The 288,358-nt window shown below is 41.9% G+C and overlaps 12 protein-coding genes, 1 long non-coding RNA gene and 1 other non-coding gene across 18 annotated transcripts in view; 7 read left to right on the forward strand and 7 right to left on the reverse strand.

The window, feature by feature from the left end:
• Positions 1 to 23,653: 23,653 nt before the first annotated feature.
• LOC138975883 (synaptic vesicle 2-related protein-like) lies at positions 23,654 to 54,622 on the forward strand. 2 transcript variants are annotated; one of them, XM_070348657.1, is made up of 17 exons: positions 23,654 to 24,354; positions 31,015 to 31,283; positions 32,548 to 32,633; positions 34,714 to 34,812; positions 35,337 to 35,408; positions 36,021 to 36,145; positions 43,533 to 43,596; positions 44,248 to 44,373; positions 44,684 to 44,815; positions 45,594 to 45,670; positions 46,460 to 46,536; positions 47,536 to 47,643; positions 47,875 to 47,986; positions 48,388 to 48,469; positions 49,125 to 49,214; positions 49,656 to 49,769; positions 52,465 to 54,622. In XM_070348657.1, exons 1-17 carry the CDS (start codon positions 24,110 to 24,112, stop codon positions 52,522 to 52,524), a joined length of 1,938 nt encoding a protein of 645 aa, XP_070204758.1. In that variant the 5' UTR covers positions 23,654 to 24,109; the 3' UTR covers positions 52,525 to 54,622. The 2 variants fall into 2 exon arrangements, with proteins under 2 accessions (XP_070204758.1, XP_070204759.1); XM_070348658.1 differs by lacking the exon at positions 23,654 to 24,354 and adding an exon at positions 27,323 to 27,783.
• Positions 54,623 to 54,775: 153 nt separating this feature from the next.
• Positions 54,776 to 60,130, forward strand: LOC138977185 (uncharacterized). Its single transcript, XM_070350092.1, has one exon. The coding sequence runs from the start codon at positions 54,776 to 54,778 to the stop codon at positions 60,128 to 60,130; it is 5,355 nt and encodes a 1,784-aa protein (XP_070206193.1).
• A 16,334-nt stretch (positions 60,131 to 76,464) lies between these two features.
• Positions 76,465 to 89,061, reverse strand: LOC138975884 (uncharacterized). The gene is made up of 8 exons (XM_070348660.1): positions 88,970 to 89,061; positions 82,824 to 83,188; positions 82,315 to 82,412; positions 81,108 to 81,253; positions 80,172 to 80,773; positions 79,574 to 79,675; positions 79,088 to 79,223; positions 76,465 to 78,119 (listed from the first exon to the last, which is right to left on the reverse strand). Exons 2-8 carry the CDS (start codon positions 82,894 to 82,896, stop codon positions 77,981 to 77,983), a joined length of 1,296 nt encoding a protein of 431 aa, XP_070204761.1. The 5' UTR covers positions 82,897 to 83,188; positions 88,970 to 89,061; the 3' UTR covers positions 76,465 to 77,980.
• A 2,313-nt stretch (positions 89,062 to 91,374) lies between these two features.
• On the reverse strand, positions 91,375 to 115,251 carry LOC138975885 (CUE domain-containing protein 1-like). Its single transcript, XM_070348661.1, has 10 exons — positions 115,140 to 115,251; positions 111,504 to 112,334; positions 110,291 to 111,039; positions 109,651 to 109,774; positions 108,936 to 109,137; positions 103,622 to 103,756; positions 102,923 to 103,039; positions 99,821 to 99,893; positions 99,421 to 99,514; positions 91,375 to 98,997 (listed from the first exon to the last, which is right to left on the reverse strand). Exons 2-10 carry the CDS (start codon positions 111,945 to 111,947, stop codon positions 98,914 to 98,916), a joined length of 2,022 nt encoding a protein of 673 aa, XP_070204762.1. The 5' UTR covers positions 111,948 to 112,334; positions 115,140 to 115,251; the 3' UTR covers positions 91,375 to 98,913.
• A 2,705-nt stretch (positions 115,252 to 117,956) lies between these two features.
• On the forward strand, positions 117,957 to 121,406 carry LOC138977186 (uncharacterized). Its single transcript, XM_070350093.1, has 3 exons — positions 117,957 to 118,070; positions 118,426 to 119,630; positions 121,397 to 121,406. Exons 1-3 carry the CDS (start codon positions 117,957 to 117,959, stop codon positions 121,404 to 121,406), a joined length of 1,329 nt encoding a protein of 442 aa, XP_070206194.1.
• Positions 121,407 to 130,350: 8,944 nt separating this feature from the next.
• On the reverse strand, positions 130,351 to 130,469 carry LOC138977580 (5S ribosomal RNA). The gene has a single exon (XR_011459378.1). It is a non-coding gene; the product is annotated as a 5S ribosomal RNA (ribosomal RNA).
• Positions 130,470 to 132,389: 1,920 nt separating this feature from the next.
• LOC138977057 (flotillin-2-like) lies at positions 132,390 to 158,058 on the reverse strand. Its single transcript, XM_070349969.1, has 9 exons — positions 157,902 to 158,058; positions 150,784 to 150,865; positions 149,699 to 149,913; positions 149,019 to 149,251; positions 141,185 to 141,304; positions 140,569 to 140,783; positions 139,101 to 139,284; positions 138,583 to 138,726; positions 132,390 to 134,535 (listed from the first exon to the last, which is right to left on the reverse strand). The coding sequence occupies exons 1-9, from the start codon at positions 157,948 to 157,950 to the stop codon at positions 134,500 to 134,502; spliced, it is 1,278 nt and encodes a 425-aa protein (XP_070206070.1). The 5' UTR covers positions 157,951 to 158,058; the 3' UTR covers positions 132,390 to 134,499.
• Positions 158,059 to 158,216: 158 nt separating this feature from the next.
• LOC138977063 (serine/threonine-protein phosphatase 4 catalytic subunit) lies at positions 158,217 to 173,482 on the forward strand. Its single transcript, XM_070349979.1, has 9 exons — positions 158,217 to 158,294; positions 159,382 to 159,424; positions 163,023 to 163,146; positions 163,612 to 163,764; positions 164,067 to 164,240; positions 164,516 to 164,642; positions 166,485 to 166,674; positions 166,991 to 167,069; positions 171,808 to 173,482. Exons 2-9 carry the CDS (start codon positions 159,399 to 159,401, stop codon positions 171,856 to 171,858), a joined length of 924 nt encoding a protein of 307 aa, XP_070206080.1. The 5' UTR covers positions 158,217 to 158,294; positions 159,382 to 159,398; the 3' UTR covers positions 171,859 to 173,482.
• Positions 173,483 to 177,147: 3,665 nt separating this feature from the next.
• On the reverse strand, positions 177,148 to 207,151 carry LOC138977054 (trichoplein keratin filament-binding protein-like). Of its 3 annotated transcripts, XR_011459218.1 has the most exons (16): positions 206,952 to 207,150; positions 205,579 to 205,825; positions 204,433 to 204,541; positions 203,790 to 203,891; positions 201,864 to 201,920; positions 201,470 to 201,538; positions 200,983 to 201,156; positions 200,104 to 200,216; positions 199,753 to 199,819; positions 191,601 to 191,711; positions 191,142 to 191,203; positions 190,594 to 190,675; positions 189,996 to 190,181; positions 182,664 to 182,807; positions 177,570 to 181,354; positions 177,148 to 177,483 (listed from the first exon to the last, which is right to left on the reverse strand). XR_011459218.1 is itself a non-coding variant. In XM_070349966.1 (15 exons), exons 2-15 carry the CDS (start codon positions 205,779 to 205,781, stop codon positions 181,325 to 181,327), a joined length of 1,509 nt encoding a protein of 502 aa, XP_070206067.1. In that variant the 5' UTR covers positions 205,782 to 205,857; positions 206,952 to 207,151; the 3' UTR covers positions 177,148 to 181,324. The 3 variants fall into 3 exon arrangements, 2 of the variants coding, with proteins under 2 accessions (XP_070206067.1, XP_070206066.1); XM_070349966.1 differs by having other exon boundaries at positions 177,148 to 181,354; positions 205,579 to 205,857; positions 206,952 to 207,151; XM_070349965.1 differs by having other exon boundaries at positions 177,148 to 181,354.
• Positions 207,152 to 222,605: 15,454 nt separating this feature from the next.
• On the forward strand, positions 222,606 to 238,860 carry LOC138977052 (T-complex protein 1 subunit zeta-like). The gene is made up of 13 exons (XM_070349962.1): positions 222,606 to 222,774; positions 225,474 to 225,537; positions 225,783 to 225,917; positions 227,546 to 227,605; positions 228,038 to 228,151; positions 229,147 to 229,250; positions 229,950 to 230,060; positions 231,374 to 231,616; positions 232,116 to 232,212; positions 232,600 to 232,747; positions 233,278 to 233,370; positions 233,585 to 233,801; positions 238,214 to 238,860. Exons 1-13 carry the CDS (start codon positions 222,638 to 222,640, stop codon positions 238,287 to 238,289), a joined length of 1,599 nt encoding a protein of 532 aa, XP_070206063.1. The 5' UTR covers positions 222,606 to 222,637; the 3' UTR covers positions 238,290 to 238,860.
• Positions 234,973 to 238,205, forward strand: LOC138977059 (uncharacterized). The gene is made up of 2 exons (XM_070349971.1): positions 234,973 to 235,517; positions 236,296 to 238,205. The coding sequence occupies exons 1-2, from the start codon at positions 235,036 to 235,038 to the stop codon at positions 236,972 to 236,974; spliced, it is 1,161 nt and encodes a 386-aa protein (XP_070206072.1). The 5' UTR covers positions 234,973 to 235,035; the 3' UTR covers positions 236,975 to 238,205.
• Positions 238,861 to 248,421: 9,561 nt separating the features above from the next.
• LOC138977069 (uncharacterized) lies at positions 248,422 to 252,752 on the reverse strand. The gene is made up of 2 exons (XR_011459221.1): positions 251,894 to 252,752; positions 248,422 to 250,328 (listed from the first exon to the last, which is right to left on the reverse strand). It is a non-coding gene; the product is annotated as an uncharacterized lncRNA (long non-coding RNA).
• Positions 252,753 to 252,962: 210 nt separating this feature from the next.
• Positions 252,963 to 269,402, forward strand: LOC138977064 (phosphatidylinositol transfer protein alpha isoform-like). Of its 2 annotated transcripts, XM_070349981.1 has the most exons (10): positions 252,963 to 253,111; positions 256,291 to 256,321; positions 259,918 to 260,114; positions 263,643 to 263,742; positions 264,220 to 264,387; positions 264,805 to 264,909; positions 265,363 to 265,458; positions 266,138 to 266,260; positions 266,857 to 266,939; positions 266,991 to 269,402. In XM_070349981.1, exons 1-9 carry the CDS (start codon positions 253,080 to 253,082, stop codon positions 266,902 to 266,904), a joined length of 900 nt encoding a protein of 299 aa, XP_070206082.1. In that variant the 5' UTR covers positions 252,963 to 253,079; the 3' UTR covers positions 266,905 to 266,939; positions 266,991 to 269,402. The 2 variants fall into 2 exon arrangements, with proteins under 2 accessions (XP_070206082.1, XP_070206081.1); XM_070349980.1 differs by having other exon boundaries at positions 266,857 to 269,402.
• A 2,723-nt stretch (positions 269,403 to 272,125) lies between these two features.
• LOC138977041 (uncharacterized) overlaps positions 272,126 to 288,358 on the reverse strand; it is an 18,030-nt gene continuing 1,797 nt past the window's right edge. The window contains exons 2-7 of the mRNA XM_070349943.1: positions 285,261 to 285,605; positions 284,478 to 284,505; positions 283,760 to 284,048; positions 283,284 to 283,433; positions 274,327 to 276,858; positions 272,126 to 273,757 (exon numbers count right to left, since the gene is read on the reverse strand). Of these exons, the coding sequence (XP_070206044.1) occupies positions 272,803 to 273,757; positions 274,327 to 276,858; positions 283,284 to 283,433; positions 283,760 to 284,048; positions 284,478 to 284,505; positions 285,261 to 285,554 (4,248 nt within the window). The 5' untranslated portion in view covers positions 285,555 to 285,605 and the 3' untranslated portion in view covers positions 272,126 to 272,802. The remainder of the gene's footprint in view (positions 273,758 to 274,326; positions 276,859 to 283,283; positions 283,434 to 283,759; positions 284,049 to 284,477; positions 284,506 to 285,260; positions 285,606 to 288,358) is intronic.

Consider the following 288,358-nt stretch of genomic DNA (forward strand, 5'->3'; position numbering starts at 1 on the left):
CCAGCATGTCTGATTCCAAACCACGCCATTCTATACATCGTTTTAGACAGAGACATGAATCAATACAAGAAATTACCTGAGCTTTTATCGGCAAATGTCAAGCACTGCATTCTGAAGTCAAGCAGAATTTGTTGACTAATCAAAACAAAAGTCAGCTTATGAGAACGCGCCGAAGCCGTTCAGTGTCAAGCACACATTGACAATTTTTTGTTTGTTTGCTTAACGCCCAGCCGACCACGAAGGGCCATATCAGGGCGGTGCTGCTTTGACATATAACGTGCGCCACACACAAGACAGAAGTCGCAGCACAGGCTTCATGTCTCACCCAGTCACATTATTCTGACACCGGACCAACCAGTCCTAGCACTAACCCCATAATGCCAGACGCCAGGCGGAGCAGCCACTAGATTGCCAATTTTAAAGTCTTAGGTATGACCCGGCCGGGGTTCGAACCCACGACCTCCCGATCACGGGGCGGACGCCTTACCACTAGGCCAACCGTGCCGGTTCACATTGACAATCCCAAAGTTTAAAATGTTCAAATGTCAAGAACAGACATGGAGCTAAGAATATAAGGAGAGGGAGTACTTCTTGGCGTTCTTAGATATGCACGATTCATTTGCTTAATCGGGACCGCGTCAGATTCTTCGCGATAAGAACGAGAAAGAGTTGGAATTCAATTTGAACACCAAAAGGACAGACACAAGATTAACAGAAATTCAAGTTGAACATGAGAAAGGACAAACAGTTGAACACGAGAACAGAAATTCAAGTTGATTACAAGAAAAACAAGCATTTAAATTGAACACACCAAGGACAGACATTCAAGTTACACACAACAAAGACAGACAGCCAAATTGAACACAAGAACAAGCATTAAGGTTCAACACAAGTAGGACAGGCATTCAAGTTTAACACAAGAAGGACAGGCATTCAAGTTCAACACAAGAAGGACAAGCATTCAAGTTCAACACAAGAAGGACAGGCATTCAAGTTCAACACAAGAAGGACAGGCATTCAAGTTCAACACAAGAAGGACAGGCATTCAAGTTTAACACAAGAAGGACAGGCATTCAAGTTCAACACAAGAAGGACAGGCATTCAAGTTCAACACAAGAAGGACAGGCATTTAAGTTCAACACAAGAAGGACAGGCATTCAAGTTCAACACAAGAAGGACAAGCATTGAGGTTCAACACAAGAAGGACAGGCATTCAAGTTCAACACAAGAAGAACAGGCATTCAAGTTCAACACAAGAAGAACAGGCATTCAAGTTCAAATTCGACACAAGAAGGACAGGCATTCAAGTTCAACACAAGAAGAACAGGCATTCAAGTTCAACACAAGAAGGACAGGCATTCAAGTTCAACACAAGAAGGACAGGCATTAAGGTTCAACACAAGAAGAACAGGCATTCAAGTTCAACACAAGAAGGACAGGCATTTAAGTTCAACACAAGAAGGACAGGCATTCAAGTTCAACACAAGAAGAACAGGCATTCAAGTTCAACCCAAGGACAGGCATTCAAGTTCAACACAAGAAGGACAGGCATTCAAGTTCAACACAAGAAGGACAGGCATTCAAGTTCAACACAAGAAGGACAGGCATTCAAGTTCAACACAAGAAGGACAGGCATTCAAGTTGAGCACGAGAAAAGACAGACATTTAAAAACAGTATACCTAAGGCGCCATTTTGGGAAGTTTTCTGACAATTTGGACCTTGAAAAGTTCAAGGAACATTCGCTGTACTTTGATTAAGAAACACCTGCAATGATTTGCTCAAAACTGTTCCGAAACTATGCCAAATAATTAATTGAATTTTAATCAGCGAGCGGTTTGCTTCGCCCAGCTCTCTTGTCAGGAGTCAGCACTTCCGTCCGTCATCATATTTAATTTAGTCCTCATAGATATCAATTCGTCAAAGCAGATTAAGACCGCATGCAATTTACGTGCCATAGGGCTAAAACACTTCGCACAACAGAAACAAACACAATGACTGAAATGACTACCAAACACAGCATTCAGATTTGAAAAATAAAACGCTCAAACACTAATTCCAAGACATTCTTTGTGTTTTTTGTCATCTATTCAACTCCCGAAACGAACTCTGTAGCTCTCGGCCCAATTTCAAATCTGTATCTCTAGGAATAGCACGTGAAATAGCAGAGTCGAAAGGTAAGATGAAAATTATGACTCGCGCAAAAAGGCGTCACAATGAGAATTACAGTCTGTGATTCCTACTCAAAACACAGCCGTTTTCAATTTGAGTTACTCAGCGCTCAAACGTTTATTTTAAGGTATTCCTGGTGTGTGTTCACATAATTACAACCCCGAACCTGAACTTTATAGCTCTTAGGGCGATGAGAGACAGTTTTCTTGTTAGATATTATCACTTTAAGTTGAACACAAGAAGGACAGACAGTCAAGTTGAACACAAGAAGGACAGGCAGTCAAGGTGAACACAAGAAGGACAGGCAGTCAAGATGAACACAAGAAGGACAGGCAGTCAAGGTGAACACAAGAAGGACAGGCAGTCAAGTAACACAAGAAGGACAGGCAGTCAAGATGAACACAAGAAGGACAGGCAGTCAAGTAACACAAGAAGGACAGGCAGTCAAGATGAACACAAGAAGGACAGGCAGTCAAGATGAACACAAGGACAGGCAGTCAAGTAACACAAGAAGGACAGGCAGTCAAGATAAACACAAGAAGGACAGGAAGTCAAGATGAACACAGGAAGGACAGGCAGTCAAGATGAACACAGGAAGGACAGGCAGTCAAGTTCAACACAAGAAGGACAGGCAGTCAAGATGAACACAAGAAGGACAGGCAGTCAAGTAACACAAGAAGGACAGGCAGTCAAGATGAACACAGGAAGGACAGGCATTCAAGTTCAACACAAGAAGGACAGGCAGTCAAGTAACACAAGAAATACATGCATTCTAGTTGAACACAAAAAGGACAGACAATCAAGTTGAACACAAGAAGGACAGGCAGTCAAGTAACACAAGAAGGACAGGAAGTCAAGTTCAACACAAGAAGGACAGGCAGTCAAGATGAACACAAGAAGGACAGGCATTCAAGTTCAACACAAGAAGGACAGGCAGTCAAGACGAACACAAGAAGGACAGGCAGTCAAGATGAACACAAGAAGGACAGACAGTCAAGTAACACAAGAAGGACAGGCAGTCAAGACGAACACAAGAAGGACAGGCAGTCAAGATGAACACAAGAAGGACAGGCAGTCAAGATGAACACAAGAAGGACAGGCAGTCAAGATGAACACAAGAAGGACAGGCAGTCAAGATGAACACAAGAAGGACAGACAGTCAAGATGAACACAGGAAGGACAGGCAGTCAAGATGAACACAAGAAGGACAGACAGTCAAGATGAACACAGGAAGGACAGGCAGTCAAGATGAACACAGGAAGGACAGGCAGTCAAGATGAACACAGGAAGGACAGGCAGTCAAGTAACACAAGAAGGACAGGCAGTCAAGTAACACAAGAAGGACAGGCAGTCAAGTAACACAAGAAGGACAGGCAGTCAAGACGAACACAAGAAGGACAGGCAGTCAAGATGAACACAAGAAGGACAGGCATTCAAGTTCAACACAAGAAGGACAGGCAGTCAAGATGAACACAAGAAGGACAGGCAGTCAAGATGAACACAAGAAGGACAGGCATTCAAGTTCAACACAAGAAGGACAGGCAGTCAAGTAACACAAGAAGGACAGGCAGTCAAGATGAACACAGGAAGGACAGGCATTCAAGTTCAACACAAGAAGGACAGGCAGTCAAGATGAACACAAGAAGGACAGGCAGTCAAGATGAACACAAGAAGGACAGGCAGTCAAGATGAACACAAGAAGGACAGGCAGTCAAGATGAACACAAGAAGGACAGGCAGTCAAGTAACACAAGAAATACATGCATTCTAGTTGAACACAAAAAGGACAGACAATCAAGTTGAACACAAGAAGGACAGACATTCAAGTTGAACATAAGAAGGACTGTACTTTCATTTGAAAGTAGGCGTGACATGACCTCATGTTCTTATTACCGGGGATTTCAACTACCCAGAGTTAAACTGGGAGGAGGGCACCTCACCCTCAAATCTAGAACATAAAGCAACAGTATTCATGGATACAGTCAGAGACGCTTTTCTCCACCAGCATGTGGTCAAACCGACTCATCATAGAGCAGAGCAGAGTCCTACCCTGATTGACTTGATTTTGACAAATGAGGAGGGCATGGTTAGAAAACTGCAGCAGCAGGCACCATTGGGCAGGAGCAACCATCAGTGTCTTTTGTTCGAGTATGTGTGCTATGCAGGAAAATCATCCAGTGGCAAAACCGGACGTTACGTGTACAATAAAGGTGACTATGAGGGTATGAGGGGAAAATTTGGAGCCATCAGTGTGAACGACAGACTGAAAGGGATGGGGGTTCAGGAGGCGTGGGATTTGTTGACAAATGAACTGGATAACATGGTGAAGGAATTTGTGCCTTACGTTAAAAGTGACGGTACTGGTAAGAAGAAAAAACCTCTATGGCTAAATGAGAAAGCTTTGACTAAGGTTAAGAAAAAAAGTGCAGCTTATCAAAGATACATGAATACCAGAGATGGACAAGACTATCAGTTATACGCTCGAGCTAGAAACCAGGCCAAGTCGGCATGTAAAAGAGCCTTAAAGGACCATGAGAAAGAAATAGCAAAATCTGCAAAGAAAAACCCAAAAGCATTCTACGCATATATGCAAGGAGTAAAATGAAAACAAAGGACACTATTCCTGATCTAAAGGACTCTGGCGGGACTCAGTATACCTCCGACCGAGGCAAAGCGGATGTGTTAAACAAGTTTTTTAGCAGCGTTTTTACACGTGAAGACTTGTCATCCATACCGGAATGCACTGAACGAAATTTGAAATCAACCTTAAGCACTATTGATATTAAAACGAAGTGTGTTCTCAAACTGTTAAAGTCTATCAATGTGTCCAAATCACCAGGTCCCGATAATGTGCACCCTAGAATTCTGAGAGAATTGGCAGATGAGTTGGCAGAGCCACTGGCTACTGTGTTTAGGACATCTTTGTGTGAAGGTGTGTTACCAAGACAATGGAGGGATGCAAATGTGACACCGCTGTTTAAGAAGGGTGACAAGTCCAAGCCTGGAAATTACCGACCAGTATCTCTGACAAGTATAACATGCAAGACAATGGAAAAAGTTGTAAGAGACTCACTGTTTGAGCATATGGAGAGTAATGGTCTGTTAACAGAGTGTCAGCATGGATTTGTGTCAAAAAGATCATGTGTAACAAATCTGCTCGGAGTCCTTGATGACTGGACAAATAGCCTAGACAATGGAAAGCCGGTGGATGCGATATACCTGGATTTTTCTAAGGCATTTGATACGGTGTGTCACGAACGCCTCCTCGCAAAGCTCAAATCGTATGGTGTCACTGATGAGGTCAATGATTGGATCGGCAGCTTTTTAAAAGACCGTCGCCAAAGAGTAAAAGTAAACGGTACCCTATCCGACTGGGTGGAAGTGACAAGCGGAGTGCCTCAGGGCAGTGTTTTGGGTCCAGTTTTGTTCGTTGTGTTCATAAACGACCTCCCAGAAGTAGTCAATCAATCAATCAATGAGTCTTATATCGCGCATATTCCGTGGGTACAGTTCTAGGCGCTCTGCAGTGATGCCGTGTGAGATGAAATTTTATACGGCCAGTAGATTGCAGCCATTTCGGCGCATATTTACCTTTCACGGCCTATTATTCCAAGTCACACGGGTATAGGTAGACAATTATTAACTGTGCCTAAGTAGTGGAGAGTCTATGTAGCATGTACGCCGATGATACGAAAATTTACCGATCAGTGGACACTGTCGATGACTTTGCGAAGTTGCAAAGTGACCTGGATAACCTCACAGCATGGGCTGATAAATGGCAAATGAAATTTAATGCGGATAAATGTCAGGTGCTACTGTTGGGACAAAAAAACGTGAAACATGTGTATAGTATGAAAACGGCTGGAGGTGATGGAGAGTGGACCTGGGTAGTTCAAGTGTGGAAAGAGATCTTGGTGTGCATATAGACAATGAACTCAAATTCTCCAAGCATGTAGAGACCCAAGTAAATAAAGCAAATAAGATTCTAGGACTTGTGAGAAGGTCGTACGAGTACCTTGACCAAGAATCAATGAGAATGTTGTTCATAGCTCTGGTGAGGCCTCATCTGGAATTCGCAAACTGTGCCTGGAGTCCACGCTTGGAAAAGGACAAAAAGCTTATTGAGGGTGTGCTACGTCGAGCAACAAAGTGTGTACCGGGTTTGAAGGACCTAGAGTATGAGGAGCGTCTCAAAGTCATGAAGATACCTAGTATGTGTTACAGAAGAGTGAGAGGTGATATGATAGAAGTGTACAAGTTCATGCACGGTGTGTATAACTGCAAGAATCCTCTCGAACTCAATCAGCAGTCTGGTACTAGAGGACACTGTTACAAATTAAAGAAAAACGCATGTAAAACCAGCTTGAGACAGCACTTCTTCACAAACAGAGTTGTAGACACTTGGAATGCCCTGGACAAGTCAACTGTGGAGGCGCCGTCATTAAACAGTTTCAAGAACAGAATTGACAATGTGTTCAAGGACTACATGTATTGTGCTAAGGTTAGCCACCCAGTGTTTGCCACGAAAGCCACGCATGCCACTCTCAGCCAAATATATACGACACCGGATGAAAGTCTAGACAATAAGGCACGATCAAAAGATCGTTACACTAGGCCATCTCAAAGTTAGGAAAGTTAATAGTACTGGTCAAAAGATCAGATATAGGCCTCGCGGCCTTAGACATCTGCACATTTATCTTATCTTATCTTATCTTATCTTATCTTATCTTATCTTATGACCTCAAGCTGAACACAAAGACAGCCATTGACGTTGAACACAAGAAGGCCAGAGAAATAAGTTGAAGGCAAGAAAAACAGACATTCAAGTTAAACACAAGAAGGACATGACTTCAAATTGAACACAAGAAGGACAGACAATCAAGCTAAACACAAGAAGGACAGACAATCAAGCTGTACACAAGAAGGACAGACAATTAAGCTGAACACAAGAAGGACAGACAATTAAGCTGTACACAAGAAGGACAGACAATTAAGTTGAACACAAGAAGGACAGACAATTAAGCTGTACACAAGAAGGACAGACAATTAAGCTGTACACAAGAAGGACAGACAATCAAGCTGAACACAAGAAGGACAGACAATTAAGCTGAACACAAGAAGGACAGACAATTAAGCTGTACACAAGAAGGACAGACAATTAAGCTGTACACAAGAAGGACAGACAATTAAGTTGAACACAAGAAGGACAGACAATTAAGCTGAACACAAGAAGGACAGACAATCAAGCTGAACACAAGAAGGACAGACAATTAAGCTGAACACAAGAAGGACAGACAATCAAGCTAAACACAAGAAGGACAGACAATCAAGTTGAACACAAGGACAGACAATCAAGTTGAACACAAGAAGGACAGACAATTAAGCTGAACACAAGGACAGACAATCAAGCTGAACACAAGAAGGACAGACAATCAAGTTGAACACAAGAAGGACAGACAATCAAGCTGAACACAAGAAGGACAGACAATTAAGCTGTACACAAGAAGGACAGACAATTAAGCTGAACACAAGAAGGACAGACAATTAAGCTGAACACAAGAAGAACAGACAATAAAGCTGTACACAAGAAGGACAGACAATTAAGCTGAACACAAGAAGGACAGACAATGAAGTTGAACACAAGAAGGACAGACAATCAAGCTGAACACAAGAAGGACAGACAATTAAGCTGAACACAAGAAGGACAGACAATTAAGCTGAACACAAGAAGGACAGACAATCAAGCTGAACACAAGAAGGACAGACAATTAAGCTGAACACAAGAAGGACAGACAATTAAGCTGAACACAAGAAGGACAGACAATTAAGCTGTACACAAGAAGGACAGACAATTAAGCTGAACACAAGAAGGACAGACAATTAAGCTGTACACAAGAAGGACAGACAATTAAGCTGAACACAAGAAGGACAGACAATTAAGCTGAACACAAGGACAGACAATTAAGCTGAACACAAGGACAGACAATTAAGCTGAACACAAGAAGGACAGACAATCAAGCTGAACACAAGAAGGACAGACAATCAAGTTGAACACAAGAAGGACAGACAATCAAGTTGAACACAAGAAGGACAGACAATTAAGCTGAACACAAGGACAGACAATCAAGCTGAACACAAGAAGGACAGACAATCAAGTTGAACACAAGAAGGACAGACAATTAAGCTGAACACAAGAAGGACAGACAATCAAGTTGAACACAAGAAGGACAGACAATCAAGCTAAACACAAGAAGGACAGACAATTAAGTTGAACACAAGAAGGACAGACAATCAAGCTGAACACAAGAAGGACAGACAATTAAGCTGAACACAAGGACAGACAATTAAGCTGAACACAAGGACAGACAATTAAGCTGTACACAAGAAGGACAGACAATCAAGCTGTACACAAGAAGGACAGACAATCAAGCTAAACACAAGAAGGACAGACAATTAAGTTGAACACAAGAAGGACAGACAATTAAGTTGAACACAAGAAGGACAGACAATCAAGCTGAACACAAGAAGGACAGACAATCAAGCTGAACACAAGAAGGACAGACAATCAAGTTGAACACAAGAAGGACAGACAATTAAGCTGAACACAAGGACAGACAATCAAGCTGAACACAAGAAGGACAGACAATCAAGTTGAACACAAGAAGGACAGACAATCAAGTTGAACACAAGAAGGACAATCAAGCTGTACACAAGGAGGACAGACAATTAAGCTGAACACAAGAAGGACAGACAATGAAGCTGTACACAAGAAGGACAGACAATTAAGCTGAACACAAGAAGGACAGACAATTAAGCTGAACACAAGAAGGACAGACAATTAAGCTGAACACAAGAAGGACAGACAATTAAGCTGTACACAAGAAGGACAGACAATCAAGCTGAACACAAGAAGGACAGACAATTAAGCTGAACACAAGAAGGACAGACAATCAAGCTGAACACAAGAAGGACAGACAATCAAGCTGAACACAAGAAGGACAGACAATCAAGCTGAACACAAGAAGGACAGACAATCAAGCTGAACACAAGAAGGACAGACAATCAAGCTGAACACAAGAAGGACAGACAATCAAGTTGAACACAAGAAGGACAGACAATTAAGCTGAACACAAGGACAGACAATCAAGCTGAACACAAGAAGGACAGACAATTAAGCTGTACACAAGAAGGACAGACAATTAAGCTGAACTCAAGGAAATACAGGACTTCAAGTTGAACATGACAAAGGATACCATCATTTACGAACTGTGGACTTGGATCTGTAAGACAGAAACGCATGGTACCGCTTACCTGAACCCATCGGCGAAGGGGAATGCATAAAAGGGCAATAACCGCTGCCTCATGATCTATTGACGAGCAGCAAGTCGCCTCCCAGTACGGATTGCAACCAACCTGCAACTGCCTCAAGTTTCTGAAACCAATCCAAGAAGAAATCACAAAATGAAACCAAGTTTCTGCAAGATATTGAAGTATATACTTGTCATAAATGCATCATTTCACCGTAGCTTTGCTTTTCTGGTAAAAGGACTTCGCAAAGTATTCGCGAAGTCGACTTCAGGCTCGAGTAAGGACGGCCTTTTATTCTGCGAAGTCGACTTCAGGCTCGAGTAAGGACGGCCTTTTATTCTGCCAAGTCGACTTCAGGCTCGAGTAAGGACGGCCTTTTATTCTGCCAAGTCGACTTCAGGCTCGACTCCGTAAGGACGGCCTTTTATTCTGCGAAGTCGGCTTTTCGAAGCTCGCTGCACGAATGTTTAGTAAATAGACTTCGCGAAGTCGACTTTGGGCTCAATTAAGAAAGCTTTTTGGGCTCTCTCTCTCTCTCTCTCTCTCTCTCTCTCTCTCTCTCTCTCTCTGTTTCTTTCGCTCTCTCTCTCTGTCTGTGTCTGTCTGTCACTGTCTCTCTTTCTCTCGCACTCTCTCTCTCTCTCTCTCAACTTTGACTTCAGTCATAAGTGTTTAAATTGATAGTGTTGGTCTGTTTGTGAGTTCGTTCGTCCCAAGGACAGATTGTAAGAAAAGGCCCAGCCTCAAATCTTAATCCTTGTAAAATAAAGTCCAGTTCAGTTCAGTTCAGTTCAGTTCTCAGTCTCCCCCCCCCCCCCCCCCCTTTTTTTTTAACTATGTTGTCTCTAAAGTCTAAGAGCACATTTGTAAGTCTAGTTGTGCTTCTTTGTTGTTTACTCGATTCGATGGCTTTGTACATCATGAATGTAAATAAAACACTGATAATAAACCAACACTCAGTGCCAAAGCTTCGTGCAGCAAGCTTCGCGAAGTAGACTTTGCGCAGTTGACTTCACCCAAATAATATCAGGCTTTATGAACAGCCAAATAAAACACGAAAACTCAGTTACACACACCTATTCATAAACAGCTGAACTCATTAATTGTGTGTCTAATTATTGGCGCACGGTGCACAGATGTGCTTGGCATTGTGACACACCGCTGCTTCAACACGTGTGCACTGTCTGTGCGTTTCCACAATGAACAACAAATATGCGATGGTAGGTGCCATCTGTGCCGCGATAGGCTAGGCCGAGTGAGTTAGCGCTATGATAGTAAATTATTATTTGTGTTAGTCTCCAGGTTCTCATCTATCTTCTACTTGACTTGTCCTCCTTTTTCTCTATTACTTTTATTTATTTATCTATTTATTTTCTGTTGCTGACTAAGACGCCTGAGTGGAAACCGCTCTGTATTAACTCTATTTAGTTGTCGACATTTTGTCGGGTAAGATGTTTGTGTTACTACATAGGAATTTGAATGCCGAAAAGTACATTGTCAACCGTCAACTGCTTCCAAAGACTTTTCCATTGTACCTTTAGTTTTGTTACACTAAGTCAATTTTGACGAAATGTTGTAATATAAACCGGGAATCGAGATGAGGGTATGCGTTTGTGTGTGTGTGTGTGTGTGTGTGTGTATGTGTGTGTGTGTACAGCAATTCCAAGAAAACTCACGGACGGATCATTATGAAACTGTGCATGGAATTTCTTCAAGATAAAACCCCAACACGTGTTTCTTTCATTTTTTCGATAAATGTCTTTAATGACGTCATATCCGGCTTTTTGCAAAAGTTGAGGCCGCACTGGCTGTGGTAACCTCATTTCTAAAGCAAATTAATTGAAACTTTTGTCTGATATTCTTTGACTCAGTCCAGACTATGGGATTGCATTTCAGCTTGGAAGCTTATGAATTAATTAATGAGTTTGTTCATTAAAGTAGTGATTAAAATCAAATGTTCGCTATCAACTTAAAAAATTATTGCATTGTATTCCATTGTATTCTTTATTATTTTCCTGAATTCAAAAATATTTACATAATCATGTCATGTTCGGATTAAAAACAAGCTCAGAAAAGGTAAAAACAATACACAAGCACTCCCGCTGTAACTTCAAGCGATTAATTAACACGTGCAGTAGCATGTACAGTCAAGTTTGGCATCCTGTCAACGGACTTAGCCGAGACCTGCTCAACCCGTCTCGGTTTAGCTGTAGTAGTCTTGGTCATGACAGATGTTTGGTTTCCGGTGTCGATCATTCAGTTGCAAGCTGACAGATTGACAAAATGCAGGGCCGGACCAAATGAGTTGTAAGGGGGGGGTACCTCCTTTTTTGGGGGGGCAAATCAGCGAAGTGGCGAAGCCACAAGCGCGCGCCTGCAAAACGCGGCAGGCGCGCGAACTAGGGGGGTCCGGGGGCATGCTCTCCCGGAAAATTTTTGAAAAACGGTTAAAATCTGTGCAATCTGGTGCATTCTGGGCCTTGTTTTGAGGGTTAAGAGCAGCATTGTTTTGGTGCTAAAACTAGTAAAAGTCAAAGCAAGGTACATGCTTTTTCCAGGGGTGGGGTTCCGGAACCCCTGGAACCCCCCCCCTGGGTCCGGCCCTGAAATGTATTGATTTCGTTGTACGCGACTTGTTTTACCTATTGCTACCGATTGCCCCGACTGCAATATCAATTCTACTGGGAGCCAGCCCCCCCCACTCCCCATCACTTCCCACTCACATCAATTGCCATTATTGTACTGCATGATACGGTCAGTGGAACGGGATTTTTAAGTCGGTTAGATGGATCAGACCTCGATCTGTACCACTAGAAACCCCGGGGTATCCAATCAGTCGCAAAAATCGGATTATGTCTACAGGTCTGTCTGTGCGTGCGTGTTTCAATATGTAACATTCATATTTGACTTGTTGTATGTCAGTGACAATAAGGCAACGAGCTTCTTTGACATACAAATCTGATTCTGATTCTGAATAATTCAACAGAACACGGGGAAAAACGTCACCCTGACGAATCAACATTAAGTGCTGTTCACATGGCAGACTTGCAACCAATTTTTGTGACCAACTTTCAAGCGATTTTAGTCGGCGGCAAGTCAAATCAAATCGCAAACTAGTTTTAAGCGGCGATTCTCATCAGACTTAGCCTGTCTCGGGATTGTCCGGTCGTCATCGTTGTTTTCCAACCGTATAGAATAGCCCCCATAATAAGAAAAATCTGGCGCGAGTCGCTGTCGAGTCTGGCGGAGTCGCTGGGGCTGTTCAAGTTACATGGCAGACTTTTTGCCGATTCGGCCTCAACGACTCAGGAGCGATTTTTAAACGACTAAAGTTGGTCACAAGTTGGTAGCAAGTCTGCCATGTGAACAGCACTTTAGTTCTGTTATTCTACGACTGAATGAGCTCTAGCTAAGCTTGCGACGCGAAACTGAGCAATCAAACGGCAACAAAAAACAGGCTAGTACACAGGTGGCCAGTGTGTTGTCCCTATAAATATATATGTCACACACACAGGAGTTATGTTCCACCAGCTTCGCAATTAACCGTGCACGTGATGTGTATTTTCTAGTTATCTTATTGCGCTAGGTCGCCAGAACATTGAGTCGCACAATCAAGCTTTGTATTGGACATGCCTGGTTGTACCTACTACGGCCTGCAGGGTGTGTGAAGGAGTGCACAGAGAAGCAGCGTCATCGTGGTGTTTCGTTTGGGTGGCTGACGTACCGTGAAAAGCCATGCTATGCATGCAACTACGCCATGCATCAAATCCTTCATTTCATACCGTTTGTTGGTAAGGCAGAAAAGTTTTATTTTTCCATAAAGTAAGCAACCCGAGAGTTTTTGCTTTGAAAGCCTGTGTTAATAATAGAATCTGGGGAGAGAAACTGAAATACTTGTTGCCGACTGCTTTGACTCTTTGCAGTTTCGCGGCATTTTCTACGATTAAAGGCACAGTACGCCTCCCGTAAACCATCCCAGATACCGTCAGGCGTTTACACACAGTACAAACACCCTTCCATTTGAACGCTCACCAAACGGGAACATCCTATGTGCCCAACGTAAAGAGCGAGCAATTTTCAAAGAATTAATTTTGCGGATTGTGTCAGAGACAATCGGACCGTGGTGCGTTTTGGCGCGAGACCTAACTTTTAAAATCCAAATAATAAATTGACAGCTTGTTACACAAACATTCTTAAATCATAAAAAAAAATCCTTTTTCATCAAGACAAGATCAGTACAATTAGAAGTTTTGAAAGTGTGAACAAAGAAAAGCCCGGAAGTAGGGTCACGCAAGGTCGTGATTCTCGTAGCAGACGACGGTTTATACCTATCGCCAGTTCCTCTGAACAGTCAAAAGCCATCGCTAGAGTTCTTGTGAACCACAGCCGTTTGTTTCGTGCATAGTCAGAGGTACTTAATAACGTGCTATTGCAGATAAGCTCACAGCGATTCGCATTCAAATTACTAACTGACGACTACATTGTGAAAAAGGGAAACTTGATCACACGGGTTCACGATGGCTCAGGGGTAAGATAAATCACGCAAAAATAAATTCTTTGAACATTGCTCGCTCTTTACGGAGGGCACCTGGAATGTGTTGCTTCTGATACAAGCTACGGTTAACGTACAGGGGGATACAGCGTGTTCTGTTTTAATTCATTCTTCAGAGTCAACATTGTAAAGTTTTCACAGACAATAAGCCACACAAACAAGTGGCAAGCTGTTGTCTGCAATGTGTGTGTGTTCCGAGTGTGTGTGTGCCTGCGTGTGCGTGCGTGCGTGCGTGCGTGCATGCATGCGAGATTGTGTGTGTGTGTGTGTGTGTGTGTGTGTGTGTGTGTGTGTGTGTCTAGAGCTGAATGTGTATGTCTGTGTCTCCCCATGCCTATAGATGCAAGAGTGCATGTTGTTCTAATCATGTATGAATACCTGTATGTGAATAATTATGTGTGTGGGCGGTGATGTAGCTCAGTCGGTAGCGCGCTGGATTTGTATCCAGTTGGCCGCTGTCAGCGTCAGTTCGTCCCCACGTTCGGCGAGAGATTTATTTCTCAGAGTCAACTTTGTGTGCAGACTCTCCTCGGTGTCCGAACACCCCCGTGTGTACACGCAAGCACAAGACCAAGTGCGCACGAAAAAGATCCTGTAATCCATGTCAGAGTTCGGTGGGTTATAGAAACACGAAAATACCCAGCATGCTTCCTCCGAAAACGGCGTATGGCTGCCTAAATGGCGGGGTAAAAAACGGTCATACACGTAAAATTCCACTCGTGCAAAAAAAACCACGAGTGTACGTGGGAGTTTCAGCCCACAAACGCAGAAGAAGATTATGTGTGTCAGTTTACGTTTGTGTGGGAGGACTGTCTTAAACTGTGTATGGATAGTCTTTTTCTACACACGCATTGCCCAAAGAGACGTCAAGGACCATAGTGAGTTGGTGAGTGTTACAGTGAATGAAACAAAACAACACAGGGGAGGTAACCAATCAGAGGACAGGTGAATCACCGACTGGCCGACAGACTGCCTGGGAGATCAAAGGAAGGAGTTACATATTTGTATATAAGTGAGAGACCAGGTTCCTCACAATTGAGTGATCAGAGAGTTGGTCAAAAGCAAAACTGCAGATAAAAAAAACCCAGCATGCAAGGATCTAGTGAAACAAATACCAGATCTACCTAATAATTCTGTTGTTAAAGGCACAGTAAGCCTCCCGTAAACCATCACAGATACGGTCAGGCTTTTACACACAGTACAAACACCCTTTCATTTAAACACTCACCGATTGAGAACATCCTAGGTGCCCTCCGTAAAGAGCGAACAATTTTCAAAGAATTTATTTTTGCGTGGTTTATCTTACCCCTGAGCCATCGTGAACCCGTGTGATCCAGTTTCCCTTTTTCACAATATAGTCGTCAGTTAGTTATTTGAATGCGACTCGATGTGAGCTTATTTACAATAGCACGTTTTTATGCACGAAACAAACGGCTGTGGTTCACAAGAACTCTAGCGATGGCTTTTGACTGTTGAGAGGAACGGCGATATGCATAAACCGTCGTCTGCTACGACCCTTGCGTGACCCTGCTTCCGGGCTTTTCTTTTTTCAAACTTTCACAACTTCGAATTGTACTGATCTTGTCTTGATGAAAAAAGAATTCTTTTATGATTAAAGAATGTTTGTGTAACAAGCTGTCAATTTATTATTTAGATTTTAAAAGTTAGGTCTAGCGCAAAAACGCACCACGGTCCAAAAACATTTTGATAATCATCGATTCACGGCTATCGCCAGTTTACATCGATAGAATGAGACCCAAAGGGAAGTAACTCATGTTTGACCTGAGTTCAGGATGGGTCCAAAAAGTGTTCGAGACAATCTGCAAAATTAATTCTTTAAAAATTGCTCGCTCTTTACGTAGGGCACCTAGGATGTTCCCGTTTGGTGAGCGTTCAAATGGAAGGGTGTTTGTACTGTGTGTAAAAGCCTGACAGTATCTGTGATGGTTTACGGGAGGCTTACTGTCCGGGCGTGATTTCCGGTATCATAACAGCCGTCCAGCACCAAAACGAGGCGCCATTGTTGTTGGACCAAGTCCACGAAAATAAATTCTTTGAAAATTTCTCACGCTCGACAGAAAGCAGCCAGGATGTTCCCGTTCGGTGAGCGTTCAAATGGAAGTATGCTTGTACTGTATGTAGACGCTCGGGGAGCTCTGTGATGGTTTACGGGAGGCTTACTGTGCCTTTAACTTCAACTTTTATAACCAACTCTCACAGAATCTGTCCACTTGTACACATACCAAAAATCCTAAGCCTGGCTGTTTCTTGGGTAGAGCGGGAAATATTAATTGAATTATTTTGCAGATTAGTTTTATTCACAAAATTAATTCAGTTTGAAAATAATGTTACACTTTAAAAGTAAAAAAGTTTATTTGGAAATGAAGCAGTCAGGTGATGTGCCAATGTGGAAGATGCTTTCATTCCACAAATAAAGAAATAGAACAGACCTATGTTGATATACATGATCACAGGTATATGATCTGCAACTTCCTATCCCCCTTCATTGGCTCTGTCGACGCCCATTTTCAATCGCTTGCTTTCTTTTATATAATTAACCGACCATAGAGAGTCATTGTCCGGAACTAAATCTTCAAAATCTCAAAATCTCCAAAACCGTTTAGAATTCTGGGAAGGGAAATCCTTTTATGCAATGATGACAGCACCTTTCGGTGATTGGTCAATGCATTTTGGAGCCGGACTACAACATAATGTCAGTCACACTTGAAATTAATGCTACTTGAGATTGCTTTACAATCTGACACCTAGCTAGTGAACTGGAGCATAGGGTCAGTTATCAACTAAACTTACCTTGAACAGTGAGATCGACAGAACTGACATATAGTACAAAAATAAGAACGGAGAAACTCGGAAACTGACGAGTCAACACATACTCGAGAACTCATATGTAATATTTGAATTTAAAATATCTATTTTTAACCTGAAGACCTGTGTACCGGGTTGGCTCAATCGGTAGAACGCTAAGACCACCAATTCTGACCCAGCGGTCACAGGTTCGAATCTCTGAACTGGCAAAACATATTTTTAACTTTTTTCTCTTTTTTTCTCAACTTTTTCTTTATTTTCTAACTCGTAATTCATGTGTTTTATCCATTTTAATTCATTCCAAAGGGTTGAGTGGTGTATTGAAAATCAAATTTATCAAAGGGTTGCATAGTTATCGAGTATTTCATCAAGTATTTCCAGTTAACTATTTCCCGATTGTATCACCGCACGTCAACATGCATGTAATGGTCATAGACTACTTATAATGTTCTGACATGATTCCTTTTGATTTCACTCACACAATATATATATATCGTAGTTATATTGACTATTCAAGTTTTCTTTTGGCTTTAACAAAGACATTGTGTTAGTCACTATACCACATTTTACTTGCAACGGAGGAGTTAAATGTTCCCCAAAAAGTTTCTGATGGTTACAACTTTGTGCATTGTGACACCCCTGTTGTAGGTGACAATGCTGCCAAGTGCCCTTTAAAGTGTTAGCCAGGTACGCTAGAACTAGAAGGAATCGAAAAACTGTCAAGACTATAATGGGGAGGTGGAGGGGGAGATCCAATCTTTATTGTAGCTAAGAAAGAAAATGTTCTGTTCATCTTGTCAGCAGTTTTCTTTGTTAAACAGAGATCTGTTGAACTTCATCCTTCCAGTTCCAGAGCTCATTACTTTCATGCTCCACTTTCACTATGATTTTCAGGTCCTGCGACTGCAAGCGCATTACAGAGAAACGCATCTCCTGAAGTGGGTAATCTAACTGATTCCTTGGAGTGCTTAGACCGTAGAAAAGCCATACACTTATAATGTTGCGTCCTGATTTTAATTACATACCTCCGATTTCAACGGCAATGTGTGGTCCCTTCGACTCGGTTGTTTACAGCTCGTGCAGCCGTGCTTGTGTTCTTCGAGTTACCTCCCTGGAAGGGGAAGAGATATCAACCGAGGCCTTGCAAGGGATGAAAACTTTCCCACATGATCGATCAGCTCCATCCAGCCAACGAGCGAGGGGGGGGTGTGTGTAGGGTGTGTGTGTGTGTGCTGTTTGTGTGTGTGTGTACTGTGTGAGTGTGTGCGTGTGTGTGTGTGTTTACGTGCGTGCGTGCGTGCATCCGGGCCGTGTGTGTGTGCACGGTGTGTGTGTGGGTGTGTCATTGTGTATCACGGTTAAAACCAAACATAGGAAGCTTTCAACACAAAATTAACAGTGTTGCATCAACTTGTGCAAATGTCACCGGATGTTTTGCTGTAGATTGAGATCGAGAAGGAGCGTATGAGTGTGTGTGTATGTGTGTATGTATGTCAGTGTGTTTGGTGTCAGTGTGTGCCGGTGTGTCACCCGGCGGGCCGTGTGTATGTGTGTCAGTGTGTGTGTGTGTGCGTGCCGCGTGTGTGTGTGTGTGCGGTCAGTGTTTGTGTGCGTGCATGCGTGCGTGCGTGCATGTGTGTGTTCGTGGGTGTCAGTGTGTACGTGTGTGTGTGTGTGTATGTGTTTCATTTACTACTGAGGTAATGTGAAAATGGCCGTAACTGATATTCCAAAGAAAAAGACACTAAAACTCAAAATCACACTATGCGTGATCACCTCGGATTAATTTGGGACTTCCTGACTCAGTCTTAGCCGGAACCCTCTAAATACCCGCTGACGGTGTCTATGGATCCGCTAAAAAAATTAACAAGTCGCGCAAGGCGAAATTACTACATTTAGTCAAGCTGTCGAACTCACGGGATGAAACTGACTGAACGCACTGTATTTTTTCACCAAGACAGTACAGCTTCGTCAATCCCCGCGTCAGTGAAGGAAATCGCTCACCTCCCACGTGCAAAACGTAGTGATATTGACACGCCAGATTAGCGCGGTAGCGTATTGTGCTAAGCAGAAAAGCGCTCTTTTCTTCTTGTTAACTTTCTGAGCTTGTTTTGAATACAACCTATCATATCTATATGTTTTTGGAATCAGGAAATGATAAAGAATAAGATGAAATCATTTTTGGATCGATTTTTTAAATTTTAATCGTAAGATTAATTAATCTATTTTCGTTAATTGTGATCACATTTTAAGAGTAAACATGACATATGTATATATTTTTAGATTCAGAATGTGATGAAGAATACGATGCAATCAATTTTAAATCTGTTTGCAAAACATTGATTTTAATGACAACTTTAATGAGCAAACTCATCAGTTAATTTTTAATCCTCCAAGCTGAAATGCAATACCAAAGTCCGGGCTTTGTCGAAGATTACTTGACCAAAATTTCAACCAATTTGGTTGAAAAATGAGAGCGTGACAGTGCCGCCTCAACTTTCACAAAAAGCCGGATATGACGTCATCAAAGACATTTATCCAAAAAATGAATAAAACCTCTGAAGATATCATACTCAGGATCTCTCATGTCAAGTGTCATGAAGATCGGTCCAGTAGTTTTCTCTGAATCGCTCTACACACTGACACAAACACACACACACACAGACACACAGACACACACACACACATACACCACAACCCTCGTCTCAATTCCCCCCTCTACGTTAACAAATTTAGTCAAAACTTGACTAAATGTAAAAAGGAGGGTCCCAGGACCCTCTGTGTAGAGCGTCCCGCGTTGAGAGCCCATCAGTGTTACCTTCAAATCAAATCAAATCAAATTTTATTTTACGAGGGTTGTGGCGGCGTATGGAATACAAACTAGCCTACCTTTGTTGAGACAGACGGAGAGAGAGAATGAGAGAGGGAGAGAGAGCGAGAAAGAAAGAGGGGGAGAGAGAGAGAGAGGGGGGGGGGGGGGGGGGGGGGGGAGGCAGAGGGGGAGAAAATCGGACGAAAATATTTATCTACGACGATTATTTCTATGGCATAAGCATAATTATACATTGAAGCGAGCTTTTTTCAACCAGACCTTACCCAGAGGCTACTGTGAATCACATATCTACATATATTACCCAATATTGACGGACTGTGTGATGATATCTTCTGCTATGGTCTGTTGAGACAGTGATATCAAAATCGAGACAGGAGGTCGAGATTTTGATATCACTGTCGAAACAGACCAATAGTAGAAGATATCATCACACAGTCAGTCAATGTTAGATATATTGCTAATTCTCTGGACATTTTGTATTTACTGTAAAGAAATTACAAAAGTATTTGTCTCAGTTTTGGCTGTTCCATATCCCTCCCTCTGATTATTATTTCTTTTTGTTCACTTTTTTTTCTTGTACTTTTCAGTATTTAAAAATGTCTTTTCTTTCAAAAAGTCTTTAGTCACTTGCTCAACTAAATTCTGGGATCATTACATTTTCATATATATTTGTTTGTTTTTAAATTCAGGTGTTTTTGTTTTTGAAGTGGGGAAGCAATAAAGAGGTCGTCGATATCAAAACTGATATCGACGGAAATGTCGTCGATATCACTTTTACAATGAGCTCAGTTTTTCCCAATTGACCAATGGAAATCCACGTAACATATGAAATAGCAATATTATAAGATGTTTGGTGGCTTGTTGACAGACCAGCTTTTTTGTTGGTCCAAGGGGACCATATCGTCTTTTGTTTCATCTTTATCGACCAAGGCCGAAGGCCGCGGTTGATAAATATGAGACAAAAGGCGATATGCTCCCCGAGGACCAACAACAAAGTGCTGGTCTGACAACAAGCTACCAAACATCGTTTTTGTCATCATTTTGGTTGTGCAACAAAATGCACAATAACCCACAGGGAGACGAATTTTTAGAATCCAACTCCGGGCCACAAAGCATCGTCATAGTAGCACGAGATAACACGTCAAACTTGTATGTGACGTCAAACGTAGCTTGTTGACGCTTTTCTTCCAGTCTGAAAATGTACAGAGCTGCGATCATACCTGTGAATTCAGTAAGTGTTGAGCATATTTCTTTTCTTTTAAGTGTTTATGACTTTTCGTTGTGGATTTTGCGATTACAGAGATAAGTTGCAAATTGACCATGAGTCGCCGCGGTAATTATCAACATTGATTGGGTCTTTGAGAGTGAATGCTTACAATCGTTGTCCTCGGAAACACAAATCCAAAGCCACGATGGTTCCACACATCAAACAATCAGCCTGATTGGCTTTTACTTTGACAATCCACGTTTCACATGAAAGCTCAAACCCATTCACCACCTCGAGTTATTGCATGGGGAACATGAGATTTATTTACCAGGTGTTTGTGAATGAAAACTCGTGAAAATGATGACAAATATATGTATAGGTTACAACACGAGTGGTTTTTTATATGGCTTGTATTTCAGTCAAGACCCAGCGGATGAATATCATCGGGAGACACGAGCCTCTGGCGAGTGGCTCTCGATTGATATTCCCGCTGGGTCTTGACTGAAATACAAGCCATATAAAAAAACCACGAGTGTTGTAATCTGTATATCCCATTCTACCATCAAACACAAAGTGTAGACTACTAGCGGCACTGTTGCGATCTGTGCAGGGTAAAACTGTTGCCAGCGAGACTTAGCCCTTTTGCAACCTTAAACTAAGTGACCGTCGCTGAAAAAATAAAACGAATGAGTGCATCGATAAGTACGCGGTAACACTACTTTCAGACCATTTAAAAGCTTTAAGTAAAGGTTCATAAGTTGCAAGAAAGTAATGAAGTCGAATAGAAATTAATTTAGTTGAAGCGCACAATTCTTTTGTTTTGCGTTTCAGGTCGGCAGAACGGGCGAAACGGGTTTGGGACCCATTTGGCTTACTCGAATCAGAATCGATTCCACGTTGTTTTTCTCGAACGTGTGTAATTAGGCTTATTGACAGAGAAGCAAATTTTAGGGAACAAATATGTAGGTTTAGATTTAACCATTTGCTCCCTATTTGAAATGTATCTACGTGATAAACGTGTTTTGCGAGTGTGTTTGCATGGATGAACTTAAACTGGTATGGGTGCGAGGAAAACGCGACCGACACGTCTGTCACCGCCGATTGATTGCATTTTGAAGGAATATGACTGGATTAGGCCAACAAAAAAAAAATTGTCTGTTTCTGGTCACCCGACCGACCCTAAATTTCGGCGCCGACCCTAAACTTTTTTTTTCCAAACTCAAATTTTTTATTTTTTTTTTTGGTGGTAAAGGACAGGGTGAGAAAATGAACAACAAAAACGTGTGAAAACGAAAGTCCGCTGACGATTTGTAAATGTGTTGAGTGTCTTGTCTCTATGTATAGTGAATCCAGTCTCTTTGCGCGATTTTTAAAGTTAGTTTTATTGGTCTACATTTGGGGTAAAAAAAAAAATTAAAAAAAAATAAAAATAAAAAAATCCTGACCTACCGACCCTATTTTTTTTAGCCATGTTACCAGAAACAGACAAATTTTTTTTTTTGGCCTTACGGAAAAATATGTGGACTTACTGCAGAGCCAGGCAAAAGAGTAGACTTGCTCGCAAAACACGTGAAACAGCCGATGTTTGATAGCTGAAGGCGCACACCAAAACACACTACCGACAGATTCTCAAAAGTCGTCTGCTAACGATGCAAGGGGAGGGTACTCGTGTTTTTGTTTTGGTTCGCTAGCATCTGGTTATCTTGTAAGTTGAATGTTCGTTTTTTTCGACCTGCATTGCTTTCATAATGAAAGAAACTTTTGCTTATTGCATCTCATACATCAGATCAGTTCTGAGATTCATTTTTGCGTGCAACTGATATGGTTTTCTGAGCCGTGCAATACGATTTTAGAACTTCATACAAATGTGTCACATTGTTCGGCGCGAGGTCAAAGGTCGGGAGGAAAGTAGTCCTTTGCCCAAATCGGAATCTGCACTATCATATATTTTTTGGAGTCCATGATGTATTTATTGAGCTATAAAAATACAACATATATACCCATACTGAAGTAACAGAGACAAAGAAGGGAGGTCATGGGATATATATATATACATGTGTTTGTATGTGTGGAAGAGTGCGTGCGTGCGTGCATATGTGAGTGTGTCTCAGTGTGTGTGTGTGTGTGTTTCTGTCTGCCTGTGTGTGTGTGTGTGTGTGTGTGTGTGTGTGTGACGGTGTGTGTGTGTGTGTGGATATGTGGCTATGTGGCTATGTGTGTCTGTGGGTGTAATGTGTGTGTGCAAAGTAACACACGTACAAAAACACTTCTCAGAATGCAAATTATACTGAGAGAGGAAAAGCTAAACAATGGATATTGCCATTGAAGAAAAGGTTTCCAGGAGTTAGGGGAAGCGTAGCTATGATGTCGGAGTTTGCTCGTATTTTTTGGAGAAAAAAATGCATCTGTGAATACGTGCGCTTTACTACGGATCCAACTATCACATTAATTGTACAAATGTAACAATACTGCAATTGTTTGTTCTATGTAGATGTACATTATGTTAACTGCATTTTGTTTTTGATATGTGTTGCAGGTGACACTACTCAAGTATCAATGTACCACTTCTGGCTGCTGCGCCCAATAACCGTAACCCTGCCATTTTAGCATTTACAGTACCATTGGAACCATGCATGAATTGAGTCAGCTTGGCTTATTCAATTGTGGTCTACATGTACAGCAATGCTACATAAAGTAATTGACAATAGTTAAAACGACTGTTTGTAACCTGGCTCACAAACCAGAAAAAAAGGTACCATGTAGCCGAGTGCCGCCGAGGAGACCTGTGACTTCATCCCGTCTACCATCACATGTTTCTTAGTCTTGTGAATAGTGAAGTGATTTTCTGTCATATCAGTCACCTTCCCTTTGTCGAACTATTCCTTCATGAATCATAACCATGTGAAGCAGGGCCGCTAATGTTGACACAATGGAAGAAACAAAAGGACGCACACTGCTCCGACTATCTATAGACAACAATGACAAGCGACAGTTATGCACGCTACCTGAGCGAATAAGAAACATTGAAATGGACCAACGACTTTCATCCCATCTCCTTCCTTGTTTCCTTGCCTTCGACTGATGTGAATCGCTTCAGTTTTCCCTTAGCGAACTTCATGAGCTCTGTCCAAATATTCCTTAACTCGCTTCGCGTCCGTGTGGATCTTGATGCTGTGTTGTAAAACTAAATAAGAGCAATCTACAGACGACGGCCATGAATTCTTCAGCTGACATCGCTGATATCCACCAACGGGATAATCCGTTGGAAATCGTATGTAAACTTGAGATCCATGTACCTGACCAATCGGGAAACAGCACGGGTTTCAACAGCCAATGGCGGAGCTCCTACGCGCTTTCAAACCCCGCCTTCGATGACCCTGCGCAAGTTTCCATTGGTGATAGCTCGCAAGGCGGCACCAACAGCTGTGGCAGTCGCGGCGACGAGGCTACAACACGCGTGTAAGTATAATAATATAAGGACAACCATTGCACGCCATCGTCTACAGCATCTGAGACCGGTGTAGCGATCTGAACGTTTTCTCCCTCAGTGGACCAACTTTCTTAGTCATTCGGTCACGGTGTATGAGCAAAAAAAGAACTTGAAAATGTCTTGAAACGGAAAAATCTCAGATCCTGTTCATGTTCATTATCAAGGACTACATGACATTTTGCCTCCGTGTGGAGACTGAAGAGGGACCTGACCCATATGCGAGGAAGCGGAGACCCGTTCTTTAGAAAATGTTTAAAATACAAAATCTGAATTATTAATTGTTGAGCTTCATATATAGGCTAGCTGTAATACAAAACCGTATCTCAACCCTCCCCGGCCCTATCCTTTACCCCTCTTCTACCCCCATTCCTCTACCTTCCTTGAAGCCTATTCCATTCTTTTCCCGTCAGTCCCCCCCCCCCCCCCCCCCGCCTGACCGAACTATACCCCCTCTCTACCTCCCCCCTATCTTATCCCCCTCCCACCCCCCTCCCTCAGTCTATTCTACCCCTCTCATGTCCTAGCTATGCTATCCGTTTCCTCCAACCCCCTCCCCTCCCCCTATCCTACCCCCTCCCCCTAGTATCTTACTCCCCCTATACTACACCCTATCCCCCTCCCCCTATCCCATAATTCTTCCTACTTATCCTCTATCCCTTACCCCCTACTTACCCTCTATCCCTTGCCCCCTACTTACCCTCTATCCCTTACCCCCTACTTACCCTCTATCCCTTACCCCCTACTTACCCTCTATCCCTTACCCCCTACTTACCCTCTATCCCTTACCCCCTACTTACCCTCTATCCCTTACCCCTACTTACCCTCTATCCCTTACCCCCTACTTACCCTCTATCCCTTGCCCCCTACTTACCCTCTATCCCTTGCCCCTTACCGTTCCTCCAAAACCCTACGCAAAAGGAAGTAATGACTTTTGTCACTTTATTTGTGTATTTTTTTTATTTCTCTAATCGACGATATGACCCAATAGATGCGAAACAGTTTTTATTTTAAACCCTGGCCTACGTTGTAGAGCACAAGCGCATAAAAACAAAACTACTCGTCGCCGCGGTCAACTAGTGAACTCTGCTCATTGCATTCGACGATATTCACACATGCCCAATATCCGTAAAACAACCTGCTACCTTGCGTTGTAAACACATCATTATACTTTTGTGGAGATGCCTATCCGCTGCGTTAGGAAGAAACTATATGAATACCCGCTTCGCCGGGTACGGCTTCGCCGGGAAGAAGTAGAGCCGAATACCCGATTTCGCCGGGGACCCGGCTTTGCCGGGTGTACGACGGCTTCGCCGGCGCACCGTACGAAGGAATGGCCGAGATAAACGCGCAAAACACTGGAGAAGATAGGAAGAGTTACTGGGAATGGATGTACAGAAAAACCAATATCGGTTCAGCGCTGCGCGCTGAGAGCACGCACGTGTTTAAATTTTCCACGATTGTGTCCGGGGTCTACCTGAATATGCCCACTAAATTTGAAGCAGATCCATCGAGAACTTTGGCCGTGAATCGTGAACACACAGACAGACAGACACACACACACAAGCCGAATATAGATATAGATAGATACGCCAACAAATAAATGATCGATTTGGGTACGTAGAGATAGGGAAAGGGAGGGAGAGGGAAAGAGAGAGAGAGAGAGAGAGAGAGAGAGAGAGAGAGTGTGTGTGTGTGTGTGTGTGTGTGTGTGTGTGTGTGTTACTTGTACAAGCAAATAAATAAGTTGATTTAATTAAAACATCAAAGAGAGCGCCGTAAAAATGGGAATGCATTCAAACAATGAGAAACCCAATAATTTTGTTTTTTTGGGGTAGGTTACATCAATATTCATCTGATATCTTTCTGTCTGTCTCTCTCTTTATCTGTCTGTCCGCCTCTGTCTATCTATCTATCTCTCTCTCTCTCTCTCTCTCTCTCTCTCTCTCTCTCTCTCTCTCTCTCCCGCCCAGTAGATGTTTAAATTGACAACAACATATCACTATTAAGATACAAAACAACAAAAGCTTCTGCTACCAGAATAAGATTACTAGAGACAGCAGATGTGCACAAGTAAGTTTTGAAATGGACAGTCCAACAAAGCGACCGACACGGGAAGAGAATAAGTAGCATACTTGCATGCTCACATACTTCTACACTAATTGTCATAAAAAAAATAAACACGTACATACATACGGATACAACAAAACAAGATGTAAGAACAACTCCGGCGCCATTTTCTTTGTTTTCTTTCATACAAGACACCTACCAACCAGACGATCTCCTTGAATGTATTATCGCTATCTCTTTGATCAATTTGCAGTCTTTATAACAGTTGAGAAGCAAGAGTAACGTTCCGCAATCTAACTCTAAAGTCATGACTCTTTAGTGGTAGCCTACACAGAATGTTTGATTATCAGCATATTCCATCAAAAATGTCTGTTTTTTCACAACCGACCAAATATAGAAATTAGCTTAGGCCTAGTACTGGCAAGACTATTATTGCAGGCAGTGAACACAAAAGGATGAACAGAACAGTCACTGATTTAAAAAGAGAATTTACTGAAAAAACAAGAATGGTAAGTTAAACTGAGTTATTCTAACGTTTAATTTATGACAAAATTAGAAACGCTGGAATGGACAGACAGCGGACTAGTAATGAACTGAGCTTAGACAGTGTTGCTATCCGACCAGCTGTCTGCCCACTTGGAAGAACATTGGGTCGATGTACCTGTAACATGATTTTAATGTATTGTTTTGTCATAACTAAACGTTCCAATAACTTTTTTTTTATTCTGATATTTGGAACGTTAGCAGTCTATCTAGTTTTTGATTTCTCTCTCAATTCATGTTTTCTGTCCTCTTACTCGCACTCATATCTAAGACACTCCAAAGAAATTGATGGTAAAAAATACTGATGAGGGGGGGGTGAGCAGGAGTAACAAGCAGACAGACAAGCAAACAGATGGGAAGAGGGAGAATGGGTAAAAAGAAGGAGACCAAATTACATGGAGAGAAAGACTGGTACAAACGAACCGTAAATAAACAAGCAAATACAATACTAAAATGGTAATGCAAGTTAAACTATAGAAAGAGAGAGAGGGGGGAACATACATAATTCTTTGTTGTTGTTCTTTTTTCTTGTTTTTCCAAGTTTTTCTTTTTTCATATAGCCATTATTCGGAGTTGTTTAGTTGTTGGTTTGTTTGTTTTTAAATACGCCAGGCACCCTGACAGGGCCTCATAAATTTCTTCCCGAGTAGTTTCCCTTCTTCCAGAAATCAGCATAACTTGGCTACTTCGCTTCCTCAAGATCACAGAAAATGAAATGATGCACGTTGGCTCTCTATGTTCAACCATGCGTGTGTAGCGCTTCAGTGAACAGGGATCACACGAAACAGGTTTGGAACCTAACTGGCGTTGTTTTTTAACCAATAGCAATTGCAATAGATTTTATTTGAGCAAAGACCAGCTGAAAGTCTGGCTGGCTCATGTCACTGTCACAGTGTCAGTGTCAATGCTCGATGGATAAGGAGTTCGCGACATTTGTTTATCTGCAGATTGACTTAGCACAAACAATGTTTGCTAGGTAGATTTGAAAAGCTGGTGACAAACCACAATATAGAATTACAGGATGATCTAATTGGTGGTAAATGTGAAACTGTGCGCTCTATTGTCCGTGCAATCGGTGCTAGCAAGAAGCACCAGCCTATGCTGCCAATTCTTCAGCACTATTCAATTATTTTGTTGCTAAGTTTGCCTGCAGAGTACTAGAAACTGAGAAAAGATATGGCAATCCATTAACTCTTCAGCAGAGACATTTACAGATCAGTTTTGAACAGTGGCAATAATGGTCCCTGTGGACATACATATAAATACTAGATGATTACCCGCTTCGCCGGGTACCGGCTTTGCCGGGAAGAAGTAGAGCCGAATACCAGGCTGCGCCTGGGACCGGGTGTACACCGGCTTCGCCGGCGCACGAAGGAAAGGCCGAATACCAGGCTGCGCCTGGGACCCGGCTTTGCCGGGTGTACGCGCACGAAGGAAAGGAGATAAACGTGCAAAACACTGGAGACCTTCTAAAAATAATAACGTGCAGTGACCTTCTAAAAATAGTAACGTAGTAACGGGAATATGGATTGACGCCACACGGAGGAAGGGAGATAATCGCGGCTGAAAACACTGGAGAAGATAAGGAAGAGTTACTGGTAGTGGATCCCGACAAAAAAAAACAAAATCGGTTCAGCGCGCACAGCGCTGCGCGCTGAGAGCACGTGTTGAAATATCTCATCGATGAGGTTGTGTCCGGGGTGTAGCTGAATACGGTGTCCAAATTTGAAAAAGATCCACCGAGAACTTTGACCGTGCATCGCGAACAGACAGACAGACAGACACTAGTCGTATATATATATATAGATATATACCAACTGGAAGAATAAAAAAAACAGACAAGTGTTTATTAAAAGCGAGACATACTTGCGGCTAGCCGCTCGCGTATCTAGGAAGCGGGAGTGTGTATGAAACGGTTTGATGGTTAGCTACACAAGAATTAAACACCATTGGTTGATACCAAAAAGGTCGTCTGCACTGGTCGGTAAACAGCCATGGACACATCCTGACCTCAGGTCAAAATGAGTTCGGCTCATTCTCTCCCTGACAGGATGCCTTGAGTTTCCTTGTCTGGCAAGGAAACCAATTTTTGTACATATTTAGAGCTTTTTGTAATGTGTTATGGATGTAAGCAGATTCGCGATCGTCGATAATGATTTTTCATGGTGTTTTGTAATTTTTAAATTACAAAGGAATTTTTATTTTAGACAGTTTCAAGCGAGCTATTTTTCGCGGATGTATTTACTGTGCAAACAACTCTAAATATGGCATAAGGGTCACGTGATAATCAACCGTTTGGTTTTGGCCCTCGCTGGAGCAGACGATTTTGTTGACAGTGATGCAACCATATATTACGGTCTCCTTCCGGCAGCAGTCCCAAAATTTCGACTTATTTTGACCTTAGAACGATGTCTTTATCATAACTGTGAAGAACAGAACGGAGATCACTGTCGAAGTCAGCCAATCTGCAATCATTTTCATCTCGCGAACACTGCTCGTGAACAACATATGGGAGATCACTCTGTATTCTTCTTTTGATAGATTCGTGTAGGACTTTCGCGTTCGGTCAGAGAGACAACTGGCGATAGCCGTGGAGCGAGGATTATCAGAATGCCATGGACAGCCAAACGGATTGGCAGTTGCGTGGCTGCCATTTTTCTCGCATAGCGAGCAAACCTAAGGCATCCCTGCCTTCGCTTGCAAAATCCTAGAGTTCCTCACGGCGAGAATTGCCCAAGAAACGATATGGAATCTTTGGTCATATGTCAGCGCTGATTCTAATTCCAACTGGTTCAGATCGTAATTCTAGTTTTATCCAAAAGTTCAGAATTATAACTTTATCCAGCCACATAACAAATCCCACCTCACACCACAGTTCACTCTCTTATGTTGCTTTATTTATTCTCAAAGCAACACAAGAGGACTGTTAAACCAAACCCCCCCTCCAACTGCAATCCTCTAGCTGTGCTAAAATGAGTGGTATACCAATGACAATAGGATGCATAATATAACAAGAATTAGTCCCTACAGCGGTTTTAGTTTTTTTAATTTGGACATTGAATTCATCAATATTTCATGGGTGCTAATTTTCCAGTTTATTCTTAATAAGTTAATTTCCTGTTTGGGGGAAAAGGTTCTCACATTGATTTCCAGTTTGACTATGTTTCAAAACTTTTAACAATGCATGTTCTGGTTTAAGGCTCCTAGGATTTTCAGATTTAGTTTTGGACATGTAAATAATATAGTCGTAGAACCTCCGTATTTTGTGTAGAATTTCTGGACACAAAAGCAATTTGGCAGAGATGCAAGCAGAAGGGGAGGGACATGTTGTCACAAATTAATGAGCTCAAGTTTAGGGCATCCAGGAGTTTCAGTTTTGGATGTGGTGAGACCCGGGAACAGACTACTTCCAATTCAGTAGGGGGGCGACTATCCTCAACCCGGCAGGTCCCCAGATGGCGGATAGGGGAACGGCCCCCAGATATGGGGGCCAGCTGCTAATATAGAATAAGCAGTCCCGGACCAACTAGCGGTGTCTCTACCAGGACGGGGTGGGTTGGCAGATGGCACTGACTATCCTATAAATGCCCTACGTGCCCAATGACGGTTACACCATGCGAGTAAGAGCCGCATTAAAAGCTCGATCTAGCCCCGGGGTGGGACCCCCGGTAAGAAATCCCCCATGTGTTCCCAGGGTTAGGTTTTTGAGCCAGGAACTAAGGGAGGGTTAACCCTGAAAGAAACCTAAGGGCTAAAGTCGGAGGATCTGGGCCAACAGGCGCACCTTAACCAACCACAGATCCACGCAAATCGCAAAATGAAATGTCGACAGTCCGAAATGCACGCGATGGTGCTCGCCATGTGAAGTCCCGCCAGGCAGGTGCAGCGCCGGGCTCCATCAGCGAACGACAAGAAGAAGAAGAGGATGTGGTGAGACATGATGTCACGACTTTCAGCAATGTGTGTTGAGGTATATAGGGCTCCTGGGATTTCCCATAATATACCTCTGTATTTTGCAGGGAATTTCTGGGCACAAAAGGGTGGCAGAGACGCAAAGGAAAAGGGCGCGAGATGTTGTCACGACTGGTCAAGTTTCGGAAGGACAGCCCCTACGAGGAGATGGAGGGGGAAGACAAGGTGGAGATGGACATCACGGACATGCACCGTGAGGCCGGACGCACCTTCCCTCCCATGTACACCAGCGCCAACACCAGCGCCAACAACCGCCAGCGACCGCCCCGGGCTGAAATGACCGACCTGGCTTCAGTCGGCAACCCAGACAGTGACGGTGTGTGTGTGTGTGTGTGTCACTGTGTGTGTGTGTGTGTGTGTGTGTGTGTGTGTGTGTGTGTGTGTGTGTGTGTGTGTGTGTGTGAGAGTGTGTGTGTGTGTGTGTGTGTCACTGTGTGTGTGTGTGTGTGTGTGTGTGTGTGTGTGTGTGTGTGTGTGTGTGTGTGATAGACTTTCTGTGTGAATCTGTGTGTGCATTAAAGAGAATGTGTTTGTGTGTTAGACAAGTTAAGATTATTTTTTATTTTAAGAAGGTAAAAGAGTAGGTGGGTTTTGTTTTTTGGCATCTGGCCCTCGTCTTAAAAGGGAGCATGTATATGTGTGTCAGTGTGTGTGTGTGTCTGTCTGACTGTCTGTCTGTCGGTCTGTGAGGGAGTGAGAGAGAGGATTGTGTTAGAGAATGCGTGTGCACTCATGTGTTAGAGTAAGCATGTTTTCTTATCTCAAAGTCATGATTAGCTCGTGTTCCGATACGTTTTGCTAGCTTTCAAGTGGTACGATAAAAAGCACCTAATGTAATGTAGTAAAAAGTCTTCATGTTCATACTGATTCTACCTTTTATTTCACATGAATTCATTCACTTAATCAAGTTTTAGTGTATGCTCATGTCAGATTGCGCCCCCTTTCATCTCGAGCTGTCTTCCCATCCAACATAATCATCTCACATACATTCTCTGTCTGTCTGTCTGTCTGTCTGTCTGTCTGTCTGTCTCTCTCTCTCTCTCTCTCTCTCTCTCTCTCTCTCTCTCTCTCTCTCTCTCTCTCTCTCTCTCTCTCTCTCTCTCTCTCTCTCTCTCTTGCTCGAACCTGATGCAAAAAAGCTTATTCTTGTTAACCTCGAAAACTAAGAATTGTCATTTTCAATTGTCTCTCTCTCTCTCTCTCTCTCTCTCTCTCTCTCTCTCTCTCTCTCTCTCTCTCTCTCTCTCTCTCTCTATTGAATTTTTATTTTTTATGTCCGTCTGTCTTTATGTGTTGTATAAAGGACAGGTTGGAAGAATAGGCTTTGCCTAAAACCTTTATCCTTTTGTAATAAAGTTCTGAGTCTCTCTCTCTCTCTCTCTCTCTCTCTCTCTCTCTCTCTCTCTCTCTCTCTCTCTCTCTCTCTCTCTCTCTCTCTCTCTCTCTCTCTCTCTCTCTCTCTCTCTCTCTCTCTCTCTCGCACACACATTCTCACTTATTGTGTGAACCAACTTCAGCTTGATTACTCAGAAGAAGGAAGACACTGTGTCTATTGCCTATGCATGTATCTGTGTCCCCAGAGACGTACACAGTGGAGCAGGCTATTGATCAGATTGGCTTCGGCAAGTTCCAGATCAAGTTATCCGTTCTCACGGGCTTTGCCTGGGTAAGTGTTTTTAAATGCTTCGCTTAATTTGTGTATGCTGCTTCTTTTTCTTGTGTTTCTTCTTCTCTGTTTCACTGTGTGTATGTGAGGCAGACAGAGAGAGAGCGAGCGAGTGTGTGTGGTCTGTGTGTGTGCACGTGTGTGGTCTGTGTGTGTGTGCGTGTGTCACAGTGTGCACACGTGCATGTGTAAGTAATCCCTTCAACATCCCTCTCCTCCCCTCCCCCACACCCCCCTCCCCCACACCCCCCTCCCCCTCCCCCTCCAAAAAAGAAAAACAAGTCGCGTAAGCTGTCAAACTTACAGAATGAAACTGAACGCACTGCTTTTTTCACCAAGACCACATACTCATAGTTTCGTCAGTCCATCGCTCATAGCAAAGGCAGTGAAATTGACAAGCCATGCAGAATAGTGCGGTAGTGGTCGCGCTGAGCAGGATAACACGCTTTTCTGTATGTCTATTCTTTTTAGCTTACTGAGTTTGGTTTTAATCCAAACATATCATATCTATATGTTTTTGGAATCGGGGACCAACAATAAGATGAAATTGTTTTTAAATCGATTTCGGAAAATTAATTTTAATTTTCATATTTTTCATTTTCAGAGCTTGTTTGTAATCCAAATATAACATCTATATATATATACGACTTGTGTCTGTCAGTCTGTGTGTGTGTGTGTGTGTGTGTTCGCGATGCACGGCCAAAGTTCTCGATGGATCTGCTTCAAATTTGGTGGGCATATTCAGGTAGACCCCGGACACAACCTGGTCGATGAGAATTTTCAACACGTGCTCTCAGCGCGCAGCGCAGAACCGATTTTGGTTTTTCTGTTCATCTTCCCAGATCCATTCCCAGTAACTCTTCCTTATCTTCTCCAGTGTTTTGCGTTTATCTCCCTTCCTTCGTGTGGCGTCAATCCATATTCCCATTACTATTTTTAGAAGGTCACTGTCCACAACGCTTTCATCCCGGCGAAGCCGGATATTCCCGTTACTATTTTTAGAAGGTTACTGTCCACAACGCTTTCATCCCGGCGAAGCCGGGTATTCCTCTACTTCTTCCCGGCAAAGCCGGGTATTTGGCTCTACTTCTTCCGGCGAAGCGGGTATTCATTCTAGTATGTACCGTATATGTTTTTGGAATCAGAAAATGACGAAGAATAAGATGAAATTATTTTTTTTATCGTTTAATAAAAAAAACAATTTTAATTACAAGTTTCCGATTTTTAATGACCAAACTCATTCATTAGTTTTTAAGCCACCAAGCTGAAATGCAATACCAAAGTCCGGCCTTCATCGAAGATTGCTTTGCCAAAATTTCAATCAATTTGATTGAAAAATGAGGGTCTGACAGTGCCACCTCAACTTTTACAAAAAGCCGGATATGACGTCATCAGAGGTATTTATCGAAAAAATTAAAAAAACGTCCGGGGATATCATACCCAGGAACTCTCATGTCAAATTTCATAAAGATCGGTCCAGTAGTTTACTCTGAATCGCTCTACACATGCACAGACAGACAGACAGACACACACACGCACAGACACACACACACACACACACACACACACACACCACGACCCTCGTCTCGATTCCCCCTCTATGTTAAAACATTTAGTCAAAACTTGACTAAATGTAACAAGATGGTGATTGTTGTTGTTACTAGTGGTTTTGTTATTGTTTTTAGTAATTTACTTTATTCGACACCGGCACGGTTGGCCTAGTGGTAAGGCGTCCGCCCCGTGATCGGGAGGTCGTGGGTTCGAACCCCGGCCGGGTCATACCTAAGACTTTAAAATTGGCAATCTAGTGGCTGCTCCGCCTGGCGTCTGGCATTATGGGGTTAGTGCTAGGACTGGTTGGTCCGGTATCAGAATAATGTGACTGGGTGAGACATGAAGCCTGTGCTGCGACTTCTGTCTTGTGTGTGGCGCACGTTATATGTCAAAGCAGCACCGCCCTGATATGGCCCTTCGTGGTCGGCTGGGCGTTAAGCAAACAAACAAACAAACAAACTTTATTCGACATCAACCTCCAGCAAGTGAAAGAGACTTGATAGTTTGTGTCTTGTTGTGATGACAGATGGCGGATGCCATGGAGATGATGATTCTGGCCATTCTGTCTCCGGCTGTACACTGCATCTGGCAGCTGACTAGTTTCCAGGAAGCGCTCATCACTACTGTAAGTGGCTTTCAAATGGGAATCCGGTCTTGACATTTGTCTGAGTGTTCATTGTTTACATGTTTGGGGCACTTTTGCATCAATGGCATTTAGAGCGTAAGTTTGATTAACAAATTTCTACAAAATAGCTTGATGTTTGGAAATAACTTTGTAAAATTTGTACGAATTCTGGAAGAGTACAGCCAATCACTAGTCAGCAGCTTGTCTTCACTTGTGGTTGGCGATCTGTGCCAGTGAAATCATGCACACGACGGAAATCCCAGTGGAAATTAGCTCCGATTTTTTTGTTTTCTGCACCGTTTGCTCGCTTTTTCATTTGAAAGTATACAAATCAGAGCTAGCACAGTCTCTTAGAACAACGACTGCCTCGATCTGTTTAAATTGTCATGTTTTGGTCAACAATAAAAAAAAACATGATCTTTCCCTGTATCAAGTGTAGCTTATACAAGTTGCTGTCAGTTATGTGTACATTAAATGTTTTGGTAACGCATCACTTCTTACTTCCACACATTTCTGTCTTCCAGGTGGTGTTTTTCGGCATGATGTCAAGTTCAGGATTGTGGGGCAGTATATGTGATAAGTACGGTAGAAAAACGGTAAGTGCACTCTATTTTTGGACATTATTTAAAACACAGAGATATTAGCAACAACACTTTTTTTGTGTATGTACAGATTAATGCTGTCTTTTTTGGTATACATTTGTTTGCATACATGTGCACATAAAGCATTGTAGACCGCTGTGAGCTCTGGCAAAAAGATGTATATCATGAACCAATGTTATGAATATCATTGTGATTGTCTTTTGTTTATAACTAAATGATGGGAGGGCAGGGGCTTTGAAAATACACACTGTTATGACAAATGAATATATAAATTAGTTTTGCTGTACAGTGGAACCCCCTTTTAGGACCTCAACAAAAATCAGGTCTTAAAAACGAGGGAGTCTTAAAATGGAGGTCAATTTACAGAAGTTATGAACAAAATGTCTGAGAAAGGATCCTAAAAGGGTGGGAGTCTTAAATTTGGGGGTCTTAAAAGGGGGGTTCCACTGTACTGAAAATGAAACATTTGTTCTGTAAAGTAGATCATCTTCACACTTCCTAATGTTTATCCTTTATGTGCTATGTTTAGAATTATAAACTTTCATTTTGCTGCCTAGTCTGTGATACAAGTTTATTTCTAATGAAGGTGTTCACTTCATTTTGCAGGAATTGATTATGTGTTCGCTGGTGACATTTTACTTTGGCATCCTGAGTGCATTTTCTCCCAGCTTCATCTGGCTTTTAATTCTCCGAGGTCTCGTCGGCGTTGGCATTGGAGGAGCTCCGCAGGCGTAAGGTTTTATTGTACTGTACAGTGGTACCTGTGATGAAAGGACACCATTGGGAACAGCTAAAAGTGTCCCTCGCTTGCAGGTGGCCTTCTTGACAGGTTTATTTTGGCAAAAATAATAATAGGACTGCAGAAGATGTCCTTTATTGGGAGATGGTCTGACATCGCAGGGACCACTGATATATGGCCAGGAATCTGTCAGTGTGTCCAAGTGTGTACACAAACACCATTTTTTAGACTTGCTTTATCTTATTAATGTTGTTGTGGGTAAGGAAGGATATTTGGTTTTTAGCAGAATAAAACTGTTTTTATTGGTATGGGCCGCCTGGGGGGGTCAGTATAGGGCCTCGAGCACTTAAGGTATGTATGTTACATTTACACCAAAACACATACAATAAGTATCATGGAATCTCCCCCGAGTTATTTCTCCCATTAAAATTCAGCAGTCATGTAGTCTTGTGTTCGGTACTACTGTTATCACAAACATGGCGAGTCAGATGTCTATAATCAGTGCCTGCCAGGATGTTTAGTGGCCGTATATTACTTTACACCAAAAATCACTTTACATGTGTAAACTTCACCCCATGTTTAATCTCTTCGGAGCCTAGTGAGTATTTTAGGTTTAAGGAGTACCCATATTCTTTTTTAAGACTAATCAGAGTCGTATTCCAGGCAGCATCATGCAAACAAAATAAAAACAGCTTCACTGCATAAATCTGTACAATCTAATTAAAACAAAAGTTCACTCCACCACAAGCCGTTATAATTCTCTGGTTAGTTTCAGTTCAAACACATCTGTGGAAGTCCCTTGTAAGCAGGGATGACATTGATTACTGTGAAATATGAATCCAGAAAGAAATGTGGCCTTTTTAAAAACAACTGCTCCAGTCAGTATGTTACTTTACACCAAAGTACACAGTTTTTCACTTCTTACTGACCAAACATACTGCCATACTACAGCATATGCACACAGGAACAAAAAGACTTTAGCTCTGAATTGTTATAAAGAACATTTATTTTAAAAAGACGACTATGTGACCCAAAAATCACCGGCAAACCTGTTTGTTAGTTATTTTACACCATAAAAAGCACATAAACGAGCTCAGAGGTACCGAAAGGCTGGGCTCGTCCATCTCGCACGTAGGTGTGAAAGTCCTGTTGTCATTGATAGATCATATTCAAATGACCAAGGGAGACTAGTTAGGTCACGCTCGTCACAACATCTCGGCAAAACGAGAACGTTTTATTTTGGTTAAAAGTAATTTTTCTTTACACAAAATCAATAAATCGTGTCGATTTTCAGAAATCACATGCATTGCAAGGAATTTTTAAAATATTTTTTTAGACTTAGTAGACTTTGTGAACCTCGAAATCGATCTTTGGCGGCCATCTTACATTTACCGCGAACTGTACGACCGTTTGACTGACCGATACCGAATTGACACAAGGATAATAACGTACATCTCGCATCACTTTTCCAAGCGAAATGAACGAAGTTGGCAGCTCCGTCGAGCTCATTTTTGGTCTCATTAAACACTGCATTCATTTCCTGTCTGGTTTGTATGAAGGATTTACCTGTCGCGCAGGTGTTCGGAGTACAGTTCTTACAAAACTGAAAGCACCCAAAATCGCGTAACGCTTTTCTCTCCAGAATGACTAGGTAAGGTTGGAATCACAAGTCTGTTATTCATTGCTTACGGCATAAATTTGCCACCATGTTATACCAAAACGTTCGTCCATTCATCCTCTTTCATCCAACACAAAAATGTTCTTTGCAAAAAAAAGTTTATTAGAAGCAGGAGCCTACCAAATAATTCAAGCGGGTCTTTCCTTCTTTCGACGCCATGACAGATTCTTGGCCATATCTATCTGTTCAGGAAAAGGATGTGTAAGTAGAATTGAGAACTTTGATGTTTTTGTATCATGCGTACATTCAACTGTGTTTTTGAATGAACATAAATGTTGAATTATTTTTTTCTTTTCTTTTCTTCAGATAATTTTTGCTTATTCCGTATTTTAGTGGTGTTTTTACATTTAGTCAAGTTTTGACTAAATGTTTTAACATAGAGGGGGAATCGAGACGAGGGTCATGGTGTATGTGTGTGTATGTGTGTGTGTGCGTGTGTGTGTGTAGAGCGATTCAGAGTAAACTACTGGACCGATCTTTATGAAATTTGACATGAGAGTTCCTGGGTATGATATCCCCGGACGTTTTTTTCATTTTTTCGATAAATGTCTGATGACGTCATATCCGGCTTTTTGTAAAAGTTGAGGCGGCACTGTCACACCCTCATTTTTCAATCAAATTGATTGAAATTTTGGCCAAGCAATCTTCGACGAAGGCCGGACTTCGGTATTGCATTTCAGCTTGGTGGCTTAAAAATTAATTAATGACTTTGGTCATTAAAAATCTGAAAATTGTAAACAAAATAATTCTTTTATAAAACGATCCAAATTTACGTTCATTTTATTCTTCATCATTTTCTGATTCCAAAAACATATAAATATGTTCTATTTGGATTAAAAACAAGCTCTGAAAATTACAAAAATTAAAAATTATGATCAAAATTAAATTTTTGAAATCAATTTCTTCTTCTTCTTCTTGGCGTTCGCAGAGGTTACACAATCAGTCCAGCACTGGTGATAAATGTTGTCGTTTTCTCCAACTCCTGTCGACTGCCGTATAGTTTGGTCTGCAAGGGAGTTGGTGACGGCCACACTTCTTTTCGTTCCTCATCTAGTAAGGGACATCGCTGTAAGATGTGTTCCGCTGTTTGGTCCTCTTGACCGCAGGCACAGGTTGGTGATGGCGCCAGCTTGAACTTTCGGTTCATGTGAGCATTGAGCCTGTTGTGGCCAGTACGCAGCCTGATGAGGTTGACTTGCTGCTCTCTGGACATTGTGTGGTAGTCATCTCTGTTTGTCCTTGGCCTCATCAATGCCTTGATGATTGTCTTCTGCTCACTAAAGCTGACACTGTTTTCAGGTTGGTCTTCCACGGCTCCTTCTTTTGCCAGCTCATCTGCCCTTTCATTTCCTGGTATCCCACAGTGTGCTGGTATCCACTGGAGGACAACTCTTCTGGTTTGTCTGACCATCTGTAATGCTTTGGCCAGCTGTGGGAGTTTGTCGTTCTCTAGGGCCTGAAGGACTGAAAGGGCGTCCGAGAGGAAGACAACTTGGTAGCAAGAGTCTGCGGAGTCCTGAACGAAGGAGGCGGCCTGCATGAGAGCTTCTGCTTCTGCTTTATAGTTTGTGCAGTGTTTGCCAGTGGCAACGCTGGATGTAGCTGTATGTCCCCCAGGGAACTGGATGAGAATGCCTGCACCTCCATTGAGCACGGCGTTAGTTGCTGATCCATCGGTGTATACATGGATCCACGCCTCTTTTGGGTACTGTTCGTCGATCAGGGCTAAGGTGAGTGCCTGTCGAGCTGTGTCATTCTGATCTTCTCCTGAGGTAACATGTGGAACACTGGTGCAGATCTGGATGCCTGGTTTCTCTGTTGCCTTGGGGGTTTCCTCTTCTTCTTGAGTCAGAGGTAGAGTGTTCTGTGGAAGGACTTCCCTGTACTGTCGAGAAAGTCTCTTGCTCTCGTGTACAAAACTGCTCCGTTTAAGCCGGTTCTTGGTGAGGTTGCTCAGTCTGTGCTTCATGGGGTGGTCGGGTAGGCACTTGAGCTTCTCGGCCTGTACCATAGTCTTGGCTTCTCTTCTCTGACAGAGGGGTTGGATGGTGGTAAGCTTCTCCATTTCCTTGATGGGCGTGGATTTCATTGCACCGGTGATGAGTCGGAGGGCCTGGTTTTGCACACGGTCAAGGGTCTGCAGGTTTGTCTTGGCTGAGGTTGACCACGCTGTGGAGCCGTACTCGAGGTGGGGTCTGATTGTTCCCTGGTATACTGTCTTCAGTATCTTCTCGTTCGCTCCCCAGGTGGTACCTGCCAGCTTCCTGAGTATGGCTAGCTTGCGCCGGGCCTTCGTCTCTGCCTGTGCAATGTGTGGTTTCCAGGTCTGCCGTCTATCAAAGGTGACACCAAGGTACGTTGCTTCTTCATCCTCTCTCAGAGGAGTTCCACCAAGCCTAATGGTTCCGGCTTTCTGCTTTGGCGACAGTGTGAATAGGGTGGTGGAGGATTTCTCCTTGTTGATGGAGACGCACCAATCTTCTGCCCATGCGTTCAGCCTATCTGCCGCTTGCTGCATTCTGTAGGTGGCAGTACTTGCGTGCTCCTCCTTGCACCAGATCACAAGGTCGTCTGCGTAGAGAGCAGCTTTGATCCCCTTGGGCATCTCAGACACCAGATCGTCGATGAAGAGAAGGAAGAGTGTGGGGGAGAGGACTCCGCCCTGAGGGACGCCATGACGAAGGAGGAACTTCTTGCTTTTGGTCTGGTCGACGTTAACTCTTGCCCTGCGGTTATAGAGGTAAGAGCGAATCCACTGGTACATGTTGCTGGACACGCCTTTCCTCAGCAGTTTTACAAGGAGTCCATCTTTCCAGACCTTGTCAAAGGCCTTCTGAAGATCTATCCAGGTGACGAAGACCAGCTTCTGTTCCTGAAAGGCATCTTCAACTTCTTGCGCTAGGTAAGTGACCTGATCTTCAGTGCTGCGGAACTGTCGGAATCCAGCTTGTTCAGGGGCGAGGAGGTTCCTGGATTCCAGGTACCACCTGAGGCGCTCGTTCACAATTCTCTCCAAGGTCTTCACAACACAGCTGGTGAGGCTGATTGGGCGATAGCTGGTGGCCTTCTTTGGATCCTTCCCTTTTTTTAAGATGGGGATCATGATCGCTTCTCGCCAGAGTTGTGGTAGCGATCCTTCTTGCCAGCTGCTGTTGAAGACCTCGAGTAGCTTGTTCTCTGCTGCACTACCAAGGTGGGTTAGCATCTCGTTGGTGATGCCGTCTGGGCCAGGGGACTTCTTTGCCTTTGACTTTTTCAGAGCTGAGTGCAGCTCGTGGAGTGTGAGTGGTTGACTCATGGCGTCCACTGTCGACTGTCTGGCAGGTCTCTCTCTTTTCTCTCTTCTTGCTTCTCTCTGTTTCTCGGGGCTAACATGGAGGTTGCTCTCAGCTGCATAGCTTTCAGCAAATTGGTTGGCAGCATGCTTTCCAGTTAGCACCTTCCCGTTCTCTTCTAATGTGATCTTTCCTCTGCTGGTGTTCTCATCATTCAACTGCTTGGTGAGCCTCCAGAGCTTTCTGCCATCCTTCTCAAGGTTCAGAGAGCTTGTTTTCTCTTGCCAGCTTCTCCGTCTTGCCTGTAGCTTCTTTTTGAGAAATTTGGCTTTGGCTTCCTGGAGGCGGATGTTGTTGTTTTGTGACGGGTTGACTTCTGCTTCCCTTCTGGCGTCTGCCAGATCATCATCCAGTTCCTGCAATTCATTGCTCCAGTAGGGCTTATAGTCTCTCCTGGCACCCCTGGGAATGGACTCACGCGCTGCTCTGAGGATGCTCATGTTGAAGTCCTTCGCCACCATGTTGATGTCTCGACCCTCGACTCTGATGTCTTTGGTGAGTTCGCTGGTGCGGTGTCTAAAGAGGAACCAGTTCGCTCTTTTGTAGTTCCACCGTGGGAAGGAAGCTTCAGTGCAGGACTCCATGCCCAGGGTCAAAAAGACTGGCCGATGGTCACTTCCACCTAGCTGTTCTCCGACCTCTCTGCTGGTTAGCTGGTGCATGTCTTCCGTGCAGAAGGCTAGGTCAGGAGTTGATGTAGTGTGCCATCTTCTGGAGTAGAATGTAGGGCAGTCAAAGGGACTGTTCAAAAGGATGAGACCTTTGTCGTCCTGCCAGTTCTCCACCTCTTCTCCTCTCCGATCCAGGTGGTCATATCCCCAACTCTGTGAATGACTGTTGAAGTCACCCACCACGATGAAGTTGGAGGCCTTTGCGGGGATCGTGTCAAGGGCGAGGTGTCTATCATTGGGGCAGTAGAAGTTGACAAGATGGAATTCTGATGTCTTCGTCTGGATTCGAATCACCTGATATTCGGAGTCCTCCATGTGCGTTTCTATCAAACAGGCATTGATGTTGTTCCTGATGAGGGTCAGGATTCCTCCTTTGCTTCGGTCTGTTCTGTCGGACCTAAGGCATTGGTAGCCCCACACTTTGAAGGACTTTTGTGGTGTCAGGTGCGTCTCCTGAATACAGCAGATGTTGATGTTCTTCTCATGCAGGATATGCTCCAACTCTGTCTTCTTGTTCAGGATACTTTCTGCGTTCCAGTGCATGACCTGAAAAGGTCGCTGCTGACTGGGTTTCTTCCTGGTTGTGGTGGTGCCAGTCACTTTCCTCCCGCGTCCCCTGGCGTGACAAGACGGACGGGAGGGACCTCCAGTAGTTGGGGCTGGGTCCCTTTGAGGCATGGGACCCGACGCTGCTCCACCCTGGGGGGTCCTCAATGGGCGAGCGCCATTTCCATCTGTGCTGGTTGATTGTGTCATCATTTGCGTAAGTGCGTGTACCCGTGGTTTGTTAGAATGCGCCGTGCGGCCCGGGTCCTCCGTCTTCAGCATTCGGGGTTTTCTGTCGGGGTTACCTCACCCTTAGCTCATGGCCCGTACGTCCTACCCTGAGAGCACAGGGGGGAGGATTTGCCGGGATCCCACCCGGAGCCAGTTTGGTCCGCGGCCGCAAGCGGCTGATCTCCATATCTGAAGATCGTTCCCCTATCCGCCACCCGGGGACGCGCTGGGTTGGGGGTGGTCGCCCCACTGAAAATCCCACACTGGGTTAAGAAAGATCAGCCTGTCCCAGTGAAATCAATTTAAAAACACTTTCATCTTATTCCTTGTCGGTTCCTGATTCCAAAAACATATAGATATGATATGTTTGGATTAAAAACACGCTCAGAAAGTTAAAACGAAGAGAGGTACAGTAAAGCGTGCTATGAAGCACAGCGCAACCGCTACCGCACCAAACAGGCTCGTCACTTTCACTGCCTTTTGCACTAGCGGCGGACTACGTTCAATTTCATTCTGTGAGTTCCACAGCTTGACTAAATGTAGTAATTTCGCCTTACGCGACTTGTTTTCTTTACATTTGAAGTAACAAGGGGGAAAATATATGAGCTTTTTATAACCTTCTTCATTTTACTGTGATAGACCTTAAATAGTTTCAAACACAGAGCCCACAATGTAAACTGAGACATGAAACAAAATTGAATTGGTCCCGCATAGCCAAACAGGTTAGTGACGTTAAAATCCAACCACCAACAGACTCCCAAGTGCATAGCTGCATGTGAAGCTGACAACTAAATGTTCACTCTGAATCTGCAGGAGCTGAAAGTGCTGCTTTATTTACAGAAGACCCATGCTTCTTCCACCTGTGAAGTACTGCAAAGGTAGAAAAGCTGAATGGAATTTTCTAAAAATCTGTTTCAGGGTGACACTGTACGCAGAGTTTCTCCCCTCAAAATCAAGAGCGACATGTGTGACACTAGTTGAGGTGAGTGGCCTTCACTACCATATTTTGGCAACAGGTGTCCACATTGCATTGTCCAGCCTGAGATAAAGCGTCACATTACAGGTCAACCACCTGTATAAAGTTGTCAACAAAAATGATGAGCTTTGTAGATCAGTTAATGTAGAAAATGGTGAAATGTTACCCAAAGATTAATGTTTACAGGGACTTGATATAACTGCACTATCTCACAACCTTATTCTTTTGCTCAATACAGTCGAACCTATCTATGACAACCACCCAAGGGACCAACTTAAAAGTGATCGTTACGGACATGAGGTCACTATGGGAAGGTGAAGATTGTAGAAAGAAACTCTCGTCATGGATCTTTTGGGGTGGTCTTAATGGGCAGGTGGTCGTGATCGAGTGATGGTTGCCAGGGCAGGTTCCACTGTAACAGTGTGGAATGCTGCACTTTTTTTGCACACAAGGGGTTTGTTTTAAACTGCTCAAAAATGTGCACATATCTGCCTTACATTTTTTTTTAAATTGCAATATGTTCATGCTGTTTTCAGCAACATCTGTGAAACACACAAAGATTTTTGCCATCTACAGTTCTGCCATTGTTTGTCTTCTGCTGCCTGCCACTTGGCAACATGGAAAGATAAAAAGCTAAAGGCAGTGGTTTACTTTCAGATATTCTGGGCCGTCGGCGCGTGTTTTGAAGTATTGCTGGCGCTGCTGGTGATGCCGTCACTGGGCTGGCAATGGTTGCTGGGCTTCTCCGCCATCCCGCTCCTGATTTTTGCTGTCTGCTGTGTGGTGAGTCAGTGTGTAGCTGTCACTCGTGAAATGGGGGTCCTTAACGTCCTCACAGGAAATTTTCCTTTTAGGGACATGAGTTGGTGATACGCTAAAAGCTGTCACTCAGTGTGTAGAGGACAATTTATATAGCACCGGTAGTTTTGGTAAAAGACATCTGAAACAACGCAACAGATGGGTTTTTCATTGTATATTTTATTTTAATAATCTGTTGCATTTGTATGATCTGTTCTGTCTTTTACAAATCTTTTTTGAAACTTTTTCTTTGTATGGTCTGTTATTTTACATGTATTTATACTTTGTGTTTCAGTGGCTGCCAGAGAGTGCACGCTACGACCTGACAAGAGGTCACTACGACAGTGCTGTCAAAACCCTGGAAAGGATTGCCAAGGAGAATGGAAAACCCATGCCGCTAGGAAAACTAGTGGAGCCAACGGTTGAGGTAAGTACAAACTCCACAGTATTGGTGGATAACATGTACATATGACGATTGGCAGTTCTGGCCGTAACTACAGCATGCAGAATCTTTAATTGCCCAAGGTATGGAATTTGCCTTGACATTGCGGTTAAGAAACATTCACTCCAGCCAAGCACACCCAACACACACATCTATAAAAACTGATCAACAACATCAATTTAAATATAATAATGGACAGCACTCAAAGACTAAGTAAAATACGCTGGCTGTCTTAAACTTTTCTTGAAATGCTCTCACGCAGGGTTTTTGTCAGTGACTGACTTTTTTTAAATGTAACGGTGTTGGCTCTGCAAGATACATTCCCGCTTTGTAAAAAAAAAATGGTCATGCCATCTTGGGCTTCTAGAAATATTCTTGATAGTATAATCAACTCTGTGTGATTGTTTGTGTGTTTGTGCATTTGTATGGTTTGCATGTGTGTGTGTGTGCATATGTGTGTGTGTGAGTGTGTGTAAAAGATTGAGAAAAGGAGCTGAGCCCAAAGAAAGAATGCTTGACTGAATGGCTGCAAGAACCATGTTTGCATGCTTTTTGTAGAGTTCAGGCTCCAAATATTATTTTCTGGTTCCTAATCAGATCATTTCTAAAAATAACTCAAGCTGTTCACGTTAATTTTGACAGATTCATAGATTTTGACATTTTTCTTCTTGTTATTGTTTGATCTTTGCTTTTTGTTTGTTTGTTCCCTTTTGATTTTTTTTCCACCATGCTGTGTCTAATGCTTGAGTTATAATTTATGCAGAGCGTGAAGCGTGGACGCTTTATTGATTTGCTAAAGCCAGAGATGAGAAGAACAACCATACTCTTGTGGATTATCTGGTGAGCATTGTTTTCTTGTTTGTCATCTTCAGTCTACATTTCACATGCACACGTGTCCTGGTTTCCTACTTACTGAGGTTTTTTTTTGGGGGGGGGACTAAATTTGTGCAAGTAAAGATTTTGTCTGTCTGCCAAACAATTTCCTTTTTTCCCCTGATAGGTTTTGTATGCTACAAAAGAAGTCTTAAAAGCATGTAATGTAAGTTTTCAAACTTTTTTATTCTGCGTTTTTATTAAGATTACAATTCTGCATTGCAGTGTTTGTTTGATTGATTAACTGAACTTTTGTTTGGCAGTGGTACAATAGACATTTTCCAAAAATCATCTCTCAGGATTTTAAAGCACTGTGGCAGAGTTATGCCCCACATAATGGGGCAAGCAAGTAAAATTGACTACACGCTGCTGACCTGCTTAGACACGCCGTGGCGGCAAGCAACTAATTTTCATGTGTATGTTGTTCAGTGGGCACTAAATGTGATACCCTTTTCTTTCAAAAAATATATTCATTGGAGTTCACTGTTTGTTGATCGCAGGCTCGCAGTAATCGCTGACAATGTGTTTTGACTAAGGTCACATGGGTTTGGCTTGAGGTTTAGGAAAATATGCGTGCTTTGCGATCACTGCAGCAAATCGTGACTCACTTTCCGCACTATTTGGGCATAACTCTGCAAAAAAATCCTAAAAATCCAGACAGAGTTATTTTCAAACATTGACAAATCTGAAATGGCATAATGTTTTTCTCCTCAATCAGGCATTGGTTTGTTCTTGAAACAGAAGTTTGTTTTACAGGTTGGTGTGTGCTTTCTCCTACTATGGCATTGTGTTGCTGACCACAGCACTATTTGAGCATCCAGATGGTTGTCACGGTGAGTAGTGAGGACTCACTCTGCTTAATTCCAGCTTCAAACTTTAGTTTTTGTCCTTTCTCAGCCATGCTCTTTTCTTTGTATTTTTTGGCCCATACCGCATCCAGATGCGACAGAATGGTGTGAAAGCAGATATGATGTGTGGCAAAAGAAGAATCGAGAATTATCCACCATTTTAAGACATCCTGATTTTGAACTCCCTCTCTTTTAAGACCTTGCTTTCTCACATTTTCTCTTTATAATCATTTACTCACATTTTCTCTTTATAATCATTTACTCACATTTTCTCTTTATAATCATTTACTCACATTTTCTCTTTATAATCATTTACTCACATTTTGAGATTACAGTTGAACCTGCCCTTGCAACCACCAGCACCTCTCAAAAGCGACCACCTCTCCAAGACCACTGCAAAAGATCCCAGACTAGTTTTTCTTCTAAAATCTACCCTTCCATAGTGACCACCTGTGTATATCAACCATTTGTTGTTGATCTGTTGATCCTGGTAGTACTTGTATTTCAAACTCAAAGTCACAGCGGGGTTACGTTTAGGTCGAAAAGTAGGACATTATTTTCTTCAGTGTCATTGGAGCTGGAGCAGCAGATAATTTGTTTCTGATTCATATTACTATGACAAATGTGATCTTCTTGTAACAACCTGATTTGTCGTGTGTTTTTTGATTTTTACAGTATTACCGAAGGGGTGGGGGGGGAGCTTTCGTACAGTGTGTAAGTAGAACTAGAAGCTAGCATTCAAGCCACATGGGACTAGTTCACTGTTTGGCGGATGTCATTCTGGAGATCATATGACCTGAGATGCATCAGACAAGAATGACAAGAAGAAAAAATTAAAGTTTGTTTCAAAGGAAAGGGCTGGCATTATTTCATTATGACGCCCACACTCCTTTCATCAACTCAGTACTGATACGTTTTATCCAGTGCGGCTTTTTTAACATGAAGCGCGGGAGAGTTACCTTGCCTTGTATGTGTCATTTGCAGGCACTGATGTGCAGTCTGTTGGTGACCAGGCTTGTTTCCTGGAGTGTAAAACGCTGACCAGGGATGACTATAAAGATCTCACCTGGACCACATTTGCTGAATTCCCAGGTAAGCTTTCCTGGCTTTCAAGTGTTGATTTTGTGTTGATTTTATGTGCATTTGTGATCTGTTTGTTTGTCTGTTTATATGTATGTAAGTAAGAAAGCATGCTCACATACAAGCACAAAACAGTGTGTGTGTGTGTGTGTGTGTGTGTGTGTGTGTGTGCTTATTTACTGGCATCACACACCACTTGCACATATTTTCATTTCCTTTCCTTTGCTATGTTTCTGTTTATAGGATTGTTCCTGACAGCTTTTCTGCTAGAAAAGATTGGACGAAAGTACACAATGGCTTTGGAGTTTGGAGTTTTCAGTGTTTTTGTCTTCTTTGTCAACATTTGTACCACAAGGTAGGTGACCCCATTTTCTGTTGTCAGATGGCTGGTGTGATACGGTCTGATGTTTATTAATCTAATTGCGACCAACAAAATATTAAAATTTTGTAATACATGGACAATATTTGAAGAGCCTGTAAATTGGTGCAGTTTGCAAGTCAGTCAGAGTGTACAGTACTTCGTAGTCTCCATGTTTTAAATTCTTTAGAAACAAACAAAAAAACTGAGAAATGTGTTTTTGAAATAAAAGGTTCTGAGAAAATGCAGACAATCATGTTCGTTTTATGGGAAAAAACAACAACTTCAAGACAGCAAAGACCACACACAAAATGTGAGAGTCTTGGAACAGAAATCAGAGCTTTCACTGTTGAAGTACATGTATTGTGTTAACAACTGCTTTTCGTTGTATGTTTCAGAGCCCTGTTGACAGTGTTCCTGTTCGTGGCCAGAGCTTTCATTTCCGGGGCGTTTCAGGGTGCATATATCTACACGCCAGAGGTAGGTTGATCCACTGAAACCAGTGGAAGAGAGTCTGAATCTGAGTAAAAAAGGTGAATTATGGCCATTTTTCCCTGAGATAAGTTTGAAACAAAGCGTAGGATAGCATTAAACTAGAACTGTTTTGCAGGAATTCACCTTGAATTTGCAATCACCATGGAGATATGTTTGAAACAGTGTAAGATAGCCTTTAGGCTGGACTCTACCCCTGAGAATACAAAGTACAAAGCTGTCAGTGTCAAAAACACTAACTCACTAACACGTCTTCCAAAGTATAAAGAATTTATAAAGAATTGATTACAATCATGTATTTAAGCTTGAAATTGTTTTTCTTCTTTCTTTTTCTTTCCCGTCTTAGCACAACAATGGAATGAGGTTCCTGTGGTTTTTTTTCTAACTCTAGGTTGTGGTGGGTGGGAGGACATACTGGCACCAGTGTAGAAGTCTTTCTTTTTCTATTTCCATACTCTCACACCATCCTGACGAAGGCAGTTTATCTGCCGAAATATTGAAAAAGAAAAATCTAACCTTGTTACTGATGTGTCCACTTTTGTTTAAATGTCTATCTATTTGGTCTTATATGTTTGCCATATTAAAACATTCCATCAGATTTAATCATAGATGACAGTCAAACATAATAGAATTGAATTTTCAGTTTTATCCAACCTCCATGCGAGCCATGGGGCTAGGCGCCTGCAGTGGGATGGCTCGGGTGGGAGCCATTGTCACACCGTTTATTGCACAGGTAATCAGACAGTTACTTTGTCAAGCATTTATCATTTCTGCCGCCTCAAAAAATAAAATAAATGACACTCATTTCTGTACAAGCAGGTGTTACCATTGAATGTCAATCTTGACCCACAGTGTCCCTTCTCATTCATACCGTTTAGTATTGATGATAGCAATAACGAGAAGTCATACTGAATTGCGTTTTGACCGACTTTGTCAAGCAGATGAAAGTAAACTGGGTTCAGGACAGATGTCTGTTTCTGATTTGGCGTACTCAAAGGCTGTTATTGTCTTGTAAATCAGTTGCTGTCTCCATCTGTGTAAAATGTCAAATTTTGGTCAGAAATGCAAATGATATATAGTGCTTGGGTGATTCAAATGTTTGTTTGGCGGGTTGATTAATTGTTTGCTTTGCTTTTGATGGAGTTGACTGACCTAAGTGCTTTTCCCTGTGCAGGTATTGCTGAAGCACTCAGCGTACTTTGCCATCTCTATCTACGGTGTCATGTGCCTGCTTGCCACTGTCGCCTCACTGCTGCTGCCATTCGAAACCAAGGGGCGGGAAATGAAGGTGAGAAGACAGAAAGAGTTTGGGAGGGGAGGGGGGGGGGTGTTGAGGGGGGATGGAATTGGGGGGGAGGGGGGTTAGTCTTAATGGCTTAACCGCAAGGTTTCGAAATGTTATAAGGCATAACATGGGGGAGGGTTCTGGTTGTTGTTATCCCAGCAAAGCTGGAGGTATCCCACGAACGCTATACTGTAATCGACTTGAGAAATTTTCATACCGATAATACATGATAAAGACGGATTCGTTGTGCCCGATCAGGGGCTACAGTTGGAGATGGAAGTTCACAAAAAATTAGGAACATACTAACTAAATTACGGTGGGTACAATAGGCGCCCCCATTTTTTTAGCAAACGCCACCCAAGGCCGCTTTGGCCGGGTAGAAATTCCGTAGTTTCCAAGTCTATGGATATAGCTCGCGTAAAAAGATTACGTCACGGTCGAAAGTCTTTGACGTCAATTAATGCATCATGACGTCATGCCTCCCTGTAGTCTTTCTCTCTCACGCGGTGTGTGTGTGTGTGTGTGTGTTCATTTTGTGCACATATGTTAGTGTTACTGTTTGTGTGTGTGTGTGTGTGTGTGTGTGTGTGTGTGTGTGTGTGTCTGTGTGTTTGTGTGTGTGTGTGTGTGTGTGTGTGTGTGTGTGTGTTTGTGTGTGTGTGTGTTTGTGTGTGTGCGCGCGTGTGCATGAGTCTGTACTTGTGTGTGTGTGTGTGTGTGTGTGTGTGTGTGTGTGTGTGTGTGTATGTGTGTGTGTGTGTTAGAAAGAGAGAGAGGGAGAGAGAGTGTGTGTGTATGTGTGTGTATGTGTGTGTGTGTATGATATGAGTGTGTATGTGTGTTTGTTTGTAAAGGTGTGTGTGTCCGTCTGTCAATGTGCGTATGAGTGTGTTTTGTGTGTATGAGATTTGTGTGAGTCACTGTGTGTGTGTGTGTGTGAGCCTGTGTATGTGTGCGTGCGTGCGTGCATGCTCGCATATGTAAATGTGTGTGTGTGTATGTGTGTGTGTGTATGTGTGTGTGCATGAGTTTGTGTGTATGTTTGTGTGTGTATGAGTGTGTATATGTGTTTGTTTGTAAAGGTGTGTGTGTCCCTCTGTCTATGTGCGTATGAGTGTGTGTTTTGTGTGTTTGAGATTTGTGTGAGTCACTGGGTGTGTGTGTGTGTGTGTGTGTGTGTGTGAGCCTGTGAGCCTGTGTGTGTGTGCGTGCATGCATGCATGCATATGTAAATGTGTGTGTGTGTGTGTGTGTGTGTGTGTGTGTCTGTTAGAAAGAGAGAGAGTAGGTGTGTGAATGTGCTTAAGTGTATGTGTGTGTGTATGTGTGTTTGTTTGTAAAGGTGTGTATGTCCATCTGTCTATATGTGCGTATGGGTGTGTGTTTTGTGTGTATGAAGTTTGTGTAAGAGAGTGAGTGAGTGCGTGTGCGTGTGTGACTTGGGGTGTGTGTGTGTGTTTGAGAGAGAGAGAGAGAATGTGGTTATGTATGTGTGTGTGTTTGAGAGAGAGAGAGAGAGAATGTGGTTATGTATGTGTGTGTGCGTTTGAGAGAGAGAGAGAGAATGTGGTTATGTATGTGTGTGTGCGTGCATGCATTTATGTGTGTGTGTGTGTTTCTGTGTCTGTGTAAGAGAGAGAGAGAGAGAGTATGTGCGTGTGCGTGAGTTTGTGTGTAGGGCCTATGTGTGTGTGTGTGTGTGTGTGTGTGTGTGTGTGTGTGTGTGTGTGTGTGTGTGTGACTTGGGGTGTGTGTGTGAGAGAGAGAGAGAGAGAGAGACCGCGGATTTGTCCTTCGCTGGGGTTATGCAGTGCCTTGGCATTGCACTTCTACTTAATTAATTGTTTGTGGTGGGTGTGTTGGTGGGTTTGGGCTCAGAGGAATTCTACATGCAAGTTATATAGTAGTTAAAAGTGGGTTAATTAATGAAAAGGAATTTGAATGCAAACATACATTTTTTTTATTTTTTTTTTTTACATTTGCTGCTGATTTTTTTTCTTCTAGTTTTGAAATTGTTCATACTGTCACTTGAATCCTACTTTTGTTTACATGAAAACCATAGTAGTATGTGTGTGTGTGTGTGTGTGTGTGTGTGTGTGTGTGTGTGTGTGTGTGTGTGTGGTTTTTTTCTGACTCTTTTTTATCTCTTTTTTTCCCCCTCTTTGGATGATAGTGAGAGGTTGATAGGTATAACAGTTTAAATCTTTGCAAAAGTTTCATTTTTTGTTCACATGGTTACTAGCTTTCATCTGTCACTTTCTTGTTTACACTTATGTTTTTGTTCCATTTTGGAATGAGATTTGATTTATTTTGTTTGTTTGTTTGATTTGTTGTTGTGGAAAGACTTGCAGAAAGGCAAAATGAGTGTGAATGCTATATCACATAAATTGTGGTTTGCCATTTTCGAGAATTGAAAGTGTGGTGGACGGATTATTATTGTTTCATTTTTATTTATTTACCATATTCAATGTATTCAAAGCTCTTTTGTTAATTCCTCTCATTTGTGTAATGCTTGCTGATGTTTGGAAACAAATTCTTGCAACTTCAGGAATGGAATACTAATTGAAATGTTCAGTGTATTATGTGGTCTGACGGTATATTCTCATACCAAATTGTGTGTGTTTATTTCCTTGCTTTTTCATTTATATCATATTCGTGTTACACAGACTTATACTGAACATTTTCTACTGTTTTTCAGGACACAACCGCAGAGGTTGCACCTAAGAAGCCTGCAAGAGTGGAAGACGAATTACAATAGTGTGATGTCAGCGAAGATGTGTTTTTTTTCTCTGCCTTTGTGCTCTTTGTCGAAAAAAAGTAAGAATTTATTCATGTATAAATATCCTTGTACATTCTCAGCTCTTGTGGCTTTGTTGTGCTGTGATTTAGTGATTTGAAGATCATTGGCCTGCAATCATGACAAAAAGGATGCCATATTATAAGCTTAAGAGTGATCACATTGAAAAAACAAACTCATTTGCAGATTTGTTCTTGTGAATTTTTTACACCTGTGAAATGAATCTCCCGACCAGATTTTGTTGAACAATGGCACTTTATACAACTTTCTTTCAGGCTTTTTTTTGGTAACCATCCATACATGGATCATTTGTTGAATTTGTAATGCAATTGAATTAATGGGGGTTTCTTTATGCCGGAAATATTTCATTCGAACATTGCATCAAGAGTTTTTCCTCCATTTTTGTTTGTTCTGTAGATCTTTTTTTTTTACCTGCTCTAGTCACATTCCAGCTGCAATATTTTGCAGTTTAACTACTTGCATTATGGAGGCGATTTCTGTAAGATTTCAATTGCTTTCAGTTATTGTTAGTTTTCTTGTTTGATTTGTCTCTTACAAAATGAGAGACAAAACACGTTGAAAAAGACCAATCTCAAAAATACTTTACCCATACTTTTTTGGGGCTCAGGTGATGAATCTCAGTCCAAGCAAATGTCTACATTCCAGCATTTTATTTTTTATTTATTCAATTGTTATGTGTGTTTTTTGGTTTGCCATAGTATTTTGTCTCATTCCAGATTGAGAAATGGATTTTCTTGATTGGTTTAACTTTTTGCTAATAAATTTTTATATTCCCGATGATCTACAATTGATTTTATGCCTGCTATTTGCATGTGCTTAAAGTCTCATTCCAATGTCAATGTCCAATGTCATATTTATTCACATTCTTGTGACTACATAGAAAATGAAAAAGATGACCACATTGAGTTTTAAATGAGAAATGTGTTACTGTAAGATTATAGTGTGCAGTAGAAAAAACGTTTTCAATCACATTTTCTGAAGGAAACCTTTCTTCTTGAGATCAGATTACATTGTTTGTTTTGTTTTACAGTCATTGTTATGAATCTCAGTTATGACAGTACAATGCCTTTTTTGTGTGGCACTTCTTGAATTTACTAATCTTTTAATGTATGATGATTTTTCTCTCATTGGAAAATTGTGATCATTATTTCATATCATTCATACACATGGTTCATATTTTTATGTTTGAGTTTATTTATTATTTGTTGTCCCTTGGAATTTTGTCAATGTCCTATTAAGTACCGATTTAGTTAACAAATTCATCGACTGCAGTTAGCTCTATGGTATGGGGACGTACGTGGCTTGATGGTGGTACTTTTGTTTTAAAAGTTTGTCGCAACTTCATTGGTTTGATCCCAGACTCCAGCAAGGGTGTCCTGTCTCCGACAGTATTTTTAATCTTCTTTTAATTTCGTTTCGTTTATTCCAGTTGAAAGAATATGTACTTCTAGAAGTATAAGGGAGATCATTGTGCTTTGTAAATTTTTACTTAGTAGTTTCCCCTGAATCTGTCCTTGCCGGGACGGTTTCTCTCTTCCTCTCTTTAAAGAGGTCTGGTGGCCCACGAAGTGTGAGTAATTTTCATTTCTTTTAATAAAAGATCCGACTCTATTATGATTTACATTGTTTTTGAGGTTGTAATCGTTTGTGTGATCGCTCTTGACACACATTTTTTGGTAGAGTAAGATTTGCAGTCTTCCACGTGGTTGTCGAGCTATTCCGCCATTTTTTCCTTGTTGTAGATCTGGTTTAGTTTTTTGAGTTTGTGATTTTGTTCATTTGAGAGTGTTGTTAGTGTTGTTGTAGGAATTGTAGTACAAGTAAGAAGCGTGCCGACTTCGGTCGATGTAGTATTTTGTTGGTTTTAAGTTATGGTAAAAGAAAACGACTCGGAACGAAGGCCCCAGTGCTTCAGTTGTGTGTTTGGATAATTCGATTTTTTGTGTACTCCATTTGCCACCAAGCGTTGGTTTTTTCGGTCGCGACTGCGGTGGTTTAGAGGTTGCGATTTTGTGTTTTGATTCTTTTCATATTAGTTTGTACTTTTTCTTATGGTTTCTTTTGTTTACATATGTTTCAGTTTTTTACCGTCTTCACTTCACTTTACTTTACAATAAAGAATCTTGGTAAAACTATCTGGGGCGTGAGCGCAAGAATCCGCGAGCCAGAATAGTAAAAAAACTTCGCCACTATGATGTCTCAAGAAAAGACTGCTCGAGCCCGAACCCTCTCCGTCACCAACCAACGACTGGCAGAGGTGGAACTCGAGCTGCAGATTGCAGAGGAACAGTACCAGCTGGCAAAAAGGAAAGCCTATCTTACCAAGGAACTGGCGGAGCTGAGCGCCCTCAGGCTGAGGGACGAGCCCAGCCTCCACACTGTTCAAAGAACGATCAAGAAGGAGCCCGCCCTCCAGGACTACTCCACGTCCACCACGCACGGACGTCGATGGCACGAGCCAAGACTGTCGAACGACGATGCCTACAGCCAACCGTCTAACGCATCATCTCACACTCTTTCCAGAGCCTCTTCCTGCCTCAATAGACAGGGATCTGCAGTTGGACCCAGGCAGAACCACACGTCCCTACCAGTCCAGTCATCACATGACGCTGCCTCATTGTTTTGGATGAAGCGGGATCTCTTGACTCATCGATTGACTCCGTTCGATGAACGCCCGGAGTCATTCCACGTTTGGAAAGACTGTTTTACATCCATCATGCTCGACTTGGATGTCTCTCCTGCCGAGGAGCTGGACCTCCTGGCCAAGTACCTTGGACCAGAGTCCAAGAGGTATGCCCAGAGCCTGAGGTCTGCCAACATCGGGAATCCTCAGAGAGGACTCCAACTCCTCTGGAAGCGCCTGGACGAGCGGTTTGGCTCACCTGAGCTCATTGAGGCATGCCTGAAGGCAAGGCTGGAGGAGTTTCCACCTATCTCTAAAGATCAGCGCAGCCTCTACGAGTTGAGCGACCTCCTCGAAGAAATCTTGTCAGCCAAGATGAACCCTGTCCTCGCCCCTCTGTTTGCCCTTTACGACTCGTCTACAGGGGTCAACATGGTGGTACGGAAGCTTCCTCACCACCTCAGACAGAAGTGGGTCATGCGCGCAGCGACATACAAAAGCAATCACCACGTTCCATTCCCCCCCTTTGAGTTTTTTGTGGACTTCGTTAAAACTTGCGCCACAATTCAGAACGACCCGGCCTTCAATTTGGAGAACGACAAAAAGGCCAAGCCAGTACTCTCCAGAAAGACCAACCTTGAAGCAAAATCCGAGCTTTGCCCAATCCACACAACCGCAAGGCACTCTTTGCTAGAGTGTAAAGGCTTCGCAGCAAAATCACTCGGTGAGAAGAAGGCAACCCTGAAAGAGAAAGGAGTGTGCTACAGATGCCTTTCTTCCACCAGCCACAGGGCAAAGGACTGCAATATGTCGGTCAAGTGCAGTGTCTGCTCTGGAAGGCACCACACCACCATGCATCAGGACAGACCATCAGCATCCCTGGATCCCATCGAAAAGCATGGCGGGGAGGTGTCCGCAAAGTGCACCACCTTGTGCAAAGGAGGTCACCTGAGCAGATCCTGCGGTAAGGTGGTGAAGGTCAAAGTTTTTCCCCCTGAAAAGACCAAGGGGATCCAAGTTTACGCGATCTTGGATGACCAAAGCAATGCCTCCCTGGCAACGCCGGAGCTGATGGATCAGCTAGGCTCGTCCCCCAGTGAAATTGAATATCAGCTAACGTCCTGCGGCGGAACACAAGCGATGAGTGGTCGTCAGCTCCGGAACATCACTGTCCAGTCCACTGACGGAAGGTCCTTGATCTTGCCCCACGTACTTGAATGCGACACCATTCCAAACGATCGATCAGAAATCCCTTCTTCTGAAGTGGCCCAACATCATGGCCATCTCAATCGCATAAGGAAAAGAATCCCTCCTCTCGACAAACAAATTCCCATCGCACTGCTGATTGGACGGGACCTCCCTGAAGCCCACCACGTGCTGGAGCAAATTGTTGGCCCACCGAAATCGCCATTTGCACAGCGACTGCCTCTTGGCTGGGTAATCATCGGGGATGTGTGCCTCAACAAAGTCCACAAACCATCGACCATCAGAGTTGCCAAGACGAGCGTCATTGATGGAAGAAGGACCATTTTTGAACCTTGCCCGTTCAACTTGAAGGTTGACGTCGCCAAAGATGTCGGAGCTGAAGTTTTCCAGCGAACACCAGAAGATGACAAGGTTGGGCTGTCCGTGGAGGACAAAGCATTTTTTGCTCTCATGGATGAGAAATTCAAGCTAAACGAAGAAAGGCGTTGGTCGGCTCCTCTTCCCCTGAGATCGGAAAAACCAATCCCCACCTGCAACCGGTCCCAAGCTGTCAGTCGTGCCAAGGCCTTGGAGGCATCACTGAAGAAGAATCCCGTAAAAAGAGAACACTTCTTCCAGTTTATGGAGAAGATCCTGAAGAGTGGCTCCGCTGAAGAGGTCCCCCAGGGTAAAGCTGGACACTGCTGGTACCTTCCACTTTTCGGAGTGTACCACCCCAAAAAACCTGACAAACTCCGCGGTGTATTTGACTCGTCAGCGACCTTCGAAGGCGTCTCTCTGAACTCGCTGCTGCTGTCTGGGCCAGACTTGACAAACAGCCTCCTTGGCATTCTGCTGAGGTTCCGCAGAGATGCAGTGGCAATAGCTGGGGACATAGAACAGATGTTCTACCAGTTTTTCGTTGACCAAGAACACAGAGATCTCCTACGCTTCTTTTGGTACCGAGGCAACAACTTTGACGCACCCCTCGTGGAACACAGGATGTGTGTCCATGTCTTTGGCAACAGTCCATCTCCAGCGGTTGCTACCTACGGCCTCCGGAAGAGCATTGCCCACAGTGCACCAGATGTGAAGAAGTTCGTCGAGCGGGACTTCTATGTTGACGACGGGATCACCTCCGTTCCTGAAGTCGACCAAGCTGTCCACCTCATGCAGCGCACGCAAAGAGAACTTCAAAAAAACGGCGGGATCAATCTCCACAAGGTTGTTTCAAATAGCAGGAGTGTTTTGGCAGCCTTTCCCAGAAAAGAACTGTCCACAGAGCTGCAAAACCTCCAGCCTACTGATCCCTTACCAACTCATGGATGTTTGGGTTTGAGCTGGAACTTGGAAAGAGATACATTTGACATTTCCCCCCAGGTTTCCAATGGAGATTTTTCTCGAAGAGGGGTCTTATCCACCATCAACGGGATTTATGACCCTCTTGGTTTCCTCGCTCCAGCAACCATCAGTGGCAAGATTTTCCTGCGAGAGGTGTCTCCAGATGGCAAGGCCTGGGACAAACCCATCCCGGACAACTTCCGCCACCGTTGGGAGCTGTGGAAACAGTCCCTCCAAGACATCAAAGAGCTCGAAACACCTCGCATGTTTCTTCCAACATCCCTTACCCAGTCACCCGATGCTAAATACCACGTCTTCTGCGATGCTTCAGAGAAGGCTATCTCTTCGGTGGCCTACGTTCAGGTGCCCCATGAACAAGGCTTTCACCTTGGGTTTGTGATGGGAAAAGCCAAACTTGCCCCATTTAGCGGCCACACCATCCCTCGCCTGGAGCTCTGCAGTGCGGTTCTTGCCACAGAGATATGGCAGTTGATTGAACAAGAGCTTGATTTGAGTTCGCCCAGTGTGACTTTCTACACTGACAGCAACGTCGTGCTCGGTTACATCAAGAATGAGAAGAGACGTTTCTTCACATACGTCACTAACAGAGTCGAGAGGATCAGGCGATTGACATCCCCAGACCAGTGGCATCATGTGCCCACCAACCTCAACCCTGCCGACGCAGCAACAAGGAGGTCACCGGAGAACCTGGGTCAGAAACTGCAGGTCTGGCTTGGCGGCCCTAGTGAGTTCCTACAAAATAGACCCACACCCGTCGATCTACAAACCTTCCCATTAATCTCACCTGATGCTGACAAGGAGATTAGACCACAGGTCTGCAAGACCGAAGTATCTTCCAAAACTCACCCCTCAACCCTCTCATCCCGGTTTGAAAAGTTTTCGGAGTGGACTGCATTGGTGAGGGCCTTCAGTACTCTCAAGCACATCAGCGCTAGCTTCCACTCTCCTGACGGCACTTGCACGGGTTGGCATCGCTGCGCTCACCATGGTGGTGTCAAGAACAATAAATTGACAGAGAATTTCATCATCCACAGTGTTCAGGCAACCACCTTTCCGGAGGAGATACAGTGTCTGCAGCAGGGGAAGAAACTCTCAAAATCAAGTCAAATCCTTTCCCTTTGCCCCTTTTTGGACCAAGACGGCTTGCTTCGAGTGGGTGGCAGACTGCGTGAAGCGACAGTGATCCTTGGACCTTCAAGCACGCACCCTCTGATCATGCCTAAGAACCATCATGTCACCACTCTGCTTGTCCGACACTATCATGCCCAAGTTAACCACCAGGGTCGTCACTTTACCGAAGGTGCCCTCCGCTCCAACGGATTTTGGATAGTGGGCGCGAAACGCCTTGTGTCGTCCACTATCCAGAAGTGCTTCCAGTGCAGAAGACTTCGAGGCAGGCAGGCCGCGCAACAGATGGCAAGCCTTCCTTCAGACAGAGTCATTCCCTCAGCTCCTTTTTCTCATGTGGGGGTTGACGTCTTTGGCCCCTGGGAAGTCTTGACCAGGAAAACCAGGGGAGGACAAGCCAACTCCAAAAGATGGGCTGTCATCTTCACTTGCATGTCGACCAGAGCCATCCACATCGAGGTCATTGAGGAGATGACTAGCTCATCCTTTATCAACGCCCTCAGACGTTTTATCTCCCTCAGAGGCCCGGTTCAAGAGCTTCGATCTGATCGAGGAACGAACTTCGTGGGAGCCGCGAAAGAGTTGAACATGGAGTCCCTTTTTAAAGAAGATGGACTTGTTCAAGGACATTTGAGGAAGTCGGGAGTCATCTGGAGGTTCAACCCTCCTCATGCCTCGCACATGGGTGGAGTTTGGGAGCGAATGATTGGCGTGGTGAGGCGAATCCTCGACTCATTGCTCATGGATGCCAAGCGGAAACCTCTAACCCATGAGGTGTTGTGCACACTCATGGCCGAAGTGTGCGCAGTCGTCAATTCCCGTCCCATCACCCCAATTTACCATGAACCTGATTCCCCCCTCATTCTGAACCCGTCAATGCTGCTGACGCAAAAGAGTGGCGAAAGTCAACCTTTACCTGACTACAGCAACTTGAAAGACTGTTACAAACAACACTGGAAGCATGTTCAGGTACTGTCTAACGCCTTTTGGAAAAAGTGGAAAGAGGAGTACCTGCAGGAGCTACAGCAGAGGAGGCGGTGGATGCAGACTGAAGAGAACCTCAAGGAGAACAGTCTGGTTCTTCTCAGGGACCCTTCGGTGCCTCGCAACAGTTGGCCGGTCGGTTTGGTGGTCCGCACCTTCCCAACTGCCCGTGACAATCTTGTTCGGTCGGTTGAGATCCGAGTGATCAAAGACAATCAGGCCAAACTGTACGTGAGGCCTATCACAGAACTGATTCCTCTCTAGTAGGCCTACACCGATGACTGACTCGGTTGTGAACCACAGACTGAGAACAGACAGTTACCGTCGCTACACATTTTTTGTTTGCTTGCCAACCTATTTTTGAGTGCAGGACTTTTTCCTTTATTTTACTACTGATTTCCTTTCCTGTCTTAATAGTGATATCGAGTAGATATCAGGCGGGGAGTGTCCTGTCTCCGACAGTATTTTTAATCTTCTTTTAATTTCGTTTCGTTTATTCCAGTTGAAAGAATATGTACTTCTAGAAGTATAAGGGAGATCATTGTGCTTTGTAAATTTTTACTTAGTAGTTTCCCCTGAATCTGTCCTTGCCGGGACGGTTTCTCTCTTCCTCTCTTTAAAGAGGTCTGGTGGCCCACGAAGTGTGAGTAATTTTCATTTCTTTTAATAAAGGATCCGACTATAGTATGATTTACATTGTTTTTGAGGTTGTAATCGTTTGTGTGATCGCTCTTGACACACATTTTTTGGTAGAGTAAGATTTGCAGTCTTCCACGTGGTTGTCGAGCTATTCCGCCATTTTTTCCTTGTTGTAGATCTGGTTTAGTTTTTTGAGTTTGTGATTTTGTTCATTTGAGAGTGTTGTTAGTGTTGTTGTAGGAATTATAGTAAAAGTAAGAAGCGTGCCGACTTCGGTCGATGTAGTATTTTGTTGGTTTTAAGTTATGGTAAAAGAAAACGACTCGGAACGAAGGCCCCAGTGCTTCAGTTGTGTGTTTGGATAATTCGATTTTTTGTGTACCCCATTTGCCACCAAGCGTTGGTTTTTTCGGTCGCGACTGCGGTGGTTTAGAGGTTGCGATTTTGTGTTTTGATTCTTTTCATATTAGTTTGTACTTTTTCTTATGGTTTCTTTTGTTTACATATGTTTCAGTTTTTTACCGTCTTCACTTCACTTTACTTTACAATAAAGAATCTTGGTAAAACTATCTGGGGCGTGAGCGCAAGAATCCGCGAGCCAGAATAAAGGGATACATGTATTTCTGGAGTCAACTTTCAGGGTAGAATCTCTGTGTCTAGAAACACTCATGTGCACACACATGTTAAAGATCCTAGACTCACACTAAATGTCTTGGGGCATGTAGGACACAAAGACATGTATGCATAAAAAGGGGTTGTAAGACTGTTGTATACTGCCCTCCAAATTTTCTCAAGGAAATTTTCCAATGATAAGGCGCATGCTTCATCACAAAACTGAATGAACATGTTACCAAATACATTTTTGAAGTGTAAATTTTCCCTTTGAGCAGTTAACTGCAATTTTATATTTGAATGTGCATTCTGTCAGCACACTAGTGCCCTCATCCCCAAACCTACCCATTCCGCTTGATATTACACTGATTAATTTATACATGTCTTGTTTTCAGTTATTTATTTCTCCATGTATCTTCCTAATGCGAGGTGTCTCTATTCGAGAGATATTAATCTATATGAGTATGATTTAACCAAGGTCACAGTCACATTATTTTTCTGTGATACAGCAATTATGTGTGCTTTTGTGTTGAACTGTATATTGAAGCCATGTATTTTTTTTTTTCATTTCGGTGGTTTTCATTGTTTCAAAGATCGTTTGAGATCTAGAATTCTTCAGGAATGGTTTGTCAGATTGCTTTTCTTACATACCACCAGCCCTCACACACAAAATTGCAACACAATTGTTTTGAGCAGAGTGTAGTTTTCCACAAAACCTTTATTTCTGAATCTGCCAAAATTGATTCAGCTGCAAATGAGTCCAACTTATATTGCTTATAAACTTCAGAAAGACCTAAAGGGAACCTGGTTGCATTATGGCTAGAATTGATGGTGACAATGCAATAAGGGTGTGTAGAAGTCTGTGATGACTCTCTGTTTAGAGTCTGTGGTAACAGTACAGTAAGAGTTGGGTGCATACATTTTGATTTATAAGTGTATCCAATACTCCAAATCTGAACAGAGAAATGGACAGTAGAGTATTGAGAAGAGAGAACCAGAAAACGAAACTTTTTCTGTGTTTGTGTGAAAGCGGAGGGGACATTTTCTAATACATGTACTGTCTGTGTTACTAAAATCTATAGTAGTCTTTGTATAAAGATGATGAACGTGTACGTGCATGTGATTAAGTCTGTTGGAAAGATTTGGGATCACTGAAGTAAGGGAACGAATTAAGTGTTTACAGAGTTGTCACATGAATTTTCATTAGCACAAAATCACAAGTAAAACCACTGTGTACATGCACTGGTAAGTGTCGTAGTTTCATTTACTGGACAGTCTTGAAAGGAAGATCAAAACAAGCCAATGTATTGGAAAGAAAAAAATACACTAAAGACCCATGCAGTATGCCCTTGTCGACCTTTGCTTTTTATGACAAAGAAATGATAGAGCTATGATCACATCCACACATGTGTATGTACCTTTTATCCACAACATACTGTAAGACATCATTGGCAACCTGATTTTGTTCATTATTAACTACTACAGAAGATGATCCGCACGATTATTGTGTGCAATATATTCACATGCCTTTTACCATTTTTTTTGTGTGTATGTGTTTATATCTCTTTTTGTGATTATGATAAACATGTGCAATCAATGTTTTTTTCTTCTCTTGTGTGTTCATATTGGTTCTAAAAGGCTTAAATGATACAAACAAAGAGTAGTTAAAAGATACTTGACAGATGGGTAAAGAGCCGTTAACACAACATGCTAAGGTGTACCTACAAAGTTGTACAGAGTGTGTGATATGCTCTGTTTTCTTTTCCTGCCTTTTTTTGCCTTTTTATTTACTTCTTGATCTTCATCAGTCCATCCATAGGCTGTCAGGTTGTGTTGCTTATTCTTGCCATAACATGCTGGCCCTTCCCTCTCTTCATGCCTCCATCCCTCTCTTTTTGCCTGCTGATAGAATGACTTAGACTAACGTTTCCTGCAGTTAGCTCTGAAGGGTAATGAGTTCAAATCAAAAGCCAATGGATTGACTGATTGCATGATTCTCTGGAAGTATGATAACAGGCCAGAACAAACTGATTCCAAGAAATATCGGATCCTAGCAATCTTCAAATGCCGGTTTACCTCATGGCCAGCTAAACCAAAAGCATGTTGCTGAATAAATTGAATTTTAAACAAAAAATACATGTAACTCTGAGCGTTGTGAAGCTTTTTTCTGTAGATTGTGTTTATTGTAACAGATTGACTACATTCCGTGAGATGAAACGTTGAAAGAAAATTGCATAGGAAAGCGTAATATACTTTTCACACTATGTACACTTTATGAAACATCGTCAGATTTTGTGAGTTTATACACAGCCTATGCTTTTGGGGTGAAAAAGGTCCACATTAGTGATACCTGAAAATGTCTTATGATATATCATCTTTTTTAGACAACTGTTTTCCTGTCTGCATCCCACATGTGTGTGTGTCTTTTTTAATTTTTTTTAATGAGCTGTGTAAACATAACGTTTTTCAAACTTTTCCTTCAGAAACATCTTTGAGATATTGGTACATGTAATGGAAATCCTGCTTTCTAATTAGTAATAGCTAGAGCATCGCTTTTGTTTGACATGTGCACAGATAATTTTCAGTAAAGCTTTTTATGACTGCCCTTTGAATGGATAAATGTTGACGTGATTATGTATTACAATATTTTAATTTTGTTCAGCTCGCAGAACTTAATTGAAAAAGACCCTGCATATCTTGTACTTCATTTGTGTTTGAATGTATTTACTTTACTTGGTTTGAAGGTATTTACTTTATCTATGATGGTATGTAAACATAAATGGTTTAAGTTACAACACGTAATTCTGGGCATCATCCTCTGTGCATGTGTATCTACAATATACATTTGTGTACTTAAATGGGATTGTTTTGTGACTTGTGTCTGCATGTACCGTGATTTACAAATGTGATTGTGCAATTGTACCCTTCTATGATATCTGATGAATTGTGTATTGTGCAATTGTACCCTTCTATGATATCTGATGAATTATGTATAGCAATAGTCGCAAAGGTGAGGTTCTACTCTTTTGTTGTGCAGTTTTATATTTGGTTATTTGTTTTTCGTTTAAAGATGGTGTTATTTTTCACGTTAGGGATGTTCACAAAAGTAACGTACAAAAAATGTTCAAGAAACATTTGATAGTACATTCCACAAAGTTTGGACATCTGCCAGAATGATATGGTGCATTTGAATCCAGCCAGAGGGCTCAATGTCCATGTATCATTATAGAATTTTATAGTCAAGGGGTCCTTTGAATATAGTAATAACTTTGCTTGGCTAATCAAGTCCTCTCTCGGTCACCTCCTGTCCCACTTCCATCAGAGTCCCCTTCCGTCTGTGACTTGTGTCTGATCTTTTGTACAGCATTTCACCATAACGTGTGACTTCTCTTGTCTTTATATATAACTGTTGTCTTTCATTCCGTCATTGTACAAAACAAATCAAATAACCAACCTAGAGAAAGGTATGAGGCACTGAGTCGGGATATTTATGGCAAACGGAACTTTAATTGCTACATTATTATTTTCTTTGACAAAAATAGCATTAATGATTTACATGACGTTTTAACATAGAGGGGGGAATCGAGACGAGGGTCATGGTGTGTGTGTGTGTGTGTGTGTGTGTGTGTAGAGCGATTCAGAGAAAACTACTGGACCGATCTTCATGAAAGTTGACATGAGATCCTGAGTATGGTATCTCCAGACGTTTTTTTCATTTTTTTGATAAAGGTCTTTGATGACGTCATATCTGGCTTTTCGTGAAAGTTGAGGCGGCACTGTCACGCTCTCATTTTTCAAGCAAATTGTTTGAAAGTTTGTTTAAGGAATCTTCAACGAAGCTCGGACTTTGGTATTGCATTTCAGCTTGGAGGATTAAAAATTAATTAATGAGTTTGCTCATTAAAGTTGTCATTAAAATCGATTTTTCGCAAACAGATTTAAAATTGATTGCATCGTATTCTTCATCACATTCTGAATCTAAAAATATATACATATGTCATGTTTACTCTTAAGATGTGATCACAATTAACGAAAATAGATTAATTAGTCTTACGATTAAAATTTAAGAAATCGATCCAAAAATGATTTCATCTTATTCTTTATCATTTCCTGATTCCAAAAACATATAGATATCAATCAATCAATCAATCAATGACGCTTATATCGCGCATATTCCGTGGGTACAGTTCTAGGCGCTCTGCAGTGATGCCGTGTGAGATGAAATTTTATACGGCCAGTAATTGCAACCATTTCGGCGCATATTTACCTTTCACGGCCTATTATTCCAAGTGACACGGGTAAAGGTAGACAATTATTAACTGTGCCTAAGCAATTTTGCCAGGAAAGACCCTTTTGTCAATCGTGGGATCTTTAACGTGCACACCCAATGTAGTGTACACGGGGGGGGAGTTCGGACACCGAAGAGAGTCTGCACACAAAGTTGACTCTGAAATAAATTTCCGCCGAACCTGGGATCGAACTCACGCTGACAGCGGCCAACTGAATACAAATCCAGCGCGCTACCAACTGAGCTATATCCCCGCCCAGATATGATAGGTTGTATTCAAAACAAGCTCAGAAAGTTAACAAGAATACAGAAAAGCGCGCTTTCCTGCTTAGCACAATACGCTACCGCGCTATTCTGACGTGTTAATTTCACTGCGTTTTGCAAGTGGGAGGTGAGCGATTTCCTTCTCGCGGGGATTGATGAAGCTGGTCTTGGTGAAATATTACAGTGCGTTCAGTTTCATTCCGTGAGTTCGACAGCTTGACTAAATGTAGTAATTTCGCCTTACGCGACTTGTTTGGTATTGAGGTTGTTTGTATTTTGGCTTTTAGTGTTGTGCGGAAAGTTGATATGTGTATTGTAACCACTTGGTAATGTTAATCTATCCAATGGATCTAAGAATAGACAGACTGATACTGTAGTTATCAAGGTGATTAATTTTACAAAGGGGTACATTTTACAACACAGGTTTTCCTCCAAAAATGAAATCATTGATTTACTTTCAATCATACAGTAAGGGCATGTAGATGGGAGCTGCTATCATGATTTTGCTGTGAAGAAATGTCTGTCAACATAGACGCTGCATTACATTGTATGATAATAATGTCACAAATGAAATTGGCATGTGGAACTTTAAAACAAGTGTTTATGTAATAGAAGTGTTCAAATAAAACAAGTATTCATATCATTTGGGAATGATGACATGCCATTTGATAACATTTGCTGCTTGTGACAAATATCTGAAGGAAATTGTATTCATGGGAACGACATCCCCTCTAATGAAATAGGCTGTCCATAACAGAGATCTGAAACATCGATGTTAACATATTAATACGATGACAGGACATCAAATGAACACATAAGTGCAAGTGCCTTTTGCACGCCTGTATAAAAGTAAAGAACCTTGTGTTCAAATTACACATGGTTTGTGTTAATGCTGATACTCTCATTTTGCTTTTCTTGTTCATATATAGCTGATGTAAAATGACTTAAAACTATGATTTGTCATGGAAAAACAAGGTTATCTCTTATTGTGTAAGGGATCATGTAGACCGTCACAGACCTGTTCTGGTGTTTGCATATAATAAGCATCCTTCCACTTGGACTCATACCAAGCATCAACAGTGTCACTGCTTCCGCTACACAGTGGGAATGATTTGCTCAATAGACCAATTCCGGAAATAACTTTGTCAGGCTGTGGAAGAAGTTGCTTTTGCTTGAAAACACTAAAGTTAATAAACCCACATGACATTGTAAGCCAATCACTTGCAAGTTGGTTGTCTCCACATGTGATCGCCAACTACGTGTGAAGACACACCTCTCACTCGTGATAATTGGATTACAGTATCACGTGGGTTTGATTGCCCCCCGAGTTATTTCCCAAACATCGTTTATTGATCAATGGTGTACATGATCTCTGACAAGAGAAGGAATGTATTAAATCAGAATTACAGCAGCTTTGTACGTTAACAGTGTCTGAAGGCAAGATTTGGATGAGGAGATTCTGGTCAAATGTAAAGTAACCTGATACTAATGATGATTTGAGTACAGGTCAAATAAAACTCTCTTCAATGAGTTCATAGATTATTATAAAGTAGAGTTGATGGAAAGAGCGATAAAGTGCATGTTAAACAGGGTTCTTTTTCTGTTTTTAATTAAATTGTGATACAAAAATACTGCACTGTGAATTGAAAGTGTATGCTTTACATGTGCATCTGAAATGTATAAGGCTAATTTCTTATACCTATGTGTTGTTGCTGAGACCAAATAATGAAGGGGAGTAAGCGCTCTAAGTGTAGACACTAGGAGTGAGATGTGGAACCAGTCAGCTAGTGGCACTTAAAAGAATTGACATGGATGAAATTCGTTTGTTCATTTGATGTGTCATATGTGACCCTCCACCACGAAATGAGTCGCATGTCACCTCACGCGGTTCTGCGCTAGGCATAATATAAGTCCGCGGGGTGTCTAGTAACAGTGTGAGGGTCACCATAGTCACTGGCTTATAACTCGAAAAGTTTTCACTCTTTTCTAAAACGGTTTTCACCACTGGATAGAGAATAAAAAACTCTTTAAGAAAATGTAAAAATATGAAAATCATGAAAAGGTGACATGCGACTCATTCCGTGGTGGAGGGTCACATATTCTCTCAGGAGATTGGAGACTGGTTGTGGATAGCTGTTACATGTTGTTGTCTACAGTTATAAGAGAGTTTTCTTCCCTTTGTTATTTAGTCTTGTCATTTAAGCTCTATTCCTCGTGTTTGTTGATGAACGTTTCATGCACACTTTGTTTTTGTTACAGGGTTTTTTTCTTCTGAAAATTAACGAAAGAATGTTAATCAGGTATGATGATGGCTTGGTAAATGGGGCCAGTTCCACAACCATAATATTATTGTGTTCAGTTGAATTTTTATTATTTTCAATGTCCAGAATTGCCTCCCTTTGAAGACTCCACCCTTTTTTTTTCTCCAAAAGATTTAAAGTGTTTGATTGTGCATCAGCCTTGGCTGCCTAAAAGGAATATTTCCTGTGAGGACGTTAAGGACCCCCTAGTTCCAGTCTCGGTTGCATTGATGTTGTTTCCTGTTTGTGTTTTGTAAAGGTGAGTGCTGTTGGTTTCCTAGAGGATAGAAATGAGATATATTTCAATAAGCCCACCATTTTATCCTTCCTTTGTGTATGCATGCAAACTATTGAAGAATCTCATGTTTTTCTTTGTTTTTTACAAGCAGGAACACCCACAGATGTGCATAATACTAGAGGGATGTGTTCAAAGTTGAGATTTTAGCTCATTTAATTAGATCCCTTTGTTTTTGACCAAGTTTCAATTCAAGCATTATTAACCACTTGATTTCCCTTTTTGTACAGTAGTTCCTATCTGTGATGACTTGCATATATTTCTTTCTTTATACATGTAGTAGATATTTTTCTGTGTCTGTGATTAAGATTTCATGTTCAGTTGACATATGTGCAGGAGATAAAAATACGCACTATAGTTTGGGTAATGTGGTATGTGTAATAAAGATCTATTGCTGAATGGTTCCATTTGTGTGTACAGTTTTTTTGTTGTTTCTCAAGTCCCTCTTTTTGTTCCTGTTATATATTTTAATCAATAGAATTCCCTTCTTTTAAAGCACACAGACTCACATGTTGCCATTCCACTCACTGATTCATTTCAAACCAAAGATGACAATTAAACATTACTTTACTGTACAGACCCAAAACTGCACAGAAAAATGAATATCTGCACAAACAAACAAGCTGTTCTCACATTTTCTGCACATGATTTCACTACCTAAAGGATTAGCAATGTAAATTCTAAATGCTACAAAACCTATATATCTCAACAAAATGAAACTTCCCTATTAGTGGGGCGGCTTAGCCCACATGTTCAAAAGAATTGTGCATTTTGTTATACAAGCACCAAATTTGGCACAGATGTACATTAATATGTTGTGAACATTTTCAGATATTGGGCCACTTGAAATTCTCTCTATATGTCCGCCATATTGGATTTCAAAATGGCCGCCACTTGAAATCTACATTTGCTATTATCTCTGGACATAATGGAGCTAATGACTTGGTTCTGGTGTCTAAATGTATGTTTTTGGGGGCAAGGAATCCAATGGTACCAATTTCAACTTAATATTATCTATCACAGTCTGTTATATAATTGTATTTGGAAATTAGCTAGGCAAATATTGGATTCAACACAATACTTTGAAAAGAATGCCTCAGTTCTGTAAATGTCTTATGTATAATACTGACATGCTACATGGTCTAGTATCTGAGGCTAGGTGTATACTGACATTCTACAATGGTCTGGTATTTGAGGTACGGTATGTACCGGTACTGAAGATACGTGTACATAAACAGTGTGATGTTAACAAGTTCAGCATTGCCACAAGTACATGTATGTTGTTGACTCATCGTCATGTGCAGTCCCCTTAACACACACAGAGGGCTGTGCACTGAAGGGCAGCCTTTTTGCACTTGCAGCGCCTCACGCACCCTTTCTTGCACTTGCAAGAAACCAGCTAAATGCAGCTGTGAGCTGCTTCAGGTAGCCTGGTCCAGTAAGGTGTGTACTGTCCTTCTCCAGTCCTTGACCAACCCCAGTTGGTTGGTGGAGGGAGCTCTGGTGCTGGCAGCAGTATCTGACCCCACACATGTCCACCTTGATACTCTGCCCTCTTGACATGTTCCTCCAGAGCTGCCTTCGTTGAAGGGATGAGCTGCACATTGTTCTTCCTTGCGAAGATTTTCCTCCTGGCCTTGTCAATGTCTGTGCATTTGCTGGTTCGATCATACAACAGGATCACGAACTTCTCGATCATGCGCATTGCATCGTCTGGTATGTCACGCGGTGCAGAGGACAGCAGCAGCAGCGCCTCAGTGAGTTCTGGCAGTACCGTCCAGACTGCACACGCAGTCTTCTTACCACGTCTAGCAAAACTAGACACAGTGTCGCATCCAGTTAGAGCGTGTAACATTGGCAGTGCACGAGCCTTCTCTCGTCCCAGTCCAGCTGCTATTTCGTGTGCTGCTAGGTATTGGAAACGCTGGCCTGCTCCAAATGCCAGCCACAGTTTGTCTTTTGGTTGCAACTCCTGTACCAGGGACACTGCCAGCACCACATCACCGATGTCTATAGTCCGGATGAGTATTGCATGGTGTCCATGCTGGGCTGCGTGAGATGCATGCAGCAACATCAGACTGTCAGCTTCTTCATGGTTACATGGGGCGAGTGAGGTCAGATCTGGCAGTAGTGGCTTTCTGAGCACTGCCTCTCCATCAGTAATGATGAGTTGCTTGTCCTCCTGGTCGAACCATTGAATGAGAGCTGCTGAGAGGAACCTGAACAGCTCGGTCTTGTTGCTGTCCAAAGGTAGGAAATTCTGCCAGTTTCCTGGTATGGCTGCAGCAGCCACCACACGTGTCCGCACGCCTTGTCCCCGCTTTGCACATGTACTACCTTTCAGTGAATCAGCAAGGTAAGTATTCCAGACCAGAGCCAGGCGTGACACTGTTGGCGGCTTCGTGGACAATATATGGGATGACGATCTGTTGTGCATACTCTTCAGAGGTCTTTGATGCAGCCGGCTTCAGCATCTGGACGATGGCTACTCCATCAAGCACAAAACAGGTTGTGACAGGAGTCTCTGTCTTTGCGTCGGAGACTTCTTCCAAGCATGTGAGGAGATCACTCTTGGTACCAGTGCAGAGGCTTCCACCATCAGACAATGCAGGAGGACATGCCTGATTCTAGTGACGAAAGAACTCCTCAATGTTTCCATCCCTCGTCTGGCAGCCAATGTACATGCGTGCGAAGAGTTCACGGTCATTCATGACGGAGGCGAGCTGTTACTGACCTTTGCTCTGGCTTCTTGGAGTGGAAATGCTGAACACGTTCAGCTTGTTACGAGAAATGGGGTCGTCCACTGCCTTTGTTCTGTCCAACAGACACTCTCTGGTGAAAGCCTCGAACTGCTCTTGGCCAATCCTCTTGGCATTCATCACAGTCTCCACGGCAGCAGGACCTGCGATCTCCTTTGTGTCCAGTTTGACTACATCCTGACTCTCCTCCTCGAATGGGTCGCCCATCTCCTCTATGACACCAACGAGAGAGCAAACATCTTTCACAAATGAGGCCTGTACACTTGGCGTCTGATCATGATGACGTGTGTCTGCTGTTTGCCGTCTCCAGTGTTGGTTCCCATCCTGGAATTCTTCGATCACCCTGGCAACTTCTGGTCCCGCAACTATCCAGCGACGTAGGGCACTAGGGTTGTCTATGAGCCCAACTGCTCCACCGTCTCCTTTGATGCAGCCATTATTCTGCTCATGTGCCTGGTCAATCGGGATTGAAGAGAACACTCTCTGTGTTTTCTGAACGGTGAAGTGGCTTTCCCTGAATTTCCTGGATACATCTGGGTGTTTGGTGGTGAGTTCGGCCATGTCCTTCAGGTGCACTGGTATCCACCTAGCATAGTGGGTGTGATCCAGTGCTCTGTCAGAGCATTGAGGTACATCATTAACGATCCCTGCCTGAGAGAATGTACATACACTTGAACCAACAGTTCTAGTTCCAGCACGGTTGCCCAGTAGTGAAACTAGGGGATGTCTTCTCCTCTCTGGCAACACCAGTCTTCAAACTCGGGAAGGTCCTCTGCATCCCTGGTTTCTCCCAGACAGTAGTGCTTGTAGGCACAGTGTTGCAGGATGTACAGTGCTGCTGCAGTCAATGTCAAATGTAGATCATAAAGCAGCCATGTAAAGTAAAGCAGCCATTTTGAAATCCAATATGGCGGCAAATACTTGACAATACCAAGTGGCAATTGGTACCATTGGATTCCTTGCCCCCAAAAACATACATTTGGATACCAGAATCAAGTCAATAGCTGCATTATGTCCAGAGATAATAGCAAACGTAGATTTCAAGTGGCGGCCATTTTGAAATCCAATATGGCGGACATATAGAGATAATTTTAAGTGGCCCAATATCTGAAAATGTTAGCAACATATCAATGTATAACAAAATGCACAATTCTTTTGCTACGCTGCTGCACTATTTCATGTACTTCCCTAAACAAGTACAAAGACATCACAAAATAAGATCTAATGCAATCATATTCCTAGTTTGTTCAGTTCTGATAATCACATCTAAATAAATTGAGCATGCAGTCCTTACAAAGAACAATAACAACGGTTTCCATTCATATACAAATAAGGTTTGAGCAAATATTAAAATCACAATTCACTCAAAACAAAATGTCAAAACCGTAAGACACGAAAATCATCCCTAAGCATTCTGTGTACTATGCATTGAACTAGTAGAAAAATATCTAAACACATGATCCGTTCCACAGCATTTGAGAAACGAGTTGACTACATGCAGAGCTACCAACTGTTCCGCTCTCAGCGTAGCATGCTATGTTGTGACAGGGATTGTTACGCCAAGCACAAAATCACAATACGCTCAAACGAACAATAAGAAACAGGTAACACTGTCACTCTTTGTCATGAATCCTAGTACTCATTTCTGCTTCTCACTCTGTGTCCGTCAAAATATGGCTCATAAAAAATGTCAAAACCAAAAAGTGGCACTGCAGACACTCTAAAGGGCATGTGTTCCTGCTGTTATTTCCTGGTCGAACTACAGTTATTAAAAGGTATATTTTTGTTTCAGATAGCATAAACACGGATGTGCAGTTGAATTTAAGACAATCCTACACTTAAAACACCATCTGCTACACTTAAAATTCTAAACTACATGTACTACACTTGAAGCTTCACGGAGGTTGGCACAAAGTTGAAGAAAAACTGAGGAATAAAACCTCTGAAAACTGGTCTAAGGTCCACTTGGTGGGGCCTGGGGGAAAAAAAGGGGGGGGGGATGAATCCCTCCCAACTTGGAATTAGATTTAGCAATGTTAAAGGCAAGTAACCAAGTTAATGGTCTCTCATGTTAAAATCTGTTACAGCTCTTGAATGCATTATGCTAACAAAATAAAGTAAATGTTGAAGCGCCCTCAGGAAAATTGCTGTTCAATTATTTTCTTCAAAGGACTTTTTATTTGGGACCAACATTTCTTGGGGGGAAAAGTCGGTTGTTTTCCTGAGAAAATCACAAACCTTAGGAGAGTTCTCCAACCTGTTACAAAGAATGATACTTGATTTTCTTTCAAAGCCTACCATTTTGTGAAGTTATCCTTCACACAAAGAGAAATGGATTCAGCAAACCCTAACAGTACAAGAACTCATTTTCACCAGAATAAAGTGGTTGGTTCTTCAAAATTTACAATAATTAGCAGTTCAAAATTGTAAGGCCAAATTTTAAAGCTGGGTATGTACACGGATAAATCAACTGCATATTTCTTGGCATTTGTTATAGTTACACAGTCGTACAATGTACCTGAAATGTCAGGCCCCTGCAATGAGAGGACACCTTCCAATAAAGGGCACCTGCTGTTGTTCCTTTGCTATTACAGTGTAACCTCCTTTTCTAAGACCTCCATAGGGGGGTCAAAAAAGGGGGGTTCCACTGTATCAAGTGTAGACCAAAATGTATATGTCATAAGATTCAATGTATATGTCAAGATTCAATGTAGGGCCAAGGGTATCCTTTTATTGCAGGTACCCCTGTACTTTGATGAGAGTGTGCAAGTAGTTTTTAAATCAGAAATGGCATTCCATTTAAGAGGCCCCCACCCCCACCACACACACACAACAGTGCGTAAGATGTGGCACACAAGGAACACTTTAGCAATTGTATACAAAAGTGAGGTAGACAAAGACACATCAGAATAAGCGTGATCTAATTCATGCTAGTTTGTAAACTTCTCAGAACACAACAAATAGAATGGCCTCTTACGCACAACATAAATAACAGGAACGATAACCAACAACTCTCTTCTGTACTTTGTTGCTTCTTTGCGCATTGCGTTACTGGCTGTGTTCAATGAAGGTTGATCAGAACAGTACAAAAAAATAAATACATTTAACAGCTAGCTCATAACGACAATCACATTCTCACGTAAACAAAGCTTGCACAGTGCATTGTGTAAATCTTCACTGCAGATGCTGTTTACTGCTAAAAGTGTAAAAAACAAATAAAAGAAACAACGAAAAAGAATTATGAAACACACACTGAAGAAATTATTTGCACGACATGGGGTTTGCAAAATGAACATTACACTGAAGATGTTACAGTGGAGTCCAGCTATAACGAACCTGGGTATAACGAAATCCCGCTTTTAACGAACTGCCATTGATTTCCCGGCAGACAGCCTTCTATTTCTTACTTGTTACTTTCGGGCTACAACGAACCTTTTGAACTCATTTGCATAACGAACCCCTCTTATAACAAACACGTTTTCATCGCCCCAGAGCCGTTTTGTCTGTAAAAGTCACAAGTCACGAACTGATGTCAATAATTGTCTCCAAAGACAAAAATACACAAACACAAGTGCACATCGCGTGATGAGCGAACTCTGAACAAACAGCGGGAGGTGCACGGAACAACCACCGTCGCTGTGTTTTCACTATTCCAATCAGCTGCTAAGCTATGACTGTGCTCTAAAAAGTCGCAAGGCTACAACGATCTGCGTGTGAGGCGAGATCAAAGGCAGGTCCATTGTGATAGCTGGGTGGCCTTGTTTAGAGACACTGACCTTCTTCCCAGGGGTCATTGACCCAGTTTTAGCTATCAGAGGTGGTTCCCCTTTCATATGAGAGAGGAAACACTTCCTGCGCCCGGGCCAGTGACCGAGTTTAACCTATAGGGAGTTTAACCTATGGGGCGGTCTCTTTGATGTCTTGAGAGGAAACTTGGCCAGGGTAGTACATGCACCATGAAATCGGAGATTGATCAGAATGTACATGTACATGCTTTTACACGACTTTTTAAATTTTACTTCTAAAATTGTGACAGTAAAGTGAACATTTGAACTATGCCTCTGTGGATTATATTATGAAGCTGTTGAAAACATGCAGAGATTGTACTCTCCAAGGAAAGATCGATGGGACGATCATTTGAAGGTGAGTGGGAAAACGTGTCTTAAGGCCATTTAGGGTTGAAAACTCTACAGCGAATTACTGATATAACGAACTAAAATGTATCTCCCTTGAGATTCGTTGTACCCGGACTCCACTGTACAATAAATAGTTAACACAGACCTTCCATTGCCCTGGTTCAAAAGTAGTTACAACACTGGTAGCAGTACCCTGTTGGTCTAAAACTGTCATTTCAACAAGCCAGCTTTTGAACACAAAATCACAGGTGCCACACAATTGACGTAGCTAAGCTTCATTTGAAAAGGTGTGCTGTGCTCTGTGCGGTCCTGTAAAAAAAGCAGGCAAATAAGACAGAACATGCCTGATTTCCCATTAGGTCCTGATGCCAATCTGTGGATTGTTTGCAAATGGTGAATGTACAGGTAAGGCTTCAAAGGCACACTTCTTCCCATGTAAACAGTTCCCCTTGCTTCAACAGATATCTGTAGCAGCCTTAAAGGCATTCTCCTCTGGCTCACAATATCAGATCTGGCCAGGCTTAAACATGGGATTAGACTATCCCTCCGCTTGGTCACATACCAGAAATGAACATCCTGGGTTCTTTCTGTGAATAGTGGGAATTTAGTTTTTTTAGTATTAATTTTTGCAAATGCACTACCGTACTTTCCGGGTGACAAGGCGCTTCGTTATACAAGACGCACCCCCTTCTTTTAAAAAAAAATTGTTATCCAGTCACCCATTGGACGCAGGGGGCCGATAGGGCGCACCAAAATGACCCAGTTTTTGCCATGAGAGGTGGTTCCACTGTCATATCTGAGAGAGGAAACACTTCCTGCACCGGGGTCAGTGACCGGTCAGTGACCGACTTTAACTGAGTGAAAATATGTGTGCTCTGTGTGTGCGGCCAGATCAAAGGCATTGTGATAGCTGGGTGGCCTTGTTTATAGACACGACCTTCTTCCCAGGGGTCAATGACCCAGTTTTTGCCATGAGAGGTGGTTCCCCTGTCATATCTGAGAGAGGAAACACTTCCTGCACCGGGGTCAGTGACCGGTCAGTGACCGAGTTTAACAGAGTGGAAATCTGTGTGTGCGGCCAGATCAAAGGCAGGGCAGTACCTAGTAGCTGAAACATGCATTATCACAAGTTGTTTGACTGGTACTCAAGCGGTCTCTTTGATTTTTTTTGTATTTCATACACGGATTAGGCGCTTCGTTATACAAGACGCAGGGGTCGAACTCGAGGAAAAAAGTCGCGCCTTATGACCCGGAAAGTACGGTACATATATTCATTCATACAAAAAATTCACACTCAACACAGCAAACAGTCAGGGTATTGATTTTCCGTATGTGTGGAAGTAGTTGCCTGTTAAAGCCTGGCCATGTATGAGATTAAGAGCCAAACAGTTTTCACGAGAACTATGCCTTCAAGTCTGTTGCAAATAGCGGCTGAAGGAAGCAATGAGTGTACCATCTATGTTTGCCCTTAACTCTTAACTGTACAGAGCAGAGCGCAGCATGGTGTCAAAATGAAGCTACTTGTGCCTGGTGCTTGTGTGCAAAATGGGCTAAAGCAACCCCTCAAGCAGTCTACAATATAATACACAAAAGTTAGGCCATCTACAACAAGAAGTAACTAACTTCATATATCATGATCATCATCAACTTTTGTTTTTTAACCTTCCAGTCAATTTTCATTCATCTGGACAATTACAATCTAAGATAATACACCCAAATTTTGGCTTCACAAAAATAAAATTTTCTCCAATATCGAGCTCAGGATTGTGGACCTTAGAAACCAACAACAAACTTCACCATCACATATAACTTAAAAACACAGCCGTCTTCATTCTACTGCTGGAACAGACAACACAGGACTACTTTATTCAAAACTAAGTACAGGGTGACCCCCCTAAAATGCCACCCACAAAACAGGTAGAAGTTATCAGCTTTTTTGTGGGTAGCATTTTGTGTGGGGGTGGGGGTGGGGGTCATTTCATTTCATTTACTTTATGTTATATGAAGTCTTATATCGCGCGCGTATCTCCAGACTCGGACTCAAGGCGCAGGGATCTATTTATGCCGTGTGAGATGCAATTTCTTTACACAATACATCCCGCATTCACATCGACCAGCAGATCGCAGCCATTTCGGCGCATATCCTACTTTTCACGGCCTATTATTCCAAGTCACACGGGTATTTTGGTGGACATTTTTTATCTATGCCTATACAATTTTGCCAGGAAAGACCCTTTTGTCAATCGTGGGATCTTTAACGTGCACACCCCAATGTAGTGTACACGAAGGGACCTCGGTTTTTCGTCTCATCCGAAAGACTAGCACTTGAACCCACCACCTAGGTTAGGAAAGGGGGCAGAAAATTGATAACGCCCTGACCCAGGGTCGAACTCGCAACCTCTCGCTTCCGAGCGCAAGTGCGTTACCACTCGGCCACCCAGTCCTGATATGGCCCTTCGTGGTCGGCTGGGCGTTAAGCAAACAAACAAACAAACCAATTAGGAGGCCAATGTCTTATTCACTTGGCCATTTGATGTTATTTATTATGCCATTGCTGGGAAATCCGAGTCGCTTCCTCCGAGTGGAAAGCTAGCATGTTTAGATGTAATCAGCCACCTGCACTTATGGCAGAATGACCGAGGTCTTTAACATGCCTCTGGTGACAAGGGGGTTGGACAAGGATACCGTCTCTGAGTCTGCACATAAAGTTGACAGTGTCTGCCCCTGCCTGTGCTCAACCAACTGAGCTACCCGGCCCCCCGAAGGAGTGTGCCTTGAAGATGAGGCAGTAGGCTCTCTTACGGCTGGTCAAGTGTGCGATCTATTCCACAGGTTTGAGTGCCGACATCTCGCTGGACAGAATCTGTGTGACCTTGATGCAGCGCTGTGCTGCCGGCACGTTCATCTTGCTGAGGGCAAGTTCCGCTGCTTCTCGCACAGTGGAGATGGGGTCGTTGCGCCTGAAAACATCCATTGTTTACGGTTGTTATTGAGGAAAAGAAGAACACATAGAACATCTTAAAGGCATAGAAAGCTGATGAATATACACGCTAATTGCTTTACCCAGAGCTGGAGACAGACTAAATTAAGTTCCCTGCAAAATATTGTGGTCTAGGAGCCCTTAAATGTTGAGATATTTGAATTTTTATTTTGATCTAGATGGTCCTATTTATAGATTTGGCAACACATGTAACGTTGATGCAAGGGAGCTAACACCGCGGCTTTGTTGACATCCTCACTTTTTCAGAGGCTAGAACAAGCTGTAATGCATGTATTATGGTCCGCGCATGGTGACATATCGTCATTATATGGTCTTATGGTGCGTTTGACATCGATTGTGGGCAAACTACACTTTGTAAACACGGGAGTGCGTTAGTATGCCTTTAACGTGGTCCGAAAGGGATCAACTGTAAACCACAACAATTAGTGTGATTACAGATTAATTAAGCACAACCTCATATGAAATCATGACAGGCATCTGCCCCTCCCTAGAGCAAAAAACAAAACAAAAAACGCATCCATTCTGCCTAGGCCTCCGAAGACAGCCCCTTCCGCAAACAGTACTATGTAAGTAAGCTCATACTCTCATTATCTTTGTAAGTTCATACTCTCTCATTGTCTTTGTGAGTTACATACTCACATTATCCCTGTAAGTAAGTTCATATGGTGTCATTGCTCTGTAAGTTCTACTCTCTCACTTGTGCTTGCGTGTACACACGAAGGGGGATAATTAAGGCACTAGCAGGTCTGCACCTGAGTTGACCTGCGAGATAGGAAAAATCTCCACCCTTAACCCACCAGGCGGCCAAGGCCGGGATTTGAACTCACGATCTTCCAATTAGGAGGCCAATGTCTTATCCACTTGGCCACTGTGCCCGTCAAAACTAAGTTCAAACTCTCTCATCAAGCACAATGCTTTTTTTCTCACCATCTGTCCACAATGGCGTCCACAGCATCCACAGCCTGCATGTAGCCAAGGGAGAGACAGGCACTCTCTCGCACCAGACGATCCTCATCCTCCAGCAGACTGACAAGCTTTTGCACAGTGCTGCTCTGACCTTTACCTGATGCAGTGGGGTGGATACGTCACAAACATTTTTTTTTCCAATATAAAAACTGTCACAGTTTTCAGGCATGAGATACATGTAGTGAAAATTGTAAAAAAAATATAAATAACATGACACCCTCCCTCCCACCAGTAACAGTCTTTTGTTGCCAAAGATAACAATGATACCAGCTTAAGCAGGTAGAATGGTTCTCAAACAGAAATGGCCCTTGTGCAGCATATTTCTGAGCCTTCGCCATAACAATGCTGCATCTGCTAGGCTCCCACTGACAGATCAGGTAAGCCTGACCATGGTATATGAAAACAATTTCAACAAAATAAACCCATGCTTTTTCATCGAGGGCTCACCTGCTTTAGCTAAAGCAATGGCGGCCACAGCACGAATGTTGGCGTCAGAATCTGTGAGAAGTTCAGCCAAGCCGGTCACGATGGCTGGAAACTGGAACTTGCCTGAAAGTCAAACACATGTCTCATGTAACTTTTGCTCTTTCACTTCTACGCTTCATTTTTACCAGGAACAGAACAGTGTGCTGTCAGCCACTCATACATTGTATTTACCTTTATCACATTTGATGTTATTGTTAATTAAAAACAATTGTTAGCTTCTTCGACCAGATGCTAACAAATAAGATCCTACAAAGTACACAGAAATAAGTGCATGCAGCTGACTATTTGCAATAAAAAAAAATTCAACAGACTCACTAAGCCTACAGAAAGTGTAAGTGCTGAATATAAACTGTGTGCAATGACTCAACATTATTTTGTGTGGTGCACTTCAAAATGCAAACAGGACTTACAAACTGCATCTATACATAGCAGATCGTGAAAATACTAATCTTATAGTTTGTGAAAAAATTGTTTTGTGTTGGTGCAAGTCATAATGCATACTGGGCTTACATACTATATATATGTACAACTTGTTCAGAAACCAATCAATCAGTCTCACCCAGACTCTGAATGGTGGTGATGCGCAGACTGGAATCCATGCTGATGATTTCTCGCAGCGACATGTACGCCAGCAGATAATCCTGAACACAATGGAAGAACCGGTGAGGTGACCCTTTGCGGAGAGAACAGAAAGCCTCAAATGCTGAATGTTCTATCATCGGCGAGCAACGGAAAATGTCCTTGTACATCAAGTTTGCAATCATCTTTTTCCGCTCCTCAGCTTTCTCATGGTACTCCTCGTCGATCAAGTGGCCATAGTCCTCAAAAAACTTGTTACGAAATTCCAACCACGGGACAGATGATCTCCCTTTAAAGTGTCTCTCCCAGTAGGGTGTGTATTTCTCCATGGACTGAGACAAGGGTCCGGCGTCTGGTGTAGTGCTGCCCTCATAGCCGTCCGACCCGCCAAGGTCAAGTCCGTGCGTGAGGTTGATGCTGACGCCGTGTGTGGTGATGGTGCTGCCGGAGCTGCTGGGGTTGGGGTTGTCACGGAGACGCTTCATGTCCAGCTCCATGCACTTGATGAGGTTGCTGATGTTCTTGTTGTAGTCCTCTGACTTGAGGACGAAGCACCAGTTGATCTTAGCCAGAATCAGCTTGCTGTCAGAAAAACAAAAAGACGCAAACGTTTGACTGGTATGACGAATACCTTGAGAGCAAGTGACACAGACCTTATAGACTTTAAACAGCCAAGCCAGACCAAAGGATGCCCCCCCCCCCCCCCCCCAAAAAAAAAGACCCCCCCTCCCCCCACACACACAACCTTCCTCACATATACACTGACAGAGCAACAACAACCCCACACACACAATACCTACAACACACAAACCCAAATAAAAAAAAATTAAAAACATACAAACAAGCAAAGTACAACTGACAGTACAAACAAACCAGCAAAGCCAACACAAGACAAAAGAAAGAATCAAACACTCACGCTCCTCCACTGAGCTTGGGTGCCAGAAAGCGGTGCCTGGTTGTGCCGATGGGAAAGATACACGAGTTGGACACGTAGGCCAGGGACAGCTGTTCTTGCAGCTGCTTATCCTCCACTGACTCGTGACTCATCACAGGGATGAACACCTGCAACAACAACAAAAAGACAGTTTCAATATCACAGTGGGTTAATGAGGAAAATTCAGCAAACCTTTTATAGAACAAAAAGTCTCACCATAGCCTGAGCTGCAACCTCGCTGCAAATGAGTTGCAGCAATCATGCCGGAGGTTAACACAGTACAGGCCATAAAAAGGTTTCTTGCAATCACGCAGTCAAAAAATACTAATAAACAAAACAAAACCCATTTACAACAACAATGAATTTTTTTTTAAAGGAGAAAAAATTTAAGTGCTGAATAGTCTTCCACTGTCACACCTGTACAGGTAGAAAACAGTATTTTACATCTGTAATTATGTGCACAGCTTTTGCAAGAAAGAGAGAGATAGGTTGAGAGAGAGAGAGAGAGAGAGAGAGAGAGAGAGAGAGAGAGAGAGAGAGAGAGAGAGAGAGAGAGAGAGAGAGAGAGAAAGAGAGAGAGAGAAAGAGAGAGAGAGAGAGAGAATTTTGAATTGAATTGAAATTTATTTTACGAGGGTGACAGAATAAGCAATGTATACATGCTTCTTTTCATCCGGCCCTCGCCCATTGAGGGGTAACAAACAAGAAGAAATAAAAGATAAGTTTAACAATAGTACAAATGACATATTTACCATAATTAACATGTCAAGCAACCAATAAGACATTTTAAGATGCATTAGGATTCTTTAGCAATGCTTGAAAATTATATATAACAGGGAAATATGTGTTTGTATAAAAAAAAATCCTTCATGAATTACATATAATCATGTTTTTCAATATAATCAGAGAGTACAGTTATATTTTGCCAGCTGCTTGATAATAGTTTTTATAAGTTTTGTAAAAGAAACAGCATGTAATATTCCTTGAATGATGTTTCATGAATTCGTAATTTAATTATATTTGGAATGGCGTTCCACATAATTGCTCCAGAATATGATAGACTCAACTTGTATAGGTCAAAAATAGAGAGAAAGAGAGAGAGAGAGAGAGAGAGAGAGAGAGAGAGAGAGAGAGAGAGAGAGAGTGAGTGCATAGGTGGGTGGCTGGGTGTGCATAAATTCTTACTAACCTTACAGGCCAGAATAGCCTGTGTTTTGCTCCCCATACTGGACGAGTCACTGTTGGGGTCAGCATACCATACCGTGTAACCTTCATCACGAAGAGTTCCTGAAACAGTAAAAAGGCTGTTCTGCCTCAGTTGTTTAAGATTCTTTCAAAAAAGCTAAACATAGAATTAAATGCGATTTTCTTTAGTTTACCTCAAATGCTCTCAATCAGTTGCTGTATTCAAAATTGACTGTGTTTGACTGAATGTTAAAAAGGACAACCAAAACTAAACCAAACAACAAGACCCAAAGCTAAAGCTTTTTAATTAGTGTTAAAATCAAACCGGAAATTTGTGTGTTCAGATCTCAAGAGACATTCAAAACTACCTGACACATCTGACCTTGTGATAATTAAAGTTCTCAAAATACTGTTGTCATACTATTGTCATATAATAGCTGTTTTTATTAACAGGCAAAAACTATTAAAAAGAAAATCTTGTTTCCGTGGATCTTAAAAAAACTTTTAACTCACCTGCAAGCTGTTTCACAAACTCGCTGTCAGACACATTGTACCCAATAACAACATCTTCTCCTGTGCTTGTCATTTTCTGTCTTTTTCCTTGCTTTTGACTTTTGTAGAAAAAGTCCTCAAAATTCACTGGTGGTTTGAACACATGAGATCATAAAATCTGGAAGTGAGGGGATCTTATTTTCTCTACAAGATTTCAGCAGCTCCTGCAATATGTCAGTGCACAATAATGCTTCCAGGATTCCCAGCACTAACAGGGGGTTGAGGGGTAAGAGGGTGACTGGTAGGAATTGACTGCCTTTGTCTTGACCCTGAGCGGTAGCTATTGTTGTCCGCTTCCAAGTCCAAGATGCTTGTAGCTTCAATGACTGCAACGAGAAAGAAATTCATAATCAGCAATAATCAGCAATAGCAAAGGCTCTGTCTATTATTGGCTGAGGCTTTTATACCTGAACTCGGACTTATCAGATGATCCAATAGCATTCTTCTAGAAGGTTCTTGCAAGCAAGACATGTATCACTCCAACAGTATTAAATGTATTTCTGTTACATTGTAACAATCTCAACTGCTAAATATGTCAAATCTTCATGATAACTACATGTACTTTAATTGATAAACTGTCCCAGCTCTAACTACATAAAATATGTTAATGTTACTGTTGAGCATCTTATCAATTTCTGTCGTTAGGACACCAAAGGAATGACTGTTTTCAATTGATTTTATAATGAGTGTAAATGAACAAATGAACTAAAGAACTATCCACAGTTCCCTGCTCTAAAATCTAAAAATCAAGATATGATACTGAGATTTTCAAAGATCTCTATCATGTGTACACTTACAAGAAGGTTGTGTCAATATTTCACTACGTTTCACAAAATCAATAATTACACACTCATCCCTGAAACCATAAATTCATAGCCTTGCAAGTCGCACATATAACAAACCAGCAACAGATACTTTGCACCACTGATACCAAAGCACATCAGAACAACACAAAACAACGGTTTGCAATGAAGCTGAGCTGCTGTGGAAACTGAACTAGAGCAATTTCTATGACATTAGGACTCAATTTTTATATTATTAAGAAACAATGTCAACCCTTTAACTGTTTTACTACACATCTATCCATAAATGCAGCCTAGGACCTAGGATTCTAGAAAAATCTGACAACAAAATTCATTACCATTCTATTATCACATCACTTCTTTAATAGTATATATCAATGCTGTCTTGTTTGGAGAGGGAAGTTCCATTTACACAGGAAAATGCAACATAGAGCAACAACTCTTTGCAAAAACTGAAGTGATCAAGCCCATGTTCTACCACTCTCTGTTACAGTATGAGTGTGTGTGTGAGTGTGTGTGTGTGTGTGTGTGTGTGTGTGTGTGTGTGTGTGTGCGTGTATAAGTGTGCATGTAAGCATCATGGCTGTGAGTTAATATCTGTGCCTGCCTATGTGTGACTCTCCAAGCACAAGTGCATAAATCTATATGTCCATCTGTCTGTGATCATACCTTCAAAAAGTCTTTGACATTTACCGGTACCACACACAACAAACAAACAAGTCGCGTAAGGCGAAATTACTACATTTAGTCAAGCTGTGGAACTCACAGAATGAAACTGAACGCACCGCATTTTTTCACAATGACCATAGTCCGCCGCTAGTGCAAAAGGCAGTGAAAGTGACGAGCCTGTTCAGCGCGGTAGCGGTTGCGCTGTGCTGCATAGCACGCTTTACTGTACCTCTCTTCGTTTTAACTTTCTGAGCGTGTTTTTAATCCAAACATATCATATCTATATGTTTTTGGAATCAGGAACCGACAAGGAATAAGATGAAATTGTTTTTAAAACGATTTCGGAAATTTAATTTTAATCATAATTTTTATATTTTTAATTTTCAGAGTTTGTTTTTAATCCGAATATAACATATTTATATGTTTTTGGAATCAGAACATGATGAAGAATAAAATAAAAGTAATTTTGGATCGTTTTATAAAAAAATAATTTTAATTACAATTTTCAGATTTTTATTGACCAAAGTCATTAATTAATTTTTAAGCCTCCATGCTGAAATGCAATACCGAAGTCCGGCCTTCGTCGAAGATTGCTTGGCCAAAATTTCAATCAATTTGATTGAAAAATGAGGGTGTGACAGTGCCGCCTCAACTTTTACAAAAAGCCGGATATGACGTCATAAAAGACATTTATCGAAAAAATGAAAAAAAACATCTGGGGATTTCATACCCAGGAACTCTCATGTAAAATTTCATAAAGATCGGTCCAGTAGTTTAGTCTGAATCGCTCTACACACACACACGCACAGACACAGACACACACACATACACCACGACCCTCGTCTCGATTCCCCCTCTATGTTAAAACATTTAGTCAAAACTTGACTAAATGTGAAAACAAGGCAGAACTAAAGAAACTCTTGAACGAATAATAATCAATATTTTTCACATAGAACTGTACATCACTCTCCAAATGAAAGATTTTGAAAATTATGCTTAACTTACCAGCAATCATAAATATCCCAGGGTTTAATAATGGTATCATTAGTATCAGCTTCAATATCTGTACATTTTCAAGCCACAGGATCACAAAGGAGAAGATTTCTCCACCTGTCAAATAGTGCAAATTGTCCCCCAAAGCTTGTGCAACTTTCACCGAGTGAGATGAATTAAATCACTGAATCAGTCACGTTAAGCGATGTCAAAACATAAATTATTAAATCTGTCCGCCTAAAACAATAACACTTAACACATTGTATTTTTGTCATCAAGACTTGTAAGTCCTGGGCTGGCCAAAACCCCTCAACCCAGACAGCGCGGACTGGTTTTTGAAAAAGCAACTATGAATCTTACTGCAACAAACTGATGTTCTTTATTTTTTCAGTACATTTTCAATTCAAACACAACATATGTATATATTTTTGGATTCAGGAAAAAATAAAGAATACATGTACCGGTACTATGAAACCCTAACCCTAATTTCTTAATCTGTCCTTGCAGTTTCATATTCAAATAAAAGTTTTAAATAACAAACTGGTTTATTATTCTTTTAGGTTCTGAGCTGAATTGCTATTCCATAGTCATGAGCGAGGACTGGGTCAAAGATTGTGTGATACAAAGAATTTGAATGAAAAATGTGGTTGCCACTGTGCGACCTCAACTTTTTTTTAAAGGACGAATGTGACAATATCAAATCCATTTATCACCCAAATTTTGTTTAGATTGTGGGGATATTATCCTGAAGATTTCGTCTACATGTATAAAGTTTCATAAGCATCTGTCCGGCAATTTTTCCAGGAATATTTCTACACAGACATACAAATACATACACCATCACTTCGAATCCCTGTCGATTCCCAGTTTGGCTAAATAGGTACTGTAATTTAGTCAAATATTAACCGAACGGAAAAACAACAACAAACACACATTTTTTGCTCAGGGTCAGCACAACAACAGCAAGAGATTGTGCAATCAACAACACCGAAGCTCCATCAAGGAACAAAGTGGTTTTGTTTACTGTTTATACGGATGTTGCGTGCCCGTCGTTTTGCCTCCGTGGGTGGCTTGCGAGATGGGGCGCAACCCATTCCCTGCTCCCCTCTGCGATTTGGATGCCTTGATCAGTTGTTGCGGGCCTTAACCCTCTAACAACCGGAAGCTACCCTGTTCCCATCTAAAGCAATGAATAAATAAAATACTAATTTTAATTGTTACTCAAAAATCAATCACCATATGACCAGTCCACCACCAGTACATACCATACACAGTCAGTTGCAACAAGGATGTATGGCGATGTTAGTCCCCTGTTTTATGAAATTTCCCTCTTCAAGTTTCTATTACTGACATGTCTAACTTGAAACAAACAATACAAAAAGACCTGTACTGTGAGATGTTACAAACCCCACTTTGATCATCAGAACAAAAATATTGTTAACATGAAAACTGGGTGCCAGTATTATTTGTGTTCATATACATACATGTGTAAATGTGATAAACTCTCTCCATATGGATGTGATATTGTGTGAGAATGTGTGCATTTTATGCAAGTTGAGTGCGTGCATGTGTTTGTGATTTCAGACCTGAGCAAATTTTAATTTTTCTTGACTGTTTTGTTGTTGTTGTTGTCTTTTGCTTTTATTCCATCTGACTTCTGAGTTAACTTTTTACATTTAGTCAAGTTATGACTAAATGTTTTAACATAGAGGGGGGAATCGAGACGAGGGTCGTGGTGTATGTGTGTGTGCGTGCGTGCGTGTAGAGCGATTCAGACCAAACTACTGGACCGATCTTTATGAAATTTGACATGAGAGTTCCTGGGTATGATATCCCCATACGTTTTTTTCATTTTTTGGATAAATGTCTTTGATGACGTCATATCCGGCTTTTCGTGAAAGTTGAGGCGGCACTGTCACGCCCTCATTTTTTAACCAAATTGGTTGAAATTTTGGTCAAGTAATGTTCGACGAAGCCCGGACTTCGGTATTGCATTTCAGCTTGGTGGCTTAAAATTTAATTAATGACTTTGGTCATTAAAAATCTGAAAATTGTAAAAAAAAAAATTCTTTTATAAAACTATCCAAATTTACGTTCATCTTATTCTCCATCATTTGCTGATTCCAAAAACATATAAATATGTTATATTTGGATTAAAAACAAGCTCTGAAAATTAAATATATAAAAATTATTATCAAAATTAAATTTTCAAAATCAATTTAAAAACACTTTCATCTTATTCCTTGTCGGTTCCTGATTCCAAAAACATATAGATATGATATATGTTTGGGTTGAAAACACGCTCAGAAAGTTAAAACGAAGAGAGGTACAGAAAAACGTGCTATGGTGGACTGACGATGCTACGAGTATACGGTCTTGCTGCGTTGCATTGCGTTCAGTTTCATTCTGTGAGTTCGACAGCTACTTGACTAAATGTTGTATTTTCGCCTTACGCGACTTGTTTCTTTTACAGAGGAACCTCTATCCCTGTGAGTTTTTTTCTCTAAGAGCCCTTTTTAGGCCACATCTTTTCTTCATTCCTTTACCAGTAGTTTTCTTTTTAAATTTACATTTCTTAAGGCTTTTATTTTAGGCAGTGGCTACTGTCACGCCTTCTTGACGTTAATCTGTTTCGGGAATTCTATAGTTACACCACTTTATCATGGCAGGGATCAAAGTTCTTTCGATTACGACGGTTTTGCCGTTGTGAACCGATTCTGGAATTTTAATGTTACGCATATATATATATTAATCTTAAAATAAATGTGAAGAAATTATAGGTTCTCTGCGGTGCTCGGTTTGTGTGGAAAGTGCTATATATATATATTAATCTTTCCCGAACTACCTTTCCTACGAGACAGAAGGCCGATATTGTCTCTCCGATAATTTGGAATGAAGTTTGATATGCTGGATGAAAAAATGATGTGGTAGCATCACTCCAGTTTAGCTGAATATAATTACATTCCAATTACATTATAATTTATAGATCGAGCCCAAACTAAAATTGTGGTTTAACACTTTAGTCGGCAACAACAACAACAATGACATTGGAAGAAGTTGTGACCCAAGCACGGCCAAGGCGCAACAGCAGCCACCGTGATTAGTATTACACCTCCTGACAGTGTATAGCCTACTTAGTGTCACACACACACACACACACACACACACACACACTTTCCAAAGATTGCTTACTCGGATAACGCGGACAGATGCAAGGATTCAATCAGTTCCTTCTGAGACTTGGTCATTCTTGCGTAATTCAACTCTTAATTCCGTATCAAGTGCAGGAGAATCCGGGTTCATTATCTACAGTTCTGATCCATGTGTTTTGAAATACGTAACTATAGAAGGGCAAGGAACACTGGCGTAATAAAACGTATATCTGTGTAATCATTACCACATACAAATACGTCTAGGCACATTAGGCAAAATCAAGCCTCTAGACTCGGTATCATCAGCGACATTTTTATACTTTCTCTCTGTCTCTGGTATCCTCTGAACGAGGAAATAGCACAGTCGTGACAGTGTCACTCGACTCACTGTGCGTGTCACCGATGTGATGATCAATTACATCTGGCATCGTCCATTTCATAACTTTTCATCGTTAAAGATAAGAAAAACAGTTCCATAATGTTTACTTACGCACAGTTCACAGCCCACGCTCGGGTTTCATTAATCCCTGGTAAAAACACAGTTCCTTCGAGTTCCTTGCTTCTCTTCTTCCACCGGAAGTTTTGTCGTCTCTACGCCTAATCCACGACAAAAGTAGGATCGGAAACGTTCCGAGATATAATTTCGGCAAGCGATTCACAGAGCGCGGCGCGCTGTGCAGCGCGGCGATTCACAGAGCGCGGCGTGTTGTGCAGCGCAGCGATTCCCAGAGCGCGGCTATTGCTCTCACCAGCGGGGCGGGGATATAGCTCAGTCGGTAGCGCGCTGGATTTGTATCCAGTTGGCCGCTGTCAGCGTGAGTTCGTCCCCACGTTCGGCGAGAGATTTATTTCTCAGAGTCAACTTTGTGTGCAGACTCTCATCGGTGTCCGAACACCCCCGTCAGTGTGTACACGCAAACACAAGACCAAGTGCGCACGAAAAAGATCCTGTAATCCATGTCAGAGTTCGGTGGGTTATAGCAGAGACATAGATAGAATGTATGTATGTATGTCTCTGGTTATAGAAACACGAAAATACCCAGCATGCTTCCCCCGAAAGCGGCGTATGGCTGCCTAAATGGCGGGGTAAAAACGGTCATACACGTAAAATTCCACTCGTGCAAAAAAACACGTAGTGTACGTGGGAGTTTCAGCCCACGAACGCAGAAGAAGAAGAAGCTCTCACCAGCGCAGATTGTTGACGCGCTTTATTTTTGTACATGTATGATTATCAGCAACATTTTTAACAACAATTGATTGCACCTACCTCTATTATATTATCTCAAGTGAATCTATACACCAGTTAACAGTTCCAGCGCTTACATGGAACGAAGAAGGAACCCGAAAGAGGAGAAAAAAGGCTAACACTCGAAAAAAAACGATCTGCGCATGCGTTCAAATCAACCAGAAAAACACGAAAAATCGCGTATTTGTGTGCCCGATGTAATCCTTAGAACCTTTACACTCTTTCTTTTGACACTCAAAAGCAACTTCAGGGCTGCAAGACTACAAAATTGCACTTTCTGCAGACTGAATATACGCGTTCTAATCAACCGGGGAAAAAAAACACGAAAAAAACGATCTGCGCATGCGCGAATTCCAAAATGGCTGCTGAAGTGTTAACTGGTGTTACACCGATTAACAGCGGTTCTGCGGTACTGTACTCGGATACTTGTTTAAAAATGTCATCCCAGTTTAAAAACTCAGCTGCTTTCCATATAGTAGAAGCCATTGCAATGACATGTAGTGATATGACTGCCAAGTATTCAAGGCCGAAACTTAGGCACGTTTTACATCCGAGTCGGCGCAGCGGATATATGGTGAACTCAGTTGAAAGAGTGAGAGAGAGAGAGAATGGAGCTCTGTTTTTCGTTTTATTGAGTTTTATTTCTCAAATAGATCAGATAGATGTAGCTGTTGTAAACTTTGTGATTGTGAAGAAAATGTAACAGCAGAATACATCGCGCGTCGTGAATCGCAGCGCTCCTCGTAGCGCCGCGCGTTGTAAATCGCAACGCTGCACAACGCGCCGCGCGCTGTGAATCCACTTTGTATAATTTCAGTACGTCGCGCCAAAGCCAGCAATCTGGATGCTAGCGACGTACCCTACAGATACAGATACAGTAGCTCTGCCAAAGTTATGTCCGAGTTGTCAGAAGTACATTATAATTAGTGTAGATCATGTATGTGGAGTTGTTAGTACGATTGTTTTCTGTGTGCCGGAACATGCTTTTCATGTACTTGATTGTATTCATGTCTGTTCTCTATAAGTTATTATGTACATAGAGAATACTACATGGCTTGCTGTGTCGTACCAGATTTACACGAGTTGTTTTTTTAAATATTGAACTGCGAGCGATAGTACATGTACTTCTGTCTGAAAAACCTCATGCGCCTTTACCTCCACATGTGTGTGTCGGGGTTATGGAGGGGAGGGGTATTTATTTGAATTTATATGCGCTATTTTGATTTTGTTAAGTTTTCTTTCAAATGTTACTGCTTCTTTTGAAGGGATTCATCAAGCTGCAAGATCAACCCATGCTGATTCAGAAACAGAGAATATGATTATACTAGAACAGCCCAATGTGCCCACAACCCCGCAAATCAAATATTTAAGACTTGTGTTTTATGTGAGCTTATGGCCTGTAGTGTCCGCTGTTTGAAATGTATCCTTGGCACAAGGACCTCTAAAGAATTTTCAGTCGTCCTTGCCTTGGCACAAAGTGTAAAAATCCCAAAATTACACAGAGAGAACGAGAGAGAGAGAGAGAGATAGACAGACAGACAGACAGACAGATGAGCTGATTGACAGACAGATAGAGAGAGAGTGTGTGTGTGTGTGTGTGTGTGTGTGCAAGCAGCAACACTATTTCAATCAAAAAAGAAGCCAGAAGACACAGATGTACAGTTTAATATTCACTTGTTTATCACAAGACATGACTTTACAAGCACAGACATTTAACTGTAGAGGCTCCAAAGAATGCATCTGGAATCTAATAGTAATACATGTACAGTAATCACTAACAACAAAATAAACAAAAAAATGTCAGCAGCTACTACACACAACATATCAAGTCATGTAAAATAAAGCAATAAAATTGCTGTGAATGGTGGTGGTTATAATGATGTAATACACGAATTCCGGAAACAACTCTGTGGGGTTTGTATGGGTTGTGAAAGAGTGAGTGCCCTTGCTTTTGCACCGACATACTTTGCAATGTGCTTCCTGTTCACTGTGTTGACACACGCCCTCTCGCTTAGTGTCACATATTGAAAGTTTCCCCACGTGACATAATTTCCCACCTGACACTATAGACCCTATCGGTATTCCAAGCTCTCGTAATCTCTCGCAAACTTCAGAGCATAGCAAAGCATGCGGTACAGCGATCTCGTGCGAGCTGCACAAGCCAAGGTTCAAAGTTCTCGCGATGTTCAAAGCATAACAAAGAGCGTGTCTCGCGAGAGCTGCTCAGATACGGAAAAGGTCTACAGGCCAGTCACTAGCGAAAGTGTCTCAAACACGTGTACAGGAAGCACATGACAAAGTTTGTCGGCACAAAGGCAAGGGTACTCACTCTTTCACAACCCACACAAACCCGACAGAGTTATTTTTGAAAATCGTCTATTCAGAGTGTTTTATCAGTTTTACAGTAAGTTTACCGTTCCTAGTTTTGTTCACCTAGTTTCAGTTATCAGTACACAATCATATTATGCCCAAAAAAGTAATGCAAAGAAACGGACAACACCTGCGATAATACCTTAACATAAAAGCCTGCTTTAAAAACCTAAAAGCTTTTCGTGCTCAAAATTTGCTTCATCCAAATACTTCTATATAAATGACACATATTTCTGACATGGCAAACGGTTACCAATTTTCACCTGAAACATTATAATAAAGACAAAATATGAAGCTAACGTCTACTCTGTAACTGCCAAATGTAATCAGAATGTTCATGCCATGAAGCTTCTACAGTACTAACAAACAGTGTGAATGGAAGATGCAATTACATTGTAACAATGACCACAGAAATAGGTTTAAATCTAGTTTAAGGGTTAAACAAAATTAAAAATCAATTGCTAATGCAATGTAATCGACTTGCCTTGTCTTCCCATGAACTGTGTGAACCTGAAACTTAAACGAAGGTATGCCTTGACTTTTACTTTGTTTTCATTTAGAACTGATTGCATGAAGATGATATAAACATGCATGCCGTTTCAACACTTCTGCAACAAAAGCATCAAAGAAACTTGTCTTATTTTGAACAGCAACATATGAGCTCAAAACCATGTGGAGGTCATGCATAAACATGCAGAACTTTTTCTAAGATTTCTATTTTTTAACTTTTGTCCTTTGAATAGAATTATTTTTTTTACATGTATCACTTAGAAGGTGCAAAATGCCTTGCCACATTTTTTGAAAAATCTATACCATATAACAATACCCCCAAACCGCCTCCCACCACCCTTCAATAAAATTATCAAGCGCTATTTTGTATCTAACTACAGACATATAATTAAAAGGCCCTAAAGTAAATAATGGGTCACTGAGGAGGCCATTTTAAAGGCATCATATTACGTCTTTATTCTCATGAACCATTTGTCTGATTTCTGCATTTTTCTTTTCTGGAGGACCAAATTTTGTTTATGAATGCATGCACATACTGTTTAGATCATGCAAACACCTGATTCTGGCTGAGGAATGGTTTCATTACTTTCGATTAATCATGTCAATACTTTTGAGTTAATATTTTCTATTGGTTTAAATGTTTTCATTGAAGATGTTGGTTTACATGCACGGGCACAGGGATATGGTTTTGAAATGTTGCATCTGACAACTGGTATTCATTAAGCAAAAAATGCATTGGAAGTAAAAGCTTACCCTTCTACAGTTATATATGCACACAAGAATCTTACAATACAAAAAATACACCACAAAAGGAGTAGTAAGCAACTCAGAGATGCACTTAATTGAATAAAATTCAGTAGCGCATTTGCTGGCAGCTGTTTAAGCACACCATAATGAGAATGCTTGCACAACAGACTTCAAGTTCCGAAAATAGCAATAATGATGATGCAATCTGTCTTAGAAACAGTGACACAAGAAGCTGTTCTAAGCACAGCTTGGTAACTTGCTTACATTCACCATAACAAATTAACAATCAGCCACACAAAAGTTACCAGTGAATATGGCAGACAACTACACACAGAACAAAGCTGAACAGAAAAACCCGTAAGAAAAGCATAAGACATCAAACACGTTGTGATTTGTGATGTTGAGTGTGACCATATTTATTTTGATATTTGCAGAGGTGTATGCGTGACTTTCATCCCGTTTCCATTAGCATGCCTGCTGAAAACAACTATCAACCACCATAGGTCCTTCCTGGTGAGAATTTTCCAATGAATTAGTCATTATGATGGCTTTTTTTCAATAAATGTCTGCAACTTGTCAATGTCTTTCAGCTCAGTATGAAATTCTATTATTCTTTCCAAAAATAGCTGAACTATCAGCTTCTCACAACATCACGCCATGTTCACACTAACCCTTACACTGGTGCAATTCTGTAACACATGTTACACAGCCACTGGTGAATTAACAGAGAGAAAAACAAGAAGGGCAAAGCCCATACGACTCACATGCTTTACACATTTTTCCTACCAAAATACATGTGACCTTGACCCACGGTCAAGGTCATCCAAGGTCATGCAACACAAAGCTGTTAATTCAAGACATAGGAAGTACAATGGTGCTTATTGGCTCTTTCTACCATGAGATATGGTCACTTTTAGTGGTTCACTACCTTATTTTGGTCACATTTCATAAGGGTCAAAGTGACCTTGACCTTGATCATATGTGACCAAATGTGTCTCATGATGAAAGCATAACATGTGCCCCACATAATTTTTAAGTTTGAAACAGTTATCTTCCATAGTTCAGGGTCAAGGCCACTTCAAAATATGTATACAATCCAACTTTGAAGAGCTCCTGTGACCTTGACCTTGAAGCAAGGTAAACCAAACTGGTATCAAAAGATGGGGCTTACTTTGCCCTATATATCATATATAGGTGAGGTATTGAATCTCAAAAACTTCAGAGAAAATGTGAAAAATGTGAAAAATAGCTGTTTTTTAGGCAACATTTATGGCCCCTGCGACCTTGACCTTGAAGCAAGGTCAAGATGCTATGTATGTTTTTTGGGGCCTTGTCATCATACACCATCTTGCCAAATTTGGTACTGATAGACTGAATAGTGTCCAAGAAATATCCAACGTTAAAGTTTTCCGGACGGACGGACGTCCGGACGGACGGACGGACGGACGGACGGACGGACGGACGACTCGGGTGAGTACATAGACTCACTTTTGCTTCGCATGTGAGTCAAAAAACCCGGTCATATAGGTTTTCGCATCCATGGGAGGTAATCAGAACCAACCAAACAGACTGAGCCATATCGCGACATATGTCCTGACAACCAGGTGACAGTATACGTAAAGTAGCGCGACAACCAGCCTAAGGGCTAATATCTTTCAAAGCACAGCTTTTGACTTTCATGATTGAAAAGGGTTGAATCATCATGTAAACATCGCTGGTGTCCAAACGTGACTTCACTGTTTCATTTTTTTCAGGGAGGAGCTAGAGGTGGGAGGGGGTGTGAGGGCGGTGTAATGTTTTTGTTGCAGAAAAAAACCAAAACGACACACACATAAAAAGAACAGTATGTCCTGCGGCTGAAAACTCATCACCTTTGGTAAACACAGTCATTAATTTACAAATGTATGTACAAATGACGGGATCATCACACTCTGTACATTTTTTGTTCAAATAAACCATGCACTGGCTGTACACATTTATCTGTGAATACTGTACACACTTCAAGATATTTCAATCGATAAGGTACAAGAAGTATATTTACAATTAAGTGGTGGGGAAGAAGTACAGGTCAAAGATTTGTGCAAACGTCTACTAAATCTAACAACACACAGATGTTCTTCAAGAAAAGATTGACAAGTTCAATGGTACAGCAACAGCAAAATACACAGAATCAGTACCTTTACTAATACATGTCAGTAAATACACATGTACATCCTTATGTTTCTTGGGCAAACAGAAACAGACTTTCTTGAAATATGATTGGGGCAGGTTAAAAATACACGAAGAAATTACCTCCTAGTTGTGTATTGCTAAAGTAGATGTGACATGTCAACCAAACAGGTACATTGTATTCATAAAAAGTCTAAATAATAACCACACACAAAAAAACAGCCTAGTCTGATGGGATGTGTCCTAACTAAACAAACAACAGAACTAAAATGTTTTGTTGGTGTCAACTGGCCAAAATCCACTATGTATACAATATCAGAGGTAAGTGGGTGAGGGGTGTGGTGGATGTTAATGAATGGGGGGCGAGGGAGAAAGGTTACCCTGTCAAGGAAAAGTTCTCATTTAAATAATCTTTTTCTGGCACATCAATTTGGGACAACATAATCCAACCTGAACATACAATACAAGATTTTATAGTCTCAGTTTCTTATAAATCAATACAATCCCATAATGCAGCATAACTATTTTTCAATAAAATGCTGCGAGTCTATATTAAAAATACACGCACACAAAAAGACAATTCCGTCATAAGGGTGGCAATGAAGAGCCTTCACAATTTTAGACATCAACTGATCTTAATTCATTATTTTCCCTTGGTTAAATTTAAAGCAAACTTTCTCACACACTATTTCAATTCTAAGTACTTCAAAACATGCCTTATAATTTCAAAGTTGGTTGAAAGAGAGGATCAGCATTACATGTGTTTTTCTAACCTGGTTTTGTTGATAAGATCAAATGAAATGACCATGTAAGAAAGATCATATGCAAAGTGGTTGAGTTTGCTTTGTTTGTGTCTTGTTTCCCTTGATGACGTAGTCAAAATAGTACCTGGCAGAGAAAAGCCACCAACCACCAAGAAAAAACATTACATGTTAAAATCAGTAAGTTTAAAACTGTAGATGTTAGCACCCAAAATGGTGCTTAAAGCTTCAAAGTGGACAAACACCTCAAGACATTCTATTCTGCATTTCTAGGTCCGAAAATTTGAAGCAGTCAACTTTCTAGATATATATATATACATGTATAACCTCCCATTAACAACTTTGAAAATGTCCAGAAAAATCTGTCGTAAAAAGGAGGGGTCTTTATTGGGAGTTTGGGAGGTATAATTTTTTTCACAGGGGAGGCAACTGTTGGGCAGTTCAGTCTTTAGTTGTGTTTGTTATCCCATTTCTGTTCCCATTTGATGTGCATATGCATTAGCATGATGTATGTGCATATGGGTTAGCATGATGCATGTGCATACACCAGCGCACAGACAGGCATACATAACACACACACACACACGGCCTCATAGGTAAAACTTGGTCATTGGCCTTGCTGTAAACTGGGTCAGCAATAGGTGGGAAGAGGACAGCCGTATAGGCCACTGGACTTTCACGCACTACTGACTACAGATGCGTGACTAATGGTGTGCGTGGTCCACGTGTGCGGGGTAATTACGAACTTTGACACTCACTGGTAAAAAGGTCAAAGTCGTTATTGACCCTATGTTGATAGGTCGGTCGTCTGAAAAAGGAGGGCGTCGTTCTTGGGAGGTTAGTTACAGTGTGAAAGGCATCTGTGCCGAGAAATTCAGTTGGCAAAAGGAGGGGGTCGTTCTTGGGAGAGGTCGTTACGGGAGGTTCCACTGTATATACAAAACAATACAAAGTTCAATACCAGCCAGAATGTCTCAAAAGATGAGACATTCTGGCTGGTATTTAACTTTTTATTGTTTTGTATAAATTAGCTTTTTCAAGCTAAAACAGTTTTCCAGCATTCATTGTGTGGAGTGGTGCAGAGAAAAAAGAGTTTCTTAAATTCTGTGTATACAGTATATATATATAATAAGGGGTCTCATGGTAACACAGATGTTCAAAACACAAAAACAGACTAAACACAGGATGATACGTTTGGCAGGCTACGGAGGTAAGTAAAAAATAACACATAAAATAAGACAATTTACCGGTAACAAAAATTGGTGCCATTTTTTCTTTCAGTAAAGAGCTATACATCAGCATGAAGTATTTACATGAAACAAAACCATCTGTACAAAACTGTAATATTTGTACATACCCGAAATTGAACATAACGCACAGCAGAAGCCTTTGTTTCTATGTACAAAGGGGGGAACATTAAAAGAAATATAATGTACATAAGGGGCTATATATTTTGCAAAGGCAAGATCAAACAGTTACACCAAATATTAAACATATATGTCATGAGGCAGCTTATGCAGATTACTAAAACAGACAGTGATTGCGTAAGAACTTATGACTAGCACTAATACAATTGAAAACATTACTTTGCTCTAAAGTATCAGCAAGAAGTTTCAGTCAAGCCTACTTGCATGACCAAGCAGCCTCAAACATGAGGAATTCTATACAGCATAACGCAAAAGTGTCCTCACTTGAAGAGCATAACAGACTGGCAAATGTAAGCAAAAGTGTCAAACTTGCATCAATACAACAAAGGAGCAGACCTAAATCTCAGGACTGGTAGACATGATTAGAATTTATTTTTAAAGAAACCAAAAGGTGAACCTATTTTCTTAACCAAAAATGTTGAACAGCTACTTTTATCTTTTTTAGCCTGTGGTTAAGCCTATGGTTATTAGGTATCAAGTGGGCACAGAGGTATGCACTGTTCTGAAAAACAAAATTATGCCAACAAACAAATCTTTACATGTTACATGCAGAAGTCACTTATTGATTAAAATATTCATGAGCCAACAAATGTTCACATCAGTGCCACTATACATAATAACTTACAACTGCTTTATGGCATGCTCTTCAAACAATTCATGTATGACAGTCATGGATTGCACTCAACACCTGTGGCAGCTGATTTTGTTTCAAAGAGGTGCCCTCACATCACCTTGAGAGCTTTCAGACTCGGTATATAATAATCTAAAAACACATACAAAAAAACAGCAATATTTTCAGCTTAATATCAAACAAGAAGAGCACAACCTAGCTTCAAGTAATACAGCGTGTGACATGATGCTGTTACAGTCCTAAATCCTTCAGTGTCACTGCTTCCAAAGGATTAGCCTATTCATTTAATGCTATGCCAAGTAGCTATTTATTAAAAGAACATCCACAGCAAGGAAATCTTTATCAGTCCCAGTTAAGATAACATGATCAATATAGTTATAGTCTTTTGACAGTTTCAAATCTTATATTGCTGCAATGCATGTGACATTGATTAGGTAGTTGAGGCTTGAAGCCGCACATTTGGTGATCTTTCTAAAGTCTTCATAAAAGTCTTATTATGTAAGTGTCGAAAGCTTCTCTCTCCATTTGTGAATGCAGCCAGCGTCCCCACAGTTTTGGGATGGCACGTTTTCCTCACACCATATCGGTGGTGTTGCCAGGCGGAAGACCGTCCACTCTGAACCCTGACCGGCCCGAGCCATAACTTGGGCTGTTGGTCTGCAACAAATGTCAGAGAGTCTCATGACAAGCAGTAGCTTCCATTAGGACAATATAATTACAGCGACACAATACCCTGTACTAAAAAATTTTTTTTAAACTGTTTAACAAATCCTGAACCAGTGCTTGAACAATGCAATCAAAGAGGACTCCCACCTAGAACATGGAAAAGGGGAACAGATTGCCATCTTCTAAAATTTTGTTTGGACCCATTGTTACTGTTAGTCTACAGTTACATTCTCTTTCTCTCTCTCTCTTTTTAACACACACACACAAATGTATGCATATATCCGCTTTAGTCACCACTTTATTGCCATTATAAAACTGCCACCACATTCTTCTGTGTGCAAGGAGAGTTCAGAAGATGTCATAAAATATCCTAGCGCAGAAAACAACAGAATACACACACACACACAAACTTACCGAAGGCGAAGACCCAAGCACCTCATCATCTACGTCTTCCAACTCTTCTTCATCCAGCAGATTTGTCATGGAGGGTGCTAGAGACTCACGTAGTCTGTGTGGTGGTTAAGGTAAACTCACTCTCATTACATGTTTCAATATGTTCACCAACAATTCTGTGTGTGGAGTTCTGCACAGAAATTTTTGGTCCATGATCCTGTTCAAGCTTATTCAAATGTATGACCAAATCAGGTATTTGACTGGAAGACCCTTTCAAATGATTTCACTGCATGGATGAGCATTTGGCTTTCAAGAAAAAATAATGTCAACAAATCCAATTTCATAATAATCACATAAAAACAAGCCACAAAAGAAAAACAAACTATTCACTTACGATTTGTACAGAAAAAGCAAAGGATACAAATGTCTTGGAGACTTTTTCCTCTTTCTGGAGAAAAACTTCCTGGCAAGAGCAGCGAATTGTTTCTTTGAAGCTGAAACAGACCAGGCAAACGAAAAGTTGATGAGAATATTGCAAGAACATGTTTTCATACCACAACATATGACAAAGTGCTATTGAACACACACATAGACAAACTAAAGACTGATTTCCAGGAATTAATCAATATGTACAATTTAAAGGCAGGTGGGCCAGTGCAAAATTGACCAAATCGTTCAAAACACTGTTTTGGGTATTTTAGCAGATTATGTTTCCATAACATACCTATCATCCATGTGTGTCGGTGTTTTTGTCAAAAGTGTCCTATTTATCTGTCAATAAAGACAAAATGTGAACATGTGTGGCATTGATTGTCTTCTGTAGTCGATATTCCCCCGCCAAAAAATGTCTCATTTCAAAGGCTAGGTACGGTTTTGTCCTCAGCAAAACAGTGCATTCACGACATACGAAACTGCGCAGCAGCTCTTGACCTATAACATGACATCAGTGTTTTGATGAATGTTCCATTCACTCAGCCACTTGTCCGTTGCAAAGGCAGCAATCGTAATCGAACGGAAATGTCCTTATTTGGAAGGTACTCGACATCCATTGGTTCGTTTCATAAACCGAAATCGGGAACCAGTTTACTTTGTGAGTGCGCATGCTCAGCTTACGAATTTTGCATACGGAAACTACCGAAGAGACTCTCGGCCATGACGGGAACACCCGAAGTTCACTCGGTTTTACAACATCCTGGTTACACATCAAACGATCGGTGACAACCGAAAGCGAATTTTTCCTTGAGAAACAACCTTTGAGACGATAACAATGGCTCGAAATAAGAAAGAGGACAATGTCTTTATTAGTTCGGTTAGCAACAACAAGTAGTTCCGCTGGTACTAGGCCAAAGTTTGGATTCTGTCGGTGTTTCCGATACAGAGGAAAGCTTTGATCTCCACGCAGATCCACAGGTCGCCATTTCCGAACACGCCATGCAGCACACTTTTTACGTCTCGGCACTGGCTTGCTTTGCGCTGAATTTGAGTCAGTTTCTGTGCAGTATCTCCTCGACAAGCAAGTTGAGCATTTGCTACGCAAAAAAACAACAAGAAGAGCAAACGCTCGATCGAGTCACTTTCGCAGTTCTGAATATTATATGAGGCATCAGATGGACAGGAAGAAATTGCTATTCACAACACAATACAGATGTAAATAATTTGATGTAAAGAATAATCCTATAAAGTTTGAATCAAATCCGATGAATAGTTTCAGAGATATGATATTTCAATTTTTTTTCCTTCAAGACATACCTGTGACCTTGAAAAAGGTCAAAGGTCACCAAAGCAGACGTCAAAGTGTAGAGGTCACTGGGAGTCACGTTCACATAAAATTTGAGCCCGGTCACTTTTATAGTTTCCGAGAAAAGCCCAACGTTAAGTTGTGTGTTGCCGAACAGAAAAGGCTAGTTATCTCCCTTGTTTTTCTGATAACGTTCGTAAAAGGCTACAGATGTAAATACTTTGATGTAAAGAATAATCCTACAAAGTTTCAATCACATCCGATGAACTTTGTCAAAGATATAAAATGTCTAATTTTTCCTTTGACGCTGACCTGTGACCTTGAAAAAGGTCAAAGGTCAACGAAACCATCGTTAAAGTGTAGAGGTCATTGGAGGTCACGACTAAACAAAATATGAGCCGGATCGCTTTGATAGTTTCCGAGAAAAGTCCAACGTTAAGGTGGTGTCTACGGACGGCCGGCCGGCCGGACGGCCGGCCGGACAGACTAACACTGACCGATTACATAGAGTCACTTTTTCTCAAGTGACTCAAAAACAGGAGAAAGTATCCAACATCAGTCAGATTATCGGTAGTGTTTGCTGGGCCTGCCATTTCCCGAACGAAACTGGATCAGCAACAGTTTGTATCAATCTGCACTTTCGTAAATTCCGTCACTGTCTTGACGAACTGTGTCATTTTCTTCACCGCGATACACAGTTCATTGCGAAGAGCTTCCTCAGTAAATCGTTCAGATTCCACGTACGATTTGTTGTCAAAAAACAACTCAAACGAAAGTTTCAAACTCATCATCCTCCATCTTGCTTGTCGAAGCACCAAAGTACTGTATCGATGTAAAAACAAAAGCAGAAAACTTCGAGGAAACCAACAAATCGACGAGATAACGGAAGGAAATAAGTATCGTTCTGGCTCAAGTAAGTTACCGTTAAAAATACCGTTATTCTCGCATGCAAATACAAACGAGAATCGGATCATTGATACACGTTTAGCGCTGGGGCAGTATCCCCATGCTGGTTGACAGAGGGAAAGAAGGGATGGACGCATAAATTCTCTGCTGGCGTGCTAAAGGCTAAGTAGTTTGCAATTCAAATAAACTAAGCTGTTCATTCATAACACAGATTTGTTCTTGTGTGTCTGTTTCAATAGTGTTTCTGTGGTATTCAATCTTCAATGTCGTTTTTCTCAGTTCAGCCATTTTGCCTACGGTTACGTCTTGGGTTACGCGATTTCTCTGGCTGTAATTTAGCTAGAGCAATATTTTCTTTTGTAGTTTGTGCAGAATATAACATTCTGGGGGATTACGAAGGGATTTTGCTGAAATTTTATTATAGTCATATCCAGATTATTTCAAAAAATAATTTCGCAAGCGTTACCCTAAAGTTTGACAGTTGTAACAAAGAAGTGTTCCTAACTTCAAATATAAATATAATAAACAAGATCTGCTTCGTAATCCCCTAGAGCATACCCAGAAGGATAAAATAAAACAATAATTAGAAGTGTGACAATCACATCTGATGAAAATCCGTGTATCTCCTGTACTTCACTTTTGTCTGTATTTTGACTGTTTTTGTCGCGTAAAACAAAAACCAGCAACCGAAAATACAAAAAGTGACTATTCTTTGTCATCATTTGTTCATTTCTTTCATAAAATAACATTCAGACACAATAAAACATTCAAAATTAAAAAAAAGGTAGTGCACTGGCCCACCTCCCCTTAATGCAATTCAAAAGTGGGTGGTTCTTCTCAATGTTATCACACAGATAAATCCAAAATGTCATCATTCACCTTTGCCCATGTGACGTAACTTTTGCAGAAACTCTGCGTCTTCTTCACTGGCTTTGGGCAGCTGCTGGCTGAAAGGAAAAGCTTCCAGCGTGTCTCGGCGGTCGTCCCCATAGCCCTCTGCAGAATGTGTTGAAAACGACAACTGCATTAACACAAACAATTACATTCCCTTCCTCTTCTTTTTTTTTTTTTCATACGCATTTTGATCAGAAATTTCCAACCACAACACAGATCACTCAAAATCAGTTGTAAAAGCACAACTGATGGAGTAAACAGAATGCGGTACTATGGATTACCTAACATCCTTTGAGCTCACTGACAAAAACTTCTTGTCTGATTAGTTCGGTTCACAGTCTCAGATTTGACCAGGGTTTTACATGGGACAAGTACACCCCTCCACTTGACACAGTATACCAAAAATCAACACTCTGACTGTTTGATGTGGTGAGCTGCAATTTTGTTTATGAATTAATGTCTTAAAAGGGCACTAGTGGCTTTTACAAAATCCATTCATCCAAAATTCTTCTCAGTGCAAAGAGAGCACCCATGCTATTGATTTTGGGTATGTGACCAAGTGGAGGGATGGTCTGATCTCATGTAAAAGCCTGTTCAGATCTGAGATAGTGAATCTGAATGTTTTCATGAGAAGGAGTGTGCCTTTAAAATGAAAACACAGACAACAACAATAGATGCACTCACCCTGATCTTCCGGCCCAAGGGCAGGAGGCGACAACTGTGGTATAGAGTCAGATTCTGCTGCAGCCGCAGCGGCTGCTATTGCCTCTTGCTTCAATTCTTGGGCTGATGCATATTCATCAGCTGCAACCTGGCGATCTGAGGAGACAGAAAAAATTAAAGGCCCTGTGCTTCTACATACTGCTGAGCACACAAAGTTTAGGTTGCAATAAAATGTATCTTGTCATGGTTGGTTAGGCTGAGTTACCTATACACACACAAATTTCAAATCTAAGCTAATGGAAAACATCGTCAGTAAAAGTCTGTTCACCACATGATGCTGATGCAAAATGTAAAGAACGCTAAACATGACTGAACAACACTCCTGAATAAACTCGGAGGCAAAAGAAACGCAAATAAAGGATGCGTTAATTAAACCTTTATGGACTTGAAATAAAAAGAACATAATGATACTAGTGTGAGGGAATAGCCTTACAGCCCACGTAATAATGTTCAGTGTGCGTGCGCGTGTTTGAGTGACTTCATTGGTGCGCATGCACTTGACGCCATCTTTTATGTGACGTAATTTACGACGCACGATGCTAGCTTTTAGAACGGTTTAGGACAGACGCGTCAAGCAGACGTGACTTTGTCGCAGACGACCATGCAGCTGCTAATCTGTTAGTATCGATGTGCGGGAGTTGTTTGATAAAATGACAAGTTTCTTTAGGATAATAGTCGCTTACGGACATGGTTGTTTAACGACGGTTAGCGGAAAATAGAGTAGTATAAATCGAGGAAGAACCGGATTATTTGCCGGAAGTTAGTGATTCAGGGTCAGAGTTCACTGTAGCGCATGATTATGCGAAATAGTCCAAAGATTTGAGGTCTATATAATGTTTTGGATTTCGAGGGTGCGGCACTCTTTGTTAATCGGGAGTCATTTAACCCTAACCAGACTTTCTGTTAATCGGAAGTCTTTTAATTGTAACTTAATTCCTTGTTAACCGGGAAAAGTAAACCTTAGCCGACTTCTTCGTTAATCGGAAGCCGGCCTTCATTTCTAACCGTAAGGATTTATTGCTTAGATCTGTTGTTAATCATTCTTTGTGAACTAGGAACCTTGCAGTATACACTAAATAGCTCCTTGTCAATCGGGAGTTCTGTTATAACGTTTGTATAAATTCCTTGCCAATCGGGAATCTGATAGTATCTCATGCACTAAATAGAGCTTAAACAATGACCACGAGTTGATTACTGGAAAATAAACCACGAGTGGGTATTTGCAGCCGCTTGGTAATTCACGAGTGTGCGGAGCACACGAGTGAATTACCAAGCGGCTGCAAATACCCACGAGTGGTTTATTTTCCAGTAATCAACGAGTTGTCGTCATTGTTTAAGCTATTTATACAACGAACAACACGGGTCGAACATGCAGTCATGCAGACGACATTTTGTACGCAATTTCATTTCAGCCTAATCACTCAGAGTGTCAAATGCGCGTCATTCAAATAGTCCCTATTCTTTTACTTTATTCTTAGTCTCCGACTCGTCGGCATTATACTTGTCTGGTCTAAATATCGGACCCCATTGCTACGATTAAAACACAATAGCGTTTATATAGCTATTCTGACATTACATTCTGTGTTAAAATCATGTTTTTGTCAGCAACAAGGACCAGAATGGTCCATGTCGTTGATAGCAGACGACGGTTCCCTTTCCGCATGAAGCCACGGAAATAACCGAACATTGAAAAACCCACGGACATGTATTACGGAGAAAACTCGGGATAACCGGATGTTTAGCATTACGTCAATATGCTAGGAATCATATGACGTCATGACGTATCGTGCTTGCCTACGTAGATTGTATATGTTCGAAAGTCTGACTTCTGTTGTGAATTCGCGTGGTGAAGGCTGCGGTAAATCTGTAGATGATAAGAGACCAAGGATTGTCTCAGAAGAACGACTAAATGTTTCAGACCGGTAACTTCATTTCAACATTGCACTATATAATGGACGTTCTATGTGACAGGAGAGTTTGCTGATTTTGTGTTAAACATTGGAGAGATCGTCTGCTAGAATCAGAGATAGGTCGCTTCAGATTGCAGCTTCTGGAAATTTGCAAGGTTTGTTGCCTGTTAAAGAACTGGATTTTACACGTACAGTAAGCAACAACAAAAACACACACAAAGCAAATGGCATCGTCTGTCGACTATAGTCACAGAAACAAACCTGGCGAGGTATGCGTGTACTTCATACACGTCAGCCATTGTTGTTACAGTTTTGAGTCAACGTTGTACGTATTCTTCCGCAACAGGGTCCAATCGTCTGGGTTTCAAATGTTCTAAAAAATAAATTCTAGAGTTGATTATTTTTTAGCCCTCTTTATTCTTACTTCGAATAATCCACGTGTGATTTTTGGTGTAATCAAAGTAGTTCGTTCTAATTTCTCACTTGTCTAAAAATAATCAACTAGATTTAATCCACCCCTCGGTTGCATTGCAGGAGTTGTATAAATAGCTCCTTGTCAATCGGGAGTTCTGTTATAACGTTTGTATAAATTCCTTGCCAATCGGGAATCTGATAGTGATAGTATTTCATGCACTGAATAGCTCCTTGTCAAGCGGGAGTTCTGTTATAAAGACTTTAAGTCTGAATAAGTTCCTTGTCAATCGGGAACCTGATAATCACCCCCCTTGTTTAAACGACAGTCAGCGACAGTACTGAGACACGACAGAAATAATTATGAAGTGACGAGGGAAGAAAGAAGACGAGTCTGCGTGAGAGAGTGACTATGTTTGGATTCCATGCACTTGTAGAATAAAAATGATGTTTTAAACTGTACAACCACGGTGTGGGCAACATTCGTTCGCAAGAGAGAGGCCGTTGGCCGTATGAGAGCTGAAAACTAGAGTCTACTGCATCGGGGATAAGAGAGGGAAACGGGAAACATTCTTACACTCAAAACAAAACACAACGCGAGGTCAGACAAACAACATCACGAGTAAATAAGAAACATCCTGCACAATCCCCTGGCAGCCCCCGGTCTCAATCAAATCTGCCACACTAGCATGTTCTGCACGTGTTGTTTTAGCGGTCGTATCTTGTCAGAACCGTGTTTGCCGTTATCTGGGTCACACGTGAGGTCTTGTTGACGGGGATCCCAAACCGTCATGGGGACCACTTTCAGCACATGCACAATGTGGGAAAGCAGATTTTCGTGTTCAGAGTGTTCAGGCAAGCTGTACCGTACTCACAAAACTGTTACAACATTCATTTCTGCGACACAGGCGTGATGCCGAGACTATCACCAGATCAGCGCCAACAGGCGATCGGGAGACTTGATGCCAGACAATCAGTTCAGCAAGTTGCTAGGGCATTTGGAGTAAATGTCACCACGGTTTATCGCCTGCAGCAACGTTTGCATGCCAGTAACAGTACCTGCGACTTACCAGGACGTGGCAGACCCCGGGTAACAACAGCCCGACAAGATCGCCATCTTGTCCATCAACACCAGCGAGATGCATTCGAAACTGCCACCAACATAGCCCGTAACACATTTGGGGTGCCAGAACTCTACGCCGACGCCTTGGTGGGCAGAACCTGGTAAATCGGCGTCCTGCTCGACGTCCTGTCTTGACAGCTCAGCATCGCCTAGATCGTCTAGCCTGGGCTCAGCAGCATGCCCACTGGCGCCATCGGGACTGGCGGAGGGTTCTTTTTTCGGACGAGAAGCACTTTTGCCTGGAACCTGGCGATGGGCGTGTCCGGATCTGGCGAAGACCTGGACAGCGGTTTGCTAACAATAACATCCTGCAGCATGATCGATGGGGAGGTGCCAGCGTCATGATATGGTGCGCCATTGGTGTCAATTAGCGAGTGGGACCTGTCATCTTTCAGAACGTCGGCCAAGGTCATGGGAATGGTGTCAATGCAGACCGCTACATCAATCAAGTCCTGCGTCCCTATGTGGTTCCATTTCTCCAGAGGTACTGGAACTGCCTGTCCCAGCAAGACAATGCCCGTCCCCATACTGCAGTGATGTACATTTTAGTCGGTCTCCGGTCTCTGACCGATCCAATTTCCCCAGGACCTATAGCTTTAACCCCAGCAGGACACAGGTCCGATTAACCTACAGAAGAAGTGGTCAAGGGTCCGATCGTTTTTGACAATGAAGCGGACATGCGGACTGTTCAATTTTCAAGAGGAAAGCTTGTTTCGGTTTTGCCAAGCGAAAGTAAACACTGCGTGAGGAAAGCTGGTTTCGGTTTTGCCAAGCGAAAGTATGCACTGCGTGTGACCAGTTTGTTGAGTGAACGAGGCACCATATGGGATCTGATTCTTTGAATTAATTTATCCTCAAGTTAGATCAAGAAGAAAAAAAGAAAACCGAACCCATATGGTGCCTCGAGTGCATTCATTGGCTCAGCAATAAATCGTTTAAACCAATGGGAACCACCCGTGCATGTTCGCACATGCGCAAGGCATTACTTTTCGTCATAATATCCAGAAAAACCGTTGTGCGTTCGAACGAAAATAAAACGAAAGAGAAACGACATGGGTCCGAAAAAAAAGCAGCGGAAGGTGGAAGAATTTAAACTGAAAAATCTTTTTAAATGCGGTTTTACGAGTCGTGTTTTTGTCCTATTGAAATTGCAATCTCAGGACACTGTGTCCTATTGATTTTCAGTCTTCAGGACAATTGTCCTAAAGGCTGCTAGAAAAATGTACATCACTGATACTGCACGTGCTACCCAGGACTTCCTGCGTCACAACAGCGTGAACATTCTGCCTCATCCTGCTCGATCTCCGGATCTCAACCCAATCGAACACTTTTGGGACATCATGCAAAGAAGGATTAATGCCCTTGCCCGGAGACCCCGCACAGCAGCAGAACTGCGTGCTGCCTTTACCCAGGTGTGGGCTCAGGTCCCTCAGCAGCAAATTAATCACCTCATCCTCTCCATGTACCGGAGGTGCGCCACAGTCATCAACGCCCAGGGAGGAGCAACACGCTTTTGACTTTCAACAGTCTTCAAACAGTGTTCAGTGGAACATGGTACGTCATGCTCTCATCCCAATACACTTTTCCGTATGGTTTTTGTATCGGTCAATTCGTTTCCTTGTTATTGTTAACCCGAAATAATTAATTCGACATTAAAATTCATGGGTAACCCATCTTCACTGCAGCATTTGCGTTTCTTTTGCCTCTGAGTTTACAATGCATCACACTGTAAGTGTTTCATCTAATTGAATACAACACATAAACTTATATTAAAAGCAGGGAAAACCTACCAATTATTAAAAGAGATTGTATCACACGGCACAACACTCACCTCTTTCTAGAGTCTTCATGAAAGTCTCATCATGCCTCAGCTCTTGCAAAAACTCAGAATTCTGAAGCATGAGTGCAAGACGTTCGTCCTCCAGATACTGAGACAATTCTGGGTCAAGATCAACAGAAGCCTGTCGTCTGCGCCTTTCATTTTCACGCATCCGCCTCTGTATGAAGTCTGTACTTATGTCTTGTGTTATTATCTGTGATGGGGGGAAAGAATGAAAACAGAATTCTGTATACATTTACACAGAATTAAAACATACCACAAAAGAACGGTTGAATTGTTGGTGCGACTTGCCTTATTAAGAATACCTTAACATACTGGTACTTTCAGGGAAAGTTTATGTACAATCAAATTTTGGTAAGACTCTTTAGATCCTTATCTCGACAGCCTTCAAGAAGGACAAACAACGGATACAATATTCCACAAACACTTAAAACAGATGAAAATGAAATCCTGACCATCTTGTTCACTGCAATTAATTTTGCTTCATCCACATATTCCTGTTTAGATTATCTGTTCTGGAATAACCAGATTACTAAACCCTCTCAATGTTATCTTAACACGCATCTCCTCCAATCATCAGAACGACCGAAACGGTATAACATAGAGCCACCTATTCTTACTCAAAGCATCGTTATTAGCATCAGCACACCAGGCAATGAATTGTGTCAATAATTTTGCCAACTGCAAGGGTTCCACAATCACATACCCTCTGAGGCATCCCAGACCTAGAAGAGGGTGCAGCAAAGGACATGGAGCGAAGCGGGGCATGATGGGTGTGGTTGCGTCGATGACCTGTCGTCTCTGCTGGCTCTTCTCTGCTTGAGAGACTTCTGCAAATGAACACCTGAGTCATACCATTTTACTCAAGCAGTACAATATTAAAGAAAAATACTTTCTTAAAGACTTTCCTTGATTTATTGATTCTGGGAAATGCAGCCAGAAACATTGAGCCCCAGCAAATGTTAAAACTGTCTGAGTGTGATTTACAAAGTTGCAGTCTATGCTAGACCTTTCTAGCCTTCCTAATCCTCTGCAAGTGTCACTCGGCACTCCTACTCCCTTACAAATGCAATCATGTACCTCAGTGCAGCAACAGAAGTCCCTATCAAGCGGCTAATTAGGTATCCAAAGTCATATATGTCTTTCACATTTCACTGCTTCCAAATCATAGATTCATAAACTGTACAGTGATACACACATGTATACACATGTTTCCCTGCATATACATGTTAAATTCCTAAATGCCCATACAATTTTTACATTGAACAAAAGTATGCATATCTGTGAAAACTGAGCCGGAGTCAATGCGAGAAATGTAAGCTATGCGACTCATGTGTCAATCCTACCTGTGCAAAGCAGCAGAGGCAGTCCTGCGATGTCCCGGGTCAGATTTCTGCGTCATCAAGGGTACCCTCTGAGGCAGCTTGGGTTTTAGACGCAGGAAGTCCTCTGGCAGTGTGCCCAGCATGGGAGGATTCCAGTTACGGTAAGGAGGCAGCTTCCCCGGACTCCCCCCGCTTGCAGAGCTCAGCCTGTTAACGTGGGCAAAGTTCCTCTTACTGTCTGCACCCCCAAACGATTTAGATCTGGTGGGCAGAGGAGCTGTATCCCAAGACACCTTTCTTTGGTTGTGACCCCTGAGGGGGAGCGTGGAGTCCTCCGCCTCCTGGCTGAAGTGAGCACGGTGACGGCTGGACGTCTTCAGAGCGCTGCGCTTGGACTGGGATGTCCCTGTCTCCCCCCACGCACGCCGACTGGGGGACTCCACCAAATCACTGGAGTGTCGAGGCGGGCCCATTGTGGCGGACTCCCAGGACACGAGAGGGGTCTTGGTCTCAGTGTTGGACAGAGCCACTTCGTCGCTTCCCAGGTCCAACAGATTGGCTGTGGGCATAGGCTGGTGCTGATTGGGATGGTGACGAGGGCTCCCACGACGCTGAGCTGTGGGCGGCGATGACCTGTTGCCGTGGTGGTGGTGTCCGTGGTGGCGCTGAGTTGTGGTCATGATCTGCGGTGATTTGATCGCTTCTGTGTAAGACGGGGGCGACTCCTCCATGGCAGGGTCTTCCTGTCTGGAAGGTCTGGAGCTTGGCGACTGACAGGGAATAAAGACAACTGAATTTATGCTTTCAACATGACAAGGTTTATGCACAGCACAAATGATTAACTGACTTTATAACAAGGCCAGACATTGCAATGGCAGTCTCAATTGCACTAAAAATATAACTACCGTAGTAGTTGCAGTCACCCAAATCCCTTTAAAGATACATAAAATCATGAGTTAAGACCTTCTTATTTTTGTGTGTGTGCACATCTCTCTCTTTACTTTACCGCACCTTCTTGTTGAACAACTAACCCACAAAAACAAAATGATCATATTCCCAAGAGGAAAAAATAGAAAAAATATACTATTCAATTTCAAGTTTGATTTCTCAAGCTTTGAATATAATTTCTAAGCTCAAACTATAGTCCTGAAACATTTTGATTGTCCTAAAAATGTTACTCCACAGTTTCCTGGATATATGTGTCAACAACAAAAACTAATTACTTGCGACTCACCTTGTGGCTATGGCCATGAGTATTTTCATTTACTGACTCCAAGGCAACATCCCTCTGCACAGACATCAAAATGTGATCGGGCAAATCATCCTCATCCTCATTGTTATCAATGCTCATGGTCAGCAATTGGTCAATGGTGGCATCCACAATTCCGTTATTGGCTCTCAACACAGCCTCTATCACTTCTCTGTCCATAGAGGGGAACATGTGGTGGAAGTCGGTCATGGCTTGCGTAAACTCCAGCTGACGCATGGGAACTGGAGAAGACGGAGTTGACTCAGGGGCAGCGTTGGGAGTTGGAAGAGACCCTCCTCTGTGTCTTGTGGGAGTGGAGGAGTCTCCCCCTCCTCCTCCCCCTCCCCTTCTGTGTGAAGTCTGGCCCCCTCCTCCTCCGCCCCCTCCCTCTCGATGACCTGGAGTGTCTAGCCATCCTGTATCAGCCATGTTGAAAACTACGGGCACGCACTTTAAAGTGGGAGTCCAAGCTTGAGTATTATCAGGAGAGTAGTCTCTCTTGTCTTGTGGAAATAGTGAGTGTGAAACAATTCACTGTGCTGTGTTGTGTTCACAAAATCAAATTGCACAAACTTGCAGGAAATCACACTTCACTTTTTGCCAGCTGAAAGTTTTCTTACATAGTTATGATTCTAAAGTCTACTTTATAAAAATACCACTGGTATCACAAAGGTATTCCTTTGTTAGATAATACCTGGAGTACTGTTCAGTTCACCTCAGTGATAAAGTTTGGGTTCATGATCCATGACTCCTATGGCATCTGAATGCAGTCTTCTGCGACGCTTCTTGCAGATGACTGACATGGTTTGACTGAAACTGAACAACAATTGACAAGAGTCAATACTCCAAAGTAATAAATTACTATCAAGAATTTCACATTTTTGGAGTCAGTGCTATAGCTACTGATGACATTATAAAAGCTACAATGTTAAGTTACATACATGTGTGTATTGTCTGCTCTCTTTTTTTTTAGATGCATACAGAAACTGCGTTCTATACAGAGTACAGTCTCTTATGCTGAGCACGAGGAGGCAAACTTGTACTTGTACCCTAACTAAAATTATAGGCTCATAGTCATAATTTTAAATAATTCAATTAATTGCAAAGAAAATTGTCACAAACTTGCAGTGTTCACCTCCTTGCAGGAAAGTCAATGAAAGTATGTAATTTTATCAATGGATAGATGGCTGAAGCATGACTAAAAGCCCAACGGGTCTGTTTCTGTGGATATGGGAAGACCTGTAACTTTAAGCAATCAAAATATCAAGATTTTTGCATTGACTCCATTGGGACTGATGAGAGCTATAAAATTCAAGTAGTGACGATAACCAGAATATGTGGAGACCAAGACCCCTTGCGGATTGTTATTTCATTTCTCTGCTGACCACAGCTTCAATCTTATTGACATGTAAATGATGTATGTGACTGCTTTCATATCCCAGCCATGTGGTCGTCACACATTGTCCTTCAGGTTTTTTTCTCACAGATTGGTGTATACTCATAGTCATAGTCAATACCACAAGCAGCCAGACATTCTTCTAGATACCCATGAGAATGAGATCTTTCCAGATATACTGGATGACCAAAAGAGTGAACTGCAAGTGCTAGAATTTAGTGCACACTTCAGGCATGACACTTAATGAGCCTTGTTAACATTTCATAACCATTTGAGGATTTCTGCCCATGGATACAAATGTAAAGTTGACTCGAAGACAAAAACACAGTGAAGTTTTCCCCTGTCCTGACTCAAATTGAGAGTAAAACTAAGATTCGTGGTTCAAAACCTGCAATCGCCAATGTATCTTGTTTGTTTGAGGGGGAGGGGGTTTACATCTTTCAACCTTTTCCTCCTACCAAACCCTCCTTCCTTTTATTTTGTTCTCTTCTTCTTTATTCAAAAGGCCATGAACACTAAATGCCTCCGTCCGCGAACTGTAGCAGCGTGAATCACAACTTATCCCGAGGCTAGAAGCAGCATTTATCAACACAATGTAGTACATAAATCATTGACATGGGAACAATTTATATTTCCAGTTCTGACAAAACATAAGTCTGCTTCGCATCAAATTATTTCGACACATTTGACACCTGATCCAGTGAACCCCCTCAGTCTCACCTCGGTCAGTCGTTCATGATGATGATGATGATGTTGATGAGATACAAAGCTTTCTGAGTCTTAAACTGATTTCCATTAAATCTTCCTCTAATTTCATTACTTTATTGTCCCATCGCTGGGAAATTCGGGTCGCTTCCTCCCAGTGGAAAGCTAGCAGCAACGGAGTCGCGCTACCCAGGTGTCTGCGTGTTTAGGTGTATTCAGCCACCTGCACTTATGGCAGAATGACCAAGGTCTTTTACGTGCCATTGTGATGACACGGGGGTGGGACATGGCTTCCGTCTCTGGGTCTGCACATAAGGTTGACCCGTGTCCGTCCCGGCCCGAATTCGAACCTGCGACCTTTCACAAGTCCAGTGCTCTACCAACTGAGCTACCGGGCTGTATAATAAAATATACACACACACAATACCACATTTCTTTGCATTTTACTTGAAAAAAACTTTTATGAATGACTCTTCGGTCCTCGAAAAATTAGGTAGCTTGTCGAGAGTACTGGTTCTTGAGCCTGGGGGCTCTGTACTCGACTCGCTGGTTCTCAAGCCTGGGGGCTCCGTAACTGACTTGTACTTGTAGACGCCATGCACAGCCATCCAATAGTATACCTCACTCAAACAGAGGCCAGCAGATTCAGACTATGCCAGCAAATTCAGCATATACATATGCCACTTCTACTTTTACTGTCACTTCAGACATAGCTAAAGCAGGCCATGCAACAACATTTTTGAGAAGAAGAAAAATCAAACACCATCATGATCAAAACAACCTTGTGCCATTTTGTTACTCTCCATGAATCATTGAATATGTGCATGGGTGGCTTGATGATCCACACACACACCAGAATATCCTGATCAGATTAACAGGTGGGAAAACAAGACCGAAAAAGTATAGCTATGCTGTTGTTGTGCTGGCTTTTATCCAGAAATTGAAACATTTTGATTTTCCGTTTTCCAACAAGGACCACCACCTGAGCAATAAATTTATTATTAAAGGCCTTTTCTTAGTTCGGTTATTCAACTTATTGTGATCGAGTTATATTTCACAAACAAACATACCAAACAAAACAAAAAGAAAACGCATATATATAAACCAAGCACTTATGTGAGAACGGCACCTCGTTCGGGCCATTAAAAATCCAAGAACAAATTGCGCTGGATCCCGTTCTGAGAAATCAACACTGCAGCTTGATCACAGCTGCTCGCCAACATACAAATCCCATGGCGTCAAACACACCCCCACAAGCGAAACTACGAGACTGAAGCCACTTCAAGACAATCTTCTGCCTTCATCAGTGTCTTTTCCAGAAGGATAGCCAACAAATCACAGGAGAACACACACATGGGCAGAGTGGTTCACCAGATGCCTCAGCACCAAACGAAAACTCCTCTACACAGGCCAAACCCCCCTCCTCTTTCAGTTAGCGCATTACACAAGATCTGCATCACAATCATAATCTAAACGAACCTTAATTGATTGTTGAAATCCCATGTTAACGACTCACGTACCTGAAACCTCCACTGCGCCCGTATGTTTGTCAAAAAGTAGTTAGGATTGCAGGGTTTTTTCCTATCCAACATCCGCCCGCACTGGGCAGACGTTTTCGCTCGCATACACAAGGTGGTTGCAAAAGTCAGACCGGATTCTGTGCGTAATTATTTTCCCCCCTACAGAAATGTAGAGCGACGAACAAAAAAAGAAGACAAGAAGAAAGGAGGGATGGGGTGGGTTTGCTAGTGAAATGGTAATCAATTATCGTGAACGAAAGTGCGTAAAATGTGTAGTTTAACAAGCAAAATCTGAAAGGGATGTAAACTTATTCATCTCGGGCTGCATGACTTACATTTTACGCATAAATTATTGTCTCACCCAACCAATCACAACGAATAAACAGGCTTTCATTCATAAACCAGAGAAGTTGCACTGCGTCGCCGCAAACAAAACATAGGCACATGATTGAAAAAAATTAAACTTTTTTTTCATTTTTTGCACATTTTACCTTGAGAGGTGTGACGGATGCATCACACTCGTTTTTGTGAATTTTGTGGTCTGTTTGATTTTTCACTTATTTTGTCTAGAGACATGTCTGTTTCGTTTTGTTTTGTTTAAACATTTTTTAACATCACCAGTAAGTACACTCTATTTTCAAAAGCGTAAAAACTATTTGCGCTAAAAAACATGACACTGTGTATTTACTGTTAATTTTACTTTAAAATGTTTGTTTGTTCTTTATGGTAATCAAGCGGCTTGTATTGCCTACACCCCACATGCACACACCCACACAACAATTATAGCAACACCAACAACAACAATCATTTTAAAAAGCTCCTGAGTGTCAGTTTCCTGTAAGTGCTTTGGCTGTTCGCTTGATCCAGTTAGATGAAACATTTGTGCACATGTACATGAAATTACTTAGCAATTCAAATTATCCCCGAGTACGCTAGTACTAGGGCTCAGCAGACTTTAATTGTGTGTCTGTCTGTCTCCACTTAACAGCTTATTGCTGGGAAACTACTGGGCGCAGTTCGTTCAAAAATTGATACACTAACTTGATAATAGGTCCGATTGATCGTATTAAAACTTCATAATGTTACCTGGGACCTAAATGCGAAATAAACCACAAAAACGACTTGGCCGTAGGAGGAGTTCACACCGGCGGGGCAACACGCAGCCATTGACCTGATAGAACAGCCGAACGCGTCACACAAAAATACGTCATGACAAAGTTACACGCAAAGCGAAAGAGACTTTGACGTCATTTACTTTTGTTCGGAATTTTCCGTCTGTTCCTAGCTTGTCAGTGAAGACCTGACGTGAGTAAGCTTACCCAAAACGTCTTTGTTCTCTATTCTCATTGCAGCTGTGAAATAATCAGTCTTGTGTCTCGGTCGTGTAGGTACAGAGTTTGCTTCTGCAATCATTGTGTTCGTGTTGATGACGGCTTCATAAGACAAAGTAATAAGCGAATCTATCGCGAGGAAGACGTTTATGTACAAATCACCGAACCCAACCCATTTTTTGGGGTGCGTATCGCTGCATTTTTCTGAAGAATAAACTGCATGTGGTTAATTTCATCCGTTTAATGCCGGCTTGTCGAAACATATCTGATCACAGATTAGGTCGCAGTTTGTAGGTTGAATCTATGAATCGGCCACAGATAGATCTGCATTTCTGGTCAGAAACCAACATTCACACCACAGACATTCCAAACATTTATATTTATTGAGCGAGCCAGTCTGAAGAGTACTCGGGTCCAGCGCGAGCGTTTTTTATATCATATGACCTAGATCAGGAAGAATGCGGAGGAAAGAAATTAGTTCCTGTTACTAAATTGTCCAGTCTATGATAAAAACTCTGCTATGCTAGCCGTGAGGCCAAAGAACAAAGATCTATGTTAACTGTAATCTGACCAATCCTATTTTTGATTTGCCACCAACCCTGCACTTTTTTTTCTCACTTCTACCCCGCACCCCTTTTTTTTTGTTACACTAAAGTTAAGTTTAGACCAGGAATCGAGATGAGGTGTATGCATGTGTGTGTGTGTGTGTGTGTGTGTGTGGATGTGTTGAGCGATTCCAAGAAGACTACTGGACATATCTTCATGAAACTTAACATACATATTCTTCCACATGATACCCCCAGACATTTTTTTCCATTTTTTGGACAATCGTCTTTGATGACGTCATATCCGCCTTTTTTTTTTTAAAGTTGAGGCAGCACTGTCACGCCTCATTTTTCAATCATTGACATTTTCCAGCTTGGAAGCGTAAACATTAGCTAATCAGTTTGCTCATTAAAGATGTCATTAAAATCGAATTTTCACCAACAGATTTCATAATTTATAGTTATGTCATGTTTATTCTGAAAATGTGCTCAGAATTAGAGAAAACCAGTATCTAGGCATATTAGGCACTACATGTACGTTCTCATGCTCCACTGAGACGAACTCAATCCGTCTCAGTCATTGGGTTAGGACTAGCCTAGCCTTACTGCATGTAGTCTGGGTGATGATTGGTTTTCAGTGTTGCTTTAGTTTCAGGTCGGTGGATTGACTAAATCTGTACATATCGTTTGACCCGACTTTTTTTGGTATTGTCTTTTTTTTCTTCGTTTTTTTGGGTGGTCACTGATGTGGGGGAATACAACACAAAGATCCATGGGACTCCAGAAAAATGTCCTGCCAACCAACTGACTAACTCTGTAAAACATATTATACAATAGGTAGGGGATTGTCTCCCGAGATGTACCCTCAGAGTACATTCTTAGTTGTCATAAATTGCGTGAGCTCTTTCTCTCTCTCTCTCTTTCCACTCCTCTCTCTCACTATGGCGATAGGTTCCCCCCTCAACTACCGTCCCACCGACGCTGCTAGACTGCGCCTGCCACGGCCTCTGTACCTCCATCTCAAGGAGCTGGGAATCCTGCAGAGACCACCAACCGTTAAGGGGCTGTCGCGCCCGCCGCTCGCAGCGTTTTCGAACCGCACACCGACTTGCTGCCCTCAACCCTTCTCCTACCTCCACTTCTCTCACGCCCACCACCCCCACCCAATGTACCACTACCCCTCCCCAGCATCCCCCCACCCTTTCCCTGCTTCCTTCTATTCCTCCCTATTCTCCCACCACCCCTCCCCATTCTCTCACCACCCCTCCCCATCCTCCCATCACCCCTCTCCCTCACCTCCCCACCCCTCCCCGTTCTCCCACAACCCCTCCCCAGCACCCGCCCACCCCACATCAGCATCCACCCACTCATTCCAAAAACACCCTACACCTCTGCCTCCTCAACTCCCAGTCAGTGAATCCAGAAGGCAAAGCAGATCTGATAGCAGATTACATTATAGAAAACAAGTTAGACGCCCTGTTCATCACCGAGACGTGGCTGCGACCTGGTGATGACCCCAAGATCAAGCAGCTGACCCCCGCAGGGTACAAGACAGTCTCCTTCCCCCGCCCGGCTGGGCGTGGTGGTGGCATCGCCGTCGTCTACAAGGACCACATGCATGCTGCAGCGTCCTTCTCGGACAGCCTCCCCTTCCCCCACACCACCTTCGAAGCCGTGGAGATGACGGTCGCCACCACCACCACCCTCACCTTCCTGTGTATATATCGCCCTCCCCCTAACACCAAGAACAAGCTGATGGACTCTACTTTCTTCGACGAGTTCTCCCAAGCCCTCGACCACTACAACGTGACGTCCCACAGCGCCATCGTCCTCGGTGACTTTAACATCCACTGGGACTGCCCTGCCAACGCTGACACCAAGCGGGCCCGTGCGCTGTTGGACAGCTACAGTGTGGACCAGGTCGTTCCTTTTCCCTCCCACTCCCGTGGCCACATCCTGGATTGGATTGTCACTCGACCCTCGGACAATCTGGTCTCCAGCCTCGTCGCCAACGACCACCTTGTCTCCGACCACACTGCCATCAACTTCGTCGTCAACATCACCAAGCCAGCACAGAAGCGGAAGATGGTCACACGTCACAAGCTACGAGACATTGAGACAGATGCTTTTGGAGACGAAGCTGCCCTGCTGCTTGCCCAGCGAGACCCGTCCTCTGACCCCGCCCATTTCTTCAGCTTGACTCTGCGCCAGCTCCTCAACAAACACGCCCCGCCATCCCTATGCGCAGTCTCTGAGCGACAGCCGGCTCCCTGGTTCTCTGAGGACATCACAGCCGCCAAGATCGAGAGACGGCGAGCGGAGCGTGCATGGCGACACTCTGGCCTGGAGGTTCACCGGCAGATTCTCAGGGATGCGCTGCTTCGAGTCACGCAAGCCATCACTGCTGCCAAGGTCAAGCACTTCCACGACCGCATCGCCAACGCCTCATCATCCAGGGAGCTGTTCTCCATCATGTCCTCTCTCCTGGGCTCCTCCACCGCTGCCCCCTTACCCACTGCTCACCCACCACAAGATATCCCGGAGTTATTCTCGGAGTTCTTCAAGGACAAGATTGACAAGCTTCGGAGAACACTCGATCAGCAGCCCTTCGTCCCGTCCCACCCTCCTTCTCCGGCTCCCCCCTCACGTGCTTTCAGCCTGTCACTCAAAACCACGTCAAGCGATTCATCACCAAGACGGCCATCAAGACCTGCGAGCTAGACCCCCTGCCAGGCTTCCTCTTCACCAAGTGTCTGGACAAGCTCCTGCCGTCTATCACAGATATCATCAACATCTCCCTGGCCACAGGCGTCGTTCCCGACTGCTTCAAGTCTGCCGTTGTCCGCCCACTCATCAAGAAGCCCGGCCTTGACGTCAACGAGTTGAAGAACTACCGTCCTGTGTCCAACCTGCCCTTCCTCTCCAAGCTTCTGGAGCGTATCATCCTGGAGCAGTTAAGCGCCCACCTGTCTCGGAACTCGCTGATGCCAGTGTACCAGTCAGCGTACCGCCCTCACCACAGCACTGAGACGGCGCTCCTGCGAATCACAACGGACCTCCTGAACGCAACAGATAGCGGTCTCGTCTCTGCCCTTGTGCTGCTGGACCTTTCCGCGGCCTTCGACACGATCGACCATCAGCTACTCGTCGATCGCCTCAGTTCCACGTTCGGCATTCACGACACCGCCCTCTCTTGGTTCCGGAACTACCTCCAGGACCGCTCTCAGACTGTCACCACTGATTCGTTCTCTTCTCAGCCTGTCCCTGTCCGCTTCGGCGTCCCACAAGGGTCTGTCCTCGGCCCTGTCCTTTTCACCCTGTACACCCAACCCCTCTCCCTGGTCATCGAACGCCACGGCTTGAACTACAACTCCTTTGCCGATGACACGCAGCTCCAGAACAGCGCCAAGCCGGAGGACGTTGACCATCTCCTGGGATCCATCTCCAGTTGTTTCACTGACATCAAGAACTGGATGACTGAGAACAAGTTGAAGCTGAACAGTGAGAAGACGGAGGCCCTTCTCGTTGGAACACGACAGAAGATTGCTTCCCTCACTGTGACCGACCTCCAGCTGGATGACGCGACTGTTCCATTCTCCCCTGCTGTCAAGAGCCTTGGCGTCTTTCTCGACTCCACTCTCTCCATGCAGACACACATCTCCTTCATCATCAAGACCTGCTTTTTCCACCTACGACGCATCGCCTCCATCCGTCGCTACCTCACCCACGACGCCTGTGTCAAGCTGGTTGTCTCCCTCATCTTCAGTCGTCTGGACTACTGCAACTCCCTTCTGGCTGGCCTCCCCGCCTCATCCATTCATGGCCTACAACGAGTCCAGAACGCTGCTGCCAGGCTGACGTTGAGGAAGACGAAGCGAGACCACATCACCCCCCTACTTCGCTCCTTGCACTGGCTCCCTGTCAACACCCGAATCTCCTACAAACTGTCCACTCTGGTCTACAAGTGTCTCAACGACTCTGCTCCCGAGTACCTTCAATCCTCCCTGGACCTGTACACCCAGCCCTCCGACCGTCCCCTTCGTTCTGCTGCTGACCCACTCCGCCTTCACATCCCTCGCTCGAAACTCGCATCTGCTGGTCAGCGTGCATTCCCCTCCGCGGGCCCCTCCGTCTGGAACTCCCTGCCGCTTGAGCTTCGCCAGAGCCCCTCTCTTGACGCGTTCAAGAGTAGGTTGAAGACTCAGTTCTTCCCGTAGCTGGCTGCGACTTTCATGTTCGACGTGATGTGTTGTGCCCCAAAAGACATTCCTGTGCTGTGCTCTGTGAGAGGTGTTTTCTTTGTGTTTAATATTATTTTGTTTGGACCTAGCTATTGATGTGTACATTGTTGTTAAACAGTTGTTTGTTGTATGTTTATCAGGGTTTGCTAGTGTGTGATAGGGTTCGTGTCCATCTGTAGATGTTAGTTTCTCTGTTAGTTCTGTGTTGACAACTCTTCGACAAGAGCTTAGAACTGTACCCACGGAATACGCGCTATATAAGCTTCATATTGATTGATATTACATGTACTACAAAAACCAAACATTTTAGTATAAAAGTTAGCCCTTCTTTCTGTGTGCTACTTGCTAATGACCTGGACTGCTGCTGGAGATGAGAATCTTAGGTGGCAAACTATCATACAGTGGAACCCCCCTTTTAAGATCCCCGATTGAAGACCCCTCCCTTTTAAGACCGTTTTCTTAGACACTCTGTTAATAACCTCTGTAAATTTACCCCCATTTTAAGACTCCCTCCTTTTAACTCATTGTCTCCCAGGTACGGATATATATCCGTACCCACTCATATGGCTCTATCGGACCAGGTACGGACTGTTAGCTTCAGTCGCTTCCTGTAACGTTTATCTAACGCCTGCATTCCAGCGTGTTGATACACAGTTACTACAATTCTGAGTGACCTGCTGCAGCACAGCTGGTCTCGGCTAAAAAAAAACTTGGTCAACATAGGTGGGGTAGAAAGTGTTAAAGACCTGATTTTATCAGATTTTTTGAGGTCTTAAAACGCCTGTGCCAAATTGCATGAGAATTACACAATGGTACCTGCAATGTGAGGTCTCTCGAATGAGATGACTCTTTCCAGTAATAACACTTGCTATTGTTCTTTTGTCTCATAACCTGATCAAAATTACCTGTCTTATAAGGACATCTGCAACGCAGGGACGCTTTCCAAGGGAGGTACCACTGTATAAATAAGCTGTTACCAAGTTATATCCGAAAAACAAAATGTAATTCCGTTTGTGATCCATGAGCTTGGACTCTAAACAAGACTAATCTCCTTGCCACTCAAATTGGCGCAATATTTTAAATCATATCGAAGGACATTAAAATGTATGATACAAAGTATTTGGCAGTTCCCACCATGCTAGATTTTTAGTAGTGTTAAGTTACAGTCCAACCCAGTGACTCTGCTGTGCCTCACAGCTTATCGTTGACTCCCAGTGCACTGGACCACGTCACAGGTGGGGCACGACTGCAGGATATGATCAGGGATTTGAGGGCCCAGACCACATGGACGTTTGTTTGTGTGGGCTATTTCAACAGTGGAGGTGGGAGAGGAACGGACTGTGTCATGTCATCAGTAAAATTAATGTTTTTTCTGTAGGATCAGCTGCAGCGTCTCCTCTCCTCTCCTCAAATTGATAGCCTTGCTTGTACAGTGGAACCTCCATTTAAAGAACTTACTTTTTCACATTTTCTGTTCAAAACCTGTTAATTACATTGGGGTGTGCACGTTAAAGATCCCACGATTGACAAAAGGGTCTTTCCTGGCAAAATTGTATAGGCATAGATAAAAATGTCCACCACAATACCCGTGTGACTTGGAATAATAGGCCGTGAAAAGTAGGATATGCGCCGAAATGGCTGCGATCTGCTGGCCGATGTGAATGCATGATGTATTGTGTAAAAAAAATTCCATCTCACACGGCATAAATAAATCCCTGCGCCTTGAATATGTGCGCGATATAAATTGCATCAAATAAAAAAAATAAATCCCTGCGCTTAGAACTGTACCCACGGAATACGCGCGATATAAGCCTCATATTGATTGACTAGAGGAATACCCGGCTTTGCCGGGGTGAATCGCGAGACAGAGACACACAGCGTGGCGGTTCACCACAATCACCTGTCAAACGGGATTGAGAATTTTAGAGCTTATTTCTTAGCCCTATATTATCTGTTATGGCTTCTCAAATGCCAGAACATACAGACAGATGATGATGATAAAATATGATAAAATCGTTTATTTAACGTCACTCTGTACATACAGACAAAAGCCGCTAGACCCCATCACAAACAGAACTCTACAATCCACAGGTGTGCCCACACACACACACAGAGAAGCCGTATATATATATGTATATCTATATCTATAAATATATAGAGATAGATGACAGTGTATTTTTCGCGTGGCTATAAATTGATTCGACCTTTTCACTTTTACAGTAAGGACAACTTACGGGTACATGCAAGGAAAGCCCACAACTTCTAAGGCGAACAACTCTGCAGAGTCTGCTGTGAAGGGCGACGGTAGTCTCCCTGTCACACTCGACCCCCTTTGAATGAACTTAAATTCCTCCCAGGTGGAATGGGAACAGCACGAAAATGATTCAGTGACCAAAATACTACAATCACCTTTGAAGGCGAAGTCCACTCAAACGGGATTGAGAATAACTGTTATGGCTTCTCGAAGGAAGGCCTGAACATGCTGACACACCAATGCCGCTAGACCACATCACAAACAGAACTCTACAATCCACAGGTGTTGCCCACACACACACACACACAGAGGCCGTATATATATGTATATCTATATCTATAAATATATAGAGATAGATGACAGTGTATTTTTCGCGTGGCTATAAATTGATTCGACCTTTTCACTTTTACAGTAAGGACAACTTACGGGTACATGCAAGGAAAGCCCACAACTTCTAAGGCGAACAACTCTGCAGAGTCTGCTGTGAAGGGCGACGGTAGTCTCCCTGTCACACTCGACCCCCTTTGAATGAACATAAATCCCTCCCAGGTGGAATGGGAACAGCACGAAAATGATTCAGTGACCTAAACACCACAATCACCTTTGAAGGCGAAGTCCACTCAAACGGGATTGAGAATAACTGTTATGGCTTCTTGAAGGAAGGCCTGAACATACTGACACACCAATGCCGCTAGACCACATCACAAACAGAACTCTACAATCCACAGGTGTTGCCCACACACACACACTTTCTTTCTTTATTTGGTGTTTAACGTCGTTTTCAACCACGAAGGTTATATCGTGACGGGGAAAGGGGGAGGGGGGGCGGGGAGATGGGATAGAGCCACTTGTTAATTGTTTCTTGTTCACAAAAGAACTAATAAAAAATGTAAGGCTTCTTTTTAAGCCTACTGTCTATATGATACTTACCGAGACAGTACTATTCTTGCACATTATCTATTATAGGCCGAAAAAATTGGACAAAACGCTGAGTGGGTACAATTATCTCCCATAACCATGCGCCACCGTGGATCCCAAGCACTGTCCGAGTGCTTCCCCCTTACAGGATGTAGGTGGCGCGTCCTCTTTCTTTATGAGCTGCAGACCCTCAAAAAGCCCATAACATATCAAGAGGGGAGGCGGGAGGGAAACTCTAATAGTACTGTCTCGGTAAGTATCATATAGACAGTAGGCTTAAAAAGAAGCCTTACAGTCAATATAACACTTACCTCGACAGTACTATTCTTGCACAGAATACCAGAGTGGTGTGAGGGTGATATGTAGAGTATTAAACTCCTTAATCAAAATCACTTAAATCCAAGGATTAAGATACCCAGGCAATTTTCGAACAGTACTACCGTAAAAGAAAATATACCCAAGAAACATACCTTAGACTGACGTGACCATGCTAGCAACCACTGCTGTGTGGTGAACTCAATGTCAAAGTCCAGGCCACTCAAAGCTTGACTACCACTGAGTCTACGGCAAGTGGCTAAAGCGATGAGGAACAATTAGTCTTAAAAATCAGCAACTTGATACTGATGCCTGCCAGGGGTTCAAACTCATTGCTACGCAGGAGTTTGAGGACCAGAAAGACATCCCCCTTGGGAAATGAAACCCGAGGTTTAGACACCGCTGCATTGCTAATACCCGAAAGGACATTAGCGATGAGGGAGGACCTGATCAAGTGTTCAGTTCTGCGACCAGTAGCGGCCGCAATCGTGGAAGCGATGGCAGATCTGTATCCAAGAAGAGTCTTAGAAGAAAGACTCTTCTTTTGATACACTTCCACCAGGAAGTTGGCCAAGTCCTGTGTTGAGGGATAAAGCGGCTTTATCCCCTTGGACAAGGCGAAGGTGGCCCAAGCTCTCCAGCGTAAGTCGTAGAGCTGATTAGTTGATCGCCTCTTAGCGTTCAAGGAAAACTCTACTGAACTCTTGTGCAATCCTAGTGCAAGCAGTTTGGAGCGCACAAGAGCCATGCGGTCAAGCACAGACTCTCTGGACGTGGATGAGGGAGGCATGATCGAGGCTGGAGCAGACCTCCCCCGTCCAGATCCAGAGGTAGAGGGTCTACGTGGGTGAGACCGCGAAGATCTGGAAACCACGGAGCTGTTGGCCAGTAAGGCGCGACCAAAATCAGTCTTGGTCGTTCCTGCAGATATTTTGCCAGCACCCTCGGAATCAGAGATGTCGGGGGATAGGCGTAAGCATCGAGGAGCCTCCACAAGAGAGTGAATGCGTCCAAGTGGAACGCATTCATGTCTCGAAAGGGGCTGACGTACCTGGGAAGCCGAGCGCTGAATCGAGTTACGAACAGATCGATCAGAGGACGGTCCCACCTTGCCCACAGACGCTGTAGAACGTTGTGAGCGATGGTCCATTCTGTGGAGAGAACCTGATCGCCCCGACTGAGAATGTCGGCCAGGGCGTTCAGTTTCCCCGGAACGAACTGGACTGACATCCGGACCTGATTGGTCTGGCACCAGAGCAGAATCTCCTCCGCCAACAGGGAGAGGGACCGAGAATTGGTGCCCCCCTGGTGGCGAAGGTAAGCTAAGCATGTGGTGTTGTTGTCCCCGTTGAAAATCAGAGGGGCCAAGGACAGGCCGAATGGGAGGGCCCGAAACTCGAACACCGTGCCCTCCCAAACGAACCGGAGCAGATGTCGGTACCCCGGGGCCACCAGGATGTGGAAGTAAGCATCCTGGAGGTCCCAGACATGGCCCAATCGTTTGGCCGGATGGCCAACCGGACCGACGAAGGGGTTTCCATCTTGAACTTGCACCTGTGAAGGTACAAGTTCAAGGTGGAGAGGTCCAACACCGGCCTGAACCGGCCGTCCTTTTTGGGGACGGTGAACAGGCGGGAGCAGAACCCCAGAGAAGGCTGAGAAAGGGGGTAGACCGCCTTCTTCTCGACCAACGAGTTCACCTCGTCCTGAAGAGCCTGCCATCTGGCAGGCTCTCGAGGAGGGGGGAACGTCCAAGGTAGAGCGGACAATGGAGGTTGTGACGACAGCGGTAGAGAAAACCCCGACCACACCACCCTCAAGAAAAACTGGTTGGAGACCAGTCTGCCCCACATGCCGCGGGCCCGAAAAAAAAAAGGGAACCGCCGGACGAAAGAGGGGCAACTTGAGGGGGCGTCAACGTAGGGCCGGGACTCACTGAAAATTCTGCTGGCGGGCAGGCGCAGGCTTGCGACCACCCCCCCTGGTGGTGCTGCTTCCCCTTACCTGTCTGAGCACCCTTCGTCTTGCTTGGGAACGCAACAGGCGCCTAAGAGGAGGAAGAAGGAGGCAGTGAAACTGGCTTCTTCTTCTTCTTCTGAGGCTGGGAGCTGGAGGTGACTGTAGCACTTCTCTTACTCCCCGCCGCCGTCGCCGAAGCAGCGAGGCCAACCATCAGAGAATCAGTGTTCCTCTGGCGTGTGGACTCCACCACAGAACGAACAGTGTCCGGATGAAAGAGGGAAGAAGGCTGAGGAAACGTGTTCCTCAGACTCTTCCTCATATCCGGAGGCACTATAGAAGTAGGCAGAAAATGATCACGGAACAGGGCCAATAAAGTGGACCAGTGTTCCAATGGCCAATTCTGCCGCAGACGTCACGCACGATCGCACGGCATGCAAAGCCCGATCCACTCGAACCGTGTCAAGGACCCGAGTGGAATCGGACTCTGCCCGATTGGGAGGGTCCAACAGTGTGGACAGCGTGCTCATCCATGTCAAGGCCTGTGATTGGGCCTCGACTGTGGAAGAAACGGTGGCCTCAAGATTGTGGAACGAAGCAGAGCTCAGTTCCACCTTCTTGACCGAAGGCACCTCCCCAACGAACACATCACCGTCAGCCCCACCCTAAACACTCGAAGTCTGGAAAGGGAGAGTTCGAGAGTCAAAGGGAAAAGGGAGGGACGAAACAGATTGGACACGAGGAAACAGTGGAGGTGCGCCTCCCGAAGGAAAGCATGGCACTGAACCCGCGTCCTCCCGAGGAACATAGGTCGCGTTTGCACGTGAATCTGTACTCCTCAGGCGATGTGCTGCCGCTTCCACCGTGGCACTTAGACTAGGGTGGAACGCGAATTGCCGGCGGCCGGATCGTTCATAAAACGAGCCGCCGGCAGACGCGGCGTGAGCCTCCCGCGCCCGGGCCGAAGCGGACTCAAAGGACGAGAGGGCGTCTCAGGGAAGGACGTCCTGAAACTGTTCAAACGTCCTTCTAGCTGTGCGAGGACGAGCCTCCTGCCTCTCGTCCTCAGACCCCGGGTCCACGTCCTGTGTGTCAACACTAGACGACAGACGCTTAAGAGAGGCATCCGTGACGTCAAGACGCCGCGTGATGTCTGTCATGTACTGTTGGAAAGTACGAAGCATAGCTTCGGAAGTTCCATCAGAAACCGGCAAGGGTAGAGTTTCAGTGTTAACCTCAGGGCGACCCTGATCCTCCTCCCTATCGTCCTCCGACTCACTCTCCTCTTCACTTCCCGACAACTCCTCAAAAGCAGGAGTGTAGGGAGCTTGAGGGGGAAGAGCCGAAAGCGATGAAGCAGGCTGTGAAGAAACGCCCACAGAAGCAAGAGGCCGCGAAGACCCCTGCCCCAAAGACGAAACGTCTCCAGCAGCCGAAGGGGGAGAAAAACAACAACCCTGCGACTGTTGGGTCAGCCCAGCCAACGAACCCCCGCCATTTATAGACTGAACAGGAACCCATCGGGTCTGATCAGAAAAGAAATGGTCCGGTCCGGTCGGGGGTGCCGATCCGGTCCGGTAGGGTGGTCCGGTCCGGTGCCGTACCATCCGGAGGTCCCGTTCAGCACCGAACCATCGTACCCACAGAAGTGTTCGGGTGGTTAGGTCCGGACGTGGACATACCGTACCATCCGGACCCGTAGGTCCGGTGGTCCGGTATGGTCCGGTTCGGTGCCAGACAATCCAGACCAACAGAGGTGGTCGGGTGGTCCCGCACCGGACCATCCGGACCCGTAGGTCCGGACCCGTAGGTCCGGTACCATCCGGAGGTCCTGTTCGGCACCGAACCATCCGTACGCACAGAAGTGTTCGGGTGGTTCGGTCCGGGCGTGGACGTACCGTACCATCCGGACCCGTAGGTCCGGTTCGGTGCCAGACCATCCGGACCAACAGAGGTGGTCGGGTGGTCCGGACCGGTCCGGTAGGGTGGTCCGGTGTTCCGGTCCGGTGTTCCGGTCCGGTCCCGTACCATCCGGAGGTCCCGTTCGGTACCGAACCATCCGTACCCACAGAAGTGTTCGGGTGGCTCGGTCCGGACGTGGACACACCGTACCATCCGGACCCGTAAGTCCGGTATGGTCCGGTTCGGTGCCAGACCATCCGGACCAACAGAGGTGGTCGGGTGGTCCGGTCCGGACCGGACCACCGGTCCAGCACCGGACCATCCGGACCCGTAGGTCCGGTCCGGTCCCGCACCATCCGGAGGTCCCGTTCGGCACCGAACCACCCGTACCCACAGAAGTGTTCGGGTGGCTCGGTCCGGACGTGGACATACCGTACCATCCGGACCCGTAGGTCCGGTTCGGTGCCAGACCATCCGGACCAACAGAGGTGGTCGGGTGGTCCGGACCGATCCGGTAGGGTGGTCCGGTGTTCCGGTCCTGTGGTCCGGTCCCATACCATCCGGAGGTCCCGTACGGCACCGAACCATCCGTACCCACTGAAGTGTTCGGTCCGGACGTGGACCTACCGTACCATCCGGACCCGTAGGTCCGGTGGTCCGGTATGGTCCGGTTCGGTGACAGACCATCCGGACCAACAGAGGTGGTCGGGTGGTCCGGTACCGGACCATCCGAACCCGTAGATTCGGTCCGGTCCCGTACCATCCGGAGGTCCCGTTCGGTACCGAACCATCCGTACCCACAGAAGTGTTCGGGTGGCTCGGTCCGGACGTGGACATACCGTACCATCCGGACCCGTAGGTCCGGCATGGTCCGGTTCGGTGCCAGACCACCCGGACCAACAGAGGTGGTCGAGTGGTCCGGTCCCGACCGGACCACTGGTCCGGTACCGTACCCTCCGGACCCGTAGGTCCGGTGTGTTCCGGTTCGGTGCCAGACCACCCAGACCAACCGAGGTGGTCGGGTGGTCCGGTCCCGACCGAAACACTGGTCCCGTACCGTACCATCCGGACCCGTAGGTCCGGGGGGTCCGGCAAGGGCCAGAGGTACTGTCCCGCACCGGACCCTAAGGTCCGGTACGGTCCCGTACCATGGGTCCCGTCCGGACCAAACCCGGAGGTCAAGTCCAGTCGGGACCCGTGGGTCCGGTTCGATCCCGACCCGTAAGCCTGGAACGTTCCGGACCCTTGGTCCGGACCATCCGTCACCCGAACACCAGACGCTAAGGAATGGCGTGGGGTCAAGACGGTCCGGTCGGAGGTGTCGGTCTGAGCAACAGAAACAATGTTCCCGTCGCCCTGACCATTCGACAGAAGTACCACGTTCTGTCGAACACCTCCACGTCCAGTAACTAGTCGGCCGGAGCGTTTCAAGAGGGACAGCCACCAGTCACACGGACGTCAGAGGGAACCGTAGTAGCAGTGGTCGTAGGCACGAAGCCTGAAACCCCTGCCCCCACAGGACCGCCCTGAACGGGGTCAATTCGCATCCCAACCCCAGCGGGGAGGGAATTCAGAGACCCCGTCATCTCCTCCGATCTCCCCCCCCAGGAGGCCGAAACTACTGTCAAAACAGCAGCAGACGACCCAGCGAGGGAGTTCAGAGGAGGACCCGTGTCCCTCCTGGCTTCCACAGCGGTGGAAACCGAGGAGGGCACAGGAGAGGCACCGGAAAAAGAAAGATTTTAATGCCAACTGCACCCGGTGTTCCCAGGCGGTCACCCATCCAAGTACTAACCGGGCCCGACGTTGCTTAACTTCGGTGGTCGGACGAGAACCGGTGTTTTCAACGTGGTATGGCCGTTGGCTGTCAAAACCTGAGTCTCTCCAGTAGCCCCTAGATCGGATTCACCAACCCCCAAAGAGGGTTGGGAATCGACCTGCCCCCGGATTCGAGCCAGGGGGGAGAAGGAAACCTTCCCCCCAGGCTTGAAACCGGGAGGAGCTGAAGCCTGAGACTGAGGGCCGGACAACGGCGTCGAAGGGGGGGAAGCCTGTTCCACTGAAGGAGAAGGAGAAAGAAGCTTTTTCTTTCCCCTCGACCTTCCCCGAACCTTCGACGGCGCAGCCCCGCCCGAAGTCCCAGGCTCAAGCCCAGCCTGTTTGAGCAAGCTCGCATTGAGCTTGCTCAAACAGGCTTTCTCCGCCCTCCCTCGCCGCAAACGCAAAGCGTTTGGGGAGGGAGAGTCGGAGCGCCGAAAGATCCCCTTCTCCGTGCGTAAAACATGACGCTGGGCGCCCGGAGAAGGGTTGCCCCCGGCAGACTCTGGTTCCGTAGAACCAGAGCCCAAAACAGGACGAGACATCCTACCTCGCCCTGTACGTACCCTTAAAGACCGAGAATTAACAAAATTCAAAGAAAATTTAGGTCAATACTCAAGTGAATGCGGCGAAACGAGAAGCAGACGACCGGTCACCACGAAGTAGGACGGGAGGCACGCCGAGTCCGCCACACAAAAACGGAGGCACAAGTTGAAGGAAACACAACGTAGCCTCAAGCCAGAAGTGGAATAACACACAATAATCCAACAGGTGATAGTCCACACAGAAAAGGAGCCTCTTAGTCCAAAATAATCCGGGAGCGTAGCAGAAACACAGCCGGTCTGACACGCGCGAAAAAAGAAAGAGGACGCGCCACCTACATCCTGTAAGGGGGAAGCACTCGGACAGTGCTTGGGATCCACGGTGGCGCATGGTTATGGGAGATAATTGTACCCACTCAGCGTTTTGTCCAATTTTTTCGGCCTATAATAGATAATGTGCAAGAATAGTACTGTCGAGGTAAGTGTTATATTGACCAAAAATTTGCTCCAGGGGCTTGCAACGTAGTGCAATGTATTACCTTACTGGGAGAATGCAAGTTTCCAGTACAAAGGACTTAACATTTCTTACATACTGCTTGACTAAAATCTTTACAAAAATTGAGTATATTCTATACAAGAAACACTTAACAAGGGTAAAAAGAGAAACAGAATCCGTTAGTCGCCTTTTACGACATGCTGGGGAGCATCGGGTAAATTCTTCCCCCTAACCCGCGGGGGGAACACACACACACACACAAAGAAGCCGTATATATACATGTATATCTATATCTATAAATATATAGAGATAGATGACAGTGTATTTTTCGCGTGGCTATAAATTGATTCGACCTTTTCACTTTTACAGTAAGGACAACTTACGGGTGCAATCGTGACATTCTAAAAATAGTAACGTAGTAACGGGAATATGGATTGACGCCACACGAAGGAAGGGAGATAAACGCTGAAAACACTGGAGAAGATAAGGAAGAGTTACTGGGAATGGATCCAGAGAAAAACAGAGAAAAACCAAAATCGGTTCAGCGCTGCGCGCTGAGAGCACGTGTTGAAATATCTCATCGATGAGGTTGTGTCCGGGGTCTCTCTGAATAAGCCCACCAAATTTGAAGCAGATCCATCGAGAACTTTGGCCGTGCATCGCGCACAGACACACAGATACTAGTCGTATATATATATATAGATTGATTGATAATTTACCTCCATTTTTATTAAGACTCCCTCTCTTTTAAGACTTGATTTTCCCAGATTTTTTTATATGTTTTAAACGAATTGTCCACTGTACTGACAAAGGATGATATTACGTCGGCACACAGAGGTACCCACCATTTGCTCTCATAGAAGAAAGGGCTCAAAAGATGAAGTGATGGTTTAAAAAGACAAAGATTAATAGTAAGATAAACACCAATCATCTTTTAAAAGTTGAACATTTTATTGAAAGACATACAAAAATGCACGCTGATCCAATTATGATTTATACAGAAAATGATGAAGTTCTGCGTAACCAAACATTACAACACACCGTGTTTTATATAAAATATTACCAATGTAAAAAGAATGCACTTAATTAAAAAACAAAACAAAACAAACAAAAATTTACACTTTTTACAACAGATACAATTTAAAACTTGCTGTTTGTGAACATACTGTAATAAACAAGAAATACTGTTAAAACATCAGAGGACTTCAAAATGTATATACACAGCAACATTTCAAAGACAAAAATGCTGCAACTAAAAAGTACTTTATATGACTTATGCACTTTCCACTATTGTGCCTTTCAGGGGCAGATATAACTTACATCAGTGAATATGAGTTTGGGCAAAACAAATGTTTCTGCAAACAAGCACGATAGAGCCATGTCCACATGGAAGAAGTATATTGTCACAATCAGTCCCTAATAAGGACACTTCGAGTAAAAAATTTAAAAAAACGCAAAACAAAAAACCCTGCTTGTATTTAGTGGTGCATGGTTATAATTACAGACTATATACGGGCCAGGAATGTACACACATTCTAAACTGAACTGTGATTTGACTGAGCAAAAAGCATTGTGACAAAACATCTGCCATTTGAAAAACCTTCATTCAGGCACAAGTGCTGCCCTAATCTTAGCCCAGATACATGATTCACTGTTCATAAAATAAAATAAAAACTATCACTTCCTCCTTTCCTCAACGGTTCACACCAAGATTTAATCATGATCAAATGACTATACTTAAGACTTTCTGCTGATAAGACCTATCCCTTTTCCCATTCCCACAAAAAAAGAAAACAGGAAAAACTTACAATAAGCTTATTAAGAAGCAATCATGTTCCTGACTTAATGACAAGGCAAATAACCACAAAAATGCAGATTTTGATCACAATCAATAGATAGAAAAAGAACACTACTAACACAACCTGGCCAACTCCAAACGATTTGCTGTGACACAATGACAACCCGTATTCTGTGTTGGTCTATCACTACCAGGTGTCAAGTCAACAGGGTAAAAAAAAAAACTATCTTCGTGTTTGTATCAACCATGAAGAAAAGTCAGACAATCCACAAGGGAATACAGATACATATGTAACAATGCTGCCAAATGTGAAAACTAAAGATACAACACAAAATGAGCCCAGAAAAATCAGAAAGTAAAATAAAATGCAGTGATAATTATAAGTGAAATACTTGTAGGAAGCCGGGAGGAAAGACATCTTTGAATCCACATTCTAAAAATAAGAAAAAGAGAAATTATATTCAAAAAAAGAGAAGAAAACTGACCAAATGAAAACAGGAGCCAAACTGGCGGCAGAAATCTGTTTAAATACACATGCTTCCGAAACCAGTATCAAAACCAAGAGAAGGTGAACTCCAAAACAGTGCAACGCATTGTTAACTGAAATCAATCATTTGCATAAAAGAAATTTCAATAAACAGTCAACAAGTCAACTGGTGGGGGGAGCCAAAGTAAAATCGTGCAAACAAATAAAAATTCTTTGCCTTTCTTCGTAAATCATGAAGTATTCTTACAGTACCATTTCTTTAATATTAATGCAACCTAAAAGAACTAAATGACTTGAAAGAACCTAACAATCTCCCTAATAATTTCACAAGGAAAAAAAGAATCCCAGGGTTAGCACTTGCAAAAGTTACAAAACATTCAATGGACCGCAATATGTGCATTTAAAAATAACAACAAATCCACAAATTCTGTACAAAATATGTACTCATCTGCAGCACTCATGTTTGTTTTTACACACGAGGTGTTCCACAAACAGGAGTATTCCGAAAAAGCTGTTGATACACCCTTACTAAGAATGATGAAGATTGTTCTTACAATGAACAGCAGACGAATCATTGACAACATCAGCTTCTATATAGATATAAAAGACACTAAAGACACAATAAATGGGTGGAAATATACAGGAGAAAAGCATGCAGAGTAGACTTGACTGGAGTACAGAGATGTATGGACACGTAACCATACAGTTGATCAACTTGAAGAGATAGACACATTGCACAGGTGATCCGCAAACCTCAGTGGCTGCTGGCTCCAGGAAGCTTGCCCAGGACCTAGGAGGAAAAACAATCAAGAATGAATCAAATCAGCTCTTCCTTAAAGATCTTATCAGTTCTTTCCTAAAGGTCTTGAGATGGTCCATCACAAAAAGCGGGAGTTCAAGTAACAAAGTTCTACAACTGAAAATTAAATGATCTCAGTTGTACAAAATTAACACGCATACAACTCCACGCATCAGTTGAAAAAAAAGTTGTGAAAAGCACACATTTTTGCACCAGATTAAAATCTTAAACTATAAATTACAATTTCCCATATGGGAAGGTAGACTCATTAGTTGATCTAATATTTCAATGCCTTTACATGTTACAAAAAATCCCTTTAAACCACAGCAACAACAGATGCTTGCAGTGCTGCTATGCAGTACCTGTAAGAAAACTGATAATCTTACAAGCCCCAAATTAAAAAAGACAATTGGTATTTACTGGAAGTGACATCAAATTAAAAAAAAGTAAGCAGTACTCTTTTCCTGGTAACAATGAAAGTCATTAAAACAGAAGAAAAAAAACGGACTTTAACACATGCAAAAACAAATCACAAAGAAACCCAAAACATACAAAAACAACTTTAAAATGCAGGGTCAAAATTCTGGCAAACGTTTTCCAACATTTTACCTGTGCTTATTCATACTCATGTATGTATGTATGGGGCGATTTATATAGCGCTTGACGTTCTCTAAGCGCTTTACATATTAATTTCTGCCGTGTGAGATGGAATTTTTTACTCAATATATCACGCATTCACATCGGCAAGTAAATCTCAAGCCAATTAAGGCGAATATTTACTTTTTACGGCCTATTATTCCAAGCCACACGGGTATTTGGTGGACATTTGTATCTATGCCTATGCAATTTTGCCAGGAAAGACCCTTTTGTCAATCGTGGGATCTTTAACGTGCACACCCCAATGTAGTGTACACGAAGGGGAACACACTCACCAAGGAACTCTGAAGGCATTTGCTACATGATTTCCTTCCACCAGGTACAATGCAAATAGTGAATACAGGTTACATTATTAAAAGTTCTGTTTTCAACAGTCAGGTGGAACTGATAATCACTAGATCTCCCTGAAAGATATGTGTCATGTTTAACCGCTAGGTAAAATGCTATTTTTGTTTGTTTGTTTGCTTAACGCCCAGCCGACCACGAAGGGCCATATCAGGGCGGTGCTGCTTTGACATGTAACGTGCGCCACACACAAGACAGAAGTCGCAGCACAGGCTTCATGTCTCACCCAGTCCCATTATTCTGACACCGGACCAACCAGTCCTAGCACTAACCCCATAATGCCAGACGCCAGGCCACGAGATTGCCAATTTTAAAGTCTTAGGTATGACCCGGCCGGGGTTCGAACCCACGACCTCCCGATCACGGGGCGGACGCCTTACCACTAGGCCAACCGTGCTGGTGGTAAAATGCTATTCAGTTACATGAATGTAAACCATACATGAAAGCATTCCCTAGTTCTGATTCACTCATCCTCTTTAGCTTTCAACAAAAATAATGTTAATTTAGGAAGTCTCCTGTAACAGCCTATAAAAAAACTAATGCAATAAATGTATTAAACATTCAAAAACTCGTCTCTCAGAAACAAAGAAACCCAACCCAAAAGAAACCTAGGTGTACCACTGCAGTCCAGTTGCCAGCTCCGACTCAACCCAACAGAACTAAAAGGTTTCATCAGCACTGCGAAAATAGATTACCAAGGGTATGTGTCATATGTCTTTCCAATTTTCTAGACTTTAGCTGAAAACTTTGGATGTTTAACATGCACATCAGTTTGTTTGCCTGCATTTGCACACACGAGAATGGTACAATTCTGTCCGATTAGAGCCTGCACTGAACCTTGACTCAGGGAAATACAGAAAAATCCACCTCAGCCTCAAACCCAGACCGATAGTGACCAACTTGTTACAAATCCAGCATGCTACCCATTGAGCTACACAGACCCACCAAGACGGGCCAGTTTATCAACAATGATCTAAAATACTCCCAGAGTTCCAAAGTTATCAGAACTAGTCCAGATGGCCAGATGATCAGATGAACACAAACAAAAAAGAATACATCCTTATAAAAAAGATACATATAAAAACAAGAAGAGCAAACGCTCGATCGAGTCACTTTCGCAGTTCTGAATATTATATGAGGCATCAGATGGACAGGAAGAAATTGCTATTCACAACACAATGAGTCACGTTCACATAAAATTTGAGCCCGGTCACTTTTATAGTTTCCGAGAAAAGCCCAACGTTAAGTTGTGTGTTGCCGAACAGAAAAGGCTAGTTATCTCCCTTGTTTTTCTGATAACGTTCGTAAAAGGCTACAGATGTAAATACTTTGATGTAAAGAATAATCCTACAAAGTTTCAATCACATCCGATGAACTTTGTCAAAGATATAAAATGTCTAATTTTTCCTTTGACGCTGACCTGTGACCTTGAAAAAGGTCAAAGGTCAACGAAACCATCGTTAAAGTGTAGAGGTCATTGGAGGTCACGACTAAACAAAATATGAGCCCGATCGCTTTGATAGTTTCCGAGAAAAGTTTGTCAAAGATATAAAATGTCTAATTTTTCCTTTGACGCTGACCTGTGACCTTGAAAAAGGTCAAAGGTCAACGAAACCATCGTTAAAGTGTAGAGGTCATTGGAGGTCACGACTAAACAAAATATGAGCCCGATCGCTTTGATAGTTTCCGAGAAAAGTCCAACGTTAAGGTGGTGTCTACGGACGGCCGGCCGGACGGCTGGCCGGCCGGACAGACTAACACTGACCGGCCGGACAGACTAACACTGACCGATTACATAGAGTCACTTTTTCTCAAGTGACTCAAAAACATATCTCTTTGTTATTGGCAGGTGAACCTAATATATTCATTTAAACAAAAATTTGCTACAAGTACAAGCACTTTCTCATGCTCTGTATTAGCTTTTTACACAAATAATTATAACAAATATAAACCATTTATCTAGAACATAAACAACCAAACTAAGAAAAAACACAATTTGCAGTAACTTTCACAAAACAAAAGGAACTCTCATGCAAAACTGTCCTGCCTAAACTGTAACACACAAAAGTATACCTATGCTGATGGAAGTTTATGACGAGACTCGACATCTTCCATTGTACAGTGCAATTTACTCGCAATCTGTAGTTGGCATTAAAAAACAGTTCAGTCCTTCTCACGTGTTTGATGAGATGTCAACAATTATATTTGTGTGTGTGTATATTTCCCCAAAAATTGTAAAGTGCTCAGAGAAGGGTTTAACCCTGGATTTATGCGCTCTAGAAGTATTATACATTATTATTATTCTTTAGGGTACTACAAATGTCTTTATGTTGTGTAATCTGCCTGTTTATAATGAACAGTAATTTCTCTCTGTGAACCTGGTTTTGTGAATAAGAGTGAGTTCTGGTGGACAAAACATTCAAATTATACCACACATACACGCTAGAACATAATTCAAGTTCACATCTACCATGATGAGAAAGGTGTGGTACTCTTCTCATGCTTTTTTCCCTTGTTTGTGTTAAGAAAGGGCTGGTTGAAGCAAAACAAAAACACACACCCTCCACAAAATTCATGGTTTGGAATATAAAAAAAACCATCTTATTACTCCCCAACATATTTGTTTGTATTCGCCCCAAATTATTTGTTTGTATTTGCCCCAAATTTGTTGTTTGTACTGTATTTGTATCAACTAGATCTTTTCAACAGAAGGAAAGAACTTCGCCTTAGATGTGACAGTTGCTTGTACAAAATCTGTGCCAGAAAAATCAAGGATTATACACATATTTACTAAATCCAAACCCTCCTTTCAAATTCAACTTCACTGAAACTTTTTCTGAATATTCTTACTTGCATAGAACTAGTTCCCCAACATGACAGACATTCTTACTAAACTAAATCCAGAATGAAAATGAGCTAGCACTCGTTCTGAACATGACAAAAGAAGTGAAGCAGAGAATCTGCAGAAGGGAGGAAGCTGCCTACTGTAAATTGTGATACTGCTGAGTGATTAATAACCTGGCCCCCCATTCTCACCTTGGACACATCAACACCTGTGAGTGCCTGGACGGCTGGAGGAAGCTGGCTGATAAGGCGTGAAACTTCACTGGTGGTGCGATCATCACCCACAAGCACAATCTCGTCTGTCTTGCTGAGGGGCGCCGACACTTCAGCTGCGATCTACAGGAAAACAGTGTAAACAATTTAGTACTGGAATTTTAAGAGTGGTCAAGAAAACCTTAAGCATATAACTAAGTAAACAACTTGCACCAAGTCAGGGAATGAAACACATTTAGTTCATGTGTGCAGACAGGCAACAAAACTTAAACGTTAAATGCATTGATTAGAAAACAGCACGAAAAGCTCTACCCTTCTTACTGCAATGAGAAAGACAAGCCCTTAGTTTATGTTTGCACTATTATGCCATGAAAGATCACCAATTCTTTCACATAAAAAAGGTAGTCAGTAAGCCTCTAAAAGGTAACCTTTCCCATAAAGAAACAAAATCACACACACACACTGTCTGTTATCTGCAAGTTTAGACATTGACAAACCTTTGGCAATGTCTCCAGCACCAAATGGAGCATGGCAGCTTCTCCATACTGCTTGTAGGCAGCAGCCTTCAGCCTCATGCGCTCAGCCTCTGCCTTGCCCACAGCTTCAATGGCTGCAGCCTCAGAGCCTCCGATCAGCCTGATCTTCTCAGCCTCTGCTCTAGCAACCTCCACCGTCTGGAACCTAGAATAACGGCAAATAGAAACAGCTGCATAAGGGAACAGAGAAAAAAGGTAAACAGACAATGACAAAATCTTTTTTCCTAGAAAAGGCAGGCCATGGTCCTGAATAATTTTCCCAAATTCAAAAGGTGTAAGGAGAGATTGTAATCCTCATAGACAGCGTTCTTCAGAGGTCATACATACTTAAGCTTTCTTGAGAGCAGATGTATGTGTCAACCATGCACCCGTTTCCTTCAAGATGGCCACAATGGCATAGAAGACACAATGCCGGCCTCCAATGCGGAAGGTTGAATGTTAGAATCCAGGCCAGGGGCCTGGTGGGTTATTGGTGGAGATTTGTCTGATTTCCCAGGTCAATTTATGTACAGACCTGCTAGTCCCCCCCCCCCCCCCCCCCCCATCACTGTACACTGTGTACTCTCCTTCTTCTGTTACTGAAAGCTGTTAGTAAAATTAATGTACCCTCCTTCTTCTGTAAGCTACCATATACACCACCAAACATCTCCAAAGGCTTTTACATGGAATAAGAACACTGTTAAACTTGTACACACACAACATGAATCAACAGGTTGCCTGGTTCCTGTTCAGAGTGGGAAATTGAGGCTGAATCTATTTTCACAGATTGACACTGGTGCCCGTTAAGAATAGAATTCAGCAAGAATTTAAAATGCTGGAGATGTTTGGGTCAAACCATGTACCGTATTTTCGGGACAATAAGGCTCTTTGTGATATATAGGGCACAACCCCCACTTTTGAGGTAAAATAGAAAAAAAAATCACATTAGGCGCTTCCCATGTATTATTCACAGCACATCAAAGGAAGAATACACGGTGGAAATATGTTTGCTCTAAATGTGGGCGAGATCAAAGGCAGGTGCATTGTAATAGCTGGTTGGCCTTGAGACCAGCTGCCTGCCCCAGTTCACAGACACTGACCTTCTTCCCCGCGGTCAATGACTGAGTTTTATCTATGAGACCCTCGGTCTCCTTTGATGTCTGAGAGGAAACACTGTCTGCCCCAGTTTACAGACACTGAACTTCTTACCCCGGGTCAGTGACCGAGTTTAACCTATGGGGCGGTCTCCTTTGGTGCCTGAGAGGCAACTCTAGTAGCAGAAACATGCATTACCACAAGAGAGGGTGTGTTAGGTTTCTTTGTATGGGGATGTGGGTACATGTTTACTCTTCTTTAGCCATACGTAAGGAGATACCGGTCAATAGGGCGCAGGGGTTGAGAAAAAACGTTGCGCCTTATAGGTCTAGTTCCCCAGCAGATATGTACTCACCTTTGACCCTCAGCAATCTGTGTCATCTTGTAGGCAGCAGCCTCCGCAGGGCGCTTGACGGTGGCGATGAGCTCCTTCTCCTTACGCAAAATCTCTTTCTCCTCCACGTCAATCTGTTTGCGCCTCTCCACCACCTCGATTTCCATCTCTTCATTCCTGATGCGCTGTTTTTCCTTGGCTCCCTGCAGCTCATACGCAAGCTCAGCCTCAGCTTTCTATAAGCAGGAAAAATTAAAATACACAATTAGGTTTAATGAGAGTGAGTATGGTCCGTTGGTAGAGCACGAGAAAAAAAATTTAAAAAAATAAAAACTGAACATCAAGGCATTCCTTACCTTCCTTGAAAAACTTTGAAATATCTGTCTTTACATGCACCAGAAACACTTACCAAGTCTAATGTCTCCTTCATTTGAACAGGCTACTTAAAGTGAAGACTGAATTTTGTACAGAACTTTTAACTACATAATTCCATCAGCTTTGAATGTCAGTTATGGACATCCTCTACCCTCCCATTGACCACTTAAAACATCATGCTCTGCTCAAACCATACTGTGTTTTTAAACAAACAGCCACTATTCTCGTTTAAAAGGGCCCTAGTTGCAGGTAAATACAGTACCTTGGTGTTGACCTCACTGTCAAAGTGGGCTTTCTGCATTTTGAATTCTCTGGAAGAATCTGCAATGCTGGCATCAGCTCTGTACTTGGAGTCCATTCTGATCTTATCACACTCTGCCTCCTGTGCAAGACCACCAGAAAATAGAAATATCTTACATTTTAACATCATCCTTGAAAAGGGAGGAAAAAGAGAAACATGCCCCCTGGAGCTTTTAGTTTTACAGCAAAAACATGTATTTTTTACAAGTAAAATGACTATTTCTAAGAATACTCACCTCAATTTAACTAATAGGAGTTACCTTACTTACGAGTGCTAGACTGAGAAGCGTACTATGTTACCAGTACTAGACTGTAAACAAGGTCGCTAACTCTAGATTTCCGTCGGTATACCATTTAGGGGAGTAGTCTCCCTTTGTCGGTAGTACCTCTCTGCGCATGTGCCAATGCCCATAATCCCCAGTTTCAATTCGAAGCTATTAAGTCAATAGCGGGGTTGGTGGGAGGGTCTCTGGTTAAATTGAGGTGAGTATTCTTAGAAATAGTCATTTTACTTGTAAAAAATACATATTTCTTTCAAATACATCACCTCAATTTAACTAATGGGAGAATAGATAACAGGCTGGAGGGTTGACTTTCGATCGGTAATCTAGTGTCACCTCACCCGACTCAGCCCATTTGTCCGGAATCCCCCCTGTAAAATCGGGGGAAGAAAAGGATAGATCATCGGACTGAGAAGCAAGAAATCCTGAGTCGGGCGAGTGGCAAGTTGCATTGTTGCCACTGTGTCAACTTGCTCCAGAAAGGAACAATCGAAAGAAAGTCCCACCTGTCAATGTAGAGCTGGTTTCTACTTGATGGTCGTTACTATTCCTCTGATCACTTGTCTTTATCAATGTTGGGTTATGGTTATGACTTGCCATTATGCGCCTTGAGCGACCCAACTCCCCAGCAACGTAAAGTTCTGCAGGCGGATCAGGTGAACGACCTAAAAGATGAGGAATGGTCAGAGATAACAATTCCTCTAATACCTTGAACTTATCACCAAGGTGCGTCTCTGCGACTGATCCTCCATTTAAGGGAGATTGACAGAGTTTCCAGAGATCCTGTAGAATTCTGGTCTGAGGCACCACTTTCCATGGCAAACAATTGTGCCAGTCGCATGAATGAATATATATATCCTCTCTGAATTTACCTCTCTAATGAGGATGGTAGGCACAGATACCAGTGTAAATTCAGGCTGACTTAGCTGTTCCTCCTGCGTGACAGGAAGTAAGCGCAAGTGCGCTCAGCAGTACGGTCACTGTCTGCACCTTTCCTGTGCCTGTCTCAACGCATGTGGGGGCTATAAGCCTACCCTTAATGGTTATAGGTACCATTTGTCCTAGAATAGCCAGTGAAAGACAGCCAGCTGTATTGCCTTTACCCAAGGGGAAAACCTGCTTCTTACTTTGAAATTCCACACTTATAGCGTGAGGGGGTCCCCAGTGACCATGGGCATCTCTGAGCCCTTATTGGCTGAATGACCGCTCTTGTCTTACTCAAGAGGGTGCCATGCCTGGCATGCAACTCACTGAGAGGTCCCATTTGTGATTTCAGCAGGACCGTTTTCTGGCTTGATCAGCCAGGTCCTTGATCTAGGTTTTCTGTAAACATGGTTGTAGGTGGCATCTGCTGGGTTGTCTGCCCAGCATAGGTTTTGTGGGTTCTGGGACACTCCAGATTTCTGTAGAGCTCACAAGTTCTTAGATGACTATGCAGTGATGTTCTCCGGCCTATGGCCGAAGGTGCACTATCTTGGGCTGATGCAAAGTTCTGCCCCCTGGTAGTTGAACTCACAAAGATGTCTTATGTTGTGATCTCAGTAGTACTTCTGCCTAGATCACCCAAGTCCATATCTGGATTTTCAGTAGGCGTGGCTGCGGGCGGCAAGTGTTGCATTGTCTGACCAGCATAGCTTTGTGAGCTCTGGGGCACTTCAGCTGTTTGTGGAGCTGAGCTCTAGGGTGACTATGCAGAGTTGTTTTCAGGCCCCTGCCTGAGGCAGGAGGTGTACTCTCTTGGTCTGATGCATAGTTCTGACTTGACAAAGGTCTTAGTCAGCACCCGAGTTGCCACGTTTCTCGCCCAAAAACGACGCGTAGCCGTAGACTGGGAGTGAGTGAGATAGGCTGGTGTGGTATTCCTGGCTCCAGCTAGGATCTCACTGTGTCTCTACCTCAGGCTCTTCGAGCGAGGGAGAAAAGGCTGGTGTGGTATTCCTGGCTCCAGCTAGGATCTCACTGTGTCTCTACCTCAAGCTCTTAGAGTGACACAACTTATACTCACCCAATAACCTTGTGTCACCGTAGACTGGGAGCGAGGGAGATAGCCTTGTGTGGTATTCCTAGCTCCTGCTAGGATCTCACTGTGTCTCTTTCCTCCAGCTCCTTTAGCTTTTGAGTCCAGGCATCTGAGAGTCTACATATGGATGGGATGGACACATTCACCCACTGTCAAAGGTATTGCCGCACTCATTATGCCTTTCGGGGGAGGAATACCTCTAGGTCTTATCTCTGTGGTCCAGGGATCTTAGAGCTCCAGTTGTAAGAGGCAAACGAAGCTTGTCCAATTCAAGGTTCGGTTGGAAGGGGTGGCTGAGCCTTCCCAAATCCAAGTGTGTCTGTGGCCGTACCCAATACCCCTAAAGGTAGAGGAAGCTCTTCTTGTTCCAGGAAAATTTGACTCAATGATGGAGGGACGTATGGTTTACCCAGTCCAAGATGTCTGGCAGCACTAATCAATCCGCATGGGCTGAGAGGTCCTCCTTGATCTATGAAATCTGGCCCATGGATCTCATAGTGCGGATGGCTGGCCAGACCTCAGACTATCTCTCAGTGTCCTTCCTGGAAAGTCCATGGAAAAACGGGCGGAGTCACCTCGGGAGACATTCCCTCTTTAGTCAAGTCTGTCCGTCTCTGAAGCATGACGTAGGTTGAGTGCTGTCCCTGTTGAAGGGTTTTGCCTTGACTTGGTTTGTTTGTTTGCTTAACGCCCAGCCGACCACGAAGCGCCATATCAGGGCGGTTCTTGACTTGGTCCAAGGATGATAACCATGAGGTTTTGTAGCCTAAGGACTGCCTGACCCTGGGGTAGGTTGTCTTCCAAAAGCTGCTGATCATCTCAGGGGCACCTGCCCAGTGATCTTAAACGGCCCATCCCTTCTCTAGGACGTCTACTGTCGTCTCTCCTGTTGATGCTTCTGCCAGAGTTGTTACCATTATCAGTCGAGATGTGACCTGTTACAGGTGTCGGACATCCTCTGTTGAGTGTCGACTGTACAATCTGACATTACTATCATCATCCCCTGGCTGATGCGGGTGTCAGATGACATTCAGGAAGAAGGGGCAACTCTTACAAGTGTTTACGCTGGGTCCGTCCACAGGTCATGAAAGCAATCTGTACTTGACGTTCTCAGAGCACTTCTTCCCCCGTCTCTGCGTTATCTCCAACAGCTCCCCGCCTTGTGATGTAGCCTGAACATGCTCACCCGTGTTGCCCGACGCTTGTATGGCAAGATTCTTGGGCCTGTTACCCTGTTGAACAAGCTCCACTCCAAGTGTGAGTGATCTTCAGAGTCGTTTCCTCAGGCAAATGTCTTGAGACACTTTGATTCCTCTTATCTTGGTACGCAGTGTCTGTCTTGTAGCTGTGTATCCGAAGGAGACATCTAGAGACCTCAAGAGCTTGCAGTATGCATGGAAACTGATGTGACTACTATACCCTGTTCAGTTGTCCACCGCTGTTTGACTGGTGATCTGTATGCAGATTGCAGGTGCCATCTTGTTACTGGTAGGGCGGCTCCCCGGTGTGAAGGTTGTAGCCTCTAACCATTAGCTCTCCATTCCAGGTGATGAAGATAACTAGGAGGCTCTAGGCATTCTCCTCACACTCCCAGACTTCTATGTAGCCGGGCACTGCTGAATATGGTCAGGCGTGAAGTGTTGGTCTAGTTCCAAGAGCGTTAAACATTAGGTCTTCCTCAGTCCGTCAGGAGGTGGTAGACAGGCAATGGGGGGCGGGAGCTGTCCTTCCGGTGCTGAAGCATCGCTACAGGCAGTTTGCAGCACTGAATACTGGTAGTCAAAATGCATGAAGCCACCATCATGATGGGGAACCCTGGCAAAGATAGTGGTGGGAGGGGCCCAGTCCTGTCAACAGCCGTGTTTCGGGGTCACCTCAAGGGAGAGGTTGCAGACGAGGCTGTAGCTACCTCAGGGAGATTCTACTCATGTTACGCCCAGTGGACGTCTTGCCTGACAGCTGGAGGGTCTGTCATAAGCTGTCGCAACGATCCTGGGAGTTATCAGGGCGAAAAGGAAGCCTGTCTCTTCCTGTGCTTACTGGAGGTATTCCCCCAGAGCGCCCGACATTGTCTGTTTGGTAATGTCTACGTATATATAAATACATGTCAATATGACTTAATTCCCCCTCGTACTGATAACGGCATGGATGTGCCAAGAGTTTATCCAGTACCTTTCTCATGAGAGTAGCCGCTCTGTCTAGGAGGCATAGTTAATTGTGTGTTGTAACAACATCCGTTTAGCAAATATGTTATATTTTCCATAATATGAAATGATAAACATTGTATCCCTTGTATGAACCTGACTAGAGCCAGTGTTATTTAAGGGCGGCCTCTTATTGTTAGGTCCTGTTGTCTACTTCTGAGAACCTAGTCGTAGGATTAGGTGACAACAGTAGAGATGTGGCCTTGTTTGTTTGTTTATTTGTTGCTTAACGTCCAGCCGACTACGTAGAGCCATATCAGGACGAGGAAGGGGGGGATGAAGGGGGCCACTTGTCAAGCGATTCCTGTTTACAAATGCACTAACCCATTATACTTGTGTCCCAGCAGGCTTTAGTAAAACTAAATTAATACCTACTGGAAGATTACCAGTTTCCAGTATGTTAAAATAGGCTTAACCTATCTACTGCTGGGCTTACATCAGAACACTAACAGATTAAACTATACATGAATCGCGAGACAAGCGGCAAGAGAAGAGATTTTTTGGAAAAAATACAGGTGAATGAGCAAGAAGGCAGAAAAAAGAAAAGAATTCATGAAGAAAAAGAGAGCATGACAGGAAAGAGGAACCAAAAATCTACCTAACAGCAAACTAGAAAGCTCCTGCGGTTCCAAAAACAGGAGGGGCCTTTAATTTCATAACCGCAGTGCCCCACTGCGGGAAGATGTGGCCTTGTTAAAGGTCAAAGGCTTAGGTTTTGCCTACGAACCAGGAATAAGTAGAGGCATGACAACATTATAGGAAGCTCCCCTGTGAGTATTATTCAGAGCCTTGCTCGATCTTGCATGTTGTGAAAACTCAGCTGAGTGTAATACTCATGTGTTAACAACCAAGTTTATTCATGCCCCTAAGGCATGGTTTCAACTGTATATTATTCATAACATGTCATTCAAGTGTAATGTACATCAATTGTGCACTGGAACAGAACATAAGTATATATGTGTGCCTGTTCTAATTGAATTTGAAGAGCTGTCTCCTGGCACTGTGGTATCAACAGATTTTAGCTGAGTGTAAATCTCAAAGTGTAAACACTTGAGTTTATCCATAAGTTAAATCTTTTACCACTCAGATAGCTGATTTAAACACTCCATGAAAATGGAATTTGTAACATCAACTGACTTCTTTGATACCCTTTGCCAAGAATAAAAGGATTATATCCCAATAAAGATGTCCCATCTGTGTTTGCATACACTTTAATTCTTCCTTGTCAATTTAAAAAATTTTTTTTTAAAATTTTTAATATATATTTATATATATATATAATGTGTATGTATGCACGCATACAAGTTTACAAGTTAATCAAGTTAAGTTGGCAAGGAAAGTATTCTTTATCCAATTTGAAGAAGTACCACCACGTGGTCTCTGTGAGTCCACCATGATCATCTGATAAAAATACCAAAACCATAATCTGCCAACCGCAGAAAACATCGTTTCCCAGAAACATAGGAGAGAGAATTACTTGCCTTTCTCTGAGAGTAAAGGAAGTTCCCTCCGTAATATTCCCGGAGGCGCATATCTCAATCTCAGTGTTTGGTTTTCTTTCCAAGCGGGCGAGGTTTGTTGTTGTTATTCTTCGATACAACCCGCTTTCAGTTCTATCAGCGTTCAAGCGTACTGCGGTCCGTATCTACGCTGCCCGCAAAAGTCATCGCAGTTTGTAATGACCGAAGTATTCATACGCCATATGTAACATTCGCGGGCGCTCTGTGCCTTCAGTTCAATCAGCGTTCAAGCGTACTGCGTTCCGTATCTACGCTGCCCGCAAAAGTCATCGCAGTTTGTAATGACATGACGCCGTATGTAACCTTCGCGGGCGCTCGGTACTTTGTACGCCTAAAAATTCGGATCAGAAATGCGCTTCCGGTCGGGATAACGCGCATGGTAAACATCGCTGTAGTCGATAAAAAGCTGTTAAAACGCAAAAAACTTCCGGGTAATTTCGAAGTTGAAGGTCTTGTTCGTATTCCTACATTGATGTGTAGGGTGACCTGCCGTTGCTTTCCATTGAAAGCGGCAAGGTAAGTTATCGTTCGCGGAGTTCTATTGCGCCAATGAAACCGGTCCAACCGCTGTAAATATCTGTTCGACATTCGTAACGACTGAGTAAAGAATAGTTGTCGTTCAATTGCATGTTCACTAGTTAAAAAAGACAAGTAACGGAGCCTGTTAGGCTCTGTGTGTCAACAAGGTATCATTGATGATTGAAGTACCTTCTACTTATGACCAAGTAACTTTGTTACATTTTTAAGCCGTTTCACTTTCATTTTCACGGTTCGTTACGTTGTTCAACGTGATGAATCATTGAATGTATACAGGCGTAGTAATCGCCCTTAAAAAGGAAAGCCCAAACCGTGATTGAAGGTGAATGTTGTAGTTCCTGTGAAGGAAGTCTTCTTAGACGGGAAAGGTCTAAATACACGTCTAGCTCCCCGTAGCAAGAAATTGAAACTGGGGATTATGGGCATTGGCACATGCGCAGAGAGGTACTACCGACAAAGGGAGACTACTCCCCTAAATGGTATACCGACGGAAATCTAGAGTTAGCGACCTTGTTTACAGTCTAGTACTGGTAACATAGGACGCTTCTCAGTCTAGCACTCGTAAGTAAGGTAACTCCTATTAGTTAAATTGAAGTGATGTATTTGAAAGAAATATACCCACACACTTCCCAACTAAACTTTGAACATCACCAAATCTACTTTCGCAGGTGTATGAAGAAAGTCACACATAAGTTAAGTAATTAACACATATGCCCAACATGACCAAATTCTAAGCAGACTAATAGAAATCCTACCGCTGGTTGCCTAGGTATCCAGTGTGGCTGTATGAACCAGACATACATATAGTCCCGTACTTTTGGGACTATAACTTTTACCTATGCACCCTAATGACGGGTAAAGCCTAGTGTATGGCTAAAGATTATTACGGATGTACCCACATCCCTATACAAAGAAAACTCACTCTTTAGTGATATGCATGTTTCCGCTTCTAAGACCTGGACAAAGTTTCCTTTCAGACATCAAAGCATCGGTCTCATAGTTTAAAAGCGGGTAAAAAGCTTTGAGAATGCAGACTCTTTGATCTCACCACACATCAGGGAGAAAACTTATTTCCACTCTGTATACCTCATTTGACTTGGCCAATACAACGGAAGCACCTAATATGTAGATTTGTCTTATTTTAACCTTACAATTGGTGGTTGCGCCCTTTACAACAAAATGCCTTGTAGTCCTGAAAATGTTAGTTTTCTCCTGCTGCAACTGCAAGCCTTACCCTGATGCCAGCATCCCTGTTGGCTTCAGCCACACCAATGTCAGCATCTCTCTTGACGTTGGCAGTTTGAGCACGACCCAGAGAAGACAGGTACTCCACGTTGTCAAAGATATCCTTGATGGTGAAGCTAAGGATCTCGATTCCCATTTTGCCGACATCAGGGGATGCAACCTCTCGCACCAGCTGGGCAAACTGGTCACGATCCTGATATATTGCTTCCACGCTCAGAGTACCTGAAAACAAACCTCACTAATAACAATATGGTCCATTTCTGTTGGGACTACCAGTACAAAGTGTTCACCAAGCACACCTATAAAACAGGATAACCAATACAACTCATTTCCGACCTGCATCTCTGATATCATTTTAAACTTTGAAAATCGTTGCAAAGAAACTACTGGAAGTTTTCCAAAATGATAAATGCTCAAACTGACAAACACTGCAGGAAGCCAGTAGAAATGGAAACAGATATATATGCATCATAGGTAGCATTGTGTTTTAGGGATCTGCAAATGGGAGCTCAAGAGCTCTTGGGGTATAAGGGTTGAGTAATTGAAGTAATGTAATAAAAATTAGACGGCACGAACACATCTCAAATTAGCTGTTCTGAAAAGTCAAACCTTGAGGACCTAGGACTGTTACAACTAACATTTGCATTCTCTTCCAGTTTGCACCCTTACCCAGAATAGCACGAAGATGACCCTCCAGTGTCTGCAAAATAACATTCTCGATGTGTTCTGGCGATTTGCCAAGGAACTGTTCGCAGGCATTCTTGAGGATGTCTGGTGCTCTCATGATCTTGCACTGTGCAACACCAGTCACTGTCACAGGAACGCCCTCTGATGTTTCCACACTCTCACAAATAGGGTTAAGGGTCATCACTTCCAGCGAAACTCTAAAAACAACAGAAAGCAATTACCACCATTTGCTTGCTAATTCTGATAGGGTCTAATTCGACCAATTCTACACATAATGGGCATCACTTATCATCCCATGTATATAATTGACTCTGGTGGCCCAATCTTGCGTGACAGCGTGCATTTTACAGGACTGTCATGCAAGCTGGCCGTAACTGGTCCAGAGAGGGACTTTTTCTGTTACTTGAAACACAAGATGAAAATCCAAAGTCATATGTAACGCATCAGTCTTACTAATGGTGTTAATCTGCCACAGTGGAACCCCCCTTTTAAGACCTCCAAAAATCTGGGTCTTGGGTCTATAAAAGGTGGGAGTCTTAAATTGAGGTAAATTTACAAAGATTATGAACAGAAAATCTGAGAAAGGTCTTAAAAGGTGGGAAAATAAATTGGAGGGGGGGGGGGGGGGGGGGGGGTTGGGTTCCCACTGTATCTCCTTAAACTTGAAAATGGAGAAATAGCTTTCCTTCATTAATTTGCATACAAGATTGCAACATCCATTTCTAAGTTTGTTGAACTTTGTAAAACTTGAAAATTCAGTTTTGTAGCTATGCATTTACTTACTCACTGTGAGTGTGAACTGTAGCAGTATATTCACTATTATAATTCATTATTTAGCTAAAAGAACCTACATGTTGACATGTATAAAAACAAGGGAGACTTATTTAGATAATCAATCCATTATTTACCTAAATATTGCATTACTTTGTTGAAAAAGTGGAAATAGAGTGACCTTTTTCCCTCTAAATAATGAATTTACAATGGAATGCTCATTGCCATAGTTATAGTATGAATTCATTGTCAACAGTTTTTAAAGTTTTGTAGAATTTGAACAGTGAAATACTTACGACTGCGCATCCGTGACAAACCACCAAGCCCATGCCCAGCCTCCGATGATGTACTTTCGGTTCTCTGCACCACAGCATCCTCCTGAAAACACACAGAGCCAAAGAAAATTGGTGTGACATATGAAGTGATAATGGTACAGAGGAATAGCAATTAGCACAAGTCATTTTCACAAATGTATGACAGTGGTACCTGGCATGTGAGGCCCCTCCGATGAGAGAACACCTTCTGTTGTCCCTTTGATATCGTGACCAAAATCTACCTGTGCTGATAGGCCGCCTACAATGAAGGGAGACTTTTGGCTGTTCCCAAGGGTGTCCTTTCATCGCAGGTTCCAATGTACATGTACCAGCAATTGTTGCTCAAGTAACCCACACAGCTGACACCACAGAATAAGTGACCAGAGGCTTAATGCATGGAAAAGGTACCAACACTACAGTAACATGAGACTGAGTATATAATATGGCTTGAATGTAATGGAGGAATTCTCTTTACATGCTCATTGCTATCCAGCTTTTCAAGGGTTTTATTTACAAAGGGTTTATACAAAGCTATCTTTGCAAAGTATACCCATGTATGCTACTATTTACATTTATTAAAAATCAATTCTAGGACAACAACAAAACCCACTGTATACTGTTCTTTGAAGTTGAACTGCAGCAACTAATTCCAAGTTTAAACGCAGTGTAAAACTAAAAGTAGGTTACGTAGATGGTGTTACACCAAGGTATCGCACCATTAATTTCGCTTCATCCCACTTATTCTGAATTCACCCCCTGACAGCTGTGGCAGTGGCAGTTTGGAACTTGCTGGCAGGTACTATATTTTTAAATCTGCTGGACTTGTGTGTAGTCCACAGTCCAGTCTTACATGCTTATAAAAAAGTTAAGGGTACATGATTTTTTGCTTTTTTATAAACAAGCTTTCTTGTATCCGAGCAGTTTGGATCATATAGAAAGTATTTTGAGTGTGCTTTCTTATAACGGGACTTGCTATTAATGGGACTCACACTATAGAAACGCTATTCGTCATTATAATAATTTGTATTATTATCAAAACCGCTGCAAAAGAAAAAGGGTGAAAATAATAGTTTACTTAATTATATGACTTTTCTCTCAGAACTATTCATAACTAAACAAGTAAAACACGCCCATTTAAAATGATTTAGAACCATAGCTGTTTAAGAAGATATCATCACATATTTTATTTGTTTCACAAAAGAGATAGTCGCCAGGTGTGCTATACCATGTTTCTGGTTGTCAGCATACGAGTGCGTCTGTATAACACAAGCAGAAGTGTGCGTGTGTGAGCGTGTGTGTGTGAGAGGAGGTGAGAGAGAGAGCATTCATACTCACAATATGTGCATTTTAATTAAGAATTGTATCATACACTTACAGTTATTCATACATAATATATATATACACAACTTTTTTTTTAAATATGATGGTGAATTCATTTTAGTTATCTGTACGTCGATGACGACTTTCACTTGTTGTTGTTAGCCTTAAATTGACTTTATGCAAGGAGTGTATGAGTGTTTCCACACCAGGACAAACACCAATGGCTGTAATGCTATATGGCGGGATAAATTCTTGTTCTTCTTCTTGTTCTATACTGTTAACAAAACCAGTGAACACAATGTTTACGGGCAACATATACCCTTATACCTACTGACATACGCCACTGATTTGCCCACCAAGGCCAGGTATGCATGGATTGTGACGTCAAACGACAGACCTCAATAGATATACTTTGTATTTAGTATGATTTATACTCCGTCACCTGTAAACCATCAGTTTCTGATCACAGACATCGCCAGGCTTTTACAATTACATACAGTACAAACTCCCTTTTGTTTGAACGCTACAGCCAGGAAGCACCCTAGGTGCTCTCCATAATGAGCCAGGGTTCAGCCTGGGAGAAAAAGGCAATGGGCCATTTGTTCCCCTCAACCAAATTCCGATGGGACATAGTTGAAGGCAAAAAGCGCCAACAGAGTAGGGCTGTACACGTTTTTGACCAAAGATGCAAAATGGTGCAATATCATGAATATGGTGCCAACTGAGAATTTTACAATATTGTGTTATCTCATCTGTGTGTGCGTGTGTGTTCTGATGTCAGATGTGTGCTTTGATTTACCAGATTGGCTGCATACAATGCACTACATATTTAACACTATAACAGCCAATCACAGTGCTAAATAGAAATTTAAGTGATCTGTAACTGTAAGTGTCATTCAATGTTGTTGAATGCTATTGCCAGTGTGTTCCATCAGGTTATTATCATAATTTAAAGGGATTATAATTTATATCTAACAAGAAAACTGTCTCAAATACATGTAGCCCCAAGAGCTATACAGGTTGGGGGTTGTAACTACGTGACCACACACCAGAAATACCTTAAAATAAACGTTTGAGCGCCGAGTAATTCTCATTGCGACGTTCTTTGTACGAGTCATAACTTTCGTCCTACCTTTTGACTTTAGTATTGCATGCGATATTCCTGGAGATACAGATCTGAAATTGAGCCGAGAGCTAAACAGTTTGTTTTGGGAGTTGAATATATGACAACGCACACGAGGAAGGTTTTAAAATCAGTGTTTGAGCATTCTATTTTTCAAATCTGAATGCTGTGTTTGATAGTCATTGCACTTGCAGACCATGATATTTTCGAACAGATATTTTCATTGCTTCTGTTATGCGAAGCGTTTTCGCCCTGTAGGGCATGGAATTTGCATGCAAAAGCTAGTCATGATCGCCTGCTTTGACGAATGGATAGCTATGAAAACTAAATAAATAATGATGACGACCATAAGTCCGGACTCCTGACAGATGAGCTGGGCAAAGCAAACCGCTCGCTGAATAAAATTCATTTGATTATTTGGCATAATTTCGGAGCAGTTTTGAGCAAATCGTTGCAGGTGTTTCTAAATGACAGTATATAGCTATTCTGATGAACACGTGGGGGAATTCGGGGGCTGTGATTGGATGGTCTCTTCCGATCATCAAAGCATAATGCTACGGAAGTCGGCCATTTTTCTCAATATCCAAAAGCATATTGTCAATAACAAAGACGCATGGTTCCGGTTTACCCACCTGTACCACACGATGTTTCACTGATCGACAACAGCATACACTGACAACTTGAAATTCTTCTCGGGAATGGTTTTCAGCTTTACAAATGTCGATAGCATACCCTTTTCTGCTAACTTCCCGATGAAACAGGACTAAACCTATTATTTTCTGTCCCTAAACACCACAAAATGCCCAAAGTCGAAAGATGTAGTACAAACAGGCGAGTACAGACCTGGGAACCCCTGTTTTGCACTTTGAGTATTCTCAAACAAACTTGGTGTATTTTCAAAAAAATGAGCGTACTCCACACAGCGTTTGCACATCCATGATTAAAACATGCCTCATGCGCGTCCGTCACACCGTTAATTAAGTTTACCTATACATTTAAAACAAATGCTTTTTTTCAATTTTTACTGACAAAAACTGTACCGTATTTGACGGACTACAAGCTGCGACTTTTAAAAAAAATCGCATTGCGGCTTATACAAAGATGCGGCTAAAACGTTACCTAAACTTGAATAGCATTCACCTAGTGGAAGTCGCCGCGGATTTTCATTTCGCTTGATTAGCGATTACTGGTACTTTATTAGCTCTCTACTCAAGGATCGGCGCTTTTCTCTTTCTTTCGCGAATCTTCGTTTGTCAACAAGTCGTCGTGACAAGCGTACAGAGAAACACCGGATGTATCAGGATCTCGCGCGCGCGAGATTTCGGTTTTTTGTGTCTCGCGATAGTTGTACAGGAGCGAGAGCCGCCATGTTGTGGTTTTTTGTCTGCTCGAAATGTGCACAAAAGTCGTAAATCATCCCCAAAAAGTTTATTCCAGGCGGGACTACATGTGTGTGTTGGTTACAAATTGTGTGTGTGTGATATTTTTCTTCAAACTTTTTCACTTTTCTTCTTTGTTTCACTTGTTTATTCTCGGAGCCGATTTCGCCAAATACCGTACTTTCGTTTGCCTGGTTGTTTTGATTGATTGACACGATCCGATTATATTTTTTTCGACGGCGGCTAATATAGTGACGTAATCATGTGCCAAAATACTGGATCGGCTTCAGGATGGGCTTGTGAAGAAAAGTAGTCTAGGAATTATTCTCGTCGTATTTTTTAACCACTGAGCGTACTGAGCGTATTCTCGACAATCATGCGTACAAAATACGGCGAAATCATATGGGTTCCCAGGTCTGGGAGTACAACACAACAGCCGTTTTTGTATGCCTGTGAGCTTAGTTCACAGTTGCCGACTGACACAAATTTTCGCATTCGGCTTTTCTTATCTCGTAACTCCACACTAAATACCCCACTTCCCCTCTGAAGTATTGATGTACAACCCATGGCACTAACATTCATGTAGTCGTTTATAACTGAGGTTGAAAAATTCGCTTCGTGACGAGACAAGTATAAATGCCATTCACCCAAACTGGAAACGTCGCTGCCGTCTGCTCGCTTTGTACGGATTAGCTGTTCTCTTTTCCTCCCCTTGTTGCATCCTAGTTCTTCAGTTGTTTCTAGTTTTCCGTTGATGTTGTGTTTTGGTCTTCTTCATAAGTAGTCTTGTTCAAAATTTAAAAAACTCAAACTTTTTGTTGTTGTATACGAATGAACTAATAAAAAGCTGTTTAACTCTTACCAGTTCGCTCCCTTACCCACGATTTCCCCCCCCCTGTAGTTTTTCACTCACCAATTATCTAATTATAAAAATAAAATTGGTTATTTTACATTGGATGGGTTGGACAGTGGATAAACTCATATGTTAGACACACTTTATGACAGAAACAAGCTGGGTTTTTGTTACAAGTTAGTTATAGGAATGCATTATTAGGCACACACAAAAAAAGTCTGTTAACGGTAACATATGCCAAAAAAATAGGTCGGGACTTTTTTCTTCTTTTTTTTTCCAGAAAACCATATTTTTCAGTTATTTTGCCAAAAAACAAACTTTTTTTTCTCCAAAAAAACATATTTTTAAGTTATTTTGCCAAAAAACAAAGATTTTATTTTTTTCCCCAAATGCCAAAAAAAAGTCTAGGGTCGCGCGAACAAATATGGTCGGTCGGGATACCGTAAACAGACTTTTTTTTTTGGGGGGGGGCCTTAGGCAAGCGTATGTCATGAAACGTCCAACTTTGAAATTTGGGTGGGGGTCTTCAGGTGACAATAACTTTTTTGTTTATCAGCAAAACTCAATAAAACGTTGCTATGTTATGTAAAATGAATGCCAAAACAGACTAGTTAGCAGCATATATAAAATAAACTGAACACAAAAAAAAATGTCTTCTTTGTGTTTGTCACGTGTTCCAAAAAATGGGCGTACAAATTTCAACAAAAATCATGTTGTCACCCCCATAACCTTTTTTACCTTTAAAGATAGCACAATTCTCTTTGCAAATATGAAAAGCTTATTCATTTTCCTTTCATTTGATATATAACTTTCTATATTTCATTTAGAATATGACCCCAGATAGCCACTCGGCAAGTAGGCACCAACAGCACTGTAAAATATGCCCTAAAACCCCCAAACTGGTAAGAGTTAACAGCTGTGTTGTCAAATCGAGTTTTTTCCAAAGTCAGTGTGGTGCCTGCGCAAAACTAATGCGCATAAGAAACGGCGTCTGCTATCAAAACCTGAGATCAACGCATCGACGCAAAAACTGTCATTTTGTAAGTTTGGAACAACAAATAAAGGTCAGAACAGATAATCGCTATTGTATTTTCAGCGTAGCAATAGGGTCCGATATTTAGACTCGAACAAGTATAATGCGACTCGTCTTCGACTCGTCGGCATTATACTTGTCTCGTCTAAATATCGGACCCTATTGCTACGCTGAAAACACAATAGCTGTTAATAACGAATGTCCCTTGAACTTTTTAAGGTCCAAATCGTCAAAAATCTTTCTAAAATGGCGCCTTTGGAATACTATCTTTAAATACTATTGATCTTTTCGTAAAAAGATGTCATCCTTCTGTTACTAAAACTCCTGTGAGGCGGAGTTGGCTTTTAGTACCAGTAGTGGCTTTACATTAAATTAACAATAAAAAGGGTACTTATTTTCTCCGAAAACCCCATCTAAACTAACTAAATCTATCTTCAAAGTAAAGTTTTGGACATGCCTGTGAGAAGTCATGCCTGGTTCATGCTATTGCTACATGCACCATTATTTTGTGTTAAGAGTCGGATTTCCACGAAGTTGATGCAACAATTTCAATGCAAGGGAGGTAACTCTTGTTATCATAAAGCGCACAAGTATTGATGACGTCATACACACATGGATACATACACGTTCGCGCACATAAATGGATAACTTTTATCAGTGATAAAACAAAACATTATCTTTTATCTGTCGAAAACCATGTTCAAATCAAAAATGAAAATGTATTTGTGCCTTAGAGTTCACTTCCTTCAAATCAATTACTTCCGCTCCTTCATAAATGATTAAATCCTCACACAAACACGAAAACAAAACCATGAACAGTAAAACTGAAAGTTGCAGATTTAAGATATGATTTCAATCAAACATGTCAATAAAACACGCTCTAAGGACAAATTTTTCTCATTTCTAATGAGGTTTTCAGGGGTTTTCAGAAGTTTACGAAGAAAAGTAGTACCGATAAAAAGCGCAAGTGAATACTGAATTACTGAATATATATGACATAATGGATATATAGTTCATGAGCAATAACTTTTGCTTCATTGCCTCATATCATGGGGCTTCCCCTGCCACTATCAGTACAGTATTTCACAATCCCTTGGTGTCACAACACTCCCTTTTTGGAACTTGTACAGTTGTTGATTATTTACACAATTTGATCACTTTTCCATTTCAATTTACAATTATCAAAATTAAAGAGCAATATCATTCTAGCATACCCAATCGCTGAAACCAAAAACAGCGCAAAAGTTAATGCGGGCCTAGCCTTAGAATTTTGGACGAACATGTACTCAGATGCATTCTATACACTTAACAGTATATGATATGAGTATGCAAAGCATCTCTGGCACGCACTCGACACACTCAACTTATGCACTGAAATAAATAGATACAAACCTGAAATTACGAGAGCTTCATTAGGACCGACGGTATGAATGTTCCCCATGATTTAGGCACAACAAACTGAAGCGCACAAAGGCAACCAAAGAGATGTTGAAATGCAAAACAAGTGAGGATTCCCAATCAACCCTAATGCGCTTGCTCAATCCACAAGATCTCGTTCACAATGAGAATACATTTCGTAACTTATCAATTCTTGTTTATTTTTAAATTGTAATATAAAACTATTTCTTATATTTTTATATTGAACTTACTATATTACTTTACTTTTAAATGAAAAAGAACAAATTAACTCTCGTAATTCAGATGCTACACAAACGAGACTTGCACTAACGTCAAGGCTGAGATCACCGAGTGAGAAGAGACACCTCTTCAACTTTAGATTCTTGTGTAAGTCTCGGTTTATATTTGGGGGGGGGGGGGGGGGGGGTATTGTCCAGGCTGGTTTGTTGGATTTTGTCGTTTCTTAACAATAGGTAGTTCATGTATTTTGTTTGTCGATAGAAACAGTGATGGGTTGTAACGTTGTTGCTGTCATGGGACTCCCCAGAACCAAGTAAGAACCCGAGGGTTTGGGAAACTGAAAATCTGGATTGAAATTTGTTCAGGAGCTGCTGATCGAGGTTGTGTAAACTGGGGCTTCTTTAAAAAGATTCTGGCCCGACTCGAGCGAAACAGATTGAGACATTAATTAAACTGAAATATGAAACATTGACTGTTCTCTTTTACTTTTACTGTTTTAGGCTTGTCTCACTGAGTCACTCTCTCAGTCTCAATCAGTCAATGTGTTTTGAGTTTAGGAGTAGGATTGGGCAGTTGTCGGTATGTTGCGAGGAGAGGCAAAAGTATAATTTCTGGCTTTTGCAACAAACGAACTAAAGATTACTGCATTGATCTGAGCTTGGATAAGCTCGTGGGTAACCAGGAGGACAGAAACTAACCAAACTATAACTCATTGTATTCACAGTATCATTACTATCAAACAAGGAAATTAATAATACCACTATACCACTTCACAGAGCCAGCTGAGTTCTGCCTTCTGCTGGTGCTCGGAAGTTGTCTTGCTTAAACAAGTAAAAGTTAAAACCTAAAAACATTACAGGAGCACCAGTATGGTGGCATCAAGTCAACACACACAGTATACTGTATATTAATAACAAAAGAACTCATGATTGGCAGTGCTTATTATAGTCTGACTCAAGTTACTGTTTTTTATACACAAGGATGAAAGTCGCTTCTTCATTTCAATGCTTGTTATTCTCTAAAGATCCAGGAGACTGTTTCCGCACAACTCTCACTTAGTACTGTACTCACTCCATTACATGTGTATGCAATTCGAGTGCTTACTTCCCTTTCTTTATCAAATCTTTGAATAGAGCTCAGCCCATTTATGTAAGATTCTCAGGGTAAATAATAGTTATTGATCTTGCAGTTATTACAAATGCTTCATAACTTGGATCGCATATTTTTTTTCCAGGTTAAACATCACAAAAGATGACAGACATCAGTGACTTAGACAGGTATGTGTATTTAGTATTACTTGCAAGTTACTATTTTTTATTACTATTAGTAGTCAGAGCTGCCAACTGCTAGCATGTTACGTTTCTGACAAACTGCTATGCTGTTACTGTTAAGCCCGTCCTTAATTGAGCACGAAGTCGACTTGGCGAAGCTACGCGAAGTCTTTATACCGAAAACCCGCAGCTACGGTGAAGTACTTTGTACCCTACTTCGAAAATAACTCAGGATTTTTCAGCAGTGTGGTAGGGTAAGCAAGTACCATGCTTCCGATCGGTTTTAACCTGCGATCAAGACAAACAACTAACTGTGATGTGTTATGTTATACAGCGTGCGCTCAATATGATACCCTTTCTTTCAAAAATATGCACATCAGAACCACACTTCGCCGCCGATTGCTTGCTGATCACTGGAAGTGTTCGCCGTTTTCCTAAAAATCACGTGGCCTCAAGCCAATCCCATGAGACTTCAATCAAAACAGGTTGTGAGCGATCACTACTGGCCAGTGATAATTTCTGCAACACATCATGGACTTATTTGAACTCATGAACGCTGATTTTCCAAAGAAAGGGGTATCATAGTTGCTCGTCCTGATTTTCAAGCTGAATGGCAGCATGGTACTTGCTTTGCTTCATTTTGAAAAGCTTGACCCCATAAAAGGGGCTCTTACTAACTGAGTCTTACTCTACCAGACCGCTGAAATCCTGACGGAGTTATTTTCACTCTTCATTTTATGCAAAACTCGGCATATATATATAAGAAATAGTTTTCTTGTCGTCAGTGCCACACTGTCTTGTTCTTGAAAATATTTACATACATAACAGGGATGTCGTTAGGCATCGGACATATAACGATGAAAATCCCCAAATGTCCGATTCACATTGCCGCATGTCGGTCAGATGTCCTATCGTTTTAGCCTGAGCGTGGTCATTGTCCGATATGTACTCCATTCCTTCGGACAGCGCGATATTCGTTAATTTTCATTTCAAGATACAAATCTTCTAAAAGACCGAACGCTCTCGTGTTCAGCTGACACTGAAGTTGCCAGTGCCGCGTGCGGATCTTTTCTTTTGTCGGGAATTCCCGAACCGTTTGCGGTATGCGCCGTTTGGGTATAACCGTCTCGGTGCAGCGCACTGATCTAAAAATAGTGGATTATTTTTAGATCAGTGCATGCTACAGGAGTACGGGAGACAACTCCAACTGACTAAATTTGTCGTCTGCTTTTGTTTTCGATACGAGACGAAGCACTGAATTATGCCGCTGAAAAAAAACTAAAGCCTGCAAAAGATCAGCATTAGATCAAACCGATCATTTTGTTTTTCAACTTTTATCCAAATCATGCAGTTTGTAATTAAAGTAAAAGCTCTGAAGTTGTTCATGTTGGTTTCTTTTTTTGTGGTTTCTTTGAAACTAAACAAATACAACATTATACGCACACTATGTTGATGTATTCTACAGCGCGCGCGCGTGGGTGTGTGGGTGGGTGTGTGTGTGTGCGTGTGTGTGTGGGCGCATGACTTTGGAACAATTCCATGGAATGTGTTATAAGCTGTTTGGCGCAAATTCATAATGTCCTATTACACTTTCTGAAAGCGGTCAAATGTCCTATTGATGCTGAAGAACTCAGGACATCTGTCCTATAGGTATGAATTTGTAGCAACATCCCTGCATAACAAAAGAAAAAATCGTTTCAGTTAAGATTTAGTGATTAACTCTAATATGAGTTGTTCTTTGCTACTGGTCACAAGTGGGGGTCAGCTCACACGGACGCATTTTTCAATACAGTCTAGGGAAGAAACTGGTCACAAAGCACCCAGTACATGCCAGAGAGATAGGAGAATCGGCACAATCAAAGAAAATACCAAAATCATTCAATAGATATGGAAATATTAAGATTTACTGTGAAAATGCTAGCAAAAATGGCGTCCAAAAACGGGAACGCACACTTGGTGCGTCTTTGAAGACTTACCTCCCGTTCTGTGTTGTTGAAAATAGTCGTGTTTGTGCTGATTTTGTTGAAATAGTATCTAATAAAACTGATGCAGTTCTTGAAATGTTGCAAATTATTGTTGTCTTTGTGAAATGCGAGAGTGTTCTGAGGCGTAATCTGCATACGGCTGATGTCCCACATAGGGTACCCCACTTCGATCAGCGTATCACTCCAAATGAGCTTCATAGTAGAAAAGCAGATACACTACCAAAACACTGCATAACAGATCTACAAGACTGAGCCAGAATCATTAAAATTTACTTCCTGTATACAATATTGCAATCAAATTTGTTCACGCCGTCCCACATGCAACGCAGGTTACCCTCACCTTCGATTCAAAGTAACTCAACTCTGAATGAATTACCATCGAAACGCAGATAACGAACTGATTCGGAAATTACACGCCACACATTATGATATTTTACACACAAATTTCAACTGTGTTGTTTCGCGATAAACAGCCATAAACAAACAAATGTGGCGCCGTCACGTCGCCTCGGAAGGAGAAACGCAGGTTACCAAGAGGTTGTTTCCGATACCTGTCTGATTAAAATCATCGTTTTTCACGAATGAAGGCTCTTTGGCAGATCTGGCGAGTTGGAAACTGTCTATGAACTTTCATTTAATGTCAAATGCGTACATTCTTGTCGATATTGTTACCTTTGGGTTCATAAAGGAAGTCAATGGTCGTGTTTTTGAAAAGTGACTTTTGTCAGCATAGAACTTACTGTGCTTCGATCATTGACTGAGAAGAATCTTCCGATGACATAGTTCATTTCACTACGCGACTGCAGATCTGCAAGGAAACTTATGGCAGGGGAAATAAGCTTAACTGAAGACGAATAAGCGGAGTAACTGTTCTTCAACGGATTGCTCTCACTGATCTAAATATGTAGATCTTGTCGTCTGCTAGTAAGTAGTCTTCGGTCGTGTGAAAGTCACATCTATTTCGACTGTGTGCATCGATCCGTGTAGTGAAATGTTGATCTTTGATGATTTGGCAACATAACTTCGCTAAATGTGCTTCGAGTGTATCTCCCCGTTAACCATTTGAAAACGTCTTTTAACAAGACCATGTTTCGACAGCCCAGACGGGGAGGATCCTCGATAGCTCACAGGGTATATAATGTTTTCCGCCGTTTTTTAAAGAATCCTGTCAAATTTGCTATTCCAAAAGTACCCTATGACACGACTCGAGTGGCAAAGAACATTCTCTGCAATTCCTGTCTCAGTCCGTGCAGCCGTTTCAGGTCCTATCGTCATCATACAAGCATAGGCCTACACACAGACACACAAGAACCAGCTTTAAAAGTTAGATTACGTAAGAACCATATGAATCAGTGATTTTTTTCTTATGTACATCAGATACTACAGTATTTCTGCTTTATGAAAAGCTATATTTCAAAAACAATACTAGAGATTTGAATTTTGACCACTTTTCCCCCTTTCTGTCACCAGTGCTTACTGAAGAACAACTCATATATGGTTTGGGTGATGTCTGGTCCTATTGTTTATGGGTTTTTTTTTCCCTTTTATTATTGCAACATGATCATGGTTTTCACGACAAAAAGAATGAAAGTAATGAAATTTCCTTCGTCTTGATACAGGCAAATTGAACAGCTCCGGCGATGTGAGGTGATAAAGGAAAGCGAAGTGAAAGCTTTGTGTGCAAAAGCCAGAGAAATTCTGGTTGAGGAAAGCAATGTACAGAGGGTCGACTCCCCAGTCACAGTAAGTAGCAAGCGTACCCCTCCCACTCACCCACTACACCCCTTAACCCACTTCCATCTAACTCCCAACATGTATTTTCATATTTAACTCTTGATCACACAAGTCTGGTTGGGTAGTACTGTAGATGTAATAATAATAATAATGCATAATATTTATATAGCGCATGTATCCAGGTTGATGTGTTTGGACGTTTGAATGTGTGAGTTTTTCGTTGATGAAACGAAAAGTGAGGTGGTTTTTTTGGTAAGAGTGTGTGCAAGTGCTTATGGCTGGATGACCATTAATGTTTTCATTAAAAAAACAAAACCATTGTTTTCTTTAGTCATTTAATGATTATAACACACATTTTCTGATTGTTACAGGTGTGTTGTAACATTTATGGTCAATTTATGACCTCAAAGTCAAACTATTGTTCAAGACATTTTTGTGTAGTCATTTACAACACAGCTTTTCTGATTGTTACAGGTGTGTGGCGACATTCATGGTCAGTTCTACGACTTGAAAGAATTGTTCAAGGTGGGGGGAGATGTTCCAGACACAAATTACCTGTTCATGGGAGATTTTGTGGACAGAGGCTTCTACAGTGTGGAAACCTTTCTTCTTCTCTTAGCTTTGAAAGTGAGACCTTTTTTGTTACTTTGTTACTGTTAGTTTTTTTCTTGTTGAGACATTGGGTTTGTCAGTACATGTAATGCGTGAGAGAGTCTGTGTGTGGGTATGCATTACCTTTTGTCAGGCAGAGCAGTCCTGTTCACCTGTGTGAATTTGTACTCATCCTGGCTTTGGTATTGCAATCATTTGTATTATGATTTGGGGTCTGTTGTTGGCTTTGTTTTTGATGATGATGTTGAACCTACATTTTGGTTATACATGTATGATGTAGTATTTATTAACAAAAGTTTGCTGTGGTTCTGTTGCAGGTTCGATATCCTGACAGAATCACATTAATTCGAGGCAACCATGAAAGTCGACAAATCACACAGGTGTACGGATTTTACGACGAGTGTCTCAGAAAGTATGGATCCATTACAGTCTGGCGCTACTGTACAGAAATCTTTGACTACCTCAGTCTTTCAGCGATCATTGATGGCAAGGTATGCATCTGTAGTATTTTGGTGCTTGCATACATGCATTTTCAGATTACAGGAAAAATTATGCATGTCCAGTACAGGACTCTCTAAATGGAGTCTTTTCTTTGTAACTGTACAAAAAGAAAAGGTTTATAATTCAGTCAAATCAAAACCGGAAGACTTTCAGTATTACTTTACAATTCAGTTGACTTAATCAGCAATGTTACCCGTCTTTGCACTTGAAGAGACATTTGTAAAGGTGGACAAAGTCTGTTAACATGTGGATTGCTGCGTTTCAGATATTCTGTGTGCACGGTGGTCTCTCCCCATCCATCCAGACTCTGGACCAGATTCGTTCTATTGACCGCAAGCAGGAGGTGCCACACGATGGGCCAATGTGTGACCTGCTCTGGTCAGATCCAGAAGGTAAGGAACTACTGCTTATCACCAATTTTGGTATGAAATAAGATATTTTTTGTCAACCAAATGAGACGAGAACACTGACAGGATCATAACTATAATGAAGGGAAATAAGAGTGTAGACAAAGGTGATAGAGAATAGCTAGGAAGGAGTCTCCTGTCACCTAAAGACAACAATCATTAAAGAAACAGGGGTGTCATTCTCCAAAAAAGGATTTAAAAACAAAACATGAAAATCTCTTGTTCATGAATTCAATGCTCCATAGTCTTTTAATATCTCAAGTGATCGAGACTCATTCAGCCTAGCACTTGGTGGTATTTGTGCTTCGAGTGCTTACTTACTTTGGTTATTTGATCTCATCTAAATAAGCTTAGTCCTGAACAATATTGATAGTATAAAGTACGCAAAAAGAATGCACCCATTTTCGTACCCCAACTAAAACATTCATTCCACTGTCATTTCATTCAAACTTGCTATGCCATTAAAGGCCCTCTACTTGGCTATCTGGCACACTTTTTGGATCAAAGATCGCTTTTACAGGGGTCATGTGGGTACCCCCAAAATCGACCTGACATAAAGGTCAGGTACCAATTGCAAAATATTGAAAATTCAGAATAGGCGCAACTTGGCAACTTTTACATATGAGGAGAAAGCCAAATCAATTATCTATCCAGAACAGGTTGTTTTGTTTCAATGAATGTTTTAGTTGGGGTACAAAAATGGGCGCAATAATTTTTTGCCAAGTTTAGTACACTCAAAGAAACTTGCAGTACAGAGGGTGAATTGTGCGATTGCCACACAAAGCAAAGTGTATCTTAGCTGCAGGGCTAGCTTATTGATTATTCAGGTTTGTATCCACAGTTGCGTGCAGTAAAACTTGTGCGGTTCAGTAGTCCACATTGTAAGCCAGAGGAAACCAGTTACACAACAGTAAATGATATCAAAATCTGATGATAGGATGATGATCAACTTTTTGTCTTTTTTACATTTAGTCAAGTTTTGACTAAATGTTTTAACATAGAGGGGGAATCGAAACGAGGGTCGTGGTGTATGTGTGTGTGTGCGTGCGTGCGTGTGTGTAGAGCGATTCAGACCAAACTACTGGACCGATCTTTATGAAATTTTTCATGAGAGTTCCTGGGATTGATATCCCCGAACGTTTTTTTCTTTTTTTTGATAAATGTCTTTGATGACGTCATATCCGGCTTTTCGTGAAAGTTGAGGCGGCACTGTCACGCTCTCATTTTTCAACCAAATTGGTTGAAATTTTGGTCAAGTAATCTTCGACGAAGGCCGGACTTCGGTATTGCATTTCAGCTTGGTGGCTTAAAAATTAATTAATGACTTTGGTCATTAAAAATCTGAAAATTGTAAAAAAATTATTTTTTTTATAAAACGATTCAAATTTACGTTCATCTTATTCTCCATCATTTTCTGATTCCAAAAACATATAAATATGTTATATTTAGATTAAAAACAAGCTCTGAAAATTAAAAATATAAAAATTATTATCAACATTAAATTGTCGAAATCAATTTAAAAACACTTTCATCTTATTCCTTGTCGGTTCCTGATTCCAAAAACATATAGATATGATATGTTTGGATTAAAAACACGCTCAGAAAGTTAAAACGAAGAGAGGTACAGAAAAGCATGCTATCCTTCTCAGCGCAAGTACTACCCCGCTCTTCTTGTCAATTTCACTGCCTTTGTCATGAGCGGTGGACTGACGATGCTACGAGTGATACGGTCTTGCTGAAAAAGTGCATTGCGTTCCGTTTCATTCTGTGAGTTCGACAGCTACTTGACTAAATGTTGTATTTTCGCCTTACGCGACTTGTTTCTAGATATGCAAGGCTGGGGTGTAAGTCCGCGTGGTGCTGGATACTTGTTTGGCAGTGATGTGGTGTCACAGTTCAACGCAGCCAACGACATTGATCTGATCTGTCGAGCCCACCAGCTGGTGATGGAAGGGTACAAGTGGCACTTCAATGAGACGGTCCTCACTGTGTGGTCCGCTCCCAACTACTGCTACAGGTAGGCTTGCTTCTTACCACTTGGCATTCACTCAAAATATCTCACGGTTGAATGATCATCTTAAAATCCTGAATCTGATGGACAACTGATCTTTTTTGTTTTAACAAACAAACATTTAATGTTTTTAGCAAATTATTTTGGAACAATTGAAAAGACTGAATAGCAAGATTCATGTATGATAACACTAACAGTCATAGCCAACTTGGTCCTGTTTCAGGCAGGTGGCATTTGTCAGCACAGCTGCCAGTAGCAGGAATTTACACTATATTCTTGGAATTGTAGACTTCAGCTTTGTGATACATGATTTTTTTTTCAGATGCGGAAATGTTGCTGCAATATTGGAATTAGATGAACACCTTCAAAGAGACTTCACGATATTTGAAGCAGCCCCACAGGTGAGACTTGCAGTGGTTAAACTGAAAGTATTCTTCCATTTGACCATGTGAAAGAGAATGTGGTTTTATTTTGATAACCCAAATAAGCAGGGGTTTTGGCACTTCATTTCACAGTTTATGTTGTGATTAACTCCATTCATACATGTATTTGAGTTGTTATTTTCATTGTAAATATTTGTAATATTGAAGTTTTGTCCTGGTTAAAGGCTCAAGTCTTAAAATGTGCAATGGTTTTGAACGTATACCAGAGGAGGGCCTCTGTAATGTTTGATTAAATTACATATCTTATCCCAATTCACATATAGCATATAGCAATTTACTTCAGTTTAGTGCTAGGACGCTGAAAACTACGCTCACCCTGGTAAGGGGGAAAGTACCCTAAAAATAGAAAGCCTTGACCGTCACATAATGACGTCATGACAAGGATACCCCCCAGCATGCTCTGCGCACGCGTGCTCTCGCCGCCATCTTGTATTCATTCTACTCTTCAGCGACTTTGGCTGAGGACGTGTTTTGGGCTACGCTCGGGCTTTTCCTAAGCCCACTGCTTCTTGGCAGTACCAACCCTGGTCACAAGTCGGTTACTTAGCTTTTAGCTAAGATTGGGTGAGATTTTTCCAGTTTTACCTTGTTTTGATACTTTTGTTTGCCACAAGTTAGTCTTTGTTTACGTTTTGACGTTCGAGACTTTCGCCAAGATGGCAGACAGTGGGAAGACGAAATCTAGCGCTAGACAGGTCGGGATGTTAGAGTCCCCGTCTCAGAAGAAGGCTAAGGTTGCGAAAACCACGGTTTGTGTGTTCGAACCAGTTTCTAAAACTTTGTTTTCAGTAGAAATTGATGACCCTAAGAGTCCTAAAATGCCGGCGCTGAAGCAAGAGTGCAAGACAGCGCCAGTTAAGCCTAGCGCAGTGTCGGAGAAGGATGTTTTGTCCTCCATGTTTGCTTCTTTTAGCGATGAAATGCGTAACATGTTTTCAGCGGAGCTTAAATCGGCGAGTGTGCAGCTGCTCTCTCTCCATGCGGGAGCGGAGAAGGCGAGCGCGCGAGCGAGGGTGAAGGCAACACCGTCAGCCACTGTGACTAGCGCTGATGTTCACGCTGAGCAGGACGGAAGTACGGCTTCTCACCGGGCATCTTCTACCGAGGGCGACATCTTTTTTGAAGGTACCGTACTGTCCCAACTTCCGCCCGGCGTCGGGCAGGAAGCCGTCAATAGCCAGGTAGCCGGTCAAGGAATTTCCCTTCCGATGCTTGCGCTGGGTACGGGAGATTCGAAGTGCATGCCTGGCCGGAAACCAGCAACGGCACAACGGTCTCAACTTCCGCCATGGGAGCAGGAAGCCGTCAATAGACAGGTAGCCGGTCAAGGAATTTCCCTTCCGATGCTTGAGCTTCGTACGGAAGACACGCTATCGTCGGTCTGGCCTATTACGGTACCAGGATCGACGCAGCAGTCCACACTTCCGCCCAGGGGGCAGGAAGTATTCTCAGGAGCGGATGCTAGTGGTGGTTTTACCTCACAAGCTCCGTCACTTCCGGGGGATACCACTGATGACGCGGCGAGTCATTTTGGTGGCGAACTTCCGGAAGGGGAATCGGAATACGGTGATTCCGCTGTGGACGATGATACCAGTTTCCGGTTACTAGCCAAGCTATACCAAGCGGTAGCAATGGCAGCCCAGGTAGCCTCATGGTATTTTGAGGAAGGAGTGGTGTCAGCGGCTCATGCTGCGGCACCACCATCTTCCGTTGTGGGAGTTTTCCACTCACCACAAGAAGAGACACCAACTTTTGAGTTTCGTGAATCTCCTTCAGTGGCTTATGAGATGTTTTTGGAAAAGGACTTCCCTTTTGAGGAAGATATTAATTTCCGGCTACCAGACAAGCTTCCCAATGCAGTGGCGTTGGCTGCGCAGGTAGCTTCAAGATACTTTGAGGAAGGAGTGGTAGCAACAACAAGCCTGTCTGCACCACCACCTTCGGCTGTCAGAGATTTTCGGGCAACACAAGGAGAGAAACAAACTTTTAAGTTTCGCGAATCTCCTTCCGTGGTGTATGAGATGTCTAAGATTCTGGCTACGAATTCCCGGTCTGAATATGTGCCTTTGGACACAGTGCCTCTGCTTTCAGCGCACAGTCCGGCACCAGAGGTAGCACAGCCGTGGCTAGCTTCCGCACAGCCAACCCCTTATGTCGGGCAAGCTGCTGCACGGAAGTTCTTGTTGAACTCTAGGCCACACAATAACTTAGACACTTTTTCTCAGGGGCCTTTTGTACCGCGTTTTAACTGACTACACTCTTACGGTAGTCTTCCCAGCGGTGGCCCCTGGATTTTGCACTTTTTGGCTTTGCGCCAAGAGTTTTCTCCTACTTCGCAAACAGTACTCTTTGCCTCTAGATTAGGCCAACGAAGGCTGAATCACGAAACTTCAGTTTCGGGGATGCAGCTTCGGATTCTTACTCAGTTCCCTCTGCATGGTTTCTAACGACATTTAGTCTGAGTCACTTCCGCATTTGGGCGGAAAAAGTGAGATTTTCTTTACCCTCGGGGATATTGAACTTCAGGTTATCAATTCTTGATTTACCAGTTAATGGAACCTTGGCTCTACAGTGACCTCTTCTAATAGAGCCACTTATTTTATAATGCCAGTTCTCTTTCCTTGAAGATAATTTCCCAAGGTTTCAGAACTAGCTACATGGAATGCCTCTAGCCATATATTCTTCGGCAATTTTAAACTCGTGAGACGCTCACTCACCCCTCCCTTGGGACGGGATTTGACAGGAGCATGGTCTGAGAGCGGATCAGGTTACCGATACACAGTCGCGTCTTCCCCGATTGCGGGCCAGTTAGCACAATACTAACAGGCAGTCAGGTTTTCTATACTCCTGACTTTTCACCCCTGCTTTGCAAACAGGGAACGTTTACCCGCTTTTTGCAGCCGTGGCTTAGTTTTCCGTTCTCAGCCATAGGCAGCAACACGGTCTTTTCCGACCACCGAGATTAACAATTATTGAGCCCGGTTCTACCGGGATGGGTGACCGGTTGGAACACGGGCCTGGCAGGCAATCTCTTTAACATTCAAGCTGCGGCCTTTCGGCTTCAGCTATTGCACTGTCGTTTACTCAAACAAAACATCAGCAGTATTTCGCTCCCTAGAGGGTTACACTCCCGGTTTCACCGGAGTTCGCCTTCCTTTTTCTTTCAAGCCACCGCTTAGGGACTTGGGTACTTAGTTCTCACTGATACCACTCCTGAACCATTGAGGACAACGGTTGTTTTCTCTGGAGCTTGTTTTACTCTCTATTCTCCTTCCTTTTCTTCGTAAAGGCAGGTACTTTCTGTCATACTCTCGCAAACGGGGCCTTCCTCTTCACTCTTAAGTCTTTTGAGACAAGGTGGAAGAAAAAGGGGGGGGGGGGTGCATGTGCATACTTGGTCAGTTCTCCCTTGGGCTCATTCCACACTGTGCGAGATAGAGCATGGATCCTACTCATAGGCCTTACCTGGTTAGGCTATGTTTCTTCCTAATCTTATCAGAGTGTCTTGCTCAGCTCGCAGTATAAGATTACAGGTCTCCCTTTACAGGGAGACCATAGGCTAGATAGCGTTCATAGCCAGAGGGTCACAGCACGGCAAGGCTGATTCTTTTGCTACTGGAGTTTCTATGCTCCACAGATTTTGAACCGCTACAGGCCGCTCTTCTTCATAAATCTGACGTGGAAACACTATCCACTTTGCTTCTAGCTACGGCACACAGAGGTAGCGAGATTCACGCACTCTCTGGCTTACAGGGAGATGTAGTATTCAATATAGACACTCTATCTCACTCTGTTTCCGGCCAGACTTCTTAGCCAAGAAACAGAAGTCAGGATAGCCATCTCTGATGGCTAAGTTTTTCCTTGTGATAGGATTCTCGCCACAGGCGACCTAGTCTTATGAATCTGATCAGTTAGATCACTATGCTCCTTTCTGTCTCATACAAGGAGTTAAGATTACAAACATAAGCTACTTTTATCGTCTTTGTACACAAAGAGAGATAAGGACATAGCTAAGTTGATCCTGGAATCAGGAAGATTATCTGAAGTCCTCTACTCCGCCTACTGGAGATCTGAGGATGTGTTTTATCTACTTTTACCTGCGCGACATTCCAGTACGCGGCAGGATGGTACAAAGGCTCTACCAGCGATGGTAGCAGCAGGGCAATTGTTGCCTAGCTCATAGGTGAGCATCCCACCACCTTAATTAGCAATCTGCTATATGTGAATTGGGATAAGATATGTAATTTAATAGAAAATTTTAATGTAAATTTTCATTTGATTAATATACTTACCCAATTCACATACTGAAGTCCCTCCCGCCTACCCCGCTTTAGTTATCCTAAAAATATTACAGGGGCGCTTCGAGCGAATGAATACAAGATGGCGGCGAGAGCACGTGTGCGCAGAGCATGCTGGGGGGTATCCTTGTCATGACATCATTATGTGACGGTCAAGGCTGTTCTATTTTTAGGGTACTTTCCCCCTTACCAGGGTGAGCGTAGTTTTCAGCGTCCTAGCACTAAACCGAAGTAAATTGCTATATGCTATATGTGAATTGGGTAAGTATATTAATCAAATGAAAATTTACATTAAAATTTTCCATTTTATGTAAGAATGGTTAGTCTGGCTTTTTTCACATTTGGTAAGTGCAATGATTCATCAGTCCTGACCTGAATGTTTGTTTGTGTGTTCGCAGGAAGCCCGAGGTATACCATCCAAAAAGCCACAACCCGACTACTTCCTTTAACAGTCCACACAACTGCTGCAACTTGTCAACACCAGTTCTTGGCTGCAGTGTTCTACACTTTCACTCAAATCTGTGTTTGAATTGCAAAAGAGTTCGGTACATTTTTTTTTAATTCTATCTCTTTTTTCAAACAAGCTGCTTTCACCATGAACATTCAGCATTTTGATGTTTGTGACCTATTTCTGTATATATTTTACACAGACTTAACAACAAGTGTCACTTCTCTGATGAAATTCAAGCACAGTTTATTGAATGCTGTTTTTATTGAATGCTGTTTAATCATGGTGGGACGGAATGTCTGTACATGATGTATTATGTTTGAGATAACAATCTTCTTGGCATGAAACTTTAAAGGTGTGATGAACGAATGAGCTTATCCCATATGATGGGCAAGATTGAAGTTCTGATCCATGATTTTATGTATCATCTAAGAATTTAGTTTTGCGTGGTCTCACTGGAAGAACACATCTGCTTTTAATTAAGGTACATCTTTAACAAATATTATTGGTCTAGAATTTGTGAAATAAAAAGTAATCAATGCAAAGTCCCCAGGATGAATTTTTAAATAGTGTCCCTGTGTGTGTATGTTAATGTTGGAATGTCTTGTTATTAATATGACAAGGACAAATATGAGCAAATGTATGAAAAGTTTGAGCGGGTGTTATTTTCTGAATCACAGAGAACAATGTCAAGGGCAGCTCTTGTGAGCAGAACCAAGTATTCATGATGGCAGTGTACAGCTTCCCTGATTAGGAAGACACATTGTTGTAGGACCATGCTTTCTTCATCACAGTTGAATTGTACATGTTTGTTAGCATTTGTCTTCAGAGTCACCCCACCCAAAATTGCTTACTGCCACAAACTGCCCTGCTGAATGGCTGACTGACTGACTAATATTTCATGCACAATCTATGCATATGAAAAGTCTGGATTAAGTGTGCTGTGTTTATGTTGTGGTAATTAAAATCTTTTGCTTGGTGTGTTGGGATTACAAGTCATTCTTCAAGATAAGCATTTGTCTTCTTTGTAAGTTTGTTTCATACCCCCCGCGGGTTAGGGGGAAGAATTTACCCGATGCTCCCCAGCATGTCGTAAGAGGCGACTAACGGATTCTGTTTCTCCTTTTACCCTTGTTAAGTGTTTCTTGTATAGAATATAGTCAATGTTTGTAAAGATTTTAGTCAAGCAGTATGTAAGAAATGTAAAGTCCTTTGTACTGGAAACTTGCATTCTCCCAGTAAGGTCATATATTGTACTACGTTGCAAGCCCCTGGAGCAATTTTTTGATTAGTGCTTTTGTGAACAAGAAACAATTAACAAGTGGCTCTATCCCATCTCCCCCCTTTCCCTGTCGCGATATAACCTTGAAAGGTTGAAAACGACGTTAAACACCAAATAAAGAAAAAGAAAGTTTGTTTCATTATTTCTCAAGGCAGTTTTGTCATAGCACGAGTAGGTTTTCATCGATTTTATTTATACAAACGGCCAGTTTTTTTGGTTTTTTTCTGCTTTCTTTGTTTTTGTTTGTGAAGCCTCCCTATCAGCTTCTGGTGTGTGTGTGTTCTAGTTTGGCAGCTACAAGCCCTTACTGATTCGAACAAAACAATAAAGTCATGAAAACATATGACCTTTAGGTTTCTGTTTTATGTCATACACATCTGTGACAAGATGAAAAGGTTGTTTGCCACACTTTTTATGCTTTACTTTCAACTTCTGTATTAAAAGTAGAACTTCAAAGGGGGGGGGGGGGGGATATCGAACACTATGTGTGTTGTGCTTTTGCATCCACACAAATACTTTACTGTAAGGGTTTTATAAGCATTCGTCATGTGGTTTCATCATTGGTGTATTTTTTCTCCCCCTTTTTCATTTTGCCTTTGACAGTATTGATTTACTTTAAAACTCATGTTTACATTCACATAACTTAGGTTGACATGCAATCTAACTTTGAAGAAACTGAAAAATTGATAAATTCAATTCGGTGCTGTAAGCATGTCAAAGGTATGAAGAAAGAATATTTGTTTCCAGTCATGTTCAGTGTGGAGAAGTCATCCTATGTGGGAACAAAGTTACAAGCTTGTTTTTACATTTAGTCAAGTTTTGACTACAGGTAAATGCTTTAACATAAACGGGGAATCAAGACAAGGGTGGTGTTGTTCGTGCGTGTGTAGAGCGATTCAGTAAAAACTACTGGACTGATCATTAAGAGTTCCTGCAAATGATCTCCCCAGACATTTAAATGTCTGATGACGTCGTATCCATCTTTTGTAAAAGTTGAGGCGGCACCGTCACACCCTAATTTTTCAATCGAATTGATTGATATTTTGGTCAAGCTATCTTTGGGATTGCATTTTTTTTAGCTTTGAAGTTTAAAAATTAATTTCTGAGTTAAAATTTTAGGAATCGATCCAAAAATGATTTCATCTATCATTTCCTGATTCCAAAAACATATATTTAGTTTTTTGATTATAAAGAAGCCCAGAAAGTTAACAAAAATAAAGAAAAGTGCGCTTTCTTGTGAAGCGCTTAACGCTACTGCGCTATACTGGCTTGTCACTTCAAGTGATGAGCTACATTTTGCACGTGTATTAGTGCTTTCAGTCTCGGTCACGGGGTATTCGCAAAGCATTGTCTTCCTGAAATGCAGTGCTATTAGTATCATTCTGCGAGTTTGACTAAATGTATTAATTTCGCTTGTGGAAGTGACTTGTCATTTTTGACTCACATGCGAAGCAAAAGTGAGTATGTACTCACCCGAGTCGTCCGTCCGTCCGTCCGTCCGGAAAACTTTAACGTTGGATATTTCTTGGACACTATTCAGTCTATCAGTACCAAATTTGGCAAGATGGTGTATGATGACAAGGCCCCAAAAAACATACATAGCATCTTGACCTTGCTTCAAGGTCAAGGTCGCAGGGGCCATAAATGTTGCCTAAAAAACAGCTATTTTTCACATTTTTCCCATTTTCTCTGAAGTTTTTGAGATTCAATACCTCACCTATATATGATATATAGGGCAAAGTAAGCCCCATCTTTTGATACCAGTTTGGTTTACCTTGCTTCAAGGTCAAGGTCACAGGAGCTCTTCAAAGTTGGATTGTATACATATTTTGAAGTGACCTTGACCCTGAACTATGGAAGATAACTGTTTCAAACTTAAAAATTATGTGGGGCACATGTTATGCTTTCATCATGAGACACATTTGGTCACATATGATCAAGGTCAAGGTCACTTTGACCCTTATGAAATGTGACCAAAATAAGGTAGTGAACCACTAAAAGTGACCATATCTCATGGTAGAAAGAGCCAATAAGCACCATTGTACTTCCTATGTCTTGAATTAACAGCTTTGTGTTGCATGACCTTGGGTCACATGTATTTTGGTAGGAAAAATGTGTAAAGCATGTGAGTCGTATGGGCTTTGCTCTTCTTGTTACTGGTTTCATTCATTTATCCATGTCTATCTGGTATTTATTGATGTCTTTTTCACATGTTTGGAGACCCTGGTTATTATGCGTTTGACCTGTTTTGTAACAAAGAGTTGTGTGCATTAATAATTTAATTGTGTTTGTAAGAGCAGCCAACCAGAAGAAAGAATTTGCCCTTCATTAGACTCTTCTTTGTTTCTGTGACAATGACCAAAGACAATAAAAGGAGACACAGTATTGATCAGCATTGTGTTCAGCACATTAAAAACAGATCAGTGGTGTTGGTGTGCAATAATATCTGGATACACAGTTTCTGATGTTAAAATATAATTAATATGGATTTTGGAACTGAATGCTCACGCATAGGGTAGCTAATTTAAGGGCTCTCTTTCGTTTCAAATTTCACACAGGTTATCTTCCGGTCAGTTTTGTAGCTGTGAGGGGGGAGGGGCTATGCTGTAGAATGTCAGATTAAGATTTAACGGTATACACTGTGTGAAAACACGCTGATACTGTAGGTTTCAATCGATCAGTTGTAACTTGTGTTGAATTCAGTAGAAAATTCACTAATACACAATGCATGTGTCATGATGTACATAAGTTATGTATTACTTTCTTCTCATGTCTCTTGCCAAATCTCTTATTCTACATAAAATAACATTTGAATCCACATTGTCTAACCTTTGGGGGGGCTGCATAAGAAGCGGTCCCTGTCACCATAGTTTGCCATCTGGATTAACAATGCTCTGTAGTAATGAAGAATTTTTCTCCTGTGGAAATGCTGAACTTTTGGGCATTGAAACTAAAGATAAGAAACGTTGTTTTTAGCTGGATGAGGAATGCAGCATGAAGCACTCTCCTGCATCAATCTTCAAATTTCAAAACAACATTACATCCTGTAGAGCCCATGTGTTACCTCCCTACTTAATCCTGCAGCTTTAAGAACTGGACTATAAACACTTGAACGAAGGAAATAACAATCTCTTTGGAATACCAGGCTCACTTTTGTGGCACCAGATAAGCCCATAAAATCACATTATTTATTCTGACTCGCCTACACATGGTATGTGTGGAACATGTGCCGATGGATATGATGTCAGTTTTCACACCTTCCCTGAGGCCATGTTTTGTGTACTTTTTGACCAATTCTTATGAAAGTAGTGCATGCATGACTTTGTGCTTCATTCAAAAACATTGTAAAAGGAGAAGGTACACTTGAACTCCCCCCTTTTAAGGCCTCAAAAAATCTGATCTGAAACCATCAGGTCTTACAAAAGGAGTCTTAATACGGAGGTAAATTGACAGAAGTGACAAGATGACAAATGAAGGTCTTAAAAAGGGGCAAGTCTTCAATTAGGGGGTCTTAAAGGGGAGGTTCCACTATACCAAAGAGAAAACCCAATGCCAGTAACGGAAGAAAATAATAGGCCTGCCTTCAGGGTGTGATGCTCCTGCAGTAAGAAGGCACCTCTTAATAAAGATCATCTCTCGTTGGACATGGCTTGTCATTAAAAGTACCATTGTACAATACATATAGTCCTTCCCATATAAACAGTTTTGAGTGTTGTACAAAATAAAATGTTTTGTGGACACATGTATGAAAATGAATTGAATATATGCATGCATCTCACCCAGTGCAAATAAAAAAACATCAAATCTGCTTTTTATTCTTTTTTGAATGCTTTGTCTTTTGGCTATATATTTCATTCTGTATTTGCATGAGAGAGTATGGTTTAAGAGGCCTATTTTAGATCACTGGGATGTGTTTGGAATCATTTAAATCATTATCAAAGAATTCATTCATAAACCACAAAGAAAAGAGGGCTGCATGCTTTGACGTGTAACCAAAGCAAAGAAACATTTTAACGGAAAAGCTTTTTTAATGTGAACGTGTAAATTGTAATGAGTAATAAAAACATTTGAGCTGTTGCATAATCACAACTGCTCGTAAATGTATTTCACATGTGTAAAGAATCGGTCCAAAGTTCAATGAAAAGGTCAATGTGAATGTACAGAATTAATTCAAACCTTCTTTTCACAATTTCACCTAACAAACGTAACATGTAGCTGCGTCAAATGCACCTTTTTCTTGTACATGGCAAAATCAAAGCGGAAAAGAGTCCGTGCTTTAAATAGGCATGATGGGGTCAAAGAAAGCTTGTGCTACTGTTTTCAGTCAATTAGCAAAGGATAAACCTTAAAAATATACAACAGATTAATTTCATGACGTAAGAAAGAGTAAAATTGTGCTACTGTTTTCAGTCAATTAGCAAAGGATAAACCTTAAAAATATACAACAGATTAATTTCATGACGTAAGAAAGAGTAAAATAAAACAATAGGCTGTTGTCCAACAGCACCAAGGTAAAAATGACACAAACATGCCCCTTACTGTCAAACAAACTAAAGCCCTGAATTGCTTGTAAAATATTGGCGGTCTAGAAGTGTCGTCTGCGCAATGATCGCACGTTGTGAGACGTCATTCGTTAGACCTCAATACACATTTTGTATCACATGTAATTTGTTTACTGAACAGACTCAACAGTAACCATTTTTGTACATATACTACATTTTTGGTGACAAGACCATACAGCCAAAGGCAAAAGGGCTTCTTCACAATGAAGTTTCTTCTTTGTGGGTCAATTTTATTCATCATTTATGGCATAAGCATGCCCCCAAAAGGTATACACTCTTTTTCCATTAGCTATTATCAACATGAATCATTAATAATGAATCAGAGGCAGGAAAAAACACACACTTCAAGATAGTGCCCAAAAATGCATTGGTAACATTTCTCAAAAATGAAATTAGTTGGATACATTTACAGATGCTTGATTACACAATAAGAACACCTTTATGTTTTTATCTATTGACTTTTAGACCATGTTTTCATGATAAAACCATCATTTAAACGGTCACTAATTCTCTGCTGCTAATGTAGCCTTCACTGAGCTCATAGTCTTATCAACCTAGCACAACCTTCTTTGCTGGACACATTTGTAATTGCAAAAAAATGTTTATAAATTCTGCACTCACCGGGAGTTTTCAGATACCTGAAGAGACAATGCATTGGAAACAACAGACAACTCATCACTTACAGTTAGTCCCTTGCCTCCCAAGAAAGTCCACATGAACAGAAAGCGGACAAGGATAGATTAGCCAATGAAGGCAATTGCAGTTTCTGAAGTGGTTTCTCAGTAAAGTGGAACCCCCCTTTTAAGATCTCCAAAAATCTGAGAAAGTCAGGTCTTAAAAAGGAGGTTGTCTTAAAATGGGGGAAAATTTACAGAGGCTATGAACAGAAAATCTTAGAAAACAGGGTCATAAAAGGGAGGGAGTCTTGTTAACCCGTGATTTTGTAGAAATGTAAAAACATTTTACAAATTACGTCGAACCTAAAACCGCGATATGTAAAAATGTACAAAAAAATCCCATTCCACAAAGTAATACATGCCTTTTTATATTATTAATATTTGCTGTTTAGAGCCCAGTCAACAACAAAGGGATCCCAGGCCAAAAATTCATATGAAAATGAAAGTGTGCGAGTAAATCTGCATGTTATTTTATTTTTTTTTATTTTGAAGTGTGATAAGCGCAGATTTGTTTGTCTGTCTGTCTGTCTCAAACATATGCACGCGAGTTCTCAAAAAAATTCTCAACATCGTAATAACCACCAAGCTAATAGATCCCTGGACTTTCGAGATGACAAGAAAATATCAGGCGCATTTACGTGAATTGTAAATCATTTTACAAATTGCGGGGCACGCCCCGTCATTTGTAAAAATGTTTTACATATCTCGGGGCGCGCCCCGTCATTTGTAAAACAATTGTCTCAAATCACGGGGCGTGCCCCGCAATTTGTAAAATGTTTTACATTTTTACAAATCAGTCAACAAGTCTTAAATCGGGGGGTTTCACTGTACCATACAAAAAAAAGGGCTAATCATCAGCTTTAGAGCACTATTTTCAAGACATCATAAAAAGAAGATCCTGAATCAGGAAAATTTCTGATTGATAGATTATAAAAATGATCTGTCAGCTACGATGCAAATTATAAAACCTTGCTGAGATTAAATGATGAATTACTAGAACAGATAGAATCTCTCACTGAAAATGTTTATGTCTGTGCATTGACACACAATGCATGCAAACAAGTATAGATGTAGGTGTTTTAACAAGAGAATGGAGAGAACTATCAACTTAGCTAGACCGCAAAACATGAAATGTCAGAATGCTATTTTCAACATGTTTAACGACAAATGAAATTACAAACTATTAGCTGAAACCCAAGCTCTTGTGGCCAATTATGCAGTTAAAACATGATCAGTCAGAAAAATCACACACTGGAACAAATGTTGTCTTCGTTCCTGTCAGTCTGTGCTTCCACTTGATGCATGGTCAACAATTTGAAGATTGGATTGTTTATGTTAATTTAGATTTCATGGTCAAATGCAGAGAAATGCTTACTATTGTGTTGAATATTTATTCCACAGGTTGAGATCAATGTTTTCTTTATGATATGTAAGAAACTCAATACACATTTCACAAACATGAACACTGTTTCATTGCTGTATTTCTGTTATTTATAACATCAGTGATCACTTATGCAAGAACATTTCAAGAAAATCAAAATGTAAGTGTTGTCCACAGAAATGATTAGAAAAGGGAGGGATGTCACTAGAGACGTGCATACATACTTCATATGGTGTTTAATCCAATAAGGGAACAAGTCAGACATGGGACTGGTCCAAATTTTATCGGAATTCCAATATTTTCCTTAGCTCACAGACCATTCTTGAGATCGATGCAAATTCGTTGAGAAAAAAAGGGGGGGGTGGTGGTGGAGGTATGAACCGTTCAGCTGAAACTGTCTGCGTCTGAAGTCAGTGCATTCGTACCCCAGCACTCGCGTGAACCCATAGCAGTATCATGGGTCGCGTTTAATTGGCTGTCGATCTCCGACGATTATCGCCTAGGCCTAATTATTCACCGATGGCGGTTTGCGGGTTGTTTTGATTGGCTGCCGATCTCCAAACGCCGAAGGTGAAAAAGGTAGCATCATGGCGTCTGGATTCCGTATTGTTTTGTCGGCTGTGGAAGCTCTTACGATCGACGACCAAAGTGTGAAAAACAAGTGGAAAGCCAACTGGCTGTCAGAAGAAGTGACTGTCATTATCAACAAGAAAGAAAGGCGCCAGCTCATTGGCGACAGTATCGCCAAGATATCCATTCCCGGTCAGGCCGTGTGCACGTGGTGCGACAACGGCCACTGCGTGGTGAAATACGGACTTTGTGGAAAAAATGTGTTGGTTCTGAAAGTTTTCAAGTAACTTTTGTGTGTGTGTGATTGTTATAAATTACACTTTTGTTTAAAATGCTAAAACATATTATTCTTGTGTTTTTTTTTATAGCTTTTTAAAAAGGCATGATCTAATTTTTTGCTATCAGCCCCCCTGAACCCCCTACCGGGGCGTTGCGGCCCCTGGACCCCGGCTTACTTTCCTACTTTTGGAACATTTGCTGGTCTCATGTCTGACAAGTACATACAACTTTTCTGTAATCATTTAATCAAAGTATGTGAATGAAAATAGTAACTAAACATCAGAACCTGTGCAGAAAAGCCATACTTTCGAAAATATTAGAGATTCATGCTCTTCATAATATGACACAAAAGGAAGGATTTTTTCTTTTTCTAATTTCAAACACCTGGCTGGTTTCATCTTGACAAAGGCTACAAAAAGCTAGCAGTACAAATATCTACAAGATGGTACTCACTCATGGCCAGTAATACCAGCGTATGACAAAATCACATCTCCCAAATCACCAAGGCATCAAATAATGGACAATTTCATCTCCAACATTTTGAAAGAAAAATGTAAGAGTACAATATTTAATAAGGCAAATGAACAAAAGCTCAGATCTAGAAAAACAACATAACATTTCACATGTCGTTCCAAACCCTCTCTGACAACTCGATACAATCATATGAAATGGCCGAACTCTTCTTGAAGTTTGAAGACAGATCTTTGAAAAGGGCTCTATGACCATGCTTGTTTTTTTCCCGGAAACTGAAAAAGAGACGAAAATGTTCTACAGTAACTTTTCATTTCATTTCAACCAAGAAAGTTAAACTGAGCGAATCAGTCAGTGAAAAAGATTACAACACGAAAGAGTAGAACAAAAAATAAACTGCATGTTAAAATGGAGTTATATGTTTCTGATGACACTGCCAGTAAGTATTGTCATTAATCTAATTTTGAAAGGGACAACAATTCAAAAATAAATCACAGTAGAAGTTACCATCAATTTTTGTCTCTTGTGTATCCTGTTTGTCCGCTTAAAAGGCCGATAAGTGGAAGTTCATGCAAGTGTTTCATTTTATCCATAATTAAACTTAACCTTTCTTAAACAGTCATCAACAAAATTCAAATAAAACAACGAAAAGGAACTGCTAAACGTAATCTTAACCATACAGGCAATAGACAATGTTCAAAAATAACTCTGTTAGGCTTTTATGGGGTGTGGAAGGGGTGCTCATCCTTAGAAATATTGGGGCAAATAAACCCAGTGACAGTGAAATCTTTCAAACTACTGGCATCCCGTGAAATATAGTCCCTATCTCTGTTTTCTACATTTAGTCAAGTTTTGACTAAATTTTTAAACATAGAGGGGGAATTGAGACGAGGGTCGTGGTGTGTGTCTGTGTGTGTGTGTGTGTGTGTGTGTGTAGAGCGATTCAGAGTAAACTACTGGACCGATCTTTATGAAATTTTACATGAGAGTTCCTAGGTATGATATCCCCAGACTTTTTTTCATTTTTTGGATAAATGTCTTTGATGACGTCATATCCGGCTTTTTGTAAAAGTTGAGGCGGCACTGTCACACCCTCATTTTTCAATAAAATTGATTGAAATTTTAGCCAAGCAATCTTCGACAAAGGCCGGACTTTGGTATTGCATTTCAGCTTGGAGGCTTAGAAATTAATTGATGACTTTGGTCATTAAAAATCTGAAAATTATAATTTAAATTATTTTTGTATAAAACGATCCAAAAACAATTTCATCTTATTCTTCATCATTTTCTGATTCCAAAAACATATAAATATGTTATATTCGGATTAAAAACAAGCTCTGAAAAGTAAAAATATAAAAATTATTATTAATATTAAATTTTCCGAAATCGATTTCAAAACAATTTCATCTTATTCCTTGTCGGTTCCTGATTCCAAAAACATATAGATATGATATGTTTGGATAAAATCACGCTCAGAAAGTTCAAAAGAATAGAGATACAGAAAAGCGTGCTAACCTGCTTAGCGCAACCACTACCGCGCTATTCAACACTGTAAGCCAAGGGGTGAGAAAAGTGAGAACATACCCTTGGTGTGTAGCCTCTCTGTCGCAGGCGATCCGTTTCCAGGCGCAAGAAGTCTTGATACTCAACGTCTGCTTCCTGTTCCTCTGCCTCTTCCTGCTGCAAGTTGAGTTGGGTCATCCTTTCTAGATGATTTCGCTCCTCAACCTGTCAGAAGAAAAAATAAAGTTGCATCTAACAAAATGTATTTTTTACAAGTAAAATGACTATTTCTAAGAATACTCACCTCAATTTAACTAATAGGAGTTACCTTACTTACGAGTGCTAGACTGAGAAGCGTCCTATGTTACCAGTACTAGACTGTAAACAAGGTCGCTAACTCTAGATTTCCGTCGGTATACCATTTAGGGGAGTAGTCTCCCTTTGTCGGTAGTACCTCTCTGCGCATGTGCCAATGCCCATAATCCCCAGTTTCAATTCGAAGCTATTAAGTCAATAGCGGGGTTGGTGGGAGGGTCTCTGGTTAAATTGAGGTGAGTATTCTTAGAAATAGTCATTTTACTTGTAAAAAATACATATTTCTTTCGAATACATCACCTCAATTTAACTAATAGGAGAATAGATAACAGGCTGGAGGGTTGACTTTCGATCGGTAATCTAGTGTCACCTCACCCGACTCAGCCCATTTGTCCGGAATCCCCCCTGTAAAATCGGGGGAAGAAAAGGATAGATCATCGGACTGAGAAGCAAGAAATCCTGAGTCGGGCGAGTGGCAAGTTGCATTGTTGCCACTGTGTCAACTTGCTCCAGAAAGGGACAATCGAAAGAAAGTCCCACCTGTCAATGTAGAGCTGGTTTCTACTCGATGGTCGTTACTATTCCTCTGATCACTTGTCTTTATCAATGTTGGGTTATGGTTATGACTTGCCATTATGCGCCTTGAGCGACCCAACTCCCCAGCAACGTAAAGTTCTGCAGGCGGATCAGGTGAACGACCTAAAAGATGAGGAATGGTCAGAGATAACAATTCCTCTAATACCTTGAACTTATCACCAAGGTGCGTCTCTGCGACTGATCCTCCATTTAAGGGAGATTGACAGAGTTTCCAGAGATCCTGTAGAATTCTGGTCTGAGGCACCACTTTCCATGGCAAACAATTGTGCCAGTCACATGAATGAATATATATATCCTCTCTGAATCTACCTCTCTAATGAGGATGGTAGGCACAGATACCAGTGTAAATTCAGGCTGACTTAGCTGTCCCTGCTGCGTGACAGGAAGTAAGCACAAGTGCGCTCAGCAGTACGGTCACTGTCTGCACCTTTCCTGTGCCTGTCTCAACGCATGTGGGGGCTATAAGCCTACCCTTAATGGTTATAGGTACCATTTGTCCTAGAATAGCCAGTGAAAGACAGCCAGCTGTATTGCCTTTACCCAAGGGGAAAACCTGCTTCTTACTTTGAAATTCCACACTTATAGCGTGAGGGGGTCCCCAGTGACCATGGGCATCTCTGAGCCCTTATTGGCTGAATGACCGCTCTTGTCTTACTCAAGAGGGTGCCATGCCTGGCATGCAACTCACTGAGAGGTCCCATTTGTGATTTCAGCAGGACCGTTTACTGGCTTGATCAGCCAGGTCCTTGATCTAGGTTTTCTGTAAACATGGTTGTAGGTGGCATCTGCTGGGTTGTCTGCCCAGCATAGGTTTTGTGGGTTCTGGGACACTCCAGATTTCTGTAGAGCTCACAAGTTCTTAGATGACTATGCAGTGATGTTCTCCGGCCTATGGCCGAAGGTGCACTATCTTGGGCTGATGCAAAGTTCTGCCCCCTGGTAGTTGAACTCACAAAGATGTCTTATGTTGTGATCTCAGTAGTACTTCTGCCTAGATCACCCAAGTCCATATCTGGATTATCAGTAGGCGTGGCTGCGGGCGGCAAGTGTTGCATTGTCTGACCAGCATAGCTTTGTGAGCTCTGGGGCACTTCAGCTGTTTGTGGAGCTGAGCTCTAGGGTGACTATGCAGAGTTGTTTTCAGGCCCCTGCCTGAGGCAGGAGGTGTACTCTCTTGGTCTGATGCATAGTTCTGACTTGACAAAGGTCTTAGTCAGCACCCGAGTTGCCACGTTTCTCGCCCAAAAACGACGCGTAGCCGTAGACTGGGAGTGAGTGAGATAGGCTGGTATGGTATTCCTGGCTCCAGCTAGGATCTCACTGTGTCTCTACCTCAGGCTCTTCGAGCGAGGGAGAAAAGGCTGGTGTGGTATTCCTGGCTCCAGCTAGGATCTCACTGTGTCTCTACCTCAAGCTCTTAGAGTGACACAACTTATACTCACCCAATAACCTTGTGTCACCGTAGACTGGGAGCGAGGGAGATAGCCTTGTGTGGTATTCCTAGCTCCTGCTAGGATCTCACTGTGTCTCTTTCCTCCAGCTCCTTTAGCTTTTGAGTCCAGGCATCTGAGAGTCTACATATGGATGGGATGGACACATTCACCCACTGTCAAAGGTATTGCCGCACTCATTATGCCTTTCGGGGGAGGAATACCTCTAGGTCTTATCTCTGTGGTCCAGGGATCTTAGAGCGCCAGTTGTAAGAGGCAAACGAAGCTTGTCCAATTCAAGGTTCGGTTGGAAGGGGTGGCTGAGCCTTCCCAAATCCAAGTGTGTCTGTGGCCGTACCCAATACCCCTAAAGGTAGAGGAAGCTCTTCTTGTTCCAGGAAAATTTGACTCAATGATGGAGGGACGTATGGTTTACCCAGTCCAAGATGTCTGGCAGCACTAATCAATCCGCATGGGCTGAGAGGTCCTCCTTGATCTATGAAATCTGGCCCATGGATCTCATAGTGCGGATGGCTGGCCAGACCTCAGACTATCTCTCAGTGTCCTTCCTGGAAAGTCCATGGAAAAACGGGCGGAGTCACCTCGGGAGACATTCCCTCTTTAATCAAGTCTGTCCGTCTCTGAAGCATGACGTAAGTTGAGTGCTGTCCCTGTTGAAGGGTTTTGCCTTGACTTGGTTTGTTTGTTTGCTTAACGCCCAGCCGACCACGAAGCGCCATATCAGGGCGGTTCTTGACTTGGTCCAAGGATGATAACCATGAGGTTTTGTAGCCTAAGGACTGCCTGACCCTGGGGTAGGTTGTCTTCCAAAAGCTGCTGATCATCTCAGGGGCACCTGCCCAGTGATCTTAAACGGCCCATCCCTTCTCTAGGACGTCTACTGTCGTCTCTCCTGTTGATGCTTCTGCCAGAGTTGTTACCATTATCAGTCGAGATGTGACCTGTTACAGGTGTCGGACATCCTCTGTTGAGTGTCGACTGTACAATCTGACATTTCTATCATCATCCCCTGGCTGATGCGGGTGTCAGATGACATTCAGGAAGAAGGGGCAACTCTTACAAGTTGTTACGCTGAGTCCGTCCACAGGTCATGAAAGCATTCTGTACTTGACGATCTCAGAGCACTTCTTCCCCCGTCTCTGCGTTATCTCCAACAGCTCCCCGCCTTGTGATGTAGCCTGAACATGCTCACCCGTGTTGCCCGACGCTTGTATGGCAAGATTCTTGGGCCTGTTACCCTGTTGAACAAGCTCCACTCCAAGTGTGAGTGATCTTCAGAGTCGTTTCCTCAGGCAAATGTCTTGAGACACTTTGATTCCTCTTATCTTGGTACGCAGTGTCTGTCTTGTAGCTGTGTATCCGAAGGAGACATCTAGAGACCTCAAGAGCTTGCAGTATGCATGGAAACTGATGTGACTACTATACCCTGTTCAGTTGTCCACCGCTGTTTGACTGGTGATCTGTATGCAGATTGCAGGTGCCATCTTGTTACTGGTAGGGCGGCTCCCCGGTGTGAAGGTTGTAGCCTCTAACCATTAGCTCTCCATTCCAGGTGATGAAGATAACTAGGAGGCTCTAGGCATTCTCCTCACACTCCCAGACTTCTGTGTAGCCGGGCACTGCTGAATATGGTCAGGCGTGAAGTGTTGGTCTAGTTCCAAGAGCGTTAAACATTAGGTCTTCCTCAGTCCGTCAGGAGGTGGTAGACAGGCTAAGGGGGGCGGGAGCTGTCCTTCCGGTGCTGAAGCATCGCTACAGGCAGTTTGCAGCACTGAATACTGGTAGTCAAAATGCATGAAGCCACCATCATGATGGGGATCCCTGGCAAAGATAGTGGTGGGAGGGGCCCAGTCCTGTCAACAGCCGTGTTTCGTGGTCACCTCAAGGGAGAGGTTGCAGACGAGGCTGTAGCCGCCCCAGGGAGATTCTACTCATGTTTCTCCCAGTGGACGTCTCGCCTGACAGCTGGAGGGTCTGTCATAAGCTGTCGCAACGATCCAGGGCAAAAAAGGAAGCCTGTCTCTTCCTGTGCTTTCTGGAGGAATTCCCCCAGAGCGCCTGACATTGTCTGTTTGGTAATGTCTACGTATATATAAATACATGTCAATATGACTTAATTCCCCCTCGTACTGATAACGGCATGGATGTGCCAAGAGTTTATCCAGTACCTTTCTCATGAGAGTAGCCGCTCTGTCTAGGAGGCATAGTTAATTGTGTGTTGTAACAACATCCGTTTAGCAAATATGTTATATTTTCCATAATATGAAATGATAAACATTGTATCCCTTGTATAAACCTGACTAGAGCCAGTGTTATTTAAGGGCGGCCTCTTATTGTTAGGTCCTGTTGTCTACTTCTGAGAACCTAGTCGTAGGATTAGGTGACAACAGTAGAGATGTGGCCTTGTTAAAGGTCAAAGGCTTAGGTTTTGCCTACGAACCAGGAATAAGTAGAGGCATGACAACATTATAGGAAGCTCCCCTGTGAGTATTATTCAGAGCCTTGCTCGATCTTGCATGTTGTGAAAACTCAGCTGAGTGTAATACTCATGTGTTAACAACCAAGTTTATTCATGCCCCTAAGGCATGGTTTCAACTGTATATATTCATAACATGTCATTCAAGTGTAATGTACATCAATTGTGCACTGGAACAGAACATAAGTATATATGTGTGCCTGTTCTAATTGAATTTGAAGAGCTGTCTCCTGGCACTGTGGTATCAACAGATTTTAGCTGAGTGTAAATCTCAAAGTGTAAACACTTGAGTTTATCCATAAGTTAAATCTTTTACCACTCAGATAGCTGATTTAAACACTCCATGAAAATGGAATTTGTAACATCAACTGACTTCTTTGATACCCTTTGCCAAGAAAAAAGGATTATATCCCAATAAAGATGTCCCATCTGTGTTTGCATACACTTTAATTCTTCCTTGTCAATTAAAAAAAAACTTTTTTTTTATTTTTTTTTTAATATATATTTATATATATATAATGTGTATGTATGCACGCATACAAGTTTACAAGTTAATCAAGTTAAGTTGGCAAGGAAAGTATTCTTTATCCAATTTGAAGAAGTACCACCACGTGGTCTCTGTGAGTCCACCATGATCATCTGATAAAAATACCAAAACCATAATCTGCCAACCGCAGAAAACATCGTTTCCCAGAAACATAGGAGAGAGAATTACTTGCCTTTCTCTGAGAGTAAAGGAAGTTCCCTCCGTAATATTCCCGGAGGCGCATATCTCAATCTCAGTGTTTGGTTTTCTTTCCAAGCGGGCGAGGTTTGTTGTTGTTATTCTTCGATACAACCCGCTTTCAGTTCTATCAGCGTTCAAGCGTACTGCGGTCCGTATCTACGCTGCCCGCAAAAGTCATCGCAGTTTGTAATGACCGAAGTATTCATACGCCATATGTAACATTCGCGGGCGCTCTGTGCCTTCAGTTCAATCAGCGTTCAAGCGTACTGCGTTCCGTATCTACGCTGCCCGCAAGAGTCATCGCAGTTTGTAATGACAGAAGTATTCATACGCCGTATGTAACCTTCGCGGGCGCTCGGTACTTTGTACGCCTAAAAATTCGGATCAGAAATGCGCTTCCGGTCGGGATAACGCGCATGGTAAACCTCGCTGTAGTTGATAAAAAGCTGTTAAAACGCAAAAAACTTCCGGGTAATTTCGAAGTTGAAGGTCTTGTTCGTATTCCTACATTGATGTGTAGGGTGACCTGCCGTTGCTTTCCATTGAAAGCGGCAAGGTAAGTTATCGTTCGCGGAGTTCTATTGCGCCAATGAAACCGGTCCAACCGCTGTAAATATCTGTTCGACATTCGTAACGACTGAGTAAAGAATAGTTGTCGTTCAATTGCATGTTCACTAGTTAAAAAAGACAAGTAACGGAGCCTGTTAGGCTCTGTGTGTCAACAAGGTATCATTGATGATTGAAGTACCTTCTACTTATGACCAAGTAACTTTGTTACATTTTTAAGCCGTTTCACTTTCATTTTCACGGTTCGTTACGTTGTTCAACGTGATGAATCATTGAATGTATACGGGCGTAGTAATCGCCCTAAAAAAGGAAAGCCCAAACCGTGATTGAAGGTGAATGTTGTAGTTCCTGTGAAGGAAGTCTTCTTAGACGGGAAAGGTCTAAATACACGTCTAGCTCCCCGTAGCAAGAAATTGAAACTGGGGATTATGGGCATTGGCACATGCGCAGAGAGGTACTACCGACAAAGGGAGACTACTCCCCTAAATGGTATACCGACGGAAATCTAGAGTTAGCGACCTTGTTTACAGTCTAGTACTGGTAACATAGGACGCTTCTCAGTCTAGCACTCGTAAGTAAGGTAACTCCTATTAGTTAAATTGAGGTGATGTATTCGAAAGAAATACATCACTTCTTTACAGTGGCCAATATTAGAAAAAATAAAATAACTTTTACTACCATGTGTTTATAGTTGCACAATAAGTCTGTCTGCGCTTTTAAGGTGAGGCAGCAGTACAATTTGGGATTTGCATTTTTGGAGACCCTGACTTTTCTAGATGTTAAAAGCATGTCTCATGTTTGGTACAGATTCCCTTACCAATAATGAAATGCAGTTTGCTGCCCTAACCGAACACACTCAGTTGTATTTTGCTTTGTCTCTGAAATGATTAGATTTGAACTTGACATTCACTGCCGTGCCTCACCTTAACATCATGTATATAACCTTGGGGGATGGGGGGCAACTGAGCTCAGCCGGGAGCAGCAGTGGCTTGAAACCAGTCTGCCAAGGGATTTATTTGCCCGAGTCAACGTTTTGCAGACTCTCCTCAGTGTCTGAACACCCCTGTGTGCACATATGCCCACGATAAAGAACTCAAGCTCACAGCAAAAGCTTGAATACATGAATACATGCAAGCAGGAAAAAGAAACATAAACGGACTACATGACACATTATACTTCTCCTACAAGTCATCCACAAAGCCACTCCCAGAAAAAGCACAGCAGCCGCTAGCTCTAACCAAATTGAAGGTACAGTGCACACACAAACACAGTTTTCTCACCTGTTCTTTGAGATCGTGTTTAAAGACCTCCTGATCTTTCTGGGCCTTCTCCTGTTCACGGCGGGTCAGCTGGCTGGCAATCTCCAGTTCACGCAGCAGCTCCTCTCTGCGTTCCAACGATTCCTGCTGCCTGCGTTTCACCTCCTCCAGTTTATTTGCTATCTGCTCCTGCCGACCTTCCAGCACCTGAGAAAAAACACCAACTTATTGTTGAAATGACCAACATAACATGCAGTAAGTATGTACGCAACGCGCCTCACACAATGAACGGGGTGATACCTTCTGTTTACATCTGCAAAAGAGTGAAACAACAGATTCATTTGTATCGATGTTAATCTGCCGTCCAATCAAGGAGAGCTAAGAATGAAAAGTAGAAGAGTCAAAGGGCTTTGATGAATAGTTTGTGTTCAAATACCAATATTCAAAATACTGGTGGTGGTAACAGTTCAAAGTTAGAAACAACTTGAAAAACTAAAAGTAAATAATTCGAAGACTTTTTACTTTACAAAACAAGATATTTTCCATAGAAATATCACTCAAAGATGAACACGTGGACAGAAAAAGCTTGGAGCCGAGACAACGGAGCCATTTTTGTTACCTCATCCATGAGACGCTGACGGGCTTTGCGTTCTTTCTCCCACTCTCCTTCCCTCTGCTGCCACATTCTGGCTGCTTCGTCCCTGCACATTCACAGACGCAGAAAATATAATTAACACTGCCTTCTCTAAACCTGATTCTCTACCAGCCCGTATCCCTTCCCCACTTACCCCTTAGCTTTGTCATTTTAACCCTTCCCCACTTACCCCTTAGCTTTGTCATTTTAAGTAAGCATCTGAATTATGGCTATGTTTCAATAACTCTGACAGTGGATTCTGTCTTATCAGCACATAATTGTCACAATGTTAAGACATAATAATTTCTCAAGTAGAAAACCAATTTCAAAATGTCCACTCCTTTTCCATCTGCTTCATGTGGAAGGTGAGAATATATCATCCAGAGCAGCCAGTTTAGATTCACAAACTGCCTGACATAAAACTTAAGTAAAAAAAAAGTTTTTAAACTGAGGCCCTTTTATAAAGTGCCCTGTTATTTCACATAACCGAAAGCTGTATCAAAGAAACAAACAAACATAACCAAACAACTTACTGGAACAGATTATCCATTTCTGCTTCACGCGCCTTCTCTAACCGCAGCTGATCTTCAATCACCTGCACAAGCAAGATTAGGCATGCATTTAAGAGCAAGAAAGACACACCTATCAATATCAACTCTTTAATGGTTCCCATGATATCAAGCAGCTAAAACCATAAAGAACTGTCCATAAACATGCAAGTACACACTGAAAAATAGCATTTGAACCCACAGAATGCAAAAAAAGTATCAAATGCAATCAACACCTCAACAGAAAAGTTTAAAATAAAAGCCTACCAAATGATAACACTGGCGACAGTACTTAATACAATGAATGCAATTCTCTCGCATCTCTTCCACTTTTACAATGAAAGAGGAACACATATGCAGCATAAGCTTTGAAAAATGATGAAGCAACAGCATTCTTTGCTTTGCATGTAAAAGTACAGTGTAAATAAAGGAGAAGAGACATACTTGTTTCATCCAGTGTGCGTCTGCTCGTGCTTTCTCTCTGCGGGCAGATTGCAAGGTAATCTCTTCCTCTTCTTTGTTAATCATCTCTTCCAGCAGATGTCTATCTTGTTCCTGTTAATTAGACAAATTAAGCAATCAGTGATGTGTTACATAGGCTATGCGGGGACAAACATGACTTTTTCTTCCTATAAACATCACTGGGGTCAGAGATGAACCTCTGACTTGGTTCGTTTCACCAACCGAAAAACTTGCACAATCAACAAGGTCAATCCTGCATATACTGAGAGCTAAGGCTGGCTGATTAACTAAGGACTTTATTAAATCCAAAAACAAATAGACTGCCAACGTTCCAAAATTCAGAACAAGTCGCGTAAGGCGAAATTACTACATTTAGTCAAGCTGTGGAACTCACAGAACGAAACTGAACGCACTGCATTTTTTCACAATGACCGTAGTCCGCCGCTCGTGCAAAAGGCAGTGAAATTAACGAGCCTGTTTAGTGCGGTAGTGGTTGCGCTGTGCTGCATAGCACACTTTTCTGTACCTATCTTCGTTTTAACTTTCTGAGCGTGTTTTCAATCCAAACATATCATATCTATATGTTTTTGGAATCAGGAACCGACAAGGAATAAGATGAAATTGTTATGGAACTTGTGTATCGCAGTTTGATTGAAAGCATACTGACTTTTAACATTGTGACATGGTATGGTACCACAAATGTTAAAAACAAAGCTAAACTCCACCGCATTGTTGCGACGGCTAGCAAGCTTGTTGGGCAACCCCAACGACAGCTGACCAGTCTCTGCGAAGCTGCCATTAAGCGGAAAGCTCTCAAAATTGTCCGTGATCCGATCCATCCTCTCAACCCCTGTTTCGAAATTCTCCCTTCAGGTAAACGTTATAAGGTCCCTTTGGCACGCAAAAACCAGTTTAAAAAGTCATTCCTGCCTTCTGCAGTCACCATTTTAAATTCTTCTCGCATCACGTAGAGGCTGGTCGGCTGGGAAAAAACAAACAATGTGTACATGTGAAGGTGTGTGTGAAATATTTGTAATGTGATTACTCTGCTGTGAAACCCAACTCCTGTGATATGAGAGGGTAAATTCACATAGTGCAATATCATATTTGATTGTATCCCTTTTATGTTTTATGTGTGTCGTCCTATACAATTGTTAGAATCGTTTACAGGCAGGCAGGGTGTGCCGAAGAAAAATTTCCATTTTTATGTAATATTTTAATGGACAATAAAGTGCTGTTATTGTTATTGTTATTGTTATTGAAATCGATTTCGGAAATTTTATTTTAATCATAAATTTTATATTTTTAATTTTCAGAGCTTGTTTTTAATCCGAATATAACAAATTTATATGTTTTTGGAATCAGAAAATGATGAGGAATAAGATGAACGTAATTTTGGATCATTTTATACAAAAGTAATTTTAATTACAATTTTCAGATTTTTAATGAACAAAGTCATTAAATAATTTTCAAGCCTCCAAGCTGAAATGCAATACCAAAGTCCGGCCTTCGTCGAAGATCGCTTGGCCAAAATTTCAATCAATTTAATTGAAAAACGAGGGTGTGACAGTGCCGCCTCAACTTTTACAAAAAGCCGGATATGACGTCATCAAAGACATTTATCCAAAAAAATGAAAAAAAGTCTGGGGATATCATACCCAGGAACTCTCATGTCAAATTTCATAAAGATCGGTCCAGTAGTTTACTCTGAATCGCTCTACACACACACACGCACAGACAGACACACACACACCACGCCCCTCGTCTCGATTCCCCCTCTATGTTAAAACATTTAGTCAAAACTTGACTAAATGTAATAAAACAAGTCGCGTAAGGCGAAAATACAACATTTAGTCAAGGTGTCGAACTCACAGAATGAAACTGAACGCAATGCAATTATTCAGCAAGACCGTATACTCGTAGCATCGTCAGTCCACCGCTCGTGGTAAAGGCAGTGAAATTGACAAGAAGAGCGGGGTAGTAGTTGCGCTGAGAAGGATAGCACGCTTTTCTGTACCTCTCTTCGTTTTAACTTTCTGAGCGTGTTTTTAATCCAAACATATCATATTTTTGGAATCAGGAACCGACAAGGAATAAGATGACACACACACACACACACACACACACACACACACACACACACACACACACACACACATACACCACGACCCTCGTCTCGATTCCCCCTCTATGTTAAAACATTTAGTCAAAACTTGACTAAATGTAAAAAACAAGCAAGGTGCATACAAAAGAAACGTTTAATTTTGACAAAACAATGGGATACATTCACTGATCTTCGACCCAGCAGTCTTTTAAGGGGTTACTTGTGTGTTCAAATCGCTCGTCAGAAACATTACACATTTTGTGCACAGGTTCCTCTAAGCAATATGGACACATCTGTGCAAAGAAAAAAGGGGGTCGACGTATTAACTTTTTTTTTAGAATTTTTTTACTGGGGGTTGTCAAGTACGATTTTGCGAAAAACACTGCGATTTTTAACATGATCCCAACTGACATATTTAGCTCTACAAATAATAAATGAGACATTAGTTTGTGTATATAAATGAATGGAGAGTATAACTTTATCATAAAACGGTACTTATCAACGTGCATTTTCAGAAAATGATCGAGGTTTATCGAGGGCGTACACATAAAATTATCACTCCTTTAGTAGTAAAAACGTATTTAAAAAAAATTCGCGTGTGAGAAACATTACACATTTTGTGCACAGGTTCCTCTAAGCAATATGGACACATCTGTGCAAAGAAAAAAGGGGGTCGACGTATTAATTTTTTTTTTAGAATTTTTTTACCGGGGGTTGTCAAGTACGATTTTGCGAAAAACACTGCGATTCTTAAGGGGTTACTTGTGTGTTCAAATCGCGTGAAAGAAACATTACACATTTTGTGCACAGGTTCCTCTAAGCAATATGGACACATCTGTGCAAAGAAAAAAAGAGGTTGACGTATTAACTTTTTTTTAGAATTTTTTTACTGGGGGTTGTCAAGTACGATTTTGCGAAAAACACTGCGATCATGATCCCAACTGACATATTTAGCTCTACAAATAATAAATGAAACATTAGTTTGTGTAGATAAATGAATGGAGAGTATAACTTTATCATAAAACGGTACTTATCAACGTGCATTTTCAGAAAATGATCGAGGTTTCTCGAGGGCGTACACATAAAAATATCACTCCTTTAGTAGTAAAAACGTATTTAAAAAAAATTCGCTCGTCAGAACATAACTAAACTTGAACACAGCTAAGTTCACTGTATACAGATACAATACCTGTAAACAAAATAAGTTGTTGTCGTATTGTCTGCTTCACAATTATTCCCGTACCAACCCCACCCCCATATCTTGACTGACAAAAATGATAAAAAAAGAAATAATTTGGGAGTGCTGTTGGTCAGTTGGTAGAGCGCTGGACTTGTGATACATGAGTTTGAATCAGGGTGAAGGGTTGGGGGTCGGAACATTTGTGTGCAAAGTTTCATGAAGATCTATCCAGTAAATTTCTATGAATCGCACACCACACACACACACACAGAGACACACACACACACACACATATATATATATATATACACCAGGGTAGATCAGTTAGTTTGTAAGAGGGGTGTTTTTAGAATTCAAGAGTGTAAATCGAGGTCGCAGAGCGCCCGAGACTGATCAAGGGGCAAACGCCCACCCTCCCCCCCCCCCCCCCCCACCCCAACACAAGAAAGAACAAAAAGTCGCACGTGAAATCCATTACACATTTTGAGCACATGTTTCTCTAAGCTATGATATGTCCACGACTGCAGACAGACAAAAAAACGTTGTTTTCTTATTCATTTTTTTTTTATAAGAGTTTTGTCAGTTTTGGGGGGTACCGGGTGGACACATATGACCTTACAGAAAACACTGTAATTCGTAACGTCATCCTAACTGACATTTTTATCTTTAGAAAAGATAAATAAAACATTACTTTGTGTAGATAAAAGAATGGAGAGTATCACTTTATTATAATACGGTACTTATCAATGTGCATGCCGAAAATTATCCAGGATTGGCGAGAGCGTACACATACAATTATCACTCAAAAACGTTGTAACACAAAATTGGCTCGACAGATCATAAACAAATTTGAACACAGCTAACTTCACTATATACCGTTGCAATACCTAAGAAAACCAAAAGGTGTTTTCTTATTGCTTACTCCACAATTATACCCGCACCACCCCCACCCCCATATCTTGACTGACAAAAATTGATAAAAACATTCATTTGGGAGCCCAGTAGGTCAGGCGGTAGGGAGAAGTGTGGGTACTGTGTGCAGAGTTTCATAAAAATCTGTATAGTAGTTTTCTCTGAATCGCAATACAAACACATACACCCAAACACTTGGTGCCTTTAGTGCACCGATACCCCCCCCCCTTCCCTCCCCCAGATCCAATACCACCCCCCCCCTCCACCACCCGCCCACCCCAGTAATCACAAACACACACACACACACACACACACACACACAAGCAAACCAACCCCTCATAGCGATAAGAATAAGTACACAGTCAATAACTATATTTCTGACTATTTACAATTGGAATACATGCATACTCTCTCTCTCTCTCTCTCTCTCTCTCTCTCTCTCTCTCTCTCTCTCTCTCTCTCTCTCTCTCTCTCTCTCTCTCTCTCTCTCTCTCTCTCTCTCTCTCTCTCTCTCTCTCTCTTTCTCTCTCTCAAATATGATTTTGAAGCGCATTACATAAAGTCGGTATCTGATATCTAAAGTGTTTCGCTATGTTTTCGTCCTGATCTTTAGGATCCGGAGGATTATTTTCTGTTGATGATCTAAGGTAACGGAATTGTTCTTGCATTTTGAGGGAATTTGACAGGTATCGGGGTGTGTGGGGGTGGGGGGGGGATTTGGTGTGGGGTAAATTATCAAAAGGCTTGCACCCTAACACAGCTGACTTGTAATCTAGCCTGAACTACGAAAGCAGCCACACGCATACTCATAGAGGCACGCATGTTTGTGTGACGGTTTGCACGAATAAACATTGAAAATTAGTTTTGAGTTTTGATAAAAACAAACGACATTTCCTTTTAGCACACAGGTGCTCAGCAAATGTGTATTGAAACTCGTTCAATTATCCCAAAATGTCATAACGTTTGGCAATATAATTATTTAACAACAACAAAAAGACTACCGGATTCCGTACATAAAAAAGTCAGGGGCTGTAACAACAATTCGCGGCATTGGACTGTGGGAGGTCGTACACAGCTAACACTGCGACGCGTAACCAAAATCTACGGACACACTTTTTATGAGTTGATGATACGAACACACTTGCATATTGGGGCACTACTAATTGTGTATTTCAGTTATAATGCATCACGTTACCTCAAACTTCGTCTCAAGTTGGAAATGTCCCCCTTGTCCAAAACCCCGCTCCTACCATCCACAACAGGGAGGACATTTCCAACTGGAGACAGAGTTTCATGAAGATCTGTCCAGTAGGTGTCTCTGAATCGCACTACAATCACACAAACACACAGACAAGCACACAGACACACGCACATACACACGACACACATGGGTGAATCAGTTACTTTGTAAAAAGGGTGTACTTTGAATTCAAAAGTCCAAATTGAGGACGCGAAGCGACTTAGGCTATCATAAGAATGCGCCCCCCCCCCCCCCTCCCCGAAAAAATAATCTGTCGTGAGATACATTACACATTTTGTGCACAGGTTCCTGTTAGCAATGTGTACACAGGTTGGGGTTTATAGTATCGGTCCTCCCCCCCTTCTCAATTTCCCCCTGTCCGCAAACAGGCATCCTCTGCCTCGGGGTCGCATGGACCCATATCTTCATGATAGATCAATTGGATATTGTTAAAAAGGTGTTTGGGGAAAGCTCCTTTGAACGGAATCGAGGTAATAATTCATTTCAAAACCAGGTGTTTTTTGTGGCTAAGTGTCTGTTCTACACGAACATTCTATAACTTGTTAATCTGTGTCCGAATAATGAACTGTTAACAAAGTTACTCGTATGAAGGAACTATGAAGCCAAACGCACCAAATGGACACATATTAACTGTGACACACATACACACACACACACGGCGAACACATAAACAAACAGACAAACAAAGCTTCGCAATGCCGTAATGGACACCCGCTCTCACTTAGTAGATTCCTTTCTTAAACTATTTATCTGTCACTATTTCTCAAAACTTCGCTTTCTCGCACTCAAGACGACATGCACAGACACAAAGACACACGGCCACACACACGCCCGCCCGCCGGCACGCACTCACACAACAAACAACACACACACACACTCACACATGAGGAAGGGATAATCACACATACAGTGAGGTTAGAATGGTGAAGTGGGGTCTGAGGCTGGTAAGGGATTTGGGGGTAGGACCGACGAGAGGGCACGGATTCGGCGGTTCGCCGTGTCGAGTCAACTTCATATAGATCTGTGTAGGTGATTAACAGCCCCAGCCGATCTGGATCTGTTCAAGTCAAAAGTAAAGTCAAGGATACGAAGAAGTTTACCGAAAAACATCGATCCCAAGGACTCATGTTGTAACTTTTCAAAGCAGTTACATTCAATCAAAGCTCTATCCACATTAAACCGAACGGGAATCGTCGAAGATCCACGCAACTTCACTGCAATGTCGAAAACGAACTCATAATGTCACCGCAGATCTATAGTTGGTTTTGGTTTTGTGTCGCAGCAAAGAAACGAAGCAAATCTCCGGCTTTTATTTCACACTAAAAAAACGTTCATTTAGCGGGTTATTAAAATATATTTCTTTGAGGTTGCAAGGCAATGGCATCGCTGAGATGTACTCCTTCGAACACACGACACAGGTTAGAAATTGACTTCATTTGGGCGCTTTTTACGGCCAAAACAGAGTGAGCTTTTTGACGGGTTTATGGAAAAATCACTTCGGGGGCAGGTCTAAAATCCTGTGAACAGTGCCAAATCATACATCATTCAAAAGAGCAAAGTATGTTCTTTATTCTAACATATGGGCTAGGGTAAGTCATAGATATAAGTATCTGTCTATTATATCTGTAGGCAAGTGTATTCCATTCCTTCGATAGTCTCGTCATCTACACTTGCGTGAAAAATGCAATTTTGAGTCTGTTTTGCATAAAAGACCTGCGAGATTTGTAGAAGTCAAAACAACAACTTACAGTCCAGCCTCTCAAATTTCGTTCCATGCAATTTGTTTGTCTGTACGTATAGACTGAGGGGTGCCCCGAAATGATTTGTAATCACAACATTCACAGACTTCAAATACGCCATTGAAAACTCGTCCACGTGCGTTTTAGATATATACTTGGGTGACTAAAACTGTCGTACCTACCAAAGGCCGCTTCGCGTAAGAAAATGACTACCAGAGTCGCAAGGCTCGGGATTTTTTTTTACAAGAAATTTATATTTCGTTGTTCTAGTCCGAATGAATATGAAGATATGGCGAGTTGAAAACGCCGATTCTTTCGCCAGAAACACGTCTGTTTCCATACCGGAAAGAAGGAATGGACTGAGCTACTAGAAGCACGGCGCCGTGCGTACAATCGATCGAATGATGTTATTCACACAATACCATTTGGCGATCTCTAAAAAATCATTTAAAAACGAACTAGTTGACATGTAATGAAACTATTTACTGAAATCAAGAAGTATCTTAGTTCTAGCCGTGCATATGACACACCCTTTCGCGAAAGCACACTGAACCGTGCGTATACGCATTCGCACCCGCAAACCACCAACCCAGGCGGGTTATCCAGATCCAGATCTAGATCCAGATCCAAGGGAAGTAACTCAGTGAGTATAAACATGAGCAAGAACCGCAACTCAAACACACTCGTAACACCTTAAGTGAACAGACAAACGCTTATAATTAAGAAAATAAAGTTATCTGACAAATTGTCCACCAGCTCGTTCAGAAGACACATTAATCATTGTCTCAGTATCGGTTGTTCACATGCACAAGAATCAACAGGTACAAGTGTTTGTAAAACACCAGCCAATACCACATTTCTTCAACATCTCCACAGTTCCTAACATAGTGTTATGGCAATTAAAACAAAACAATAGAGAAATGTCAATGTCTTCTCACCAGGTCCTGTTGAATCAGTTTAGATTTGTGCATCATCTGTGTTTTATGCTGGCGCAACAAAGCCCGCCTGCAGACAACAAAAAGATCTATGTAAGATACACATATAATAAAAAAAACCATCAACTCTTGACAGAGCTACAAATAACAACAAAGAAACACATAAACATATCCTGGCACACCTCTGCATGCACACAAACACACATGTCCACCTGTGTAAACAAACAACAGCTACTACTGCCTCAACAAGGGGTTCAAATGTCATCTTTACACAAATATTTGAACAAAAGTTAGGATTAAACTACCACCACCACCACAACAACAAAAAGTGCCGAATTAGATATCAATATTCACCCAATATCTTTTTTCTTGCGTTGTTCTTCTTTCGCTGCACGTTCAGCTTCTACTCTCTCCATCTGCCATTGTTGTTGCATCAGCAAGTCAAGTTGATGTTTCAGCTCTTGAGCCTGACAATAACAATCAAACATGTATACAATTACATACTTTGCACACTTTTCTCAAAAGAAAAGGGAAAACCTAAGCAGGTGAATGATCACCAACAATCAAGAAAGAGTAACAGCAATCACAACTTCCCTGCAGTGTTAATCCCTGTGCTCATCTCATATATATATAGATACTAGATGATTACCCGCTTCGCCGGGTACCGGCTTCGCCAGAAAGAAGTAGAGCCGAATACCAGGCTGCGCCTGGGACCCGGCTTTGCCGGGTGTACGCCGGCTTTGCCGGCGCACGAAGGAAAGGAGATAAACGCGCAAAACACTGGAGACCTTAGTAACGTGCAGTGACCTTCTAAAAATAGTAACGTAGTAACGGGAATATGGATTGACGCCACACGGAGGAAGGGAGATAATCGCGGCTGAAAACACTGGAGAAGATAAGGAAGAGTTACTGGTAGTGGATCCCGACAAAAAAAACCAAAATCGGTTCAGCGCGCACAGCGCGCAGCGCTGAGAGCACGTGTTCAAATATCTCATCGATGAGGTTGTGTCCGGGGTGTAGCTGAATACGGTGTCCAAATTTGAAAAAGATCCACCGAGAACTTTGGCCGTGCATCGCGAACAGACAGACAGACAGACACTAGTCGTATATATATATAGATGTTATCCAAAGGTTGTTGTTTAACTGTAAGATGGTGGTTACTTTACCTTGTACATTTCATATGCTGTGCCTTCACCCAATAATCATCACTGACCTCCATTCTATCAGTCTTACCTCAGTTTCCCTGTGTTTGAGTTCCAGAATCTGCTGGCGGAGATGCTCCTTCAGTTGGTATTCCTTCCTCAGTCGCTCTTCTTCCTTCTGTCTATCCAGCTCCAGAGCAGAACGGCGTTCTCTCTCCATCTGACTCTCTATCTTCTCCTTCTCCCGTCGCTCCTGTTCTGCTCTCTGCCAGCAAAAAAAGGATTAAATGTTTAACAGATTAAAAACGGAATACAAGAGATAAAGAAATTGTCTAATTGAAACATAACTTCTTGAAAAAGCCTGGCCAAAACTAAAACACAATTTTGAAAAATCTTCACATTTTTGTGTGTAAAATATGTCATGCAGCTTTCTCTGTGAATTCATCCTGTGAAGAATGACCGAATGCACTGTATTAATGAACACAAACCAAAGAGACCAACATTTGAATGAAGGCTAGTCTGCTGGTAGTTGCTAGACTAACAACAAGACATAACAACAAGCACATCAAGGTCCTTACCAGTTTTGCCTCCTCTTGTTGTTCAGACCAGTGACCCACAACATGCTCCTTCAACAACTCTGAATGAACCTGAAAGGTACACATCTCCATCAATAAATCATCCGCATTTCAATGCTAATAAAAGCCCACAATATCACAGCTTTTTATAGGTTGCAAGTCATTGTTAACTCCAAGAGCTATATACAAATCTGTATTTTACCCGAAGCCATACATGTATGCATACATCTATTCGCACACACACACATTAGCTGGGAATCACTGCAAACACACACACACACACACACACACACACACACACACACACACTTTTGTTGTTAATGTACATAGGTGGGTTGCTGTATGTTCAGCTCAAGGAGTGAAGGAATTTGCAACAGCTTTGGATCTCTTAACTTACCTGCCGAATATCAGGATTGTTTTGCTGCCAGTGTTCATATAATTTTTCTTCTGCAATCTGAAATATAAATTACCACCAAAAAAATAATATTTAGCACACAAAAACATTGCAAAGTAGACAGCTTTTACTTTATAACAACAGAACAGCTTACTCTTAAAGAACATATATACTGTTCAAAAAAAGAAACGCATAGCTTGTAATATTTGGTTAATTTAGTTATATGGCTACAAGGATATCCACCAAACTGCAGAAAATGTTTATCTGGTCGTCGACCTTTCGTCCATTGCCACAAGTGAGCTCTGCACGTGACGCATGCGTTATCAGTGGCTACAATGTCAAAATTGCTTATTTGGCATGACCACTCGTCATGCTTCAGTGTAATCTCGTGAAACTCGGGGAATATTGAGCTCTCACCATGTCTTCCAAAACCCATAAAAGCGGATTGTTCGCCACAAAGAAATCAGACGACAATTCAGCGACGAAAGATGGCCCGATTGAGCAGAGAAGACCGCCAAATTGCATTGGGTCGTTTACAAGCAGGCCAAAGTCAAAGTGCAATCGCCAGGCACTTCCACGTGTCCCAGAGCACCATCAGTAGACTGTGGGTCAGGTTTCAAGCCACTGGCTCCGTTGCTGACTTGCCACGAGCGGGAAGACCAAGGGCGACAACTGCTGCTCACGACCGCTTCATACGGCTCTGCCACCTCCGGAATCGTTTCCTGTCGGCCTCATCTTCTGTCCAGGCTCTCCCCGGGCCACACCGATTATCGGACCAGACCGTGCGGAACCGCCTGCATGAAGCTGGTTTGAGAGCTCGCAGACCTCACAGAGGAGCTGTCCTCACCCGCCGCCATCGCCAGAACCGAGTGCAGTGGGGCAACCAGCACCTTCGCTGGACCGTCCGGAATCACTGGAGACACGTGTGGTTCAGCGACGAGTCCTACTTCCTGCTCCAGCGACATGATGGTCGGAGGAGGGTCTACCGGAGAGTAAACGAACGTTACGCGCCCAACTGTGTGGATGAGGCACCCGTTCATGGTGGTGGAGGCGTCATGGTGTGGGGGGCGATCAATACCGCTGGAAGGAGCACCCTGGTGCACGTCCAAGGGCGCATAACTGCCCAGCGATACGTGGAGGAAATTCTGCGCCCACACGCCCTTCCTCTTCTGGCTGACCAGGATGCCATATTCCAGCAGGACAACGCTCGCCCGCACACAGCACGACTCACCACCCAGTTCCTCACCGACCACCATGTCCAGGTGCTTCCCTGGCCATCCATGTCGCCAGACATGAACCCGATAGAACACCTCTGGGATGAATTGGACAGACGTGTGCGCAGGCGAGAAGAAGCGCCGGCAAATCACCGCGATCTATTGCAGGCACTTCAGGAGGAGTGGGACACCATCCCACAGCAAGATATCCGGCATCTGATCCAGTCCATGCCCAGAAGGTGCCGGGCAGTTGTTGCTGCTCAAGGCAGTCACACCCCCTACTGACTTGACAGCCTCGGCACCCAATCGTATTGATTGACTGATTGATTTGAAGATGCAAATGAACTGTGTGTGCATTCAACTGTGTCCATACCAAATTTCAAACAAATAATCTAAATATTGGATTTTCTGTTAATTTTTTCGAAAAATAAAACAAATTTGGCAAGTAGCAACTATGCGTTTCTTTTTTTGAACAGTATATATGTAAATCTCAAAACTGCTTTATAGAAAGTCTAGTAATGAATTTAGAACTTACCATATCCATACAAGTAAACAACTTCTCTTTCTGGGCGAAAATAAACCCACTGTAGCTACTACAAACTATCTGTAGTATTTCTTCAACTTTGCTATTCTATACTTACTGTGCAAATTTTTTTATATATGCAACTAGTCTATATATATATATTTATATATATAATATATATACATGTCTTACCTGTTTGCGTTTTTCTTCTCTCGCACTTTTCAGCCCTTCAGCTCTATCCTTCATCTCTTCCCTACGCTGATAGTTTTCGTTTGAAAATCCCTTCAGCTCAGCCTGTAATTGGAAGATAAAGCACATATTATTCATGTTAAAGATAAAAAGTTATTGACACATCCATCTGTTTCTACATTATGTCCTAACCTCCCTCACTGAATGAGACCAGTATTATAAATTTATCTAGACCTAATTAGACTAGTGTCATGCATTAAGGTATGAATTCTTCCCGCAAATGTTACCTCCACACCTTTTCTCTGGTAGAAACTTTGTACAGTAACACATAAAGAAAATCTATCATGTTGCACAGTTAAGCACAGGAGGTAAAAAATTCTAAGTTCTTTCAGTGTTACAAAGCTCGTTCCGCTGGTGCCACCACTACAAAACTTGTACTACCACACAGTCATACCAATAGGATCTAGGAGAAGAGTATTTTTACTATGTCTTAACTGTGCAGAAATCATCAGTTAATAGATGTATGTTCTGTTTTGATTATGAAAGGTAACCACACTCACACACACAACAATCAAAAAGAATGCAACAAAAAAGAAAAACAGTGAGAAATGTTGAAAAATCTCACTATCTGCAAGCACAGTATTACCTCATACTGCTTAGATTCCCCCAACAACAATTCCTTCAGCCTTTCCTGTCTTCTCTTCAGCTTCATGGCCTTTATTTCTCTCTCACAGGAGTCTTGGAAAATGTTTGTACTGAGGGAAAAGAACAAATAGAAAACTTGTAGAATATCTATACATACTAAATAATGTTTTGCACACAAAAACTTGACTATAAACATTATTTCATTTTTAAAGTTACCTCCACAGGTCTGACGGAAATAACAGTGACAAAGCTACTACGCACTGATTTTCTTTGTCTAAGCTTTCCTGACAGAAAAAATAGCATACACACATTCTTCCGCTGCAATTTCTACATTTCATAACAGGAATGGCATCCACTTTGTCACCTACAATCGTCTGACACAACTCACACAAAGAAACAAGGGGTCAGCAGCGGTGTAGTCCTGAATTACATCAGTTCTTTTTTTTATATTTTAATATAAATTAAGATCACAAACACTATTGATGATTATGTGCACCATAAACAAATGTTTCAGCTCATTTTCACATGTTCACAGCTAGGAAATCTATAAATTAATAGTTGCAGGTCAAAAGGCTGGAAAAAGTGCTGTATATATCTCAGACAGCAAAGGTTGAATTGATAATGGGCATGAAAACAGGTTTGCCAAACTGTAAACCGTCCAGAGTTTGGGATACACATGACAACTGCATGCAAACTTATCCATATTTTTACAACCGCGTGTATGCAGCTACAACCATGTCACATTGCTATGTGGCACTCACCAGTCCTAACAATATACTGCAACAATATGATGAACATAATTCTTAGTAAATCTTATGACTTAACTCTGATGTTCTTTAATAATAATATTGTCGCATATATATTACATTGTAATATAACTCATACAAGTCATCAGCTGGGATGCAACCTATACATGTATACATTTTACAGTGGAACCCCCCTATTAAGAATCCCCCCCCCCCCCCCCCCCAAATTTAAGACATGTATGGCCCCTTATCAGACCTTAATTGGTTTTCCAGAATTTCTGTTCATAACCTCTGTAAATGTACCTCCACTTTTAGACTCCCCCCTTTTTTAAGACCTGATTTTTCCAAGATTGTTGGAGGTCTTAAAAGGGCGGTTCCACTGTATACAACAATCTGCTTACCTTTTTTTCTGGTGTGACCTTGAAGTCAACCCTGACCCCCATTCAGCTTGCTTGGCAGCCTGGACATTGTTCTTTTGAAAATAATCTGCTGTCTCTGTCCATTTTTGTCGAAAATCATTTTCATAGTTTCTGTGTCGTACAATAGCTTGCTCATACAACCCTTTCCGGTTTGTCCAATATTTTGGTGCTGTCGGAAGGGCCATGGTTAACTTGTGGCAATGTGGCACTCACCAGTCCTAACAATATACTGCAACAATATGATAAACATAATTCTGAAAGCTGAAAGTCAAAAGAAGACATGAGAAGATCAGAGAATTATTTAAGACACCACATAACAGTAACACATATATGCCTGATTATGTACACATGTGGTTCAGTGATAGAGATTAAACAAGGACACCTAATCATCTTTGTTTTGACGCATTAAGAATTTTGCACACGGTTTAACTCACAACCTTGTTGCACCAATAAAACCACACCGGTTACTGAGCATGTGTATGGTCTTGTCTGTCAAAACCCAGTTATAAGAGCAGGGACAGCCAAATCATACAAAAATTAACTCGCCGGCCAGGCGAGTAACTTGAAGAAAGTGTTAGTATAAATGACTGTCACATTCATTGATACATGTATACTAAATACAGTGATATAATCAACAACTGGGCCGCGGTCAGCAATGAATTGAGGTCTAACGAATGACGTATCACAACGTGCGCGGTCGTCCTTGGCGGTCAAGAAAGCCGCGGGCGCCGCCGCGATCATTGCGCAGACAACACTTCTAGACGGCCAATATTTTTTGTGCGCATCACGTGCTCCACATAAATCGGCCGGAAACGAAGCAATTGGGAAACCTGGATAGGCTCTACTTGATGAGCACTGTACACACTCCTTAATTGTTTCTTGGCGGACCTTAACATTTACAAAAACAATCTTGATTTTTTGTTTAAACGACCAAAATAAAACAGGATACTAAAGATCTGTAAGAGATACGCTCCTTGTTCTTTTGAGGGCCTCAAAAGAGACGGAAGATTTTAAAGAGACGACAAATCTTCATCCTTTGCGCAAGTCACACCGAATGGCTCGATGGTTAGCTTGGTGTAAGACTATACAAGTATTAAGTCGAAAAAACAGCCATATTGATATTTTAATGTTTAAAAACTTCATTGATGAAAAATGCGATAAACAGAGCGACAAATACGTTAACATTTCTTGAAGAGTGTCGACGAGCCTAACACAACGATCTTGTCGCTGCTTGTCACGGGTCGGTGTTTTTGTCAGAATCTTTCAAGCAAGTGCATTGGCCAGCTTTCTAAATCTACTTGAGTTGACTAAGCTTAGTAAAATAGGCCAATATAAGAGTATACTGTACTGCCTACCGAAGAAATTCAACAGTTCCTCGGTATTTGAACACTCCGTAGCGAATGTCAACAAAATGGCTACCCGGGCTAAATCTACCGATTAAGCTCGAGTTTTATTTTCCGTCTTGTTCGCACTGTCGTCGACATTTCTATTTATACAGTTCACGGTATGGATAAAATATATAACATAAATCATCTGTCAATCTAAGATGTTGGTATATTTTGAATTAGGTTTCCACATTCCTTGTTCTCAAATGTACGCAAACATTCTTCAAACAGGTCTGACTAAATACCGCCCGACCAGCCCGACACCGTCCGACCCCGCCCGACCTCAAACCAAAGCATCTACGTGTGATATGTTCATATATCTACGATCTTCATAACATTGTCTCAATTTGTACCAATTTTAAGTCATAGAAATAAAAAATAATGGAGTTATGGTGCATTTTCCAAGAGCTAGAGAGAGAAAGTGAAAGCCGGGCCGCACAGCCCTGTCGGCGCGACTCAGTTAAGTGTTTCAATTATTTAGACCCCACCGCCCGACCTCAAACCAAAGCATCTACGTGTGATATGTTCATATATCTACTATCTTCATAACATTGTCCCACTTTGCCGTACCAACTTTTAAGTCATAGAAATTAAAAATAAGGGAGTTATGATGCATTTTCCACTGAGGAGCTAGAGAGCCATAATTATCATGTCGTTCTGCTTTAAATCTAAATCATCTCCCTTTTAAGGCTTGCTTTTGTAGACTTTCTGTTCATACCTTCTGTAAATATAACCCCATTTAAGATTCCCTACTTTTTAAGACCTGAACTTCTCAGATTTTTGGAGGTCTTAAAAGGGGGGTTAAATGTACTAAATGCTGTTTAACTAATCATGTCTTCTGGCTTCGGGTCCAGTGATTCATGTTGCTTCAGCGGTTCAGTGGCGATCGAATTCCGCAGCCTGGGCCAGTGATCAGTACCAAATCAGTACTGACCTGGTGAGCTTTGGTCAGTGTTGCAATTGATCACCAATAATGCTTTGGAATAAAAATGAATAGAGTAAAAATAAAACAAAAGAAAGGAGAGTAAAGAAACAAACAAATAAAATAAAAATACCCTGCTGACATGCAGGGCTCGAACCTACGACCTTTCGTCTCAAACCGCAGCCGGTTCGCTAACCGTTGTGCTATAAAGACTCCCTTGCCTTAAGGGAAAAACTAATTGATGGCCGCAGGAGCGGTCATCTATTGGAATGCATTCGGAGAGGTAGGTAACATGTCTCGTTTAGTTGTTACCGTTCTCACGAGATCAGTTACAGTTTTCTCTCTCTCTCTCTCTCTCTCTCTCTCTCTCTCTCTCTCTCTCTCTCTCTCTCTCTCTCTCTCTCTCTCTCTCTCTCTCTCTCTCTCTCTCTCTGTATGTCTTTGTCTGTGTCTCCCGAGGCTCTGAGTCTCTCCGCTTCTGTCTTTCTATGTCTGTCTCTGTCTATGTGTGTGTGTGTGTGTGTGTCTCTCGCTCTCGCTCTCGCACTATTAAGAAAATTAGTTGAATATAGAATGTCACCCCAAACCTTATGACTGCTCTCCTCTTTCTTAGCCGGGCGAGAGCAGTCTGTCTGCGTTAATTCAACCGTATCCAGCAAAAGACCTGTGTTATACGGGGTTCCCCAGGGTTATGTCCTTGGACCACTACTCTTTTCCCTGTATATTAATGATCTTCCTCTTAGTATTAATGATGACTGCGAACTCTTTGCTGACGATACGACCCTACACACTACTGATAAAAAAAATTAGACAAAGTTTATTCATCATTGCAGAACAGTGTAGATGATCTCATTTATTGGACGGAGTATAACCCCATGAGTCTTCACCCTAAAAAGACCAAATACATGTTAATAACAACAGAACAAAAAGAGACAAAACATACGAAACAATCCTCATTCCATATTAATTGGTAACGACGCAATAGAGGAGGTTGGAGATCATCATAAAGTTTTGGGAGTAAACAGGGGCGTATCAGTTAGTTTCAAATTATTGGGGGGGTTTCCAAAAGTATATTGTGAAGATATGGGTGTGAAGGCGCGAAGCGCCTAGCTTGCTAGGGGGGTCCGGGGGCATGCCCCCCCGAAAAATTTTGAAAAAAAGGATGCAAAATGGTGCAATCTGGTGCATTCTGAGGATGATCATTACCAGTTTCAGGCAGCTCTCTTTTTACATTTAGTCAAGTTATGACTAAATGTTTTAACATCGAGGGGGGAATCGAGACGAGGGTCGTGGTGTATGTGTGTGTGTGTGTGTGTGTGTGTGTGTGTGTGTGTGTGTGTCTGTGTGTGTCTGTCTGTGTGTGTAGAGTGATTCAGACCAAACTACTGGACCGATCTTTATGAAATTTGACATGAGAGTTCCTGGGAATGATATCCCCGGACGTTTTTTTCTTTTTTTCGATAAATACCTTTGATGACGTCATATCCGGCTTTTTGTAAAAGTTGAGGCGGCACTGTCACACCCTCATTTTTCAATCAAATTGATTGAAATTTTGGCCCAGCAATTTTCGACGAAGGCCGGACTTCGGTATTGCATTTCAGCTTGGTGGCTTAAAAATTAATTAATGACTTTAGTCATCAAAAATCTGAAAATTGTAAAAAATATAAAAAATTTTTAAAACGATCCAAATTTACGTTTATTTTATTCTTCATCATTTTCTGATTCCAAAAACATATAAATATGTTATATTCGGATTAAAATCAAGCTCTGAAAATTAAAAATATAAAAATTATTATTAAAATAAAATTTCCGAAATCGATTTAAAACCAGTTTCATCTTATTCCTTGTGGGTTCCTGATTCCAAAAACATATAGATGTGATATGTTTGGATTAAAACAACGCTCAGAAAGTTAAAAAGAATAGAGATAAAGAAAAGCGTGCTATCCTTCTCAGCGCAACTACTACCCCGCTCTTCTTGTCAATTTCACTGCCTGTGCATCGAGCGGTGGACTGACGATGCTACGAGTATACGCTCTAGCTCTAAAAATGCAGTGAGTTCAGTTTCATTCTGTTAGTTCGACAGCTTGACTAAATGTTGTAATTTCGCCTTACGCGACTTGTTTTGTTTTGTTTTGTGTTTGGTCAGTTTGGGATCAGAAATCCCCATCAACAACAACCCAAAAAAACACACACAAATATTTTTATTTTTTGGCTGGGGGGGGGGGGGGTCCGGAAACCCCAGAACCCCCCCCCCCCCCCCTCGTCCGCCCCTGGTAAATATCGATAATAATTTGGCCCATCATATTCGGTCGTTATGTAAAACAATGTCGAGAAAAATATATCAGTTAAATAGAATTAAACACTTTCTAGATCAGCACTCAAGGTTATTATACTTTAACGCATTATTATATACAAACCATCACAGATTATTGTTTGACCATCTGGGACTCTGCCAGTGCTAATACCGGTATTTTAAAACCATTCTATAGTTTACATAGGCGAGCGCTAAAACTAATTTGACTGAAACAATCCAGTCGTGTATTTGATTATAATAAGAAACTTAAGATTCTCCCATTAAAAGAAAGATTTGAATTAAATGAAGGCGTGCTCCTTCACAAAATACTTTCCGGCCGTGCACCACGAACTTTCGTTGCAAACTTTAAAGTCAAACCAAACCGAAAGTTTAACGTCCCAATTCCAAGGATAGATCTCTTCAAGTCAAGCTTAGCCTATTCTGGTAGCGTCCTGTGGAATTCTCTCCCGGAATTTGTGAGAGTCCCAATGAGTCTCAATACTTTCAAAAAACACCTTTCATTGTATTTAATGTTAAATTACAAAAAATCACAGTGATGGAAGACTTCGTTTAGTTATATTTTCATTTGTCCAAAGCATCAGTGTTCATTATATCCACACAAAAACACTCAAAGCTTTAATAACACATTTACTCATGCATGTGTATTCAGCATTGTTTTCACTACGTTACATATACTGTTCAAACAAAGAAACGCATAGCTTGTAATATTTGGTTAATTTAGTTATATGGCTACAAGGATATCCACCAAACTGCAGAAAATGTTTATCTGGTCGTCGACCTTTCGTCCATTGCCACAAGTGAGCTCTGCACGTGACGCATGCGTTATCAGTGGCTACAATGTCAAAATTGCTCATTTGGCATGACCACTCGTCATGCTTCAGTGTAATCTCGTGAAACTCGGGGAATATTGAGCTCTCACCATGTCTTCCAAAACCCATAAAAGCGGATTGTTCGCCACAAAGAAATCAGACGACAATTCAGCGACGAAAGATGGCCCGATTGAGCAGAGAAGACCGCCAAATTGCATTGGGTCGTTTACAAGCAGGCCAAAGTCAAAGTGCAATCGCCAGGCACTTCCACGTGTCCCAGAGCACCATCAGTAGACTGTGGGTCAGGTTTCAAGCCACTGGCTCCGTTGCTGACTTGCCACGAGCGGGAAGACCAAGGGCGACAACTGCTGCTCACGACCGCTTCATACGGCTCCGCCACCTCCGGAATCGTTTCCTGTCGGCCTCATCTTCTGTCCAGGCTCTCCCCGGGCCACACCGATTATCGGACCAGACCGTGCGGAACCGCCTGCATGAAGCTGGTTTGAGAGCTCGCAGACCTCACAGAGGAGCTGTCCTCACCCGCCGCCATCGCCAGAACCGAGTGCAGTGGGGCAACCAGCACCTTCGCTGGACCGTCCGGAATCACTGGAGACACGTGTGGTTCAGCGACGAGTCCTACTTCCTGCTCCAGCGACATGATGGTCGGAGGAGGGTCTACCGGAGAGTAAACAAACGTTACGCGCCCAACTGTGTGGATGAGGCACCCGTTCATGGTGGTGGAGGCGTCATGGTGTGGGGGGCGATCAATACCGCTGGAAGGAGCACCTTGGTGCACGTCCAAGGGCGCATAACTGCCCAGCGATACGTGGAGAAAATTCTGCGCCCACACGCCCTTCCTCTTCTGGCTGACCAGGATGCCATATTCCAGCAGGACAACGCTCGCCCGCACACAGCACGACTCACCACCCAGTTCCTCACCGACCACCATGTCCAGGTGCTTCCCTGGCCATCCATGTCGCCAGACATGAACCCGATAGAACACCTCTGGGATGAATTGGACAGACGTGTGCGCAGGCGAGAAGAAGCGCCGGCAAATCACCGCGATCTATTGCAGGCACTTCAGGAGGAGTGGGACACCATCCCACAGCAAGATATCCGGCATCTGATCCAGTCCATGCCCAGAAGGTGCCGGGCAGTTGTTGCTGCTCAAGGCAGTCACACCCCCTACTGACTTGACAGCCTCGGCACCCAATCGTATTGATTGACTGATTGATTTGAAGATGCAAATGAACTGTGTGTGCATTCAACTGTGTCCATACCAAATTTCAAACAAATAATCTAAATATTGGATTTTCTGTTAATTTTTTCGAAAAATAAAACAAATTTGGCAAGTAGCAACTATGCGTTTCTTTTTTTGAACAGTATATAATTATTTGTGCATAATATGTAATAAGTAAATATTCATATGCTGTTGTTTTTCATGAAATTTTACATGAGAGTTCCTGGGTATGATATCCCCGGATATTTTTTCTTTTTTTCGATAAATGTCTTTGATGACGTCATATCCGGCTTTTTGTAAAAGTTGAGGCGGCACTGTCACACCCTCATTTTTCAATCAAATTGATTGACATTTTGGCCAAGCAATCTTCGACGAAAGCCGGACTTCGGTATTGCATTTCAGCTTGGAGGCTTAAAAATTAATTAATGACTTTGGTCATTAAAAATCTGAAAATTGTAAAAAAAAATATTTTTTTATAAATTGATCCAAATTTACGTTCATCTTATTCTACATCATTTCCTGATTCCAAAAACATATAAATATGTTATATTCGGATTAAAAACAAGCTCTGAAAAATAAAAATATAAAAATTATGATCAAAATTAAATTTTCGAAATCGATTTAGAAACAATTTCATCTTATTCCTTGTCGGTTCCTGATTCCAAAAACATATAGATATGATATGTTTGGATTAAAAACACGCTCAGAAAGTTAAAACGAAGAGAGGTACAGAAAAGCGTGCTATGCAGCACAGCGAAACCACTACCGCGCGAAACAGTCTCGTCAGTTTCACTGCGTTTAGCACGAGCAGCGGACTACGGTCATTGTGAAAAAATGCAGTGCGTTCAGTTTCATTCTGTGAGTTCCACAGCTTGACTAAATGTAGTAATTTCGCCTTACGCGACTTGTTTTTACATTTAGTCAAGTTTTGACTAAATGTTTTAACGTAGAGGGGGGAATCGAGACGAGGGTCGTGGTGTATGTGTGTCTGTGTGTCTGTGTGTGTGTGTAGAGCGATTCAGACTAAACTACTGGACCGATCTTTATGAAATTTGACATGGGAGTTCCTGGGTATGATATCCTCAGACGTTTTTTTCATTTTTTGGATAAATGTCTTTGATGACGTCATATCCGGCTTTTCGTGAAAGTTGAGGCGGCACTGTCACGCTCTCATTTTTCAACCAAATTGGTTGAAATTTTGGTCAAGTAATCTTCGACAAAGCCCGGACTTCGGTATTGCATTTCAGCTTGGTGGCTTAAAAATTAATTGATGACTTTGGTCATTAAAAATCTGAAAATTGAAAAAAAAAAATTTTTTTATAAAACAATCCAAATTTACGTTCATCTTATTCTCCATCATTTGCTGATTCCAAAAACATATAAATATGTTATATTTGGATTAACAACAAGCTCTGAAAATTAAATATATAAAAATTATTATCAAAATTTTTTTTCGAAATCAATTTAAAAACACTTTCATCTTATTCCTTGTCGGTTCCTGATTCCAAAAACATATAGATATGATATGTTTGGATTAAAAACACGCTCAGAAAGTTAAAACGAAGAGAGGTACAGAAAAGCGTGCTATCCTTCTCAGCGCAACGAATACCCCGCTCTTCTTGTCAATTCCACTGGCACTGCCTTTGCCACGGGCGGTGGAGTGACGATGCTACGAGTATAGTTACGGTCTTGCTGCGTTGCGTTGCGTTCAGTTTCATTCTGTGAGTTCGACAGCTACTTGACTAAATGTTGTATTTTCGCCTTACGCGACTTGTTTACATTTAGTCAAGTTTTGACTACATGTTTTAACATAGAGGGGGAATCGAGACGAGGGTCGTGGTAGTGCAATTATGTGTGTGTGTGTGTGTGTGTGTGTGTGTGTGTGTGTGTGTGTGTGTGTGTGTGCGCGCGTGTTTATAACTGAAGCGATTCCGAAAAAACTACTGGACCGATTTTCATGAAACCGTCTTCACATTAGGTTTCCTGAGTACGGTATCCCCAGACTTTTTTTCCCGTTTTTATATTTAGTCAAGTTTTGACTAAATATTTTAACATCGAGGGGGAATCGAAACGAGGGTCGTGGTGTATGTGCGTGTGTGTGTGTGTGTGTCTGTGTGTCTCTGTGTGTGTGTGTGTGTGTAGAGCGATTCAGACTAAACTACTGGACCGATCTTTATGAAATTTGACATGAGAGTTCCTGGGTATGAAATCCCCGAACGTTTTTTTCATTTTTTTGATAAATGTCTTTGATGACGTCATATCCGGCTTTTCGTGAAAGTTGAGGCGGCACTGTCACGCCCTCATTTTTCAACCAAATTGGTTGAAATTTTGGTCAAGTAATCTTCGACGAAGCCCGGACTTCGGTATTGCATTTCAGCTTGGTGGCTTAAAAATTAATTAATGACTTTGGTCATTAAAAATCGGAAAATTGTAAAAAAAAAAATAAAAATTTATAAAACGATCCAAATTTACGTTTATCTTATTCTCCATCATTTGCTAATTCCAAAAACATATAAATATATTATGTTATATTCGGATTAAAAACAAGCTCTGAAAATTAAATATATTTAAAATTATTATCAAAATTAAATTGTCGAAATCAATTTAAAAACACTTTCATCTTATTCCTTGTCGGTTCCTGATTCCAAAAACATATAGATATGATATGTTTGGATTAAAAACACGCTCAGAAAGTTAAAACAAAGAGAGGTACAGAAAAGCGTGCTATCCTTCTTAGCGCAACTACTACCCCGCTCTTCTTGTCAATTTCACTGCCTTTGCCATGAGCGGTGGACTGACGATGCTACGAGTATACGGTCTTGCTGAAAAATGGCATTGCGTTCAGTTTCATTCTGTGAGTTCGACAGCTACTTGACTAAATATTGTATTTTCGCCTTACGCGACTTGTTACATAGAGGGGGGAATCGAGACGAGGGTCGTGGTGTATGTGTGTGTGTCTGTCTGTCTGTGTGTGTGTGTAGAGCGATTCAGACTAAACTACTGGGCCGATCTTTATGAAATTTGACATGAGAGTTCCTGGGTATGATATCCCCGGCAGTTTTTTTTCATTTTCTCGATAAATATCTTTGATGACGTCATATCCGGCTTTTTGTAAAAGTTGAGGCGGCACTGTCACACCCTCATTTTTCAATTAAATTGATTGAAATTTTGGCAAAGCAATCTTCGACAAAGGCCGGGGTTTGGTATTGCATTTCAGCTTGGTGGCTTAAAAACTAATGAGTGAGTTTGGTCATTAAAAATCGGAAACTTGTAATTAAAATTATTTTTTTATTAAACGATCCAAAAACAATTTCATCTTATTCTTCGTCATTTTCTGATTTCCAAAAACATATACATATGTTATATTTGGATTAAAAACAAGCTCTGAAAATTAAAAATATAAAAATTATGATCAAAATTAAATTTCCGAAATCGTTTTAAAAACTATTTCATCTTATTCCTTGTCGGTTCCTGATTCCAAAAACATATAGATATGATATGTTTGGATTAAAAACACGCTCAGAAAGTTAAAACGAAGAGAGGTACAGTAAAGCGTGCTATGAAGCACAGCGCAATCGCTACCGCGCCAAACAGGCTCGTCACTTTCACTGCCTTTTGCACTAGCGGCAGACTACGTTCAGTTTCATTCTGTCAGTTCCACAGCTTGACTAAATGTAGTAATTTCGCCTTACGCGACTTGTTTACATTTAGTCAAGTTTTGACTAAATGTTTTAACATAGAGGGGGAATCGAGACGAGGGTCATGGTGTATGTGTGTGTGTGTGTGTCTGTCTGTCTGTCTGTGCGTAGAGCGATTCGATAAATGTCTTTGATGACGTCATATCCGGCTTTTTGTAAAAGTTGAGGCGGCACTGTCACACCCTCATTTTTCAATCAAATTGATTGAAATTTTGGCCAAGCAATCTTCGACAAAGGCCGGACTTCGGTATTGCATTTCAGCTTGGTGGCTTAAAAATTAATTAATGACTTTGGTCATTAAAAATCTGAAAATTGAAAAAAAAAAATTTTTTATAAAACAATCCAAATTTACGTTCATCTTATTCTTCATCATTTCCTGATTCCAAAAACATATAAATATGTTATATTTGGATTAAAAACAAGCTCTGAAAATTAAAAATATAAAAATTATGATCAAAATTAAATTTTCGAAATCAATTTAAAAACAATTTCATCTTATTCCTTGTCGGTTCCTGATTCCAAAAACATATAGATATGATATGTTTGGATTAAAAACACGCTCAGAAAGTTAAAACGAAGAGAGGTACAGAAAAGCGTGCTATCCTTCTCAGCGCAACTACTACCCCGCTCTTCTTGTCAATTTCACTGCCTTTGCCACAAGCGGTGGACTGACGATGCTACGAGTATACGGTCTTGCTGAAAAATTGCAGTGCTTTCAGTTTCATTCTGTGAGTTCGACAACTTGACTAAATGTTGTATTTTCGCCTTACGCGACTTGTTTGATAAATGTCTTTGATGACGTCATATCCGGCTTTTTGTGAAAGTTGAGGCAGCACTGTCACGCCCTCATTTTTCAATCAAATTGATTGAAATATTGGTCAAGCAATTTGCGACGAAGTCCGGACTATGAGATTGAATTTGAGCTCGGAAGCTTAAAAATTAGTTTATTAGTTTGCTCATTAAAGTTGTAATTAAAATCGAATTTTCTGAAACAGATTAAACAACGAGTTTATCCAGAAGACATGTGAATGTCTTGGAGCGTTGACGTGGCTCATTTTTAATAATCTAACTCTTAGAAACAATTCTCTGTATGATATTAGTTAGGTTTGAACACTTTGTAAGCTTTATAAAAAAAACCACTTTTGTTTCGTAAATATTAGCATTAACCTATAGTGCAGCCTTAGAATGGTTATTAGGATATGTTTTAACAATATGTATTATGTATAAACTGTGGTATCTTATTACAATATGTAAGATAACAAAAACAGAATAAGATCTTCTTAAGTACTAAAGAATTGTATGTATGTTTCAACATATACGTTAGACTGCAACACTGCAATAATCCAAAACAGATGTAAGATACCCAAATGAACTGTTTTCCCTTGGTGGGAAGAAATGAGGACATTTCATGTAACTCAAAGATTAAATTAAGGCGAAAAAAACTCTTTTCTACATGACATTGTGCTTAGCCATTGAGTGGTGGGTGTCTAACAAAATAAATTGTTTAAAAAAACAAACTTTGTTCTTTTTGTGTTTATTGTCGAAATGCGCGCAAGTGTGTGTGTGTGTGTGTGTGTGTGTGTGTGTGTGTGTGTGTGTGTGTGTGTGTGTGTGTGTGTTTCTTCATTTTGGCTATACTTGTACAAGCAAATAAATTAAGTAGATGTGCATCGCCAAGGCACTGCATACCCCAGCGAAAGACAAACCTCTCTCTTACTCTCTATCTCTTTCTCTCTCTCAAACACACACACACGAACACACACACACACACACACACACGCACACGCACACACACACACCCCAAGTCACACACGTACACACATACACACTCACTCACACGCACTCACTCACTCTCTCACACACACTTCATACACACAAAACACACCCCCATACGCACATATAGACAGACGGACATAAACACCTTTACAAACAAACACACATACACACACACATACACTTACGCACACACACACATACACACACCCACCCACTCTTTCTCTCTCTCTTTCTCTCTCTCTTTCTCTCTTATACAAACAGACACACACACACACACACTGTACATACGCACAAACAAATACGCACATAGACAGTCGGACACACACACACCTTTACAAACAAACACATATACACACTCATACACACACAAACATACACACAAACTCATGCACACACACATTCACACACACACACACACTCTCTCTCTCTCTCAAACACACACCCACACACACACACCCACACACACACACACCCACGCACACACACACACACCCCAAGTCACACACACACACATACACACACTCACTAACACGCACTCACTCACTCGCACAAAAAACTTCATACACACAAAACACACACCCATGCGCACATATGGACAGACGGACATACACACCTTTACAAACAAACACACATACACGCACAGACATACACTTATACCCACACACACATTTACACACACACGAGTACAGACTCATGCACGCGTGCACACACACACACACACACACACACACACACACACACACACAAATACACACACACACACCACACACATACGAGTACAGACTCATGCACGCGTGCGCACACACACACACACACACACACACACACACACACACACACACACAAACAGTAACACTAACACATGTGCACAAAATAAACACAAACACACACACTGCGCGAGAGAGAAAGACGTGACTACAGGGAGGCATGACGTCATGATGCATTAATCGACGTCAAAGACTTTCGACCGTGACGTATTCTTTTTACGCGAGCTTTATCCATAGACTTGGAAACTACGGAATTTCTACCCGTCCAAAACGGCCTTGGGTGGCGTTTGCTGAAAAAATGGGGGCGACTATTGCACCCACCGTATTTTTGTTAGTATGGTCCCAATTTTTGGTGAACTTCCATCTCCACCTGTAGCACGTAGCCGGGCACAAAGAATCCTTCTTTATCATGTATTTTTCGGTATGCACATTTCTCAAGTCGATTACAGTATAGCTTTCACGGGATACCTCCAGCTTCGCTGGGATAAGTTGATTTAATTAAAAAATCAAAGAGCGTCGTAAAGTTGGGAATGCATTCAAACAATGAGAAACCCATTTTTTCTTTTAGGGGGTAGGTTTACATCAATATTCCTCTTTTGTCTTTCTGTCTGTCTCTATCTTTATCTGTCTGTCCGCCTCTGTCGATGTCTCTCTCTCTCTCTCTCTCTCTCTCTCTCTCTCTCTCTCTCTCTCTCTCTCTCTCTCTCTCGGTGCACCCTCTCTCTCTCTCTCTCTCTCTCTCTCTCTCTCTCTCTCTCTCTCTCTCTCTCTCTCTCTCTCTCTCTCTCTCTCTCTCTCTCTCTCTCTCTCTCTCTCTCTCTCCGTCCGCCCATTAGATGTTTAAATTGACAACATATACTCAGTATTAAGATACAAAACAACAAAAGCTTCTGCTACCAGAATAAGATTACTAGAGACAGCAGATGTGCACAAGTCTAAAGTTTTGAAATGGACAGTCCAACAAAGCGACCGACACGGGAAGAGAATAAGTAGCATACTTGCATGCTCACATACTTCTACACTAATCGTCATAAAAAACTAAACACATACATGTAGCTGTAGAACTTTGTGATACGGCCTGTTATAGTAAAAGCAAGTATATTCCCCTACCGGGCGTTTGAAACAGAGTTTTATTTTTCATCTACATGATTATTTTTATGCAGTGTACCGGAGACCTAGGACACCCCCCAAAATCAAATTCGCAAAAGCAAATTTGCAGACACTAAAATACACCCAAAAAAATCAAAATAAGCATTCTACAGCTAAATGGTATGTGTTTATTTTTTTTTATGACGATTAGTGTAGAATAATGCAACACTGAATAATGGCAAATCTTTGGCCATTTACGGGATGTAATATGTAAACCGATTTTGTTTCTTTTGTTGTGGGGTTGAAACCGGTAAACTCCCTTGAGTTGCCACATATTATGCCATGCGTTTTTCCAGACTACTGCCCTGCTCCTCATTAAAGTCCTATTTGACATTAGAAATTGCTCAATCTGGCTTTTTTTTTCTCCCTCTTTTTTAGAGGAAGCAATTTTAACTTTTTTATGTTACCATTTTCTGGCATGAAAATATCTTTTCAATTTGAAATTCCGCACCTGACCGTAACTGCTTTGCCACCAGAACTTGAACATAAGTTAATTTAGACTTTATGCAAACAGTCCGGCATGATAATGTGAATTTTCTAATTTAATTTGTTTGCATGAAAAGTAACTTCATAAGCATTTCAAAGTGAACAATACAAAACAGAGGCAGATGAGATGAAAATGGATGGATGTCCGGCCCTGTTGTATATCATCAGTTTTAATGATATATTTGCACAGTCAGTGCCCATTACTTTCGCAAACACTCGAGTCGCACCTCAAATCGTTACGATTTTCTGCCAACGTAACAAGAGGACAATTCATCCCATTTCAGTTCAACTTATTTTTGTCGACATACATCGAAAGCCGGAGAGAATGTACTTTATTTGATCAGTCTTTAAACCGATTTGTTGGGGCAAACAGCGAAGGTGAATGTCAGGGGTTTCACACGTAGACTGACTATTAGGGCTCAACTGGTCTATATTGGGACAGGTATTGGTAATACGTTGAAGTTCTGGTGTCAGTCACGGTGATACTTTGATTCGAACAATTAGCCTATTAAGCCCGCTGTGGCTGTCTTCTTCGACACAACAGCATTGGGTTTGTCTCGTCAAAGTATCGAAATACGATCATGATAATCGGAGACGAGAGATGATGCATGCCGCGTGTCTTCGTGTTTTCCAAGCACTGAGACTTTCGCTGTGAACGGCGTGGGATCTTTTTCGTGCGCATGTGTGCACACGGGGGTGTTCGGACACCGCAGTCTGCACAAAGTTGACTCCGAGAAATAAATCTCTCGCCGAACGTGGGGATCGAACCCACGCTGATAGCGACCAACTAGCTACAAAGCCAGCGCGCTACCAACTGAGCTACGTCCCCGCCCCGAATCGTAGATCTATGCTTTAGTTTGAGGTCGGGCTATGGGGTCTATCGGACATGCTTTCACTTTAGCTCTCTAGCTCTTTAAAAATGCAACATAACTCCCTATTTTTTTTTTATTTCAATGACTTAAAAGTTGGTAGAAAGTGAGACAATGTTATGAAGATATTGTACATGTATATGTAAAAATAGCACACGAAGATGCTTTAGTTTGAGGTCGGGGGGTAAAACTTTATTTAGTCGGGCGGTATTTAGTCAGACCGGCGTGCAAATATATATGTTGGGCGCAAAGTAAGAATCCGGGGCAGAGTTGGAATAATCGGGATTTCCCGAAACCTCATTTGATTTCCAACAAAGCGCCGCATTTCCGGAAACGAGCTGCCTCGTTCTAGAAATGGCAACCCTTCGACTGGCACAAAAAAGTATACCCTTTTCACATGCAGGGGCGGACGAGGGGGGGGGGGTGCACAGGGTGCCCTCCAGCAAAAAATAAAAAATAAAAAATTTGGAAAGCTGATTCTATGACCATTTATAAGTTCAAATGGCACCAGATGGCACCATTTTGCTTCTTTGAGCCAAAATTTTTTCCGGGGGGGGCATATGCCCCCGGACCCCCTAGCAAATTCGGGCGCTTCGTCGATTCAAAGTGCACCCCCCCCTTACAAAGCAACTGATCCGCCCCTGACATGTCATGAATAAGGTATATGAAAAAGCAAGGTCTTATACACTGAGGGGAAGTCTTGAATTGGGGGTGTGGGGGTACACTGTGTAACAATTCTCTCAGTGACACTCACTCAGCGCAGGGACCTATCTTAGGTCTATGCTCAGCGCATGCAGCTAGCTAGTTGCTGCTGTCTCGATCTATTTTGAACACAATGATTTTTTTTTTCTCAGAGTAGAGTGTTAGTTTGTTACAACAGGCTGAAATCATCTTTAATTTGAATCAACATTTTGCAACAATCAATCACATCAATATAGCGCACAGACTGACTTGCACATTACGTTTCAAGAGCCTAGATTACCATGCAGTGACAAGAGCCTACTCAGTAATGGGACGTAATGCTGTCTCTGCAGCCCAGAGAGACTGTGTGAGTTTACAGATCTCTGGTTTAATATACAATCAGTTAAGACTGAGTAAAAAATTATTACAATCGATAGTTACCAGTGAAAAGTTAGTATCGGAACACTCTTGTTGTGTTTTTGTTGTTGTAAAATGTAAGATCTGAAACGTTAAAAATTACGTAAAATTGGTGCGTTTTGGTCGAGTGGGATGGGTCGTTGAACTGTGTTGTTACAGCCAGCCGAAGTTATCAAAAGTGTTTTGCTTTTTGTAATTCGGTTGGTTTGGTGCGTTATACAATGCATCTGCTTTTTCAAGACTAAGCATTGATCACTTTAAAACACAAGGATCATCATAGGCCATCATGACTTGTATCATTTTACATCGCATTCTAAGAAAGAGCAGAATTCTCACTATGCGCGCGGTACATTTCTAGAATCGCGTAGCGCAAAGTTGGAATTCCTACAATGGCGGCCATTGTTGGAATTCCAACAAAGCGCAGGTCATTTCCGGAAAAGCGCCGATGACGAGATGGGTCGCAACATACACACTTGTTTAGTAACGTCCCTTGGATGGTCACGTGATAAGCACGCTTTCTGCTTCAACATGTCGGCCATCAAGACTCTCAATCCTAAAGCTGAAGTTGCTCGGGCCTCACAAGCTTTAGCTGTGAACATTTCAGCTGCCAAAGGTCTACAGGATGTGCTGCGTTCCAATCTCGGACCGAAGGGTACCATGAAAATGTAAGTTTTGTCTATCGCTTTCACAGTATTTCGTTTGCCATTGAATCGCACGTGTGAACATTCCAGAACAACCGGTAGTTAATTCATCAGTCATGAAGGGTCATGTTTGAACAGCCGACATTCAGGAGCCAGAGACTGAAATAAAGGAGTAAAGCTATATCCATTTTGGGCCAATCTTGATCACCCATATTGATACAGTCCGTAGATTTCATATGATCGTTGTTATTTTGACGGTAACCATGGTTATGCATCCAGCACGAGGTGGCTTGAGCCTCGTAGTCTTACTTTAGTTACTGTCCCGAATCTGTACTTGTTGACCAACATAAAATCTACCAATATGAGTAAGGAACCATCCAGTTAATCTTGCATGGTAAAATCCCATGTTGCATTGAACAAGTCAGATCAAAGTCAGACCACAGGCGGAAGGTATCGTTCACTGGACCACCACTTTCATAGAAAGACTACAAGGTATGTCACTCAGCTTCGAGTCGTGCTCCACTAACTTCAGAAAAAATTATGCAAAAAATAATTGCCAATGTCAAGAATCTTTGTAACTTTACAAATGCCGTGATAAATGAATGTTCTAACTATCTGTACCTTTTATATTTAGGTGCCTGTCCGCTGCATGTTTTTAAACCGTATTTTGTGCGACCAAACGTGTCTTGTCAACGGCATACCACTTAGATCCTGTGCGAATGATGATCGTCGTATGTCCGAGGAGATAGTAGTCCGATGCGATCATTGGTTATATAATAACCGGATATTCGATGATTATTTTCATTGGTCGACTGAAATCGTCTGCATCGCTTCCGTTCACGGTTACTGTTATTCCGTTGTTATGCCAAAAACCTAAACTGAAACTCCCGTGGGTAGCTTCCCTTTGCTGCAATATTTACATATGTTTTAGACCAATGAGCACTGGTATGCATATTCGGTGCGGGATGCATGATTTCTTACCAACTACAGTATAGCGGTTCGCAAACGAACATTCGTCCAAATGATGGTTAAAAACAACCTGCAGCGGACGGCAGCTGAAAATTAAAGGTACATACAGTTAAAACAATCATTCAACTGTATTTATTTGACCTCACACAGACTAGGCAAACCGTCTTGAAGAAAAAAATTGTCCGCAGGAAGCGACTCCAAGAACACAGACAACTCGAAGTTGAGTGTCATACCTTGTAGTCTTTCTATGAAAGTAGTGGTCCAGTTAACGATACCTTCCGCCTGTGGTCAGACCATAAAAGTGTGTGGATTTGGATATGATTATAAATTTAGATAAAGATCGGAGCACCCAACATGAGATATTTTTACTTGTACTTGCAAGCTAACTTTATCCAGGGAGGGCGTTGACACGTCGGGATGATCTATGTGTATATTGACATGTTGAACAGGGATGGCCAAATCTCAAAATTTTAACTCGCAGCCCGGGCGAGTAACTTCAAGAAAGGTACTAGCCCGCCAGAAATGTTGCTGGCCCGGTATATACCACAGTTGTTGCTTCTGCAGTGTTTATATGGCTTTGAAACTCAATATTACAACCCAAAGTGCTGCATTTGAGTTGACCAGAAATTTCACTGGCCAGCCGGGCGAGTTGGCAGGCGGTTTCTACTAGCCCAGCAGAATTTTTACTCGCCCCTGGCGATCGGGCCAACGATTTGACCATCCCTGTTGAAACATTTGCTAATACAGTTTTTTATGTCGTCTTGAATGGTATACTCAAAGATGTCTCTTTTCTTGCGCTTTCTTACTTACTAATCACCCAAACAGTAGAACCTAAAGTGTGACACTGAGTCGACTGACACGTCGCAAAGAATCTAGGAATCCAAATTAAATTACATATTCTTACTCCAATTCTCATAAATGCATTGACTTCAGTCTCACATGCTAGATGTCGAAAAACCACTCAAATTACCTGCCCTTAGAAGGGTGGTAACCAAGCTAAAAAGAGACGCCATAGCCGTTGCTATGCACTGACCTTGCTCAGTTACCCATAACACCCTGCGCACCACGTGAGCGCCAGCATCCGGAATAATCATTCTCGACTTTCGACAGCACACGGTGGACGTGTCGATTTTTGTCACTCACTTTTGGCCTTCGCATGCCGGCTTGTCCGTGAGACTAGCTGTTTCTTGTGGGTCTACCTGTCCATCTACCTTTTGGTGAGATCTTTTGACCGTCATGCGGCGATGTGAATCGGACATTTGAGCCTTTTCATCGGTCTATGTCCGACGCCTAACGACATCCCTGCTGTGTACTCTGTTTCTGTAATAGAAACACACAAACTTACAGCTGAGTTTGATCCTGAAAGTTCATCTGACAGCGAAGCAGAATAAAATTAAGCATGAAACCAGTACATCTACGTCTAGCACAGTGGTTAGAAATGTGAATCGTCTGTGAAAAAATGCTCATGATTTGCTTTCAGACTAAACAACACAGACAGCTGCTGTTCTGTGATTATTGCATCTCTGGCAGTGACAAAATTTCTTTCTCAAAAGGTTGTTCTGGTACTCGACAGTCAGTATGCATAAAATATTGCTCTGTGACTTATTTTTTGTGATGTCATTATATATATATGCCTTGTATGTTTTGTTTTGTTTTGTTGTTCTTTTTTTAAACAAGGGTTATCTATGCATAGCTCACTGTTGGTCTTTCACTTTTACAGGATGGTTGAACACAATTAATTCACCTATTTTCAGGCTTGTGTCAGGGGCAGGAGATATCAAGCTGACCAAAGATGGGAATGTTCTTCTTCATGAGATGGTAAGCTATAAGAGAAATCATATCAGTACCATAAACGTACGTCTTAATAGCTGACTAGCTTATGGTTATTGGATTGATTGCATTTACCTGATTGTGATAGCCTAAACATGTGAATATAAGGGAAATTTATTCTAAATTTGAAGTAGCTTTGTGCAATTTAAATTTTAATGTAAGTTTGCAGGTAAGTGTGGAAAACCTGGAATGTATGCCTTGTAATTGTCGTCTTTTTGTGTGATGTATTGCAGCAAATTCAGCATCCAACTGCATCCCTGATTGCTCGTGTGGCAACAGCCCAAGATGACATCACTGGTGATGGTACAACATCCAATGTGCTCATTATTGGAGAACTCCTGAAACAAGCTGACCTTTACATTGCTGAGGTGAATTATTCAGCTCTGCTACATTTCTCTTATTTGAAGTTGTACAGGAATATGCTTTAACTATACTTGCGTGTTCTTTGTTTTTAACCTAAACTTTGCCCATATGAGACCGAGTAGTATGGTCATCGATGTGTGTGCTTCGTTCGACCCCTGTGTGTTTATTGCAAACATTCACCGCCAAATAGTTACGGGGCTGGATTAAACAAGCAAAATGTATGTGTAGTTAAATGATTTAATAATCAACTAGTTACCACAATCGTTTGAAGGAAGAACATGATCATATGATGAAATATCATGGGCGGGGATATAGCTCAGTTGGTAGCGCGCTGGATTTGTATTCAGTTGGCCGCTGTCAGCGCGAGTTCGATCCCAGGTTCGGCGGAAATTTATTTCACAGAGTCAACTTTGTGTGCAGACTCTCTTCGGTGTCCGAACCACCCCCCGTGTATACTACATTGGGTGTGCACGTTAAAGATCCCACGATTGACAAAAGGGTCTTTCCTGGCAAAATTGCTTAGGCACAATTAATAATTGTCTACCATACCCGTGTGACTTGGAATAAGGCCGTGAAAGGTAAATATGCGCCGACATGGCTGCAATCTACTGGCCGTATAAAATTTCATCTCACACGGCATCACTGCACAGCGCCTAGAACTGTACCCACGGAATATGCGCGATATAAGCCTCATTGATTGATTGATTGATTAATATTGCCGGCTGCGTCCATCAAAACACCCATGTCATTCCAGATCATTGACTGACCCTGACATGGACCTTACAAAGTAAAACTATTATTACGACTCCTCATTGTAAGGACTAAATTCCGGTTACCATTTTAAAGTCGTTATATGCACAGAGGTACCACTGTAATAGGTCATTTGGACCTTACTGAAAATATGTAAGGGTCCAAATGTCCTGGCTACAAATACATGTTCAGTCAGAAGATTGCTCCTAGGTATGTCAAAGGTATCGGTCTGTTACGACCGGCAAGGAGTAAGAACAATGTTTGTTTGTTTGTTTGCTTAACGCCCAGCCGACCACGAAGGGCCATATCAGGGCGGTGCTGCTTTGACATATAACGTGCGCCACACACAAGACAGAAGTCGCAGCACAGGCTTCATGTCTCACCCAGTCACATTATTCTGTCACCGGACCAACCAGTCCTAGCACTAACCCCATAATGCCAGACGCAGCAGCCACTAGATTGCCAATTTTAAAGTCTTCGGTATGACCCGGCTGGGGTTCGAACCCACGACCTCCCGACCACTAGGCCAACCGTGCCGGTGTAGTAGTAAAAACTAGTCGGATAAAAATTAAAAAAAATTAAAAAGGTGTCAATAGCCGAAGACCGAGGCCTGGGAACAAAACTGGTTGTATTTGCAGTTGAACAAGTTGTCAAGGGAACAAAAACTGGTAGCTCGTGTGATAGACTAGAATATCCACAATTTGCAGTTAACACCATCCTTGTTTATGGCAAAGATGATTGAATAACAAGTTCCAGTGGATGACAATATTCTTCTTTTTTTTTCCCTGCAAAGTTTATTTGGGTTGTCACAGAGCATTTCTTTCAAATTGAAGGTTGAAAGAGCATAAATGTTTGTTCTTAATGCTTGGTCTGTTTTTTGCAGGGTCTGCACCCAAGGTTGATTACTGAGGGCTTTGATTTGGCAAAGAACAAGGCTCTTGAGGTGAGTTCTGCTCCTTGTGGAGTGGAATATTACAGATGAGAAAGGGATATTTTTGATTGTTTGACTATTGTATTACACTTACAGTGTTAGTATTGTATCTTTGTAAAACTGAATGTGACTGGAGGCTGTTTAGTGTGTTGATTCCGTGCCACTTTGTTCTATGTTTTTGAGCTTTCAGATGCATTATTAGATATTCACCCAATGGTAGATATACAGTGTTTAATAAGAATGCATTATCCTGTAAATACTAATATTTGCCAGTTACACAAGTTGACACAAGTTGTCGCTTCTTTATGCTTTTAACACGTATGAAACAAATATTGTCTTGCATCAGGCTCTCAGCACCTTCTCTATTCTTGCTTTTAAATTAAGAATTGAACACTACAAGGTGTGTGTAGCTTTACTGATAAGCCTGTTGTACGGTGTTGGTAGGTACTGGAAGCTATCAAGGTGAAGCGAGAAGCAGACCGCGACACGCTGATTCAGGTGGCTCGCACTTCACTGCGCACCAAGGTTCACTGTGACTTGGCTGACTTGCTAACAGAGGTAAGTTTTTCATACTGTCACTTCCTTTTCACTCTGATTCTTCCTCATATAATAGTCTCAATATTTAAGCAAAAATGGTTACTGAACTTAAAAACCATTTTGTGAATCAAAGTTTCAGATTTGTTCTTCTGTTGAAATTCTTTTTGAAGATGTCAGATTTGTTTTTGAGTCACTTGAGAAAAAGTGACTCTATGTAATCGGTCAGTGTTAGTCTGTCCGGCCGGCCGTCCGTAGACACCACCTTAACGTTGGACTTTTCTCGGAAACTATCAAAGCGATCGGGCTCATATTTTGTTTAGTCGTGACCTCCAATGACCTCTACACTTTAACGATGGTTTCGTTGACCTTTGACCTTTTTCAAGGTCACAGGTCAGCGTCAAAGGAAAAATTAGACATTTTATATCTTTGACAAACTTTTCTCGGAAACTATCAAAGCGATCGGGCTCATATTTTGTTTAGTCGTGACCTCCAATGACCTCTACACTTTAACGATGGTTTCGTTGACCTTTGACCTTTTTCAAGGTCACAGGTCAGCGTCAAAGGAAAAATTAGACATTTTATATCTTTGACAAAGTTCATCGGATGTGATTGAAACTTTGTAGGATTATTCTTTACATCAAAGTATTTACATCTGTAGCCTTTTACGAACGTTATCAGAAAAACAAGGGAGATAACTAGCCTTTTCTGTTCGGCAACACACAACTTAACGTTGGGCTTTTCTCGGAAACTATAAAAGTGACCGGGCTCAAATTTTATGTGAACGTGACTCATTGTGTTGTGAATAGCAATTTCTTCCTGTCCATCTGATGCCTCATATAATATTCAGAACTGCGAAAGTGACTCGATCGAGCGTTTGCTCTTCTTGTTCATGTCTCATTTGCAAGAGACTTGACTATTTCTCTTGAGGAAAGAACAATAACTGCATATAATTCAGTTTTGCCTCCTGTGTAGCTGTTGCCCATGCAAGGCTGAGTGAGAATATTGTTTGTTTACAGCAAGTAGTGGATGCAGTGCTGGCCATACAGAAACCTGGGGAACCCATCGATCTCCACATGGTAGAGCTGATGGAGATGCAACACAAAACAGACATGGACAGCACGTAAGCAGATGGAGAACGCATCAAACTTTTAGAAGCTTGGAGAGAAATTAATTCCAATCATCCAAACTGAGCATGACTCCGACAAGTTCTAGAATATATGCTGCCTGGTGGAAAAAAACACAAAAAGATGCCATGATTTCCATCACTGTATGTGCAAAGTTGATTAAAACACTGTTCTTATGGAACAGAAAATCAAATCTTGACTACCAGGTGGTTAAATAACTACAAAAAGAAATTGAGGAACTCTTGATGGGATGGTGGAATGTATGGAGGGAATCAATCGGATAAGGCATGGTGCCAACTTAAAAACACAAGAAAACACTGCAAAAGATAGAAATAATCCAAACAAGAGATCAGTTGTCAAAAGTGTGGAGAACAGACTCAACAACTCACATTTTTATGATGTTATTGAAAGTTTTCTTAAGATCTAAAAAGTCTGTGACTTTGCTCTACATTTTCAACTTCCATGCAAGATTGGGTTGAAGTTTTGTCCCCTACTGTATGGCATAGCCATTAGTGTTGGAATGTTTCATGGTACTGTTGATAACAATGTTCTGCATGCCAGAGGGAACATATAATTTTTGTGAATAGCCACACTTGGCACAGACATTAAGTCGCCAAAGACTTCTCTTTGAGAGAGATAGGGTAAGCAATATGTTCAAGGGTTAATAAATGCTGTATGTGCTTGTCTGTGAAAAGCTTGGTGCGCGGTCTTGTGTTGGACCATGGAGCCCGCCACCCTGACATGAAGAAGCACACAAAAAATGCTTACATCCTCACCTGCAATGTATCCCTGGAGTATGAGAAAACGTGAGTGTGTCACCACTCTTAATGTTGACAATGGTTTTGTTGTTGATGTTGTAAAGTCGGGATCAGTAGCTTTATTTGTGTCACATATTTGATTAGGCGCAAGAATTTTTTTCAAATTGTGTGCTTACCTGACCAAGCCTATTTTTCCTGCTGATCCTTAACTTTCTTCCAGTGTTGAAAAGGTCATTATTAAAAATAAAAAAACCGGAAAAATCACAGACACACACAACACACTGTGGAGAAAGAACGAACTGACCACACTCTAATAGTACTTGAACAGTTTTCATAAAGTACGGACTTAACCTATTCCTACCCTTTTTGACTCACATGCGAAGCAAAAGTGAGTCTATGTACTCACCCGAGTCGTCCCGGCGTCCGTCCGTCCGTCCGAAAAACTTTAACGTTGGATATTTCTTGGACACTATTAAGTCTATCAACACCTGATGTGGCCTGATGGTGTATGGTTACAAGATCTCAAAAAACATGTACGGCAACTTGACCTCACTTCAAGTTCAAGGTCGCAGGGGCCATAAATGTTGTCTAAAAAACAGCTATTTTTCACATTTTTCCCATTTTCTCTGAAATTTTTGAGATTCAATACCTCACCTATATATGATATATAGGGCAAAGTAAGCCCCATCTTTTGATACCAGTTTGGTTTACCTTGCTTCAAGGTCAAGGTCACAGGAGCTCTTCAAAGTCAGATTGTATACATATTTTGAAGTGACCTTGACCCTGAACTATGGAAGATAACTGTTTCAAACTTAAAAATTATGTGGGGCACATGTTATGCTTTCATCATGAGACACATTTGGTCACATATGATCAAGGTCAAGGTCACTTTGACCCTTATGAAATGTGACCAAAATAAGGTAGTGAACCACTAAAAGTGACCATATCTCATGGTAGAAAGAGCCAATAAGCACCATTGTACTTCCTATGTCTTGAATTAACAGCTTTGTGTTGCATGACCTTGGATGACCTAGACCTTGGGTCAAGGTCACATGTATTTTTGGTAGGAAAAATGTGTAAAGCATGTGAGTCGTATGGGCTTTGCCCTTCTTGTTTAAATTTTTTTTTACATGTAATCTTAACCATCATTGTTTTTTTCTTGGCCTTAGAAGTGAGTGTAGTCAACGTTTGCCATTGTTGCAATATCAGTTATTCTGTCTTCCTTTAGTACTTTTAATTGTATTCAGTTAAACATAACGGTGATAAAATGTATGCACTATGTTGCACACAAGCATGTGTATGTATGATTTCTTGGAAGGATAGATGCAATGCATGTAATCAACATGTCCCTTCTCTTCCAGTGAGGTTAACTCAGGATTTTTCTACAAGAGCGCCACGGAGAGAGAGAAGCTGGTGGACGCTGAGCGAGCCTTCATCGATGATCGTGTTCGCAAAATCATCGAGCTGAAGAAGAAAGTATGCGATGGCAATGACAGGGGCTTTGTGGTTATCAACCAGAAGGGAATCGACCCATTTTCCCTGGACATGTTTGCCAAAGAGGGCATTGTAGGTCTCCGCCGAGCCAAAAGGCGCAACATGGAGAGGTATGTACAGTTCTCTGTCCTTACTGATTTTTATGAGTTTCAGAGCTAAAGAGCTTATGTTTCGCACATATCTCAAGGGGTGGGTGTACATTATGCACACACCATTAAAAGTGGCCCGCCTTTCACAGCAGCTGCTCTCTGCACTGACAGAGATGTCTGGTGGCCTTGAGCGGGATCTATTCATAGGAGCTCTAGTTTCTTGTATATCATTAAGACAAGTACACCGTTCAGATTTGGAGAGTTCTTTGTGACAGGGTCTGGCGGCGGATGTCTCCAGGTATGCTCTTGTGAACCTTCGCATTCACATTGCAGTTGTATATGGCTATTTTTTTTTAACAAGTGCAACCTAATCAGTGTCAACAGTCTGGACCAGTATATGTTGCGGAATGGCAGTGAGCTCTTGATGTCTGTTTCAGTTGTAGTACACTAAATATTCTTGTATTATTCATGGACAATAAGAATGTTACAGTATAAGTAAACTTGTTTTGGTTTTGTGCAGGCTTACTCTGGCCTCCGGCGGCATGGCAGTCAACTCTGTAGATGACCTGACCCCCGATGTTCTTGGGGAGGCTGGCCTCGTCTTTGAAACTGTGCTGGTCAGTATCATTGTAGCAATCAGATTGTGATAATGTTAAAAGGGTAAACAGAAAATTATGGAAAAAAACACTAGGCACTGTTTGGTTTCAGATTTGTTTGTCGTGCCAAGTTCTGTTTGCTTGAATTTTTTCCTGAAATTGACGGATATTGCTGAGGCTAAGTGCATTATATACCATGTTTTATGCAGTAACTGTGTGTTTGACTTCTTTTGTCTTTGTTCGTTTTTTGTTTACATGAATGTTCATTCAGTTAGACATTGGATTTGTGCAAGCTGGCACTGTAAAGTCTGCTATCCGTAAAGTCTGCTAGTATGTCTGTGATGAGGTAGGGTTTGTGATTTACAATCCTGATATTGGTTCATTGATTCTTCCTTTGGTTGATGGCAGGGTGAGAACAAGTACACCTTTGTTGAGGAGTGCAAGAACCCACGGTCTGTCACCCTGCTGATCAAGGGACCCAACGCCCATACCATCACTCAGATCAAGGATGCTATTCGTGATGGCTTGAGGGCTGTCAAAAATGCTATTGAAGATGGTAAGATGTTCGCACATTAACACACTTGTGATGCCCTATTGTAAAATGCATTGCAGAACTGTGTACACTTGTGATATGTTCTCAAGAAAGGGAAAGAAGCTTACAGAACTGAAAGCAATACTGGGTGAGGGTAGTGTGAAAGTGATCTCTCCACACACTATGGAGTGAGAGGAGTACACTGATCATAAAATCCTTTCATCTCTTCCTTCCAATCCCCCCTCCTCCCCCCCTAAAGGCAATCGGAACACGCACACACACACACACATTCTTGTCTTCAGAGTCTATCTGTCAAACTTGAAAAGCCATCATTGTTTGAAGTTTGGTAGTATTTTGTATCTTGCCCTTCAAAGTTAGTGTTTGTGTTCTTGGGTGTGCATTATTATCAAATAGAACCGGAGGAAGGAAGGGACTCTCGTTCACAGCTGTTTTCATCTGATTTAAAGCAAGGTAGCAGAGCTGTTGAATGCATTATTGTTTAACTGTAAAACATAGAAGAGTTGTAATGCTTTGTTTTGTTGTGTTATGCACAGAGTGTGTGCTGCCTGGCGCTGGGGCGTTTGAGATCGCTGCGTATCAGGAGCTGATGAAGTACAAGGACCAGGTCAAGGGACGCGCCAGATTGGGTCAGTTTTTTCACACATCTCTCTTCAGTCTCTTCTGGTTCAGTCTTGTTTTGTGCTCTTTGAATTTTGTGCTGATTTAGCTGAAAATAAGTCGACTGTTCCGATTTATTTTTGACATGCTGGTCCAGTTAAATTCAGGTGTTAAATGTTGACAACGATTAAAACAATTTGTGAACAGAGGATAAAACTGTGTCATCTTGTTCTGTTTTCGCAGGTGTGCAAGCGTTTGCAGAGGCGCTTCTGATCATCGTGAAGGTACTGGCCCAGAACTCTGGTCTGGACCCACAGGAGGCCATAGTCAAGCTGCAGCAAGAGTATGCAGGCACTGAGAATGCTGTTGGTCTGGATATTAAAACTGGAGATGCTCTTCTACCTCTCGATCAAGGCATCGTTGACAACTACCGAGTCAAACGTCAGCTCCTCCACTCCAGGTGAGCATGGCCTTGAGGCTTGAAAATGGACCCCAGACATGAGATGCTGGCCTTAGCAAACTAAAACAAGTAAACTAGGGGTGTACAGTGGGCAGAGGTGGCACGGAATTTTAGCAAACATTTGTTCAAAAACGTGTTTTGGGTTTTTGTTTTTTTCAGGTACTTTGAACATCATAGAATCACTGTGTGTTGTTTATTTTGTCAATTTCATCGTTTATTTTGCAATAAAGTGGTGATTTTCAAAGTATGTGTACATGTGTGAGTGCTGCAAGTGTGAGAAATTGCTGAACAATCTATGTTTTCAAGTCCTTGCAACAACCACGATTCCTCGAATAAGCTTGGCAGTAACACATCGAACGGTTGAGCGGGAATTCCCGTTTTCTGTGAACGTTAAAAATAGACATGAACAGTCCGTTATTTCCGTACAACGGCCGGATCGCGCATCAACTTTTTCAGACAGTAATATGAATATTCATGAGAACAACCTCTAACCTTTGAGAAACTTCTCTGGTTGGTCGTTGTCAATGACCACAGTGACGCGCATGCGCAAACTGCCTTATCCGTTGTAAACACAGTGTCGATTCCACGTAACTCAATATCAACTATCAACCAGCAATGTCTACTCCGAAATTCGCAAGGATCTTCCCAACGCAAAAGGAAGAATCAGCTTTCAGATGCTCGAACAACGAGGAAGGAAAAACCAGCAGGCGACGAGAACGCGCCTGAAATTGGCAGAGCAGAGACAGTTGTTTTGAGAGATAGTGGTGACGCGGATGTTTCGAATCGACTCGGAGTCGAACCTCGGCCAGTTTTGGGCGATGTGAACCGTAATCAGCCTCAAATCGAAGGTATTTCTGCTTCGGCGACGAAACTGAGGAGATTTAGTGGTGCAGGCATCGACCCGAATGCTCAACCACCAGCTGAGCTAAATCGCCGTTCGTGGTGTTTTGCCGAGTGCAGTCAGTTGAACTGAGAACTCGCTTCTCTCTGATGTCAAGTGCCCGGAGTGCGAGGCAGGACATGTGACAATTCGAGTTGGTGACTCGATGGGCTTGTCACAAGAACTAGTGCTGTGTTGCGACAGCTGCCAGTATTCACGCACAGAGTATTCGTCGCCAAGAGAAAACAACCTCAACCACAGACAAAATGTTCCCTTTGAAGTGAACAAAGAGATTGTGCTATATAGGTAGGTAGTGGCTACTCCAGTGTGGACAAACTGTGCACAGTCTTTGGAATGCCAGCGATGAACAAGAGTTCCTATCATCGCATAGACAAACGAGTCAATGCCAGCATTGTGGAAGCTACAGATGCCACACTTAACGAAACAGTGGAGTTTGTGAGGGAAGCCCACAGGGAAACATTTCCTCAAGGCAGAGTGAATGCTGTGAATGATGATGGTGAGGAAGACGGTGCTTGGGAAGATGATGATGGCATTCTCTGGGTGGATGTGGCCTTTGATGGTACATGGCACAAGAGAGGATTTTTCTCACACTATGGAGTTGGCGTTGTTGTTGATGTTATGACTGGGTATGTGCTGGACTTCTGTGTGAAATCCACATACTGTCACACATGTGCGATGAACAAAGAAAAACTAGAGGGGATGACCGCTGCCGAGCAACTACAGTGGAAGCAGCTTCACCAGCCTGACTGCAGCATTAACCATGAGGGATCTGCCAAGTCTATGGAGAGGGATGCAGCCTTGGAGTTGTGGGGAAGGTAAGAATATTGTTCTAATAGCCTATACACTCTTCCCTATATCCTTTATTTTCAAATACAGAATAAGACAACATGAATAAGGTTGCGCTAAAAAGTAAATTTTATTTAAAATTGTATAAAGCATGGTACATTGTGGGTGTTTGTTTTTCTTTACAAAGAAAGATGAAGACCAACAAAACACAACACAAGCACATATTTTTGCAACAAAACACTGTCCACAAACCCTTCACAAATACATTTTCTTTTGTTGATAAATCATTAAATGTTCACAATGTCCTATTAAGGATCAGCTAGGCTGGGACATTTTTTTTATTGAATCTGCAAATTTCAGAGGAAACCTGACAACTTTTCTATTGGAAAGAAAAAGTGTCCCAAACAAGTTGGGATCAAACTCATTGTCAGTGTGTGTGTGTGTGTGTGTGTGTGTGTGTGAGAGAGAGGGAGAGAGATGTGTGTATGTATATATTCTAACAAGTACAAGTTAAATGTTCACCCTCTATGAAAAGATCACTTTATACACACTTAGTACACAAGCCAATGTAAATTGGCACACTTTCCAGTAATAATAATACATGTATGTATTTTCTGCTGGGAGAGGCCTCCTGATACTCTTCACTAAAGTAATATCCAAAATCATTTTCATTCGTGGGTCTGCGTCTGTATCTCACCAGGACCTTGTTAGCCCATGAACCCCAGTCTTTTTCATTTTTTTTTTCAAGACAGTAGTTATCCAGCCAGTACTTTACACTAAGTTTTTTTTAATTTGTCTATGCTGCAGGTCTGTTGAGCGTCACAACCTCAGGTACAGAACTATGCTGTCGGACGGAGATTCCACAGCGTTCAATGCTCTGGCTGCAGCTCAGCCCTACGGTCCCACACGTCCCATCACCAAGCTGGAATGTACCAACCACCTCCCCAAGAGAATGGGCACAGCTCTCCGCAAGGCATCAAAGGATGGAAGGCTTGGTGGAAGAGGGGAGGGGCGACTAACCAAGGAAAAGTGTCAACGCTTGCAAAACTACTTCCGTAGCGCGATCCTCAACAACCTTGAAGATCAGCAAGCCATGGAGCAGGCGATCTGGGCCACTTTCTTCCATGTGACTTCAACTGACGAGGACCCTCACCACGACAGATGTCCAGCCGGGCCAGCCTCATGGTGCTTTTTTCAAAGAGCCAGGGCAGAAGGGCAACCACCACCTCCACATGCAGGGCACCACGGCACTGCCTTGTCCAGGGAAGTATCACATGCTGTTCTGCCCATCTACAGGAGAATGACAAATCCCATTCTTCTCAAGCGCGCGGCCCATGGCAAGACTCAGAACAGTAATGAGTCTCTCCACAATGTCATGTGGGGACACTGCCCCAAAGAAGTCTTTGTTGGGAAGCAGCCACCGCTGAGGCTGTCGCAAAGTTCAACAGAGGCAACTTTGCACTGGCACAGGTCATGGACCACATGAGCTTGCCAATTACTGAGCTTACTCATTCTGCTTTGGCCAAAAAAGACAAGGTGAGGGTCCAGAAGGCGGAGAGAGCAACAGATGTGGCCGCTGTAGCAGCTCGTAGGGCAAGATGTGCTGGTCGTCAACGTCAGCTGGAGCAGCGAGAAGACCAGGAGGGGGAGGTGTACGGTGCTGGACTGATGGGGGATGGAGGGGAATAAGTACCAACATCATTTGAAGAAGACTCGGAACAATACATGAACACACCCAGACTCTTTTTTCGGCAATGTGTCTTCATAATGTGTAAAGAAACACTTTACAAACTTTCAAATGCAATTTTCTCTGAATATGGGTTTTCAAGGACGGTATCAACGCGGGAAATGATATTTCGTCAGAACTACTTGTGGTAGAGTTATGATTTTTTTTTTACAGGAGTAAGATTTGATTTTGCCAGACTCTTACAGAGCGGTTTTTGTAAAACCCATCAAAATTTTTTTTTAGAGAATATAATATAAGCCTGATTGGGTATTTTGGGGGCAAAAATTTATATCTCAATTTATGCTGCTGAATTCGAACTGGGGTAATTTGGTCAAAATGGCTCTGTATAAGTCTGAAACTGATATCTGGGAGTAATTTTCACTGCATTTGAAGCCTGTAGCTTCAAAAATGTCTTTTGAATTTCATGGGGCGTGGTGTGTAATTTTCGTATTTTTTTGAAGAAATTGGTATTTTTTTGTGAAAATATTACTTGCTTGGTCAAAAAATGGGCATGCAGGAGCTTTTTTATGCTTTCTTTTTATGAAGTACCCCAAAACTTCAAAGAAAACTAACAAATACTCAGATTTCATTTTTCGTGCCACCTCTCCCCTGAGGAATTGAGGTTTTAAAAAAGAGGTCTTAATATGGAGGTACATTTACAGTGGTTATGAACAAAAAGTCTTTAAAAAAAAAAGCAGGGACTTAAAAGGAGGTCTGAAATTGGGAGAGGATCTTCTAAAGGGTAAAGCTTCTGAGCATCTGCATCTAAGGGTCGATTTGTATCACAGTTCCCCAGAAATCGGCGTATACTGTTTTTACAGTCATACACGTAAAAACCCACTTGTGCAAAAACATGAGTGAACGTGGGAGTTTCAGCCCATGAACGAAGAAGAAGTATCACAGTCTTACAATACCCCTAGAACAGAAGTACTTTACACATTTTTTTGTAAGAAATGAGCATAAGATGATTTTGTGTAACTTTATGATTGTTTCTTTCAGTACTGTGATAGCCTCCAACCTGCTCCTTGTGGATGAAATTATGAGGGCCGGCATGTCTTCACTCAAGGGTGACTAAGGACATCATTTTCAACACAACTCCATTACTTCATTGCGCTTTGTATTGTGTTTGATCATGTTTTATGGCTATCAGTTTGTTGTGTGTGAGATTATCGTGGATCTGCCAAACCTAATTAAAAAAACATTTAGATGTAAAGAAGAACAAAGGAAAAGTGGATTTGTTGTTTGTATTGCTTTCAATATATTGACCAAACTTTGACATTTTAGTCATTTGTTTCTCAAACAATAACTGAGACTGACATACTGAACACAAATTTGTTTTAAAAAATGTGATGGTACAGAAACTGTGTGGTCCTTGTTGGAAATTAAGTGTCGAAAAAGAAAGAAAAAATTCTTTTGGGTCAAAAACAAAAACAACTTAGTTAAATAAAATAACAATAAATTTAAATACATTAACTTAGGTATTTCAATAAATTAACCGTCTTGAAGAAATGTTTCCCACCCTATCTGTACTCCTGCTTCCTGTACCTTAAAGTTTCACATTGTTGTTTATAAGCTTTGACAGATGCATGGTATTTAAACTGCTTTTTTTGTAATAACATTTGATTAAAAAATTAAGAACAAAAACAGAGGATTTGTTTGTTTTTGACAGGAAATATCTGTGTGTAACTCCTGGATTTCTCTGTATGCATAATCTGTACATGTGTTAGCTCACAAAATGATTAAATAACTATTCACACTTGCATATTTAAACTGTATGCCCAGTCAAAATAAGGGTCAAATGTCTTTACAGTTGAGAGCACGCATTGACTAAATACAGCCACAGGTCAGTCACTGCATTGCAATTAATGATAAATGTGCAATTACGTCAGAACACTTAAAAGACTTTTTTTCCTCTCACTCTTCATTGTTCTTAAATGGGAAGAGCAGAAATATTATGGACACATAATATTGGGATCCTTACGCATTACGCTTATCTCCAGCCTTTTACTTCTGAAATAAGGAGGTAGGCGCACATGCAGACAAAATATATACACACCACCAAGCTTTATCCTTTCTCCAGCAACCTGACCTTCCAGCTGTATTTTGCCTTCACTTGCAAATATACTGCTTTGATTTAGTGGTGGCTTGTAAATGATCTCATAATTTTGTGGATACGAAATCGGTCTTTATTCTACATACGTGAGAGACCACCATGAAATAATATCTTTCAATTCACAAGTGGGTATATCATGTAAATGAGGTCATGTCAAACTAGTTTGGCAGGGACCTGATTTTCCACTTATCATGATGCCAAAGTTGCAGAGACAAAGTAATTGCTGTTTCCCCTGGAAGAAATGTTAGAACCAACACGTCACACAATACTTTCTAGAGTGACGTCTCTTTGCTTCGACGTCAAAGATTGCAGGAAGCTTTGGGAGAGATCGAAGTTCCATAAGAAGCGTTGACTCTAGGATGTTTGGAGCAGAAGGCACGCAAGTACAGTATATACGATAAACAGAATACTATACATGGCTTGCTGTGTGGTACCAGATTTACACGAGTTGCTTTATCAAATATTGAAAAGTTCGCCTTTGCTCGCCTTTCAATATGTAAATAAGCAACTCGTGTAAATCTGGTATGACGCAGCAAGCCATGTAGTATTCTCCATACCATATTATTTTATTACCAAGACAAGAGTAAAAGAGATACATGTAGTTTAACTTTACACATCTCTTCTTATTGAAGATGCTTTTATTCCTGTGAAAGCGATCATATGCCTCTGAGATTTATCCAGCCTTTTCTTTATGTGGGATAAGAGTATATTTTCGCTTGCACACATAATAATAATAATAATAATAAATGAGCATTTATATAGCGCAACATTATGCTCTTTGCGCTTGACACATTTAAAATTAAAACACAGTTATACAAGCATTTACATCTACATTCATAATCAACAACACTTAATTAAAAGCATACACCATCAAACATACATTACAAAAGTAACTAACTAAGTAATAAAAACATGAATAAAATGGGTAGTAAAAAACAAGGAAATACCAGCTGAATACCCTTGATCAAACAACATGTTATCAACAATGCTGAAAACAGTCCTAGATGTTTATATACATTATCACTAAAACAACAAATACACTACATGTAGCCTACTGATGGACTGAGAAAACAAAATCAGGGGTTGTATTTCTTGAAGAGGTGCGTTTTAAGTGCTCGTTTGAATGCTTGGGGTGACTGAGAGTGGCGGATGTGAAAGGGGAGAGAATTCCATTGTGTGGGTGCGCAGAAAGTAAAAGTGCGTTGTCCGTAGGTTTTGGTTTTGGTGTGTGGAATGGTAAGGATGCGACAGTCAGAAGAGGCACGGAGTTGTCTTGCTGGAGAATAGACGGTGAGGAGTTCAGAGAAGTAAGCAGGAGACGAGCCAGAAAAGAAGTTAAAGCAGAGGGTGGACAGTTTGTAGTCAATGCGGGCTTGAATAGGTAACCAGTGCAGTGTGTGAAGAAGTGGTGTTGCGTGATCTCGTTTTCGTGCTTTGAGAATGAGGCGTGCTGCCGAGTTTTGGACTTTTTGTAGTTTATGCAGGAGGTACAGAGTCAGAGGACAGCCAGAGCTAGAGAGAAGAGAGTTGCAGTAGTCAAGTTTAGAAAGAACAAAGGCACAGACAAGAGTGTTAGTTGTTTGAGAGGAGAGTGTGTGGCGAATGGTGCTGATCTTACGAAGCTCAAAATAAGCTGCTCTACAGACTAAAGATATATGTTTGTTAAGGGTCATGTCAGATGAAACGGTGAATCCAAGGTTTCTAGCTGATGGTGAGAAAAGAATGTCGGTATTGCCTATTTGAACAGAAACAGGTTGGGGAGAGGGAAATGTAGTGTTCTTCTTTTTGCACAGTAAGACTTCAGTCTTATCATCATTCAGCTTGAGTTTGTTATCGACCATCCAAGATTTAACATCAGTGATGCATGTCTGAATGGTCTGGATGGCGGAATGTGTCTCTGCAGGGGGACTGGGTTTATACAGCTGGGTGTCATCAGCAAAAGACTGATTTAAAACAGAATGGTTTTGAATCAGTGTGGATAGGGGCTTAGTGTACATGATGAAAAGGATGGGACCGAGTACTGAACCTTGAGGAACGCCGAAAGAAAGTGGGGCTGGAGCAGACATCTGGCCATCGACAAGCACAGCCTGAGTCCTGCCAATGAGATAGGACTCAAGCCATGCTAGCGGTGGACCGGATATGCCGTACAGAGTCTGAAGTCTATGCCATATATCGACAGCCTAGCTGCTGCCAGGCAGTAGAAGAGATATTTTTGTTGCTGAATTAATTTCAGATTGTTATCAGCGTTAGTGAGATGCCCCCCCTCCCCTCTGTTTAAGACATCACCCCTTTGAAGAGCTTGCTTTTTCAGATTTTCTGTTCAGATAGTCTGTAAATTTACCTCCATTTTCAGACCTGATTTTCTCAAATTTCCACCGTACTTACGGTAAATAGGTATGTGTTCAAGTGAAGTGGAATGGTCCTGGTGTTTCGGGTCAAGCCTGGACCTGTCTATGGTGATTGAAATGCAGCTCCGATCCGTCTGACAACCGTGGATAATGCCCCTTGCAGGGTTTCTTACAGGTGTTTGAAATCTTTGAAAGTGCTTGAATTTGGAGGGGTCAGTTTCAAGGCCTTGAAAGAGCTTAAAAAACTGGCAAGATCCTTGAAAGTCCTTAAAAACTCTAATGCTGCAAACTGATCACACACAATAAACAATTGCAATGATTTATTATTTGATAACCTCAAAGAAAAAGTTGAACAGTAACCTACAGTCCTTTTTTAGCCTGTCCGCTTTGAAACCATCGTCTGCTACGAATCTGTCGCCTTTGACAAAAAATGTAATCATTAGTTTTTGAACATCCAGTGATTTAAATCGCCGTGCAGGAAGGGGGTAGAATAACTAGCGAGTGTTTCATTGCGAGCTTTGAAGGTAAGAGGGTGCTTGATTTTCTCTTCAGAAGGTCTTGAAAGTCCTTGAATTTTAGAACAAAAAAACTGTACGAACCCTGCCCTTGATGTGTGCGTGTCCTATACTAGTTGTCTTTCTCAAGTCTCCCACACGTCCCTTTTGAAAAGACCTGAACTGTTCAACCAGGTATCAGTCTAACTTCAGCTACCATGCTGTCAAGTACACAAAAGAATTTTTCACCATGGCTTGCTTTTGACAGATGTGACAGGTTCAAGGTTTGTAGTCAACAGCAACCCCCCTCCCCCCCAGCAGGTTAGGGGGAGTCCCATATTGGTTGGGACGAGAAAGAATTTACCCTCCCCAGCATGTCGGAAGAGGTAACTAACGGATTCTGTTTCTCCTTTTACCCTTGTTAAGTGTTTCTTGTATAGAATATAGTCAATTTTTGTAAAGATTTTAGTCAACCAGTATGTAAGAAATGTTAAGTCCTTTGTACTGGAAACTTGCATTCTCCCAGTAAGGTCATATATTGTACTACGTTGCAAGCCCCTGGAGCAAATTTTTGATAAGTGCTTTTGTGAACAAAAAACAATTGACAAGTGGCCAATCCACTTCCCCCTTCCCCCGTCGCGATATAGCCTTCGTGGTTGAAAACGACGTAAAACGCCAAATAAAGAAATAAAGAAAGTCAACAGCACTTGTGATAACTGCTCGGGCCTCTTACAGGGCGTGCAGTGGGAGACTTTGGTAGGACAGTTGGGACAGACACATCAGGGGACAGTATCCGGGGTAGTCAAAGGTGGGTCGGAGCTACATTTTACCCCCTCTTTTGTTCAAAAGCTGATTCATTACTTTTATCAGTACTCTTCAGCTTTAAAGTGAGCTAGTCTACATGCAAGTGCACTGATGCTGAAGTAAAAGCTTTTTTTCTTGTGGTCGATAAAACCACAATTAGACTTCACTTACTCAGGTAAGCTCGTCATAATTATGTAAATATGTCAGCCTCTGCTCCATATACCATTACAGTAATTCATGTCATGTTTCAATGCGCCAAAGAATCTGCAAGGTAAATAACAGGAAGAATAATGTGATCACATAAAAGTGTGGACGATGTAACGAAGAGAAGCGAACAAACAAAACGAAACTAAAACGAACCCCCCCCCCCCCCCCCCCCCCCCCCCAGGATGCTGGAGAACAGACAGCAGAGGAGTTTCCACATTTCTTGATGGATAGCAAACTCGTCAACAGGGACTGATGATCGAGCGATAAAAAATACTGAAAGCTGAATTATCGTTGTCATGCTCTGACATCGGCCGTGAGACATCGGACAAACTACCGTGAGATGAATGACGGTACCCAGAATTGGTGCTACTTGTCTCCGAAAACCTCATCAGAAATTAAGAAAATTCGTCCTTAGATTGTGTTTTGCTACATAATTGCTTGCAATCATGACTTATATTTGCAACTTTCACCGTTCATGGCTTTATTTTTCCAGCGTCGCGGACGACGCTGGTATCTGCAGTCGGGAAGACTTTCCAGGAATTTGCCACAGGGCGCCGCCATGTTTTCTGTGCTCGACTGTGAGCAGACCACAGGCACATTACACCCAAAATTCTTGTAGGCATACACAGACGCATATACAGACAATAACACCCACAACACTTCAACTGCATATGAAAGGAATAAAAATAAATCCGCAAATCAGTCGCGCACAATACACCAGTTAGAAAAACAAGGAGTACCAAAGCGGCGTGCAGAAACTAAACTGACTCGGAGACTGAGAAGAAACATTTATCACACGATGTGGATAGCAAACATTAAAATAAAACAGATAAGTCAAGCAAAAAATAAACACAAATATCGAAAACACAATAAACAAAGGTAAAGAAAACAAAAAGAGATGCTTGCCGACAGTCAGTGTGTGTGTGCGTGGTTTGCCGTGTGCGTCAGCGGGGTGTGTGTGTGTGTGTGTGTGTGTGCGTGCGCGTGCATGCGTGCGTAGGCTACGTTCTTGCGTGTGTGCGTTCGAATGAGAAAGAAGAGAGAGAGAGGATTGAACAATGAGGTCACGTTCTCTGTCACATGAATACATATATACACACACTGAAGGCTACTTCGGACACGAACACTTGCCAACAACTGTGGTTGGACATGCTTTTGAAATGTAATATTTTTTCGACATGATTTCTGGACATACGAATCCCGCTGTGTTGCCTACTGATGTTGCGAATGATGAAGGTTTTGAGTTGACTGACCTTGAGGAGGGATTGCATCAGGCGTTTATCGTCTCAAATTATATCCTTGCTACTTTTCAGGAGTCAACTATTGCCATTCATGGTAACTTGGATAGTCAATGTTTTTATTTGTTTGATTCCCATCAAAGAAACAGAAATGGTAACCATTCTTCAAATGGCGCTGCAGTTTTGATGTCATCAAGTTAATTCCTTTGCAGAATTGATTGATTTTGTCAAAAGCCATTATCAATGTGTTTATCAATTAACACCTGTTCATTTCTGTCCAACTGCAATGCAAACTCAATGTGGAGGAAACAAGGATTCATTACAAACAAGTCATCCCTGTACATCAACAGAGTTATGTACCTCAATCAATACTGCTAGTATGAGTGACAGGAATCTAAAAGAAAAAACAACCAAACGCAAATGTACTACTACTTCTACGACTCGTTTGAATGTAAAACAGAAATGTAACACTATCTGTGACAATGACGGTTCTACGACTCGTTTGAAGGACAGTATAGATCGAACCTTAACCCACAACTACGACAATTTGTGTCAGACTTTTTTGAACAGGAAAATATGCCTCTGTTCAACAGTAACCAAAACATGGAAGATGTTTTTGAAACTTTACAGAAATGTAACACTAGCCTATCTGTGACAATGTTGCTTTTGAATTGAACCCACATTTGTTGAACAGGAGAGAATGTTCCTGTTCAACAGTGCCCAAAACACTGAATCTGACGTTTTTGAATCTTTTCTGTCATCTAACTGAATCTGACGTTTTTGAATCTTTTCTGTCATCTAACCCAATTGCTCATGACTTCATCGATCTTGAACATGCCTACTTTTCAAAGAAAGACAGACAAAAGCGAAATCTGCATGTTAGCCATCTGCCTGAAATGGTCAATGCACTTTTGTAAAATTGTCACAGCTGTTATGCACTTTTGTGAAATGGTCAGTGCTGTTGTGCACTTATGCAAAACTTGGTGCTGTGCTGTTAACATTTGAACAAAATGCATTTTGTTCAAATGTTTAGTGCAACTTGCTACTATATAATCGCTGTATGCGCTTTGTGGTAATAATGCACTGTTGTGAAAAGTTTGCGCTAAATGTTGGCACTATGCATCATTGTTGGAGCACCCTCCTGTAGATGTGTTGCGTCCCATCTAGTCAGCGGCGCTTTTCCGGAAATGACCTGCGCTTTGTTGGAATTCCAACTATGGCCGCCATTGTTGGAATTCCAACTTCGCGCTACGCGATTCTGGAAATGAACCGCGCGCAGAGTGAGAATTTTGCTCTTTCTTAGAATGCGATGATTAAATGATAATTGATGGACTACAATGATCAGCGTATGTTTAAAATATCAATAGTTGGTTGTAATAAAACAGATGCATTAGACAAAATCATACCAACTGCTATTTTTCTTACTTACGAACCTTGGAAAAATAAACACTGACTTCAGTCGGACGTCGTTCTGAACAAACGATCGAGCGCTTCAGTTTGCCATTTTAACTGGTGCTAGTGAAGTTTACCCTTACAATTTAAGTAACGTTGACAACACTCATGCGTAACTTAATTGTTGCTTGATTGTCTTCTTCTTCAATGTACTGTGTTAAAGTTGAAACAGTATAGTTGGTTTGGGTATGTGTGTGGCTATATTTATGCATCCCCCCCTCCACACACACACCCGCACACACACACCCCAAGCACACCATCATCATCATGCCAAACATCTATGCATACATGTATATAGTTGGGTTCAGGGTAGGTATTTGGTAACTGTAAGTAGGAGTCAAGGGACCAGTTAACATTTATAGTTTGGGTCAGTTTGCACAAAAATGTAACTTACTGAGTGGAAATTGTATTTGCACTTAATTCTTTTCTTTTATCTAAAAGTAAGTATGTTATATTATTGTAAAGTAAAATCCATTAACAAACTCGCTTGATAATTTCTGTGTATTCCGTAAACTTTTGCGTTCTTTATATTTTATTGTCAATACAAAAGCCACCAACAGCATTCAGTATCAAATTCATTATGATATGCCGCCTGCATCTTAACAGGTTTATTGTTAACATTATTGACTGTTAACTCATTGTGACCGGCCATTCTTGTGTCATTGGGAACACCCAGTGTCACAGAAATTGAAGATGCATGTACAGTATGTATATGTCCCAAGTGTGTTCTATGAGAGAAAGATTATATTCAACAGCTATATATATGGGCAGAAGCGCAGAACAATTTTTTATTACTTGTTTGAGAATGTGTAAATACTGAGAACAAAATGACATATTTTTGTGTTCAACACTTTTTAAGTAATGGTTGTGAACAACTTGTCCTGGTGGCACAAGATCAACAGGAGGTACCATAATTTTCATACAGAGGGTGTAAGAATTTGAAAGGATTAAAGTCAGTTAATGCAAAAATTAGCACTAAATGTGTGCTTGTGTGCATATGTGAAAAACCTGGTAATATGGTATATTTGAATACATCTCCAGTTTCAATGTACACAGTGTCTGCCTATCCCAATCATTATGATGGTAAGCAAGGTGTGTGGGTTTTTTGTTTTTTGGGGGGGTACAAGGGATGCTCTTATATTTCTTTGGAACAACTGTGCTATGTTATATGTGCTACATTTTGTGTGCTTGATTGCATCATATAAGTTGAGTATGACTTTTCTTTGAATAATGCCTTTTGGTCTTTGATAAACAAAGGGAAGGAAGCACTAGCTGCCAATGCATACATTTCATGATTTGTTTAATTAAATTCACACACCACACAAGAGAGGTAGCTTTCTCAGAAGGAGAGAAGGTCACTTTTTTCAACCAAAGCAACAAAGCAAAGACCAAAACAGAGATCAATGAACTGAATTTATAAACAAACAGAATATGAAAACAAACTTATGACTGTGATTAATGGCTTTACACTACATGGGTGGGAGTCTGAATTTTGCCTGCGACTGAACTTTTTTTTTACTGCCGGGGTCCAAGGGCCGCCTAGGCCTTGGCGGATTGCAGGGGCAGCACGCAGCCAAAAACGAATTTTAGCATTTAAGGTGAGGATTAAGAAGCCTCGCCTGGCTTTAAAACGGAAAAAATAACAAGGTTGGTTCAGGTACTCAAACCATAACATCTTGTTAATTGAAGGGATTTATGCACGTTTTTAACACCTCACATGATTACAATTATATAATTTTTTTTTGTACGTCCCACATGCATTATGTTTCATTTGATTCACTCTGAATCACTTCTCTGTCTTCGTAGGAAAGCCGCATGAAATTATATATGTCATTATATTGAGACAAGAAAAGACAATTCATACATCATGATGCTTGAGGAGCAATGCACACACACACTCACACCCTAGGTCAAATGCTTGTCTTTGACCCCACAGTCTCACAGAAACACCAACACAAAGAAATCAGTGATGCAAATAAAAACTTTAATTCTCCCACAAAAAAACCCACATAAAATGTATGAGCACCAATGAACACACACACACCATTTCATTTAGTTTTATACACACAAAATGGAAAGGCAAATATCATTAGGCAAGTTTGTTGTTCACAAATACAGAGATACAAAAATTAGAAGATGGAATTCAGAAGAAATGTTCAAGGGTGCACAAAGCTTTCATACCCACAATAATGACATTATTCAGGATACATCCTCAGTTGCCTTATTGATTAAAACAAAGTACTTTACTGCTTAGTTTGTGCTGTTTGCATGAAAATGGATCGATGGCAAAGAAATCACAACAGACTGCAAAACGTAACTTATACCGGTAACACCACAATTATCACACAGCAGAGGCAAACCTTGGTAACTGGGGTCAAACGGTAACGCAAATCTCAAAAGTTACAGAAGATACTTGTTTGAACTTGACAGTCAAACACACAAAAAACTATACTTCAAGAAAATTACAACAACAAAAATTAGTGACATCATTATGATCACAAAGCAGAAGCAACTAGAAAATTGGGGTCAAACTGTTCAGCACTATAATGTCACAGAAGACACACTTTGAAATTGGCACACTGACCCAACAAATAGACAGCACTAATAAATTAATCACATCACAATGATCTCACAGCAGAAGCACTACTTGTAAACTGCAATCAAACTGTACAGCACATCTAAATGCCACAGTAGAACATGTCTGTTTAACACACACACACAATTAAGAGATAGCACATAACAAATGAATCACATCTTAATGATCAGCAGAAGCACTACTTGTGAACTGGGGTCTAACTGTACAGCACTACTTAAAACTCACATTCACAGGAGAACACCTCTGTAAAAACTTGGCACACCCACACACAAAAATAAACAGACGGCACAAATAAATTAATCACATCAAAATAATCACACAGCAAAAGCACTACTTGAAAACTGACGTCAAACTGTACAGCACAATTTAAAAATCATAAAATGCCTCTGTTTAAACTTTGCACAAGAATCCATAAGACAGACAGCAAAAATACATTAATCACATCTTGATGCTCAGCAGAAGCACTACTTGTAAACTGGCGTCAAACTGTACAGCACGACTAAAAAAATTACAAAACACATCCGTTTAAACTTTGCACAAGAAACCCAGTGCCACTATGAAACAACAACATGATTTTTGAAAACACATACACACATACGCTCTGGACACCCCCTGAATATGTTGATTTAAACATATGGAAAATGTAACAAAGTTGTGCAATGCAATAATGACACAACGCAGTGACCCCAAAATGTGACAGGGGTATCTCAAACTAGATTCATGTTGGCTATCAACTACAACTACCCTTGAAGTTTTCATAGTTACAAAGCTTAAGATTCAATAACATCTGAGATAACTTCAACGTTAAGTTTTATGAAACAAACATGACTGCATGCCCCCTGTGACCCCAAAACTTGACAAGGGTCAATCAAACTTAGGTCAAGTCTGGAGATTATCAAACACTAGAAGTATACAAGGTTTCAAACCTGTAGCTTCAAAAACATCTGATATAGCTTCAACGCACAAGTTTTAATCCAATGAAACGAACATGACCCCGCTGTGACGCCAAAATTTGAAGAGGGTCAACCAAACTGAGGTCACTTTGTAAGATCTTTCTTTATTTGGTGTTTTATGTTGTTGTCAACCACGAAGGTTATATCGCGACGGGGGAAGGGGGGAGATGGGATAGAGCCACTTGTCAATTGTTTCTTGTTCACAAAAGCACAAATCAAACATTTGCTCCAGGGGCTTGCAACGTAGTACAATATATTACCTTACTGGGAGAATGCAAGTTTCCAGTACAAAGGACTTTGTAAGATCATCGAACCCTAAATTTTTCAGAGGTCTAGCTTGAAAAACAACCAAGCTAACCTCAAATGTTAAGTTTTTTGGCCGGATATATGGATTGACACATGTATATGAATTCTTAGACTCGCCAATTACTCAGGTGAGTCAGAGACGATTTGGAAAGAACAACAACATGATTTTTGAAAACACATACACACATACGTTCTGGACACCCCCTGAATATGTGCAGAGAAAAGTCTGTGAGTGAACATCATACAGCACTAATGAACAAATTGAGAAGGAAAAAACCCCATGCAGGTGGAAGGTAGAAGACATAAATCAACACTTCCTCATCAGTCCTTGCACACAACACACACAAAATGTACATCTTCTGCCGAGACCTCAGCTCTCGTCATCTCCACCCCAGCACAGTCAAAGTGGCACCAGGAGTGACATTTCTCACTCTGCACCCAGTCTGCCAAATCCGGTTTTGAGCAAAATGGCATGCCGCACATGTTTTTTTCTCGAGGACGTCCATGTTGCAGAAGCCTCTGATGACTGTATTTTCTGAACATCTGGCAGTGACATTGTCGCATCACAGCCACTGGAATGTTTGCCAGCAGCGACTCAGCATTCTGCACACAAGTAACCAACAATCATAGCAAAACAACTCATTGAGGTCTGGATATATTAAAAAAACCAAAAAAACAACAACAACAACAACAACAACAGATCAAGTGGACACTTACATAATTAACTGAGAAATACTGAGAATTCAGAGCGCAAAATGATATTTCTTTATCATATTATATATATGCTGTTGTAACTATAGTGCTTTCTACTGGAATTAAGAGAGGGTACAAGTTCTACAACTGACAGATGACACTTGTTAAGTGTTACGATTAATCTGCATGAACAGTACAAAATGAATGAATTAAGTCTAAGCAAGACCAATGTTGTAAGAATCAAAGGAACAAGGAAGTTTGGGGGCAAATATTGAAACTAGTTATATAAATATATATTAATGAACCTAATTAGCTTCTGTCTGAAGTAACTGAATAAATTTTAAGCCATGAGTTGTCATTGTTCAGATTAATTTTAAGCAAGATTAGTGTAAAGTTATGAACACCTTCATCTTTTATTACAATGATAGCTGAGCACTTAAAGTTAAAGAATATTCAATTAAATTGTAACTATGTCACGGTGTAACTGTAAAGTTATGAACAACAAAAGGTAATAACTTATTTTTCGGCCTGTGTTTAAGGTTTTAACTTGATTTCTGACTGGTTGTTGACATGGAAACCAAAATGTTTGACATGGATATGTTTTTAGTAGTAGTAGTAGTAGTAGTATGTAGGGGCGGCTATATTTGTTAGCTATATATGTGCCCCTTCTTTGTCAGATACTTTGCATGCCTAAATCCCTATTCTTTCAATGCTTTCAATCAAAGTCGTAAAAAAGGTTAAGAAATTTTGGAGAATTGTCCAAGAAGTTTTTGAAGGCGTCTACTGTGGGTGCGAATTTTATGTTAGCGGGTAGTGCATTCCAATTGTTAGCAACTCTTTGAGAAAACGAAAACTTGCGCTTGTTAGTCTTACAGTGTTGAACAAAGATTTTTCCCTGGCTGTTTCTGGTGTTGTCTGTCTGCTTGAATGTGAATATGTTGTGCATGTCAATATCATCCACCCCATTTATAATTCTATATGTTTGTATTAGGTCACCCCTTATCCTCCTTCCCTTCAGAGAGTGGAGGTCTAGGTATTTGAGTCTTCTTTTGTTGCATGTCTGTGTTATTATAACTAGAGTATTACAGAAAAAAGTACAGAGAATGATACGAATCATTTAAACTTTAAAGGACTGAAAATGCATGACTCGAATGGCAGGCACACAGCTCGTATTACATGGATGATTGTTTAAGAAACCTGTTACACATTGAATTATCATTGATCACACATGGTTGCATAGAACTTTGAAACTGAGTTTTATTCACTGGATGGACCATAGAACATGTCATCTGATACTTTCAGTCTCAATGTCAACAGAAATTTGGCTGACAGTGACACTGACAGCCATGGAATCAAGAACAGTTGAGATAACCATACATAACTCATTAACTGTACAAAAATAAACATGCGGCGAAAAAATAAATAAAACAACATAGCGAAATACTTTCAGTCACGTTTCATAACTACGAACTTACCTCTTGTTTGCTGGGTATGCAGAGAACGTCGTTTAAGTCCAATCCTGGAAAGTTCACGAGCTGAAACTTCTTTTCACGCACCCACCACTTGAACTTCGAAGACTTCCCATCTTCAATGTGGTCCGTACGTTTTGTTTTTAGAAACAGCACAATATTGTCATATTTCTTCTGCGTGAGCACGGTTGTATTTTCTGCGTAAGTTCCACGACAAAACTGTCCACCTCTTCCCTGTGGTCACCCATCATGGTCAAGGGCGAGAGGCAGACTGGCGATCAGACTGGCATCGCCAGTCGAAAGGAGGGCCATTTCTAGAATGAGTCGGTGCGTTTCCGGAAATGACGCGCTTTGTTGGAAATCTACTGAGGCGTGACGAAGTCCCGCGAGATTCCAACTCTGCCCCGGATTCTTACTATGCGCCCAACATATGCACCATGCTGAAAAATGTACTTATGAATCAAGCATTGACTGAAATAAACAGTTTATATATCCAGGACAACATGCAATTCATTAACTTTTGACCCTAACCTTTAACACTTCCCAAAATAAATCTTTGGTGGACATTGCATCGACGCTGTTCATTTTGAATGAACATTTTTCTTGTGTTTGTGCGAGGACTTACGAAGGAGCGGAAGCACTAATCACATGACGTCATCAATACTTGTGCTTTCGAGTAACAAGAGTTACCTCCCTTGCATTGAAATTGTTGCATCGATTTCGTCGAAAATCCGGCTCTCAACACAAATATAAGGGTGCATGTAGCATGAATCAGGCTTACTTTTCACAGGCATGTCCAATACTTCACTTTGAAGATAGATTTAGTTAGTCTAGATGGGGTTTTCAGGGGTTTTCGGAGACAAGTAGTACCACCCAGAAGTCATTTGCCTGACATACGGTCTGAAGCGGATAGCAGAAATCCAGACCATACCTTTGCCCTAACAGGCAAAGCTGTTTATATGAGTTGCGTACAATCAATGATATAAGAGATTTATTTGGGCTTATACAGAGGTTGTCACCCAGGTTATGTAAATATACACGTATGACATGAGTTCCAAAGACCAGAACGTTCAAACTTTTGTAATCTGTCAAAATATGTACGGGCTTCGGCTCAACTCGCACCGGCTGTGACGTCATACGTATGTCCACCCCGTGCTAGGAAGGTGTTGCAAGAAACCGTAGGCAAGGAAACATGCCACTACCACCGGGCCGCATCTTGGAATAGTAAGTAATTATGAGTTGATAACTAAACTTCTTTATTCTACCAAGTGTTTTGGCTATAGGAATGGTCTACTTTTCCTCTTCAAGGTCCCCAGTGAAAGGGGAAGCACCGTGATCATGAGTGGTATGAGTGGCAAGAACCATCTTGCGATCTCTTTCACGTTATTTGCCCGGCTTTTCTATTGATTTTCATTGGAATTGAAAATCTGAGTGACACATGGCTTCCCTGGACTTAGGCTCATTATGTCGCATGTTGCGATATGCTGATGACCACGAATAGAAGACTTGTAAAGAGGCGTGACCATGACATGAGCACCCTGGCTAACCTACAGTAGGCGAGGCTGTGATGAATGAGTCACAACATCACAGTTCATACGATAAACGATAACTGCCTTACCAAGCAGTTATTGTTGCATACTACATGCTGGTTTAAGTTTGAATTGCTGTCCCATAATCGTTCGATATATTAGTGTGATTAGTATTTGCAGATCACTGTGGTATACGTTGTAGGACAGGACACTGGGATTGCATTGTCAGCTGTGACATAGCCCACTGGAGTTTATTGTCCACTATGACAATGACATAGCACTGTGAGTTAATTGTCCACTATGACAACTGAAAACACCTAGCCTTTTAAGATCTTGCTCCCTTGTTGACTGTTGAGCATGTCTGGATACTTTTGTGTTTGTTGTTGTTTTATATTTTTGTTAGGGTTAGGAGTTTTTGTTGTTGTTGGTGTTTTTTGGTTTTTTTACTATCAGGGGTGGGACTTTTCCGTGAATCCGCGGACACAACTTACGAATTCGGCTGGAGTAATCTATTTTTCCGCGTCCCATTTCATCACAGTATCTATAACTTGTTGACTGAATGATATGGAGAGAAGTGAAGATGGAACAGAGCACTGGAGGCTTGAGAGTTAAATTGTGCTGACGGTGAAAGCTCCTGATAACTAATAGTCAGTTTGAGCTTCAATGCATTGGGGCGTCACTTGGATCATACTATTGCCAGTATTGGATTATGGATACAGTGGAGTCCGGGTACAACGAATCTCAAGGGAGATACATTTTAGTTCGTTATATCAGTAATTCGCTGTAGAGTTTTCAACCCTAAATGGCCTCAAGACAAGTTTTCCCAATCACCTTCAAATGATCGTCCCATCGATCTTTCCTTGGAGAGTACAATCTCTGCATGTTTTCAACAGCTTCATAATATAATGATAAAGAGAGGCAAACTAACAGCGGGAGGTGCATGAAAAGCGTCGGTTTTCACGATGACTCGCTCATTCACGGGACATAACTGCACTCCGGACTGTCCACAGTGTTGAGCAATTTAGGAGACTTCACTGCCTGAGGAGAGTATTGATTCAAACGAACGCGTGGTTCTGTATCGCGTCACTCGGTCACGGATCAGAGAAAACAAAAAATAGTTCCAGATTTCGAAACCATGTTCGTCAGCCATTGTTTTTAGCAAGACAGACCACATGTGCACGAGCTTCGCTGACGTACATCGCAAAATGTCATGACGTCACCACAACTTTCGGTTTTGGTTCGATCTGTTCCGTGCACCTCCCGCTGTTAGTTTGTTCAGAGTTCGCTCATCACGCGATGTGCACTTGTGTTTGTGTAATTTTGTCTTTGGAGACAATTATTGACATCAGTTCGTTGTAGCCTTGTGACTTTTAGAGACAAAACGGCTCTGGGGCGATGAAAACGTGTTTGTTAAAAGAGGGGTTCGTTACGCAAATGAGTTCAAAAGGTTCGATGTAGCCGGAAAGTAACAAGTAAGAAATAGAAGGCTGTCTGCCGGGAAATCAATGGCAGTTTGTTAAAAGAGGGATTTCGTTATACCCAGGTTCGTTATAGCTGGACTCCACTGTACATGGTTCATTACGTAAATATGCACCATTACAATGTTAACTACCATTGTTGTGTGAAAGTGGGTTTTTTGTTTGGTTGGGTGGGGTTTTTTTGGTTTTTGGGGGGGGGGGGGAGTGAAGAGAATGTCTTTTTAAGCTGATCCAAACAATTTGAATTTTTGTCTCAGAATGCACCCGATTGCACAGATTTTAATGTACCATTTAAAAAAAATTCCAGGGGGCATGCCCCCGAACCCCCAAGATAAAAGGGATTTTCTCTTTTTTCATCACAAGAGAGTCCCACAAGTATAAGGAGAAAAACAACAACTGAGCAACAGTGTGTTGACAACATACAATTTGTCAGGGGAAGATATATATATATATATATGGTTGAATCCTTTTAACCTAAGTATTGGATGTTGCTTATCTCAGTTAAAGTGTAACTTCACAGTACTTTCCAAGAGGCACAGGATCATATGGTTTGCAGTTTTCAAGATAGCTTGCGTATCCTGTATTTTTTGTTCAGTCGCCTCTGTTATTTTACAGCCCGCTCAAATCAGGCGTCAATTACATTTACAGGTCTTCAAAAGCCAAAGTATTGCATTTATTACAGTACACAATGTATTTGAAAGCTTAATTAAAATAAAAGAGCCATGCACATTTTGTAAAAATATATACATCAGCTGACAGCATCTAGAAGTATTCTCCACTTCAAGCACAGCAGGCATCACTTCAGTCTTCATTGTGACAGAGTTGTGTAAATTTGTGCGGCTCTGCATTTAGGAGTGAACTACAAGTTATCGCAACCCCTATCTTGGCGTCTCCATTAAATGTTTCCTTTCCCGTGTCCCCCTTCCACTCCACCCTTTCTTGTACTACGTTGCAAGCCCCTGGAGCAATTTTTTGATTAGTGCTTTTGTGAACAAGAAACAATTAACAAGTGGCTCTAACCCATCTCCCCCCTTTCCCCGTCGCGATATAACCTTGAACGGTTGAAAACGACGTTAAACACCAAATAAAGAAATAAAGAAAGACTCCACCCTTTCACATATAGATTATAATTTAAAAGAGATAGCTATGAAACATGGTTATCTCTCACTACAGGTACATTGCCTGGAAGAGTGCTGGTGCAAAGAAAAAAACTCAATTCAACTAGGGTATCTAGAGATTTTTTTTTTATCACAGTCAGTATCACTTGTGTTGATTTTTAGAGTGCTGAAAACTGGAAGCATGCTGGTGCAGAGTATTAATTTATGATAATGTTCAGTATTCACGTTTCTCTGATTATTTGAACATGATTGTCATGAAGCTTTTGTTTCTTTTTCAGTCGCATCTGTCTGCCTATGACAGTTGAAGAGGTGAGACTCACTGTGTAACCCTGTATACTTGTCTCTGTTGTTCTGGTGTGGAAATATGTCCTGTACTTGAAGTTGAAGAGTGCAATAAATACATCACAGTTGCAAAAAATGCATCAGATTCATAGAATAGATGCAAGAAGTATATTTATGCACACTCGAGACCAGTCTCCTTTTCTCAAGACAGACAGACAGACTCTTTGCCTTTGTAACCTTGTGCATCAATATTGTCAGAAAAGTGTGGAATTCTGTAACCCAGGCTCTCATTTCAATAGTTCACTTGTTTCACATGTTCACACGTTTTTTGCTGCAGGTTACATCCCCCACCCCCTTAATTAAAGGCCTTTGATGGCTCTCACAGCATTACATCTATGTCTCGACAGGGCTTAAGAATATAAATGACCTCACTGTTGTCAAGACTTCGGGTGGTGACTTTTATAATTTTATATACACACATTTTTGTATAAGAAGAAGAAGAAAGCAAGCTACACACATTTTTATGTAAGAAGAAGAAGAAAATGTGTTCCCTTGAACAAGTTGAAGTATACCTAATACTAATAGGATTGTACGTTTTTAGAGTATAGGCACATTGGTATTAACTAGGTCTTCATAATTTCCTGTACCAGATAATAAAATGTAAGCCCTTGTCTGGGCCCCTGGACCAGTTTTGCAAAATGGAGGTCAAACTCGTGCATTTCATGGCGTAACGTTTGTGTCATCCAGGTAGGACTGTGTCGGGGTTTGCCCGCATCGAACAATTGTTGTTAAAGGGGTTGTCTTAAAAGCTGGTATACAGGCTCCCCTTTTTAGCATCTTATGCACATTCACAATAATCTTTTTCACCTCGGACAACATCTTTACCAGTTCAGGTGTGCAAACCCTTGGATAGCTTTGGTGTTAGTGTGACATGTATTGTGTCAGCACGAGATGCACGAATAAGGTAGTACGGTACAGGTAGAAAAAAAAGATCTACATGTTTTTAGAGGCCTGGAAAGGGGGAAACATTTTATTCATTTTAAGTAGTCTTTATGAAGAAATAATTAACCAGAGGAAAGTAAGGATTATACTTATAGTAAATATAAATTAAATTAGGTATACTTGACGTACTTATTAATATTATGTTCTTATCGACATTACAAAATTTTTGTAGATCGCGAGATAATTTAGAAAAGCCATGTCTCAGGCGTTACCGCAAACGGACAATACATGTGCGCAAGCGTACAGAGCGAGAAGCAAGGTTCCCATCTCCCCCTTTCCCCGTCGCGATATAACCTTGAATGGTTGAAAACGACGTTAAACACCAAATAAAGAAAGAAAGAAAGAAGCAAGGTAACAAACTTGATAGCTAACGTCGTTCTAACTTTGGTGATCTGAATAGCAGTTAAAGTTAGGATTTAGAGCCAGCTACCTATTAACCACGCAGCCGCTAACATCATTTTAAATTTCCCATTACTTTTAAATACCGATCCAGGTTGGTTTTATTCTTTTTGTCTAGCCCAGATTACTAGCAGTACACTGTACTTGTCAAACCAATAATCAGTATTAAATCTATATGACTTTCCCCATGAACTGAAGATTTATAATATAAAGCTAAAATATACCTCTGTTTTTCACAAATAGATTTTTTGTAGTAAATCACAATAGTGTCACTGTCAAGCTGTAAATGTCCGTATTCACCTTGCAGCTGTTGCTGTGAAGTATGTTTGTGAAGATTGCCATGGGTGTTATTATTGTATTATGCATATGGATCTTATTTCAAATGATGGCATATTTTGTCCTTGCTGCTGATTACAAACCTAAGGAGAGGAAACTGCTGGATTGTCAACGAGCAGTGAATTATTCTGATAAAACTGCAGTTGTGAGATTCAGAGATCGTACTGTTTGCCAGTTTGGTATGCTTCCCAGGAAATGTTGAGTTTTACATCGTGAAGATACTATGGGATTAATAGATACACATACTCGATGAATGAAGCTGTGGTATTCATTCACAACTTGGATTTTCGAGTTAGAACTAACATATATATATACATCTCGTTGGGGTTTCTGTTTCATAATGAAAGGCTTGAGTAATACATGCTGGTGTATCAGGGTATTATTGCGTAATGTCAAAATGTCACAACATCAGGGTTCGGTTTACTAGTGCACCCTGCACCATTGGCGCATATTATCTGAAAATGTTCCATTATATTTCCCTTAAGTGCGCCAAAAGGCACAATGATATTACATACCACTGCGCCATTCTATGCACACTTTACATCGGAGTACAGCCATTGAAATGAGCAAAGCATAAACGTGCTGTGATTGGCTGTTTAAATATTGTATGCAGCAAATATATATATTTTCCTTTTCCTGTTTAACCTTTTCAAAATTAGATCTAACTTGTTCGCGTATCCATTTCTGGATCTGCAGGCTGGTACAGAGTTACCTCCCTTTAGGCTTTTTCAAATTTCCCTTGTTTTAACCTAATTTCTTGGTTAAAACTTGTCTAAATTTCTAAATTCTTTCTTAATAAATATCAATTCTACACTTTGGCCTTAAATCAAAGTGTTTCCCTTCACAGATATCCTCTTGGGGTTGTCAGATGAGGGTAGTCTCCCATGCCAACAGAAGCTACCATTCAGAGAATGGTTTGCTTCTTAGTTGGATACCATGGGTTGACAACTCTCGCCATCAGTACCACCTGACCACTGATGAGACACAATAGTGTCGAAACACGTGTCTGGTCTAGGTACAAATACAATGGTCCTCCTCAGGACTAGATTACCTTGCGATACGTCCCCCACAAAGGGACTTTGCTCTGTAAATCTCGGTCCCCCTTGAGGAGGGTCTGATGCTCCCAATAGGCTGTCTGTGAAGGGATACTTATTTCTCTCTCTATCTCTGCTAAGAGATTTTAACAAATCTCGGAAGAAAGTCTCTGCTGACTTTCAATTGTTTCTTTCACAATTTCTGATGTTTTATATATATATATATATATATATATAACAAAATCAAGGAAAATATATATATATTGATTGTCCTTTTACGGACCCTCCTTTCATAGATGCTGGGTGGCCGAGTGGTAACGCACTTGCGCTCGGAAGCGAGAGGTTGCGTGTTCAGGCCTGGGTCAGGCCGCAATTTTCTCCCCCCTTTCCTAACCTAGGTGGTGGGTTCAAGTGCTAGTCTTTCGGATGAGACGAAAAACCGAGGTCCCTTCGTGTACACTACATTGGGGTGTGCACGTTAAAGATCCCACGATTGACAAAAGGGTCTTTCCTGGCAAAATTGTATAGGCGTAGATAAAAATGTCCATCAAATACCCGTGTGACTTGGAATAAAGTGTAAAAAAAAAAAAATTCCATCTCACACGGCATTTAGTCTCAGGGCTTGGAAACATGAATACACGCATGCAGGAAAAAAAAGAAGAAAAAAGGGTAGCGCCGTATACTGTATGGCAGCTCGCTTTCCCCAGGGAGAAAGCAGCCCGAATTTCTGTGAGGTTACCCTCATGGACTATATAAAATCTTATCCTTATCTTATCCTCCTCCTTATCCTTATCCTTCATAGCCTCTGTAAATTGTCAATATATATAAGCAGGTGCCTGTGTTGCTTTGCAGTATCATGTAGGTCAGTTGTGGTCAGTGGCGGAAGCCAGCAAGAACGAGACCGGTGGAGGAGAGGGGCTGGAAGTGCTCATCAACGAGCCCTTCAACCAGGACAGCCCGAAAGAGTACCTGCCCAGAGAAAAGCTAATTGCCAACGGCAAGGAGTACACGGAGGGACAGTTCACAAAGAAAATCTATCATCTTCAGAGGTTAGTCAGGCTATTCTCTTCTGCCCTAGTCTTTTTGACTCACATGCGAAGCAAAAGTGAGTCTATGTACTCACCCGAGTCGTCCGTCCCGCCGTCCGTCCGTCCGTCCGGAAAACTTTAACGTTGGATATTTCTTGGACACTATTAAGTCCAGGCATGGTACTCTTCCGCCGATCGGCGGATTCCGCCGAAAACGAAAAAAAAAAAAAATTTAAAAAAATTTGTAAAAAAATAAAAAATCCGCCCATTCACTTGAGATTATTATTTTTTCTTACTCAAGCCTTGTTATCTTTCACTTATATCCCTCTCAGCTTCAAGGAGAGGGCACTAAACACATTTGAATTAGTAAAAAGTCGTCAGCTTCAGGGGGCGTTGCCCCCTGACCCCCACAAAGGGCGCTGCCCCTTGACCCCGCAAGGGGGCCTGAGCGGCCCCCTGGACCCCCGGCTTTATTTCAGCTGAAACTGCCATTCCTTCAGTACCATGCCTGTAAGTCTATCAACACCTGATGTGGCCTGATGGTGTATGGTTACAAGATCTCAAAAAACATGTGCGGCAACTTGACCTCACTTCAAGTTCAAGGTCACAGGGGCCGTAATTGTTGTCTTAAAAACGACCATTTTTCACATTTTCGCATTTTTTTCTGAAGTTATCGAGAATGGCAATCTTAGCTATGTATGCTATACAGGGCAATGTAAGCCCTATCTTTGGCCACCAGTTTGGTTGACCTTGCTTCAAGGTCAAGGTCGCAAGGGTCCTTTAAAGTTGGATTGTATACATAGTTTGAAGTGACCTTGACCTTGAACTATGGAAGGTAACTCTTCCAAATCTACATATGTGTGAGGGAAATACATTATACTTACAAAAGTGAGTCTATATACTCACCGACATCGTCCGCCTGTCCTTCCGGGCGTCCGGGCGTCCGTCCCCCCCGTCCGTCTGTGAAACCTTTAACATTGTATATTTCTTGGACACTATTAAGTCTATCAACACCAATTGTGGCCTGATGGTGTATGGTTACAAGATCTTCAGAAACATGTTTGGCAACTTGACCTCACTTCAAGGTCAAGGTCACAGGGGCCATAATTGTTGTCTTAAAAACGATTGTTTTTCACATTTTCACAGTTTTTTCTGAAGTTATTGAGAATGGCAACCTTAGCTATGTATGCTATACAGGGCAAAGTAAGCCCTATCTTTGGACACCAGTTTGGTTGACCTTGCTTCAAGGTCAAGGTCGCAAGGGTCCTTCAAAGTTGAAATGTATATATTTTGAAGTGACCTTGACCTTGAACTATTGAAAATAACTCTTCCAAAACTACATATGTGTGAGGGAAATACATTATATTTTCATACTAACTCACGTTAGGTTACATATCTTCAAGTTCCAAGTTTTCTGTAATTATTTTCTTTACTGAATAAATATTGTTTTTCTCAGTTTTATTGTAAAATTATTGTAAAATTATTCTGAAAGGAAGATCAAGGTCTGTTCAGCATGTGAGTCGTGTGGGCTTTGCCCTTCTTGTTTCATCAAGACAAGATCAGTGCAATTCAAAGTTGTGAAAGTTTGAAAAAAGAAAAGCCCGGAAGCAGGGTCACGCAAGGGTCGAAGCAGACGACGGTTTATGCGGCATATTGCCGTTCCTCTCAACGGTAAAAAGCCATCTCTAGAGTTCTTGTGAACCACAGCCGTTTGTTTCGTGCATAAAAACGTGCTATTGTAGATAAGCTCACATCGAGTCGCATTCAAATGACTAACTGACGACTACATTGTGAAAAAGGGAAACTGGATCACACGGGTTCACGATGGCTCAGGGGTAAAACCACGCAAAAATAAATTCTTTGAAAATTGTTCGCTCTTTACGGAGGGCACCTAGGATGTTCTCAATCGGTGAGTGTTTAAATGAAAGGGTGTTTGTACTGTGTGTAAAAGCCTGACCGTATCTGTGATGGTTTACGGGAGGCTTACTGTGCCTTTAAGAAAAGGAAGAAGTTTTCAACATATGTATTTGTTGAGGAGACAGATAAGGCGCAGATTGTGACTGAAATGAAAAGAAACATAATAAGGAGCTTTACTTTAGTTTAAGAAGCAGCACTGTGTTTTTGTGTGTTTTTGCTCAGTGCTTTGTGTTTTTTTTAGTTTCTTATTGTCCCATCCACACCTGAGTCCCTTTCCTCTGAACTGTCTTTTGAGGTAATTCAGGAGAAGCGCACAGGAATGAGATAATTTTGATATGGTCACAGTTAATATAATTGTAAATGAAGTCTTTTAAGGTATTTTTTAACTGCCGAGCTGAGTTCACCTGGATTGTGCAATGTTTTTGACTTTGAAGACATGGGAGTTTCAGCCCACAAACACAGAAGAAGAAGACTTTGAAGACCAGAGCTAGATTGAGCTGTTACAGTTGTCGGTGTGTGTAAATTGTGGCACACTAGTACCTGTATCGTGAGGCATCTCGGAGAAGACCCCTCTAAACAAAAGACACCTTTGGTTGTCCATAGATCTTTTAATTTTGACCAAACTATCCCCACCAAGAAAGGACATTTGTAGCTGTGGGGATTTTTTTGTCCCGTCTTCATAGGTACCACTGTGCTGTGCTCTGTGACTTGCCTGAGTTCAGTTAAACTATGTCAGCTATGTCTATGAACAGCATGATGCTGTGTTACAAAAATTCACATTGTTGGGTGCTTGGTTTAAATTTATGTGAAACATTCTGTTTGTTGTATGATCACAGTTTGTTGGGAATCTTTGTAGAATGCAGCAGTCAGTTCTGAATCTTACATTTTCAAGGCTTTGTTTTTATTTACAGTGGAACCTGCCTGTAACAACCACCAAATGGACTAACCAAAAGCAGCTGTTATAGACAGGTGGTCACTATGGAAATGTAAATTATATAGCACACAAAAAAGTCAGGGATCTCTGTGTGGTCTTTTAGGGCAGTTGGTCTTAATCAAGAGGTGGTTGCCAAGGCAGGTTCGACTGTACTTGTAGTGTAAACATACTGTATTGTGAACATACTGTACTAAAGGAATGAAAGGTCCCATTATAAAATCATATTTTCTGAATTCTAAGAAAAGAAGCTAGAAGGATAAATAGTAGAAACATCTGAACATGTAAATGTAATCTGAATCCTAAGCCAGGTTTTTTTTCCTGATTTTTGACAATTCAGCTTTCACCCCTGGCACAGTGTAGTGTGTTCATTATCACCAGAGCACAGCTTCATTATTCTGTGCTTGGTTCCATTCACTACTACCATCATTTTATATGTACTGTTTTCATTGTGCAGTTTTCCTCAGTAGACTTTCCACATATACTTTTGTTTACAGTCCATGTTACTGCTGTCACACTGGTGTCAAGCCAAGGCCAAGCACATGTGTTTACCATAAGGTTTCAGCCTTTCAATGCCATAAAGATGTCTGTCACCTAAATATGTTCCATACTATTACTAACGTAAGACAAAATGCAGGAAGAAGTGGTGTGGCTTGTGATTATGTGAACCCTGACTTTAACTTTGACTATCACATTTTCAGCAAAGTTCCTGGCTTTATACGAGCACTGGCACCTAAAGGATCTTTAGAAATTCTAGAGGAAGCTTGGAATGCATACCCCTACTGCAGAACTGTGATCACTGTAAGTGAACTTGTGTTTGTCCAACAGAAACACCTTTGACTGTGTGGTGTACCCTTTTCTTGCTTTGTTAATGTACAGATAAGTGTATTTTGTCAAGCTTGTTAATTAAAATGGTATAAACTTTCCATAGAACACATACTTTCTACTTTTGTTCTCAACTGAAACAAGTCCGGATAGTTGTGTCACACTTCTCTGCCTGTGTCTGTCATCTACTCTGGCCTACCTCATCTTCTCCATCTTTGAATATAGAGTGGAACCCCCTTTTTCAAGAGCGTCAAATTTAAGATTTCCACCATTTTAAGACCTAATTTTATTTCAGATGTTGTGTTGATAACCTCTGTAAATGTACTCCCTTTTTAAGACCCCCTCCTTTGTTTAAGACCTGATTTTCTCAGATTTTTGGAGGTCTTAAACTGTGTATACTACCAATAGGTGTCTCAGTAAAATGTCATGTCACTTTCACATGGAACTTTACAGAATCCTGGCTACATGAAGGAAAACTTCTACATCGTCATCGAGTCTTTCCATGCGCCAGACCGGGGAGATACGGAGAACATCCATCAACTCACAAAAGAGGAGCTAGAAAAGAGAGAAGTGCATCATATCGACATTGCCAACAACAGCAGTAATTCTGTTTCCAGGAGTGTGAGTTGTTTTCTTACTGGGGGGGGGGGGGGGGGGGGGGGGGGGGGTGATGTGTGAGAGGGTTTAGGGTACTCACTTTCTTTCTTTAAGACTGCGTCACTGATAGCTATCTGTAGTTTCATGTCCCATCCACACCTCAATCTCTTCCCTCCGAGCTGTCCTTTGAGGTAGTCCAGGAGAAGCACATGAGAACTAGAGAATTTGAATATGGTCACAGGTAAAATAACTGAAGAAGATACATGTAGTCTTTTTAGGTACCGGGTATTCACCAGCTCAGACAAGTTTTTTTGACATGCAAGTTTTCTTTAGCACGGTAACAGTGTTTTTTGGGGGGATTATGTTGTTGTTTTGTTTTTAGTGTCGTCTCAACTCTTGCGGTCAGCAGGTGATAGAGTAATTGCTTTCTCTCCGGTCCAGGATTACGATGCCAAGTGGGACCCCACGTTGGTGAAGTCAGAGAAGAGTGGGCGAGGTCCCTTACCCAAAGATGGATCGCATGACGGCAAGCAAGGGCAGTGGTCTGTGAGTACACTTCTCTTTCTGCACCTCTGGCTAGTCTAGCAACTTGATGTTGCTCACCTTATGGGTGACAATCATACTTACTTTGCAGCTGTTTTGTATGTAAAATGAACACACTAGGTAGTTTTTAAACGGGTTTAATCTGGCTAGCTCCCACGAAACTGGTCACCTGGTCACGGTAACCAGTCAAACTTAGCCCTAATAACATAATGAATTTAAATGGATACTTAAAATATGTCAGATGCAATTAAAACCAACTGCAGTGCATTTACTATTCTTTTTCCAACAATTTAAAATTATGACTGGTAAAATATGGAAAATATTTGGTTAACATCAACACTGAAAAGTACTGTACTTTTGAGGTGGTAGGTAGTGCATGCTTTTTGTGTGCAAGATCTTCTTTAGTATGTGTTCTTTTTGGTGTTTCTTCTCACTCACTTTTTTGTTTTGTTTCAGAGAACGCATGAGCCAATTATGTGCTGCTACAAGTTGGTGCGTGTCCTCTTCAAATGGTGGGGTCTTCAGAACAGGATAGAAAAGTTCACAATGAAGGTTTGTTTATGGTTCCACACATATGTTGTTGCAGTAGGGCTCTTTGTATTGTAGCCACTGATCTAAAACTAATGGATAGCGCACAGCCAATGAAACAGCGTAACCAGAGTGCCGCCATCTTACTATACCCCACAACACTGACAAACATGGTCAAAGGGAAATAATCGTAGTTTCGAGAATAGAATACGAGTAGCACCGCTGATCTAAACAGGTTCAGAGATGCGATCTGCATCCCTCTTATGTTTTGGCAGTTTGTGATTAAGGAAATGGAAGCAATTTGGTTTCTCAATAGATGCGATTTTACGCTGTCGACCTAGCGTCGCGGTATCGAACGGTGTCCCAAGATGGCGGATATGTTGGAGGCAACGTGATAGCCGATAAGAAGGGACGCACTATCCATTATTTTTAGATCAGTGATTGTAGCATACCAAGCTACTGTTAGGACTAAATTTATACCAGAGCCGTGTCTGAATTCTACTTTTTTTTTTTCGGATACAATTTCTGTGATCAGTGTGGTTGTTTTGAAATTAATATTAACTCTGTAAGGGATAAGTGTTAAACGAAACATTTTCAGACGGGGCTTTTGCTTGGGATTCTCTGTTCTCTAGGTTGTTCTGTAAGAAAAATCCATCCCTTTGAAACAGGGCAATAACATGGGAAAATCTTGATGATATTGCAGCAAGAAAAACGTCTTTTCACCAATTTCCACCGACAAGTATTTTGCTGGATGGACAATTATTACGGACTGACCATGGAGGACATCCGCAGAATTGAGGAGGAAACCAAGCGTGAGCTGGACGAGGTGAGATAAAAGACTCTTTTCGGCATGTTACGCTGTGCCAGATTTTGCTTTTGTCTTTTTTGCTCAGTAAAATAAGCTCTGTCTGTGTGTTAGATATTCTTAGCAACTTGTATGTACCTTTAATCAATAAGCTCCTTGTAAAAACAACACGGCTTCATTTTCAGGAACACTGAATGGTGTTGTTGTATCTGTTCTATATGTGTTAAGCTGTCTAGATGAACATACAGTGGTACCTGTGAAGATGGGACCTCCTTGGGACCGTCCAAACATGTCCCTGCATTACAGGTGTCCTCTCATGCGAGGGATATTTTGGTAAAGTTAAGCAAAAGGACAACAGAAGTTGTCCTTTCATGGGAGGTGTCCTCGTCTGAGGGGCCTCACATCGCAGGTAAATGTACCACCGTACTTCGTGAAATAGCTTCTCACCTGGATTATCAAACGGTTCTTTCCTGTTTTGTTTAGTTTTGTTATTTCTAGTAGTAGGGTTTGTTAGTGACTGGTTAGAGTTTTGTTTTTCTTACAAGAGTATCCTCTGAACATGTTACATTTGTAATATGTCAAAGCTTTTGTTTTAACAGTGTATTGTTTTATTTCAGCAACGCGCCAAAGGGACGGTACGAGGCACAAAGGCTGCAGAAGATTAACCAAAAGGTCCACACACGCTACGCTCTTGTTTAGAACTGTCTACTATACCAGTGGTGGTTCGGCTAGAGGTTCAGAAATCATATGCCAACATTGGCGCATCTTCATACGAGTCACAGTGGCAAAATTGGATTATTGTGTAGTCTCGGGGGACTTGGCGGTGATTAGAACTGAAGCCAAATGGTGTAGAAAATGAGTCTGTGAACTTCTGACTTTTGTGTTTTATGTTCTTAGTTTACATTCTAGCATAGCGCTTTTTCTTTCTCGCTCTCTCTCTCTCTCTCTCTTTCTTTTTATCATCAAAGTTTATATATAGTTCTAGATATTTTTGTATTTCAATGTACTGTACACAATACTTTTCTCTGTTAGAACAATCTTTGGCATGCAATGTCTGTTGTTTTTGTAGCGCAAGAAGCAAAGCGTTTGTGTATGAATGGCTTTGACATACATGTGTGCATGTTTTTTTTATGCGTTAGTGTCAAATTTGAAAGGGGAATCAACATGGTTCATTGACTGGAATTTCTAAGCTTATGTTTGTATGAAATGCAAAAAATGTGTTTTTCCCATGCATATTTCTAAAACACACAAGTCTTTGTTCAAAGTGTTATCATCTGTTTGTCATCACAACAAGACATATTTAGGCTGGATTGGGTAAGGAGTTGCTTTGATATCAATCTGATGTATGGCACTTACAATAAAAGCCGTCTTTAAAGGTGATGCATAATTTATCAGACATGCATTTCTCATGTTATATGTGTACAGACTACATGAGCACGTATAGAATAACACTGTACAATGTTACTGCTGTAGATTTTTGTATTGACTGCGTTCATCACTGCAGATATTGTTAGGCTTCACGACTCATGTCATTCATTTTTCAACATTGCTCATAGATTTTTGAAACTATACGATTCTCTGTGATGAGATGCAAAACATCCATGAAGTCTTATCTTTTATTTTGTAGCTTCTCAGCTTATCACTTATTTTCTTCTACATCAAATTGAATGAATCATATTGCAAATGAACAACTAAACATTTACAAGAAACCATGAAAACAAAAATGTTCCACTTTGTTCAGTATAAAAATAATAAATGGATTTAATCCTTCTCATAAGATTGAAAAATACCATTTTCATTACATTTGACAAATTTTAAATGTTAGATAAAAGGATCACTAGATCATTAAGTATCTTAGTCACACAGGATAACTGTCACCACAGTGCATTTTGTCTTCATCATACGTTTGTGATGTTTCATGTGTGTTCAAGGCCAAATTCATTCCACAGTTTATGAATGTTGCCGAGATCCTTTGTATGTGAGTGTGTGTGTGTGTTTAATTTATGAATGAAAATGATTTTATGATGCATTGCATTTTGGGGGTAAGGTAGGTAAAAAAAGAATGTGAGTCTGTGTAGACCACAGGTGTTAGTTTATTTTTAAAAAAGCATTCTTTGTGGGTAGGTGTGCGAGATTTCTGTTTGTGTACAAAAGTTCTTAGTGTACTACATGTATCATTGTTTTGTGTGTTGAATTCAGACTGGTAAGGTTGGTTCTCTGACATGCATGCTGACACAGACTGGAGCTATTACTTGGGTGTATGTTTTGGCATGCAAGGCAAAGCTGTGCGAGTTCGGAATCTGTGGATGTCGAACTTAGGGTAAAAAGTTTGGACAAGACAGTAACTGGTTATGTTTTCAGCCACATGTGCAAATGCTGTCCTGACAAAATAAAGCGCAAAGTTCTCACAGCAGAACCTGCGAAAGGTACTTTCAGTGATAGATAGGGATACAGTGCTTTGAAATGTTTGCTTTGCTGACCATTACAATTATTTTTTGTGTCTTTGCTCGATACTCGTACACTTCACACTAACCATCAGGCTTGATTGTCAAAGTATGTTTCTGTACTTCAGTTTTGTTGTGATAAGAATTGTTACAGCTGTTTTGCAATGTTCTTAGTGTGCTGTGTTATAATTTGATTCCAATATTCACCCTTGTTTGTCTGCCTGTGCTGGTACGGCTATGCATCTGCTCACAGTGGTGTGATTGCTATTGACTATTTTCTTCAACTGTTAACCTGCCATGTACTGAACATCTAAATTCCATAAAGACACAGCCAATAAATTAGGTGTTGATCATATTCCTTTATTTTGGAGATGGCACGGTTTTGGAAAAAGGGAATAAATTACTTGCAGAAAGGGCATTATTGCAGATGAGACTTGAGAAAATCAGAACGTATAGAATAAAGTTTGTCTTCAGAAGATGTTGGGGAGGGGCCGGGTGGTGGGTTGCTTGGTTCTTGTCACATGTAATTGATTAATGACAATTATTTTGCTAATTATTTTGAATGAAGCAATGTCTTGTGATGTGCCAGGTTTGTTCAACCAACCACTATCATCTTTGTCAGTTGAAGAGTGTTGATGCAATGTTTATTTTTTGTCAATAGAATACCATGAATAAATTAACACTGGCCTAAACATCTCAAGGGCCCTGTAAGAAAGAAAGTGGATTTTGTTACAAGTTAATGTGCGCATGTGAATGCATGAGTCTTTTCAGTGTGCTAGTTTGAAGACGTGTGTTAGTGTGTGCACAACAAAACAAGTAAATATGGCCAGAAAATTAAATTATTCCCTTCAAGTTGCATCCTTCACTTTACTGTAACACACTGATTAGTATCTTTTTTGTACCATGTATATTTAATTTCCTACAAACAAAGACTACATGCTGGTATGTCGTAAGAGGCGACTAACGGATTCTGTTTCTCTTTTTACCCTTGTTTAAGTGTTTCTTGTATAGAATATAGTCAATTTTTGTAAAGATTTTAGTCAAGCAGTATGTAAGAAATGTTAAGTCCTTTGTACTGGAAACTTGCATTCTCCCAGTAAGGTAATACATTGTACTACGTTGCAAGCCCCTGGAGCAAATTTTTGATTAGTGCTTTTGTGAACAAGAAACAATTGACAAGTGGCTCTATCCCATCTCCCCCCTTTCCCCGTCGCGATATAACCTTCGTGGTTGAAAACGACGTTAAACACCAAATAAAGAAAAGACGACATGCTGGGGAGCATCGGGTAAATTCTTCCCCCTAACCCGCGGGGGGTGCAAAGAAACTGTGGAGCATCACCTTAAATTCACTTTCCTTGCACACTATGATCAAGCTTCAGAAGAAGTGCATGTATCACATTCATTACCACAGATTCACTTCAATTGCTTTTGACTGCTCACTCTGTGCATATGGTTGATCTAAGTAAGGTATCAACAATCAAACAATTTCTTTGTTCATTTTTTGTTTATCTCCAGTGTAAAATATATTGTTGTTCCGTGTAAAGACAATGATTATAACAGTGTAGTCCTTACCAACATCACCAACACAAAATAAATCGAAGGGAAACAATATTGATTTCGTTTTTTAATTGATCATATAACCATCTCTATCACACATAGATACCCTCCTTTCCATGTCAACTATTACAGATTCATCTAGATTTTACACAAGCTAGTAGCATTTCTCCATTTGAAAACATATCAGCAATCGAACAAATGTGCTGTGCATTCTGTGCTGAGTGGGGACTTTTTGCAGATTTAATAGTGTGAAATTACAGTTACGTAAACAATTATTTTTTAGCTGTATACACTACACAAGACGTTTATCCCATGTAGTTTACTTCAAAAGCTACATGTAGCACACAGTGTTGTCTTTCTGCAGTTATGAATTTCAAGACCATAACTTTGAAACATCATTTACATTCACTTTATGATGGAAAGTAGCATTAAAACAGAGGACTTGCTAAAGAGCAGAAATGTTTTGATGTAAACAGACATGGAGGAAAAACCAAACTTTCTACCTGGTGTAACACCCAGCAGAATAACAGAAAGATTGACACTGGGACACTTCCATAATCACTGCTCTAGTGAAAAACACCAACATTACACACAGACTTGAATTTCAATTTGTCTCTGTAGTACTGCTTGTTTACTTTAAAAGAAGAGGCTATGGGCATATCCAGTAGACCCCCACCAACCCCTTACCTAATTAGGACTTTCAGAAATCTGAAAACATCAGGTCTTAAAAAGGAGGGAGTTTTAAAATGGAGGTAAATTTACAGATGTTATGAACTGAAAATCTGAAAAAATGAAAGTTTTAAAAAGGGGACAATCTTAACTCAGAGCAGACCTGGGAACCCCTGTTTTGCATTTGGAGTATTCTCAAACAAACTTGGTGTATTTTTGGAAAAATAAGTGTACTCCACACAACATTTGAACATCGATGATTCAAACATGCTTCGCGCACGTCTGTTGCACCTTTAATTAAGTTTACCAATACCTTTAAAATAAATGCTTCTTTCAATGTGTAATGGCAAAGGCTGTAATCATTGATCAAATGCAGAGTTATTATGGGGGCGAGGACGCCCCCATTCTATACGGATAGTTTCGAGGTTGACCATGGGCAGCGCCATTTTGTTGTGAAATACGTCATCAGTTTGTGTACACAGGAAGTTGTGACATCCGTCACCCTATGGGAGGGGTGGAGGCAACATTGTTCATCTGTAGAAAGTTGTGAAATCCGTCACCCTATGGGAGGAGTGAAGGCAAATTTGGTCATCACAGAGTTTGTGTAACACAGGAAGTTGTGAAATACGTCACCCTATGGGAGGGGTGACGGCAAAATCGCAAAAACATGATAGGTCGCATTGTGCAGGGTCAACTGCAACAAACTCAAACCGAGCCATTCATACCTACTTGTATTTGAGCGACTTATATACCGACATTTTTATTTCTTATTTTCAGCACAGGTGTAGGAAAAATCATGAACCAAAATGTTATTTATTTTCTAATTTAACATTTTTTTTACAAATATGACCATGGTCTTTTAAACATACAGTGACATTAAACATTGTTATGTTAAAAAAAAAAAGAAAAAGAAAAAAAGCTTTTGTGCACAAATCAGAAAATACATTGTACATTTTACCTACAGGCCAAACAGTGTCTGTTGGCGGCAAAAGACCCAGCAAGTTGCTATTTTTAGATCGATTAAAAGTTGTCAAGAACAGGCGCTTACATTTGGATGTGTCCACTGATAGTAGGTTTGGTTGTGATCAATCAGAATGATGTGGGAATAAAAATGTATGACAGTTTGGTATGATGACATGTAATTCAAATACGCTGAAATGTAATATTATACATGATATATATTATTATGGCTGTTGCCATGACCATGAACCCCAAGAAAGGTTTAATGTTATGTAAAATCAAAATACCAAAATCAAGCACCTACTAATCTGGTCTACGGTGCGGGAAGATTCTCGCGCCGTGCTCATTGGCTCAGTATTGAACTTGCGTCAAGGCCGATGCGCGTAGATTCCCAGAATGTTTACTTTCGGTTAGATTCTTCGACAGCATTCGCAGAGGTGACTGCCGTTACAGAGGTGAGTAAAACTGACCATCGAAAGGAAAATAAGATTCATATTGGTAATACTAATAACATACTTGCACAAGCATGTATCTACCAAAACTGTATGGGAGCACATAGTTGGAAAGGCGTGGTGAACACGCGGTGTTCTTCTGGAAAAGACCGAAGCGACATGTGACGTCAGTCGTTCAGCCCGCGAGCGGTGGGGGGGGGGGGGGGGGGTTCACATGGTTTGTTTGTTTGTTTGTTTGTTTCAGACCCACACCCATATACACACATTTCACATGTAAACCATTTGTCCGCCCCCTGTCGATATTTATCGACTAAGTTCCTTGTAGAGTTAATCACTTTAACTGACAGAAAAACAGCCCACATGGCTACAATTCAGGTTAAAGAAAATGAAAACAACCTCGGATGATCATAAAATGAAATGAAGTCACTTAGACCACCTCTCCCTCTCAATGTATACAAAGTAGTGCATACTTTTTTCATGTTTATTGATTAGTCATCACTCCTCTCCTCAGCAGCGACAGAAGAACGGCTGCAATGTCTGATCCAAACGGACCCTCTGCCAGGCTGACTAGACAGCTGGCTATGTCTGCAATGGAGCGAGGCGACATCAGCAAGCTCTTCGCTGCATCTTCTGCCAGTTCTGACAGGCAGTGGAAAACAGCGAAACGCAGTACCTCCTCTACACAAGTGTTGTCCAGCAGGGAGGTGCTCACAACGGCACTGAGGTATTGCACAAGGTCTGGAAGAAGGAATCGGTCAGCAAGGGCTATCAAGTTCAGCACATCCTTCAAGTGCTGCTGAGAGCTGGAACCCAGACCCGATTGTCTGGGGTGCTTGAGGGAACTTCCTTGCCCAGTTTCATCTGTAGCAGCATCCCTTTCCCTCCGTTCAGCAGACTTGAGCACGGCACATTGCTCATCACAACCGTGAAGAAAATGGAGGATGAAAGTCAAGGCTTGTGGTGACACATCGCTGATGGATACCTGCGACTGGGTAGATTCAACGTAACTTCCTTGCAACATAGCTGCAAACATGGTGGAGTTTGTTGACAGTTGTTCTCGACTGGCCCAAATGACCTTGGACAACCTCCCCCTTCCTACCACTAATTGCAAGTCTTTTTCAGCTGCCGTATACTTACAACTGCTCCTTTCCTTGCCTTGACTGCTTCTTCCCATTCCAGCTTGTGATTCTTGAGTTTTAGCAGTGTCCTCCAAACCATCTCCAGAACTGAGCGCTTCTACTGCTTTCTGGAACAGCCGTGGGACGTCTGCAGGCTGAAACCTCGGTGAAATAATGAGCCCATGTGCGAAAAAGACCAACCCAAGCACCAAAACATCTTTGATGATAGTGCTGCTGTCATTGTGGGCTTGCAGAGCCGTTAGTACCCTGTCCAAGGCTCCCTCCTGGAAAAGGAACTTTTGTCGTCTTTCTCGAGGCCTGCAAAACAATTAACATTTTTGTTTGAAGCAAGTTTTATGAACATGAAGGATTCGACAAGAAGAAAAATAAATGTTACAAATGGAAATTGGGACAAAGAATAAAACTCTGCTTTGTCGTTAACATTTTATCATCTTTAGAGTTAGAGAATATGTGATATATTTTCGATGGTTTCAGAAAGTAATGATGGAGGCTTCTCTGGAGAAAAAACACACCTTTTCTTGTGTAAGTGATTTTGTCTTGAGTGTGTGCGTTTGTTTCGTGTTTTTTTTAAGGTTAACAACGAGCCTAATTTTGACCCAAACTTCAATTCTCCTGCAACAATCCTTGCCATGAACTTTGAATTTACCGGACATTCCAGCAAACATTCCTGTGGAACCTCCCTTTCAAGACTCCCCACTTTAATACTTGGTCCCTTATAGGACCATGCTTTCTCATATTTCAAATTCAAAACCTTGCTAAATGTACCTCAATTCTAAGACTTCCATCTTTAAGATATGATTTTCTCAGACTATGATGGTCTTTAGAGGGCGGGTGGGGGTAGGGGGTCAGTGTATAAACATTCGTACCAACTGGATTGCAGGAAAAGAAGGCTGGCAGCAAACATCAGTTGTTTGGGGGCAGACAGGCAGTGAAAAGTGTACAAGATGACTCCCTCTCCGTACGGCGACATTGCCTGGTTGCTCAAATCCGCCAGCAGCTGGGCGCCAACTTTGACCAGGTTCTCATGCAGTTTCTTGGATGCCCAGCCTGATCTGCTGCCAGAGGAACCAGGTTCACAAGGGTCTGTTTTCTCTGAACGTGCTTTTAAAATCCTGCTTCCACGCTGCTTTCTTGGATTTGTAAGCGTGCGATCTGTTCCCACAGATGACGTGTTCTGTGATGACGACTTTCTGAGGATGGGTTCACTTTGCATCCGTAACAGTGGTTGTCGTATTTCTATAGATTTGCTTCTGTTGGACCCTGCACTCATCCTCATCAAGGACCTCATATCTAATTCAATGGATTCTTCTTGCCTGGAAAGGTGAGAACCTGATCGTCCGAAGGACCCATCCACTTCACAGCGAGTTGTACTATCAGAGACAAGCACTGAACCTGAATCCAGCATGAGTGTTTTGACCAGAATGGCAGGCGCACACATGGTCAGCAGAGCGGTCAAACAATGAGGACTGCACAGGATGCGAGACAGAGTTCTCACACAGCGATCCTGTGGCTCCCTAGCAAAGGCCAGGTGGTCTGTCAAACAGCATACACCCCTGGATGTTGCCAGGTACTTGCTGAGATCATCACACACAGACAGCCGTGACAGTACGATGAGGATATTAATCTGAGTGGTGGAAGAATGGCCTTCAGATCTTTTTTGTGCATGCACTTTAGGCCGTTTTGTTGAAGACGCATCCTCTCTCTCTTTCTCCTGAGAAGGCTCTGTCATCCTGAAGAATCTTTGATCAAGCACACTGGGGCTTACAGAAGCACCAAACTGCTGACTGGCTTCCTCAAATAGCTTTCTTTTTCCAGCACCTGAAACACTGCTGGACAAGTCAGGAAACAGCAAAGATGCTTCCTTCACAGACTCATTCTGGTGACTCCTCTTTCTTGCTTCACAAGGATCACAGTCCATGGATTCGGCTTCAACCTTCGGAGGCACTTCTTCCTTGAATAATGTGAAACGCACTTTCGAAGCTGGGTGTGTGTTGTCACTGACAGATTCATTACCTTGATCAGTGATGCTCCCAGTTTGCTGAGGTTGCTGCTCTGATACAAAGTCCTCCTGCTCTTCCTCATCTTCTGATGATGAAAATTCAAGACCTGCGAAACCTTGCAAGGTGGTGGGGGAAGGAGATGTGCTTCTCTCCCACTCGGGTGACGAGGCCCCTCTGAGAGGACTCAGAGGTGAGAAAAATGCAGTGTCTATTCCAGGTTGAGGGCTGCCAGGTGGGGAGTCACAAAACGAGGAATCTGGAGACAGAGTGGCGTAGGAGTAAGCCGGAGATGACGCAGGAGAGGAATGTGTTGGAGAAAGATGGTCGCTCTGTGAAGGAGAGTGATAGCTCAGTGTGCTCAGAGGGCTGTATGGATTGTGTGTGGGTGATCCACTGTCTTCTGAATAATTAGTCCCTGAGGTTGGAGAGAGATTGGTGTTATAGGATTTGCGGGTGACACCGGGATGGTAGTCTTCCATACGCCATTCGCTCTCTGCTTGGTACGTTGGGCTATTTATGCTGTACGTATGGCGAGGGACAGGTTCTGGACTCTCTTCCATTTTTGACCATCCTTCCTCATCGCCAACTTCATTTTGGTTTGCTTCAGCATTTCCTTTTTCTGCAGCTATGCGTTGACCTTCTCTTGCTGCGGATTCCTCTTCTTCAGTCTCAAACATATCCTGTTCATCATTAAAATAGTCTTCGTTCTTGGGAAAACTTGCTTTCCCTGAACCATCATGCTTTAACAAAGGATCTATCTCTGTTTCTAGCACTCCTTCTGTGCTGCATTCCTTGCTGTAAGAGTCATCCACAGGGTGCGATACACTATTCTCTGCAGATTGATCAGCAGCTGGATATGGAATCTCCAACACACTGTTCTCATCAGGTTCATAGAGTCTCTCTGCAATTTTGTGAACATCCAACGACAAGTCCGAAGTGTACCCCCCACATCGCTGCAGGTGAGAGAGGAGAATGTCCACCAGACCATCGTCCAGCATGATGGTGAGACTGGCGTCGTCGTAGAGAAAATTGACCAGGCAGCTAATGACACGGTCCTGAACTTCTACCATCTCATCGTCCTTCAGTGTTTTCAGCAGCACCTTCAGCGCACCCACCTCTCGCATTTTGACACGGTTCACTGCCTCCTTGGACAGTTGACACAGCCCACTGATCATGTCTATGCCGACAATGTGCCTGCGAGGGGAGTCAAGGTGGGAAAAGAAGAAGTGGACTCCATCAGAAGCGCCGATGAGAGCTGCTGAGTGAGGGTGGGCTGCCAAGGGTAGGAGTACTGTGAAGGCCTGATAGGAGAGTGTGTCATCCTCACAGTCGATGAGATCCATCAGCTTTTTCATGATGCCTGCTCGTGACACCTCGTTGGCCATCCTCTCTGTTATTCTGCACAAACAGTAAATGTTTTTAGACACAAGTTACATTTATGCTTCGTTAACTTTTTTTGGCTCTTTATTTGCACACGTTACATTTTTCATATACCTTGCACAAGTTCAACACTGTTAAGAATATCTAACAACTCTTTTTTACATTTAGTCAAGTTTTGACTAAATGTTTTAACATAGAGGGGGAATCGAGACGAGGGTCGTGGTGTATGTGTGTCTGTGTGTGTGTGTCTGTGTGTGTGTGTAGAGCGATTCAGACTAAACTACTGGACCGATCTTTATGAAATTTGACATGAGACTGGGACAGGCTGATCTTTCTTAACCCAGTGTGGGATTTTCAGTGGGGCGACCACCCCCAACCCAGCGCGTCCCCGGGTGGCGGATAGGGGAACGGTCTTCAGATATGGAGATCAGCCGCTTGCGGCCGCGGACCAAACTGGCTCCGGGTGGGATCCCGGAAAATCCTCCCCCCTGTGCTCTCAGGGTAGGACGTACGGGCCATGAGCTAAGGGTGAGGTAACCCCGACAGAAAACCCCGAATGCTGAAGACGGAGGACCCGGGCCGCACGGCGCATTCTAACAAACCACGGGTACACGCACTTACGCAAATGATGACACAATCAACCAGCACAGATGGAATTGGCGCTCGCCCATTGAGGACCCCCCAGGGTGGAGCAGCGTCGGGTCCCATGCCTCAAAGGGACCCAGCCCCAACTACTGGAGGTCCCTCCCGTCCGTCTTGTCACGCCAGGGGACGCGGGAGGAAAGTGACTGGCACCACCACAACCAGGAAGAAACCCAGTCAGCAGCGACCTTTTCAGGTCATGCACTGGAACGCAGAAAGTATCCTGAACAAGAAGACAGAGTTGGAGCATATCCTGCATGAGAAGAACATCAACATCTGCTGTATTCAGGAGACGCACCTGACACCCCAAAAGTCCTTCAAAGTGAGAGGCTACCAATGCCTTAGGTCCGACAGAACAGACCGAAGCAAAGGAGGAATCCTGACCCTCATCAGGAACAACATCAATGCCTGTTTGATAGAAACGCACATGGAGGACTCCGAATATCAGGTGATTCGAATCCAGACGAAGACATCAGAATTCCATCTTGTCAACTTCTACTGCCCCAATGATAGACACCTCGCCCTTGACACGATCCCTGCAAAGGCCTCCAACTTCATCGTGGTGGGTGACTTCAACAGTCATTCACAGAGTTGGGGATATGACCACCTGGATCGGAGAGGAGAAGAGGTGGAGAACTGGCAGGACGACAAAGGTCTCATCCTTTTGAACAGTCCCTTTGACTGCCCTACATTCTACTCCAGAAGATGGCACACTACATCAACTCCTGACCTAGCTTTCTGCACGGAAGACATGCACCAGCTAACCAGCAGAGAGGTCGGAGAACAGCTAGGTGGAAGTGACCATCGGCCAGTCTTTTTGACCCTGGGCATGGAGTCCTGCACTGAAGCTTCCTTCCCACGGTGGAACTACAAAAGAGCGAACTGGTTCCTCTTTAGACACCGCACCAGCGAACTCACCAAAGACATCAGAGTCGAGGGTCGAGACATCAACATGGTGGCGAAGGACTTCAACATGAGCATCCTCAGAGCAGCGCGTGAGTCCATTCCCAGGGGTGCCAGGAGAGACTATAAGCCCTACTGGAGCAATGAATTGCAGGAACTGGATGATGATCTGGCAGACGCCAGAAGGGAAGCAGAAGTCAACCCGTCACAAAACAACAACATCCGCCTCCAGGAAGCCAAAGCCAAATTTCTCAAAAAGAAGCTACAGGCAAGACGGAGAAGCTGGCAAGAGAAAACAAGCTCTCTGAACCTTGAGAAGGATGGCAGAAAGCTCTGGAGGCTCACCAAGCAGTTGAATGATGAGAACACCAGCAGAGGAAAGATCACATTAGAAGAGAACGGGAAGGTGCTAACTGGAAAGCATGCTGCCAACCAATTTGCTGAAAGCTATGCAGCTGAGAGCAACCTCCATGTTAGCCCCGAGAAACAGAGAGAAGCAAGAAGAGAGAAAAGAGAGAGACCTGCCAGACAGTCGACAGTGGACGCCATGAGTCAACCACTCACACTCCACGAGCTGCACTCAGCTCTGAAAAAGTCAAAGGCGAAGAAGTCCCCTGGCCCAGACGGCATCACCAACGAGATGCTAACCCACCTTGGTAGTGCAGCAGAGAACAAGCTACTCGAGGTCTTCAACAGCAGCTGGCAAGAAGGATCGCTACCACAACTCTGGCGAGAAGCGATCATGATCCCCATCTTAAAAAAAGGGAAGGATCCAAAGAAGGCCACCAGCTATCGCCCAATCAGCCTCACCAGCTGTGTTGTGAAGACCCTGGAGAGAATTGTGAACGAGCGCCTCAGGTGGTACCTGGAATCCAGGAACCTCCTCGCCCCTGAGCAAGCTGGATTCCGACAGTTCCGCAGCACTGAAGATCAGGTCACTTACCTGGCGCAAGAAGTTGAAGATGCCTTTCAGGAACAGAAGCTGGTCTTCGTCACCTGGATAGATCTTCAGAAGGCCTTTGACAAGGTCTGGAAAGATGGACTCCTTGTAAAACTGCTGAGGAAAGGCGTGTCCAGCAACATGTACCAGTGGATTCGCTCTTACCTCTATAACCGCAGGGCAAGAGTTAACGTCGACCAGACCAAAAGCAAGAAGTTCCTCCTTCGTCATGGCGTCCCTCAGGGCGGAGTCCTCTCCCCCACACTCTTCCTTCTCTTCATCGACGATCTGGTGTCTGAGATGCCCAAGGGGATCAAAGCTGCTCTCTACGCAGACGACCTTGTGATCTGGTGCAAGGAGGAGCACGCAAGTACTGCCACCTACAGAATGCAGCAAGCGGCAGATAGGCTGAACGCATGGGCAGAAGATTGGTGCGTCTCCATCAACAAGGAGAAATCCTCCACCACCCTATTCACACTGTCGCCAAAGCAGAAAGCCGGAACCATTAGGCTTGGTGGAACTCCTCTGAGAGAGGATGAAGAAGCAACGTACCTTGGTGTCACCTTTGACAGGCGGCAGACCTGGAAACCACACATTGCACAGGCAGAGACGAAGGCCCGGCGCAAGCTAGCCATACTCAGGAAGTTGGCAGGTACCACCTGGGGAGCGAACGAGAAGATACTGAAGACAGTATACCAGGGAACAATCAGACCCCACCTCGAGTACGGCTCCACAGCGTGGTCAACCTCAGCCAAGACAAACCTGCAGACCCTTGACCGTGTGCAAAACCAGGCCCTCCGACTCATCACTGGTGCAATGAAATCCACGCCCATCAAGGAAATGGAGAAGCTTACCACCATCCAACCCCTCTGTCAGAGAAGAGAAGCCAAGACTATGGTACAGGCCGAGAAGCTCAAGTGCCTACCCGACCACCCCATGAAGCACAGACTGAGCAACCTCACCAAGAACCGGCTTAAACGGAGCAGTTTTGTACACGAGAGCAAGAGACTTTCTCGACAGTACAGGGAAGTCCTTCCACAGAACACTCTACCTCTGACTCAAGAAGAAGAGGAAACCCCCAAGGCAACAGAGAAACCAGGCATCCAGATCTGCACAAGTGTTCCACATGTTACCTCAGGAGAAGATCAGAATGACACAGCTCGACAGGCACTCACCTTAGCCCTGATCGACGAACAGTACCCAAAAGAGGCGTGGATCCATGTATACACCGATGGATCAGCAACTAACGCCGTGCTCAATGGAGGTGCAGGCATTCTCATCCAGTTCCCTGGGGGACATACAGCTACATCCAGCGTTGCCACTGGCAAACACTGCACAAACTATAAAGCAGAAGCAGAAGCTCTCATGCAGGCCGCCTCCTTCGTTCAGGACTCCGCAGACCCTTGCTACCAAGTTGTCTTCCTCTCAGACGCCCTTTCAGTCCTTCAGGCCCTAGAGAACGACAAACTCCCACAGCTGGCCAAAGCATTACAGATGGTCAGACAAACCAGAAGAGTTGTCCTCCAGTGGATACCAGCACACTGTGGGATACCAGGAAATGAAAGGGCAGATGAGCTGGCAAAAGAAGGAGCCGTGGAAGACCAACCTGAAAACAGTGTCAGCTTTAGTGAGCAGAAGACAATCATCAAGGCATTGATGAGGCCAAGGACAAACAGAGATGACTACCACACAATGTCCAGAGAGCAGCAAGTCAACCTCATCAGGCTGCGTACTGGCCACAACAGGCTCAATGCTCACATGAACCGAAAGTTCAAGCTGGCGCCATCACCAACCTGTGCCTGCGGTCAAGAGGACCAAACAGCGGAACACATCTTACAGCGATGTCCCTTACTAGATGAGGAACGAAAAGAAGTGTGGCCGTCACCAACTCCCTTGCAGACCAAACTATACGGCAGTCGACAGGAGTTGGAGAAAACGACAACATTTATCACCAGTGCTGGACTGATTGTGTAACCTCTGCGAACGCCAAGAAGAAGAAGAAGGACCGATCTTTATGAAATTTGACATGAGAGTTCCTGGGAATGATATCCCCAGACGTTTTTTAAATTTTTTTGATAAATGTCTTTGATGACGTCATATCCGGCTTTTTGTAAAAGTTGAGGCGGCATTGTCACGCCCTCATTTTTCAATCAAATTGATTGAAATTTTGGCAAAGCAATCTTCGACGAAGGCCGGACTTTGGTATTGCATTTCAGCTTGGTGGCCTAATAAATAATCAATGAGTTTGGTCATTAAAAATTGGAAACTTGTCATTAAAATTATTTTTTATTAAACGATCCAAAAGCAATTGTATCTTATTCTTCGTCATTGTCTGATTCCAAAAACATATACGTAGAGGTTACATGCCGAGTCTCAGTGATTATTAAAAATAATGGTCGAAGTTGGCGGATCATGAAAAATGCGAGCTTCAGCGAGCTTTTTCATGACCGCGAACTGAGACCATTATTTTTAATAATCACTGAGACGAGGTGTGTAACCTCTTTATTCCTCCTTTCTTCAGTTATTCAAAGAAAACAGGAGTTTTTGTGCGAAAGTTTGATCGAATCCGAATCACTCAACCAGTCAACCTGCGCAGGCGATCGATTAATGCGCGGTTGTATAGTTCCGTGCAAATCATTCCATTCTGTTAACACTTCTTGTCAGTTTCCCTGTTTTAGACTAAAATCAAGTACACAGATATGCTGTTATTCTGCTGTGGCGGTAAAGGCAGATATTGTGTGTTCTGTTTATGTTTTAGTATCGTTCAGGATAATGTTCTTTCGTCAAATGGGACTAGCAGACGAACTTTTGCACCCGTGTTCCAACGTTAATTACTGCATGAAGTTCAGTTTTCTGGGGAAAATAGTGTATGAAACCGCTTTATGTTGTTTAAATTGATGAGATGTGTGCATTTGGTTGCGTGTGATCTGTTTATAAAATGAAATATTGTTGAAAACTGACCGTCGGATTGCACTGAGTCAGTGTTGTCGAAGAAACTGCGTTAAAAGAAGGGGAACTACTCTTGTCGGCAAGAGTATGAGTTACTTGCCTTGGGAATTTGCTTGTGATGAACGGTGTGTGCACGGCAGATCTAGATTCAGAAAACAACCTAACTCATGGATTTTATATGGAGATTCATGTGTTCAGGCCTGTAGTTGTTAATTTAAATGCGGTATGTTTGTATTGTTTGCTCCAGAGATGTATATTTCGTACGTATAGAGCGTTCGGAACTTTTCAGTCGCAAAAGTAGTACCAAAACAGAACAGCTTCTCAACCCATTGCACTATCGAGGATTCAGGCTGTTGCTGGCTCGTTATTTGTTTGGTTGCTGGGTCATTATCGAAAAATAACTAGCTCTACAAGTTTACAGAGGTAAAGAAGCAGAGGGGGGAATAAATATGGTATATTTGGATTACAAACAAGCTCTGAAAATTAAAAATATGTAAATTATGATTAAAATTAATTGTCCGAAATCGATTTAGAAACAATTTCATCTTATTCCTTGTCGGTCCCTGATTCCAAAAACATATAGATATGATATGTTTGGATTAAAAACAAACTCAGTACGCTTAAAAGAATAGAGATACAGAAAAGCGTGTTATCCTACTCAGCGCGACCATTACCGCACTATTCTGGCATGTCGATTTCACTGCCTTTGCCACGAGCGGTGGACTGACGAAACTACGAGTATGCGGTCTTGGTGAAAAATGCAGTGCGTTCAGTTTCATTCTGTGAGTTCGACAGTTTGACTAAATGTTGTTATTTCGCCTTATGCGACTTGTTTAATTTTCATAGCAATGGCAGTTTTTTCTTTCTTTTTTTCATACGCTTCTCACACACAAACACACACAAACACACACACACACACACACACACTCACTCGCACACACACACACACTCACTCACTTACTCACTCACAAACACACCTGTGGTTCCAAAAGAGAAAATGTGTACCTACCTTTTGCTCATTTTGGTCCACAACTCTGACATTGTTCTCATGACACAACCAATGAGTTTTGATTCATCAGACGTGATGAGCATGGAGAGTGGAGCTACTATCCCAGCTTCCACGAGTTGCTGTCGCACTTTATTGTCGTCCTTGATGTATCTGGAACCGGAAGAAAACAATTATTTGTGACTCTTTCACAGACCAAGAGTCTTTCATGAAGTTTTCAGCAATTTGCAAGCAACTGTTAGAATCAATTCTTCACTGCACTCAAAGTCACAGCACACAAAAGTACTGGTAAAAAGTAAACAAATCTAAATAAACCTAAACACACACTAAAGTGCTAGCGCCATCTCATAGAACAACAGATGTAACAATCTGTGTCAAATGTTATATTTTGGTCACAAATAACGATTATAGTACATGAATGTAATAACATAACAGACAGAAAAGTTGTATCATATTGCTTTGCATTATGTTGTATCTACCTGACAACACGGCAAGCAGCCTCTACCAATGCTGCAGAAGGAAACTTCACTTCAAGTTCCATCTCCTCATCTAAATCAGGAGCTTCCTTTTGTGAGTCTGTGGCAGATGCTTCCGGGATGTCCGATTTCTTCACTTCAATGTACCGAATTTCCAGGATCTTGAGAAGAGCTGGAACAGCGTTGGCCTGAGACATCACGTAACGAGAAGGAGAGTCCATGGCCAGGTTGCCCAATGACCGACAGCAGCGTATGTGAACTTCTTCGCTGGTACAGTCAGTCAGTAGCGTCACTGAAATGACCACAGGGTAACATCAACTAGGTATAATCGAAAAAATCAGAAGAAAAAAAAAATTGGACGGGGGGGGGGGGGGGGGGGGGGGGGGGGGAATGAAGTAATTAATGCTGCTTGAAAAACTTGATGTTCTTGATTCATGTCATTTCCTGTATTGGCCTGCCCAGACTCACAAAGCAATTTACCAGAATCACCATCTTTAGCACAACTCCATGTTTTCTCGAGCCTGACGGATGCCTACCTCATCACTGAATGTCATTTAAAAAAAAAAAAATAGATAAAATTTTTCCTTTACAACAAACCTGACATTTTGTTTCAAAATTTGAAGAAAATTAAAAGAAAATAAAGAAATCGGCTTAAGTAAATTGCATCAGGCCATTTTTAACATAATTATGCATGTGAATTGTTTTGGTAAAATTAACTCACCTAATGTCTCCATTCCATCCCGCTTTACCTGCACACAAAAAAGTAACATTTTATTGTTGGTTAAAAATGACTTCTTTCACAAACAGACAGACATTCATAAAGGCAAACAGACAGACAGAAACACACAGATCAAAATGCAGGTGGACAGACACAAAGCTATACATAAAGCTACATGTATTAAAGACTAAACTGTTCATACACAAAATGCAGTAAAAGAAGTATACCACTACAATTCACTGAGCAGCCAGTACAAACACCAAACATAAGTGGAAGGCAATTAAGGTACGGTTATTTCATATTGGCCTGATAGGAATTTCCCTTAACCTTCACTGTGCTTCCTGGGTCGTGGACGATCCAGAGCCTGACAAAAGTGTCATCTCTGTAACTATTGAGAGATTTTGATTAAGATTCATGTTATCCTCAAACACCATCGACCACTTTCTGAAGGATTATCTTTATAAACAAACATATGAACAATGACGTAACTTAAACTGGGCAGTCCGGATGATGCGGGTCGTGGGCAACCCTTATGGAATTAAAGAAGGAATGTTTATCCCTATTTGGATGGCGTGGGTCGAGTAAGACCCATACTCTGCAAAGAGGCGCGGTAAAACGTTTATCCTAATTTAATGGCTTTGGTTGTATATGACCCATACTTTTTACGTTGAATCCTGCTTGAGAAAATATGGGTCGTACATGAACCACATCACCCGGGCTGTGTAGTCCAAAGCGTGATCTGGTGAAGGTTAAGGAAATTTGGGTTGCTTTGTTATTACAACATACCTGCTGTCTTACAACTTTGTCCATCAACAGATTGGACACAATGCTGAGAGCGACCGTCACTTTGCTCTCACTCGTGGCTTTCTCTTTCTCACTTTCTGTACTGTCGCTTGAAACATAATGGTACAGTAGTTTTAGCAAACGAGGAACACATGCCAGTTTGGCCAATCGCTGGACGCCTCCTTTGGTTGCCATGGCATTGTGGCGTATCTTCTTAAGAGGACTGAGAACATGACTGTCTGTAATGCTCATCCCCTTCAGCGCTGTCAACAGCTGCTCAATTTCTTCCGACTTCATTTTAACGGCTTCAGGTGGGGCACCGTGAAAGATGGTCAAATGATGATGTCACTGAAAATAGAATAGTTAACACTAAATGGTACAACTGCCAATCAAACATTTGGAATCATCTCTGCCATCTGTATGAGTATGTACTGTCAAAGTCTTAGCTCATTTCTTGTCAAAGCTGTTGCATTAGGCCATGATCGACTGACAGACAAATTTACAGTTTGAATATATCACCCAAAACAAATGATCCTAACTGTACCATTTTATATGAATATAGAGTCACGAGGAAGGCAGCGCATTGTCATTGGAAATATTTAAGTCTAATACTAATGTTTTTATATTATATAATGATATTACCTGCTATTCCGACTTGGTCGTGTGACAGACGTTTTCTTCCACACGAGATTACGTTGATTGTCTAACGAAGCCGTCAGGCTGAGTTAGACATCAGCTAATCGAGTGTGGAAGAAAACTCTGTCACACGACCAAGTCGGAATAGCATTTATGTCTCACAGCTTCAACAGAGGAGAGAACAAACACGTTTTGTGTACTCAAGCTTGACAAACCTAAACACAGGAGCAGCCATTGTGGAGAGATCTACTTTTTGACGGAAGTGACCGAACAACTGTGAATGACGTCTCGGTATATGTGAATGACGTCACAGTCATCGTCACAGTCTGTATCTTTTGAAGCATCGCATTCTTCATGACGTCTTTCTGTGTCTGCATCCGCGAAATATTTGTTAATTCCGGAATCTTTGTCATCTATGTTCAGAACTCTGTCCTTATAGTGTCAGACTAACAGGCCTCCTGAGCGAGCCACTTTTTAAGGGAAGCTAAATTCGCGTATGGAAACAGTACTGTCGTCTGGGATGCCGTTTTCAGTATTCTGAGCGTTGAAGAATTTGTAAAGAGAAGAAACGATAACAGCGGGAGAAATAAAAGTCGTGTGTGCATTTTTTGGCTTTTGGAGGGACGATTTTGAGTTTGAATCCGTTCTTGCCATGCTCCTAAAGCATGTAAATAGAGAATACTACATGGCTTGCTGTGTCGTACCAGATTTACATTCATGAGTTGTTTTTTTAAATATTGAACTGCGAGCGAAAGCGAGCTGTTCACTATTTGAAAAAGCAACGAGTGTAAATCTGGTACGACACAGCAAGCCATGTAGTATTCTGTTTATCCTACATACTGTACTTACGTGTATTTTACTGAAAATGTCTTGCAGTCGAGGCAGCTAAATTGAAGACGCTTGTTTTGGAACCTCGATCTCTTCTAAAGCCTCGTGCAATCTATTATGTCAAAGCAAAAAAACGTCACTCTGAAAGTGTGGCGTGACGTGTTAGTTCTAAAGATTCATCGAGGGTAATTAGCGAGCGCAATTTTTGTTTCTATAATGACGTTTGTCTGGGTGACTTTGGCATCATAAGCAGTGGAAAAACAGGTCCCTGCCAGACTTGCTTGACATGACCTCATTTACATGATATACACACGTGTGATTTGAACGATTATTATCTCACGGGTGTCTCTCTCACGTATGTAGGATAACATACAATCTTGCACACGTTTGCTTTAGTAGTGGCAAAGAAAGAAAGCGTGTGACATATATATATGGCCCAAAGTCAGAATAGGTGTCCATTTTTGTGACATACAAAATCAATTTTAAAAATGAACATTTTCTTTGTTTTGAAAATAGAGATGTATTTTAGAGCATAAATACGCAAGGAACAGCTATGATTTAAGAAAACTCATGTTTGATCACTTCACAGATTCAGGTTTAAAAGTTTGCAGGAGTTCATAACTTCACACCGTCACAAAATTTAGACTTGTTAAATCATTGTTGCTACATGTATTGGGTCTGTTTTAGACATCTGAGCAAATTGCTACAGCAAATTACTTTGCATTTCAAGCAAGTTAAACTTGTTTTGGCCACGCATGATGCAGATGTGAACTCCATTAATGGGAAGTTCATAACTTCACATAATTTACTTTTATTGGTATAATAAATTTAATTTATACAGGCAGGAAACAATTTGTTTTGTTTTTTAATCTGAAAAAGGTGAGCTGGAACATGAAGGTAATTTTTGAAGATGAAGTGTGGAGAAGATTTTTTGGTTATCTGTATTATTTATAGAAATTAATATTGTCACAATTTTTTCACAGCAAATATTGGCATAAGTTATCATTAAATCTACAATTTTGCTGTTTTTGTGCAAAATGTGCTTGAAAAGTACCATCAAAAGGATTTCAATACACCAAAATGTTTGTCTGACTCAAAGAGTTGGCAGAAACTGAAAGTTTTTTTAGAATGTCCTAGGAGTTCATAACTTCACACCGTGACATCACAAACTATGGCTAATTCAAACCAAAGTAAGAAAGTGCATATGTCATCTTATTTTCTCTCCAGCTACTCTTTGTAATCAACATACAACTAAGTAATAAAAGTAAAACATTTGTGAAAACAAACGATAACAAAAATCATAAAATGTGAGCGTGCGCATAACTTCACAAGAATTTTTGTTATGTTGGTCTCTAGTACAGTTACTGTATAATATATTTGCAAAACAATGACAAACTAAGAACACAGAGTTATAGTATAGGTTAAGCTGCACTTATATTACAAAATCAGATTTTAATTGCCAAAATAAAACAAATTGTTTGAAACTTGTGAAAGTTCATAACTTCACATCAATCACACATTTATACTAAAATAACTAACTAAAGTCTCTTGCAAATAATTCTAAACAACTTAATGATTTACTTAACCAAACTCAGTCATGAAAACTGTTACCGAAATCATTATTTAGTTAGTGTTTA

The sequence above is a fragment of the Littorina saxatilis genome, linkage group LG9, assembly GCF_037325665.1.
Source record: "Littorina saxatilis isolate snail1 linkage group LG9, US_GU_Lsax_2.0, whole genome shotgun sequence".
Taxonomy (NCBI): Eukaryota; Metazoa; Mollusca; class Gastropoda; order Littorinimorpha; family Littorinidae; genus Littorina; species Littorina saxatilis.

What these genes read in the sequence shown, in the direction of transcription:
- LOC138977185 (XM_070350092.1), top strand. Translation starts at nt 54,776, where the DNA reads ATGATGTCTCAAGAAAAGACTGCTCGAGCCCGAACCCTCTCCGTCACC.
- LOC138977186 (XM_070350093.1), top strand. Translation starts at nt 117,957, where the DNA reads ATGGCGATAGGTTCCCCCCTCAACTACCGTCCCACCGACGCTGCTAGA. An exon ending in TCCTGCAGAGACCACCAACC is followed by an intron (nt 118,071 to 118,425) that starts GTTAAGGGGCTG and finishes CTCAACTCCCAG; the next exon opens with TCAGTGAATCCAGAAGGCAA.
- LOC138977052 (XM_070349962.1), top strand. Translation starts at nt 222,638, where the DNA reads ATGTCGGCCATCAAGACTCTCAATCCTAAAGCTGAAGTTGCTCGGGCC. An exon ending in CTGACCTTTACATTGCTGAG is followed by an intron (nt 225,918 to 227,545) that starts GTGAATTATTCA and finishes TGTTTTTTGCAG; the next exon opens with GGTCTGCACCCAAGGTTGAT. An exon ending in TCCCTGGAGTATGAGAAAAC is followed by an intron (nt 230,061 to 231,373) that starts GTGAGTGTGTCA and finishes CTTCTCTTCCAG; the next exon opens with TGAGGTTAACTCAGGATTTT.
- LOC138975884 (XM_070348660.1), bottom strand. Translation starts at nt 82,896, where the DNA reads ATGACAAGCACAGGAGAAGATGTTGTTATTGGGTACAATGTGTCTGAC. An exon ending in GTTTGTGAAACAGCTTGCAG is followed by an intron (nt 82,413 to 82,823) that starts GTGAGTTAAAAG and finishes TTACTGTTTCAG; the next exon opens with GAACTCTTCGTGATGAAGGT. An exon ending in CATTGCTTTAGCTAAAGCAG is followed by an intron (nt 79,224 to 79,573) that starts GTGAGCCCTCGA and finishes CCACTGCATCAG; the next exon opens with GTAAAGGTCAGAGCAGCACT.
- LOC138977064 (XM_070349980.1), top strand. Translation starts at nt 253,080, where the DNA reads ATGCCACTACCACCGGGCCGCATCTTGGAATA. An exon ending in GTAATTCTGTTTCCAGGAGT is followed by an intron (nt 264,388 to 264,804) that starts GTGAGTTGTTTT and finishes TCTCCGGTCCAG; the next exon opens with GATTACGATGCCAAGTGGGA. An exon ending in CCAAGCGTGAGCTGGACGAG is followed by an intron (nt 266,261 to 266,856) that starts GTGAGATAAAAG and finishes GTTTTATTTCAG; the next exon opens with CAACGCGCCAAAGGGACGGT.
- LOC138977057 (XM_070349969.1), bottom strand. Translation starts at nt 157,950, where the DNA reads ATGGGGAACATTCATACCGTCGGTCCTAATGAAGCTCTCGTAATTTCA. An exon ending in ACAGGGATGCTGGCATCAGG is followed by an intron (nt 141,305 to 149,018) that starts GTAAGGCTTGCA and finishes GGTCTTGCACAG; the next exon opens with GAGGCAGAGTGTGATAAGAT. An exon ending in TGCTGGAGACATTGCCAAAG is followed by an intron (nt 138,727 to 139,100) that starts GTTTGTCAATGT and finishes GTTTTCCTGTAG; the next exon opens with ATCGCAGCTGAAGTGTCGGC.
- LOC138977054 (XM_070349966.1), bottom strand. Translation starts at nt 205,781, where the DNA reads ATGGCCCTTCCGACAGCACCAAAATATTGGACAAACCGGAAAGGGTTG. An exon ending in GAGAAGAAAAACGCAAACAG is followed by an intron (nt 201,921 to 203,789) that starts GTAAGACATGTA and finishes TTTATATTTCAG; the next exon opens with ATTGCAGAAGAAAAATTATA. An exon ending in AACACGATCTCAAAGAACAG is followed by an intron (nt 182,808 to 189,995) that starts GTGAGAAAACTG and finishes TTCTTCTGACAG; the next exon opens with GTTGAGGAGCGAAATCATCT.
- LOC138975885 (XM_070348661.1), bottom strand. Translation starts at nt 111,947, where the DNA reads ATGGCTGATACAGGATGGCTAGACACTCCAGGTCATCGAGAGGGAGGG. An exon ending in GGTCTGGGATGCCTCAGAGG is followed by an intron (nt 109,138 to 109,650) that starts GTATGTGATTGT and finishes CCCCCATCACAG; the next exon opens with ATAATAACACAAGACATAAG. An exon ending in AAAAAGTCTCCAAGACATTT is followed by an intron (nt 99,515 to 99,820) that starts GTATCCTTTGCT and finishes ACCACCACACAG; the next exon opens with ACTACGTGAGTCTCTAGCAC.
- LOC138975883 (XM_070348657.1), top strand. Translation starts at nt 24,110, where the DNA reads ATGAATTCTTCAGCTGACATCGCTGATATCCACCAACGGGATAATCCG. An exon ending in ATAAGTACGGTAGAAAAACG is followed by an intron (nt 35,409 to 36,020) that starts GTAAGTGCACTC and finishes TTCATTTTGCAG; the next exon opens with GAATTGATTATGTGTTCGCT. An exon ending in TAGTGGAGCCAACGGTTGAG is followed by an intron (nt 44,816 to 45,593) that starts GTAAGTACAAAC and finishes TAATTTATGCAG; the next exon opens with AGCGTGAAGCGTGGACGCTT.
- LOC138977059 (XM_070349971.1), top strand. Translation starts at nt 235,036, where the DNA reads ATGCCAGCGATGAACAAGAGTTCCTATCATCGCATAGACAAACGAGTC. An exon ending in GCCTTGGAGTTGTGGGGAAG is followed by an intron (nt 235,518 to 236,295) that starts GTAAGAATATTG and finishes TCTATGCTGCAG; the next exon opens with GTCTGTTGAGCGTCACAACC.
- LOC138977063 (XM_070349979.1), top strand. Translation starts at nt 159,399, where the DNA reads ATGACAGACATCAGTGACTTAGACAG. An exon ending in GCTCTGGTCAGATCCAGAAG is followed by an intron (nt 164,643 to 166,484) that starts GTAAGGAACTAC and finishes ACTTGTTTCTAG; the next exon opens with ATATGCAAGGCTGGGGTGTA. An exon ending in GCTCCCAACTACTGCTACAG is followed by an intron (nt 166,675 to 166,990) that starts GTAGGCTTGCTT and finishes TTTTTTTTTCAG; the next exon opens with ATGCGGAAATGTTGCTGCAA.